The sequence below is a fragment of the Cervus canadensis genome, chromosome 16, assembly GCF_019320065.1.
Source record: "Cervus canadensis isolate Bull #8, Minnesota chromosome 16, ASM1932006v1, whole genome shotgun sequence".
NCBI classification, from domain to species: domain Eukaryota; kingdom Metazoa; phylum Chordata; class Mammalia; order Artiodactyla; family Cervidae; genus Cervus; species Cervus canadensis.
Window position 1 is genome coordinate 54,821,775 of NC_057401.1, and position 254,623 is coordinate 55,076,397.

A 254,623-nucleotide genomic window follows, 5' to 3' on the forward strand; every position below is an offset into this window, starting at 1 on the left:
GAGTTAAAAGTCACCATTTTGTCTTCAAGGAGCTCACGGTGTAAAGGAGAAGACCCACAAGAGGATGGCTGGATTCAATGAAACCAGTGCTAAAATAGAGGTAAAGATTGGAAGCCATGGGGCTTGTAGAGAATTGAGAGCACAAAGAAAAGAGAAGTAGGGTAGGTGGAATCAGAGCAAAGTGCAGGAGACGCAAGAGACACAGGTTCAATCCCTGGGTAGGGAGGATCTCCTGGAGGAGGGCATGGCAACCCACTCCAGTGTTCTTGCCTGGAGAATCCCATGGACAGAAAAGCCTGGTGGGCTTCCCTTTACAGTCGCAAGGAGTCAGACACGACTGAGCAACTAACTAGATGAGTCCTAGACTGATCTGTAGTGCTAGACTGGAAATGTTAAAGTATGGGGGAAAAAGCCCCTGGGTCAGTACATTTAGTGGTTGAAGAAACGGTTCATCAAAGCAGTAGTTTCCCTCTGTCTTACTGTCTCCATCCTGTTTGGGTTGCCCTGAGAAGATTCTTCACTGTGAATTCTGACCTGAAGAAAATGAATTCTTAGCAAAAAAAGGAAAAGAAGTTAGAGCTGCTAACCTTGGGAAAACCCTGCATGTAGATCTTGAGAGAAAACCAGAGTATTTGGGTGAGTGAATCCCAGGCTACTGCCCTGCTCCTTGCTACTCAAAGTGTGGTCCTCCACCCAGCAGGATCCGCATCATCCGGGAACTTGCTGGAAATGTAGAATTTCAGGTCCCAGCCAAGAGCAACTAAATGAAAGACTGCATTCCCACAAGCTCCCCAGGGGCTGGGCAACTACACGATGGTCTGAGATATGCATCCCTAGCCTCACTGTTAGTGAAAAAACAAAGGTCTCAGACATGCTACCCTAACCTCACTCTTGGTGAACAAGCAAAGGTCTGAGACACTACCCTTGCCTAACTCTCAGTGAACAAAAGACGACCGCTGAACCAGAAGTGACCATCATCAAAACCCTCCTACTGACTTGGATTGACTTTACTTTCATTTCTTGGCATTCATTTCTCACCACTATGCATTAAAGAATAATAGATACGGAACAGAGAGCAGGGCTACCCCAGAGGTATATGACTTATGACTGCCCGACTATCTTACATTACACATTGAAATTGAATAACATTTACTTGCATATATATCCATGATCTTATTTATAGCCCCAAACAACTTATAACTGTGTTTTGTTTTGTTTGTTTTTTTAACACAGTGGAAGGCTAGAGTTCAGAGATGTTAGATGGCTTGCTGGGTCCACACATACATCGTCAGGTTTCAAGTCCAGGGTCCCTCCCTGAAGCCGAGCAATGCATCATCTGCCACAACTGAAAAGACAGGCCATGTGAATTAGTCACAATGGCCTTTATTTCCAGTCCCATAACTAGCAGCCCCATTCAGGCCGCAGTTCTGAGCTGCCAACCAAGCCTACTGCTTGCTGCCTTCAGTACATGGACAGCCACTGGAAGCCTAGCTCTGGGTCCCCTAATTATCGATGGCTAGCTCAGAAACATCTGAAGTAGTCACCCAGGACTATTACACTCTTGTTTGTATTCTTCTCAAGCCCACCTGATGCCTTAAAGACACAGAGTCAAAAGTCAACATTTTTTCCTTCAAGGAGCTCATGGTTTAAAGGAGAAGACCCACAAGCAGATGGCCAAATGCAATGAAACCAATGTTGAAAGAGGGATAAAGATTGGAAGCCAAGGGGCTTGCAGAGCATTGAGAGCACAAAGAAAAGCGAAGGGCAGGTTGAGTGAGAGCAAAATCTTAATGGATATGGATATGCAATTAAAACAAAGCAAAAGAATTACTGGGCCCTTAGTGGAGTACTAGATTGATCTGGGGTTTTTTGTTTGTTTGCTTTTTAAAGTCACTCAGTCATGCCCAACTCTTTGAAACCCCATGGACTGTAGCCTGCCAGGCTCCTCTACCCATGGAATTCTCCAGGCCAGAATGTTGGGATCAAACCCAGGTCTCCCACATTGCAGGCGGATTCTTTACCAGCTGAGCTACCATGGAAGCCCAGATTGAACTGGGTCAGTTCAGTCACTCAGCTGTGTCCACTTCTTTGTGACCCCACGGACTGTGGCATGCCAGGCTTCCCTGTCCATCACCAACTCCTGGAGCCTACTCAAAGTCATGTCCATCGTGTCAGTGATGCCATCCAACCATCTCATCCTCTGTCATCCCCTTCTCTCCTGCCTTCAACCTTTCCCGGCATCAGAGTCTTTACCAATGAGTTGGTTCTTCACATCAGGTGGCCAAAGTACTGGCGTTTCAGCTTCAGCATTGGTCTTTCCAATGAATATTCAGGACTGATTTCCTTTAAGATTGACTGGCTGGATCTCCTTGCAGTCCAAGGGACTCTCAAGAGTCTTCTCCAACACCACAGTACAAAAGCATCAATTCTTCAGTGCTTAGCTTCCTTTGTAGTCCAACTCTCACACCCATACATGACTACTGGAAAAACCATAGCCTTGACTAGACAGACCTTTATTGGCAAAGTAATGTCTCTGTTTTTTAATATGCTGTCTAGGTTGGTCATAGCTTTTCTTCCAAGGAGTAAGTGTATTTTAATTTTATGGTTTGCAGTCACCATCTGCAGTGATTTTGGAGCCCCCCCCAAAATAAAGTCAGCCGCTGTTTCCATTGTTTCCCCATCTATTTGCTATGAAGTGATGGGACTGGATGCCATGATCTTAGTTTTCTGAATGTTGAGTTTTAAGACAACTTTTTCATTCTCCTCTTTCACTTTCACCAAGTGTTTCATTTAGTTCTTCTTCGCTTTCTGCCATAAGGGTGGTGTCATCTGCATATCTGAGGTTATTGATATCTCTCCCAGAAATCCAGATTCCAGCTTGTGCTTCATCCAGCCAGGCATTTCTCATGATGTACTCTACATATAAGTTAAACAAGCAGGGTGACAATACACAGCCTCAACGTACTCCTTTCCCAATATGGAACCAGTCTGTTGTTCCATGTCCAGTTCTAACTGTTGCTTCTTGACCTGCATACAAGTTTCTCAGGAGGCAGGTCAGGTGGTCTGGTATTCCCATCTCTTTCAGAATTTTCCACAGTTTGTTGTGATCCACACAACCAAAGGCTTTGGCATAGTCAATAAAGCAGAAGTAGATGTTTTTCTGGAACTCTCTTGCTTTTTCAATGATCCAGCGGATGTTGGCAACTTGATCTCTGGTTCCTCTGCCTTTTCTAAAGCCAGCTTGAACATCTGAAAGTTCTCAGCTCACATATTGCTGAAGTCTGGCTTGGAGATTTTTGAGCATTACTTTGCTAGCAGGTGAGATGACTGCAATTGTGTGGTAGTTTGAGCATTCTTTGGCATTGCCTTTCTTAGGGATTGGAATGAAAACTGACCTTTTCCAGTCCTGTGGCCACTGCTGAGTATTCCAGATTTACTGACATATTGAGTGCAGCACTTTCACAGCATCATCTTTCAGGATTTGAAATAGCTCAACTGGAATTCCATCACCTCCACTAGCTGTGTTCGTAGTGATGCTTCCTAAGGCCCACTTGACTTCGCATTCCAGGATGTCTGGCTCTAGGTGAGTGATCACACCATTGTGATTATCTGGGTCATGAAGATCTTTTTTGTATAGTTCTTCTGTGTATTCTTGCCACCTCTTCTTAATAATTGAACTAATATTAATAGTTGAACTAATATTTGAACTGGGTAGGTAAATCTAAACGCCAGGGATTTCTGAGGAACAGATGAGAAAAGTTCTCGTAACCTCGGGGCAGGATTGAGTGAGTGAATCAGAAACCTGTTGTGGGAACAGAGACCCTAAACAGAGCAACTGGCAGGGGCAGGATTTGAGGAACCAGACCGGAGCTCTCACTTCGCCCAACAGAACAAGCTGAGTCCTGAAGGCATCAGGAAGGGTGTACGGGCCGCCTGGCTTGGCATAGAGAGAAGCGGGGGTGTGGCCCCTCAAAACCAACTAGGCTTGTGCTGGGGACTGGACACTGGACAGCTCTTTGGATCTTCTCAGGGATACTCCGAAGTCAGTGCAGCAACTCACATTTCACAGTTGAAGAGATGGAGGTCAAGTTAAATCAACGGCCAAGGTCACACCACCGGTGAGTGGCAGAAGGAGTTTCAACCCAGGTGGGTCTGATCCAGAGCACATTCTCTTTCTGCGGTTCTGCAGGGTGTGGATGCCTGCAAGGGAGGAGTGCAGAGTGAGCATCCTCGCCTCTCTCTCATGGTTCCGGAAACTTCTGACACACGTGTGTTACAGTCTCTTGATTGCGGTGTTGTGCGTTAAGTTACAAAACTAAACATCAGAGAGAAGACTATATCCTGGGCCTCGGAGTCCTTCCCACCACCTTGGGGTCTAACACTGTGTTAAGATTTCTGTAGAACCTCCAAAAATCTATGTCCTCATCTTCAGCCTCAGAAGCTGTGACTGTGACCTTATTTGGAGAAATGGGTCCTTGCTGGACCCTAAATCCAAGGGACTTCCCAAGTGACACTAGTGGTGAAGAGCTTGCCCGCCAATGCAGGTATAGGCCGGAGACAACGGTTCGATCCCTGGGTCCGGAAGATCCCCTGAAAGAGGGCACAGCAACCCACTCCAGTATCCTTGCGTGGAGAATCCCATGGACAGAGGAGCCTGGAGGGTTATTGCCCATGCAGTCGCAAAGAGTCAGACATGACTGAAGCGACTTAGCAAGCACGCATGCCAATCCAAGGATAAGGTCCTTATCAGGAAAAGTCGGAGGAGATTTGAGACTCGGGAGACTCAAGGGAGAAGCCACATGAAGACACTGCAGAGATCAGAACTGGGCAGCCATGAGCCAGGGAACGTCTCAGCCTCCAGCAGAGGGAAAGGCACGGCCTGGCCTCACCGATTTCCAACTTCAGGCCTCCGGGACGGCTAGAGAATAAATGCCTGTTATCTTCAGAACCCCAGTCTATGGTGCTTTGTCATGGCAGCCACAGGAAACGAATTCACACTGAAATGAAAGACCTTTCATTTTGTAACCACCACGCACAAACTGTGCTGCTGCCTACAGCCTGTTGATGTTGTTGTTTAGTTGCTAAGCTGTATCCAACTCTTTTGCAACCTCATGGACTGTAGCCCACCAGGCTCCTCTGTCCATGGGATTCTCCAAGCAAGAATACTGGAGTGGGTTGCCATTTCCTTCTCCAGGGGATCTTTCCAGCCTGGGGATCAATCTAAGGCACGTGTCCACACTGGCAGGGGGATTCTTTACTGCTGAGCCACCACGGAAGCCCACATGCAGCCTATAAAACTTACCTTACTCTAGATTCACCCAGATTTGAAAATCTAGATCCTGAGTATTACTGATTTTAAGAATATAGAATTAGAAAATTATATATAAAGTGGGGCAGTGCATCAGCCACTTTATTTTCCTGAAAGATAAAGATGCCTTTTCACATAAAATGGCTTGTAGTCAATAGATAACATTATCTCAGGCTGAGGGTTACTTATGCTATTTCTATAGTATCCTAATTGACTTTTCTTAAATGGGCATTAAGCATAGAGGAGAGGAAACAAAGAACGAATGAATGCAAAGAGCCTAGACTTCAACCACAAATCTGTTTTGTAGCCTGCAATCTGCCAGAAAAGACTGCATATCCCCCACTAGGTTTTTGTTTTTTTGTGTTTTTTTTTGTATAAACACTTTCTATTTTGAGCTTTTTCCTCTTCTCTTTCACGCTAATAAGACATTTTTAAAGCAATCATGAGCCCAAACTGAATATAAGTAGGGAGACAGGTGTCTCTTAAGTGCACTACATTATCCTCTCTCTGTCCTCAGTTTGAATCATTCTTTCTGAAGACTCTGCAGTAATCTGTCGTCTTCTGAGTGCAACTGAGAAAGTTTCCCTCCCTGGAGCAGTGTTTACCTGGCAGGTGAGGTTATAAAGCCCAGGACTATACTGGAAGTAGAGAAGGGAATGTGTCCTTCCCAGGGTAGCCCTAGGGAGTCTCTGGATTCAGCGGGTTTGCTGTGCCCCAGCTCCATCTCCAACTGGCAAATGACTCAGCCTCTCTGAGCCATGGCTTTCTCACTGGTAAAGTGTAAAGAAAAACAGTGCCCACCACACAAGGTTTCAAGATGAAGGATATAAAAGTGGCTTGACCGTGAGATCAATTCTGTTTCCATCTCCCTCAACTGATTCGGGCAGTGGACATCGTTGGTCAGGTTCTTGATTTACCGTCACCATAAGCACCTGGTTTCCCTCCCACCTGTCTGGACTCTCCTCAGCAGGCGTCCCTTCTCTAAGCAGGAATGCTGGAGCACCTTGGGCCTCTTCTCGCTCCCTTGATGGCGTCTTCTAGATCCGTGACTTCAGAAAGCCCTTTTTCATTTTTTTGCTGATGACACCTGAATCTAAACAACCAGCCTCCCCTGGGAGTTCTTGATCCACTGGGCTGCTCAGCTCTCTTTTGGACACCGCCCGATGTGTAAGAAGCATCACAAAGGTGGCATGTCCATACCAAACTCTTGATCTGTGTCTCCAAAGCTGCTCCTTCCTGCTAGATGTCCAGGACAGTAAATGGAGAGGCTAATTTGGACTCAAGTCACAACATGCTTCTTCTCTTGCTCTCAGCTCACATCCAAATCCATCAGCAAATATGTTCATCGTAACTCCAGAGTATTTCCACAATCTACCACTTCTCACCTCCTCCAACTTTAGGTCATGGCTGCGAACCATCACCATCTTCCTCCTAGATGACTGCAGGAACTTCCTAACTGGGCTTCCTGCTCCCATCCTTACCCTCAACCTAACCTTTTCTCCACTAAAGAAGCAGTGCAATTCCTTTCAAACCTACATCAAAACGTGTGCCTGCTATAATCTCCAAGAGCTTCCCCATTCCACTCAAATCCCTAGCTACCTTCGTCCCCAATCCCTGTCCCCCTTCCACCCTCCGTCAACATGCCTTGCCCTTCTAAGAATCAGGGAACTGCTGTTCCCTCTGCCTGGGAAGTAGACAGATACCCACTTAACAGAGCAACTTCCTGACACACCCTCTGTCCACCTTTATCCCGTGTTCAGGATAGTTTTCTTCCTAGGACTCATCTACTTTGCATTATATGTATGCTGGTTGGCTTTGGCCCTACTAGAAAGTTAGCTCTAGGAAACAAGGACTTTGTTGCATTCGTTGCAGCATCCTTGGTACCTAGAACACTGCCTGGCACATTGATAACTGTTGAACAATGGAATAAAGGAATGAATAAGTGAATCCACAAATGAATCAATGAATGAGGTTCTACATCTAAAGCCCTGAGCATAGTACGTAACTAATAAATATTACCTTCTGCTGTACTTGTTCTTTTTATTCTTAATTATTTATTTAATAAATAAATAAACTATTTATTATTTATTTATTTAATAAATAAATTTATTCATTATAAATATTTATTTATAATATAAATAAATATAATATAAATAAATATATAAATTTTATATTTATATAAATAAATATATATAATAAATAAATAAAATAAATAAATATAATATAAATAAATATACAAATTTTATATAATATAAATAAATATAATATGAATAAATAAATAAAATAATATAATAGTATAAATATTTATTTATAATAAATTTATTTATTTACTAAATAAATAAATCTGATTATTTATTTAATAAATAAATAAATCCCAAGCCACCTGAGACAAAGTACGTAACTAATAAATATTACCTTCTGCTGTACTTGTTCTTTTTATTTTTAATTATTATTTGTCTAGGTGTTTTCCACGCCCTGCCTTTCCTCCTGGCCCTTCAACTTTTTAGACCTCTCCCTGCCATTCCCAAGCCTCTCCCCTGAAACCTAAGAAGAGTCAGAAGACAATGATAAAGATTACCATCGTGGCGAGAAAGAATGTCAACAGCCAACCCTCTTCTACTTGTCACGGAGTTTGGTTCCGCCAGATACACAGATAAGGAGGATGGTTGGCGGAATTGTCTTCAGCTATGGCCATCACATGTCCTGAACAATGTTATCGGACAGCCTCAATTCCAATAACGTGTTCTGTCCTTTTCACTCACCAGCTAAAACGTAAATATTTCTGCCTCAAAATTACACCTCCCAGACTAAAAAGCAGCCCAAAACGGTATTCGGGGTTCAGAAAACACAACCGATCTTCCCTTTAATGACCATTGTGTTGTTTTGGAGATTGCACACATTTAAATAGGGGGGGTTTCATAGGGAAAAGTTAGGTGTCAGGGCTTAGTTCTGTTCGACTCTTTGTCACCCCATGGCTGTAGCCCATCGGGCTCCTTTGCTCATGGGATTTTCCAAGAAAGAATACTGGAATGGGTTGCCATTTCCTACTCCAGGGGATCTTCTCTGACCAGGGATCGAACCTGCAATGGCAGGCAGATTCCTTTACCACTGAGCTACTTACTAATGTCTATTGTGTTGTTTTGGAGATTGTACATATTTAAATGGGCTTCCCTGGTGGCTCAGATGGTAAAGAATCTGCCTTCAATATGGGAGTCCTGGATTCAGTCACTGGGTTGGGAAGATCCCCTGGAGGAGGGAACGACTTCCCACTCCATTGTGCTTGCCTGGGAAATCCCATGGACAGAGGAGCCTGGCAGGCTACAGCCCACAGGTCGCAGAGTCAGACACGACTGAAATACGGGGAATTTCATCAGGGAAAGTTAGGCAAACCTTGAGAAAGGCAAACCAAATAAGCTGGTCCCAGAGTTTGCACTGAAAACTGTTACAATAATAGATCCACACCAAATGCAACTGGTTATTGACCTGCCCGTTGTTTTGAGCTTTGGACCACATATTCTGTGTGGGCACGTCAAGGAGAGATGAGCACACAAGTGACGCATCACTGTTAACACACCTTCAAAAAGCCTTAGCAGGGTCCTCAGGAAACCTTGGGGCAAAGACAAGATGTTTTTCTTGACTCCTGAATGAGGCCTCGGGTACATGGCTCCCCTGGCCTGGGAGGCAGCCAAGCCACCCCAGATAAGACCTGTCAGGGAGGCCTGGTCTGTGCAGACACCCCGGCGCCTGCAGCTGACGGAGCTACTTAGGGTGTCAAGCTCAGGTCAGACACCCACCTGCGGCCCCAGCTCTGCAGGGAATTGGAAAATTACTAACCCAAAGGCCAAGAGGACTCTGTCTAGGCCCCGAGTCACCAGAATTCCCATCCTATCAGAGGGCAAAACACTCTCTGGGAGACAAACTGGCAGGTTTCTTAGACAGAAGGAGACAAAAATCACTGACTCGGGCAAAGCAGAGCCTCTCTGGAGAAGCTACAGCCTTGAAGACATGCCTGAGATGTTCTTGGGTGGAGCAGCTCACCCCGAAAATAAACAACTTAGCAATTCTTCTCCACCCCAAACAAGCCTCTCCATGAACTGCCCCACCACGGCCTCCACCTCGGGCCAGGCCACTCCGACTGCTCCTGAAACTACAGGATTTTCCTTCCCTCGGCCACAGGAACCACATCCTGGTGTGTCGGGGTCCCCGACCGGCCACAGACTTGGCCCAGCTCGCACACCGCCTGATCTCAGGCCAACAGGGTCCTGCTGCATACGCAATCCCTAGCTCAGTCCACCTCAGACGGCGACCCCGGTCAAACCCCGCATGGATGTGGCCAAATTAGAAGCTGCAGAAGAGAACAGAAGCTGGGAGAAAACTGGAGACCTAAAGTCCTCTCTGTGTCCTTGCTCAGTTGTATCCACTTCTTTTCGACACTATGGACTGTAGCCCACCAGGCTCCTCTGTCCATGGGATTCTCCAGGCAAGAATACTGGAGTGGGTTGCCACTTCCTTCTCCAGGGGATCTTCCCAACCCAGGGATTGAACCAGCATTTCTTGGGTCCTTCACATTGGCAGGCAGGTTATCTTACCACTGCATAACCTGGGAAGCCTATAGCCACCATTTTCAGCTCTGAAGACAAAGCAGGACCACCCATCGACAGCTGTGGGTGCTTTCCTGCACTTCTATTTCCTGGCAACAAGGTGATGGGTCCAAGGATGCAGTCCTTCCAGGCCAGTTCTCTGATAGCAAGAGGCCACACCTGAATTCCACTTGCCATGCCCAAGGAGCTCTCAGGGTCTCTAGGACCACACAGCTGGCCTTTCCCAGCCCTCCCCTAGTCAGCTGGCATCTTGCCTAGGGGGAAGTTTATCCCCCTGGGCAAATCCCACTCTATAAAAAGAGAGACCTGGACAGGGTCCCTTCACTGGAGCGTGACCCCATGCAGCTGTGTCCCAGCTCAAGAAATCCTTGACATAAGATGCAGAGAGACCAGGGAACTGTATTGGCAGGAACCTGTATTGGCAGGCAGGGTCTTTACCAGGTGGTTCAGATGGTAAAGAATCCACCTGCAATGTGGGAGGACCTGGGTTCGATCCCTGGATTGGGAAGATCCCCTGGAGAAGGGAAAGGCTACCCACTCCAGTATTCTGGCCTGGACAATTCCATGGACTCTATAGTCCATGGGGTCCCAAAGAGTCGGACATGACTGAGTGACTTTCACTTTCACTAGAGAAGCAATGTTTTGGTTACATTCAGTTAAATAAAATATATGACTAAAATTAATTTCACCTGGGGACTTCCCTTGTGGTCCAGTGGTTAAGACTCTGGGCTTCCATCGCAGGGGGCGTGGATTTGACCCCGGATGAGAAACTAGGATCACGGGTGCCACATGGTGTGGCCATAAATAAACAAATAATAAATGTCTTTGAAAGCTTTCACCTTCATCTGTTTTGTTCTAACTTTTAAACAAAGCTACTTGCGGTGGGCTAAATAATGGCCTCCAAGGATACCTACTCCCTGGAATCTGAGACCAACACCTAAATGGCAAAAGGGTGGCTACTGCTTTCTATGGCAAAGATGAGATTGTCTACGAAACATAGGCCTCACTTCTGCACAGAGCAGCCAGCCATGAGCTTGAGTTGTCTGCCTTTAGGGGAAGGAGAGTATACATTTGCAGCTGTAACTAGAATAGTGGGCCTTGTTAAGCAGGCCCACTTTGAAAAACTGTATGTGGGATGATGTATATAGGTGTTACATAGCCGGCGTGCAGGGGCCATGCACTAAACACCTGTTGGGCTGTCTGCTAGCTCCTCTCTGGGGCTCCCAGTAGTCACTGGGGACGTTAGGACCCATCCCCGACTCCTCTGATTGAATCAGGGTGAGCACCTGACCAAAGCTGACTCACTCAGGGTCCCTCTTGATGAAATACAGACCTGGGACCAAAAAGAACCTGACAATCTAAGCTCAGGAGCTGTGGCTGGGCATTTTCTAACCACCATGAGGACCAGAAAGGCAAAGGATAAGAGAGGAGAGAGAGGAGGAAAGGAAGAAAAGAGGGCAGGGGGGAAAAGAGCGCGAGAAATCAGGATTAGAGATGCAGAGAGAGTCCCGACGATGCTCAGTCCCTCGTTCCAGGCCCTTCCTGAGGCCTGGGTCCTGTGAGCTATACCTATACCTTCATCAGAAATCCCTCTTTTCAACTTCGGCTAGTTTAAACTGATTTCTCTTACATTCAATCAAGAAATTCAACCCATATACCTTCTCAGAGACCAATTGTGAGCAAGGAATGTGTGCTTAATCGCTCAGTCATATCCAACTCTTTGTGACCCCATGGATTGCAGCCTGCCAAGCTCCTCTGTCCATGGGGATTCTCTAGGCAAGAATATGGAGTGGGTTGCCATGCCCTCCTCCAGGGAATCTTCCCAACCCAGGGACTGAACCCAGGTCTCCCACAGAAGAGGCAGATTCTCTACTGTCTGAGACACCAGGTGAAGCCCTTTCTCCCTTCGCGCTTCCTCCCTTCTGCCTTGAGCAAGGAATGTAATTCACATGAAAAGTACTTTGCAAAGGGCACAGCATCCGGAGGGGCTGTTATCAAGGCAGCCCCGGCTTGATGACAAGCCCCTGCTTGTCGCTGCTCTAATGAGTGACTTGCCCCCAGCTTGGGGGAACCCTGACTTCCTTCTGTCTCTTCTCTCAAGCCTGGGGACACAGGCCTTGCTCCCAAGACATCCTCAGGCCCCCATTTCTGAGAAACCACCAGCACGGCTGCTCTACACCCAGGAGTCCATTGCCTTTTCTCTTTTCAACCTAAAGCAGGAGCTTTGCCACTGGTCTAAACAGTCTTCAAAATTTCTTGCAGTTTTGCTATCATGGGGTTCTGAGTCTCTTTAATGATCCACACAACTCTACTGACCATACAGACTACAGATTAGGGGAGATGGTCTGAATGGGGAGAACTGGCTAGGATCTTGTGAGGTGCTTGTGAAAATGCAGCCCCCCAGACTCCCTGTGTTCTTCAGCCTGAATGCCAGACTCTGAGCGAGGACTGGGATTCTGCATGGTAAGCAAACAACATTTAAAACACCCTGGCATGGGGATCAATGTCTTTTAAGTCATGCAGGTCTGGGTTCAGTACCAACCTTGCTCCTTATTTGTTGTAAGACTTTAGACAATTTGCTGAACTTACGTATTCATGCTTCCACAGCCTAAAACGGAGAGGGTAATAGTAGCAAATGTATAGGATTACTCTGAGGATTAAATAAGATGATGTATGTAAAGAATCTAGTGTAGTGTCCAGCACACAGAAAAGTTGTAATTTAGCTATTACTTGTAATATAGCAAATAGAAGACTACCAAATTCTAAAGCAAATTAATTGGTTTAGCAATAAATTAATATCAATCAAACCTCCCTTTTCTCCATTTGCCACCTCGTATACCTATTTCTGGGCTTCCCTGGTAGCTCAGGTGGTAAAGAATCTACCTGCAATGCAGGAGATCCTGGTTTGATTCCTGGTTTGGGAAGTTTCCCTGGAGAAGGGATAGGCTACCCACTCTAGTATTCTTGGGCTTTCCTGGTGGCTCAGACAGTAAAGGATCTGCCTGCAATGTGGCAGACCTGGGTTCCATCCCTGGGCTGGGAAGATCCCCTGGAGGAGGGCAAGGCAACCCACTCCAGTATTCTTGCCTGGAGAATCCCCATGGACAGAGGAGCCTGGCTGGCTTGGTGCATGGGATTGTAAAGAGTTGGACACAACTGAGCGACTAAGCACAGCACAGCACAATATTCAAACATAAATTGGAAACTTCCTTATCCAGCCCTTGCTGAGGTGGCCAGCTGTATTGTTAAGTACAGTATGTAACTGTATATTTACATACTCTTGAGAGTCCCTTGGACTGAAAGGAGATCCAACCAGCCGATCCTAAAGGAGATCAGTACTGAGTGTTCTTTGGAAGGACTGATGTTGAAGCTGAAACTCCAATACTTTAGCCACCTGATGCAAAGAGCTGACTTATTTGAAAAGACCCTGATGCTGGGAAAGATTGAGGGCAGGAGGAGAAGGGAACAACAGAGGATGAGGTGGTTGGATGGCATCACCGACTCAATGGACATGAGTTTGGGTAAACTCCAGGAGTTGGTGATGGACAGGGAGGCCTGGCGTGCTGTGGTCCATGGGGTCGCAAAGAGTCGGACACGACTGAGTAACTGAACTGAACGGAACTGAATTGTATATTTATTTACACATTTATATTTATTTGTTTAATAGCTGTTCCAGGAAAGAAGGAATTATATTTTATTTGTTTTGTTTATTTGTTTTTATTTGTTTATTTGATAAAGGTGGTTTATCAAGATAATAATTTATATACATAAAATAATCACCCTTTTTAGGTGGATGGTTCTCTGCATTGGGGAACCACAACCACAGTCAAAATATAGAATATTTCCATCATCCTAAAAGTTCATTTATACCATCTTATAGGCAATCCTTTCAGATCTCCAGCCATTGGCAACTATTTGTCCAATTTCTGTCCTATAATTTTGTATTTTCCATAATGTCATTTGTGTGAGCGCTTAGTCACTCAAGTTGTGTCCGACTCTGAGGCACCAGGAATCTAACCAGGGTCTCCTGCATTGCAGATGGCTTTTTTCCCATCTGAGCCACCAGGGAAGGCCATAATGTCATAAAAATATTATCATATAGCCTCTAACTTCTTTTGGTCCTAATAATGCAATTGAGATTCATCAATTTTGTTGCACCCATCAATGGTTTATGGTTTTATTGCTCAGTAGGATTCCATATATGGATATATCACAATTTATTTATCCATTCACCAACTAATGGCCATTTGTGTTTTTTGCAGTTGTTGGTAATTATGAGTAAAGGCTGCTACAAAGATTCACCAGCAGGTCTTTTTCTGGACATATACTTTCATTTCTCTTGGGTAAATACCTAGAAAGGGGTTGTTTGATACGTGTTTATTAGAAACTCTCAAACTGCTTTCCCAAGCAGTTGGTTATACCATTTTGTATTCCCACCTGTGGTGTATGAGAGTCCAGTCTGCTCTGACTCCTCACCAGCACTTGGTGACATTTGGTGTTTTCTGCTTGTTTCCTTGTTTTTAATTTTACCCATTCTTATAGGTATTTAATGGTTTGAGTGTGTATTTCTCTAGTGACTAACTAGTGAAGCTGGCAGTCTTTTCATGTGCTTGTTTGCCTTCTTTCCATCTTCTTTAATGAGGCAGATTTTCACATTTTTACCCATTGCTTAATTGGGTTATATGGATTTCTATTATTGTGTTTTGAAAGAGTGTGTGTGTGTGTGTGTGTGTGTGTGTATGACTCTGGATACAAGCCCTTTATCAGATATATATTTTGTAAATATTTTTCACAGTCTGTGGCTGGTATTAATTTCCTTAACCATACTTTCAAAGAGAAGTTTTAAATTCTGAAGTCCAATTCAGGACACCTTTGCATATGGTTTGCGCTTTTGATGTATATCTTGGCCTAACCTCAGGTCACAGAGATTTTCTCTCATGTTTTTATTTAGAACTATTGTATTGATAGTTATCAGAGATCAAATTGCCAACATTCTTTGGAGCATGGAGAAAGCAAGCCTTTGGAGCATGAGGAAGCAAGGGAGTTCCAGAAAAACATCTACTTCACTTACTATGCTAAAGCCTTTGACTGTGTGGATCACAACAAACTGTGTAAAATTCTTAAAGAGAGGGGGAATCAGACCACCTTACCTGTCTCCTGAGAAACCTGTATGCAACACAAGAAGCAACAGTTAGAACCTTACATGAAACAACTGACTGGTTCATAATTGGGAAAGGAATATGACAAGGCTATATATTGTCACCCTGATTCATTATTTAACTTGTATGCAGAGTACATCATGAGAAACGACGGGCTGGATGAATCACAGGCTAGAATCAAGATTGCTGGGAGAAATATCAATAACTTCAAATATACAGACGATACTACTCTAATGGCAGAAAGCAAAAAGGAACTAAAGAGCCTCTTGGTGTGGGTAAAAGAGGAGAGTGAAAAAGTTGGCTTAAAACCCAACATTCAAAAAGCTAACATTATGGCATCTGGTTCCGTCATTTCATGGCAAATGGAAGAGGGAAAAGTGGAAGCAATGACTGATATTATTTTCTTGGGCTTCAAAATCACTGTGGATGGTAACTGCAGCCATAAAATTAAAAGACATTTGCTCCCTGGAAGAAAAGCTATGACAAACCTGGACAGCGTATTAAAAAGCAGAGACATCACTTTGCCAATAAAGCTATAATTTTTCCACTAGTCATGTATGGATGTGGGAGTTGGACCATAAAGAAAGCTGAGCACCCAAGAATTGATGCTTTCAAATTGTGGTGCTGGAGTAAACTTTGAGTACTTTGGACAGCAAGGAGATCAAACCAATCAATCCTAAAGGAAATCCATTCTGAATATTCATAGGAAGGACTAATGCTGAAGCTGAAGCTCCAATAGTTTGGCCACCTGATCTGAAGACCAGACTCACTGGAAAAGACCCTGATGCTGGGAAAGACTGAAGGTGAGAGGAGAAGAGGGCAGCAGAGGATGAGATGCTTAGATAACATTACTGACTCAATGGACATGAATTTGAGCAAATTCCTCTGCAAGACAGAGGAGCCTGGCATGCTACAGTCCATAGACTTGTGAAGAGCTGGACACAACTTAGCAGCTAAACAACAATTATAGAAAAATAAAAATAAAATGCATAAGGCATACATCTGTACTCTGATTAAATCTGTCTCAAATCCTGTTCTCAGAATAAAAGAGAAATAAACAAGAAAAAAACAGGCATGAGATTTTTATTTCTGCTGTCCATATTGTCTTCTTTTGATTTAATTTTGTTTCAACACATAAGACATAAAAGATTCCAAAGCCAAAATTTGATAATAAGTTACATTCAGAGAAATTCTTCTTCCTTCCCTGTTCCACATTGGTCTCTTACTTTTTTCCTCATAAATAAACATTTAAAAAATTTTTGTTTATACTTCCAATGTGTCTTTTCACAAATATAAGCAAGTACACACAGGTACACACAGCCATATTCATATAGCTCTCCTTTTTTAGCGCCCAGTAGCAAACCATTTGAGATTGGCACCTTGCTTTTTTTCACTTATCAAAATAGTCTGCAGGGATGTCCCTGGTGGCGCAGAGCGTAAGAATCCACCTGCCAATGCAGGAGACATGGATTCCATCTCTGCTCCGGAAGATTCCACATGCTTTCAAGGGACTAAGCCATGTGCCGCAACTACTGAAGACCACTTACACTAGGACCACACACCACAACTACTGATCCCACGTGCTGCAACTAATGAAGCTCACTTGCCAAGGGATTGCACTCCGCAACAGGAGAAGCCACTGCAATCAGAAGCCCACACACCACCCCTGCTCGCCACAACTAGAGAAAGCCCACTCGCAAAAATGAAGACCCAGGGCGAGCAAACATAAAAAATAAAATTAATTAATTAAAAAAAATAGCCTGAAGATCATTCTATATTCAGCTCCGCTCAGTCATGTCTGACTCTTTGCCACCCCATGGACTGCAGCACGCCAGGCTTCCCTGTCCATCAGGGAATTCCTGGAGCTTACTCAAACTCATGTCCATTGAGTCGGTGATGCCATCCAACCACCTTATCCTCTGTCGTATTATTTTACAACTTTATATTAGTATGTAGAAATTTCCACTCATCTTTACAGCACATTTAGAAGCATCTGTGTGGTCCCTTTAAAAAATAATATTAAAGAAGTTATTAAAAGTGAGAACTATAACTTTTTAAAAATTTTTACTGAAACATAATTGTTTATAATGTTGTGCTTAATTCAGCTGTACAGCAAAGTGACTCAGTTATACATGTATACTCTTTTTCACATTCCTTTCCATTATGGTTTATCACAGGTATTGATTACAGTTCCTTGTGCTATACAGTAGGCCTTTGTTGTTCATCCATTTTGTATGTAACAGTTTGCATCTGCTAACCCCAATCTCCTGATCCACCCCCCTCCCCACTCCCAGAGGCAATCACAAGTCTACAGAACTGTAACTTATGACAAATTTTAACTAGCAAATTCTAGCTTATTCACAGCAAAAGCTCAATTTCAGGATAACTTACTTACGCCACCCACCTCCTACCTCCAACTGTGGGGATATGCTGAGAGTGAAAATTGGCTTTGAAAATTAAACCAAGCAAATTATAAGTAGGCTTTGGGCTGGAAGGACACAGAGGTGGTGAAAGTAAAACTTGAAGTTTGGGGCAGAACTTTTTGCTCTCTGGAAGTTTGGATATGGGCAGAAATAATGACATCATGAAAGAGGTCAATATTTACATGAACACAATTACATAGTCTAGAATCAGAAGCTCCCCCTCAGCCCATTCACAGTGAGCCATGTACTAACACTGCACTAGGCCCAGATGTAGGACCATAAAGCTGGAATTTATATCTAGTCTGCTCGATTTGGGAGGGCTTTTTGATCACTTCAAAACTGGACACCGACATCTGGGTTTAAATCTTCCATCAAAACTGTCTATTAGGCTTTTCTGGTGGAATAGTGGATAAGAGTCCACCTCCTAATGCAGAAGACACTGGTTCAATCCCTTGTCTGGGAAGATTCCACCTGCCCCAGAAAACCCAAGTCCTGAAACCACAACTACCGAGCTTCTTCACCTCGAGCCTGTGCCCTGCCACAAAAGAAGCCACTGCAGTGAGAAGCTCTTGCACCGCGAGAGAATAGCCCCACTCACCCCAACTAGGGGAAGCCTCCAAGCAGCAATGAAGACCCAGTGAAACCAAAAAATAAAAATAATATTAATTAAAATTCTTCCTCACTACTTTATTAAAAAATTGGTTATACTAAATACATGATATTGGATAATTCTGTGTGACCCATGTATTGATATTCCCAAGTGGCTCAGTGGTAAAGAATCTACCTGCAAGTGCAGGAGATGCAGGAGACCTGGGTTCAATCCCTGTGTTGGGAAGATCCCCTGGAGCAGGACATGGCAACCCACTCCAGTATTCTTGCCTGGAAAATTCCATGGAGAGAGGATCCCAGTGGGCTACAGCCCGTGGGATTGTGAAGAGTCGGACATGACTAAGTAAAGGAGCACACACACCGTGTATTAATAGATAAATCTTTGAGGTTAATCTTACACAAATATTTATGACAACTGCTGCCAGATGAAGTCCATTGCTGTCTTTCCAACTGGAAGCCATTGGGCTCCTCAAATCAAGGACCCGAACAGTAGAGTCCTAGAACTGTGTGATCTTAAACATGATCTTTTATTCTGTCCTTTGCAGCAGATATTCCTTGAGGGTGTGTGCGAGCTCAGTCGCTTCAGTCATGTCTGACTCATTGTGACCCCATGGACTGTAGCCCACCAAGGATCCTCTGTCCATGGGATTTTCCAGGCAAGAATACTGGAGTAGGTAGGCATTCCCTCCTCCAGGGCATCTTCCTGACCTAGGGATTGAACTTAGTGTCTCTTGAGTCTTCCACATTGCAGACAGGTTCTTTACCCCTAGCACTACCTGGGAAGCCCACCTTTGAGGGTAATTTGAGCATATTCACTTATGCTCAAAAGCAGAAAAAAGTAAACCAGACATGTATGTAACTTTTAGTTTCTCTTTTTGCATTAGAGTCTTCAAAACTGGGTATTAATAATTTCAGGCATTAAAATCATAGTATATTGCTGGTCTTCTATGAAATTGTTTTGGGAAGAGTAAATTTTTCCATGCTTTGTAATCAACGCTAACTTGTACTTCTAAGGAAGTTTCATAAATATTTTTTAGAACTCATTTTCTCTTTATGAACTTATATATGCCCATTGTGTTTAATACTGAAAAGTATAAAAGGAAATAACACTATGCAGCTATAACTAACCACTGTTAATAGTTGAACATATTTTTTCCAGCACTGTTTCTGGTAGGTACACAATTTTTTCTTACACTGTTGGATATAGGGTCTGTAGATCCTGTAATGATGTTTGTGTTTCAGTCATCAAGTCGCATCCGACTCTTCTCGACCCCATGGACGGCAGCAAGCCAGGCTTCCCTGTCCCTCACCGTCTCCTGGAGTTTGTGAAAGTTTATGTCCATTGAACTGGTGATGCTATTCAACCATCTCAACCTCTGTCTCCCTCTTCTGCCTTCAATCTTTTCCAGCATCAGGGTCTTTTCCAATAAGTCACCTGTTAGCATCTGGTAATGATCATTAGCCAAAAGCAATCAACTCTAAACTAAAAACTTTGTACATTTTGACAGTAAAACTGTACCCTCTGAAAGGTAATACTCTGAATCTAATTTAAATGATTTTGTGATCTCTTATTGGCTTCTGGGTAGTTTAGAAAAACTTCCTATTCATTACCATCACCAGTATTCTGGAGTTATGCTTTCAAACAACTGCTAGGTTAAAAAGAGGAAGACAGTGAGAGAAAGGCCAAAAACTCCCTATGAAATCTGATTTTGAATCTTTGACAGGAAAAAAAAAGTAATTAACTGTTCCATTCAGTTTCATGTTGTCATAGTGTGACTGAAATGCAAAGCCAGATGACACAATTAAATCATTTACTTAAAAAAAAAAGCACACTTAGAATACTCAAACAAGGATGATGACCTCTCATTGATTCACTGGAACTTTTTCACTGTTCCTTCCTAAGACAAAAGCTATGTGTTTGCAGCAGCAACAGCCGTGCGGTTGGTCCTTGTCCAGGGACCAACCAAGGCAAACTAAACTTGCTGAGGATCGATTGAGAACCTTATCAACCCCGCATGCTAGACAAAGGTCGGTGTAATTAGACTGCTTTAAGTAAAATTGCTAGTCGACAGAATGGATAAACCACGAGGTAATATTTGCTATAGGAAAAAACTCCTTCCCTGAATATCCTTTAAATAATAGGCTCTCTTGGTCCACTTAAAACAAGAGCCAAGGATAGTAAAACATACCTTTGAGGAACTTCCTATTGAAGAGAGTCCTATACACAAGAACTTCCTGTTTTGCTGGGAAATCTCTTAAATAATACTATTTGACATATATAACACAACAAATAATTACCAGAATTTTAATTTTAATTATAGGGCATGTAATATGATGTTACATCAGAGCTGCAAGGTAAATGAGCTTCCTATTTCTCAAGACCTTATTCTGTCTGGAATTTTAAAAGGTGTTTTAAAATTAAAAAAAAAAAAATAGAAAATGGAAATATTTCATGGAAGTAAGGAAAACATCTAGTACTTTCAAATAATTGTGAAATACCTGAACCCAGGAGGTGGAGGTCGCAAGCTTACTACCAACAAAAGCTTAACAACCCTAAATGGGAGGTAACAGGCTTGTGCCTGGGTGTACAATTACTTTATTACTTCTAATAATTAATTTATTTACTATGCTAAGTAAACTTTAAGAGATGGGGGAGGGAGTGCAAAATAATATGAGAAAGACAGGCTAAAATACATGCAGACATACCAACCCCTCATTCAAAAATTATGAATTTCCGGAGGCAGAGCATTTAACAGGGCACAGCTCCAAGTGCAGGGCGTTTGTGAGCACACAGGTTACACACCTATGAATGTAGACGTGCACAGAAGGCCTTCTGTATCCTCCTTTAAGGTACAGTGATTTCCACGCACCCTCTCCCTTCATGAGATGCCTCACGTTGCGGGCCTGGGCCCTCGGGTCACAGCGCACCAGAGCAGATAGCCATGCTGGATGTTGGCTTTTGCTGCCTGGCTCACAGTTCTGAATTTTTAGGTAAAACATTCAGCACAGCTCTTATTTACCCTGAAATCACTGGGGCAAGTGTCATAAAACAGATTTTTCTTTCCTTCTCCTTCTATACTAAAAAGAGACAGACTTTTCGAGTTTTGCTTTGTTGTTTACAATCGTGACGTCGGCAGAGGAACCTCAGCTCACAGTTGGCAAAGTCGGCTGGGGACCGGTCTGGGCCCCCCAAACGCCGGCGCGCCCAGTCTGGGCGCTTTTGGGCACGAGGCCCGCATCCCTGAGCGCATTCCACCCCCTTCCCGTCCCCGCCCCGAGATGCGGGTCCCCGTCGCCCCTGGACACCCTGAGAGAGAGATGCTTGTTTTCTGGGTGTCTCCCGCCCGCCCAGAGCGAAGCCTCCATCTCTCCCGGGCCCCCAGCTGCCCAGGTGGGCCCCAAGCAGGTCCCCGCCCCGCTCTAGGCGGCCAACCGGGGATGGGCTGGAGCGGCCTCCGCTATGGGAGGTTGCGGGGGGGGGGGTGGGGGGAGTCCTCCCAAACCCGCTCCTTCCCGGCCCCTGCGCGCCCCATCCCTTCCCGAGCATCCGCGCTCCAGCCGCCTGTCTCCCACACGTCCCAGCTCTTCCCGGGACAGCGCGGGGACCCCAGCCCCCTCTCTGGCCCCGCGGGGCTCGGGAGTCAGGGCCCGGCCAGGGAGCCGAGGCGGCCCCGGGGCCTCACGATCGCTGGGTGCGCTGTCCTCCTCAGGCGTCCCCCCGGCGGCGCCCTCGTGTGCAGGCCGCGCTAGCGCCCGGCCCCCTCCAGCCCGCTTTCCCCGCAGCCCCGCGCCGCCGCCCCCACGGCGCGTCCGGGGCACCGCGCGGCCCGTGCGTGCGCAGCGCCCCCCGCGGCCGAGCGGCGCGCAGACGGCGGCGCCGGGAAGGAGGGCGCCGCCCGCCCGCCCCGGCCCGGCCCGGCCCGGCCCGGCCCCATCCCCAGTTCGCCGCCCGCCCCTCCGCCCCCGGGGCCGCCGGCCGTGTCCGCGCCTCCGCGCCCGCCCCTGATTTCCTCCGCGCGGCGGCGGCGGCGGCGGCAGCGCCTCGTGCGCGCGGTTATTTATTTCCGGGCCCAGAGCGCTTATAATGGAGCCGCTGTCAGCAGAGCCTCCCGCCGCCGCCGCCGCCGCCGCCGCTGCTGTCCCTCCTCTTTTTTTTCCCGGCAGATCTTTGTTGTGTGGGAGGGCAGCAGGGATGGACTTGAGCTTGAGGATCTCCTGCTAGAGCAGCCGCGCTTGGAGAGAGGGCGCCGCAGCCGCGAGGAGGAGCCGCCGCCACCGCCGCCGCCCCGAGGCCCCTCCGGACCCGGCCTCCGCGTCCTCCCGCGCCCCCGCCCGGCCCGCGCCTCCCGGCACAGTCCCCTCGCGGCGGCAGATGTGTGTGGGGTCAGCCCACGGCGGGGACTATGGTGAAATTCCCGGCGCTCACGCACTACTGGCCCCTGATCCGGTTCCTGGTGCCCCTGGGTATCACCAACATAGCCATCGACTTCGGGGAGCAGGTAAGCCCCGGCCACCCCCTCACCCCCGCACTGGGCAGCGGCGCCCCGCACTCTGCACCCCGCGCCCAGCTCCTTGCTCCCTCTCTGCCTTGGCCTCAGATGCCCGGGCATTTAGTGGATGGGGACAGAGGCGAGTCACCTGCTCCGCGAGGCTCTTTTTAAAATCCTAGAACATTTGGTGGGGTTGACAGCTTGTCAAAGATGACTTTCCGGCATTCCATTCCCCCTCCCTCCTCCCCCCAATTATTCAGCAGACTTTTCCAGCTCTCGCTGGAAAACATGAAAAGCCCGGAGGGCTTGGAGCTTCACCTATAGAAAGGTTTTTCGTGCACGGAAGGAGTATTATGTAATTTGTGATTATGTAAACCTCTGGTTTGTGAGTAAAATGTTTCTAATAGCTTGAGTGCCGGCGATTTTATTTATCCCGAGTTTGTGGTGATGGTGATGATGGGGGGAATTTTGCATTAGAATGTGTTCAAGTTGATTTCCCAGGTACTACTACTTTTTTTTTTTTTTTTTTTTTAAGCTTGTGTATGGATTAGAGCTGTCCCAAATGTGTTCTGATAAGCTAACCATTGACCATCTCTAGTTTTGGGTTTCTTTCTTTCTTCTTCTTCTTCTTTTTTTTTTTTTTTCCGTCTTGGATCACCAAAGAAGGGGCGCACATTTTTGTTTGTTGCCTTCTCATCCTTGTTTCTTTTTCCTGTTTTCCCCCATTTCTCTCCATGTGGCGTCATTGCAAATCGAGCGCTGCAGACTCCAGCAGCGGGGCTTTGGTGCTTGGCACTTCCCACTCCGCCGGTGGGGACCGTTTTCGCAGGCCTCTTGCGGGATGCGGTTGCATTTTTAAGGCTGGGAAAGAGTGTTGAGGGGAGGGGGCAGCGCCTGTCACCTTGATGGGCAGGTGTCCGAATGGCCCCAGGGAGTGATTGAGCAGCACCTGCCATTGTCCTACCGTATTTCTTTTCCTTTAAGTCAACAGACTTGAAAGGATGTTTGTATAGAAAAAGCATCTATTTAGATGCACCTTTAGTTAAAAAAGAAAAAAACTAAAATAATTTTTCAAAAGGGGATACATTTGACTCCTCCTTTTGGTGAGTATCTGCTTCCTTTGTCTCTCTGTGCTCAGAACTTTTGACTGATGCAACTGTTTAGCTACCAGAATGCTTAGCCCACCTTAAAAGCTACTTTTTTACTTGGAATTTTATTGCGGACAAGTGTTCACAAAGTAGCAAAGCCTCTGGAGACCTCTGTCTAGCTAGGAAACCAGCTTAGTTCTTTTGATGAAATATTATGTCTTTTCTGTTGCCACTTTGCTCTGCCAGCACCTCCCCAGGGTCCCCCAAAGGCTCCACCTTCCCCCCTCCCCTCCCCTTCTTGCATAATTGACTGGTGACTTTGGGCATTTCCTTTAATCTTTGGAAAGGTTTTTAGGCCTGAACTTATTACATTGCACATTTTACACGACTTAAGTTCTATGTGTTCACCTTAACCTTTTACTATTTTCTTATCTTCTCAGAGCTGCCCTAAAGGCTCTGAGGTTGCTCAACTGATCCCTTCTTCCTGAACTGTAGTGTGTGTGTGTGTGTGTTATAGGGATAACTGGGAGAAATGAGTATTCTTTGCCATAATTAAACGGCCTGAAACATACCACAGTGTTGCCTCACATTTGCCTTGATTTAATGCAAGGTGATATAATTAAGAATTTTACTTTACTGTAAAGAAAGGCGCCTCCCTGAGGTCATAAAAGGGAGGCTAGACATGAAAGAAGCCATACAATCAGTCTATCCTAGTGGGTCTAATTGAAACTCATCCTTGAGACGCTAAACTCCTGTTGTAGGTGACATAAGCAAAGTGCTAAAAGAGTCATCTTGTTTTACAGAAGCAAGTTTTATCAACAAGTGTTGTTTTTTTTTTTTGAAGCCCTTATCCCTTAAGTGCCAGTGTATTTATGAGGTTACAGGCTGCCTGGTGGTAGAGACAGTTTATCAGAGTTGAGAGTAGAGAGATGGAGGGAAGAAATTGATATGTTTCCAAAACCTTGCTTTGCCTTCTGGCATCAGATGATAATTTGACAAAATAGGGCAGTGTGCAAAGAACAAAACTGACTTTTTCTTATTGTAAAACTGAAGGGGAAGATTAACAGTGTGAGCTAAAGAGTGACTGGGTCTTAGGTGGGTCCTGAACAAAAGAACATTTTAGCCCAACTGCTTTGAGGCACAATAAAGAGGAGGAAAAATGATCCCATTATATGCAAATATGCGTCTACTTTAGACTTTTGAAAGTATGCAGCTCTTACATGGAGGCTTATCTAGTTCTCTAGACGGATGGACGCATGTAGGTTTCTACCTTCTTTCCAAGCAGGCAGGTGTGTTACACCTTGCTCTGGGTGAACAGTGATTCACATTTCAGTAATTTACTATTCCTCAAGTAGGCAGGTGACATGGGTGTCCAGAGGTCGAAACAGCCCCTGGTACACAAGCTTTCGAGAGGATGAAGAAACCCAAAATTCAGAAATAAAGCATCTCATTAGCTTTTAAGTCTCAAGAACGAAAGGATACTGAAATCATTTTAAATGTTTCTTAGGTGAAGGTTTTTCTGTTCATAAACATCTCCGTTTGTGGTTTCTTTAGAAAATGTGGACAGAACTTTTAAAATGAAAATCCAGCTATAAGCAAGATTCCAGTGAAATTTGAATAAGCTGCCCATGTGACCGTGTGAAGTTATTATAGTCATCTCGGGGCTGTTAGTGTTGGGGGGGAAGGCGCTGTGAAAAAGCCTGTGACAGTCCATCCAGGGCCTCCTGATGGTTTTCCGTGGACATTATCTGTTTTGTATATCTTTTCCTGTACTGTTAAGGTCAACCAAGGAAGAAACCCGAATATTATGGAATATTTATTCTAACAAAATCTCGCATCACACTTTTTGGTTTTGATGGTGGCAGTAATTTGGAGGACGGGGCACGTGTTGAATTCTACACTGAAACAAAACAGGCTATATGGAGTAGAATGACCTGCTTCTTAATATTAAGCATAGGCATCATAGAAAAAAATGGACTTCCCTGACGGTCCAGTGGTTAAGACTCTGAGATTCCAATGCAGGGGACAAGGGTTTGACCCCCGGTCAGGGAACTAAGATCCCACATGCCATGCAGTGTGCGAAAAGGAAGAAGAAGAAGAAAGAAAGAAAGATAACACATCCTTTATTGCAGAAACTAAAATAATGTTTGTAGAACCCTTTAGGTGTGTCGAACACTGAAAATTGTACTATATGTGAAATTATCATTTTACCTATATTTTTACAGATTAAGACTCAAAAGGATTCATTATTTCCGTTCATCGAGCACTTCATTTGTATTTGTAACGTCTCAGCACGTGTTATATGTGAGAAAGGAATCAGAGGCCCAGGCGTGTTAAGGCATAAGTTCACACAGGCAGTGCGGGGCAGACTCAGCGTTCAAACCGTATCTCCCTGGCCCTGAGCCATTCTGGTCTCTGCTTATGCACTGAGAGCCACCCCAGGAGTTTTCTTAGAAATTTAGAAGCAAGTTCTGGCTTTTCTAAGTCCCAGATTTGGTTTAGATGTAATCTTAGCTGTCGTATTTTGAATTTTAAAAGACTCAACAGATGTAGGATGGTCATAACAAGGTCTTTCAGGAAAAGGAGATTGTGACCAACAGGGTCATGTAAGAAAGGCTCAGTTATCTAGATCATTAATTAAATCAACTCTGTATCTTACTTTAACGAGATCAGCATAGCCTTTGGTTAAAAGTGAGGGGAAAAGGTAAGAAACAACTGATATTGCCCCAAATTGTGCAGAAATCACTTGGTCTTTATGATTCGAGCGGTACAGATTGCTCAGGAAAGAAGGAAGATGCAGAGATAAGTTTTGAACGATGTATTTCTTCAGAAGTGTCTGCAAATGTCCATTTGATGTCACTGTATTCAGAGGGCTGTGATTTCTGTTTAAAATCAAACTTGATACAACGTCCTTGAATTCCTTAAAAGCCAAGTTCACCAAATTATGTAGACTAAATCAGTAATTTATTTTTTAAGGTATCTATTGACACTTAAAGGTGGCACTATTGGTAAAGAACCCTCCTGCTAATGCTGGAAACCTAAGAGACACTGGTTTGATTCCTGGGTGGGGAAGACCCCCTGGAGGAGAGTAGGGCCACCCCCTCCTGTATTCTTGCCTGGAGAATCTCATGGACAGAAGAGCCTGGAGGGCTACAGTTCATGAGGTCACAAAGACCTATGCCATGACACTTAAAATGTTAAGGACGGCTTTGCTGTGGAGATTTGAAAGAGAAAAAAGATGAAGATGGTCTCACTGAGGAAGAAATGTGTTCTGCTCAGTGCCAGGCAGTTTGACACCCAAGTGATTACTTGTTATTGCAGGTTATTTCAGATAACCCTGAGTGAATCAATCAATTTGGTTGGGACCAATATGGTACATGAAAGACCCAAGTTATCTGTGAGCGAAGAGTTTTTCATATGAATTGTTAATTACTAGAGTAAGATGTGTGACAGGAATGTTTCACCCAGCCCCCTTTCTTACTTGTGAAACCTTTAGTTAGGTTTCCATGGTATAAGAGGGTTTCAAATTACTAACATCACAAAATGGAAAAAAAGAGAGAGAGAGAGAAGCCCCAGAAAAGTAGCTTAATAAATATTCCCCTTGTCTACTAGTAGAGAAATTAACTCCAGCCCAACCCAATTTTAAAAAGGTCTCCAGGAGGTATGGGAATGTTTTTTAAGTGAATGTTGTACATGGTACTACCCACTTCATCTAAGGTCGTTAAGTGATGAAAGAGATATCCCCAGGGAGAGCTTGCCCTCAGTAATAACAGAAGTGGCCATTGCATGTTTCACTTTCCAAAGTACTGACAGACAGAAAAGGTGATCCCAGAATGAGTTTCTAAGTAACTGTAGGTGAGAGACTTTTTTCCGCCTTCAGTCTGTTCTGTCCTCATGGACTAAATATCAAAACAACATTTCTGTTTTCGAATTATTAAAGTAACATATGCCATTTAATGTTCGGTTTGCTTGTGGGCTCAGCCGTGTTCCACTCTTTTCGAACCCATGGACTCTAGCCCACCAGGCTCCTCTGTCCATGGGATTTTCCAGGGAAGAATACCGGAGTGGGTTGCCATTTCTTTCTCCAGGTGATCTTCCTGACCCAAGGATTGACCCAATCTCTTGCATTTCCTGCATTGGTAGGTGGATTCTTCACCACTGTGCCACCTGGGAAGCCCCCAAAGTTTGGTTACATGTTAAAAAAAATTGGGGGAAATGTAGATTACCTCTAAAGCTACTGTGAAGAAAAACCCCTTTAATATTTTAGATATCTCCTGCCTTTTTTTTTTACATGATTAAGGAGATATATATACATATATATGTATATATGTTTCACAGAACACACAGGTATTTTCCCCATATCACTTAAAGTATTTAACTGTGGTTTTAAATAGCAGCATAATTTGTGATTGTATGAACATGCATAATTTCCCTTGCTGTGTATTCTCCTATTTAAATGCTGAGGTTTTTTTGTTTGCTTTTTCCAGTGTAAACTTAGTGGACATCTTTGTGTAATAGGTAGATAATGTGTTTTCTCTGATTGCCTTGGGCTTTATGCCTGGCATAATTTGATGCCTATTTCAGTTTCTCATCCATACATAGAAAATGAGGTCACTGGCAGTCTGTATTTAGTCAAGGACACTGTGGCCCTCCTTAGTTCAATTGACAGTTACTTCTCCACTGTGTTTTCCCAGTTTTCTTTAGATGTACTGATGTATTTGCATTTACAGTACCTCTCTTTCATTGTACTTAGGTAAGTAGATTATTTCTAGGACCTCAAAGATATAATCTTGTGGTTCGTTTCTTTACTCATTTATTTATTGGGGTGGTTTGATGAGCAACCTAATTACTACTTTGTCAGAACACTTCTTCCTGCAGAAGGTAATCTAACACTTCATGCGTCAAGACAGTATCTAAATCTTTTTCTAGTAATACATCAAATTCTTTAAAAGCAGTTTTTAAAGTATACCAAATAATACCATTTATGGTACCATTTCACTTTTTTGATGTGACAAGCCCAGTTTCATATTTGTGGCCAGTAATTGGTTTCCGTGTCTTTTCACTCTCCCTTGTCTGATCTGGGGCAATTGGGGTAGGTTATGTTGGGATGAGAGGCGAGACGTCATATGTGGAAAGTCATTCCTTTAATGTCCTGTGTAAGTCAGAATAAATACACTTGTTAAACTTATACCAGAGTGACTTGGGTCATGTCTACATTTTAAAAAATCAACTCGGTAATTTTTTTAGCACCTGTAACTTTATTAGTTGATGCGGTGTTGCCATAATGCTGCATTTTCTGGATATGAGCTATCTCTCTGTGAGTGCATTTTCATGATAATCGAAGCTTATCCCTTAAAATGCAGATCGCTGGTTTTCTTTCTGTAGCATGAGATTGTTATTGCTGGAAAGCTATGTTGCACATTTTTCTGCCATATTAAATAAATACTATATGCAAATCACAAAGAACGTCTTTCTGGTGGCTTGTGAATGTTGTGCAAGGCAATCAGCTGACAAGGTATCCACTGACAGGTGATATTCAAAATACTTAACAAAGAGTTTGGCCAGTTTAAATAAAATAATATTATTTTATTTATAAATAAAATATAAATAATAATTTATCTGTTTGGCCAGATAAAATAAAACTAATAAGATAATAATGAATGAAAATAGCAAATACATGTTGAATACTTGCTTTTTCATTTTCTGCTTTGGATCTGCTCTGGACCCTAGAAACTCAAATCCATTAGAAGTCCATGAAAAAAATGAAGAATATATAATTTTGGAGGCCTCCCTTGGGGGAAAAAAAGCATATATACTTTGTGACACTAGCCCTCCTGTCCTGGCCTAATTTTGTTTCTCTTCTAGAGAGATTCTAGAGTCAGTGTCAGGTAGGTGACATTTGAATAAGAGAAGCATTTGACACAGCCCCTGCTCCCAAATCAGGTCCTAGTTGAGAAAACATACTGGAAACACTTTTGCAGTCAGAGCATCACAGAGCATGATGCCTCATTGCACACTGCAGTTTGTGATAAGGTGAAGCAAGGTATTCAGCACTCAAAGCAGCATACAGTGAGTGTGTGGTCTTGGCGATGAAATAGTAAGCCGTAAAGAGGTAGTTTTCACAGCTTGTCTCCCCTGCCTCCTTCTCTCCAAACCCTCCTGTCCTCAAAGTGGATACCACCTGTCTATAGAGGTGAGAATCCCGTGGACAGAGGAGCCTGGCAGGCTACAGTCCACGGGTCACAAGAGTTGGACACGACTTAGCGACTAAACCACCATAGAGAGAAGAACAGAAGTCACAGGACAGGGAAACTGGTGGACTTCACATCAAGCCGTATAAACCCCAGGTTTTGTGCCTGGTTTTTGTTTTGTTTTCAATACATATTTTTGGTCATTGGGATGATCCCTTGTGGCATTTGGGATCTTAGTTCCTGCATGCATGTGTCAGTCAGTCATGTCCAACTCTTTGCAACCCCATGGTCTGTAGCCCGCCAGGCTCCTCTGTCCATGGAATTTTCCAGGCAAAAATAGTGGAGTAGCTTGCATGCTCCAAGGGATCTTCCTGACCCCGGGATCAATCAAACCCACATCTCATGTGTCTTCTGCATTGGCACGTGGGTTCTTTACCACTCGCACCACCTGGAAGACCCCCTTAGTTCCCTAACCAGGGATCAAACCTATGCCCCTTTCACTGGAAGATCGGAGTTTAACCCCTGGACCCTCTGGCAAGTCCCTCTGTTTTATTTTTGCTGTTTCTATGGTTTGGGGGTCATTCAGCTGCAATGCCAACAACCAAGTACCATTCACAATGCTGAGAGCAAATGCGCTTGTAATGACCAAGACTGCAGTTATCTCAAGTCAGCTGATGATTTCTGCCTCACAACTTTCTGGTTCTATATAGTTGCTTCTCCATGCCAAAAATGTTTTCCAAGTCCATCTTGGGAAGGGAAATAACTTACTTATTTGTCAGGGCAAAGGTGGTATTGATTCCACTAGATAATGAGCGTGTACATCTGGTCCAGGAAATGCCATGTGGTCCCCAGGGCAGATGGACCAGCTTCGTTTCTACTGGGGGAGTATCTTTTGGTCTCAGTTACAGCTCACAGGGTCTAGCCAGCTTTTACATTTTTCATGGGGTTTTCATATCACAAGATTGGCAAGGCTTTCCGTGAGACTGACGCCCGGCACTGTTGCAAGGCTGTCTTCCTGTAGGTGGGTTTGTCAGTATGAATGTGCAGCCCTCTTACCGAAGTGAGTCCGCATCTCTGTCCCCAAGCTGGGGGTGGATGAGGGGCTGGGTGGACGGCAGCCGTTTTCATCCCACCTGGATGGGGACTGCGGCTGGCCCTGGGGACCTCTGACTCCAGGCTGGGAGGAAGTGAACAGCAAAAGTAGGACTCTGGCTGAGAACTTTCAAGGATGACTAGAAAGGTGAGGCTGAGACTCCTCAGGGCGTGCAACTGGAACTAAATGGCTGGAACGCAGAATGTGTACCAGCAGATTAAAGGAGCTAACTGAGCCAAGATGAGAGGGACAGGCGTTGTCTCTGTGGCCGTGATCTTCCCGGGATGTGAGAAGTAAAGGTAACTTACCTTGTGAGGCACCCAGGAAGGGTTGGTTTGGGTGGGGGAACTTTCAGGATTGTGGTCCAGCATAAGCATTTACATGGTGAGAGCCGGTCACTCCTGATTTTCTTAACTAAAGAATAATGCGTGTGGGCTAAGTCGCTTCAATCGTGTCCAACTCTTTGCAACCCTATGGAATGTAGCCCACCAGGCTCCTCTGTCCATGGGATTCTCCAGGCAAGAATACTGGAGTGGGTAGCCATTCCCTCCTCCAGGGGATCTTCCTGACCCAGGGATTGAACCCATGCCTTTTGCAGTTTCTGTATTGCAGGTAGATTCTTTACCACTGAGCTGCCCAGGGGAAGCCAAATAATAATGAACCCACATCAATAAGCTTGTCAGCATCCCTGCTCAGTTTTTTGTCATTTTTTTTTTTAAGAAATATACCATTAAGTCTAGGGAAGTTTCTGAGTCATTTTTTTTTCATTTGCCAATTGGCATAGGTGTGGCTGTTTAGTGTTCTCAGAGGTGTCTTTAGGATGATAAGAAGTATGTATACTGTTGACCGCTGCTCTGTGAACAACCCCAAGATCTGCTGGCCACCGGGTTGTGCATTTTAATACAGGGGAATGGTGATGTGGAGAATCTAAAATAGCAGATTACAAAAAAAGAGAAAGAAAGTCATCTGAGTGCTTTAAATGGTTTGGCAGGAAATTCACCGTGGCTGGGACACAGCTGCCTCCCACGACGTGTGGCCTAAACTTGACATTTTATAATGACAGACAGCACAGAGGAGGGTAACAAATAACCATGCTTCATAAGAGAGTGGTAGCTGCTACCTCTTCAGGATCCTAGCCAAGTCCAATGCAGAAGCAACTGAAAAGACCCCTTGCCACCTGCTTGATCCCAAACAGGGAGTCAGAGGTCTCTGCTCTGCTTTAGACTCACATTCAGTTGTTTCCCTGGAGCTCTCCCAGGGAGCTTGTTTTTTCTTGGGACAGTTATGGTTCCACCCCCTCCCGTTTCCTTTGTAGGGTTGCATCACCTGGAGTCCCACGTGAGGTCAGGGTGGACCTCCTGGCCTCCCACACTGAGCCTCACATCTTTGCGTGTCAACACCACCTGCACCTCACACCTCTTGGGCTGCTTACCAAACCCAGGGAGGCTCCCTGGCGCTGTTGGCAGTTTGGCCCAAGTGTTTACCAGGCTTCCCTGGATGAGCCAGTGTTTTAGGAGCCTGGACTTAGTTCCAAAGATCCACTGTAGGGCCCCGAGCGATTGGTGGCTGAGATGCAGAACCGTTTTTGTTTTTCTAAAATTCATGATTAATTGCTTTCAGGCTTCATATGTCCTCTTTCAGGGGAGGAGGCTGTTTTTCTTTCCTTTTTCCATTTATATGCAGTGAAATGTACAGATCTTACGTGAACAGGTCCATGAGTTTTGAGCGATGACAAATGTATACCCGTATATAACCCACACCCTGATGGCTCAGTGGGTGAAGAGTCCGCCTGCAATGCAGGAGACCCAGGAGATGTGAGTTCGATCCCCGGCTCAGGAAGATCCCCCGGAAAAGAATATGGCAACCTGCTCGAGCATGCTTGCCTGAAAAATCCCACGGACAGGGGAGCCTGTTGGGCTTCAGTCTAAAGCGTCGCACAGAGTTGTGCACAACTAGGCAACTAAACGCACACACACCAGTCAAGATAGGGAGGTTTCTGGTGCCCCCTCTCCCAGGGGCCAGCTGCTGTTCCAGGTGCTGTGGGAGCCTTTTTAATTGCTCGGACAAAGCGACACGCATGCCTTCGGTCCCAGATAACTGAGTTTGAGACCTCTCATTGCTATTACAGACGGTAGCCCTGTTACTCTTGCCTGCTGCAAAAAAGGGCTCAATCTTGTGGATTTCAGTGGGTGTAAGGCAGGTGGACAATTTGACTTTCCGTGTGAAATAACTTTTCTCCTTATTTGGTACTGTTTGGTGCTTTTAATTCTTCAATGAGTGTACACCCGTCAGTTATATGATCATTTTGATTTTCAGATATGCTTCAAAATTAAAGTCTGCTTAGAAAGCTGGCATCATAAAATGAAAGGTGGTACGTACATACGATGGACTCTTTCCAGTCCTAAAACAGAAATGAAATCACGATGTATGCAACAGCATGGGTGAACTTTGATGCTATGTGACATAAGCCAGACACAAAAGGACATGCTTTTGTGTATGTGGATGCCTCTACCTGTATGCAGTACCTCAGACAGTCTTACATCATAGAGGCAGAGGGTGGAATAGCAGTTACTAGGGCTTAAGGGAGGGAGGAATTCGAGCTATTGTGTAATGGGTACAGAGTTTCAGTTTGGAGACAAAGTTCTGAAGATGGATGGTGGTGACGGTTACACAATACTGTGAATGTACCTAATTCCACTGAACTGTACACTTCTAAATCAGGGATCCTCAGCCTTCGAGATCTTAATGCCTGATGATCTGAGGTGGAGCTGATGTAAGAATAATAGAAATAAAGTGACAATAAATATAATGCACTTGAATCATTCCCAAACCATCCCCCCCCCCCAACCCCGTCTGTGGAAAAAATTGTCTTCCACAAAACCAGGCCCTGGTGCCAGAGAAGCTGGGGAATGCTACTTTAAATGGTGAACATAATAAATTTTATGTTATGTATATTTTATCAAAATTTTAAAATTTTCATGAACTGCATAAGCTGCTCGGAAAGCCAATGGCTTTTGAAGAGGGCCTCTCTTTAAAAAAAAAAAAAAAGTTTATTAGTTTTATTCTAGTTGTAGTCATTGTATAAAGAAGGAAAATAAAAGTATAGAAAAGAAAGGGCTTCTCTGATAGCTCAGAAGGTAAAGAATCTGCCTACAGTGCAGGAGACCCAGGTTCAATCCCTGGGTGAGGAAGATCCCCTGGAGAAGGGAATGGCAACCCACTCCAGTGTTCTTGCCTGGAAAATCCCATGGACAGAGGAGCCCGGCAGTCCATGGGGTCGCAAAGAGTCAGACATGACTGAGCAACTAACACTTTCACTTTTCTTCTTAGAGAAGAAAATAAAAATATATACCATAGTGTCTAGACGCATCTCCCCCCAGCACCTAGAACTAGTGCTGTTTATTATCTTAGTGCTTGCCCTTCTCATTTCTTTTCTGTCTGTATATTCTAAAACAAAATTGCAGCCTTTTTCCATTTTACCTCAGAGGCAAGTTTCCCTTGAGTTTTCAGTATTCATCTCAAATGGCATTCTTTCACAAGGATACGCTATTCCCAAATTAACTGACCCTCTGCAGCTGGATTTCTGTTCCGTTCTGTTACGAACAGTGCTCTGAAACGTGTTTGCTCAGGAATCTGTGTTTCTGATTATCTCTTTGGATTAACACTAGAAATGCCTGTGGGCTGGTGCCCCTTTCCAAGGCTTCCCCTGTGTGTGACCCCGCACGGCTGTCCCAGTTGACCCGGTTTCTCCTGCAGTCGCCCATTGGATGCGGACCCAGCCTGAGTGGGCACTCCCACCTCAATATTAGAATCGGTGTTCTAGTTCTCTCAAAGCCACGTGGTACTGAACTCCTTCAAGTGACTTCTTGTATGAAAAGCATGGTTTAAATGCCAAGAGATCAATGCAGTGTTTCATCATGTAATACTTTTAAATTCTTGCAGGCCATACATTCTTTCCAGGGAGCATGTATCAATACATTCACTGCCCAAAGTGAAAGAGGTAGTTGCTTAATCGTGTCCAACTCTTTGCCACCCCAGGGACTGTAGCCCACCAGGCTCGTCTCTCCATGGAATTCTCCAGGCAGGAAGACTGGAGCAGGTTGCCATTTCTTTCTCTACAGAAACTTCCCGACCCTGGGATCGAACCTGGGTCTCCCACATGTCAGGCAGATTCTTTACTGTCTGAGCCACCAGGAAAGTCCAACTACGCGCCCGCTTGGGGCTGGACATGAGCCCGGGAAGGAAGAGGGAGTGAGTTGGTTTGACTCTTCTATGTCTGGGAAGATGCCTGTCCCTGCAGGTTTCAAGGCAGAGAAAAGGGCTTTTTTTTTTCTTTTTCTTTTTTTTTAATGAATCCAGTGATGCTCAAGAAGTGTGCTTCCCAAACTTCTTGTGTGAATTCATGGGAGAGGGAAGGAAAAGTAACCCATCTTCCAAGGTGTCAGGTCCTGCCTGAGACACCTGGCGTGTACTGTGGGGGTGTCCCCACCCCCACTTTAAAGACGAAAAGATTGAATAGCTGTGCCGGGTCATTGAGCCTCTGCAGAGCCGCCAGGCTCCTCTGACCGGTGGCTCATGCCTGGAGTCTCAGACGAGAATGTTTGGAGTTGCCTGTGTTCTAAGGAAGGGCGAAGCTAGTGATATTTAGGGGAAAGGGAAGATAAAAGGTCCTCTTCTCTTTTCTACTCTCCTTGGCTGTGACTTCTTCCTTTAACCCAATCACCTTGCTATTTAGAGCCCACTTTGGAGAAAAGGGGCCGCGTGGACCAAGGGAGATGGTTCAAGCTGATTGAGAGATGCACTGGATTCCTGTGGTTTCTCCTCTGTAGTTTCTAGAAGCGCTGCAAGCTCACCTCAGCATGGCTGAGGGAAAGAACTTCCACTTCTGCCAGGCCCCCTGCTCATGACCTCCTCCGTCTGTGCACCACCCCGCCCCCCCCCCGCCCCCCAGCTCTGTGACCTTGAGCAAAGGCCTTGACTTCTGGGGCCTTCAGTTTTCCCAGTTGTTAAATGGGTGTAGAGGGTTTCTATCCCTTCTTTTGAAAATGTAGACCACCCAGACACTGGACACAGAAGAGCTTTGAAAAATATGAAGAGCTTTGAAAAATATGTAAAGCAATATGCTAGGGCTTTATGCCAGGCAGGCTGCTGCTACGCCTGTTTATTTTCACCCATCCTTGACTAGAGCTGACCTTTCTTCCCTTGTATTGAATCTGTGCCTTGCCTTAAGGGGACTTGTTAAACTAGGGCCAGTTAGGGGCAAGCAGAAGTATGCTAGAGGACAGATGCTGGAAATACTTGGCTTTTACAACATGTGTGTCAGCAATATTTCTGCTGGGTTCCCCCACTTTGGGGGAAAGATGTTTATGGCTGCATCTACTCAGTAATACTTTTTTGTTTGTTTGTTTTAGTTGAGTTACTAAGACTTAGGTAATGTGCTTTTTGAAATGATAGGTTAAATTTCCATTTGCTCTTAATCATAGGTGGTTGTTTGGCACAGATTTGGGGGAGGGTGGTTACAGGGACCACTGACTGCTTCTCTAATCTAGACATACAAACAGGACCAAGCCTTTTTCAAAAGGCTTCCCTGGTGGCTCAGATGGTAAAGAATCCACCTGCAATGCAGGAGACCCTGGTTTGATTCCTGGGTCAGGAAGCTCCCCTGGAGAAGGAAACAACTACCCACTCCAGTATTCTGGCCTGGAGAATCAAAGAGTCAAACACGACTGAGCAACTTTCACTTTCTGGCAGTAACAAACCAAGAGGTTTGAAACCAAGTATGGGGGCTGCTTAATGAGTTGAAAGTTGTCACCCTCTTTCTTAGGTGCTTAGTACGTAATTTTGGAGTGTTTTCACTATTAAATGGAGCATCATTTCACTGTTAATGGATAATATGGGACACAGTGGGCAAGGGTGTCTTCATGAATGTGTTCCTTCAACAGGTGTTTCTTGAACACCTGCGATGTGGCAGGTCCGGTGCTAGTCACTAAAGATGAAATAGGAAAAAGACTGACTCAGCCCTTGCAGGTGCAATAATTAACCCAGAAAGGCAAGCAGACAGGCAGGCCCCTATCAAAGGATGTGATCAAGTCTGAGATAGAAGAAGAATAGGGTGTTTACCCCAGGACCGTAAGTGTCAGGTCAAGCTGAGACCAGAGATCTAGAGATCTTGCTTCTGGAAAGCAAGAGAATTCCAGGTGAAAAATGGCAGATGCTTGATATGACTGGGACACGGGACAAGCCAGGAGCAGGCAGGAGGGCGGGTGGCAAGGTGAGCGGAACCCAGATGGGGGAGGACCCACTCAGTCAGGGTAAGAAGTTCTGCCTTGATGGTTAGGGCAGTGGGGAATTTTGAAGGGTTCTCAGTGGGGGTGTGGTTTGCTTGGATTTGCCTGTTTGAAAGGTGGCTTTGGTTCCAGTGTGGCTAATGAATGAGACAGAGGTGAGAACAGAGACGGGGAAACCAATCGAGATGCTCTGGTGGCCCCCACCAGACAGACAGAAGCGGATGACCTGGAGCAGGGCCGGGGCAGGGAGGGAGGGCTACAAGAGACATGATGTCTAGAGTCAAACGGCCTTGACCGCCGATCGGGTGGGCTAGGAGAAGGTGAAGCCGATGGTGATGTTACTCAACTTTAAAAGAGCTGGTTTGGAATGAAGAGAATGAGTTCCATCTCAGTCGTGTTAATTCATTGATGACTGGATTTAGTGACATGTTTCAGACTTGCTTGCCTGAGAGAGAAGACAAGTTATGCATAACGGTGGGAACGGCGATAAATAGTATCCGGATCACATTGCTGCTGTTTGTCTCTCTCTCTCCTGCCCTTGCTCTCAAAGGGGCAGCTCCATCATGTTATCCCTAAATGGGAGCTTTTTGCATTTTTACCTAAATGCACATACTATGAGTATTCATTTTTTTCCTTCACAACGTAAAAATGCTTTATTGTAATACAGTCATTTCTCAGCCATTTGCCTTAAAGGAAACAATGATTGGAAAATTCAGAAACACTTCTGAATATTTGGCATTGGAATACATCTAGGACTTTGGGGGAAGCATGTTTATCTGCTTCATCATTGTGCTGTGCTAAGGATACTATTACAGTTAGACTCGGTGCCTGGTGACAGCAGAGAGGTGCCATCTGGAATTAAATTTGATGAGGCTCCATAATTTTGCTCCATCTCTCTGTATATTAAATGTTTACTGGGTAAACGGCAGAGAGGGGACCAACCTTAGAGGGGTTCTTTTTATGGTTTTATATTTATTTGTGTGTTTGTATTTGGTATAGTCTGCAGCTTACAGCCTGGTTGTAATTCATAAACCTTATTGAGAATACATTTTACTCTAAAAATAATATGATAAATTGTGGGAAGATTTCCAGGCCAGTCGACCAAAGTTACATAACCCCTAACGTTATTAAAATATTATCTATTTGCACCAAAAAGTAGTAGAAAATCATGCTGTTAGAATAGTAGTCATTGGGGAAAGCAGTGATGCTGAAAAATATTGTTTATCTTAATTAACTTTACAAACAGTTGGCTTCGTAAAACGTAGGGAAGGTGCTGGCAGTTGGGAGGGGAAGAGATGGGTCCCCAGGCCTTCGAGACTGGGTGAATTTAAAATCAGAATGTCTTTTCCATCCCCGTGCCTCATTAGCTGTAATCATGGTCATTTGAGAACTCATAAACGGGAGTGTCCGACAGTCCTTGGAGGATGACTTGACAAGACTTGGAAGAGAGATGTGAAACAGATTTCCTGGAGTGGAATTAACAGGAGGGACTGGGCAGATTCCCCTGGATGAACTGTGCGAGAAACAGAGAGTATGAGGCTGGACGCCCCTGTAGACTGCTGTGGGACCCCTGCTTCCTGCTGGTGTTGGGGACCCAGGGCAGCTGGGGTGGGGGTGGGGTGGGGATGGGGATAAGAGGAAGGTCACGTGCCTTCATCCACTTCCATGGGAAACCACTGCCTGTAACCTGGAGGCATCTAAAGTCTGCAGAGCTGAGCCTCCCCTGCTAGTGGGACGGGGAAGGCAATTTTAAATGTTTTCATGTGGAAAATAACTCTGATTTCTTTATGGCTAGAGAAATAATTGCTCTGCTGGTCACAATCAGTAGCTCCCTGGACTTCAGAATTCATCCTCCCTGCTCTCTAATTTATTGTGACCTAACCACTCCAGTATTCTTACCAGGATAATCCAATGGACAAAGGAGCCCGTCGGGCTCTAGTCCATGTGATTGTAAAAGAGTGGGACACAACCAAGAGACTGAACATGTCTTAGGTGCCTAGCTGGTTTTCACGGGCCTTGCCACTTCTATATCATGTTCCTTTTCTGCAGTTAGTCTGTAAGTGGCATTTAAATTCTGATTTTAAGTGTGTTATCACTAAGTTTTCTAGTGAGAATAACATTTTAAAACAACTACTGATATTTATTGATGTAGGCTTACCTGTGCCTTCATTGCAATTGATATCTTCTTGAAAAATAGTCAAAATGAAGCATTTAATAGTAAGACACCAATAAGCTACTGGGAAGCTGAGAACTGAGATGAGACTTGGGGGAAGTGAAAATATTTTCTGTAATTGGACCATATCCGTATTGTAAAAGGAATACCTCTAATATGTGTGTGTGTGTATGTGTGTGTGTGTGGTGGTGGTGGTTTAGTTGTGTCCAACTCTTGCAACTCCATGGGCTGGGAACCTACCAGGGTCCTCTGTCCATGGGATTCTCCAGGCAAGAATACTGGAGTGGATATCCATTTCCTTCTCCAGGGGATCTCCGACCCAGGAATCAAACCTGGGTCTCCTGCATTGCAGGTGGATTCTTTACCAAGTGAGCTATCAGGGAAGCCCATGTGTGTATATGTGTATATGTATGTGTTAGTAGCTCAGCTGTGCCTGACTCTTTGCACGCCCCTGGACTGTAGCCCACCAGGCTCCTCTGTCCATGGGATTCTCCAGGCAAGAATACTGGAGTGGGTTGCCATTCCCTTCTCCAGCGGATCTTCCCCACCCAGGAATCGAACCCAGGTCTCCTGAGCATTGCAGACAGATTCTTTACTGTCTAAGCCATGAGGGAAGCCCTGTGTGTGTGTGTGTGTGTGTGTATGTGTGTGTGTGTGTATATATGGATATATATATGTATATGTCCAAATACATTTGTTTGTTTCTTTTTCTAGGAGTCAGCCAAGGTTGTTATAAATACCTTAAATTAAAAGGGGGGTGTAAAACAAATGTTTAACCCAGGTTGTTGTTTTTTTTTTTTAAGTTCAGCAGAAATGGTCAGTCTTTTCTCAGGATGCTGTAAATGAGCAGGGACTGGTGTGCCTGCAGCACAGAAAGCCAAACTCTGCGAGCAGGCGTTTGCAGCAAAGTTAGGGTTTGTTGCAGGGCGTCAGGCAAGGGAGCGGCAGACAGCCTCAGATCCGCAGCCACTTGGTCTTTCGGCTGGGGCTGTTTTTAAAGGGGAAGAACCGAGAAGCTGGGGTCAATCATCATCTCGCGACATCTCCTGCCATCGCTTGATTGTAGCCGTAGGGGTTCAGGGTGTTCCCCACCCCTTTGCCTTCTCTGGCCAGGTGTTCCATGGCTTGGGGGTCTGTTAGCTTATCTTGCTCTGGAGAAGCCACCTGAGTCCGTGTGTTAATGATTATATCTACAATAGCGATTATAGTACGGTAACGGCATTAACAGCGGCAGTTTTAGTCTTCTGATTATGGTCGCTGATTGTTCAGTTACCTAGGATTAAGGTCAGAGGGGACAAGGAGGGGAATAAAGTTTTGGATAGAGAGATTAATCATCAACTCGGCAAGGGAACTCAGATTGAGGGGGACTCGTTTTTTCTCTTTGTTGTTGTTTTTTTCTTTCATGATCCAGTTGGATTTATTCCAGGATTATGAGGGTGATTTAACACTTGCATATCAACCAGTGTGGTGCACGACAGCAACAAAAGGAAGGATAAAAATCACATGATCAGCTTTCTTTTTTTAAACACCAAAACATTTTGTATGGGGGTGTAGCCAATTAACAATGCTGTGATAGTTCCAGCCGAACAGTGAAGGGACTCAGCCATACATATACATGTATCCATTCTCCCCCAAACCTGGGGGGCGGGTCTCAATTTTCATGCAACAAAATGAACATTGCCCTTTCCCTTCCCTGGGGCACACTTCACATTTGGAGAGCACTTCACAGTTTATAAAATATATTCTCATTGAATGCAATAGTTGTGGCACAACCCCCGGGCATGTTGGGTGACCCTTTTGGGGAGAATCTGAAGCCATCAGCAGGGGATGGCTGTGGAAGATGAACCTGGACATGAGAACCCAGTGGTCCCCAGCCCTCACCACCCCCTCCCCTCTCTGAGGCGAGCCTCATCTTCCTTCTGTGCCCTGGATGATGCTTCTTCACAGGGGTCCCCTTGAGCATGGAGGAGTACGGAGTCCAGTCTTGGCGTTACAGAAATTGGCATGAGCTGTAGGGAGCTCTTGGGAGCAGGGGATTTATGCTCGGGTCAGCAGATCACAGCTGGAGGACCGCCTTCCTTCCCTGTGCGTCTCGCTGGACTAAGCCTCCTCTTCTTCCTCCTGTTCGAGGGTCTGCTCTATCCTCAGAACGAGTATGCGTGCTTCCCCTCCAGCACTGAAGTGGGGTCACAGCCCAGGCTTAGCCGTGCTGGCTCCACCCTGTCCTCCTGGAAGCCTATCCTCTTGTTTATTCACTGCTCTGTCCTTCAGCATCCCTGCCTGCAGCTCTGCCTTCCCCAAACCGCAGACAGTCTCCTCCTGCCCCTCCCTCTCTCCTCTGAACGTGAGTGCCTCCTGGTCCTTTCCCTTATCTATGCGGCAGAGTATCGCTGTCTTCAAATCTAATCAAGTGAAAAGAAAAAAAAAAAAAAAAAAACCCACTCCATGTGGGCTTCCTGGGCTCTCATTGGCTGTACCTTCTGAAAGACTGCAGTTTCCTTGCTTTCGGCACCTTTTCATAAATCATGTCTCTCTCTCTTTTTTTAAGCTTTTTTTTTTTCCTTCCAAGCATTCATTAATTTCAGATTAGTCTCCCCAGGTTTCTGCCCGGCTGAGTTTCTTGCCTTTTCCCGGCAGCTGGCTCCAGAAGTGAGCAGCCTTCGTTCCACCCTTCCCAGGGCCTCCAGGCTCTGTTGCCCTCTGCACCTGGTCCATCTCTACCGTCCACGGCATCTCCATGGTTACATGTCTGTTTCCCCATCCCCCCACGAACCCCTGAGGGCAACTGATGCCACCTACCTACTGTGAGGAAGGCGAGCTCTGGGCTCCCCTTCCTACAGCTTTCAGGAGCCTCAGAAGGCACGAGTGAGGTAACTGGGTGCAGTGAACCCCCTTCCTGACAACATAAGCCACGTGACACCTGCGATTTGCTCAGGGTTGATGGGGCTGTCATCTCAGTGTTCAACCAGGGTGGCCTCCCTCCTCTCCCAGCCAGGAAGCAGCTGAAACAGTGATGAATCTGGAGGGGATTACTAGCAGCACAGACTTGATATTTGGGCTTGTCAGCTGGTCTTAAGTAGACACCTGGAAGATTGAATACCTTGAAAAACAGTTATTCTTGTGTTTGGGTGAGAAATCCTTCTCTGGTGAAATAAAACATACAGAATGATGCCTTATCGGGAAGGTGATTTCAGCCCCCGAGGGGAAGGGGGGTGATTTGTGACCACTGGAGTGCCCACCTGATGCGGAGATGGTCTTAACCGTACAAGGCGCATCGTCCCAGGGAGGTGGGGGAGAGTGCCCAGGAGACCCCCGACCAATCCAGCCCTCAACCCTGAGAGTCCACAAAGACCAACTCCTCGTTAGCGATGCACATTAGACCAGTATCTCAGTGCACGAGGATCTTGTTTGATTGACAGCTATCTTCATCCAGGGCAGAGGAATCACCCTGCACAACCATGGCGAGAATTAGACTGAGAAGATCCAGATCTAATGTGAAGAACAGCATTATAATATTAGCTATTGTCTCCTAAGAAAGAGCATTCTGCACTTTTTGGGTCATCAGAGAGGGCTGTGGCCAAACCAAAACACTCTGAATATGCCATATTGTATGTCATGGCAATGGCAATATTACATGTTATAGCATGGGATTGGAACGGAATAACACTGGAGTGACAGTGACAGATAGCTACCAAACACTGTTGCTATTCAGCTCGCTTTCCCTACCTCTATCTGTCCAACATTTAGCCTTCAGTTGAGTTCAGTCGCTCAGTCACGTCTAACTCTTTGTGACCCCATGGACTGCAGCATGCCAGGCCTCCCTGTCCATCACCAACTCCCGGAGTTTACCCACACTCATGTCCATTGAGTCGGTGATGCCATCCAACCATCTCATCCTCTGTCGTCCCCTTCTCCTCCCGCCTTCAATCTTTCCCAACATTTAGCCTAATAACCTGCCAAAATTTCTGTACAAATAAAGTTTAGTAATCACAGTTTATAAGCGCTCTCTCTATTTAATGCTGTAGGAGGGGAAAGTCCCTTGCTATGTGTGCTCAGTCATGTCCAACTCTTTGCGACCCCATGGACTCTAGCCCACCAGGCTCCTCTGTGCATGGAATCCTCCAGGCAAGAATACTGGAGGGGGTTGCCATTTCCTACTCAGAAGGGATTCTGATTTTGTTACATCATGATGTCGTTACATCATGATTTCTTTACATCATTTACTATTTACACAGAGGGAGAAAATGTGATCAGGAATAGAACTTGAATGCTTTCCTCCCCAAAATCTAAATGAGACGGCAAGAGACAAAATGCATTTGGGACTTCACCACTGCATCAAGTTTATAAAGAAGAAATCTGATCTCCAGTATATGCAGTTCCTTAGCAACTGAGGTTGAGGTGCAAGTCCAAAGGGAAAACCGTGGAAATAAGAGTGGTATGTTTTTAAAACCCAGCACTGTTTGGTAAACTAAACTCTGTTCTCTTTTCCCCGTGATATGACATGTACTTGTTTGCATTTATTTCCCTTCTGAGGTTATTAAATCATCAAGTACATAACTCGGCAACATTCTATTCGTTTTCTGTCATTTGAGGTTTCCCTTAGCCTGATGTAAAATATTTACAGGTTGTTTGAAATAAGCTAGATTTTCTTTTTAATAGGGTGGAGCTAATTTTAAAAAAGGAAAGAAACAACACAGAACAGAAACCTTAGAAAGCAAAGCATGGATTTGCCATAAAGCTGATGGTAGGACTTCGAAAACAAAGCGTGCAACCCAGACTGGATGAGAACAATACAATTAATCCCCCAGTGACTGCCCGCTCCTCTCGTCTGCATGTCAGTGTGGTTTTCCAAAATACAGAGATAACTGTTTTATGCATGTGCTGTTGTCCCTTTTCAGGGTGGACAGCTCCTAAGCTTGGAAGCATTTTCGCTGCTTTTATCTCCTCTGAGGTGTGTTTGCATTTTGTAGTTTTTCTGTTTGTTTTTAGTGGGGAGGGGGGTGAGATGCCGGGGAGGGTAGAGAGAGATGAAACACTCTTTTCCTTTCAATAGATCATGAAAAATAATTTATCCCTTACCTTTCCTCATAATGAGCTGTCATCTGCTTCCTAACAGTCACTCTTGCGAAAGGTGCAGTCATGACATTTGAAGTTTCTCATCATCAAAGAACAGAGTGTCCCATTAAAAAAAAAAAAAAGCAAACTGAGCATCCTTCCTGAATTTTTCCATTGCAGTTTTTTGTGGGATCTCCTAACGAGCTGTGGTTATTTAGAAACACACGGTCCTCCCTTGCTCTCCATCCTCAGCTTGTCAGAGAGGCTGGGCCCCTGTCTGCAGGCCCAGGACGAATGGCATCTGTCCCTCTGCCAACCTCTGTGCTCCGTCAGCCTGAGCAGTAAGATTGTAAGTTGATGTCGCCCTGGCGGTTGTGGACCCAGAGGACAGCTGAAGTGATAGCATCAGCCCCCGGTAGGGCTGCTCCCCGGGAGCACAGATGAAGCCCTGGATAGACATCATCCTTCTTGATGACAACCCTTTTGTTCGCTTAGCAGCGCTGGGAGCTGGCTGCTTCTCTTGGCTAAAGCCGCCGGTCCTACAGGAAGACAGGGTACCTTCCTTTCTTCTGCTGTCAGGGCCTGCTCATACACAGCTGTTATCCGGAGCACCACGGCGCAGCTTCTGCAGCAAAGACTGCCTTTCAAGACCAGAAACAACTTATTTTCCCCTCAGTCATCTCTGTCTTCTTTATTGGCCATGTCATCACTCATTTTGGGGTGCCTACTTTGACCTCTCTTTCTCCCCGCACCACCCCCCCTCCCCCGCAAGTATCAATGGAAATAATAAAGGTTTAGCTCTTGTCAACTAACACTGTGCCTTTCGTGGTTTATCGGCCGCTTCCTCTCCCTGAGAACAACACGCTGATTCTGAAGACAAGCCCTTCATCTTACAGGACAATCTGCGGGTTTGAAAAGCCCCGAACTTGAGGTTTATTCTTAGTGCATTTCATAGTGTGTTAGGTATGCGTGTTTTCTCTCAAACGAGTTGTGCTGGATGAAGTAGACTTGGTCTCTCATAGAAACAGCCCAAGAAACAATAATCAGTTGCTTAGCCATGACTTTTCATTTCCTCTTGAACTCCCATCCCATTGCCCACATAGGAAATAACTGCCAAAGAAATCCCCTGGAAGGCTGAATGACTGAAAAAGCACTTAGAAGTGGTTATTAAATAAATCTTGCCCGCTTTATATCAGAGTCCAAACTCCACTGACGGTTACACTGAATCCGTGTAAACGATAGGAATGCCTTCTTAAACCCTTGACTCATGGAAATAGTGTTCTTGGACACCTTGGTAACAGTCTGTAAACTTTAGGAATCAAAGCCACTTCCTGGCACTTTGACATGGTGCTAAGAGCATGATTTACCAAAAGATACTCAAAGGTTGGGCTTCCTTTGGCTCAGGCAGTCAAGAACCAGCCTGCCAATGCAGGAGATGCAGGTTCTATCCCTGGGTTGGGAAGATTCCCCTGGAGGAGGGCATGGCAACCCACTCCAGTATTCTTGCCTGGAGAATCCCATGGGCAGAGGAGCCTGGCGGGCTACAGTCCATGGAGTCATGAAAGAGTCAGACATGACTTAGTGACTAAGCAACAACTCACAAGGTTAGAATTTGGCTGTGTCAAAATAAGAGTTTTCCTGGGCTCTCTTAGATGGTGAAAAGCCCACAAGGAGATTTTTCTGTGTCCAGGTTGCAGCACCAGGATTAATCTGTTACCTTTGGTACATCTCTGATCAGACTTACCTTAGGTCCCCTTGCACCTCTGGCCATTGACCAGTGTCGTCGGACAGAGAGCCCAGTGTGGGGAGAGTCCAGTTAGGCTCTGTCTGATTCCCTTGGTGGACTGGAATCCCAGGGGAACTTGGGCAACCCTGTATTGCTTCTCCTAGGGCCAGAACAAAGAAAAAATTCCTCTCAAGTCATTGTCAACCCAGCTCTTTGTGTAGGGGGGTTCAGAAGACCCTGTAAGTTTGTGGCGTGCGTGCATGTATTCTTGGGGGTGCCAAGTTGCTTTAGTTGTGTTCAACTCTTTGCAGCCCCATGGACTGTAGCCCACTAGGTTCCTCTGTCCGTGAGATTCTCCAGGCAAGTATACTGGAGTGGGTTGCCATGCCCTTATTCGGGGGATCTCTCCTTCCCTGGGAAGGGATCGAACCTGAATCTTTTGCAGCTCCTGCTTTGCAGGCAGGTTTTTGTTGTTTGTTTTTTTTTTTTAACCACTCAGCCACCAGGGAAGTCCCTAAGTGTGTGGCCCTATGTGATAAAAGCAGCAGGTACTCAAGTCTTATGAGGAACTCCTGGACTCTGGCACCTAAACACACACATACTCATTTTGTTTGATCACTTTATATTGCCTTTTTGTCCTTGTCCTTTCTTAATGAAACCAGGAAATGTAAAACGAACCAAAGCCATCCTATTTTCTTCTACCAGCAGCAAAACCTTTAAACCAGGAGTCCCCAACCTCTGGGATCTAATGACTGATGATCTGAGGTGGAGTTGCTGAAATAATAATAGAACTAAAGTGCACAGTACATGTCATGTGCTTGAATTATCCCCATATCTTCTCCTCCTGCGCCCCCCCCCCCCACCATCCATGGCAAATTGCCTTCCATGAAACTGGTCCCAGGTGCCAAAAAGGTTGGGGACCACTGCTTTAAACCTCAGGGTAGTGGCTTCAGGTACAGGATAGAGGGTAGATAGACAGCTCTGGACTCGTTTATCCACCCAAACTAGACTCTCACCAGATTCACTAATTACATAAACAGGTCAAACAATACTCATTTTTGTTCTTTGCCAAAATAAAACAAATGGAAGATTTATTGGAAGGCACGTTTCTGTCAGCACCATTCATCTGAATGGTAAATGATCAGATATCTTATTAAAGTCCTCCCTGAAAGTTCAGTTGTAAAGAAAGGTTTGTGTTCCTCTCTCCCGCTGAGCTAAACAGGAATAGAAGAGCAGGAAGAGGTTGATAATATGATAGGTTGGTAAGTCATTTCTCCCCCGAGGGAAACATTTTTAAGTAGAAAATTGATACCAACCCAAGCGGCTCCAATCCTCCCTGGAAGACAGTCCTAGAAGCACCAGAATTCTCGGACCCAGACAAAGAGCTTGTTATACATAAAGGAAAGGCTGGGGGCAGGGCGCCAAGAAAGACAGAAATAACTCTCACATTCAAAGCAAACACGAAAAATCCTTAAAGTTTGGAGACTGTGCCGATGAACAAGTCCTAATCTGCTTGCTCTTCAAGCTGGGCCATGGCGAAACAGAACGTTACACAGTGGACTGAGTCCAGATGGCCTGGCAAATATAAAGTCATCTCTGACTTCCTCTGTGTCCCCAGATCTCTGAGTTACAGCTATAACCCCTTGGGTGTGATACCTGCCTGCTAAGCTGCCTTAGTCATGTCCAACTCTGTGACCCTATGGACCATAGCCCGCCAGACTCCTCTGTCCATGGGATTCTCCAGGCAAGAACACTGGAGTGGCTTGCCATGCCCTCCTCCAGGGGATCTTCCTGACCCAGGGATCGAACCCATGTTTCCTAGGGCTCCTGCATCGCAGGTGGGTTCTTTACCACTGAGCCACCAAGGAAGCCACCCTTTAGTTGAATCTAAACAGCCACAGTGAAAACTCACCAAAGTGAGGACAAGCCTGGAGAGTTAGAAGCTACAACGGAAGCCCTTGTAAGCTACAGTCAAGATCAAAATAGCTTTCGTGTCTTTTTTTTTCCTTAAGATTTTTTTTTCCATACGGACCATTTTTAAAGTCTTTATTGATTTTGTTACAGCACTGCTTCTGTTTTATGTTCTGGTTTTTTTTGGCCCCGAGGCATGTGGGATCCTAAGCATCCCAATCAGGGATCGAACACACACCCCCCTACACTGGAAAGTGAAGTCTTAACCACTGGACCACCAGGGGAAGTCCCAGCATTCATGTCTTCCTTTAGGTTGAGGACCTCTTCTAAATTAAAGTTTGACAGTTGCTTTTGAGCTGATAGTCAGGAAGGTTGGCAAAAAAAGGCTGAAATAGTACATGTATCTGGAAACAACGTTGGGCCCAAAGTAAGATCAGGGAAACTTGGCAAGTGAAACACAATTGGGCATTTAGGAAGTAAGCGAGCCTGTTGTGAGGAGAAAGAATGGACTACAGAGAGAAACATAAGACATTAGAGTTGTCCCAAAACTGCCAACCTTGGGGATAGTAAAAAAATTCAAAAGGCTTTAGATTATACCTGAATTCAGGGGAAGAAAGGCGTGAGGCAGAGGAAGACAGACCCAACGGCCTGGCTACGGAAGTTGTTCTGCTCTGCGGCCAAGGGGTTTGTTTGCTCTGTGGTGAGTGTGAAGTGGACTGCAGCTCAGAATGGTGGGGATGATGCAAGAACACCCTGCTCTTTCCCCTTCACCCCCCGCCCCCGCCGTGGATTCACAGAGGGAGAGAAAAGCATTGTGTCCATTACAAAAAGGTCACATTCAGTCAGTTCAGTTACTCAGTTGTGTCCGACTCTTTGCAATTCCATGGACTGCAGCACGTCAGACCTCCCTGTCCATCACCAACTCCCGGAGCTTACTCAAACTCATGTCCATTGAGTCCATGATGCCATCCAACCATCTCATCCTCTGTTGTCTCCTTCTCATCCCACCTTCAATCTTTCCCAGCATCAGGGTCTTTTCAAATGAGTCAGTTCTTCGCATCAGGTGGCCAAAGTATTGGAGTTTCAGCTTCAACATCAGTCCTTCCATTGAATATTCAGGACTGATTTCCTTTAGAATGGACTGGTTAGATCTCCTTGCAGTCCAAGGGACTCTCCAGAGTCTTCTCCAACACCACAGTTCAAAAGCATCAATTTTTTGGTGCTCAGCTTTCTTTATAGTCCAACTCTTACATTCATACATGACCACTGGAAAAACCAGTAGACATTCAGGTGTCTAAATAGATCCCAGGTATATTTACTTACTGTGTGTGCACAATGCATGCTCCCTGTGTGTGAGCGGTCCTGCCTGGCGGTCAGTTTGGAAAGTTGGGATTTCATTAACCCTGGAAGGTTTTTCTTAACACTTCTCTTGCATTGTCTTCTTTTGGCGAAGACCCATATCTCCCGCCACCCAGAGCTTACGTTACGGGACAAACCAGGACACATCCAGGAGAGAGAAGAACCCACCTTCCACCTGAGTTTCCTCCCTCCCATCCGCTGCTCTTCAGGCTCAGGCAGACCTGGTCCTGGCAACCCACTCTTGCTTCAGGGTTGCATGGTTCACCTCTTCTGCTCCTCGGAGGTGGGCTCTTTTATTTTCCTTTTGGCCAACCCCTATAGTAGACTCATCAGCAGAGGCTCCCATTTGTTGGGGTCTAAATCAACTCTGAGTATTCATTGGAAGGACAGGTGCTGAAGCTGAAACTCCAATACTTTGACCACCTGATGCGAAGAGCCAACTCATTGGAAAAGACCCTGACGCTGGGAGAGATCGAGGGCGGGAGGAGAAGGGGACGACAGAGGATGAGATGGTTGGATGGCATCATGGACTCGATGGACATGAGTTTGGTAAACTCCAGGAGTTGGTGATGGACAGGAAGGCCTGTGTGCTGTAGTCCACGGGGTTGCAAAGAATCAGATCTGACTTAAGGACTGAACAACATGGTAGAGAGAAATGAGAATCAAGGGACACGGTTGGGGAGCTGAATGGCCGAGGAGATGGGCTTCCACCACCTCAGGGCAGGCAACACACCATCCTCAGGGTGTTCTCATCACCCAGCGCTCTGGCTGCTGCTCAGTGCCCGCCTTGCCATGAAGCTCCCCAAGACTCTGCTGTCCTGCAGCGGAACCACGTAAGAACAGAGGAGATGGCGGGGAGGACAGATTTTTCTCTCTAGGCATCTTCATGTGTTCTGCATTGCATGTCCAGAACATTCTGCTCTAAGCACTGTTACTGAAAGGAAAGGGATGGAAAACCGTCATCCACTGGTGACGTGACTGCTCAGTCATGGCTCATGAGCACCTAGTGAACAGAGGGGACTTGGGAGACTGAAGAAAATTCCCATTCCCTGCGCCTGCCAGTGAATTCGAGTTCTGCCCAAGAAACTTAGCTAGTGTTTTCCCAGGGTGCTGCAAACTAAAGGCTCAGTAGGCCACCTGGATGGTCAACTCACTTTCCTTTCTCTGCATCTATGCAGAGTGAGACGGGCTTCCCTGATGGTTTAGATGGTAAAGAATCTGCCTGCAATACAGGAGACCCGGGTTCGATCCCCGGGTCGGGAAGAACCCCTGGAGAAGGGAATGGCTACCCACGCCAGTATTCTTGCCTGAAGAATCCCATGGACAGAGGAGCCTGGAGGACTGCAGTCCATGGGGTCACAAAGAGTTGGATGTGACTTGAGTGACTAACACGTGCAGAGTGAGACAGAGCTTGTTCCCCGGGAAGAACTAGGCAAGGCTTACCTACCTGTGTGTCCTCTCGGCCCAACCGTGCTGGCCAAGCCTGAACAACTAGCCGGTCCCAGGGCTCAGAAAGAGGCCCCTGGACTGGTGTGGACCCTGCAGGCCAGGCTCCTTGAGGGAGGTGCTTGGTCAGAGCTGGTCTGTGTCCTTGGCCTTCAGATCTGCTGGAGCGCTGAGCTTTCCATGTGCTTCACTGCCGCCTAAAACACGCCAGCAGTCTCCAGACGGACAGGTGGGAATTGATTGGCAAGGCCGTCAGCTGGCTAGGAAACCCCACTCCCAGCCTCAAAGGGGTCTCAGGTGAGATCAGGATTACAAAGAACCTCCCCCAACTCTTTTTTAACCAAATCTACCTTAAAAAGAGGAGACACTGTAAATTTCCTCACAATACGTAGCCTTCTATGCATCTGTTACCTAGGAATTCATCTGATTTTATCTAGTTATCCAGATAAAACGGTTGATCTAGTTAGCCTTTTACTACCTCCTGGGGGTAGAAATTGCTCAATGCTTATTATTCTTTTGTAAAGCACTAGTCCATTTAATTTTTCTAAAACCAAAAAAACAAAAAATAAACAAACAAAACCTAACTCCTTAGAACTTCAGAATTGATATCCAATTCTAGAACTCTAGGATTTGGGGAAAACACAGTGCCCACATATTGTTGAACCTTCACGACGTCACTAACCTGAAATAAGCCAATCTCAAAAAGTCAAATACTGTATGATTCCACTCACGAAGTACCTAGAGGGGCAAAATCAGAGACAGAAGGAGAATGGTGCTTGTTGGGGCAAGGTGGGGCTGGGGGAGGGAAGTTAGTGTTTGATGAGTACAGTTTCAGTTCTGCAAGGCGAAGAACGTTCTGAAAATGGATGGCAGTAATGCTTGTACAATAATGTGAACGCACTTCATGTCACTGAACTTCCCACTTTAAAGTGGTTAAAATGGTAAAGTTTATGTTTATTTTTACCGCAATTAAAAATAAATTTTAAAAAAGAAAAAAAAAATTCTATGCTTTAATTATTTTCCTTTGGACCTCTTTCAGGCATTTGAAAGCACTTGAAATATTTGTCCAGATTGAGGAGGCCGTGTTTCTTCTTCAAAAACCTTGTGTTAGCTCTTCGTCCCTCTAAACATTTTGTTTGCTCATTTCTCTCTAATGGGGCTTCCCAGGTGGCGCCAGTCATAAAGAACCTGCCTTCCAATGCAGGAGACCTAAGAGACGCAGGTTAGATCCTTCCAGGGAAGATCCCCTGGAGGAGGGCATATCAACCTACTCCAGTATTCTGGCCTGGAGAATCTCATGGACAGAGGAACCTGGTGGGCTACAGTCCATGGGGTCGCAAAGAGTCAGACACGGCTGAAGCAACTTAGCTCACAACACAACACTTCTCCCTGAAGAATGTAAAGGCAGTGGTTTGACAATTAGTCCCCTTATGCGTGTCAGTCATATGCATTCCCCCTCAAAACTTTTAGGACAATTCCAGACGTGTGCTGTAGGGTGAAGGAAAAAATCATAATTAAGTATTAGCCTGTCAAAAGTGAAAAAGTGTTAATCACTCAGTCGTGTCCGACTCTTGGCGACCCCTTGGACTGTCCATGCCAGTCTCCTTTGTCCTTGCAATTCTTCAGGCAAGAATTGCCGGGCCAGCCGGAAGATTTCAGCGAGCAACACGACGCGTTCCTTTAGGCTAAGAAATAAGGAGACAGAACAGATGGGGTCGAGAGGATCGCTGCAGTCAACGATGATTCTTTATTTCTCAGGGTTACATATATACTAAACCAAGAAGAGAGGCATCCCAAAGAAAATTCTTCCCCATGTACATCATCTTTAAGATAACAATCACCAGAGCTCTCTCACGGCGCCAAAGACATCCTACTTATCTTAAGGGCAGTCGTGCAAAGCCATCTATCTGCACCTTGTGTGCATTCAAGGCTCACTAATGGTCTGTTAGGAGTTAACTTGGATAGTAAATTTCAGAGGGGTGGCGGGACAGAGAGCTATGTCTGCGAACAGACCCTTGATAATCAATCAAGGCAGCTCCCAGAGTCAGCTCTTTCAAGCCGCTCCCCGCAAAGAATACTGGAATGGGTTGCCATGCCCTTCTCCAGGGGATCTTCCTGACCCAGGGGTTGAACCTGCATCTCTTGTGCTGTAGGGTGAAGGAAAAAATCAATTAAGTATTAGCCTGTCAAAAGGCACACTGATTTGGAGGAGCTGTGGGTTTTCTTACTGAGGCTTCACTCAGTGGGAACTTCCCTGTTTTCCATTTATCTTCTGTTTCACAGATGCCCTTGGCATCACCTTCTGGGATGCACCTTGGCTATCTCGGTGTCCAAACCTTCTCCTTTGGGACAGACTCTGAGGCTGCCTGAGGAATCATTAGTGAGTCAGAGAGAGCTCTGACAAGTCAGTGGTATTTGAAAGCGTATCTGAAAATTCGGTACTTACTAAATCAGCTCATTTGTCATTGCCAGAAGCCATCTTATGTAGCAAATTCAAAAGCATTTGCCTTTGCTTAAAGCTAGAAACTAAATCATTAGAGTAACTGTCACACTGCGGTTAATAATACTGCACTGTATGTTGGAGAGTTGCTAAGAGCATGTATGCGTGCACAGTCGCATCTGTCTCTCTATCACCCCGTGGACTGTAGTCCGCCAGGCTCTTCTGTCCATGGGATTCTCCAGACAAGAATACTGGAGTGGATTGCCATTTCCTCCTCCAGGGGATCTTCCCGACCCAGGGATTAAACCTGTGTTCTCCTGCATCTCCTGCCTTGGCAGGTGGATTCTCTACTACTTAGCCACCTGGGAAGCCCTGTCGCCAAGAGAGTAGATCTTAAAAGTTCTTATCACAAGATAAACGGTTGTAACGATGTGTGGTGATGGATATCAACTAAACTTATTGCAGTGATCATTTAGCAATATATAAGTATAAATCATTATAGTTTACACTTGGGCTTCCCTGGTGGCGCAGTGGTAAAAGAATCTGTCTGCAATGCAGGAGACATGGGTTCTATCCCCTGGGTCAGGAAGATCTCCTGGAGAAGGAAATGGCAACCTGCTACAGTATTCTTGCCTGGAAAATTCCATGGATAAAGGAGCTTAATGGGCTACAGTTGCAAAAGGGTCAAATATAACTTAACAACTAAATAACAAAAAACAACATAGTTTATACCTAAAATGAATATGATATTGTATGTCAATTATATCTCAATTTTTAAAAAAAGTGGGAGCAAGCATTTGCATTATTTTGATAGTGGTGATGGCTTGACTGGCATATGTGTATGTCAGAATATCAAAGTGAACACATTAACACACCTACTAAATATACCACAATAAAAAGATGTCTTTTTAAAAAATTTAAAAAGAAGATATCTAATGAAAAAAGAGTAACTGTCACAAATCAATAAAAGGTGCAGATCAATTAAGCTCATAAATAGATTATTCAATTTCAAATTTATGTGAATGCAGGTTTTAAAAAATCAAAATTTGGTTGTGCTCTGAATCCAGAAAAGAAGGATCCATGTTCGTGATTTTTTCATGTTTCACAGCCCCCTCCTTCCTAGAAAATTATAGCAGAAACAACTTTCTTAATATGGTTCTTAATATGTTTGTCCTAGCATAAAATAGAAAATGGTGGACACATATACTTCGCTGGAGTAATGTTCCTTCTTTAAAATCTCTGAACCATAACTTGGATGAAACAGAAAGAGGAAAGCCAAGTGTTGGGGGAATTCTTAGCTTTGGCCAAATGCTCCACCTCTTGAGAATTGAAAAGAGTATTGGGATCTCTTCATGAACAGACGGTTTATAGGAGATATGAGGTGTGGTAAGGATGAAAACCAAATGGTATCATCCGTTGCTTGTGTGGCAAGAACCCCCTCCCCTTTTGAGACATTAAGAATGTCACGTATATTCTCTTGCTTATTCTCAGAAATTTTCTGGGATAGTCACAGAAGGGCGTGGCTGTGTGTCTTGGATGAGGCCAGCCTAGACATTTATTATGTAAGATTACAAAAAAGTCAGACATTGGTCATTTTCACTGGTTTGATGTGTGATTGGTTACATGGTAATTGACAGAGGTACATGACATGGTACTTGACATGATCTTGACATGGTCAAGGTGAAATTCCTACCTCTGATGGGGAATATGTCTTACATTCCTTCATAGGTCAAGGTAAATGCTGGGTCCCACAGATATCCGGGGCTTCCCTTGTGGCTCAGCTGGTAGAGAATCTGCCTGCAATGTGGGAGACCTGGGTTTGATCCCTGGGTTGGGAAGATCCCCTGGAGAAGGGAAAGGCTACCCACTCTGGTATTCTGGCCTGGAAATTCCATGAACTGTATAGTCCATGGGGTCGCAAAGAGCTGGACATGACAGAGAGACTTTTACTTTCACTTCACGGACATCCATGACTTGTGTAAAGTGTCTTATTCATGCTGCAAAGTTAGAATATTGAGAATGATCGGCTAAAAGCTGGCTGCCCTTAGGACTTGCATTCTGTTATCCAGTGTTTGGTAATTTCTTCTAGGAAAAGGAAAATCTAGGGCTTGGCGTTTTCTAGTCTTGATTTCAGCCTGATGGTAATAGGAGTTTGGAGACTGATCAAAATCTAACCGGTCTTGAAAGCAGAACCAGACAAAAGCCCGTTTTTAAAACTAAAGATTAAAAAAAAAAGGACTCTCTCTGGTTTTTGTTCTTAACTGATAAAACTCTAAGAATTGAGGCTACATGCTTAAACTTGACAGAATATGCTGGTACAATATTCTTTAAAAAGACCAAGTCAGTAAGACAAAACCATGAGTGGGGGGGGCGCGGCGGGGGGCGGTGTATGCACGTGAATGCCCGCCCTTTCAAATTATGAAGTTTTACTCCCTGTCTTAGCATCCTTTTCACAGTAATGAAGAGAGTAGTGAAGCTTTCTGTCTTCACTACTCTCCACACTTAGGGTTTAAACTCAAGGGTACAAGTCAGGAAGTAAAAATGTTAGATGCTGTGGTCACTATGGAGATTCCCAGGTGGCCTCAGTGATAAAAAGCCTGTCTGCTAATGCAGGAGATGTAAGAGATGCAGGTTTGATCCCTGGGTTGGGAAGATCCCCTGGAGGCGGGCTTGGCAACCCACTTCAGTATTCTTCCGTGGAGAATCCCATGGACAGAGGAGCTAGTGGGTTACAGTCCAAAAGGTTGCAAAGAGTTGGACATGACTGAGCAACTTAGCATGCATGTGGTCACTATGGAAACTCACTCATACATCTCTTGCTGTATTTTCTAGACCTTTCCCCTTAAAGTAGCATAAGACTAGGCTCAGTTTGCTAAACTGAAGTAAAGACTCATTGGGATGATCAGATCAAAATCACTTTAAGGGACTTTGCTGAGATGTTCACAAATAGCTTTCTGGTTGCCTTATTGTTCAAAGAGATTCTCATGATATTTACAGACATTGGAGTCCTCAGTGCTTAGGCCCTTCAAGTTCTTTGTCTTCATGTGGATAATGACCTGTTGCATGGCCAACACAGGCACACCTTAGTGGCTGGGAGGGCTTGGGTTGGGTTTTTACCTGGGCACACCTGCAGTTTGCATACCTTGGCAGAAAAATTTCATGTTATGGAGTATTTTTGTTGTGCTTGTTAAGTAATTTATTGAAAAAATAAACTGTTTCTAAGCTTCCCTTTATCAGAAAGTGTGCAAAGAAGCATCTGCCAAATAACACAATCCCAGTGGAATTAAGCAAACAGTCCTTTGGGGACCAGTTGTTTGTGTTGGAGCTTCTCCCCTCCTGACACCCAGGCAGGGGAGTGGCCCCTGCAGGCTTGCAGGGAGGAAGAGCTCTGGAGTAAAATGTATTTGTGGTTTTCTAAAGGGAGAAGGGATTACCCCCCGAATGTGATCCTGTCAGAAGACAGAAGGTGCCTGGTTGAGCAGAAAGGCAAGCAGGAAACGGAATTTGCAGTCAGCAGGAGCATCTGCTAGAATCTTACAAGCCCCCAACCCGTAGTAACACAACACGGGTGTTTCTGGACCTTCCCGTGGCTTGAAATTAAATGATGGGGGAGCAGGATGAGGTGGACGCCTCAAAGGGTTTGTATAGGACTCGGTGCTTTGTATCACCAGCATACCTCCTGTAAGAAGGACTGGTGGCCTAATGGTAGTTTTGTTCTTCAATGTCAGAGAAGCATTTCAACTGCACAGAGCGAGCCATGGGCACAGACTGTCCGGTTTTCCTTTTGCAATGGGACAGGCTCTTCCAAGACACAAACTGAATGATTACCTAGAGGCACACATTCATCTCTTTTAGCAACATGTCTCAGTCTCAACAGAATTAAAAATATTTATGGCAGTACTTTACAATTTAATCATCTCTGTCCAAATCCAGAATTATAACTCAAAAAAAAGTCTTGAAAGCATATCACCATAAAAATTAGTTGTACTAGTATTAAAAGACGCTTACTTCTTGGAAGAAAAGCTATGACCAACCTAGACAGAACATTAAAAAGCAGAGACATTACCGACAAAGGCCCATCTAGTCAAAGCTATGGTTTTTCCAGTAGTCATGTATAGATGTCAGAGTTGGACTATAAAGAAAACTGAGCACCGAAGAATTGATGCTTTTGAGCTGTAGTGTTGAGAGTCCCTTGACCTGCAAGGAGATCAACCAGTCCATCCTAGAGGAGATCAGTCCTGAATGTTCATTGGAGGGACTGATGTTGAAGCTGAAACTCCAATACTTTGGCCACCTGATGTGAAGAACTGACTCACTGGAAAAGACCCTGATGTTGGGAAAGACTGAAGGCAGGAGGAGAAGAGGAAGAGATGGTTGGTTGGCATCACCAACTCGATGGACATGAGTTTGAGTAAGCTCTGGGAAATGGTGATGGACAGGGAAGCCTGGTGCGCTGCAGTCCATGGGGTCACAGAATTGGACGCGACTGAGCGACTGAACTGAACTGAACTGCATGGAGTATTAGGAGTCATGATTAAACCTGCTTAATTTGTAAACGTTAGTGAAATAAACAACCTTTTCCTCTCTCCCTTGGCTGACTTAGTTGAGGATGGTGCTTTGCTTTGTCTTAAGGATGGTAATCATTACAAAAAGTCAAATCGCCCTGACTCTGTTCCAGGTAATGGCTCTAAGTGCTTTTTGTGTATTAATCCATTCATCTGCTAAATAACCTGACCACACCGTGATTGTTGGGAACTTCTTTTTCCAAAGGAGGAAGTAAGGCAAAGAGACCATAGGTGACTTGCCTGAGGCCACACAGTAGATTTTAACATTTTTTTTTAAGAGTCTCAAGGAATTTCATCATCAGTATATGCAGGTTTTCCCCCTAACACTGCCCTTTTCTCCCTGTCTTTGAACATGCTTGCCTTGACTGTAATTAGCAACCAGACAAGAATACTGGAGTGGGTTGCCATTCCCTCCTCCAGGGGATCTGGGATCACACTCACATCTTTACATCTCCTACGTCTCCTGCATTGGCAGTGGATTCTTTACCACTCTCACCAACTCCAATGAGCATCTCCACGATGGAGCACTTATTGCTCTAAACCAGTCAACAACTGAGTATTTTAAATGGATGTTTCCCCCTGTTGTGGCTCCTGGGATTATCTCTGTCTTACAGACAGGGAAACTGGAGTTAAAGCTGGCAGATGACTCGTCCAGGGTCAGACAGCAGTGTTCTCCTCTGCGCCCTCACGGCAGCCCAGAGCTCTTGTTCTCTGCCCCATCCTCAGTCCTTCTTTCCTTGTACTTCAGGATGGTATGTAAAATCACCGTAGTCCTCCGCATGCTTTAAAGATGCTGATGAATTTTGAGGAAGGGGAACCACCCTCTGAGTTGAAGCCAGGGCAGCGTGGAATGCCTGTGTGTCATCGTGCTCGAGCCCCTCGAGGGTGCTGTTTGCTTTCCTAATTCCTTCCTGCTGCCAAGACTGAGGTTGTTGGTTACTGAGAAGTGTTTTAACCCAGGGGAGAGAAGGGAGTGCGTTATGAAGGATGGCAGAGCCCCAGACAGTGCCTTTGAACTTAGATATTTTAGACACAGGAATGACCCACCAGGGGGCTGTGACTATGCACCAGGTCATTCTCTTCTTAGGGAATCTGATGCGCTGGGCAGGGCCTTAGGTCAGCCTGGCTCATCTCCCTTGGGCACAGCATAGGCCAGTCCACGAGGGGTAGCATCTTAGCTATTTTCAAAGGTCTCTGGCAAATATCATCACTTGCTTTTAAGCTTCTGCAGCAGCTTTTTCAGTCCTGAATGTTTAATGTGACCCTCACCCCTCATTTTTTTTTATTTTTTAACTCCCATAGCCTTGGAAATCAACTCTAGAACCCTATACCCCGGCCCAGGGAAGAGCAAGCTCCAGGTGTTACAAGGATGGGTTCAGGGAACCGTCAAAGTGGGTACCCCACTTTTTGAAAGTTCGTTTTGGGCCACTTCACTTTTATGAAAGACCTCCATTAGGACCTTTCTGCTAACTGAAAGAAATCCAAAGAGGATTTTCAAATTTAGGAAATAAGTCAAAAAGCAAAAAGTTCATTCAGCATTAGTTTCTCCACAAGCCGTTGTAGAGCAGCTTACACGTAGGGCAGGGAGCGCAGCACCTCCAAGCTCCTTCGCTGAGACCCATACTCGGCAACTCAGCATCCAGCCGCCGTAGCTTTGAACATGTCTGTGAGCATCCATGCTTCATCTCAATTTATTCTGTGCACCCATTAGCAAAATGTGTCTTAAAGGTAATTGCATCTTCACTTTGCATCATTTTGGCTTCAGAAGGATTTCACTGGCATGCCGTGCTTTCGGATAGCAGGGGGATACCGGTATTGCAAACAGCCCAGTATGCTACACAGGTGCCAACTAAGGGATGTCACTCACCATCCAGCTCTACAAGAATTAGGTCATCAATCACTGTAGCCTCTGACTTCCAACACACCCCGAAAGGAATTCAGGGTGGAGATCAAGAACAAGACACTGTGCTCTGGGAAAAACTGGCAGAACAGGCCTTCAGGGAGTTAGATAGTTTCGGAAGAATTTGATGAACCGAATTTCTTTCATCGTCTCATATCTCGAAAAGCACTGAAGTCATGAATGGAGACATCTTGCTCCTCGTGACTAGCAGAAATCTTCTACGGAGATGTAGGCTTGACTGCACGTCCCCCTTTGTCAAGATCATATGTATACTGACCTCCCCACCCCTCTCTTCAGGACAGTTCCTCAGAGATGTCTGAAAGACTATCTCCCAGGTTTTAGTCCTCAGTGGGTTTCCTGGGTGGCTCAGCAGTAGAGAATCGGCCTGTGATGCAGAAACCACAGGAGAGGCAGGTTCTTTCCTGGGTTGGGAAGATCCCCTGGAGGAGGGCATGGCAGCCCACTCCAGTATTCTTGCTTAAAGAAATCCATAGGCAGAGGAGCCCGGTGCAGAGGAGTCCATGGGGTCGCAGAGAGTAGGACATGACTGAAGCAACTTAGCACCCACACATGGTCCTCAGTTCGACACCGAATAAACTCAATTCATAGCTTTTATATCATGCGGGTTTTCTTTGTTTTTAGTTGGTGAGAGCTTTGGCCAGTCTCTCACCAATTACTATGAATAGCTTACTCCCTTGTCAGCAAATGAACCCCTGCCCCGTTTCCACCCCAAGACCTGAGCTCTACAGAAAAGGGGGTGAGAGAATATCAAGATAGATACCTCATTTTTCATGAGTATGTGACGTCAATTCTTGTTTCCAGTCTTTTCTGGTGGAACTTCCAAAATGTATGGCTACACTATGATTTAAGAATAGAATGAGTCTTCACCCGCTTTGAGACTTATGATCTATCAAGAGCCTTAAGATGCGTGGGAGGAGCCCACTGACCTCATGGTGATTCTATTTGCTGCCCAACTGCTCTCTGTCTGAGACACAGGAATAAGAATCAAGTTGGCCGAGCTTGGGGCCCATGGAAGCAACTGTGTGATTCTATCAAGGAACTGAAAACATGTTAAGCACCAGAAATTGTCTCTGGCCACACGCTCATTTGGTTGTGGCTAGATATATTTTAATTGTCCAGTGGAAGGTCGCTGGAAGTAATTTCTGTAAATGAGTCCGATTTCTCCATTTCAGCAAGGTTAGGTGTTGATGCCTTTCCCAAGATCTCAATAGTCATATTCTTCCCTACTTTTTCATTGCTTTCACAGTGGAACAAATCCCTTTTTGAAAGATTTTATTTATTTGGCTCTGCCAGGTCTTAGATGCAGCGTGTGGAATCTGTTTGCCGACCAGGGATCAAACCAGGGTCCCCTGCGTGGAGAGCTGGAAGTGTTGGCCACTTGACCAGCAGGGAAATCCTCAGGACAGATATCCTTATTCCCATTTTAGAACTAGAAAACTAAAGTATGAAGATTAACTGGCACTGCTTCAACCTTTGGAAACTTACCTCCTCTGTTTCCTCTGGAAGCAATTTTAAATCAATCCATGCGAGTTTGTTGTTTTATTCTCATGCTGTGCTTTTAGATGACTGGAACCCGTCTATAAATCTGCTTATTTACTAAGTGTAACCTGTTTATTTTGACTTTTTTTCTCTGTGTGTAACCTCTAGCACTATTAACTGGCAATTGGATCATTGACTTTGGTGATTTAATTTTTTGGCAAGGATACTGCTTGCTTATTGTCGGGAAATATTTTTTCTGTCATTGCAACTATTTAGGGATCTTCTAACAAAGCACAGTAGTGGGAATGATATTTATTTACGTGTGGAAAACTGTCAGAATTTCCACCATGACAATAAAATTTATGTCTATGACAGCAATCTTTTAACAACTTTTAAATACTTTTTGTTGTGTTTTAGTTTTTGAATTGCATTTTATTTTGGGATGGTAACTGCTTAAAGACTACTTTCTTCATATGATTTTCAGACCAGAAAATATTTTTAAAACCTTGTATTTGGAGGTTATTGATCTAAAAATTGGTTTTTTTTTTTGTAGAAGGCTGCCAGGAAATTTCACTGTGATTTTGAGGAGAGCTGAGCACTTTTGGTATCAGTGCCCTTGAGAAATACAAGGGCAGCATTGGGTATTTCACTGGCAAGTACTTCCCCCCCCCTCAAAACTTAGGTTAAGTTTTAAAAGCAGAACATTTTTCATAAATGATTAATCTTTGTTCTTTAAAGTTTGTCTTCTTTGTTTTCTACATTCAACTTGGTGATGAAAAAGATTATGGGAAATAATCTATGATTTGGTACCTGCTTTTCCTCAACTAGCAAGATTAATATACTAGCTGTAGAAAAAATACCACTTGTTTTCAGTTCTGTGAATCCCTTAGTTGAGCAAATTGCCCAGAATACGCTGCTAGACAATTTACCTTTGGTGCACAGCGGACCCTGTGATCAACTAAGTTTGGGCACCGTTGGGTTGACTAGAGTAAAATCATTTTCAAAGATTTTTTTCTTGAAACCTGACCTTTGCAAATGATTAGCATATATTTAAACATCTGTTGAAAGAAATAGGGTTCTATGACTTTTTCAAAATCAGCAAATCATCAACAACAAAAGCCAGCAGCCTCCCGCTTTGTGTCCAGAATGCCAAAGCAGTAAATCAACTGAAAGGATGCCATCAGGCAGGCAATGTGGGGTCACACAGGACCCTGAAAGTGCCTGCTAAGTCACTTCAGTAGTGTCCGACTCTCTGCAACCCTATGGACTGTGGCCCTCCAGGCTCCTCTGTCCATGGGACTCTCCAAGCCAGAATACTGGAGTGGGTTGCCATGCCCTCCAGGACGCTGTAGGAGCAATCCAGTGCCTGATGAAGCAGCCCGCAGGGGTCTGACAGAATGAAGAAACCCTCCAGCCCTTCCTTGCCGGCATCCTTCCTCGTGTCCTCAGCCTTTTCCTGCCCACTCTGCCTTCAGAGTGTGAGTGCAGCAAGCTAGTGGGGGAGGCTGGCTTTTCAGGAAGGACAGTGGAGAAGGGTGATGTCAGGTATCGGGAAGGGGAGCCTGGGGATCAGAAAGGAACCCCGGGTCCCATTTGTTCCTGCCCTTCCCCCCCCACAGGGGCGGAGTTCCACAGGGGAAGCTGCAGCCAGGCGTAGGGGCTTCTGGGGGGTGTAAAAGTTGTAGAATATTGCTTTTTTATTTTTTTTTTAACATTTATTTATTGATTTGGCTGTGTTAGGGCTTACTGGCGCATGGGGGCCCCTCATTGCATTGCGCAGGCTCATTGTGGCGCTCTGGCTTAGTAGTTGTGGCACATGGGCTTAGCCCTTCTGTGGCGTGTGGGATCTTCCTGGACCAGGGATTGAACCCACCTCCCCTGCACTGCAAGATGGATTCTTAACCACTGGACCGCCAGGGAAATCCCACAGAATATTGCTTTTAAATGCACCAACAGTGGTACTACAAATAATATGTCTTAATGTAAAAAATAAATAAGAATACATGAGAGATTGCCTTGTAAAAATTTTAAAACAGCTTTAAATGCGTTTGGATGTGTCACCTTATATGAGGTCCAGCTTTGGGAATATTCAAAATTACAGTTTCCCTTGAATTCTGTTGATCCAAAAAAGTCCCTTCATCTAAAACTATGTCCTTAAAAAGAGTGGGGGGGTGGAGAGGATAGTTGAACCACTTCTCCATGAAGGCTTACACACACACACACGGCTTTTTACCCCCAAAGCGGCAATCTCACATCCCCATCTCTCTACACACACACACACACACACACACACACACACACGGCTTTTTACCCCCAAAGTGGCAATCTCACATCCCCATCTCTCTACACACACACACACACACACACACACACACACACACATTCACACACACACTCTCATCCTCCCCAGCCCACAACGTGGAAATCTCCCAAGCCCTGGGGAGTGTCTTCCCTCCCACTGATTTCCTGCTCTTCCCGCCCCCAGACCCTGGGAGGGTGTTTGATTTGACCTCTTCACTGAGCACGGGGACGACTCCCACTCCTGCCATCCCCACCGTCCAGGGATGCAATGTGGGTGTGTGTAAGCGGTGTGGATGTGTGTAAGTGGTGTGGGTGTGTGCAAGCGGCAAGGGAGTGCCAGCATCGGAGTCTGGCCACAGGCAGTGTGTTCTCCACGTGATAGGGCCCTGCGTTAGGAAAACACTTGTCCCATGAGCCCAGGCACAAAAGAAGATTGTTTTGAGGGGCAGCCTCAAATACCCAAAAAGACTTCTGCCTAACAATCTTGCTTACTATGCCCATTAAAAAAAAAAAAAAACAACCTGCTTAATGGTTATCCTTAAGTATCTATTCAGTCTGTCATCGTGACTTTAGTCTATCATTTAATGAAGTGCTTTTCAACTTAAAACACTGTACTTTCCTGACCTTAATTCATCCCTCCATCCATCTCACAGATAAAGAATAGATGGGTGGCTTCCTCCCCACATCTAAAAATTGCAAAACCAGGATCAGAAATCCTGTACTAATAATTCCCCATCTGATAGATCATGGATCATTTTAGAGGCTAGGTTGATATTTTCTTGGCTGAAATTATTAGTCGGTTAGAAAAGAGTTAACAAACTTTGATGAAGACACATAACTTACTCATGTATTACGTATTTTACAGGTCTTGAGGATGGGGAAAACAGCTTATATTTGTTTCAGGTCCCTTTTCTAAAACACAAGACATGTCTAATAAACTTTGAACTGTACTTTGATTTTTTTTTTTTTTTTGAAGGAAGGCAGTTTCAAAGACTGATGTGTAAAGGTTGGGCAATGCTGGCTGAAGTGAATTCTAGATCCTATGTCAAACATTCCTGTTGATTCACTGCACAAAGACAGGCAACGTGTCCAAATGCATTTTTCCTAAGCATTTGGTCGTTTATTTATAAAGTGGGAATTTGACACTTTTCTTTCTATATCTCAGAGAGAGGCTGTGTTATTTGTAGAACTCTGATATTCTCCAGTAGAAACGGGCTCCTGACTGTACTGTCTGTTCCGCTTTTAATGGTTTGATTGGATTATTTCTAGAAATCTGACCACCAAGATGAGGAAGGAGAACAGACATCATGTGCATATCAAAAGAAGTGTTTCTGGTTGGACACAGTATGGTAGTGGTTGAAAATACTGGTGAATTCACTTGAATTCAAGTGCAGGCTTTGCCACTCACTCATGGTGTGACCTTGATTAAGTCATTTAACTTGTCTCAACCTGCTTCCTCCTCTGTAAAGAGCTGGTGAAAAGATAATAGAAAATATATTTCATGGGATGGTAGTGAATGTTTGACTAGTTCTTCTGGATTCTATTATCCCTCTTCATTATAATATACAACAAAAGTCATCCGTTAACTAAAACTGTGGTAGAGGTTCATGCTCTGAAATTGCTTCTTCTGAGTCATTGCCCTATAAGCAAATCCCTTGAGTAATTCAAACCTTAAAAATAGGGACATATGACTTGGGTGAAGTCATTTGCTAGCTTGTTCTTCTACCTCTGATCGGGAATCAATGCCATATTTTGGTAAGTTGATCTTTTCCTGCAGCGTGGCTAGAGTCTAGGCCATGAAACATTTTCACAGGTAAATTTTCCATATAATGAGATCCTCACCAGAGAGCATATTATCAATGGTTTTTATCCTGTGGTGGGGGTTCAGAGAATTGCATTCCAGTAAAGACAAACCTGTTTTTATGATAGAAGTCATCGTTGGGTGGTAGCCAAGGTGACCTGCCATGAACAGCTTCATTGTGTGGTGGGATTACTGTGGTTCCTTTTTCTAACAAGATTCTTAATTTAGGAGTCCCAGGAAGCAAAAAGAATGACAAGGTACCCACTTAACGCAGGAACTGGGGTGGACTATGAAAGGTTGCCTTGGGAGTCCTTTATTGATAACCAGCCTTCTTCTCAGCTGTGCCTAGACCCTATGTAACACCCAGGTGGATAATCCTAAAGATGTGGGTGTAATGTGTGCACATTTATATTTAAGAGACAATATATTCTAGTAGTTGAGAATACCAACTCTAGATCTAGACTGTAGTTTGCACCCTAGTTCGTCAACTTACATTGGCCAGATACCTTAGATAATTATTGAACTCCTTGTGTTCATTTTCCTTGTCTCATAGGAAACATTTTTCGTGTCTACCCTCCTCATAGGATTGTCAGGAGAATTATAAGAGTTCTTGTGTGAAAGCACTTAGAACAGTGTTTGACACATGGTGAAAGTATTAGCTGTTACTGTTATGAGATTATAATCATGCCTTCAGGAGGGAAAGACAATGGATTAGGGTCTGATAATACCCTGAGCAAAAACAAATACAGACATCTGTCACTTAGCCTGCTAAAAGTTTCTTTCTTGTTGGTGCCACTGCCCTTGTTAATGAGGTGGCTGCGCTCTATGCAGACATCCAGGAATCTAGGTCCCTTGTATATCATAGTTCATATTCTAGGGCATCTTCTGGGCATATTTTGAGTTCAGTGATCTTCAGCATCCAACTGGCAGATAACGAAAGAGGTGTGTTTGCTCAGGAGTTCTTAGAGACCAGAACTTCTCCCACACTCCCGTATTTCACTTGCTTCATTACTTCTCCCACATCCTGTTGACTTGATTTCACATTTGGTACTTCTCCCACAATTCCTTGGCCAAAATGGGTCACATGGCCCCACATACCTGCCGAGCAGACTGGGAAATGCAGTTTAGCTATGTGCCCGGGAAGCAGAGAAGAATGTGAATATTGGTCAGAACTTGGATAAACCAATAGCAAATAGATGATTTTGACTTTGGTTTATGGTTTCACTATGAAGCATAAGCATTTTTCAGCTTAATTTTGAAGATGAATGGGAAAATCTACTCCCTTGTTTGGTGGACAATGCTCAAATTCTAATGTCAAGCAGAACTTCAATTCCATTACCACTTCTGAGTAAAGTAATAATGAAAGCTAACATTTATGGAGCATTTACTGTATACCATCATACTAAGCAATTTACATGCTTATTTTACCTTATTTAATAAGATGAAATTAATTTATTCAGTCTCCACCACAGCCCTTACAGTGTAGTACCAGAGTTGTCTGAATTTGATGAAGAAAGTGAATTATGGAGAAGTTGTTAATCCAAATGAAAGAATATATATTTTCACTTGTAATATGTCTCTCTCTCTCTATATATATATATATATGAATTGATGAAGAATTACAGGATTAGCAGAAATTAACAAAATTTTCTAGAGAGCAAATTTAAAGTCCTCAACTCTTTTCTTCTTAGGAAACCAAGTCTAGCTATACAACAGAAGTGACTAAATCCAGGATAGGGTGTTCACTCTACCTGATACAGCAGTCATTAATTTGTCATAAGCTGGGTTGTTTCTCGGGGAAACCTGACACATATGTGCATGGAAAAACACACATTGGTGTGTACTTTATCCTTTGGTTTATTTTAGTTTATTTGCTTAGCTGAACATGCTGTGTTTATTACCAGGTTAACCATGCATGCTCTGCATTACTCTGAAAAAGTAGCTTTTCTGTCTTAACCTGCTATCTGTTTAGATATTCCTTGAAAAATCAGTTTCCTTACTTGCATGGGATCTTACCATTTTAATCACAGAGGTTAAATAATCTAATGCCGCTGGTATGTGTGCTTTTATCTTTTGAGTATAGCACCCTAAAGAAAAAAGGTAAAAGCACAATTCTGTGAGCCCCTCTAGGTGGACCGCATGAAGACTGATCTTTGAGTCACCAGCTTATTAAGAGATTCTGCATGATCAGTTAAAATGAGTCAGCTCCTTGCCATCTTTATCAGTTCCATAGACTGCAAGTCCCTCCATGGAAGTAAGAGAAGCTTGTAAAAGCAGTGAAAAAGCTGCGATTTAAACAGATGTCAGATGGAAGCAGCAGATGTGTGATAGGACAAAGGCTTTTGATAGGCCATGGAATAGCTGAGTAATTAGAATTTCTGTGTGCCGGGGAACCTACACTGTTGGCCAAGCCTCAAGACAGTTGGACGTGTGCCCAGATGTGCCTGGCCTCATCTGCCTTTCGAAAAGTCTCAGTGTGGTGGCTAAATAAGGAGAATATCGACCTCAGAACATTCAGCTTTAGGGCCACGGGCTCGTTTTATAAAAACAGGAGGGGCTTCCCGGATGGCTCAGTGGGAAAGAATCTGCCTGCCAATGCAGGGGACAGGGGTTCAATACCTGGTCCGGGAAGATCCCACATATGGAGCCACTAAGCCTGGGTGCCACAACTGTTGAGGCTGTGCTTCGAGACAAGAGGAGCCGTTGCGGTGAGAAGCCAGCACACCCCAACTGGAGAGTAGCCCCGACTCACCACACCCAGAGAAAAGTCCGCGAAGCAGCGAAGACCCAGCATAGCCAAAAATAAATAAATAAATCTTTTAAAACAAAAAAAAAAAGGAGAATTTAGACTAACCATCAGAGCTATCTATTACTGATTTCACCACTAGACCTCAGAGTATCTTCCGCTGCATGAAGTTATAATTTTCCTGATCATATTTTTTTCTTCCGAGTGATCTTCATTGAATTGAGAAGGTGACATTGGTTGCCTTAGAGGGTGTGGAACCAGAGCCCTGGGGTACTGAGGTGAGCTCCAAGGCCAAGCTGAAGGCAAGGACCAGGAAATGCAAGTATCCAGGGCCAGCTTCTTGAACTGTTGACGTTGGTAATATATTGTGTTGGCCAAAAAGTTCATTAGGGTTTTTCCATACCATCTTATAAACTTCTTGGCCAATAGCGACTTGGGACTTGGAACCTCATTCTTGAGAGCTGGGGATCCTCTTAACATATCAGGAACCAGGAACAAGTGGTTACCTATATCAGCAGGTTAATTGCACAAACTGCAGGACTTTTCTCTGTGTAGATTATTTGGCATTGTTTAGAAATGACTAATTTTTAAAATATAACAATATATTTTGCTATATGTTTCCTATAAGCAGGAATGCTTTAGGTAAGATTTTTCTTAAGAAACAAGAAAACTTTTTTGAAATTAAAAACAAAACTTCATAAATCCCTCTATATCCTTTGATTTTAACTTAGTAGCAAATAACAACTCTGAGAATCCGTCATGCAAGAAAATATGCACCGTATAATCAGGGTTTCAAAATTATGACCATGCAGTATCTGTGTCTCTTCTCTGGGAAATATCAGCAAACGTAATTTTATGTTAAAGTGAGAAATGACTGCTTATTTTTGTGATGCATAACCCAATATGGTTGTTCTCATTCCACGAGTTAAACTGAGGGTGTTTTTGGTTCTTATGGCACATCGGGCTGCTGTGTTTTCGATTTCATGACCATGGACATGCATTTCACCCCTTGTCTCATTCAAACGCAGCTCAATTTTAACACTAGGAAAGAAACCTCTTTTCTCTGTGCTCTAGGACAAATCACTGTCATTATTCCCCTTTAGGCTTCTAGTCCTGTTTGGGTTTGGATTTCTAATCAAGAGTAGGGTGCCTGCAACAGACACATAATTTCTAGGCTAGGTCTACACAGCTATAATCCCCCTGCCAAACCCCTTAGAGATCTGGGGGGACGAGGGGGTAGATATCTGTTTTCCATCACTTTTTAATTTTTTCCTATTCACATTTCATCAGAACCCGTTCTTTCTTCCCTCTTTCAAGGAAGGATGGTCCTCCTGGAGCTCAATCATTTCAGCCTTCATATTTGTGGAGAAAAAAATATTACAGAGATGGTGCTTGTCTTCAGTCTGAAGGTTCTGCAGACTCTTCGTCAGTATAAGATATTCTTGCTACCACCTACTTGTTCAGCGGGTTTCTGTCTGCTGCCTGTTTTTCTAGGCAACGGCACCACAGGAAGAAAGGAAAGTTTAAATGTGGAAATGACTTCTTATGCGTCAGAGGCTGTGAACTTAAAAGTCATTTTGCTCCCCAGTCTGCTCGAAAATAATCCGCTTTTCCTCTCTCAGTCTTTCAATTATTGAATTATTTGTAAGAGGATCCCCTACTCGTACTCCACCCTATGATGGCTTTCTTGCCATCAAATGTTGTAAACTGTTCATTTCCACAGTCAGTTGTAGATTTCATACCCTAGGTCTCTCTCCTTATTTAAAAATTATTTTTATTTTTTAAATTACTGCTACAGTTAGTCCTGATATTCCGGGAAATAGGCACACTGACATTTAAATGAATCACAGTTCAAAGCACTTAGGATCAATCAATTACATGAACTAAAGTTATTATTTTTTTTCTATTATAGGCATAAAATCATATGGATTCAGTTTTCCAATGGCCTAAGCAACTATTAGCGGTAACCTCTGAAGTTCATACTTTGCCCTTTGCAACAAACAGGGTCAGTGTCAGAGGTATAGTTGAAAGTTTGATTTCATTTAGTGTTGTAAAATTTCATAATGGGTGTTCTTAATTTCTCCAAGCCCAGATAACCACAAATGAGTACAGTATGTATTAGTGGTATTTAATGATAGGTACTTAGGGTGCAAGAAAGGGCAGAGTGGTTTTCATGTATTACTCGGATTTACAGTTTTGTGGTCATGAAATTTCTGTCGTTTATCGGCAGGGTTTTTATTAATACTATTGCTGTTTTCATTGCTTCTGAATGCATTCTGTATATCATGAAAAAGGCCACTATCTTTAAATATACAGTGAAAAGATTATGTAACAGAGTTAAATCAGTGACTGAACAGATGGGCCCATTGTAGGGTCATTATGTGATTCTGCTGGTGTGCTATTTCTGAAGTGTGAACTATTCATTCTGTTCAGATGGTTGGGAAAGCAGCCTCCCCCCAAAGATCTAGACCGATGCAGCACTGTCCAACACTAATGTCACGTGAACTGCAGATATAATTCAAAATTTTCTAGTAGCCCCATTTACAAGGTGAAAGAAAAGTGCTATGGTTCCTTTAACTTAATATATCAAATACTATCCTTTCAACATGTAATCAAACTAAAACTATTAAGGAGACATTTATTTTTTTGTACCAAGACTCTGATAGCCAGTGTGCGTTTTACACTTGGAGCACATTTCAGATCAGACTGATCACAGTTCAGATGCCCTATGAGCCACACATGGCCAGTGGTTGCTGCACTGAACAGCCCAGGTCTAATGTTTTCACAAAGGAAATCCACTAATGGCTTGATGGCAGCTTCAGATAGGAAGAAGAAAGAATCATATGAAATGTCTGCTCATTTACAGAAAAAGAAATGTCAGTTCAGCTGCCATCCTGTCCAATCAAAATGTTGACAGGACTTTCTGGAAAATAGAACTTTAATTTTTTTTTAATTGTTGATTTATACAGGTCAAACGCTGCTCTGTAGAAGGATTGACTTTATTTTTATGGAAAAGCAAACAAACAGTGATTTAATGTTTGTCATTACTTAAAGGAAATTAAAAAGCAACATGTGAGAACCTTAATGTAAAGGGTTCCTTTTTTTCACTCCTTTTTCTGGGTCTGCTGTTGCCATAGCTACAGGGAAGTGATCCAGTAGAAATTAAAGACTTCAGTTATAGTTCCAAAACTTCCTTAGTTATCATATCCCTTTTTGGCAAACAGTTGTTTTTATTGTATTGGGCCTTTTCCCACTGAAAATGTGGAAGTTTTGACTAATGAAGGCATATGTTCTTATTTAATATGGTCATTGGGGCATTAATGCCATTTCAAATGCTTTGAAGCCCTTGCTAACAGCAAGTATGACCATAATTAACAAAAACTAGCCAAAACCTGTCATGGAATCTTTATTTGTGATGATTTTCCTCCCTCAGTGCTTCCTCTGAAATATGGGCTATTTTATGTCATTCTGTTTTGGGAGTCCAAGGGTTTTTACTGTAATTCTAAGTAAGGTGGTAACAGACTCTGTCTTTGTGACCAGTTAAGAGTTGTTGCCAACCAGATGGCCCTCACTGTGAAGAAGCTAAGACCTTTGAGCTTAGTACTATTGATTGGAGATGGAGGTCTTGCTAGGCTATTACCCTCACAGGATAACTGATAGTGAAATGTGCTTGGAATTATCATGGAATGTCTCTGCTGCTAAGTCACTTCAGCCATGTCCGACTCTGTGTGATCCCATAGACGGCAGCCCAAATGTCTCTACAAACCTACAAATGTATCATCCTTGAGATGTCAGGCTCGCATAAAGTCTTTGCATCTTTTTGAAGATTAATAACTTAAACTTAGGAGGCTTCCCAGGCAGCTTGGTGGTAAAGAATCCACCTGCCAATGCAGGAGATGCAGGTTCCATCCCTGTATCGGGAAGATCCCCTGGCAGAGGAAAATGGCAACCTGCTCCAGTATTCTTGCCTGGAGAATCCCACGGACAGAGGAGCCTGGCGGGCTCCAGTCTATGGGGTTGCAAACAGTTTGGCATGACTGAGCAACTGAGCATGCACGCAGCTTACACTTATGGTATGTGCATTCTAAATCGCTTCTGTCATGTCTGACTCTTGGAGACCCTGTGGACTGTAGCCTGCCAGGCTCCTCTGTCCATAGAGTTCTCCAGGCAAGAATACTGGAGAGAAATTGATGAAGATTCTCTCCTTCACCAAGTATTTAGCCAGCTTTCTTCTGAACAAGGCCTGAACCTTGACCTTCAGTGTCTGTCCTTGCCTGGCTTGCCTTTAGCAAGAGTCCTGCTATGTCAGTTTATAGAGAAATCACCCGCCTTTGCTGTCTAATCACCTCAATATCCAGCCAAGTTCCACATCCCCCAACTTTGATGGATAAGCTCTTGACCTGCTCTTAGCAAGAATCCCCCATCCTTGCTGTCTCCTCACAGTGATTTTCCATCCACTGACCCCTCTCTCTGCTCATTGCCTGTAAATCCCTACTTGTCTTGCTGTGTCTAGAGCTGAACTTGATCTCCCATCCATTACAACAGTGTTGACCCCCTAGTGCAATTGTTGTTTAGCCGCTCAGATGTGTGTGACTCTTTGTGACCCCATGGACTGTAGCCCACCAGGCTTCTCTGTCCATGGGATTCACCAGGCAAGAACATTGGAGTGGGTTGTCATTTCCTCCTCTAGGGGATCTTCCTGACCCGTGATGAGCTTGATCTGTTGCCCATTATGACCCCCCTAGTGCTATAGTTCTGAATAAAATCTCCTTTACTGTTTTAACAAGTGTCAGAATAACTTTTCCTATCATCTATACTTCAGTAAAAAAGTAAATAAGAATAACTTTCCCCCAACAAGATAATGAGTTGCATTGGAATCCCATGTATTAAAACTTTGGGTTAATTTTATTGTATAATGGTACACAGTAAGTTCTTATTTCATTCCATATAAGCAGCACTTTAGCTAAAGTCACACCTATGGTTAGAACTGAAGTTCATACTTATTTAGCAAGTACACTCATCTATTACCCTTATTTTATGTAGACACTTTATTATACTTACCACCAATGTGTGGGCTTCCCGGGTGCTCAGCAGTAAGAGTCTGCCTGCAATACAGGAGCCACAAGAGACACAAGTTCAATTCCTGGGTCAGGAAGATCCCCTGGAGGAGGGCACAGCAACCCACTCCAGTGTTCTTGCCCGGAGAATCCCGTGGACAGAGGAGCCTGCTGGGCTACAGTCCATAGGGTCGTAAAGAATCGGGCACTACTGAAGTGACTTTAGCACACATGTGTGCACCACCAATGTGTAAAAGCTGGCCTAAAACTATAAAAATCTTATTTATGCACTACAAGATTTCCCTAGTCTTAACTGTTTCTGCAGGAGTGAGGTGTTTTCAGTTTACAGCACAGGGTTCGCCTCCAAATATGTGGGCAGGTATATCTCCCGTGATGTTCTCTGCTGCCGCTGCTGCTAAGTCGCTTCAGTTGTGTCCGACTCTGCGACCCCATAGACGGCAGCCCACCAGGCTCCTCTGTCCCTGGGATTCTCCAGGCAAGAACACTGGAGTGGGTTGCCATTTCCTTCTCTACTGAGCTGCAAACTTAATTCAACATCAGGCTTAATTTGTTTTAACCTACTTGCAGGAAGTCCATAGGAGGTGGCTTGGAAAGTGGCTCTCTCAGTGGATACTAAAATGAAGATGAGAAAGCATTCCATTTAACCTTTGAATGGCTTTCTAACAGCAGAGAGAACCTGTATAAATGCCAGACTCATCGGGAGGGCTTATTTCTTTAGACAGCCCTGACCCATGTTGCCCACCTTCCTGACTGCCTAACACCAGTATTGTCCTAGATTAAGATATGGGTTCACAGGTTTCTGTATCAGTCTGTTTCCTGCCAGAATGTCTTTCCTCAAGGTTTAGTTATTTTAAAAGTTATGCAAAAGAGAGAAAGACAGCAGAATAACATGTAGTTTCAGTATTTCGTTTTTCTGAAGATAACTTCCCAAAGAGGCACCTTCCACAGCTGGACCAGCTCTTTCTGGACACCAGCGGTGCCCTTCTGTAACCAACTAGGGCCAGTTCATGCCAGCGGCCTGATCATTCATTCCCTGTTCAGAGTTGAGTCTTACAGTGAAACTACTCTCAATCTCCATGTTAAAACCTCAACAAATTTCTGTTTGTTTTTATTAGATTGACCAAAAACTTCGTTCGGTCAAGTTTCTTTACTATCTTACAGAAAATAGAATAAGATATTTCATGATTTTTAAAAAAGCAATCTCTTTTCAAAAATGACTCTGCCAAAGCAATTAAATAAAAGTTCTGTATTGTGGCTTTTGCTAAAGGATCATGTACTGAGTGTGTACTGTATGCACATCTCAACAGGCTATAGACCAGAATGATAGTGATTCAGTGACACTTTTTATTTCTTTCTGAAAGAAGCCAGGGCAGAATCACATATTCACATCAGAAAAGTCACAGCCATGTGACGGGGGGTAGTGTGGAGGCCAGTTGAGCTTACTTACCTGCTTATGATCCTTTTATTTCTTCTGCCTCATTAAAAAAATATTCTTTTTATAAAACTGGATAGTTCAAGGAGAGGTAGATGATGGGGGTGGGGGCCAGCTTTCTCCCCTTGCTGGTCCTGCTGAAGAGCAGAAAAGACCTGGAGATGGAGTTTGGGCAAAGCCTGGACTTCCACATGGAGTAAAGTAGGCGAGAGGACAAAGCTAAAGCCTTCATCAGAACACGTCATGAATCATAACTGTGATGGGCTGACTAATTTGATAGATGTTGGTCTTAAAATGGTGCCCTTTCTGCATCTGCTCTTAAATTTTAGATTTGAATGCTATTATTATAACGAGCTCTTTATCTTTCACAATGAACATGTGGATGACCCCTCTCTCCAGGTGAAATCTCTTTCTACTGGATGCTGGTGGTACAGGTGATGTAGCCGGGCCTGCGGCACAGCCACCTTCTGGGAATGATTCTCTAGACAAAATGCCCTGAAGAAATAAGCAGTCTTTTGATTCTCCACATTGTGAATCTCTACAAAGTGGTGGTGAGGGTCAAGAGACTGACCTCTTGACTCTTTCTATATAAGATAAATACAGAAGGAGGGCAGAGGAGTAAGAAGGAGGCCGGTTGGACAGTCTCTGGTGGGTGCAGAGTATATAGCGGGTGGAGGATGAATTCAACAGAACAATTGTATTTTATCTCATGATAGTTAAGAAATAATCTCTGTTCTTTCTGGCATCCTTGTCAGTTCATTTTTTCTCTTTTGTTCCCTTTTGGCTCTTCCTAGTTCCATCCTAGCATCTCACTCACTTACACTCGTGTTTTCTCCCCTGTGTTTTAGCGACACACACAGAATCCTCCCACCGTCACCCAGCATGCAGAGTCAGACAAGCTCTGACACATGTACCCCAAGGCTGCCAAAGTGCGCCATGGAAAGCCAAACAGAATCCGTAAGCTTTGATTCATCATTTCTACCCCACGGTGTCCAATCCGAGGCTTCTACACGATACATCCTTTCCATCTGTCTATTTGGCAAAAACAACAGAAAGAGGAGAGCCCATGTCTAAAGGCATTGATGCAATTTGTCCAGTGAAATGTTCGAATTTAGAAAATAACATGCCATGGAGTCATCAAAGCAGATTGTATATTATTTTTTAATTTAAAAAATTAACCCAGCATTAACTCACGGCAATATGTGTAGGAGAGCCAAGATCCATAAAATTAGGTAAAAGCTCATGTGCCTGGTCCCTGACCCTGTCTTTCCTCACATCCCAAGTGAGTGTTTTTCTTTTCCCTGTGGGAGAGTTTGTTTTGCCATCACATTGCATAGTGGCCAAAGCCCGTGGCTTGTCGTGTTGACTGCCCTGCCTCTTGGTCGGGTGAATTTTTGAGAAGCTTTTCTTGGTTTCAGACCAGCCTATTACAGAGCCTCCACTGAGAAACAGTCAGATACACTCGACATTCCTGTTCCAAGGAAGGCGGCCGAAACTCACGGCCTCGTGAAAACACTGACACCCGAATAAAAACCTTTTGTGAGAGAAGAGATCCAGAGAACAAGTCATCAACAAGCCTTCTGCCTCCTTTGTGAGGCAGTCATGATTTCTTCCCTCTTCTAAACTTGACAGTCTCTAATCTGAGCCTTTCTCTTCTCTCTCACACTAGGTCCTGTTCCTTTCCTATGCTCCAGATCACCCCGGGTGCTAAATTAGATCCTTTGGCAGCGAAAGCACAGTGAGGAAAAAAAAAAAAAACAAACCACCCATCCAGTTATCTGAGGTTTAGAAGAAGCTAAACTTAGGTTCATTTAAAGTAGCTCCTCTCTCTTTTCTTGGAGTTTCTAAAACAGCCCTCCTTTATTTTGTATGTAAGGAAACTGAGTCCCCAAGAGGTTCCTTGATGAAAGTAACACACTCAGATATGGCAGATCCAGAAGTGGAATATCCTGTCCTAAGACAACCACCTCCTTCCTTCAACTGCTTTAGGTCAGCAAAGCAAAAATGCTTTTAGGTTGGGAAAAGGAAAATTCAGCATAATAGGTCTCCACATGAGAATAACAACAGGGGGAGTGCATCTGTAGGTCAGGAATACTTTCTCACCATCTTATCTTCAGTGTGTTGTCAGCTGATACACCAACAATACCTTTAGCAGAACTGAACAGTCCAGTGAATGGGGCCTGCAAATAGAAAAATGTAGGGACCGGAACTCGGACTTGGCCATGTATGGATTAGCCAAAAGTTTGTTTGGGTTTTTCCGTAAGATCTTACAGAAAACCTTAACAAACTTTTTGGCTAACCCAATGTAAGAATAACCCACCCACCTTGGGACATTACTAGCTTTTTAACTGGAACCCTTGATCTTTACATTAAAAGTCTGAGCAAGCTGATTTTTAGAATAACTAGACTCAACAGGATTCCATTTGGAATCCTTTCCAGCTTGTTCTCAGCAGTGGTTGGTCTCTGGGGTTGGTGTCTCTGTGCTCGCTGACCCTCTGTTTCTATCTGCCCTGTGGCCCCTGTCTCTGTATGGACCCCCAGTATTCCTTGCTTTACTTGTCTAGAAGTGGCTAAGCTGTGGTTATATTATCTTATAAGTAAAGAATACTCCTTGGCAGGAGCTAATAAAGACTCTACCGTTCATTAGAACTGACTTTGGCCAAAGAATTAGCATATCTCCAGGGAAATGTAGAACCCATGGGGTTCTCTGGAAATCATATGGATTCAGAATCATATGGAAAATCAAGATCTCTTATGTGTTGATAATAACCCTTGGGAGGAAGTACATGGTGAAATAGTTAAGATTACAGATAATGAGCATGGCTGTTGATAAGAATTGTGAAGGCTGTGGCTTTGTCCTGTTATAACACATGCACTTGCACACACATACCCATTCACGTGTGTGCACATTGATAACTAGTGAATTTATAGGGAGGGAATCCCTTTGATTACAGCAGAGTGAGCATCACTTGTTAAATCTTCACCTGTGGTACAACCCAGGAGACTTGTTTATCTCTCTTGAACAAGTCAGCCCAGAGGTCCTGCCAGAGATGTGTATATTTCATTAGCTGGAAGGTATTGAAAATGAAGCAGAAAATGTTCCCCTTATTTTTCTAAGGAGCCACAGGCCTAATGTTCTAAGCATGGTTTGTCTGTGTATAATTACAGAATCGCCAAAAAGGACGAAATGAAATGTTGAAAAGGACAGAGATAAGATGCTGATGAATTAGAACATACTTCAGAGGTCAGGACTCTTTAGACTAGAAAGGTGAAAACTCTATTAAATATTCCAGTTCTATTTTCAAGTATGGAGTGGCCTTGTTTAATAAATATTGGTGTTCTGGATTTAGGACTCAGTTTCCCTCACCAGCCCCCATGAAATTTGAAGGAAGTATATTTTTATTTAGAGAGGAGAGGGAGGGAGATAAAGAATTGGTTTGGGAAACTTTTAGTAAACTTAATAACCCAGAAGATGCTGTAGGTTGAAAGTATGAGCTGTTCAGATAAATTCTTAAATAAATAGACCCAGGGTGTATCCTTGAGTTGAGTCAAAGAATGCTATAAAATATGCCTTTGTGTCAGAAACAGACTACATGTTGAGCTTAAAAAAAAAGATCTGCCTTAATCCTTCCACTTTGGGGTCCATTTATTATATTTACATTTTTAGTTACTTGATATTTGCCAGAAGCTAGTACATTGATCTCTCTCTCATTCCCTCTGTCTCTGTCTCTCTCCTTCTCATACACATACACACACACACCCCCCACACACACAGAGTCTTCTGCACTCATGTGATTTATGATCTAGTGGAGCAGGCAAACATATAAGTAACTAACTTTATAAAGCTATATATAAATGAAATAAATGCCATGTAAATATTGACAATTGTCTGTGAAAACTGTATTGAAGAAAAGAATGATTGACTCTGATGTGAGAGGCAGAAATGCCGTCTCAAAGACCTTAGCACCTGAGCTGCATGTTGAAGAATAAGGGGGAATTAGGAGAGAAGTGTGCGTGGCCTGAGGAATCAATCCAAGCAAAGCAGGAAGGAAGTGAGGCTCGGGACCTGGGCAGGATGCAGAGAAAGGCGGGCAGAAGAATCAGCTGGAAAAGGACCTAACACAAATCAGACACAGGTAGTTTAGACTTATGGTTGTAGGCGGTGGGGTCCTTACTGGGTTTTGAAGATGGGAGTGGCATGATTTTGTCAATGCTTTAAGAAGCTGTCTCTGGAGCAGTGTAGGGAAGCCAGTAGGGAGCCAAGAAATGTGGATTGGAGCTGCTGAGCTGTGGCAGATTCACTGGTTGGTGACCAAGTGCCTGTAAAGCTTAGCCTCTGAGGGTAGCCCCACCCAGGGGTCCACGGGGAGGCTCCAGGCATTGACATAAGTATCGATCCTTTTCACATCAGGAGTTTCCAGCATGACATGGAACTTTGTGACCACCTTAGCACTACACAGCTGAGGCAACTGCTACACGTTTTGATTCCATTTAATTCACCTTTCTTCTTGTGACTCTTCTGTATTTATATTTTGGCCAAAATAACTCTGCCATCTGAGTTATTTTGCCAACTTAATATTCCCCAGGGGAGTTCAGGCTTCGCTTGGCATTGTATATCTGCACAGTCTTCTTGCTGAAATTCATACCCTCGAGAGTATCTGTGAGCCAATTTCAACACCTCATCGTAACATCCTAAAACCTTTACATGCACTGAAAAATGGGTAATGCTCATAAGAACCTGTTCAACCATATATAAAAATGACAAGGATGATCACACAAAATAAAATTAAAACGCAGCACTTTGCCTGTAGTGTTAACCGTCCATAGCACTCAATGCATTGCTGCCTTGTATTCATGTTGCTTGTACCTCAGGTCTCTTTCCACGTCCAGACAGTCAGTTGCTTGAGGGCATATATACTTTATTCATCTTTTGATTGCCCCTCAGGTTAAGGGAAAAATTAGTCTGGTATTTGTTAAAATGATAAGAAAGATTTTATTCAGGACTATTGCACTAGAGAAGGGGGCAATAGAGGATGAGATGGTTGGATGGCATCACTGACTCAGTGGACATGAGTTTGAGCAAACTCAGGGAGATCATAAAGGACAAGGAAGCCTGGTGTGCTGCAGTTCATGGGGTCACAAAGAGTCGGACACAACTTAGCAACTGAGCAACAACAGTATTGCATTAGGGGGTTAGCACTGTTGTAATAGAGGCAAGAGATCAAGCTCAACTATGAGTCCAGCAGGCCAAGTGGAAATTTCCAGCTGATGAACTGAGGAGGGGGCTCAGGGATGGACAATTACAAAGAGGAGACATCAAGGATGGGGGGTCCTTGGGACTTGCATGGCTGTCCTGTGGTTGGGACTCCACACTCTCAAGGCAGGAGACACGGTTTGATCCCTGATAGGGCAACTAGATCCCACATGCTGCACGGTGCAGCCTGTAAATCAAACAAAAAACAAAAACAGATAAAATGAACAAAAGGATGGAGGATCCTTGCTAACCTGGCCTTACAGGCCTTGCTCAAGGCAGGCCAAGTGAGGTGGATAAGGTATTTCATCAGATATTGAGGGTAATCAGATATCAAGGGTAGGAGAATTCTTGATAAACTGACATGGCAGGATTGTCACTGCAAATGACTCAGCAGGCCAAGGTCAATGAGACATAGTGGAAACAGGGCTCAAAGGAGTCTGTCTGATGAGAGAGTCTTGTCAGCTACAAGGCTGAGTATTGCTTGTTTAGTGTTTAAGAGAGAGGGAAAGAATGTGTGTGTGTGTGTGTCCTGTAATGCCCCATACAGTTTGTTTCTGGACCGAGAGGCATCATTAGAGATTTGTGTAACAGTCAAGGGAGCTCTAGGGGGAGGAATTGGCCAGTATATTAACGAGGGCAGAGGGAAGGGGCCTATTGAGAACATGGTTCAAATCAGAAACATTTACCCAGTTTACTTACATTTTGGTAGAAAATGACTTTTTGGTTTTGATTTTAATTTGAGGAAGCATTAACTTTTAAAGAGAAATCAGTTTTCCCTTGGTGGTTTTCATAATTCTTGATGCCCTATTGCTATGTTTTTAAAAATAAATATTGCTAGCAGTAAAAAACTATCTTCAGCATCAAATGATTTAAAGTAGCCTATCAAGATACTAAGGGCTTCCCTGGTGTCTCAGCAGCTAAAGAATCAGTCTGCCAGTACAGGAGATGTGGGTTCAATCCCTGGGTCGGGAAGATCCCCTGAAGGAGGAAATGGCAACCCACTCCAGTATTCTTGCCTGGGAAATCCCATGGACAGAGGAGCCTGGCGGGCTGCAGTCCATGGGGTCACAGAAGAGTTAGACACAACTTAGCGACTAAACCACCACCACGACCATCAGGATACTAAACATAAGAATGTGTTTTACTTTTTATAATTAGGTATGTGTCTTTGAGATGTCTTTGTTAAATATGTCTTCTTTGAGAAAAAAAAATTAAGTATCCTATCAAGAATTTTATAGAGGGGAAAAGGAATAAAAAGGTTCTGAGGGAACCGTGAACTGAAATAGAAAAGTACATTATTTTCTATGTTCATTCTTGAAGAAGGACTTCTAATGAGCAACATATATAATACATATAATGTGCCATGTATTTTCCTGTTGTTCTTTGGACCTTGAAGAATTAAGGAGAAGTTGAATAAAGATGGATAATATCAAGCATGAGTCTTATAAAAATGTGTATGAGATATTCCAGCTCTAGGACCTTGTTGCCATGCAGATGTGAATTGTTTAACTTGGAAAAGGGTTCATAGCGGTCAAAATTTTACTCAGCAGAAAACAAAAACTTAACAGAAAGTGCTCAGAGTTTCTCTTTGCATTAGACCCTAGGACTCCAAAGAAAGGAGTTTCCTCTGAAACAGAAATGTGTTCAAATGTTAGTAAGCTAAAAACTCAGTGACTGAAGATAGAAGTTTCAATATTCTTTTTATTCTTGTGGTATCACACAAGGTTAATTGTTGGCTTGCTTTGGGGGACAGTGGGTAAGGTCATCAGACTGCTATTTTGCTCTTAGTTCCAACAGTGCACACCCACAGGCAACTCAAAGGTCTCTACAGTATGCTGGGGGTTTTATGAGCTGAAACCAGCAACCCTGCCTCCCACTGACTTTTCACAGTTGTGCATGAGGACTTTTTCATCTGGAAAAGAATAATGTGTCTAGTCTAGGTAGAGTCGTCAGGGAAGAAAGAGTCCAGGCGCCCAGACTACTGGTTTCTCCTCTTCCACCTCCCTTGTCTCTGGGCTGTGGAGCTTGGTCAGCCCTTTCTTTCTCTTCTGTGTGAGTCAGGTCATAAAGTGGCTGAGCTTGTTTCATTGGCAGTGTTGAGATTTTTGCCAGCCAAGTAACTGTTTCGTTACAGCCAACGCAGAGCAGTGGGAATGCAAGATGCTGCTGGGGGTGCGGGGCAGGAGGTCCCCTCATTCAGGAGGCTTTGTGGGCTTGTGCTGGAGGAATCATGAGCTGTACGTGCAGGAACACAATTTATCTTTTGCTTTTAATCGTCCATTTATTTCCCTCCTACCTTCTTCACCCCACGGTGCCCCGCTGAAATCATAATTCTCTGTCAGGTGACATTTTGTCACCATGGAAATGAGAGCATTGAATCTGGAATTTTATGAATGCACTGTACCATCCAGTGGTCGCAATGTAGAAGAGGTAAAAAAAAAAAAATGACCTTGACAGTGATTCACAAGGTTTAATCTCATACTAAATCTTTTGTTCTTTTCTGACTTTTTAATTTAGAAACAAAAAGTCCACCATGGAAGTCAGGGAGCCAAGGACAAGTAATGCTTCCTGAGGGCATGGAAAGTGGATGTTAAACATACATTTGTCCCTTCAGTCTCTCAAGGTTGCAAGAGATTCCTGAAACCTGAAATATGGGAATAAATGGCCAGGCACCGAATTCATGGTTAATGTAGCTGGTCTTGTCACTTGGATGCTTTAAACACAAAATCAATGAACGTTAATCCTAGACAAACTTATCAGAGTAACCAGGTACAAACATGCTCAACATTATTCTACTTTGCATCTTAAAAGTTAATAATTTGTGTCTTTCACGAGTGTTATTCTCTTCCATGCAACTCAGATTTGTGTCTTGCATCTTCCCTTTCTTGGGTGGAATTCAGAAACTCTTGGTGGTACATAACCTCTGAAAAGTCAGAATAATGGGCAACAGCGCCGGCAGAGACTGAGAGCAGAGTCAGTGTCTGTGGCTGCAGTTCAGCTGGCATCAGAACCTGACTTCCTGTTTAGGCTCCTTTGTGAGCAAAAGCTAGGTTTCAGATCTTAATACTATTTTGGCTTCAGGAGCCCAGTGCCCACTCCAGGGTCACATTGAGACCAACTGGGCTGACTCAGGAAGGAGCCGTCCTGTTGAGTCATCCACTCCACTTCCTGTGTGGGTCCAGAGTTTTCTTTGGAGGCTTCTCATCTAAGTGGTCCCCGGCCTTAGCCTGAAAAATCTGGGAAACTCAGAAGGTTAAGACTTGAACATCTGCAGGACAAGCTTCTGCCTTGCATCTCTATAGAAAGGCACCATTTTGTCCCAGGAGCAGTTGATTTCAAGGAGAAATAGAAAACAAGGTGGGAGGGGGCAGGGGAATCAGAGCTTTGTGTTGTGATGGAGACACATCTCATTGAAGCACTTAAATACTCCCCTTACCTGTGCCACTTTGCTGCCATATAGGCTTACTGTAGGGGACACAGTGGGCTTCCCAGGTGGCTTAGTGGGTAAAGAATCTGCCTGCAGTGCCAGAGACACAGGAGACATGGGTTTGATTCCTGGGCCGGGAAGATTCCCTGGAGAAGGGATAGGCTACCCACTCCAATATTCCTGGGCTTCCCCGGTGGCTCAGGTGGTAAAGAACCCACCTGCAGTGCAGGAGGCATGGTTCAATCCCTGGGTCGGGAAGATCCCCTAGAGGAGGGCATGGCAGCCCACTCCAGGATTCTTGCCTGGAGAATCCCGTGGACAGAGGAGCCGGGCGGGCGACAGTCTAAAGGGTCGCAAAGAGTCAGACATGACTGAAGTGACCTGGCATGCACTCAGGGGACGTGCCAATCAGGGATCTGATTTTTAAAGATTTATAACTTAAAGATTTATAAACAGTGAAGGTCCACGTAAAGATGTACATATAAAAATGCAAAATATTTGAATAGTCTTGCCTTTCTCACAACCGGGACAGGTTATGGAAATTGGTACCTGAACAGTGGAGAAGTACTCCATTCCTTAGCGCTCATGAACTTGACATCGACGATGTAGGAAGGGATTCCATCTGTGTAGCTGTGACTCTGTGGTGGTGGGTTTAAGACTGGGCTAATGAGACAGAAGTGCAAGAAAATTTTCATTTTCATCACATGGAAGTTTTTTTTTTTTTTAAAAAGAAGAGTTTCTTTTTTTTTTTTAAGGTAGAACTATATCCTTTGAATTCACAACGACCAAAGTTGTGATTTCGTATGTAAAATAACGCTGCAGTGCCAAGATACTGCGTGTTTACTCTCTTTCTGCTTTGTCACTGCCTCAGGTGTAAGTTCAGGGATTCACTGTCTTTCCCACATTTCTTTCCTGTACTTCGCACACGAGGTCACAAGGGGACAGTTACCACTGTCAGGAGGATGGATCCCATCTGATGGAAGAGCCGCTTTGGCTCATTCCCATTAGAAGGGCCTCCAAGATCAACACACACAGGAACTGGCGCTGCTGGGCTCCTGATGCTCGCAGAGTCATCCCTGCCCTCCTAGCGGGAGGGTGACCTCTTGCTGTAGCCACAGTGAGCATCCCTCCCCTCACTTCCTGAGAAAAGGGTTCCTGGTGCCTGGTGGTCAAACAGCAAATGCTCCCCAGACACTGCCAAAGGGGGAGTGCTCTGGTGGACTCTGAGATCATCATTAACGGTAATTACTAAAAGTTGAGATGAACAGTGCATTTAAAACATTATGTTCAGAGATAACAGCATTGAAACAAGTATACTATCAAGGGTGAAACAGATCACCAGCCCAGGTTGGATGCATGAGACAAGTGCTCCGGGCTGGTGCACTGGGAAGACCCAGAGGGATGGGATGGTGAGGGAGGTGGGAGGGGGGATCAGGATGGGGAATACATGTAAATCCATGGCTGATTCATGTCAACGTATGGCAAAAACCACTGCAATATTGTAAAGTAATTAGCCTCCAACTAATAAAAATAAATGGAAAAATAAATATTAATCAACAAAATAAAATAAAATAAAACATTAAAGTCCCTTGTTTTAAACCCTGTTCAAGCAGTCGGCTTACGTAGACTGTTTCTGCTTTTGCAAATAAATTTTATGACAGGATGTTTAGAGTTTCATTGGGTTTTTTTTTGGGGGGGAGGTACCCCAGGGGGCAGGTAGTGAGTGAGGAGAGGTGACACATGGAGAATAATTCTCTTTAACTGATTAATAGTTTCATTTTATTCAACAACTACTGAATTAGGCAGCTTGTACCTTTAGTGTTTTTGACCCAGATGCATTGAGATGACAGAAGTGTAGAACAATTGAAAATTATGGCTACAAAATTGCACCCTGGTTGCATGTAACTATGTCTACTTGTATAAGTTTTGTAAGTTTATCTTTTCTCCCCACCTAGATTTTGAAGGAGTCAGAAATTACCTATTAATTTTATATGTATCTTCTCAAAATGTCTCTGCTAATCAAAAGACTTAAGAGCACAGACCACTGAAATGGAAGATTTTCGAAACTATCTGTTGACTGACATCTGATTTGATTGCAAGTTAAGTTTACCTGGGAGAACAGCTAGTGGCATGTGCTATCCAGTGACAGTGTGGTCTTAACTTTGTCTGGGAAGGCAAAGTGAATATTTTTGCAGTCAGATGAAGCTATCTATGTATATAGAAAGTTCTATATACATCTAGCCTTGATAATATATGGCAACTAGTCAATGTGAATTACTATCTAGTGCAGAAAAGAAGTGTATAGATTAGGCCGGTAGATACTAACAAGGTAATTAAGAACCAGGGAGGCAGATTCCATGCAAACTAGATGTTGTTGTTGTTGTTGTTTAGTTGCTAGGTCGTGTCTGACTCTTTGTGACCCCATGGACTGCAGCATGCCAGGCTCCTCTGTCTTCCACTATTTCCTGGAGTTTGCTCAAATTAGTGTCCATTGAGTCAGTGATGCCCTCCAACCATCTCATCCTCTGTCTCCCCCTTCTCCTCCTGCTCTCAATCTTTCCCAGCATCAGGGTCTTTGCCAATGAGTAGGTTCTTTGCATCAGGTGGCCAAAGTATTGGAGCTTCAGCTTCAGCATCAGTCCTTCCAATGGATATTCAGGACTGATTTCCTTTAGGATTGACTGGTTTGATCTCCTTAAAGTCCAAGGGACTCTCAAGAGTCTTCTCCAGCACCATAATTCGAAAGCATCTATTCTATGTGCAGCCTTCTTTATGGTCCACCTTTCACATCCATACACGAGTACTGGAAAAACCATAGATTTGACTATTCTTGCCTCAAGAACCCCATGAACAGCACGAAAAGGGAAACTAGATACTGCAGAAAAATACCTAAAGCAAGAGAGGCTAAGCCAGATTTTGGGAGTCCTTAATAACCTCCAGCTGTCATGCAAATATCAAGAATCACACAATTAGAAAACCCCAAGAAGTGAAGTAAAGTCGCTCAGTCATGTCTGACTCTTTGTGACCCTGTGGACTGTAGCCCACCAGGCTCCTCCGTCCATGGGATTTTCCAGGCAAGAATACTGGAGTGGGTTGCCATCTCCTTCTCCAGGGTATCTTCCTGACCCAGGGATCGAACCCGAGTCTCCCGCATTGTAGGCAGGCGCTTTACCATCTGAGCCACCAGGGAAGTCAGAAAACCTCAGAGGCCATCTGAATCATGCCAGGCAAGCCACTGGTTCTCCAGACCCCAAAGCCACTCGTGCCAGAGCAGGAACCAGATCCAAGGGCGCCTGCAGCTCCTAACAGTGTCACCCTGTTTGATCATCAGTGAGCACTGGTGACACGTCTTTATTCTCCTGTTCAAAAAAATACCCTACCCTCAGTATTCATTTCCCCAGCTGTGCGTACACACCTCGCAAGAGCATATCCTATTTAGAAAAGTCAGCAGTGTGACATGTGCTTCAAAAACAGGACTCTGTAGACAGAATCACCTGGGAAACTCTCTAATACCATTGTCCCCTTAGAGATTTATAATACAGATGGGCATATAAAAGCTTTGAGAAGTTCTAAAAAAAAAAAATGTTCAACTCTGTATCCTAAAGTTATTTGCCTGCCTTGTGCTTTTTTATATTTAGCACATTAACATCCAGGAAACAAGTGTTCCTGGAACATACTTTCAGAAACCTTGCGTGTGCTTGTCAGTTTCCAAACCTAGAGTGACGTTGGTAATCACCAGGTCAAACGTTAGGGACAGAGTGGAAGCAATGGAGTTTGTTTCCAGAGAATTGAGCAAACGCCGAGAGATAGTGAAGGACAGGGAAGGCCGGTGTGCTACAGTCCATGGGGTCGCAAAAAGTCAGACACGACTGAGCTACTGAACTGAACTGAAATGGAACAGCCTGGAAAAAAGAAACCTTTTTGTCCAGTTATTCTGTTAAACCTTCTAAGATATATACATCAAAATGAGACCCAAAGAGCACAGATACAAATTTCTTTGTAAGAAATATCACATGAAAAAGAATCTTTTTTTGGCAGCGATTCACTTGACAATCTGAAAGGAAAATATGTCCAATATAATTTTAACTCTACTAGGCTCCAAGGAACAAAATACTAATAAGGTGTTATTACGTTGCAAGAGGAGTAATTAACCAGCCTCACAGTCTCTGGGCTCATCTCAGGATATTTGCCTTTGTATATTTTGTGCTACAATCTGCTTTTGCAATATGTCTTGTGAGTTCTCATTTGAAAAGGGTGAGGGCTTCTTCAAGAATCCAGCATTTTCCTTCTTCATTTTTTCCTATGCTCATTAGTCAATTTCACGTGGTTTGGGACTTATTTTCACTTAAAGTGAGTTTAAGAACCACAAAATATTGTTAAGAGAATTCTCTAGTTTAGAAGAAGAAGCTGTATCTTTCTTTTTTCAAATGCAAAAAAAACAAAAAAATGCCTGTTCAAATAGCAATCAACAATGCTTAGTAGATCACAGTTGAATTTTACTCTCCTTTAAGGTCAATTGTTTCCACCCTCTTCTTGCTTAATTTTGATGTTTGGTGATAGGGGCTCCAAGTTCAGTTCAGTTGCTCAGTCGTGTCCGACTCTTTGCAATTCCATGGACTGCAGCACGCCAGACTTCCCAGTCCACCAGCTCCCAGAGCTTGCTCAAACTCATGTCCATCAAGTCGGTGATGCCATCCAACCATCTCATCATTGGTCGTCCCCTTCTCCTCCTGCCTTCATTCTTTCCCAGCATCAGCACCTTTTCCAAGGAGTCAGTTCTTCGCATCAGATGGTCAAAGGATTGGAGTTTCAGGGGCTCCAAACCAGTGACCGAATTATGTGTTGTCATTAAAATGCCGCAGGGAAAATAGTAAATGTTTCTGTGCATGAACATGAAAACTCCAGCTTCAGAAAAGAGCTCCTGTTTGCAGCAGCATGTGAGGGGTGAGGTGCGGTGGATAAGCTTTGGACCACACCTGGATCCAGGCGTTTGGGGTCACTCAGCCAAGTAGCAGAGTACACACGATTTCCGCGCCTTCTAGTTCCGCTGCCTCCGGAAACATACAGCCCAGCAAAGGGAAACACAAGAGCATGCCTCCCAAAGCACAAAAGCAGTTCTATTTCCACTGCCTCACCAGATGCTGACGCGAACGCAGTGTGGGTTTCTTCGAAGTTTTAGGACAAGGTAGTGCTAAGTGCAGCCTCAATGCAATTCCAAGAAAAGAAGACTGGTCCGTTCCAGATCTTAAGGCTGTATCTGTTAAAAAGCACACTTGCCGCATGATTTGTCACCAGCTCTGTCATTTGCGTGTTAGGTTTATCACCTCCATGGGAAAAATAATTCAGCAGCACCTTAGGAAGTGATCTGTCTGTGGGGGTCAGCTTTTAACCACAGCGCTTTTACAAATTGCAGCCATTAGTAAACCTGGGGTGATTTATCTTTAAACCGATCTAACAGCAAGCAAAAGGATTTTCTGTGGAAGGAGAACTGTTCAGTAATTAGGGTGACAACGAAGAAAGGAGAGAGAGAGCAAAGGAGGATTTCGTTAGAACATCCTCAGGGCTCCAGGGCCGCATCAGCTGCCTTCAGGTCAAGGGTTTTTTTGGCAACCCCACGTCCGCCTTTCTTGGCTTCGCCGTCAATGCCGAGGCGGGGCTGGGCACTCAGGAAGCTGCACGTTTTACTTCCAGCTTGAGTAATTCACCTTTCTCCAGGCCTCCACTGTAGCTAAAATAAGCCTCCTTTGCACATGGGTTTTGCTGCCTCAGAACAGCTGGTGTTCCCAGCATTTCCCGACAGCGCTTCCCTGCTCGAAACCGTGAGGTCCTCCCGGGCCACAGACACCGTGGTGCCCTTCACTGGGGAGAACAGGGCAGCCACACAGATTCCAGCTGCATCTCACGGGACCTGGTTCTCCCCAGGGTCAACAGATCCCTGGCGATATTGCTGTTTACCCCTGCAGAAGTTTGCCATCAGATAAGCGTCCGCTTTGCAAACACGTTAGCTTTGCACACTCAAATGCATCCTCTGTGAGCACCACTTCTAACCCTTAGAGAGACACATTTTTCCCTCCGTGGGCGGTCACCCCATTCATCAATCAACAAAGAAAAGCAGTGATGGCAGAAGGAAGCAGACTTACTGCCCCATGAGAGAGCAAACAGGGCAAGCCAAGGCTCCTGCCAGGACCTTGCCGGCTGCCCTGCCAGAGGACACCAAATGGTCCCAGCCGGCTAGTGGTCCTAGCGGGTGAGCCGGCTGGGGCCGCTTGGTGTCCCCTGCAGATGTCCAGGGCAGACTCCCTTGGAATGAGGCTTCTCACGTGCGGAGCAGAGGCAGTAAAGCTGAGCAGCATCAGGGTCCCTTCTAGCCTGTCACCTTTCCTGCCATCTTACTCTGTGTCCCCGATCTCGTAAATCTCCCGCTCCGGGCCACCTGGCCCTTGGATGATGTGTGCCGCCTCTCAGTAACCTGTGCATCTCTTCCCACTTAGCCTGAGTGTGCAAACTAACCTCAGCAGTAAACTGCTGGATGTCAGGTGTCTCACTGGCCTCCATCCCTCTGGGATTCACCAGGCTGCCAGCCCTGTGCACAACCCCTCAGGGCTGCAGGAAATTCCCAGGAGCTGTTGAACAAAGCCGCCAGAGGTGGGGGTGCTGAGGATGAGGTCCGTGGCCACGCATGCTGCAGAGATAAACGAGGTCTCGTGAGCGGTCACTGCACACGGTGCAGAATCTATTGAGGCTGCAGCAACTCATGGTATCCCTATGGGCAATTTTCTTTTCCTTTTTTTTTTACTTCAACATTTTTTATGTTTATGTATAGATGAAGCTCAATGAAAAATTTCAGTGGGGAGAGCCCCTAGAACTAAGTAGAAAAAAATCGCATTTATTTTTAATTGGAGGATAATTGCTTTACAATGGTCTGTTAGTTTCTGCTATACAGCGACGTGAATCAGCCATATGTATACATCCATCCCTGCCCTCGTGAGCGTCCCTCCCACCCCACCCCACTGTGGGCATTTTTTCAAGTCCAGGATCCTTAGATGTCAAGGTCAAGGCTGCCTGGCCCTGGTCAAACATCCTTACCTAAAGATTGTTGTTGTTTAATCGCTAAGTCATGTCCGATTCTTTGTGACCCCAGGGACTGTAGCCCACCAGTGCTCTGTCCATGGGATTCTCCAGGCAAGAATATAACTTGCTAAGAATGTCCATCTTTCTTTCTCTCTCTCTCTTTTTTTTTAGGCTCTGCTGTAACTGTTGTTTTATTTTTGGTTTACATAACTTGGAGAATGGTTAGTCCCAGGCGCTGTTTCCAGCTTGTGTGCTCCGGGTGCCCAGTTTCAGGCAGTTCCCACCCCACCCCTCCTCTGCTGCACCTCAGCTAGAAATCCTGACCTGTTCTTTTCTTTCATCAGTGTTGATTGACAAGCTGGATAAGGTCCCACCCTCTGGGAGACTGACCCGAGAGAGGGGTGTTCAAGGCACGTGAGAAGCAGATCTCATTTGTTGCATCAAAATGAATGTTGGCTCTTGGGTCCTGGACTGAATACCTGTTCCCTGGCCTGTTGTGATAAGGGGTGGTTTTCTGGCTCTTTCCTTCTCACGCTAGCCCATTACACACATTCCTACCAGATCAACCTTCAAAACTGGACGCTCACAAGCCCTCAGTCTTTCCAGCTGCCAATCACATCCCCTCTAAACGCCCCTGACCTCACCCGACCTCTCATCCTTCCACCCCCCAGGCCCAGCCTCTTCTCCATGAGCCCTGAGCAGGCTCTGCTCCATCACTCCAAACCCCCACCCAGAGCCCTCCCCACTGCTTGCCACCGCAGAACCCTTCCCGTCTTCTCCAGCACACGTGGGGGCTGTCGCTGACCAACTGTCTCACTGCCAGTCCTTATCTTACCACTGTTTAGCATTTTGATCACTCTTTGCACGTGTGCTAAGTCACTTCAGTTGTGTCTCTTTGCAACCCCTTGGACTGTTGCCAGCTAGGCTCCTCTGTCCCTGGGATTTCCCAGGCAAGGATACTAGAGTGGGTTGCCATGCCCTCCTCCAGGGGATCTTCCCGAGCCAGGGACCGAACCCACATCTCTTATGTCTCCTGCACTGGCGGGCAGGTTCTTTACCACTAGCGCCACCTGGGAAGTCCCAGTCACTCTTTACTGGTTCTGTGTTCTCTAACCTCCTTGGAGGCAGAGACCTCATCTCCAGTCTCTTTTGTATGCTCAATGGCCCTGGGCATGTGAAAACTACTGAACCGTCTTTCTAACCAAGCAATTGCCGACAGGCCAGGTCCACACAGCCCCTGCCTGGCCAAGATTTACCAGGTGGAAGGTCAGAGCTGGGAGGGCCTGGGTGGATGTCTGACTTAATGAGCTATCGCTGAAAGCTGCTTTCGAACGTGTGAAACCCATGCTGCGTGACACACTGCATGTTTCCTTCTAAAGCTGACAGATTAATGAGGATGTATATTGAGTAATTGGGGAGTTTTCTTGGTTTTGCTTTGCTACTGCTGCTTGTGACTGCATGGCTGAATTTATTCAGAACCCATGTCCACTTACCTTTTAAGCAAGGGAAACGTGTATAAATAATGAGAGGCAGGAAGGGGTTATCAAGGCTGAAGGAGCCTGGTTAGGCAGCACTTGGTGAAGAACGCACTTTGGGAATTACTACATTGAATCTGTATCTTTGCATTTTTATGGAAATCACAAAGCACCTACCAATGCTGCCTTCCTGCCGCCCCTCACCGGCTCACTGATGGAAAGCCTGAAGTTTCATACAGTTTGAGTCATCACAGTCATTTCTAGAGGACTGAGCTCATCATCACCCAGAAATAGAGTCCTTCACCAACCCCCTGAGATCACACTGCAGGCCGTGTGGGTGCAACCCAGTGCATTAGGATAGAATTCGGAGCCTGAATCTCTCCGCAGGCTGTGGCCACTCTGAAAAGCAAGTTAATTCCAGACCTGCCCCAGGTCTTCAGGAATAATTTTCAGTCTGCCCTGAACTAAAATTGCATCCTGGGACTTCCCTGTGGTCCAGTGGTGGAGACTCCATGCTTCCAATGAAGGTGGCACAGGTTTGATCCCTGGTTGGGGAACTAAGATCCGACATGCTGCACAGTATGGCCAGAAATAAATAAATGAATATAAAAATGGCTTTAAAAATAAAACATTTTTAAAATAAAAAAATTAATTAAGAATAATGAGATAAATAGAATAGAATAAGGGCTTCGCAGTTGGCACTAGTGGTAAAGAATCTGCCTGCCAATGCAGAGACATAAGAGACACAGGTTTGATCGCTGGTTCAGGAAGATCCCCTAGAGGAAGAAATGGCACCCCACTCCAGTATTCTTGCATGAAGAACCCCATGGACAGAGGAGCCTGGCGGACTACAGTCCCTGCATTGCAAAGAGTCAGACATGACTGAGCATCTGAGCTCTGACCGAGAATAAAACACAGTGGCATCCTGAGGTCCCAGGGGGGCCTTGGAGGTCCCTCATGTGCCCTGGCTTAGGTTAGGGCAGATGTCCACAGCATCATATCTCCAGAGTTTTTATCTGGGGGAGGGAGAAAGGGTTGGTGATTTGCCTCTTTTGGTACTAAGCACTTTAATGGACATAATCTCAGTTAATCCTAAAATCTGTCCTACAGGAGACCCACTGGGGCAAGCATTCCCATTTTGCTAAGCACTGTGCATCTCAGAGAGGCAAAGTCATGTGCCCAAAAGAACACAGCTAGGACGAGGGGAAACTCAGATCTCAGTGATGGCCACATGCTCCCCGGCTCAATCCGCTGGATTTCCAGGCCAAAGACCCAGCTCTGCCACAGATAGCTTTCTGACTTGGGAGAATTATTTTTTCCCTGTGAGTTTCAGTCTCTCCATCTCGCACAAAAGCTAAGACTCCCTACCTCGCTGGGTTTTCAAAAGAATTAAATAAACTGTGAGAAGTCTTGAGAAGATGGCTTGCACACGCACCTATACACACTTAGGACAGCTCTTGAAAACAGAACTTCATATCATAATGCTAATCTCTACAGGGATGAATATGTAAATTTGTATTTCTCCTTAGCAGTTCCTTTAAAATGTATTTTCCAAAAGAAAAGAACCAGTGAAAAGGGGATTTGGGTCTCATTCCAGATATATTTTAAGGTTCTAGTCCCTTCCAAAATTTACAGCCAATGTCAACAAATACTTGGTTTGTCTAATCTCTTTGTGGTTTGCCGAAAAGGTGGATTCAGTGTTTTTCAAAGTTGGGACTTCCTGTTTTTCCCTGATCCATGTTTTTCTCTTTGAATTCTTCACTTTTTTGCATCAGTCAGGAACACATGTGGTGCAGTCATATGGAACTGTATTTGAGAGGGTTAGAAATTAGGTGACCAAAAAAACTTGGTCATTTTTTTATCCATTCAATGGACTTTCCTCTTCACATAGCAGTAAGTGACTATAGAGAAAAAGCTTTTATTCTGTAGAAATGGTCTTTTTAGCAGGATCAAAGGGGAAATTTTAATCATTTTACTTGTCAAGAAGCATCATTGAGTAGTTGAAAGGAATCTTAAAGCTTTAAAACAGATTAAAATGTACTGTCAGAGTTACACAATAAGAAATCTACTTACTCCTCAAAGTCCAGAGCTCTCATTGGTTTTATCTTAATGTGCAATTTAAAAAAAAAAAAAAAGAAAGAAACATCTGCACTTTGCCATTTAGAAACTTAACAGACAGCCTTTAGAAATTCCCTTTTACTCTCCGTGAAATAGGAAGAAATGTTTGCTTTGGTTTATTCCTAAGTGTTAAGGAGAGGTTATCAAGTCAAAATCTTCAGCACTTCAAAGAATTTCTAGCCAAGGAACTTAGCAACTTCGTCACCAGCACTCTGGGACACGTGAGTTTAAAGTACTTGAAGTGGACCTAAATGTATGGTGGGGATACTAAAGTTGGTTTCAAAAACAAGTGTTTAAGCCATAAGGAAGCCCAAGGTTCAGGCTTGGTAAAACAGTTCTACCGTTGAGGTTGGAATGATTCTTAAACTCTTCTATAAATGCTGTTATACGCAATGCCAAATGAGTTTAGATGTAGTTTTACCCAAAGAGTATAGTTTTTGTACATTTCTTTTTGCACAACTATTTAGGTCTCATTCCATATACCTTTATTCTAAAGTTCTTTTCCGCTCATTCTGACCAGTTAGAATTATCATCCTGTCTGTCTGGCTTGTGGAGGTGCGCTGCTGTGTTTGTATCTTAGCACTGTTTGCATCAATCATCCTTCTGTGTTTCTCTCTCCACCTTTGTGTTCGCTCTCCCTCTCCCCCACTGCTTTTTCCATCTTCAGCTCCTTGAGTCTTGACCCCCTCCTTGTCATACAAAACGGCCCTAATCCTCAGGACTTTCACTGAAGAGCGATTCGTTTTTGTTCGTTTGCAAGAAATTCGTGTCTGACTCTTGCAACCCCCATGGACTGCATCCTGCCAGGCTCAAGCCCCTAATTGAAAGGTTTGTGGGGAATATAAAGAAATGCTCAAATACACTTAGTGCGTACAGCTTATTTGCCTGGCCCCATGCTCTCTGTTGATCAGCGTACATGACATGAAAGTGAAAGAAAGTGAAAGTCACTCAGTCATGTACTATACAGTCCATGGAATTCTCCAGGCCAGAATACAGGAGTGGGTAGCCTTTCCCTTCTCCAGGGGATCTTCCCAACCCAGGAATAGAACACAGGTCTCTCACACTGCAGGCGGATTCTTTAGCAGCTGAGCCACCAGGAAAGCCCAAGAATACTGGAGTGGGTAGCCTATCCCTTCTCCAGCGGATCTTCTAGACCCAGGAATCAAACCGGGGTCTCCTGCATTATAGGCGGATTCTTTACAAACTGAGCTGTCAGGGAAGCCCTTATGACATGACATGGTGGCCATAAAAGATTAACTGTCTGTTTGACTATCGTATGATGTTTATTGGTCAATAAAGAGCACAGTGCCAGGCAGATCATCCATACTGACTTATTATATGTGAGTGAATGAAATCATTCCATGAATAAATAAATGATGACAATAATTTCTCATGACAGGAGCAATCATATGGCTGAAACTGATTAGAGAGGGGTTCCTGGTGGGAAGAAAGATTTGACCTTGATCTCAGAGGATGGCAGACACTGGCCTTTCAGCTGGGATTGAGGGCTAGCACAGCAGGGAAATTCAGAGGTCAAGGTCTTCCCAAGGGGAGCAGTAATAGTGAAGTTCACAGAACTCCAAGAAACCTTCCCTGCCCCTGCAGGCTAGGCTCAGTGCCTTTCTGCTGTCGTCAGACTGTGTTATAATTGTGGTGTGACCTGTTTGTAAGTATATCGTGACTTAAGCACGAAAGTCAAAAAGGCTGCTATTGTTGTTCAGTCGCTTAGCCATGTCTGACTCTTTGCAACCCCATAAACTGTAACTCACCAGGCTGTGTCCATGGAATTCTCCAGGCAAAAATACTGGAGTGGGTTGCCACTCCTTTCTCCAGGGGGATCTTCCCAACCCAGGGATCGAACCCGGGTCTCCTGCATTGCAGGCAGATTCTTTACTGTCTGAGCCCCCAGGGAAGGTCTGGTGGGAGGTAGAAGTAGGTAACAAAGGGCTTGAACAAGCGGCAGCAGGAGGGCGAGTTAAACAAGAGCAGATCTGTCTTTTCTCTTGCTCAGAGGTCTAGATTTTGGAGACTTGCACTGTCTTTGGACGGCACACAGCTTCTAGAATTCAGCCTCGTGTTTAAGCTGTCAGAAATCAGGGTGTCTTTCAAGTGAGATGAACAAGAGGAACCCTTCTAAGAGGTATCATCCCAGGTCATCACAAAAGCACACTGATAATTTATCGAAAGGGACTTCCCTGGTTGTACAGAGGTTAGAACTACACCCTTCCATTGCAGGGGTCACAGGTTCAATCCCTGATCAAGGAACTAAGATCCTGCATGCCACAGTGTGACCCCCCCGCCCCAAAAAAAAACTTTGCTCTGTGGAGTGGTTCCCTGGTTTTGCCTGCTAAGAATTAGATTATTTCATCTATCTTCTGTGTATTCATTTTTCATTTTAAACCATCAAAGTAACATATGGTCTTTGTCACAAGGAAAGCTATATAGATATGAGAGTCAAGCTGATCATTTTCCTCTTCCTGCCTCCCTTCATCCCATTTCTCCTAAAATAAACAGTATTAAGAGTTTGGTATATGTCACTCTCCAACTTTCTCTCTGTTCATACCCATGTATTTACCCATTTGTGAGGATCTTTTTAAAAAAATTTTTTTTAGTGGAGTGAGAATACATACTGCATATAGAATACTATATTGCTTACAGTACAACGTTCTGCTTCACACTGTGATCATGAGCTTATTTCCAGTTGGATACATTTAGTTGCACCTCAAGCTCTGTGATTGCTGGTCAGCATGCCGACCATATACGCAGCAAATAATAACCATAATTACTTAGCCTTTCCCATATTGGCAGACAGACAGATTGTTGGCAACTGTCTGCCATTGCAAAGAATGCTTTAATGAATGCCTTTGTTTGAGAGGCATCCTGTACTCGGGCTTTATTTTGTTTGGATAGATTCTAACAGGACATTACTGGATTAAAGAGACGGTATGCTCTAAATGGTAATACCTTTTGACATCTTCCTTTGCCAAGGATTAGAGTTGACACTCCAGCCAGTACTGTGTGAAATTTCCTTTTGTGCTGCATCTTCACCAGGACTGGAGGCATGGAAGGAGCGCATGGTGTGCCCAGTAGGCCTGTCTGGAGCCAGAGGGGGCCCAAGCTCCTGTCCCATTGTCAGCAGGGACATCAAGGTCTTCATGTTCGGAATCACTGGGATCTTGAATGGGGTTGTGCTGTTGGGTTGGTCAGAAAGTTCATTTGGGTTTTTCCATGTGTGTGTGTGTGCTAAGTCGCTCAGTCATGTCCAACTCTTTGCAGCCCCATGAACTGTAACCCACCAGGTGACTCTTGTCCATGGGATTCTCCACAAGAATACTGGAGTGGGTTGCCATGCCCTCCTCCAGGGGATCGAACCCACATCTCTACGTCTCCTGCACTGGGCAGCAGGTTCTTTACCACTAGCTGGGAAGCCCATAAGATGTTACAAAAACAAAGATTTTGGCCAATCCAATACTTTAACCGATGCGCTTCTCAGGTGCTTACAGGAAGCTTCTATGCAGGGAGCTTTCTGAGTCACTCACCCTGCAGAACTTCTCTGCCAGACTGCAGGGTCAAGGCTGACCCGGCCACGCTCTCCCATCTACAGCAGCATCACTTGAAGCCAGGAGCCCACCCTAGACTCCTTTCAAAGGGAAAGACCTCAAGGGAGTCTTCACTCAGCCTAACCTACCTAAGGCTCTTAGATTCTCCAAACTACACTGCCATCAGAAAAAAGTAATGATTTCCTTTAGGAAGATTTGCTTCTAGTATTTAATTTAACCATCTGGGTGGGCATTGCGGGGGGATGTTTATCCCACCTACCCCCCCCCCACCTGCCATCCTCCGTCTAGTGTTGATGGAGGAAGGAGTGCCATGCTCTCGATCTCCCTGGCTTCTGGTTTGGGCCACACCATGTATTAACCAAGAGCTTGGGCAAGTCACAGAATCTCTTTGAACCCCTTCTCTATAAAATGGGAATTTTCCATGCTTACCCTGTTGTTGTAGCATTGTTATATACAGCCAGTAAGATAACATGTGAAGGTACATTCAAGACTCTGCCACACTGCCTATGTAAGAGGTTGGTATTCTTCATGTGATCCATAAGTCACATTCCTGGAATAAATTATTGTACACCCAGCCAATATATTTCTGTGGCTGCAGCATCCTCAGGGTTATGAGGGCCAAGTGGACAGGGCCCATGTGTCTCCTTTCATTGGGTCCCTTCGTCCCCTCATTCATGTAGGCAAAAGGGCTGGAGCAAGACAGCACTTCAGTCTATTCTGAATTCCCAAGATCCCAAACCTGAATTATAGTGAATCTGGATTCACAGAAGGAAGCTCAGCATGTGCATTTACTGGCTCATTATTCTGTACATGAAATAGCAAGTACAAAAATGAATTCATTCTCTCTTTAGAAATTCTCAAAGCAGTTCAATTTTACTCACACTTTTCTATAGCTTATTCCTTTATCATATCACTTTTCTGGTGAAAAATATTCATCACAGAACATGGTTATAGTTGTAAAGGCAAGCAAGAGAGCAAGTGAATTGCTCAGCCATGTCCGACTCTCTGCGACCCCATGGACTGTAGCCTACCAGGCTCCTCCATCCATGAGATTTTTCCAGGCAAGAAGACTGGAGTGGGTTGCCATTTCCTTCTCCAGGGGCTCTAACCCTGGAGATCAAACCCATGTCTCCCGCATTGCAGGCAGACACTTTACCATCCGAGCCACCAGGGAAACCCCCAAACATTGGGCTCATCCAGGATTTGAACCCAAAGACAACATAAATTCAGAACATGTAATTCTTGAGCCCTTGCTACAACTGCTGACACCGTTTGTCTCTTGCTTGGTTTGCTTTTGCGACAATGACACTCTTGGTCTGTCCTTGTTTTGTGTTCTTAACAGTTTACTCAGTGAGATGATTTATACTTTACCTAGAATCTCAAAATCGGGTCAATAATTAGCAGGGGGAGGTCATGACAAGCTTATTCACACACAGCAAAGAAAACAGTGGCGTGGCTCTATCCCATTATCTATCACCTACTTGAATTGTGTTGGGATTCCTTTCTCAGTGTGTGTGTGTGGCCGTGCACCAGTGTGTGCATCCGTGGGCTGGAAGGACTAACCTGTTTAATGACTAATTTTGAACTGTGAGCAGTCCCCTCCAAAAATCAGTCAGTTCAAAAGCCCCAGACCCTTAGAGATCTTTCATAAAACTTGGTGTGTGCTAGTTACATAAATACCAGCAGTGAGTCATAGCTGAACCTTGAGCAGCAATAAATGAATCCCACAGTTGAGAATCCAGTAGGAATTCTGCACAAGCTAAAGATTCTAGGATGATACATTATCCCAAGTGTAAAGGAAGATCAGAGACTTTCTCAAGTGGTGTCTCTCGAAAGCTGGAGAGCCTCTTAGCGTTTCTGCCACCCTAGTGATGGAACTGGTACATAAGCTCGGGGAGACAGCCCACCTGGTCTGTGTTCCCGGGTTTCGCCCGTACTGTTTGAGTGTGGTGCTCATGCCAGAGCATTAGTGACCTGATTTCTCTTAGCCTCATCTTCTTAGCATGGCTCAGATATATGATGACTTCAGCATCCCTCCTTTCATCTTCCACTTTTACCCTTGTAGTGCTTGCAACAGATTACAGTTTAGAAAATAATCTTGCTTCCACGTCTTTGGAATTTTCCATAAAAATCAGTCTTCATCCCAAAGTTCTTTGTGTTCTGCTCAGCTAATCCTCTCTGTTTAAAGTAAGCATTTGGCCCTGACTGTGAAATCTATTTCAAAGTGAAAGGAGGGCTCGGTTCAGGATAATAGAATGATGGTTAAGATCTTAAGCCCAGAGGTCAAGATGTTCTGGCTTCTTCTCCCAGCTCTGTGCCTCTTAGACAAAGTGGTTTAGTCTCTCCACGTACCAGTGTTCTCGCCAGTAAGCTGGGAAATAATAGTACATCCCTGATGGAGTGGACAGGAGAAGTGAAGCTCTTAGAACGGTGTCTGTCACAGCGCAAGACCCAGGAAATGTTAGCTTCCAAGACATTTCCATCATCGTTACTATGGTGGTCATTGGATTTCATAAGCTCCACGTGCAAATCGTCATTTGCTTTTTCTTCTCTTAGAATAAATACATTTGTAAATGTCAATAGAAGCGCACTGATGACATTTCAGAATGTTGCAGTTGAGTCAGGAAAAGGAATGGAGCTTCAGAGCTGCTTGCTCAGAGGTCTACAGCCAAATTTAAGATGCAAGAAGAATCAAGAAAAAAAATCTATTCCTAATCATGAAGAGAGTATTAAATAGGCAGAATACATAAGTATATGCTCAGTCATGTCTGACTCTTTGCGATGCCATGGACTGTAGCCTGCCAGGCTCTTCCATCTGTGGAATTTTCCAGGTGAGAATACTGGAGTGGGTTTCCATTTCCTTCTATTGGGGATCTTCCCCCATCCCAGGGACCAAACCCACAGTTCCTGTGTCTTCTGCACTGGCAGGCAGATTCTATACCACTGCACCACCTGGTATGTAGGCAGAAAGAAAGCATAGAAAGTTAGTAAGAAGACTCCCCAGATCCCAGAGTCAGACTATTCTAGGCTGTTGTTCATGGAGTTGTTGTTGTGTTGGTTGTTATTCTGTCTTTTGAATATAAAAGCATTTTAAACTTGGTTTTAAAGTGGGATGGATATAATCTTGACATGTTAACCAAGAATTAGCATCATTTGGGGATCATGTAACTTTCTAAGTATTAAAAACTAGTAGGAAATATGGAATTTTAATAGTAAAGATGTGAGATCAAGGTGAGGAATACGTAAGGACTCTTAAATAGCATGGCAAGTGTTGGTTTTTTAAAGTACACTAGAATTTTCATAGTAATATTTCTTCCTTGTCAAGCCTCCCAACATCTTGTATTAAAGTTAAGTTTAGATAAGTAGTGTTAGTAACTCAGTCGTGTCCGACTCTTTGCTACCCCATGAACTGTAGCTTGCCAGGCTCTCTGTCCATGGAATTCTCCAGGCAAGAATACTGGAGTGGGTTGCCATTCCCTTCTCCATGGTATCTCGCTGACCCAGGAATTGAACCCGGGTCTCCTGCATTGCAGGCAGATTCTTTGCCATCTGAGCCACCAGGGAACCCTAAGCTTCATGTTCAAATGAAAGATCAAGAGGACTTGAGGAGGGTCCTGTGACACTAAAATTTATCCTTGAGTGAACTAACGTATTTCTGGAGTAAAAGATCAAAAGTAAAATGCTTATTGTTTTCCCTGAAGTATTGAAGAAACCAACAATAGAAAACTGAGTTTGCCAAATTTGGTATCTGTTAGGTAATTTGTTCTTTATAGAAACTCCTCTCCAGGTGTGAGAAGTGACAGAGAAAAGCAGTGTTATATTTTGGATTTGCCCCTGTGTTGTCTCCCAGTCTTCAGGAAGCACTAAATACGGACGGTGCTGCCCGGAGCCATGACTCTGATGACCAAAGCGACCAGGCTTCATTTTACCACCACTCCCCTTAAACCACAACCTCATGTGTGGGTGTCAAGCTCTTGGCCAGAGCTCCATAGACAGAGCGAGGCTGTCTCCTTTAGAGGGGTATAGACCCTTGAGAAAATAAAACATGGCTGGAAAACTACCAGGAAGACAAATGATCTAATTTAACCCAAACCACTCTTTAAAATACAGACAAACAGAACAATAAGAGTGGAAAATTACAGGAACCCAGACTCTGTGAGAGGATTGAAATTCAAGGTGCCGATTATCCATGTCACTGGAAGACGCTGTTCCCGTAGGTAGCTCTGCTACACACGTCCTTCTGAATTTTCCACTTTCCCACAAAAGCAAATTTTCTGAGGACCTTAGGTTTGAGAAAAAAGTTTTAATGATATTTCTTTTGCCACAGTAATACTGAGTTTGCTCCATGTCCATGTCATAGAACGTGTAATGCGATGGTTGAAGCTATAGACAGAGGAGTAGTCTTTTATCAAAGAGATTAAATGACAATCTAGCCAGACAGAACATTCCCCATCCCTTGTCCCACTGGTTTTTCTAATCCAGGGTGAGGCAAGTAAAGGAAGTATTCATCTCACTAGAAGTAAAGTAAAGCGACTTGCAGCATTTTATGTAATAATCTGTTATTTTAGGGAACAAAACCAGTTTCCAACTCAATGCCTTTTTCTGACAGCCGTATTTTTTTTTGAAGTATAGTGCTTTACAATGTTGTGTTAATTTCCACTGTACAGCCAAGTGATTCAGTTTTACCTATATACACCTTCTTTTTTATATTCTTTTCCCTTATGATTTATCACAGGATATTAAATATAGTTCTCTGTACTATACAGTAGGACCTTGTTGTTTATCCATTCTATATGTCATAGTTTGCATCTGCTAATCCTAAACTCGGGATTCCCAGGCGGCTCAGATGGTAAAGTGTCTGCCTGCAATGCGGGAGACCAGGGTTCAATCCCTGGGTAGGGAAGGTCCCCTGGAGAAGGAAATGGCAACCCACTCCAGTACTCTTGCCTGGAAAATTCCATGGACGGAGGAGCCAGGTAGGCTACAGTCCGTGGGGTCGCAGAGAGTCGGACACCACCCTGAACTCACAGTATGCCCCTCCTGCCCCTCCTCCCCACACCTTGGCAACCACAAGTGTGTTCTGTAGATAAATTCATTGGTGTCAACTCAGCACCTTGTTGTGGAAAAATTTGAAGAGCCGTTTCTATATGAGCAACATGATCATTTTCTTAGCGTGTGACCATAAATGTCAATTACAAGATTGGCATCCAGCTGTCCTTGGCAGTGCTGAACTGGGTGGCCCTCTCTCCCCAAGCCTGCTTACCCTTACAAGCACCCATCTTTCTGAATTTGGAGATTATCCCCCTGCTTACCTTTCAGGGCACACTTAGCTCTTCGCGGGGTTCTCTCAGCTTCTCCGAGAAGGTTCTCCTTCAAATATAAACTTCTGACTTTCTTTTCGTGGCAGCTGACTTCTGTTATAGGATTTGACTTCACAGGGGGACAGCTTGATATCCAAAGGACGTGGGGGGAAAAGGAGCCGGAAAAAAACTTTGCTTAAGCTTTACACTTGAGTCTAATCATGTGGTCCAATGTTAAATCCTATTTATGTCCATCTGTCTACAGTTAAGGAGTCACCTTATCCAGTACTTACTGGGTGCCCCTGTGACACGGTAGAAATAGCAGGGGCGATGCTTGCCTGTCTCGTGAGAAAATATCAGAGCTACGGGAAGGTGTACACTGCCACTGCCATCTCTTTGCATATTTCAAATACATCAGTTCTACCAAAAATAGGTTTATTTACCCGGAAAAACCAAACCTGCCATCGGAGGATTTTATGAAGGGCAAGATACATCAGCTGGATGTTAGTTAACACGTTTTTTTTTTTTGGTTCACATACTGAATTTTGGCCATGCGGCATGCCTGGTGCTGGGTAGACATAGGAAAGCTGGTAAGCAGCTGAGTAACCAGGCAACCCCAGTGCGGCCCAGTGAGCACGGGCCTGGGACCTGGGTTAGGGCACCAGGGAGCACAGCGGGGCACCTTCCACAATGTGGTGCCCGAACGGATTGTGAGTTTACTAGCAAGTGAGGCCGGGCAGAGGTAAAGGTGATCCCGTGTGGAGAGAAGAACTTGAGCGAAGACCTGTAGCTGAAAGAGAACACGGCATATTCAGAAAACCATGAATAGCTCAGGTGTACTTCCCAGTGGCTCAGCAGTAAGGAATCCACCTGCAACGCAGAAGAACCAACTTCGATCCCTGAGTCAGAAAGATTCCCCTGGAGGAGGAAATGGCAACTCAGTCCGGTCTTCTTGTCTGGAGAATCCCATGGACAGAGGAGCCTGGCAGACTACTCTCCAGGGGGTCTCAAAGCGTCGGACATGGCTGAAGCAACTGAGCATGGATTCATAAAACACAGCGCCAGGCAAGCGTAGAGAGCCGAGATCAGACAGACAAGCGAGGTCAGTCACGAGTGGCCATTGTGAGAGGTCACTCGGTGCACAAATATTTATTTATAATTAGTTATATAATTTATATTTATATTATTGTAATTATTATTCATAGATTTTATAGATGTCATCTATGCATGTGCTGGACACTGTCCCAGACGCTGAGGGCAATGTTTACGGAGCCCACGGTCTGTGAACAGGATGCAGCCCTGAAGCACCTCAATGCCCTGAGGAAGAGCCCCAGATCTCCCGGACAGGAGAGATCACCTGTCTGGACCTATTCCTGGGGTAGGGGTAGGGGGAACAGCGCTCTACCCAGCACCCAGCTAGCGAGGGACGCCTGCTGTTCACATTGGTGTGAAATGATGGGCAGGATTGGGGCGAGGCAGTGACTCTTAGTTTGAAGACACTCAGTCTGCAGTTTCAAGATGTTTCTGGTCTCTAGAGCCCAAGTTTAAAATGTCAGGATCTCTTTTAGGGTTTAACGATCTAAGACAGTTCATACCAGAGAGATCACATGGGATTTGTGAGCCATTTCCCTGGAGGTTGTGGGTTTTCGTAGGTTTTTCTGTTTTGTTTTGTTTTGTTTTTTTCTTTTTCTTTTTTTTCCCCCCACTTTGTAATATCCTGTCATTTTGCTGACTTTCGGGAGGAAAAAATTTAAACCCTAGAACACCATGAACCTGGCAGATACTGGGAGATAAGAAGGCAGGTAAGACCCCAGGAAAACCTTCTGAAGTCAGACGTTGCATGCTGCCAAGGACCCGCAGCACAGAAAATGCTGATCTGAAATGTGATGAGGGCCGTGTGCCAGCCATCTGGGCCCAGAACCAGGCTGGGTTGAAGGGCAGCTTATATTTATAGTGGTTGGAGTCCTGGTAGATGTGGCCCTAAAGTGTCTTTACTCTGGAAAGCTTGTGAGTCCTTAGACACTTGATTTGAACAGGTGAACCACTGTACTTGCCACTCTCTAGGGACAGAATTGTGACTCCAGGCCTAATTCTTTCCAAAGACATCTCAGACACCTCCGTAGCTGGATTTCAAGACCACAGTGCTTGCTCTTTCCCAGCCTCGGCCGCCATTCTTCCTGGTCTTGGCCAGAGATGCAGCCGTGTTCACAAGTGACCTGGCCAGGACGCTGCTAGCTAACTGATGGCTGCTGAATCACGGCATCCTCACAACCCCAAGGTAACAGGGAAGGTTTGTTTACATGTATTTCTAGAAAGATACAAGGTTGAATCTCAGACTCCTTTCCATCTGTACCCTGGCCAGATGATCTCATTTAGTTCCCTGCCTTTAAATACTATCTATATGCTGATGGCCTCCAAATGTCCACAGCCCAGACATCCCCTGGACTCCAGGCTCACATAGCCAACTGTCTTACCTGATTTCTGTGTATGGAATCCTACCGGTGTCTCACACCCAACAGGGGACTCCCCAGTGGGAATCTTGTATTTTCCTCCCCAGTCTTCCCTCCTGAAGTGCCCTCACTCAGTAACTAGTAACACCATTTGAGCAGTGACTCAAGCCAAAAAAACTAAACACTTCTCCCTTTTCCTCACACCCACCAGGTAGTCCATCATTAGACTCATTTATTTTACCTCCCCAACGCTCTCAAGTCAGGGCAGTGGGAGGAATGAATTGAGAGATTGGAATTGACATATATACACTCTCGATACATATACTCACTATTGATAACTGATGAGAACCTACTGTCATAGTATAGGGAACTCTACTCAATGCTCTGTGTGGCCTTAATGGGAAGGAAATCCAAAAAAAGAGGGGCTATGTGTACATATAACTGATTCGCTTTGCTGTACAACAGAAACAAACATTGTAAGGCAACTATGCTGTAATAAAAATTAAATTTTAAAAAAAGTACACAAAAAGCTCTCTAGTCCATCAGCTTCTCTCCCTCTCCCCATACACCCTCTTCCAAACCATCGCCTTCTCTTCTCTGGATCACCATGTGATCCGGAGTTCACCACTGAACTCCTCACTTCCTGCTCTGTCTGTCCCCCTCCAGGCCACATCCGTGCCTGCAGCCAGGAGGATGGTCATTCCCACCTGGGCTCCGACCCTTTGATGGCTTCCCACTGCTCTTAGATCAAAGCCCCATGTTCTTTACTGTGACCCGGAATGACCTGAGCGCTACCTACTCTTCCAAATTCACATTATATCCCCTCTACTCTCATTGGATGCCCTCCTGCAGGCCTGGGTCTTCCTCTAGCTCTTCCTACGGCGGGTTCATTCTTGTTCTTCAACTCTCAGCTCAAATGTCACCTCTTTGAAGGGGTTTGCTTGTCTGGTTCATCTGAATAGACTCCTCCCAGGAATCTCCAGCTCAGTGATTTCATTTCTTCAGTGTCCGTCGCAGGAAGTGTTTATACTATTTGTGTGTAGTTCACTTCATGCCTTCAAACCCTCATCGCTCACCTGTCATGTGATCACCTGTTACGTTTAGGACTGGGGATGTGCTGTGAACCAAAGTTCTCTGGGCCCTGGAGCTTACATCCAATGGATAGGGTAAACACGAAGACAAATGACAAGTAAATAGACAATATAATGTCAGGTAATGAACATGCCATGAAGAAAAACAGGGTAAGCAAATGACAGATAAAGCAAACAGTAGGTGACAGATAAAGCAAACAGTAGGTGACAGAAGGGCGCATGAGAACTAATGGCTGATGAGAAAGCATCACAAATAAATAGGCGATAGGTGCTTTATTCAAACTGATTTTGAAGAGGTAAATTATTATAAGAAAATTAATTTCAAGCCATACCTCACAGTATAAGTTCCAGGAGGAGCAGAAAGTTAAATGTGCAAATGAGACTATAAGCTAAACAAAATTGCCTTAGCTAAGGATGAGTAAGAATGACAAAGTCCAGAAGTATGGAGAGAAACTCCATGAAAGGAAGGATTGACTTCATATTTCCGGTATCAAAAGAAAATCATAAAGTTAGGAAGTGAACAAACTGAGGGAAGTACTACAAATGGCAATAATAAAAAGGCTCATACTATTAGCATAGCAAATCTCCTCAATTCTAAGCTCTTTTCCTTGTGTTTTAATGCTTCTTAAAGTCAGGATTTGCTTTCTCATCACAGCATACATTTAGTATGGCCAATAAAAATGTTAAAATATTAGCTCTTACAGGCAATAACATCATCTTATAATCAAAATGTGATTTTTTTTCCCAAGTGTACACAAATTAGTATCAACATTGAAATTCCTAGTAGAAAATACCTAATTCATTCATTCATCAAACAAATGCTTGAATGTTTATCATGTAGCGAGGGGCCCTTCCCAGGTGGCACAGTGGTAAAGAATCCGCCTGCCAATGCAGGAGACTCAAGAGACTCAAGAGACGCAGGTTCGATCCTGGGTGGGGAAGATCCCCCGGAGTAGGAAATGGCAACCCGCTTCAGTATTCTTGCCTGGAAAATCCCACGGGCGGAGGAGCCTGATGGGCTAGAGTCCATAGGGTCTCAAAGAGTCAGACACGGTTGAGAGACTAGGTATACCCTCACACACAGTGTAGCAAGGTGGTAAGAGTGTGGTGGTAAACAACACAGGCATAAATCCTTGCTTTCAAGTGCTTTTCTAGGCCAGTTGTGCGTGGTGCCCTGTATGCTACTTATAGACGATCTAAGATCTATTATTTCAGCGAGAACAAGTACTGTGATAGAAGCAGATCCAATCAAGTCAGCATGGCTCTAAACCCTGTGCTTTTTCCTCAAATTACCATAATTGTTGAGCTTAGCGGAGTGTTCACACCCAGTCTTGCTGACAGAGCTATCGTTCCTTATGTAATTCATTTTTCTCTCCTGCCTCAGCACTGGGTTTAGGACCCTGTCAAGGAAGAGTTGGTGGAAATAGCATTACTCTGGATGCCCCAGCCAAATTGATGCCTTTTTAGCAAAGAATAAAGTTTTGCCAGCAAGACACCTAAAAAGACTAATCCTACATTATTTTAAAACTTGTGCTAATATGTAATATATCATTATATATTAATGATATTATACTGATATCATTAATTATATATTTAAGTGCATGCTAAGTCATTTCAGTCATGTCAGATTCTTTGCGACCCCATGGACTGTAACCTGCCAGGCTCCTCTGTCCATGGGATTCTCCAGGCAAGAATTCTGGAGTGGGTTGCTTTTTCCTACTCCAAGGGATCTTCCCAACCCAGGGGTCAAAGCCACATCTCTTAAATCTCCTGCATTGGCAGGTAGGTTCCTTACCACTAGTGCCACCTGGGAAGCCCTTAATTATATATACTATATATTTAAATTTGAACACAATTTTAGCAATGAAAAGCAAGCAGTTTACAGTCATAGAGTGGGGAAGGATGAGAAGGAAAAAGAACAAACCGTACACTGTTCTCTATGACTGCAAGAAACGTAATTAGAAGCTGTATTGAGCGGGGGTCCCTGGAAACAGAACCTGCCTTGGGAAATTTTCATGTGACTGATTTATTGAGTGTGTGCTCTCAGGAGAAGGGGAGCGGGAAGCCCTGGGTGGTGGGGAAAATTAAAAAAGGATGTGGTCTCCACTGGAGACTGCCTCCCACCTGATCCCACAGGGGGTCTGGAGCATGAATTGTACCAGCATTGATCCCACAGGAAGGCAGGGGAGGTGATCTTGTATATCCCTGTGTCAGCCCCTCATTGTCTGGGTGCTGCCTGGAGGGGTCAGAAGTGCCCTAACCAACCCAAAGTGGCTGGGAGCAGTGTTTCCTGAGAAGGAGGCTGCTGTGAGCCTTGAGTGGCCAAGTCCCAGGACCTGGGGATGGATGTGCTGACCAGAAAGGGGCGTCTGGGTGGGAAATCAACCACATCTACTGTAGAGGTCCAAAAGGAAATTAATCTGGGAAGATTATTGAGCGATAGATCTTGACACATAGCAGGAGTCCTCTGACACCATACACCTTTTGAACACAGGATTTATTGTCAAAGAGCTTGTTGGTTTTTAGTTTGCTTCAGGCTGATAAGATATTAGATCAGCTTTGGTAGAAGGAAAATTTGTTCCTAAGGAGGGCATCATGTCAGGTATGAAAGTTCTGATGGAAAATTTTAAGTTATTACCGGAAAAAAGGAAAAGAGAATGAGAGATATAATTGGAAGCATTTATCAAAAACTACCTTATATAATCACACAAATGTTATTGGCTCAGCGGGTAAGGAATCTGTCTGCAATGCAGGAGACACAGGAGATGCGGGTTTGATCCCTAGGTTGGGAAGATCCTCTGGAGGAGGGATGACAACCCACTCCAGTATTCTTGCCTGGGAAATCCATAGCCTGGTGGGCTATGGTCCGTGGGGTCACAAAGAGTCAGACATGACTGAGTACAGAGCATATGGCACCTTATATAACACCACCTGTCAGAAGAATGACACTGAATTTCTACAAGTATCATATACTTTTATTATAGATTTTTCTAGAATAACCTTACACATTGGTATTTTCTACAATAAATACATTGTTTGTTAACAGTGCTTTGCATTGTTCAGCTATATAATGGTAGGTAAACGTCAGGGACACTTGTCAGAATCCCTGGAATGTACAACACCAAGCGTGAACCCCAGTGTCAGCAGTGGATGCTGAGTGATAATGACGCGTCAGTGTAGGTTCATGGAGTGCAGTCAGCGTAGCTCTCTATGGGGACGCTGTGTGCTTGGGGAAGGGGCAATGTGGCGGCTCTCTGTACTTTCTGCTCCACTTTACTGTGACCCTAAAACTAATCCCAGAAATTAAGTCTATTTTAAAAGTGTATATACGACGGAATATTAGTCATAAAGAAGAATGCAATAATGCCCTTTGCAGCCTGTATGGATATATCTAGAGATTATCAGAGTAAATAAAGTCAGAGAGAAAAAGACAAAAACACATGATATCACTTCTACGTGGAATCTAAAACAATGATACAAGTGAACTTATTTATGAAACAGAAACAAACTCACAGACAGAAAACAAACATGGTTCCCAAAGAGGAAAGGGGGTGGGAGAGGGATAAATTAGGAGTTCGGGATTAACAGATACACCCTACTATATATAAAATAGATAACCACAAGGATTAACTGTAGAGTACAGGAAACTATATTCAGTATCTTGTAATAAACAATAATTGAAAAGAATCTGGAAAAGAATATGTTTAACTGAATCACTTAGTTACACACCAGAATCTAACACAGCATTATGAATTACCTATACTTCAATAAAAACTAAATTAAAAGAATGAAAAGTGTATACAGAAAGTTGATCTCCTGCCCAGGCAGTTGCCTGTTCCGAAAGACAGAGGTGATATTCTGATGACATTTTTATTTATTTATTTATTTACTGTAGTCAGAAAGTTGTATTTATTTATTTATTTATTTTCTTTCTTTCTTTTAATTGGAGGCTAATTGCTTTACAGTATTGTAGTGGGTTTTGCCATACTTTGGCATGAATCAGCCGTGGGTGTACATGTGTCCCCCATCCTGAACCCCCCTCCCACCTCCCTCCCCATCCCGTCCCTCAAGGTCATCCCAGTGCACCAGCCCTGAGCGCCCTGTCTCATGAATCAAACCTGGACTGGCGATCTGTTTCACATATGATAATATACATATTTCAACCCTATTCTCTCAAATCATCCCACCCTCGCCTTCTCCCACAGAATCCGAAAGACTGTTCTATACATCTGTGTCTCTTTTGCTGTCTGGCATACAGGGTCATCATTACCATCTTTCTAAATTCCATATATATGCATTAGTATACTGTGTGGGTGTTTTTCTTTCTGACTTACTTCACTGTGTATAACAGGCTTCAGTTTCATCCACCTCATAAGAACTGATCTAAATGCGTTGTTTTTAGTGACTGAGTAATATCCCATTGTGTATATGTACCACAGCTTCCTTATCCATTCGTCTGCTGATGGGCATCTAGGTTGCTTCCATGTCCTGGCTATTATAAACAGTGCTGCAGTGAGCACTGGGGTGCACGTGTCTCTTTCAGATCTGGTTTCCTCAGTGTGTATGCCCAGCAGCAGGATTGCTGGCTCATATGGCAGTTCTATTTCCAGTTTTTTAAGGAATCTCCACACTGTTCTCCATAGTGGCTGTACTAGTTTGCATTCCCACCAACAGTGTAAGAGGGTTCCCTTTTCTCCACACCCTCTCCAGCATTTATTGTTTGTAGACTTTTTGATAGCAGCCATCTGGTGACATTTTTAAAACAAAGTTCTTCTACTTTGACATCCATTCCCATAAGCTCCGATCTAATTTATTCGTCTGTGTGCTCCATCTCACAGTCGTATCCCACTCTTTGCAACCCTGTAGACTGTAACCCATCTAGCTCCTCTGTCCATGGAATTCTCCAGGCAAGAACACTGAAGTGGGTAGCCATTCTCTCCCCCCGAGGATCTTCCAGGCTCAGGGATCGAACCCGAGGCTCTGTGTCTCCTACATTGGCAAGTGGATTCTTTACCACTGGGGCACCCTGGTGGCCCCAATTTATTCATATAGTAGGTGGAAGAGTTAGAACCTCAGAGGGGTGGTCCCTCATAGGGGATGGTTAAAACAAAATATTCTATGGCCACATCTCCAGCAAGAATTATTCAAAAACAATGTATTTAGTTTAAAGATTTTCTTTTCCTATTTGTCTGCACAAAGATCAGGAATGTATTTCAAATTAAAGTACAGTAAGAATCAGGTGAATAGCATCCACAGGTGGTGTAAAAATTCCATCAATACCCATTTTCATGACATAGAACTTATATTTTGCTATGAAGGATACATACATAAGTACAGTATTTCACACATACACACACAGGGAAAAAAGGACCCATCACCCACTCCATATAAACTGGTTGACCCATTTCCAAAATGCCTGTTGCTATTGTGTAGATTCAGCCTGCAAATAAAATTTAACATGTTAACCTTTTAACCAGAACATCTTAGAATTATTTTCTGATATTAACATGGAACACTTGTTGGGTTTTTTCTATTCCTTTCATAGGAATTTCATAGGAGATAGCGGACAGCTGTCTCCCCCACAAGAAGATATTTCAAACTGAAGCTAATATGGATGAAAATGAAAATAAATAACCTTTATCAAATCACAGTGAGATTTACCCTATAAGCTGCCTAGCATTCCCATGGAAACACAACCTGCTGCGCTTTATTGTGGGAGAGGAGACGATGTTTCTAATGCTGTCTGTGGGTCTCTCCCCTCCACAGGCCTTGAACCGGGGGATCGCTGCTGTCAAGGAAGATGCAGTGGAGATGCTGGCCAGCTATGGGCTGGCGTACTCCTTAATGAAGTTCTTCACAGGGCCCATGAGTGACTTCAAGAACGTGGGCCTGGTGTTTGTGAACAGCAAGCGGGACAGGACCAAAGCTGTTCTGTGCATGGTGGTGGCCGGGGCCATTGCCGCCGTCTTCCACACCCTCATAGGTAAGGCTGTCGGTTGTCCCTTAAGAATCCAGCCTTGCCAACTCCTTGTTCCTCTTAATCTATTTACATGTATTTATTGTAGTAAGTGATTTCTTCCATAATTATTATCATGAGAGTTTTAAGGGCTGGGAGGAATGGAGTTGTCGGTGCTTCTAAGACAAAAAAAAAAAAGAGATGTCCTTTCTCTGGGAAGCTGTATGTCTCTGGTTCCCAAACCCTGTGTCAGAGAGAGAGGAGTTTCATTAATATATGATCAGATTTAGGACTTCCCTGGTAGCTGAGACGGTAAAGCGTCTGCCTACAATGCGGGAGACCCAGGTTCAATCTCTGGGTCGGGAAAATCTCCTGGAGAAGGAAATGGCAACCCACTCCAGTACTCTTGCCTGGAAAATCCCATGGATTAGAGCCTGGTGGGCTACAGTCCAAGGGGTCACAAAGAGTCGGACATGACTGAGCAACCTCACTCACTGTTGGTAAGGCTTCCCTGGTGGCTCAGACTATAAAGAATCCATCTGCAATGCAGAAGACCAGGGTTTAATCCCTGCTTAGGAAGATCCCCTGGAGAAGGGAATGGCTACCCACTCCAGGATTCTTGCCTGGAGAATCCCATGGACAGAGGAGCCTGGCGGGCTACAGTCCTTGAGGTCAAATAGAGTCAGACATGGCTGAGCGACTAAGCACAATGCATACTCACACACAAGGATTAAAAAAAAAATGTCAGGAGCTTTTGTTAGAGACAGACATTACTTAACCTCTTTTTTTCAAATTAAAGTATAGTCACTGATTTTACAGTATTGTGTTAATTTCAGGTGTATAGCACACTGATTCAGCTATATATATATAACTTTTTCAGATTCTATTCCTTTATAGTTTATTACAAGATAGAGTAGGACCGTGGTGCTTATCTACTTTATCAGACTCACTTACTCTTAAGAATAAAAACAGAATGAGCATTATTTAAGATTAATGCTTATCAGCATTGAAAACAAATGAAATTGTCTTCTGTATTAAAATTATCTCATTTTAGGACCTTATGCTTCTGTTTTAGACAAGACACAACACTCTGGGCATAACATTCTTTGCATCTAACAAGAAAATTAGGTCACACAGAGTGACTGACCCGTGATTGGAAAGCCCCTTCCTTTAGAGTCAGAGCTCTACTTCTGCTGCCTTCATGGTGGTGATAAAAACCCTTAAGGGCATGATTTCAGAACCTATAGACTTCAAAACAGCTCAGCTCACCTGGCCTAAAAGTTGAATGACACACCTACTAAACCAAGTTACGTGAAGCCCGTGACCAACACTTTACAAACCCGTTGTGTGTCTTCAGCTTGGCACTGGTTGCCTGAGAACCATGAATGTCCGTGGTGAGTGAAGAGCCAGGAGATTAACCCACACCGTTTCCTCTGTACTCAGGTGTCAACTCTAGTTTACTCATGCAATTGTGAATCTGGAAATAGAGCCAGCTCTTTGTGGGTTTCATTTTGAATAGAGCATAGGATTTTGTGCTAAGAACAATGAGGACAAGAAGATGCTTCCCTTGGGCCAAATATCCAGACCAAGTGTTGCTGTTGATTGTTTTCATTTGGACTGAGAGCTTCAGGGCGTGGGGTGGGGAGGAGATGCCTTTCTTTCTCTCAGCTTACACCCTGAATACTGAGCTCTCTACTGAGTTTTAAAGGAAACTCCGGCAACAAGAATTCACCTGGGCCATGTTCATAGACGGTACAGTGGCTCAGTCAGTAAAGAATCTGCCTGCAATTCAGGAGACCCGGGTTCAATCCCTAGGTCAGGAGGATCCCGTGGAGAAGGAAATGGCAACCTACCGCAGCATTCATGCCTGGGAAATCCCATGTGCAGAGGAGCCTGGTGGGCTGCAGTCCACGGGTTGCAAGAGTCGGACACGGTTTAACGACTAAGCTACCACCACCGCCGCCATGGGTATCTGAGAAAATGACATACATGAAATGAGAGGGTCTAAATAAGTTTTTGCCTAAAAAAGGGAGACAAATTAGTTCCTTTTTATAAAATTCCTTCCAAATAAACCCAACATTTCCTGTTTTATGAGGGAATGAGACTTTGGGACTCACAGCTAATTACTAGCTGTCTGTAATTAAGGAAAACTTGAGTTTTCTGTGTTATTGACACTGTTGGGAGGAACAATTTGGTCACTGAAATAAAATTTGAAGTCATTTTCTAATTTAAATCCCAGTTTTTCAACTTGAAAATGGAATCCTAAAATCTTAAATTTGAACCAAAATGGTTCTACCTCCAGATATTTAACAATTGTTTTTATCACTGTTGATATTTTTACAGTTACTATATAGCATTCCCACCCCCCCCCAAACAAATGCTTTCCACAGTCACTACAGAAGCACGTATCAATTTCTTTCAAACATTTACAACTCAAAATTTAATCATTTTTCCACCTGTAGTATATTGGTCTCATTTCAGTTTTCTGTCTAAGGATTTAATTCTCCTCTTGCCTTGTCTGCCGCATCAGACATATTTGCTTATCTTCTTGTCTCCTGTTTTTTTTTGTTTGTTTGTTATTTTTTTAAATAATGCTGTAAGCGTTTCTGGGGCTTCCCTGGTGACTCAAGAATAAAAAATCGCCTGCAGTGCAGGAGACACAGGAGATGAGGGTTCAATCCCTGGATGGGAAAGATCCCCTGGAGGAGGACATGGCAACCCACTCCAGTATTCTTGGCAGGTAGATCCTGTGGACAGAGGAGCCTGGCAGGGTACAGTCCCTGGGGTTGCCAAGAGTCGGACACAACTGAAGTGACTTGAGGACACAAGCTTTTCTGTCCTCAGATATTGCCAATTGTTTCCCAGAACCTTGACCACAAGCTCCAGATAGGATGTTGATCTCTTTGCCACCTTTTCCAACATAATTTTCCCATCATCAGTAAACATCCACCCATTTAGTTTCCACGTTTCAATGTGTCACCTACACTAGACACTAAAACCCATTTCTCATGTCTTGGTCGTGCTAAAAACAGCTACTGACATCTCTACTTGAACAGTCAGCTCTCGGATGTCTATGCCTGGGACAAGGAAACAGTGATAGATAAAACAGAAAAGCAAATATTCCAGGTATATTTGACTTGAGAAGCCATTATCTGCTCTCAAGCAGTCGTCTAATTGTATTTGCTTGGCCTGAGAGTGAAATGAGTATGTATTCCTCACAGGAGCAGCTCTCAGTAAGGCTTAGAGTCAGTGCAAGAAGCAAGGTGTTACCAGTTCACCAGCTTAACTCACAGAGAGAGGAACCAGAGTGATCTAGGCTAGAAACCTAGTTTCTTTATATTCCTTTGTTCAGGCGAAACCAGTCTTATTGCCTTAAATGTTCCTTTTTAGGTGCTATTCCCTTATCCCCTTAATGGATTTATCTCTTTTATCAAGACCTTCTGACTTTTCCATCGCATTTGTGTAAGGACATTTGAGAGCAGAGGGGAGGAAGAGATTCTTTCTCTTAGGGGTGGGTTCTGAAAAGCTCATGAGGTGAGTCAGCTTCTGTTGTTATTCAGTCACACATTCATGTCCCACTCTGTGCGACCTCATGGACTGCAGCACGCCAGGCTTCCCTGTCCCTCACCATCCCCCCGGAGTTTGCTCAAGCTCATTTCTATTGAACTGGTGATGCCACCCAACCATCTCATCCTCTGTTGCCCCCTTCTCCTCCTGCCTTCAGTCTTTCCCAGCATCAAGATCTTTTCCAGTGAGTCAGCTCTTCACATCAGGTGGCCAAAGGATTGGAGGTTCGGCTTCAGCATCCGTCCTTCCAATGAGTATTCAGGCTTGATTGGTTTGATCTCCTTGCAGTCCGAGGGACTCGGTCATCTTCTAACTGGCTCTGAAAGCCTGAGTTGAATTTCAGCACGTGCAGTGGTCATTGCTTCATCGTGTCCAACTCTTTGCGACCCTGTGGACTGTAGCCCACCATGTTCCTCTGTCCTTGGGATTCTCCAGGCAAGAATACTAGTGTGGGTTATTGCCGTGCCCTCCTCCAGGAATCAAACCCGCGTCTCCTACATCTCCTGCGTTGGCACACAGGTTCTTTACCACTAGTGACATGTGTGGATCACACATCCCTTTCTGATTTTTCCCTTATCTTTGATACAAGATGGACTGGCGAGTTTGACTCAGTGCTCTAAATGACTATTTTGCTGTCGCCACATAAGATTACAAATGGTGACTCTTCTTATCTATTACGATTCCTTAATTCCGTCCAACCTCAGGCTGTGCCTTTAACACCACCACCCTGTTGGGCGTTTTTTCAGTTTAATGGCCAACGCCTTGATTTCTTTTTGCTTTGTTTCCTAATTTACCTGTTTCTTCATTTTATTCTTTACCATCATAAGTACTTTCCCCAGCAAGATGTCATATGTACTTTTAATGAATATACTTCTTTATTCAAACACATTTATAGATAAAACTCAACCATTTTCCTTATGATATTATTAGCATTCTTGTTAATTCTAAGAAGACACACCACTAGTATTAGTGGAGCTGACCTTCCTGCTTTGAATTTTGGGGGCTTTGATTAAAGGGGAGTGAGAGTAAGAATTGCTCTTTGTTTAACTCATTTTTAATATAATCCAATCCCCGTCTGTTCTATCAGTGGTCCAACAAATTGCTTTTTGAACAAATAGCATGTGCATGTCATTTAAGTCCTACTAATGATAAGTTGGATACAGAAGTGAGATAAATACAAAACAGATGGTGGCCAGATACACCCTTCTTCTCAAGGAGATGTAGTTAATGGGAAAGTGTGCATGTTCAGCATGAATTTCTAGAAGCAAAAGCTATTTTCAGCCTGTCAGAATTTTTACGATATGGTAATATGTAGCATTTATTTTTCTCTTTCTGACTTAAACTTCACTCTGTATGACAGTCTCTGGATCTATCCACATTCTCTGCAAACAGCACAATTCCGTTCCTTTTTATGGCTGAGTAATATCCCATTCTATGTGTACCACATCTTTATTCATCTGTCTGTTGGTGGGCATTTAGATTGCTTCCATGTCCTGCCTGTTGTAAATAGTGCTGCACTGAACATTGGGATGCATGTATCTTTCTAAATTACGGTTTTTTCCAGGCATTTGCCCAGGAGTGGGATTGCTGGATCATATGGGAAATTGGGATTGATATATATATATATACACACACACTGCTATGTATAAAATAGATAACTAATGAGAACCTACTGTAAAATAAATAAATAAATATTTTTAAAAAGAAAAGCGAGATGGTAGAAGGAAACCAGAGTCAAACTTGGAGGAATCAAAAGCAGATTTGAGTGAGCACAGCGACAGCAGAGAAGGCAAGAGAAGGGCTGTTGGGTGGGGGGGACGGTGTGGGAGGCACACAGCCACCACGCATTTATAAATCAGGGGACAATAAAGCAGGAAAAAGAGTTCCGTGTTGAATGTCACAGGTGCCAGGTGGATGTCTGATGCTAGGACTGGGGCAGGTAACCAAGCATAGGAGATGTGCAGCCTGAGACTATGGAAGAGCCCATTAGACAACACAGGTGGCAAAGCGGGAAGAAGAGAGAAAGGGAAGGAGAGCAGGAAAGGGCCAAGGAGAAAGAGGACCAGCAGAGAGGGCACTAGGCACTTAGCCCTACAGCTGCTCCTGGGTCCCTTGGAGAGCCTTTGATACCAGCGGGCACTTTTTTGTGGCATCTCAGTGACAACTATATGAAATAAAGCAGATTTATCCTAGTGTTCATATCAGTTCAACTCAGTCGCTCAGTCGTGTCCGACTCTTTGTGACTCCTTGGACTACAGCACACCAGGCTTCCCTGTCCTTCACCATCTCCCGGAGCTTGCTCAAACTCATGTCCATTGAGTTGGTGATGCCATCCAACCATCTCATCCTCTGTTGTCCCCTTCTCCTCCTGCCTTCAATCCTTCCCAGCATCAGGGTCTTTTCCAATGAATCAGTTCTTCACATCAGGTGGCCAAAGTATTGAAGTTTCCGCTTCAGCATCAGTCCTTCCAATGAATATTCAGGACTGACTGGTTGGATCTCCTTGCAGTCCAAGGGACTCTCAAGAGTCTTCTCCAACACCACAGTTCAAAAGCATCAATTCTTCAGCGCTCAGCTTTCTTTATAGTCCAACTCTCACATACATACATGACTACTGGAAAAACCAAAGCTTTGACCAGACAGACCTTTGTTGGCAAAGTGATGTCTCTGCTTTTTAATGTGCTTTCTAGGTTGGTCATAGCTTACTTCCAAGGAGCAAGCGTCTTTTAATTTCATGGCTACAGTCACTATCTGCAGTGATTTTGGAGCCCAAAAAAATAGTCTCTTACTCTTTCCTTTGTTTCCCCATCTATTTGCCATGAAGTGATGGGACTGGATGCCATGATCTTAGTTTTCTGAATGTTGAGTTATAAGCCACCTTTTTCACTCTCCTCTTTCACTTTCATCAGAAGGCTCTTTAGTTCCTCTTCTGTTTCTGCCGTAAGGGTGGTGTCATCTGCATATCCGAGGTTATTGATATTTCTCCCAGCGGTCTTGATTTCAGCTTGTGCTTCGTCCAGCCCAGCATTTGGCATGATGTACTCTGCATATAAGTTAAATAAGCAGGGTGACGATATAAAGCTTTAACATACTCCTTTCCCAATTTTAAACCAGTCTGTTGTTCCATGTCCAGTTCTAACTGTTGCTTCTGGACCTGCATACAGATTTCTCAGGAGGCAGGTCAGGTGGTCTGGTATTACCATCTCTTTAAGATTTTTCCATAGTTTGTTGTGATCCACACAGTCAAAGGCTTTGGCTTAGTCAATGAAACAGAAGTAGATGTTTTTCTGAAACTCTCTTGCTTTCTCGATGATCCAACAGATGCTTATATAAGTATGTTTAATACAGCCTTAACAACAAGGCAAATCTATATGTTCTGCTTACTGCTTTATAACCTTATGGTCACTAAAGAAATTTTTATTACTTAGAAAAGTTGAATGTATTTTGTCATTCTGCATAGTCTCCTTGGTTATGAACTAATGCCTTAGCTAAGTACTCTGAGATTTTTTCTTTCCAAAGATTGTGTATTTCCCATTGGAGAAGTCATGATTCCCAGCATGATCTCTTAAGAGTTTTTTCCCCCAATTTGGATGAACTTCGACATTTCAAAGTTTTCGGTATCTACTAGTCATCTATGAGTTCCTGCAGGATCTTCTTACTTGGAAGAGATTTCAAATGGGAGCATCTCTGGCTTTGAGCAACGCAGTTTCAAATGTCTCTCCTTTCCTTTGCTTACCTGGTATTATATCTGGACATCCATTGGCGAGTTACAGTAAGATGTTATAGACTTAGGTCAGAGAGGACCCAAATCTCCTTTGTAGAGTCATCCTTTGTAGGGTTTTTGTGTTTGTCCCAATAAAAGAGAGATCTTTCACCAGGTCCTTTATATTATATTTGTTTATTACATTTGAAATAAGTTTTTTTTCCCTTGTGTGTTTCATATTCATTTTCTCTGATTTCTTATTCTTTTTGGACCCAGCTGGTAAGCCAAGTGTTCTCCCATCCTTGAGAGTTTTGCACATGGTTGGGGGTTTCCCCTGATATGACTGGGGTGATTCTCACTGACCAGACAGGCACTTCCCCAGGAATTTGTGGGGGAGATTCTGAGGAAAAGATGGTTCCAGAAAAATTCCCGCCCCAAACCTTATACAATTAGTCAGAGGAGTAGGCACTCAGAATTTGTTGAACTGACAGACTTGAAATCCAGAAATCCACTGGCCAAAAAGTTGATGTCTGTTCTCTGTGCACCTGTGGCCTGGCTCAAGACACCCAAATTTCAGGAGCCTTGAAAATATTCCTGGCTTTTTGTTCTTGTCATTTGTTGGGCAACTGCCAGTAAGTGTCCCTTTTAAGCTAAATTATGGGCTTCCCTGGTGTCTCAGACTGTAAAGAATCCACCTGCCATGCAGGAGGCCCAGGTTCAGTCCCTGGGTCAGGAAGATCCCCTGGAGAAGGAAATGGCAACTCAGTCCAGTATTCTTGCCTGGAGAATTCCATGGACAGAGGAGCCTGGCAATCTACAGTCCATGGGGGTCCCAAAGAGTTGGGCATGACTGAGTGACTAATACTTCTACTCAAGCTAAATTGTAGCTGCTACTCTAAGTAGTCATGAACTCATCTATGAGACCCCATTTTACAAAAATGCAAGTCATGAGATTTGCCAACCTGAGACCTTAATTTAACCCCAGAGTCAGATATTATCCTGTTTCTCCCTCTTTATCTATAAAAGAGAGGAAAATTTGCCAACCTTGTATTTGGTTTCGTTGGGTCCAAGTCAACTTCACATGGACGGAAATTATAGTATGGCCTGGCCTCCTAATTCACACAGAGGTAGAAACCACTGCTGTGGATTTGTTTATTTCTTTCCACACTTATTCCTTCCAGCGAGCTGCAAGGCCTCTTCCATGCCACAGAGGAGTCCAGGCAATCCGCAGAGCTCAGAGGAACAAAACTTGTATAGTTTCCTCTGCTTCTACAGTTTCTCAAGAGATTCTGTTTGTCCTTGTTCCCTTGTCCACAAAGCTGTCCATTATTCATGGATTATAAACCAATCCTGTAAAGAGTAAATTGGTACAACTTGATATCATTTAAACCAGCAAGGGTGCTAGGAATGGACAGGCCGGTCTGTATAGTCTCATGACTTATTGCCATGTAGCAATCACTTCGGTACTCACTGACTCAGAAAACAAGCTTTCATTCTTGCTCACTAGACCATAGGTAGGTTGTTTTGCACTTGGCCGTGTTTATGCCTCTGTGGTCAGCTGAATCCAAAGGAGACTCTGCTGGTCTTGGTGGGCTCACCAGGTGCTGTGTGTGACAGTAGACTGGTCCAGACGGCTCTATGGACAGCTGAGTTCTGTTGCACATCGCCTCTCATCCTCCTCCACCAGCCCGAGCTTGCTTAAACAGCTGTGCCAGTACCTCCAGTGATGGATAGAGACACACAGGGTCTCTTGGGCCAAGAATCAGATGCGGCTCAACTTCACGGCCACTGCACACTCCTGGCCAGGACAAGTCACAGGCCAGCCCAGGTTCCAGGAGGAGGGAAATTGACTGCAGCTTTTGACAGAAGGAACTACAAAATCACATGCAGGGTAGGGACGTAAGGAGGAGAGAAGAGTGGAGGACACTATAGCCATCAGCCTACTCCACTCACTTCTTGGCAGAATTATGGATTCATGCATTTATTCCTTCCATAGAGACTGAATACCTGCTATATGGAAAATATTGGCCTAGATCCTGGGATTTCAGACGTAAGGCATGTTCTCTAGGGAGAAGCAGAAATCGTGCAATAAATTATTATGCTACCCACTCAATCGAGTCTTTTTTAATTGAGATATTGTGACTAAGCTGGTAAAGAATCCACCTGCAATGCGGGAGACCTGGGTTTGGTCCCTGGGTTGGGAAGATCCCCTAGAGAAGGGAAAGGCTACCCACTCCAGTATTCTGGCCTGGAGAATTCCATGGACTATATAGTCCACAGGGTCACAAAGAGTTGGACACGACTAAGCAACTTTCACCTCTCTTCATTAGCTTCAAGTGTACCGCAAAGTGATTGTTGTACATATATATTATTTTTCAGACTCTTTTCCAGTATAGGTTATTATAAGATATTGAGTATAGTTTCCTGTACTATAGTATATATCTTTTGTATTATGTGCTATAATACATAGCATATATATAATGTATATATATATGACCCTGATGCTGGGAAAGATTGAAGGCAAGAGGAGAAGGGAACAACAGAGGATGAGATGGTTGGATGGCATCACCAACTCAATGGACATGAGTTTGAGCAAACTCCGGGGGATGGTGAAGGACAGAAGAGGTTGGTGTGCTGCAGTCCATGGGGTTGCAAAGAGTCGGACACAGCTTAGCAACTAAACAACAGCAACAAGGGTTCCCAAATTTGCCTCTCGGAAATACACATATTAACCTTTCCCTAAAATGGGAAGAAGGCTTTTTCCTCAGTTCCCATCAGAAAATCATAGGTAATGAGACTTGTTTTGATTAATACCAATATTTCATGGTATTTTGCAACAAGCACTGGTTACTCTGGATGAACAAGTTTGAGAACCACTGATTCTGGGAGAGTCCACCACTCCAGTGGGCTGAGGTAGGAGGAGCTAGGGATTTGAATGGCGGCCCCTCCTGTTTCTGTTTCCGCAACTCAGATACCTGTAAATAGGTCAAGTCCGTGTCCTTTTGCTGCAGCCAGGCCGTGAAGTCCATTTACATCTATTCAAAAGCCTCGCTTAATTTCTCTTTCTAATGTTCTACTTTTCATAAGGAATATAGGCTATTTCAGAACAGTCTTAGTAAGGCCGTTTATAAAAGTTGAAGGTTACTAAATGTCATGAAGGCAGCTAGCCTGGTAATTATAGACTCGATGCAAAGCACTTTAAACAAATTACCCCCAGCCTCCAGCTCCAGCCAGAAACAGCTCTGGGACACAGAGGGGAGGGTGAGGGGATATTAGGTGAAAAACAGCTGCTGAAATTGAACATTCCCGACTCCCAGGGTGGAAACAACCTTTGTAGTTATAATCAGACTCTTTTTCTACCGCATAGGGGAGGAGTAAAAGGAAGGAAGAAAAACGGGAAGAAAAGCTTCTTTCCATGGCCTCCAGAATTTTCCTCTAGTAGCTAAAAGAGGACAGGAAGTAAAAAGAAGCAAAAGCATCCTCAGGCCCATTGGTCTGAAGGTACCCTGGTACCTGGGGACCCCTGAGCTGCAGTCTGAACGAAACGAGGAGGGTGGACATCCTGGCGGAAGCAGAGGTTTGGCTGAGCGCAGCACCCAGCAGTCCTGCAGACCCTCATCAACTTTAGATGTTTGCTCTTCATTGCTCTGCGTAAAGGCACTGTTTTTAATGTTTTAGTTCAAATATTCTAATAAGTTGGTATACTTGGGTATGGGCTTCCCAGGTGGCTCAGACAGTAAAGAGTCTGCCTGCCATGCAGGGACCTGGATTCGATCCCTGGGTCGGGAAGATGACATGGGAGAAGGAAATGGCAACCCACTCCAGTATTCTTGCCTGGGAAATCCCCCGGATAGAGGAGCCTGGTAGGTGACAGTCTATGGGGTCGCAAAAGAGTCAGACACGACTTAGCAACTAAACAGCAACAGTGGCAATACTTAGGTATATTCACAGAAGTAGAAAAACTGATTTATACTGACCCCTATACACTCAGACCCCATGAGCCAAGTGCACGCCCTGCTCACAGCTTCTCAAACTCACACGACCTTTCTTTTCCGGCTGCTACCCTAGAGTCTCCTGGGGAAAGAATGCTATCCTTTCTAGAAGCCACCTGTATGAGTTTGCTAGCAAACACTGTCCTAGCAAAGCACCACAGACAGCAGAAGTGTGTAGCCTCACAGTCTGGAGGCTGGAAGGTCGAGGCAGTGGCGGTGAGGTTGGTTCCTTCAGAGGCCATGACCGAGAACCTGTCCCAGGCCCCTCTCCAGCTTCAGGGGGTTTGTGGTATGTAGTGTCCTTTGGCTTGAGGAGGCATCTCCCTGATCTCTGCCTCGATGGTCTCGTGAGCTTGTCCTTGCGCACATTTCCATAGCTCTCCAAATTCCCCGTTTAGGACACCAGGTGCCTTGGGCTGGGAGCCCACTGTCCTTCAGCGTCACCCTGCAAGTGTGTGCTTGGTCGCTCAGTCATGTCCAACTCTTCAATCCCACGGACTGTCGCCCACCAGGCTCCTCTGTCCATGGGATTTTCCAGGCCAGAATACTGGAGTGGGTTGCCATTTCCCTCTCCAGGGGATCTTCCCCACCCAGGGATCGAACCCGAGTCTCCTGCACTAAAGGCAAATTCTTTACCATCTGAGCCACCAGGGAAGCCCCAGGGTCACCCGACCTTCACTAATTATACCTGCAAAGATCCTGAGGCCAAATCAGGTCACCTTCTGAGGTCCTAAGGGCTAGGAGTCAACAAATGAATTGTGAAGGGACAGAGGTCAACCCATACATCACCCTCTGAATCTCAGCCTTTCTCCGGTCTCCAGGTCCCCACTTTGGCCATCCAGTCAGGTCCGCTCAGCTGGCATTTATATCAGCTCTAACCTTTACCAGGGAATTTTAGTTCCTGAGCTATTCATAGCCAGCCCTGCGCTCCTGCCCTTGGCATGGCTCTGTTTGCCCAGCGTGGCTGCCTTTACCATTGGCAGCTGCCTCTGCCAGGAGGGGCAAAGGGGCAGGATCAGGACATCTCTTGGGGGATCTCCACACAATGAACTTGACCGGCAATGAAAAGGCATGTACAGATCAACAGGGCCATGATTTCCAAGTCTCAGCACTCACGGTAAGCCGTGTGTGTGGTTCAGTAACATCTTCATCCCGGCTTTAGGTTTCATCGGCTCATCTCAGATCTGAATGCACTTCTCACGTCGCTGCAAAGTGGGTCTGGAGGGCTCCCTCCCTGCCTCAGAGGGTCAGGTCACCTTCATACCTTCTGATCCAAGCAGGACATCACAGCTGCCTCCCTGGTCCCTGGCCATAACTAATCCCACTTCTCCCTTCTTTGCTCTTTCTGCCAAGTGCCAGCCTCCTCCTGGTTTTCCCTTCCTGTTGCCTCAGTGGTTCTGCTGGTCCCACCACGCTCCGCACCTGACACCTGGGCTCACCTGGCAGTTCGCCTTTTGATTTCCACCTGTGCTCCTCCTCTGGGATTCAGCTCTCCTCGCCTGCATTTGCCTCCCTCACCAGCCTGTTCTCTGTATGACTCAGTCGTCTTAGCCCCGTCACTCCCACTGGGATTCCCATTTGTGCATTTAAATATCTTTGTTTTCATCCTGAAGAGCATGCTTAATTCAACATCCTCATAATTCCAGGCTAATCCCGACAAAAGATGGAGGATTATTTCTTTTTACCAATTAATATGGTAATAAGCCCACAAAGAGTCGGAAACAACTTAGCAACTGAACAACGACAACAACAAATAGTAACAAATCGTTCCCCACCCTTTGAAATGGAGGAAGGGATTCTGGTTGTTTCACAAAAAAGTAAGAGAGACTCTGCATTTGACCTCCTTTCTGATTTCAAAGCAGCTTCTGCACTTCTCAAGTACATAAATATTCATATTAATGAAAGAGTGAACACAGCAGGAACCCTACTATTAGAGCACCATGTAAAACACTATGAAAACACAAAGATTATTGTTTTCCTAGATAGTCTAAACTTTGTATCAATGAGGTAGAAAATAGTCAATATTTTATTTAACCTTTATTAAAATGTCAGGGGGCTTTCCTGGTGGCTCAGACAGTAGAGAATCTGCCTGTGGTGCAGGAGACCCAGGTTCGATCCCTGGGTTGGGAAGATCTCCTGGAGAAGGGAATGGCTACCCAGTCAAGTATTCTTGCCTGGAGAATTCCATGGACAGAGAAGCCTGGAGAGCCTCAGTCCATGGGGTCACAAAGAGTCATAGACAAATACACACACACACACACACACACAGAAATCAGTGTCAGAGTGCTTATAAGGTTCATACATTATGAAATTTTTCTCTTTCTACCTTTTTCACCCTTTGGCACGTACACATTCATTCAGCCTTTGTTGGTTAAAGCCCTTTATGTTCTAGCTACACACTGGTCCCAAATCCTCACATTGGAGGGACTTGGAAAGCACAGAGACAGCATTTTTCCGCTGGGCAAACTATACCCACAGTTTCCATCCCCCACAATTTTTGCCTTCCTGGGAAAAATGAAACAAAAGGAATTACAAACAGTGAATAGCTACCTTTAAATTTTTATTGGAAAGCCATGTTTTGTTGAATCACTGTGTTGTACACCTGGAAGCAGCATAATGTCGTAGACTCATTAAACTTAATAAAGAAAAGGCATATTAACACATGGGAATTTTCTCTTAGTAAATAATTTAGAATACCTACAGACATTGAGGGCTGCCCTGGTGGCTTAGTGGTAAAGAACCCCCCTGCCAATGCAGGAGATGCAGGTTTGATCCCTTGAGAAGGAAATGGCAACCCACTCCCGTATTCTTGCCTGGGAAATTCCATTAACAGAGGAGCTTGGTGGGCTAGACTCCATGGGGCAGCAAAAGAGTCAGACATGACTTAGCAACTAAACAACAACTACATAGGCATTGAGCTTTCAAACTAGCCATCAAGCATTCTTTTATAATATCAAAAGAATGGAAACAACCTAAATATATAATAATAGGAGATTGAGCAAGTGATACTAAATAAACCTGCAAAAAGGAATTCAGTACAACCAATCAAATACAGAAGCATGTTATGGAAAGATGTTTATGGTTCACAAAAGAGTATGTATGTAGTATGATGCCATTTTTATGTTGAAACACCCACGCATACTCTACCACATAACACCCATAAAACACCTGGATGATTAACACCCAGAGTGTCGACTGTGACCCCTTCTGGGCAGAAGGATGGATGAGATTGTAGATGATTTTCATCCTTTTGCTTATCTAGAATTTTTTTTACCAAAAAAAAAAAGATATTATCTTTAAAATTGTTTTTAAACTTTTGAGATAAAAAGCTTATAAGGATAACTTTTTCTAAATATTGCCATGTATTTTTGTTTGCAGCATATAGTGACTTAGGCTACTACATCATCAATAAATTGCACCATGTGGATGAGTCAGTGGGGAACAAAACAAGAAGGGCCTTCCTGTATCTTGCTGCCTTCCCTTTTATGGATGCGATGGTGAGTAGGGAAGATCGTTGGCACTTTTTTTTAAATTATGGTAAAAAATACATAACCTAAAACTTATCATTTTAACCATTTTTATGTGTGTGGTTCAATGACGTATAGTATAGTCACATTGTTGTGAATCTTCAGAACTCTTTTCATCCTGGGATACTGACTCTATTCCCGTTAAACACTGACTCCCCATCCACCCCTTCCCCAGCCCCTGGCAATCCGGAAATGGAAATGGGTCCACTTACTTCCTACAACAGATCTGCTTACTCCTTGGCAGGAAAGTTATGACTAGCCTAGACAGTATGTTAAAAAGCAGAGACATTACTTTGCCAACAAAGGTCCGTCTGGTCAAGGCTATGGTTTTACCAGTGGTCATGTATGGATGTGAGAGTTGGACTATAAAGAAAGCTGAGTGCCGAACAATTGGTGTTTTTGAACTGTGGTGTTGGAAAAGAATCTTGAGAGTCCCTTGGACTGTGAAGAGATCCAACCAGTCCTTCCTAAAGGAAATCAGTCGTGAGTGTTCATTGGAAGGACTGATGTTGAAGCTGAAACTCCAATACTTTGGCCACCTGATGCGAAGAGCTGACTCATTTGAAAAGACCATGATGCTGGGAAAGATTGAAGGCAGAGGAGAAGGGGACAACAGAGGATGAGATGGTTGGATAGCATCACCGACTCAATGGACATGAGTTTGAGTAAACCCCATTAGTTGGTGATGGACAGGGAGGCCTGATGAGCTGTGGTCCTTGGAGTTGCAAAGAGTCAGACACGACTGAACGACTGAACTGAACTCCCTCCAAAATGATCAACACCCTTGAGGCTGTCTTCACTGCCCTCCACACTTTTCTCACTGGAGGAATTTTCATATAATGTGAAATTTCCCATCTGAACCGTTGTTAAGTGCAGTTGAGTGGCCTTGGGTGCTTTCACATTGCTCTTCTCCCATCCCCACCATCCACGCTCAGCTCTCTCCATCCTCCCCACTGAACACTAACTCCCCACCCTCCCCCAGTCCCTGGCACCCACCGCTCTCACTTATATGTCTGTGAACTCAACTACTCTCGGTACCTCATGAATAGAATGATACAGTGTTTGTCTTTTTGTGGCTCTTTGGCTTATTTCACTTCACAGAATATCTTCAAAGTTCACCCATGTTGTAGCCTGTGTCAGAATGTCCTTTTCTAAGGCTGAATAATATTTCCTGTATGTATAAGCCGTATTTTGTTTATCCTTTCATCCATCCGTGGGCATCTGGGTTATTTCCACATTTGTCTGCTATGAATACTGCCACTAGGAAGATGAGTGTACAAATATCCCTTTGAGTTCTTGCTGTAATTCTTTTGAGTATATACCCATAGGAAGAATTGCTAAATCATGTAATAATTCTGTTTTTAAGTTTTTGAGGCTTGATCATACTGATGGAGCAGCTGCACTGTTTTACCTCTCCACCAGCTGTGCGGAAGGGTTCCAATTGACCACTCACTGACTTTTAACCAGTCCATCTTATCAGTTTATTTTATGAGAATTGTCTGTATTTGCCACAAGTTCTGGCAGGAGACAAGAGAGCTCCCTTGAAAATTTGATTCAAATATAAATTCTTTTCTGATATATTCAGGCTCAAGAGATCAGGATAGCTTTCAGATAAACTTACCACTTGTGTGGTATAAGCACCCAAAGCTTTTTACAATAAGACTCACTTGAATATACTGATAAGGCTTTATTACTTTAATAACCAGCTTTGCTAGAGTAGCTAAGGATGACTCGCTTCCATAGATTAAATTCTTTGTCCTGATACTGAAGAGTTCTCAAAGAATGCTTTTTTCCTATTCATCTGTGTTGTAGATATAAAAGAGACTTAGCAAAAAATATATATATATGTATGTGTGTGTGTATATATATACACACACACACACACACATACATATATCTCTCATAATGGCTAATGGTGGAAAATAAACCCTTTCTTTGGGATCCATTTTAAATTACCCTTGGAAGAAAACTTTAAAATATGATCATCTGTATAGGTTTTTTCTTATTTTTAAGAATTTTTTATTATGAAAAATTTTAGACATACATGAAAGTAAACACAAATCATTAGCATGCAACAAGGCACTTCTTTTAAGAAGATGGCCTTTGATTTTATGGCTATATAGGTTTTGTTTTGTTTTGTTTTGTTTAACCACCCCTCTCCTCCAGTTCTATATACTTTAGATGTGTGAGGTGAGTATACCTCTGTGTCAAGGTTAAGGCTGCAGCCCCAAATCCTCAGAGGAAGGAGGCAAGGTACTAATATAAATGCATGTGGTCTGTCCTCTCAAATGTCATCAGAAGTCTCACTGTGCCCGCAGCTGGGTTAATGGGCACAACCTTACTGAATCTGACGGCTTCCTAGCAGTGTGGGGGAGCCTTAGATACTAAACCCTCAGTTAACACCGAAGGTTCTGATTTTCAGTTGTCCTGACATGACTTTAGGCTAAGAATTTGGCCATCAGAACACTTGTACCTGGATTTTCTTTTTCTTACTTATCACCAGGTGTGTTTACTCTGGTAGCTGACACATACCTTCCACCTCTGTGCCCCCTGCCTCCAAAAGAAAAAGGCCAAGGACTTGGGGTGTGTGGAAGCAGAGTCCCCACAGGGCCCAGACTGGACTGAGGTGGCACCACAGTGCCCTCAAAGCAGTGAGAGAACTGAATGGGGTGATAGCCTAAGAGAGTAAAAACCCAGCTTCCTAGGCAGAGTCTGAGATTCCGCCCTAATGCCCTTCCTGCTATCTGCACTGGGACTCTGCAAACACATAGAAGAACTACAGGGAACTCAGGACCAAAATGACCCACAGACTCTTTCGTGCCCTGTGTACCACTTCCTTTCTGTAACTTATTTGCCGCAGAAGTTCTCAAAACTCAAAACATTTGTGATCAGCACTCTTTTCTTCCATATTTCATCTACCAACTCACTCCCCCAAAAGACCAGTAGTAAGAGATTACTGATAAAGACCAAAATAATACACAACATCTCCCCCAAACACACACACACACACACCCTACAGCGTGGCCCTAATGTATTAGTTGGAGAGAGAATATTTTTGAAGCTTATCATCCAGATCACTTTCAGTCGGTAAAGCGAGGCCACAAGCCACAATTTACAAATGTCATCTACACTTTGCCTTTCTTTTCATATTTGGCACCTTGGGACCTGTGAGCTGAGGAGGAAGTGGCAGCAGCCGCAGCTGTGTAGTCTTGACACAGACCTAGGTTATTCCCTAGGTGTTTAGTTCGTATCTGCTCACACTGTTTAGCGCATGTGAAATGTTATTTCTGTGTCAGTTCAGATTGACCTTTACTCGTTAGAAAGATGATACTGAAACAGATCCTACTTTGAACTTCAAACCTTCTCCAAACCTGCCATTCCCTAGGCTTTTCGTTGTCTGCAGGCATTCTAGCACCTTCCTCTTAATTCCCCTCAAAGGCACAAAGTGTCAGATCAGATCCTGCCCAAACTTAAAGAGAAGGAAATAGTAGAACCCTGATCAGTCAGTGGGAGCCTGTGATGACTGCAGCAACTCAGAACCCGTTTTAAGTCCTCATTGGAACCCGCTTCACAGACCAGAAAGCTGTGGTTTGTGATTCACACTGGTCCCCATTCCTGGTATTCACCCAGATTTCCTGCCAAGCCCATGAACCAGTACACTAGTCTTCAGATAATTGGCACCAAACAAATACTATGTGGTCACTGGTTCCACTTAAAAACCTCACTTGGGTGCTCGGGGCTGGTGCACTGGGATGACCCAGAGGGATGGGATGGGGAGGGAGGTGGGAGAGGGGTTCAACATGGGGAACACATGTAAATCCATGGCTGATTCATGTCAATGTATGGCAAAAACCACTACAATATTGTAAAGTAATTAGCCTCCAACTAATAAAAATAATTGGGGAAAAAAAAAAAAACCTCACTTGGTCCTGGGTACCAGGTTAAGTTACAAGCATTCTATCAATCAAAGATTCATTAAACTTGTGCTACTAAGGTTGGGAGGTGGGTGGGTATAAAGTCTATTTCAAGAACACCCAGGAACTCATAAGAACCAGAAGTAACCTAATCCTGAATGTATCTCATGCCCAAATCTCTCCTTCCCGGCAGGCATGGACCCATGCTGGCATTCTCTTAAAACACAAATACAGTTTCCTGGTCGGATGTGCCTCAATCTCTGACGTCATAGCTCAGGTGAGTGTGGTGTGTGTGTCCTTTTAGGTGATGGACAGAACTGGCCGATGCCTCACTTACATCCATCCACTCTGCAGTGCATCCCTACCTGATTCAGATCAAACATGGACTTTGATAAATGCTTGTTAAATGAATGAGCAAACGAACCCTCCTGTGACTACAGTGTGTAGAATCTTGCGAAAAGGGGGGATTGTGGGAATTGAATTTCACTATCAGAGGTTTTGACCTTTATTGTCAAGGCTCTTGCATGTGAAATGACTCTAAAGCCATGGCTAGCAGGTGGTCATGGGATCACTGTGTACCTGACCGGGTGGACACACGGGCCTCTGTGTGGCCGAGTCACTCAGGGCTAGGTTTAGGAGAGCGCCCCTAGAAATTAGTCTTTAATTGTCATTGCCACCTGGGCAATTCAGGCATCTTTCCCCCAAACTTACAATCAGGAAATTGAGTCTGAGAACGTGCTACTTCTGTCCAGTTTCCCCAGGGTCTGGCACCAGCCCTGGTTTCCATGCTCCATCCTTTCTTCTTCCATCAAAGATACCATGACAGATTTTAGCAGAAGATATTTAATTCCTATAGTCTGTAAGTTAGACTTAGTTCCTACAACTGGGGACTTGGAGAATGATCTCTTTATGGAGAAGGAGGCAAACTGATTTCTAAACTTGCTTTCCAATTCTCAATTCCATGCTGTGAACATGTCCACATGGTTCTTCCTGGTTTTTCCCTGCTGAGCATGCTAGTCTTTCAACCACCTTTTTGAAATAATCTACTGTTCAACTGTTAGTACCTCCCTAAAGGCCAAGAATTAAATTTCCAAATTAATTGCATTGACTCCATGGATCACTATTTAAAGTAATTTAAATTGCTTCCTGCTAACTTTATGTGTGTGTGTGTGTGTATGAGTGTGTGTGTGTTTTCTAGCACATGCCTGAATACTCTCTAACATCATTCTTTGATGTATCTCTGTTAATTTTCTTGTTGAGTTATTAGAGATTTTTTTGCTTGGTCTTACTTTTGATTCATCCTCTGAGGGATGAACTGAACTGTCTCATTCATGCTAATCACTTACTTGGAAATTAAGGGAACACCTCTCTTTTTCAACATGAGCATTGACATCTGAGTGAGCATTTGTAAATGCCATATCCTCAAAGGCAAAAAGAAAAACACACATCTTTGCCTTAGATAAATACAGCAAGCATCCAAGAGTAAAAGAAAGAAATCATATCCCTTAAAAATTTACAGCCTTTTTCCTTCTTAATTTTAAAACTAGTACTGACCCCTGCCTGCTGGGAGGGCTCGAAATTTCAGAATAAACATACCTGGTTAGTTGGGGCAATGGAAGCTGGATTCAGGTGCCATCTGTTCTCAGGCTGTTCCTGGTGATGTAGTTATTTTAAACCTTAAAGCTTGAGTTCCTACCTTATAGCTTAAACCTTATAGCTTGAGTTGGTTGAGGGAATAAATTCAATTTTTATTCGTAAGTCTTTTGCTCTCACTCCCACCCGCATCTTCATTCCTCTCATTACTTGAAAGCATTTGTTAATTACCAGATCTGGTAATGAATAAATAGATCCCAGACAAAATCCTTTTTTGAAAACATTTTTAAAGGTATTTATCTTATTTTCATTTTTAAAATTATGAAAGTATGATAATGCATTTACAGGAGACTTGGAAAATACAGAACAAAATTACATATAGTTTCACTAAGGAGATCCAACCAGTCCATCCTAAAGGAAATTAGTCCTGAATATTCATTGGAAGGATTGATTCTGAAGCTGAAACTCCAATACTTTGGCCACCTGATGTGAAGAGCTGACTCATTGGGAAAGACCCTGATGCTGGGAAAGATTGAGGGCAGGAAGAGAAGGGGACAACACAGGATGAGATGGTTGGATGGCATCACCGACTCAATGGAATAGGTTTGGGTGGACTCTGGGAGCTGGTGTTGGACAGGGAGGCCTGGCATGCTGTGGTTCATGGGGTTGCAAAGAGTCAGACACAACTGAGTGACTGAACTGAACTGATTAAGATCTTTGGTTGGAGTTTCAATATCAAACTCCCAAAAAACTAATAAAATGAATATTTGGAAAGGTAGAAGAATATGGTAGACCTATAAAGCACCATGAACCAATTCAACATAATTAAGATTTATACAATTTTCACACAGCAGTAGGATACAAATTATATACAAGTTCCCATAGACTATAAACTAGGAGACATTGGAACATATCCAGGGACATAAAACAAGGTGCAAAAATTCTATGGTCTAAAGATATTGAAATCACATAGAGTTCTAGGCAAAGTCCCTTGAAATACCACCTTGGCATAGATAGGAAGGGAGTGATCACCAGTGATAACATGAAAACAGCTTGTAATGCCTTGAGTTTCAGTGCCAACTCCTGTTTAAAAAGTAATTTTTAGTAAACTAATTAATTTCATATCATAATACCAAAAAAAAGCTCTTGGTTTGGTTCCAACATGATATAGTTTTCTGTGTCACCATTATTTAATAATCATATGCTTTGTATTTATTCATGATCACCTGGACTTTCTTAGCTTGCTTAGTATCAAGTAAAATTTTGGTGGGGGGGCTGGGGTTGTTGGGCCTCGCTGGGACCCCCAGTCCTTTCCCCTATCTGCTGTCATCAGCCCTGGCCTTCTGAAGTCAGCTCAGACCCCAGAGATGGGATCCCAGGATACCAGTCGAGTAATGTGGTTGCACTACTTAAGTCCCCTTGTCTCCTGCCTTTCCATCTCAGCCTTCTGGCAAGATCCCAAAGATCCCAGTCATGAACCACGCAGTGGTGTGCACGTTGCACCACTTGTACCCAGGTAGCAAGTGCTCCTGCAAAAAGTTTCACAGTGGGACAAACTGATTGCAGTATAAATTCACAATCTCATCACTCCCCTCAGCTGACTCTAGTGACCATGTCCGAGGGTCCCCACCCACCTCACTGTCCCCAGAAGATGACCTCACTGCCCACTACACTGAGGACCTCAAACCCACCTGCCTGCTTTCAGACCCTGGCATCACCCCTGCTCCCCCCATTACAGGAAAGGTCATGTCCCTCCTTGGTGCCACGCCCCTTCTTCCTCCAGCGCCTGGGAGCCTGTCCTGTCCTGCTTTCTGGGGAACCTTATTCATCAGTTATCAGTGATTCCTTCTCTCTCCCCTGGATCATTTCTCTTGACGTGGAAACATGCTCAGACTTCTGCCATCTTAAAACAACCACAACCACAGCATCAGCAACAAGCTTTTTCTGGTTCCTATGTACCTCTGTAGCTACAATTCTATTTTTTCACAGTCAAACCTTTCAGAAAGGTGGTTTCCACTCAGGGTCTCCATTTCTTCCCTTCTCTTTCCTTCTTTTACCTACTGCAGACTGACTTCCACTCCCATCAGCTCACCCACACAGGTCTCACTAATGACCTGCCTGCCGCTGAATCCAGTGCAACAGTTTCCATTGACTTGGTGGATGTCTCAGTAACTCTTCATTCTGTTGACTGCGCCCTCCTCCATGAAACACGCCTTCCCACTGGCTCTCACACCAACATATCCTGGTTTTTCTTCTACTTCTGACAGCCCAGATCATCAACTGATGTGTAAATACTGAAGTTCCTCAAGACCCATGTCTCCTCACTGTGTATTCTATTCATGAAGAATCTGATGGGTGCCCCGCAATTATACCATCTGTAACATGACTGATATTCACCAAATAAATGTCTGCAGCCAAGCCCTCTGCTCTGGGCTCTAGACAAGGCATCTGAATGTCTCTATATTTCCATTCAGATCCTTCATAGGCATGGTAAGCCTCAATTCATAATCTTCATGATCTTGATGACTGCATTTTTGAATGAATCTCTGCCCCTACCATCTGCTCAGAAACCCGGGAGCCACCCTAGCAGCATCCCTCTTCATTCCCATCTGTCTAAAACATTTAATCCTAGATGCTTCCTTGTCAGCCCTCTCCTCCCCATCTCTGCTGCTCTGTTCTGAGAGGTCAGCCCTCCCACCCGGATCCTTAGAGATGCCTCCTGTGCCCAGGCCTGCCCCTCTGCTCTGGGTCTCCTCCCTCCTTTCCCACTGGGGCCACAGTAATCGATTCTCAGTGACATTCTGGCCACCTCACCCCCTCCTCAAACCTGCTCTCAGATTGCCTCCTGGTGTTCCTGAGATAAAAAGCCAGTATCCTGATCACAGGCTGAGAGGGGCTGAAAATCCACCAGCCCTGCTTCCTCCCCAGCCCAACCACTCTCCTCTGTCCCCTCGCTCTCTGTCCTCCAGGGCCCGGTCCTCCCTTCCAGACTGGATGCGGCCGAGCCCCTCCCCCTGGGAATTCCCCCAGGGAATGCCCTGGCCTCTGCTCTCCCCACCCACCACCGGCTCCCGCCACCCACTGCCAGCCAGCTGCCTGGGCTCTGAGTCTCCGCTCAGATGCACCCCCCCGGGGCGACCCCCTTCACTCCACAGCCTCCTCCCCACTACCAGCACCGCTGCCCTCTTCCCTTCATGGGCCTTGTCAGGGGTTGACCACGACTCCTGTCTTCCCCGTAAGGTTGTCTGCTCCAGGAGAACAGGGTCTGGGACTACCTTATCCATCACTGAATCCCCAGCCCAGAGCAGGCTCTCCCTGGGAAAATCCTCACTACTGAGTCTGTAGGTTCCGCTCTCAAAATAACCTGATACAGTTTTGATGGCTGTATCAGATTCAAAAATCTTAATTCTGGATTGAAAATCAAAAGGGCCAGGTATTGTTTTAAATATAACTGACCCAACCCACGGTGAAGATGTAAGATGTACAGTAAGTGTTGGACCACATGGCATCAAGCTATTAACAACACGAGGGAGGCTGACAAAACCATCACTCTGGCTTTGGACTGGTCCAGGCCGAATGTCTCCTGCCTCCCTCTGTCCCACTCTAGCCCACTCTGCTCCTCCTTCTGGTCCTCTGCATACCTCCCCCTCCCTTTTCCTTCACGTCCAGATCCCCTTCCTTGGTTCTGCTCATCTGGCCGTCCTGACGGCGCCACCAGGAGCCTTCCTGGACTTGGCAGAGGAGGGGGTCGTCTTCACATATTCATTTTCCCTCCAACATGTTCTCAATCTCTAAACACTGTCATCTTCATTAACACCATAGGTTTGTGTATGTCAAATGTGAAGCCTGCTGCAGACATACTAGTTTCTGATTAGTTAGAGAAACAAATGGGCATCTTGGCCACATCGCAAAACTCAATCTTCTGTTCCAAACACAATGGGACCTTAACAAGGCTTTGCTCAGCTGGTCTTTGCCACGCTTCAGTTAATACGGAACATTTGTTCCCCCGGGAAGCAGCAGGCATGGAGACAGTCACAGGCATCTTTCCTTACATCAGTGGGCTCCACTGTATCCTCAGTGAGCGTGAACGTGAGTGTGTGATCGGGAGCGTGAATGGACACTCACGTCATCCGTGCTCCGGGCAGCCACGTCCTGTCCAGGCGGCCGGGTCACAGCTCTGTCGTCTGCATTCCCCTGAGGACATCTCTGACTGGTTCTGTCGCATTCAGTGGTTTAAGAACAACAGCCCCAGCACACATGTCAGTTTGTGAGATAAGCTGACCACCTCTAACGTCTGATACTTTTCTTTCCTTCCAAAGTTCCTCTGGATTGCTCTGTTCCCCGTAGCAATTGAATGCACTCATTTGACGAATCATGCTCATTCTCCAGCTTCTTTTTTAACGTTCTGTCACCGGTCGTTTCTTGAGAATGCAGTGATCAGAATACGCCTCCTTTGGTCAGGCCCACTTAGCGGAGGTATATTTCACAAGCCTGTTCTTCCATGGATGATTGGCCGAGAAGGCTGATGTAGCTCAGATACTCTCTCCCCTCCCCTATTTTCCTACCTCTGCACCCACTATTCCTCAGGGATTTTCCCAAGATGGGACTCCCAGGACTCTGCCCAGAGGCTGGACTGATTCCCTCATTTCCAAAGGATGAGAGGTTAAATAGTTTGATAAATTTGCTTTAGATCCTGTACCATTCAATAGAGATTGACACTTTACTGTTATTTCAATCCCTGCTGACTTTGTCTTTTTTTGACCTATGCCACTTTTGTAAGTCAATATCTTCAATTTTGATTGTCTGGTTTTATATTAATAAATACTAGCGGCTTTCGCAGCATGTTTAGTGGAATCCACGTAGTAAATGTAAATGGCTGTTTTTCTGTGTCCCATCATTGGTCACTATTCTGTCCTTTGTGGAAGGTCACTTAGGTCCTCAGGCGTGGATTACATGTGTACCTGGAGAGGGAAAAACTCTTCTGCATCGTTTAGGGTCTGGGAAACCAAAGCTTCTGGGTAGTCTTTAGCAATAACCTTAACCAGATATGCAGTTGCCTTAGAAAAAATACTTAGTGGTGAACATAACAGAGTGACCGTGTGTTCTTCCAGTGCTTCCCAGACACCTGACCCTGGATTCTCCAAGAGAAGCATTGCGCGGTAGCCCCAGGTCCTGCTGTCCTCACCTCCAGCGTCAAGGCTTTTGCTCAGAGATCCATCTCAGTTCTGGGTGCAAGAGGTTGGGCTGGGCTTCTGTTAATTGGTTCCGTCGCCTCCCTGATGACTGTCTGTTTCCCCACCTCTCAGGTCGTTTTTGTAGCCATTCTGCTTCACAGTCACCTGGAATGCAGGGAGCCGCTGCTCATCCCCATCCTGTCCTTGTACATGGGCGCTCTTGTGCGCTGCACCACGCTCTGTCTGGGCTACTACAAAAACATCCACGACATCATCCCGGACAGGAGCGGGCCGGAGCTGGGGGTAGGTGCCTAGACCCTGAGGACAGCCTGTCTGTGCACCCGCGGGGACACAGTTTGATCCTACCCCTGTGACCCGACACATCAGCCTAACAGGCACGTGCTCTGGGGCGTCCTATCCCAAGGTCAGGTGCTCAGGTCCACAGGGAGAAAGAGCTGGAGAGCTGAGGAACTCTGGAGATGTGAGAGAGACCCTAGAGGCCACTCTCCAGCCCTCTTCTCTCCGTACCAGAAGACTGAGTCACGGTGAGTCATGTCAGGCCCAGGAGGAAACACGATGTGGATGGTTCTTCTTACTCTGTGGTCAGAAGGAAGCCACTCTGTGATCAACAAAGATTTCAGGAGCCCTGGTACCGTTGAACTCACATTTGTTTAATTTCACAGCAGGGATCCAGGCTGTGTCTGGGCTTTCTGTACTGGCTAAACACACTCATTCAGGCACCTTCTACGGAGAGAGTTGGGGAGGGTTTAGGTGACACAGGAAATTTTAAATATGGTCTGTGGCCTCAGTCAGCTTTATGTCCCATTTGGCTTAGTCACCAACACAGGAACAATATTCAGACAAGACAGCACGGAGCCCACAGTAGGAATACAAGAGTTTCCCTCTGAGACTGAGAGAAGGAAGAGACGGATGTGGTCTCAGAAGCCCTCCTTATGGAGGCAGAGATTGGCCTGTGCGTCCAAAAGTGAATATGGTACAAGCAACGTATAATCTTACCCAGGTGACCAAAGCGTTCTTTTCATCACCGGTGTAAACAGTATCTAATTTATATGTATGCTAATCTTCTCTACCCTCTGGTATCAATTGGGTTGGTATCTATCCAGCTATAATTCAAATAAATATGACTTTATATATAAACATAAATAGACCACTCTATCCCTGGGTCGGGAAAATCGCCTGGAGGAGGGCATGGCAACCCACTCCAGTATTCTTGCCTGGAGAATCCCATGGACAAGAAGAGCCCGGCAGGCTACAGTCCATGGGATCACAAGACTCAGACATGACTGAAGCCACTTAGCATGCAAAGTGGTATGTATATATGTACATGAATGTGTGTGTATGTGTATATATACATGTATATGTATATATAGAGCTTCTCTGGTGGTTCAGACAATAAAGAATCTGCCTGCAATGCAGGAGACCCAGGTTCGATTCCTGGGTCAGGAAGATCCTCTAGAGAAGGGAATAGCTACTCACTCCAGTATTCTTGCCTGGGAAATCTCAGGGACAGAGGAGCCTAGCAAGCTATAGTCTGTGGGGTTGCAAAGACTCAGACATGACTGAATGACTAGCAATTTCAATTTATATATAAATTGAGTACATTACCACACTCTAACCCTGATCCCACCTTTGACCACATGTTACTTTTGTCATGTCAAAACAGTCCTTGTACTGAGCACTCACCTTGATCTGAAGTCAGGCCATCAATAATAGATTGAGATATTTCCATCATGAGGGCCACCACATCAGATTGGTCTTGATGGCAGCAATCCATCTTAACATTCAGCTGCCAGCAAAAGGAAATAAAGTGACTGAGATGGCTCCAGGATACAACACTTACCTTTGTGAAGAATCAAAACCAAAATCACTTGATAAAAGCCAGGTGTTAAAGACAGTGCCTGTCTTTGCTGTGGAATTGTTAATAAATAGCCTTCTCTTTACTATGCTTTTATTTTGCTTATGCTTCTGAACATTTACATGACTTCTGTCAGAACCTTGAGATTAGGAACCTCTGTCATAGACTTATAGAGTGCCTAAATAATTAGGCACATTCTTGACCACACTGATTCCAAAATAAATTACAATAATGTTTTATTTCTGTGAGTTACCTCTTACTAACATGGCTTCTAGCCAGTCAGTTTTATGATGTAAACAAGAACTTTTCCAACCTGTTTCTCAGGCTGTGAAGCTGGGTTCTGCTTGGGTTAGTATTGCCCTGTTTAGACAATAGTGGTTTGAATCCATCAAGCTTAAAGGTGTGTTTTGATTTCATGGGAGCTTGCCAGTTGTCTAAGTTCAATTCTAATAAGACAGTACAATTTATTTTAATTCAACTTGGCTTGTCTACAGAGGCTTTTCCTACATTATTTTTAAGTATAGTGAATTGACTCATGGTTGACATCAAAAGAAAAGGCTTTGATTCTGAATTATTTTTTTCTGTTCTTCTCGAGTTCAGCGAACTTTTATCCCATTTTGTTGATACAGGGAGATGCAACAATAAGAAAGATGCTGAGTTTCTGGTGGCCTCTGGCGCTCATCTTGGCCACACAGAGAATCAGTAGGCCCATTGTGAACCTCTTTGTTTCCCGGGACCTCGGTGGCAGTTCTGCAGCTACGGAGGTAAGGCACCTTCTGGGAACATGGGTGCCCAAAGTCACCGTGTAACAAATGGGGGCGGGGAGGTGGCTGACAAATTTGTTTCCAGTTCCTCCTGAGAGCTAAGAAATTCTGTGATACTAAGTTCTGTGATACCTTCACACAAGGAAGCATTGATCTCCATCCGTGACTTAGAATCATGTGATTTTGTTTTTTTATGAGTATGGAAACAGTGACAGACTTTATTTTCTTGGACTCCAAAATCACTGTGGACGGTGACTGCAGCCATGAAATTAAAAGACGCTTGCTCCTTGGAAGAAAAGCTAGACAAACCTAGACAGCGTAATAAAAAGCAGATACATCACTTTGCCAACACACGTCTGTATAATCAAAGCTATGGTTTTTCCAGTAGTTGTATATGGATGTGAGAGTTGGACCATACAGAAGGCTGATCACCAAAGAATTGATGCTTTCAAACTGTGGTGTTGGAGAAGACTCATGAGAGTCCCTTGGACTGCAAGAAGATCCAGCCAGTCCATCCTAAAGGAGATCGGTCCTGAATATTCATTGGAAGGATTGATGCTGAAGCTCCAAATACTTTGGCCACCTGATACAAAGAGCCGACTCATGGGAAAAGATCCTGATGCTGGGAAAGATTGAGGGTGGGAGGAGAAGGGGACGACACAGGATGAGATGAGTTTGAGCAAATGCCTGGGAGATAGTGAAGGACCGGAAAGCCTGGTGTGCTGCAGTCCATGGAGTCGCAAAAAGTAGGACGCGTCTAAGCGACTGAACGAGTGTAATGAGTATGGAAGAAGATATCTTATTTGTCCTTCTCTTTTACCACATGAAAAAAACCTAGGTAAGGACACAAAAGTAGCAAGAAGCTGGACTGTGTTAGAATCCAGGTTTTCTTTCTCCCATTAGTGGCCTCTCCATTTTCCCATGGAGTCAGCATGGAGCCTCTTCACTGTGGTCACAGAGGACGATGGGACCGGCCGTGCGCAGAAGTACCCAGAAGGCGAGGGCTGATGCCTCTGTGTTCTGACCCACCTCCCCTCACCTGTCCTTGCTCCGCCTCCTGCATGTACCACCCAGCCTACTGTGGCTTCACGCACTCTTCGGCAACCTGCCCTCCTTCAAAGGAGGGTCTCCTCTATTTACTCACAACTCAAGAAATTGATCTGGAAACTGGCAGCTGCTCCAGGGAGAGAGTCGGAGCATTTTTTATTTATTTTCCGTCATGCCAGTATGGTATGAACAAATAGAAAGACTTCATTTGTTTGCTCATCTGCTGCCTTCTGGGGAATTAATTCTGGCTCTGGGACTGCTGATCCTTCAGGAAGGCCAGTGGCCGCTCCCGAAGGCCTCCTGTTTACACAACTGCCCTTGAATGCGCTTTCAGCACGTCTCCAGGCCGGGGTCTCTTGCCAGGTTCCATGTCCTGGGAAGCAGCTCATGTTGGCCTGGAAAGAGAAGTACATAAATCACAAGCTGAATGCTTTCTCTTGCCTCTGTGGGTTCCTGGATTTTGTTTTCTTGACTCAACAAATGTCCTCTGGGGTGGCTTCTGTAACATGGCAGCTTTTTTACCTAATACTTTTGTTTTAGCTGCCCTGTAAAAAGTATGGGACCACCCCCTCCACCAATCACCTGTGTGCTAGAATTCCATCTTCCCCTAAAACAAAACAAAACAAACAAAAAAAAAAACTAAGACAATTTGTATGTTAGAATCATTTCTAAATGGACTTCAGTGCATAGAGACAGACCTCAGCATAGGGGAACAGAATTGACATGAATTAATCGTCTGCTTCTGATGGTGTTGGCACTTGCATACATCTCATTGACTCCCAACACCCCTGTGCTGTGGTTGTTGTTAGTCTCACGGTTTTGCTGGAGGAACAGAGAGGGGGCCTGAGAGGGTTTATGCTTCTCTTCACACACACCTGGGAAGTGATGGAGTGACGCTGGAATCCAGATCTGCCTGATTCCACCACCTGCTCCTCAGAGCAGTGTCTTCACCGGCTGGAGACCTACCTCATTCACACTCCTGGCATCGAAATGAAGGGTGACTGCAACCATGAAATTAAAAGATGCTTGCTCCCTGGAGGAAAAGCTATGACAAGCCTAGAAAGCGCAGTAAAAAGTAGAGACATCTCTTTGCCAGCTAAGGTCCGTATAGTCAAAGCTGTGGTTTTTCCAGTAGTCATGTACGGACAGGAGAATGGGTCCATAAAGAAGGCTGAGCACTGAAGAATTGATGCTTTCAAAATGTGCTGCTGGAGAAGACGCTTGAGAGTCCTTTGGACAGCAAGGAGATCAAACCAGCCCATCCTAAAGGAAGTCAACCCTGAATATTCATTGGAAGGACTGATGCTGAAGCTGAAGCTCCAATCCTTTGGCCACCTGATGCGAAGAGTTGACTCATTGGAAAGCATCCTGATGCCGGGAAAGACTGAAGACGCTGGGGAGGAGAAGGGGATGACAGAGGATGAGATGGTTGGATGGCATCACTGACTCGATGGACATGAATTTGAGCAAGCTCCAGGAGATGGTGAAGGACAGGGAAGCTTGGCGTGCTGCAGTCCATGGGGTCACAAAGAGTGGAACACGACTTAGACTGAACAACAGCAACAAAGAAATGAAACTCTCATATTCCTGGAAGAACCTGCTTGGCTTCCTGTGAGAAGTATTCGTTTTCTCAAGTTAAACATCAGAGTTGGGCTCTCCTAGGCTGAACAGACTGGAAGGGAGTTGAGTTGGGTGGCGAGTACCATAAAGCCACCAACAGGTGCACACCGTCAGCTTCCCTGAAGGATGGCGTGGAGGCAGAGAGGTGGTCCCTGAGTGCCGAGTGTTCAGAGAGCAAGGGTGGAGCTCAGAATGGCATTTGGAGACTCAAGAATCGGGCTAGACAAGAGGGTTCCGTTTGGCTCTGTGAGAACCTGGCGGACCAGGGTTGAAATCTTGGCTTTTCAATCAGCGATCGGGACCTAGATAAACGTATCTAAACAAGATGCATCCTCCCTCCTAGTCTCAGGTGCACACTCTGGACCTGCTCAGCCCGCTCCCCAGGATACAGGGGACCTCTGCCCCTTCCTTCTGCTCCAGGGCCGTCGCAAGGCTGGCCATGCTGTCACCCGGGATGGAATGACCTGTCAGGGGGCTGTAGCTGAGACGGCTCGCGCTGCCACGTGGCAGGCGGCAGGCAGAGGCTGGAGATGCTCTCTGCGGATGCCTTGCTAACTGCCGGCTCTTCCTCTTGCAGGCTGTGGCAATTCTGACGGCCACATACCCCGTGGGTCACATGCCATATGGCTGGTTGACAGAAATCCGTGCTGTCTACCCTGCTTTTGACAAGGTGAGAACCCCATGCGGCGCGGTTTCCGAAACACTCTCTTTAAAATTAGCGTTTGAGAGACAGCGATCTCCGGTGATGGACACCTCGGTGTCTCTCAGCCTCACCTCCCTCTGCAGGGTTGATGTAGCATTGGGGCTGGCGGAGGTAATTGTGGAACACGTCCCTCCGGAAATCACAGAGGTGAATTGATGCTTGCCTTGATGCAGCTCCCAGGACGTGTCTCCAAACCGGTCCTCACTTCTAGGTTACTCCTGTTGAGAAATTATTTGCAAAAGGGAAATGATACTCTCAAAAAAATTAATATGTAGTTTTCGTTTCTGTGGTTTGTTGCTTTTTGTTTGTTTATTTTTACTGACCTCATAGCTGATGTGAAGGTACAGCTTGAGTTCATAAGCTTATGGCTTTCTTTCGAGGGGGTACATGCACACCCTGGGTGCAGGCTAGTTCAGTTCAGTTCAGTCGCTCAGTCAAGTCCGACTCTCTGTGACCCCATGAACTGCAGCACACCAGGCTTCCCTGTTCATCACCAATCCCGGAGTTTACTCAGACTCATGACCATTGAGTCAGTGATACCATCCAACCCTCTCATCCTCTGTCATCCCCTTCTCCTCCCACCTTCAATCTTTCCCAGCATCAGGGTCTTTTCCAATGAGTCAGCTCTTCGCATCAGGTGGCCACAGTATTGGAGTTTCAGCTTCAGCATCAGTCCTTCCAATGAATATTCAGGACGGGGATGAACTTATTCCAGCTGAAAGCTTCTGCTGACGTTGCAGGGAGGCAATAAGTCTTCAGACATGTAACCTGAGACCGTGTCAAGACTGACCTGCAGGTCATTTGAGAAATGCCTATTTCATTCAAGTGTAATTATTTGAACCTGTAAACGTTCAACCTAAAACAAATAAGTAGAAAAAGAGACCCCGCCCCCCAAAGATTGTATGCAATGTTTTAAAATGGAAAAATAGGGAAAAAGCAAACAGCCTGCCCCTTGTACTCTTAATAGCAACTGTTTGAATTTCTGTAGAACTAGCTCAGAGTCACTACTGACATCATTTTAATCTGATCCCGAAAGAGCCCTGAGAGGTGACGCTGTTCACCAGCGTCCCCCGCAGATTACCTGCCTCTCTCCCCCCACCCATAACCAGTCACCTGTGAGTAGCAGCTCCCCTCCAGGCAAGTCAGGGATCGCCCCCACAGAGCCGCACATGAGAGAGGGAGGCTCTCGTTCAGAACTCTTTACGAGGCTGGAACTTCCCCAGTAAACAATGAGTTGGACGCTCCACCACTTGCCAACATTCACTTGGAGCATCAGGATGCAGAGCGTGTCCCAAAAATTGCCTTTGATTCCTGCTTCCCAAACCCAAGAGTGGATCAGAAGGTCTGAGCCACGTGCAGCAGAGAGCTATGTTGGACTGGGTTTAAGTCAATTTATGGAGACAAATCAGTATTTTCATGTCAAGAAACATGTATATAGAAGTAAGTCCTTGAAAACCAAAATGGATATAAGTCTTATTGCTAAATGTTTAGCTCTTGGAGAATAAGACTATATAATAAAATCCAATAGCAGGGTTCTACATGTGTTCTGAACCTCCTGGCTGTGATCGTCTCATCTGAAATCGGTTCTGGCTACCTTGAAATGATTAAACTTAACAATGCAGCCCTATACAATTTCGCTAAGAGCAGCCAAGAAAAACATTGTTTTATTCACGATTACAGAGGTTAGATGCTATGAAAAAAATCCCTTTAAGGAGCATCTCTTGAGCCTGATGCTGGAGGAAATCAGGATACTTATGAAACCTCCCCATTGTCACCACGCATTCCACCGCACCACTCCGGCCATTCCCATGAATGCTGTCTATTCACCCAGATCTTAGACACCTCTGTGTGGACTTCCGGAATTTGCTGCATTGACAGTTGAAAATCCTTAGCCTGCTTGTGGGTTCCAGACTTAGAGATTTAACATTTCTTGCATAACTTCTGATGTTTCTAGCTAAACAGGGAGATGGGAGAGTTTTCCACTCTTTCACATTTTCTCTAGTGTTCGGTTATCATCTGCAAAAGAGTGTATCTCTGCGAAAAAGCCCACGGGGCAAGCAAGACGAGACACTGATGCTGAGCTAATGATACGTGCCGGTTTACTCCAACCATATTGGCAAACATATTTGCTGTCTTAAAAATCAAAGCACATTGAGGGAGCTGGGGCCTGTGGCTGTCACCACGGGGAGATTGAGGGGGGGCATGTACATTTGGAGGTGGGACCCCTTCTCACCCAGCCCACCAGGGGACCACCCTTGCAGATCCCTGGGGGAGAGGAGATGAAGAGATGTCCCACGTGCTGTGATGGGCACTGTGCCAGCATGGCAGTCTGTTTTCCAGGAAAAGCAGGTGTGCTGGAGTGAAGAAAATGGAAACCCCGCCAGAGGTTTGCACGGGCGGCATAAAGGAGAAGGGCTTCCAGAGTCTGTCTCAGCCTCTGATGGGAAGCAAACATCAAGTGGGACCTGTAACACGTCCACTTGTACATCTGTCATTAGGCTGACATGGGAGCCAGGGGCTTGTTGTTTGTTTCCATGAGTCAACTCTGGGGCTCACTGGATACATAACGAGGTGGGCGTTGTTTTTTCTCAGCTTCTGTTCACAGTCGAGGACCAGACACTTGACCCTCAATCAAGGGTTTTGATTGAGTGGCAGGTACACTTAGCAATGACGCTGAGATGGCATCAGCCAGCCTCAGGTATGTGTCAGTGAAATGTGCTCACATTTCAATTTAACAAGGACTGTTGGAGCATCTTCTTTACTTAAGAGAGATGGTGCTGAGTTGCAGGAGCTAAAGAGATGGATGAAACACCCAGTCCTTTATCCCAGGGGGCAAATGTGCCCCTCACAGGAGTCTTGACATGTGACCCCGATACAGGCTCAGTTGCCATCCCTGCCTGCCTGCAGAGCCCAGGGTGGTCAGACACTGCAGGAAAGGATAGAGCCCTGAATTAGGTGGGTGGGCACCCAGCGCCCTGGAGAGGGGACTGACCCCAGAGACACTGCTGGGCAGTTCAGTCCGGAACTCCTTCTGGTTAGGAGTCCAGAAGCCTGACAGCTGTCTCGAGAGAGACGTCCAGTGGCAGCGGTCTTCCAAGCTGTCCCTTGACATCTATGCTTCAGATGCGTCAAATCAAACAGAAACGAGATGTTCGGTAAGAAGCGTGAGTGGTCAGCCCACGATAACCTGGAGCCTTTTCTTGCCCCCCCAGAATAACCCCAGCAATAAACTGGTGAGCACAAGCAACACGGTCACAGCAGCCCACATCAAGAAGTTCACGTTCGTCTGCATGGCCTTGTCGCTGACGGTAAGGACAGACCCACCCCCGGCCCCCGCCTCTGTGTCTGTTTTTAGAAAAGAGGAAATTGCCATTTCAAAGGGAGAAGTCTTGTATTCCATAGTGCAGTGCTGTGTTAGATAAGGTGACAACCTCTCCTAGATATTTTCATCCCAAAATACAAACAACTGTTAATCAAGGATGGCGTTGAGTCTACACTTCACCCAGTGGCTCAGATAGTAAAGAACCTGCCCGCAAGACAGGAGACCTGGGTTCGATCCCTGGTTTGGGAAGATCCCCTGGAGAAAGGAAATGGCCATCCACTCCAGTGTTCTTGCCTGGAGAATTCCTTGGGCAGAGGAGCCTGGCAGGCTACAGTCCATGGGGTCGGAAAGTGTCAGGCACGACTAAGCAACTTTCGCTTTCATCGAGTCTAAGAATAGAGGGCCAACTTCTGGCATTTCTGTAAGGGGCTTCTTACATGCTGAAGGAAGGCAGGCTTTGCCTTTCTCAATGATATTCTGTCTTACTGAATAATTTCCAGCCTATCTTTAAACACCCAGAGTCAACTGTATCTTTTCCAAATTTAATTGGTATGATTTGTTTCACTGGTAAAAGTTCCCTTCTTTTTATGTTTACGCTGCTGTATCCTTCCTATGGAGCCATCATTCACGATATACTTACCAGGCACCTACAGGATCCAAAACCCTGTGCCGTCTTCAAGGATCGAGGTGTGAACAAGAGTGGCTAGCGCCTCCTCATTGGCAGGGCCTGTCGGTGACGCTGCACAGCCTTAAATGAGCAGTTCACACCCTTTATCAACCTACCTGGGCAGTGCGGATGTAGGAGATATCTTCAAAACACACGGGAAAAAAATTCCAACATGCTCTATAATCCAAAGCACACAGTATATGACTTAAGATTGCTTATAACATTCGTCAACAGTAGCAAGAAAATAATAATGACATTTATAAACAACTTCACATCGTAGACTGTGCTCTGTGAGTTCTAAAGATGGAGATGAGTAGAGGCTAAAAAGAAATAGGGATCTTTTGAACTCAGTTCCTTGTTTGTTGTGGTGACTACATGTTTAAGTCCTGTAGAAATTCTCCATTTTTACAGCTTAATGGAAAAAAACATAACAGAAATAGCTGAGTGTGTGCAATTCCCATCATAAATGACTGATACCGAGGACATAAGACAATAAGAGGTTTGGGGACAAGTGATGAGAGGTACTTTGTGAGCGTTGTCACTGGCCATTATCACAAGAACCACTTAGCTAGATGAGCCCTAAGAGGGGTCCCTTAAAATCAAGTCTGACACACATTTTAAACCTTGCTTGGATTTTTTTTTTTCAAAACCCATAGCTTAATATTTGATCCTTTGACCCAACACCTGAATAAACTCCTCAAGGACAACACAAGGTCTATAGCCCATCACCTAAGACCTCTGACACTGGGTCATGACTCGGCATCCGTGGCCACCCCATCACCCCAGCCCAGCCCTTCCTCTCAGTCTATCCCTCATGAAACTGGGAAACTGCAGGGGGATGTCAGAAGCATATTCCAGGCCGCCTCCCCAGGGTGGGGAGACCTCTGATAGCACGCCTGCCTGAGTCAGGTAGGTCACCCCAGGCAGCCCTGTTCTCCTGGTTGTATTGTTTCTCCCTACAGTGTGCAAATTTTTCCATAGTTCCCTCAAACATTAGCAAAACACTGTACAACCTTGAAACCGTTTAAAAGAGGATTTTGGGAAAAACAGAGAAGGTTTCTATTCCCGGAGCAGACCTCAGCTTTTGGAGCCTGCATGAAGTGACTGGAAGTTGAGAGTCGAGTTGGTTCGGATGCCAGGGTCTGTGACTTGGACACCATCCACACCAGAAGCTGGAAGCTCTGGGCTGTTGCTCACTCTGCGGTCAGGGTCTGGCTCCTCTGTCTCCTCTCACTCTGCTTGGACCTCCTCCCTCAGTTACGGTCAAGTCTGATGGAGAACATTACCAGATTGAGTTTACGGATATTCCTTCCTTCCTTCAGTTCACAGGCAATACTCTGTACTTCTCAAACAAAAGCAGCAAGTGTATTTTGAAGTGATAACCACTGATAATTTTATTAGCTTTTCTAATATAAACTAGAAAAATGCTTCGATTTCCCATAGAGAGGTTTTAGTTATTTAATTATTCTAATCCTACTATCTGTGTGTGTGTGCTAAGTTGCTTCAGCTGTGTTCGACTCTTTGAGATCCTGACCGTGTGAACTGTAGCTCACCTCTGTCCGTGGGATTTCCCAGGCAAGAATACTGGAGTGGGTTGCCATTTCCTTCTCCAGGGGATCTTCCTGACCCAAGGATCAAACCGGAGTCTCCTATATTGGCAGGCAGATTCTTTACCACTAAGCCACCTGAGAAGCCCAGACTACAGTATAGGGTAAACCTGACTTTTGGAAAGGGCTTCCCAGGAGGCTCGGTAGTAAAGAATCCGCCTGCCAATGGGGTTGCAAAGAGTCGCACACGACTTAGCAACTTAGCTACAGCAAATAACTTTTATGTGCACTGGGAAACCAAAAAATTCGTGTGACTCACTATATTGCAATATTCACTTTACAGTGATGGCCTGAAATAGTTCCAAGGGATGTCGATACATGTATTTAATAAAGCTTAAACTTTTATTCTTGCTTTATCGCAATATTCATTATACTGGGGCAGTAAAAAGTGAAAGTGTGAAAGTGTTAGTCACTCAGTTGTGTCCAACTCTTTGTGACCCCATGGACTGTAGCCCACCAGCCTCCTCTGTCTGTAGAATTCTCCAAGAAAGAATACTGGAGTGGATTGCTGTTTCCTTCCCCAGAGGATCTTCCCTTCCCAGAGATCGAACCCAGGTTTCCTGCATTGCAGACAGATTCCTTACCATCCAAGCCACCAGGGAAGTCTAGACCAAAACCTGCATTATCTCCGAGGTCTGCCTGAAATAGCACCACCTAAAAGCCCCCCTTCCAAGCTCCTTCTCCAGGGCCTTTTTCTCTGAACTGTGCTGTTCCAGCAAATAGGAGCAGATCCCTGGCACTGAGGCTGTGCACTGAGGCACTTGCCAGCACGCCTGAAGCAGTGGTTTCTTCAACAATACAAACAGTGGTATTACAGCGTGTCTCAGATACATTGGCTTCCCAGGTGGTGCTAAAGAATCTGGCTGCTAATGAAGGACACGCAAAGACGCGTGTTCGATCCTTGGGTCGGGAAGACCGCCTGGAGTAGGAAATGGCCGCCCACTTCAGTGTTCTGGCCTGGAAAATTCCATGGACAGAGGAATCTGGTGGGCTACAGTCCATGGGGTTGCAAAGAGTTGGACATAACTGAGCGAGTGAGCACAGATACTTTATAACGACTCGATCAACTGGTCCTCCTTCAGTTGGCTCTAACATCTTGGCTAGAAGCTGGCCTGCGTGCATACTCAGTCATGTCCTAGTCTTGATGATCCCGTGGACTGTAGCCCACCAGGCTCCTCTGTCCATACGACTTTCCAGGCCAGAATACTGGAGTGGGTTGCCCTTTCCTTCTCCAGGAGATCCTCCTAACCTAGCGATCGAACCTGCATCTCCTGCATTGGCAGGTGGATTCTTTACCACTGAGCCACCAGGAATTGCATTAAAAGGTATATAGAAAAAATACAAGGGTTTCCCCCCTAAATTCGTTGTTATGCTGTCACTATAGTGCATACAGCTTTTTATAGCACTTACCATGTTCATTCTTCACATCTATTATATCTTGTAGGCCTTGAACTTCCCTAGGCAGGATCTGTGTGTTAGTCACCTTATCCCCAGGGCCTAGCATCCTGCTGACACAGAAAGGGCACAATAAACAGAATGCAAACACAGGAATCAATTAATACTTACCTGTGAGATAAGGATCAGAAAGGTGCCGATGGCATTCACCCCTCCTGAGCCACAATCTCCTTATTTATACTGAGGTTATCTTAAAGCTCTTATGAGGCCCTTTACCTGAGAGTCTATTTTCACTTTTTTAATTTTTAAACTGCATCGTATCAGGAAATTAACATTGCAGAGCACTTAGGATAGATACATCATGCTTATTGCAGTGGGCGATATTCTATACAAAGTGTGAGCCTTCTGATGGTTCCAGAGCTTTCTCTGCATTGCCTAGGATTAGAGCGCTTTGCCAAGCGCTGGTACTTTGGGTATTAGTGACTCTTCTCTCTGGGACTTTGAGAAGAGCTGGCTCCACAAATGCTGCAGACACTCAGTGACCCAATGATGCTAACTGCTTTTCGAAGGAAAACCTATATTGTCCAGAGCAGAAACTCATCTTGCAGTCAGAATGGGCCCATTCTTCAGGCCCTGACATGTTCAGTTCAATGTCTGTCTTTGCCTGTGAAAAATACTTTTGACAGTTAATAAGAGACCCTGGTGCTGGGAAACATTGAAGGCAAAAGGAGAAGGGGGCGACAGAGGATGAGATGGTTGGATAGCATCACCGATTCAATCGACATGAACTTGGGCAAACTGGGAGATAGTGAGGGACAGGGAGGCCTGGCTTTCTGCAGTCCCTGGGGTTGCAGAGTTGAACACAACTGAGCAACAACATGAGACTAATATTTCAGCATGCCACAATGCATGTATACGCTTATTCCCTCGTATAGATTTTCAGTTTAATTTGGAGTGAACCCCTGACTCTGAAAGTTCATTCTTCCCTCATTTTCTTATCTGAGAGTTTGTCTGAACCACTGGGCTTCAAGACAAGCAGCCTAGAATGCCTTCTGCCCAGTTGGAAGAGGAAGTGGATTTAGGAAGTGTATAAGGTAGGAAAGCAGAAGTTTGTCCCAAGGAGCATCTTGCTTCCCTGCCTTTAGGAAACTCAGAAAATCAGTAATTGGCTTCTTTAGACCATTTGATGGGAATGAGGGTGAAGAGGGAGAGCTTTAGCTGATCTGAAAGATGAACTTCAAAATAGTAAGAACCCCCTGATATAAATTAATCCCCTCAATAGCAACAAAGGAGCAGGCACGATGCAGACCAGGGCTAGCAAGGTGACTGCAGGCGGACACACTGCTGTTTGGGGTGAAGGAACACATAGTGCAAAAATATGCGCTCTTTAAATAAGGTTGAAAGAACAGCTTCAGAAGGCATGCCGCATGGTGGGAGCGAGTGTGGTGTAGTGGCCACTCAGAGGAGGCCAGCGATCCGCGCTGTCAGGACAAGGTAGCACCACGGAGCACAAGGCTGTCACTGGCGCTGGGGTCAGAAGCAAGCAGCCGGGTTTGCCCAGAACCTTCCGGCAGAGCCATGGTCTCCATCCCTAACGTGACCAATTATAAAGCCCGGTGACGCTCAGCGTGTCCTGAGAGGCTGCGTTTCTCTAGTAGACAGTTGTGGTGATCGCAGACAGAGGGTGGTGGCCATGAGCTTGTGAAGGAGGCAGGAGCGGTGTTCCTTCCTCTTGGGGAGAGGCACTGATAACGCTAAACTTACAGAAACACAGCCCCTTGGAACGGATCATGATTGCCGCCTGAATCCCAGCCTTGGGGATAGAATAGAAACCACTAACCAGGGTAGGATATGTCTTTTCAATAGCCTTGGTGGTGCAGAGAAGCACTCCAAAAGCTACCAGACCCCCGTATTCCTAGATGTGAGGCCAGTGTGATGAAGTGAACGGATGAACTTGCTAAATGTACCAAACTTGCCAATTTGGTACCCCAAACGCATGGTCTTTTTTTTCTAAAGTATTAGTCACTCAATTGTGTCCAACTCTTTGCGACCACATGGACTGTAGCCCACCAAGCTCCTCTGTCCATGGGATTCTCCAGGAAGGAATACTGGAGTTGGGTTCCCATCCCCTTCTCCAGGGGAATCTTCCCAACCCAGGGTTTGAACCTGGGTCTCTCCCACATCACAGGTGTATTCTTTTACCATCTGAGCCACCAGGGAGTTGTTTTTTTTTTTCCTAAAATTCGTAGCAAATCATATTAAGTAGGCAAGTTTTAGCAGCTTTAGATGATTTTAGTTGACCAGTTTCCATTTTTCCTCCACAATGCCATTTTTTCAGCATCTGCTGTTTTCTTACACTCTCTGCCACTCTAGTGTGGGGGAGCCATTGCCAAGAGAGGGGGGGCCCCTCTGTCTCAAGAGAGGGGGGGAAGAATCCTTGCAAAGCACTGGCTTGGCTGCTGCTGAACCTCCCCAACCCCCTTCACACAAAAGGGGAACAGCGTCCACGCAGAGGGATGTTGGCAGGAAGAGCCCCCAAAGCACTTGTATGCAGTGAACGACCTACACAGTGACACTCAGCACCCCTGGATGTCGGACTTGGAAAGGCCGGAGGGGAAGAGCTAGGAGCAGAGGAGAGGGAGAGACAGTGTCAGAGAGACGGAGAGTGAGGTCAGCAGGAGAAGGGGAGGGGTCTGGAAGAGAAAGGGGCGCTGGAACATCAGAGGAGACGGAGCAGAGTGACGGAGGTGAGTTCAGCAGACAGCGGGGAGGATGGGAAGGCCCCAGAGACCCCCCAGTGCCACCCCACCCCCCCACCCCAGGCCTCGCCAGTCCTTCCAATAGCAATTGCTATAAACCATGTGTGTGCTAAGTCGCTTCACTCATGTCCGACTCTCTGAGACCCCATGGACTGTAGCCTGCCAGGCTCCTCTGTCTGTGGGATTCTCCAGGCAAGAATACTGGGGTGGGTTGCCATGCCCTCCTCCAGGGGAATCTTCCTGACCCAGGGATCGAACCTGAGGCTCTTACGTCTCCTGCATTGGTAGGCAGGTTCTTTACCACAGCCTGGGAAGCCCTCTGTAAACTTTAGAAGAGTTTAAAAGAGGCAGGTTCTTAAGAAATGAGTAACTGCGACGAATTGTCCGTGGCCTGAATAGACTGTTTCCAACAGCTGATGTGGGTGAACTCGGCTGTTTCAGGAAGGCGGGTGTGAAGGGGGTCTCTCGCTAGGCCGCTCCAGGGTGAGCTTCCTGGCCCCAGGTTCAGATCCTGCTGAGGTCGTGGGGCCGTGCCAAGGCCTCCAGGCTGCACCCCACTGGCCTCCCCCAGCTTCAACAAATGGAGGCTGTTTGATGGGGGTGGTGGTGGGGGTGGTGGGGTGGGGTGGGGGGTGTGTGTGTATGTGTGTGTGTGCACGTGTGTGTGGCTGTCACTTAGGGCAGAGAGAGAGGCAGCCTTGCCATCCAACCATGTTGTTGCTGTCGTTGTCCAGTTGCTCAGTCGTGTCTGACTCTTTGCAACCCCACGGACTGCAACACATGAGGCTTCCTTGTCTTTCACCATTTCCTGGAGTTTGCTCAAACTCATGTCCATTGAGTTGGTGATGCCATCCAACCATCTCATCCTCTGTCGTCCCCCTCTCCTCCCGCCTTCAATCTTTCCCAGCATCGGGATCTTTTCCAGCTCTTCGCATCCAGTGGCCAAAGTATTGGAGCTTCAGCTTCAGCATCCAACCAAAGCACCTCACAGTAGGATACAGGGGTATCTGAGGCCAGTTGGTGTTACAACTTAAGGATCTGGTTATTTTTTTTAAAACATTTAAAATAGGTTTTTACTCTGGATCCACCCTGAGCCTTGCTTTTTGACGTCAGTGGGTGGTAAAAAGGGAAAGTATGACTCTGTACTCAATCCCAAGTGTTCTATTCTGATGGTTATGTGTTGAATTGTGTCCACTCCAAAGTCCTATATTGAAGTTCTAGCTCCATCACCTTGGAATGAGACCTTATTTGGAAATAGGGTTCAGGTGAGGACCCCTGTTCCATCTGACTGGTGTTCTTGGGGGGTGGGATGTGGATACACAGGCACAAGGAGGGTGCCATATGGAGACCGGAGTGATGCTGGAAGCTGCTGGAAGCTGGGAGGCCTGGAGCAGACCCTTCCCTGGGCCTTCAGAGGGAGCGTGGCCCTGCCGACACCTTGACTTTGGCGTCACTCCCGGCCTGAGAGACGATAACGTGCTGTTAGGCGGCCCAGTTTGTAGTTCTTTGTTACAGCAGCTCTAGCAAACTCATACACTGATGTTTCTGAAAGAGAGGCACCGTCGTGTCATTTAAGGCCACGGGGATTGGTTGACCAGACCTAACTAGTCAACTAGGGGCTTCCCTGGTGGCCCAGTGGTACAGACTCCACCTGCCAATGCAAGAGATACGGGCTTGATCCCTGGGTTGGAAAGATTCCCTGGAGAAGGAAATGGCAACCCACTCCAGTATTCTTGCCTGGAGGAACCTGAGGAGCCTGACAGGCTACAGCCCATGGGGTCCCAAGAGTTGGACACGGTTTAGTGACTAAACAACAAACTATCCAACTCATTTGCTTTCTTTTGAAATTCCCCACTTTCTATTTCCACAGGACATCTGTATTCTTGTGTTTCCAGCTTCTTGAAGTAAGGATCTGAGTGTAGGAATTGCTTAGAAATATTCTTCTTGCAGGTTAGCACTGTCCCAAGCTCAGGCAGTAGAGTCCGCCGGCAATGCGGGAGACCCAGGTTCGATTCCTGGGTCGGGAAGATCCCCTGGAGAAGGAAATGGCAACCCACTCCATTATTCTTGCCTGGGAAATCCCATGGACTGAGTAGCTTGGTGGGCTACAGTCCATGGGGTTGTGAAGAGTCGGGCACGACTGAGTGACTAACACACTTGTCAAGATTTATGTGCTTAGTTACATCCTTGCTGATGGGGCTTTTGGGAGGGTGTGGTTGTTGGCATCGTAGTATCCAGTAGAAGTACCAGTATTCAAGTTGGGTCTCTTTGCTTTTTGGTTTTATTCTGCTTACTATTAGTTGAACAATCCAGTGCTGGCTCACCCACACCCTGCAGACCCAGCATCACTAACCCTGAAAAGTTGAAACACGTTTACAATTTTCAGGGAAGAAATTAAGTTGCTAGTATTTTATCCTGTTGTGTTTATCCACCCCCCCCCACCCCCCCCACCCCCACCCTGAAAATTGTCTCAAGATCTTGATGGCTTCTGCTGCTTCCTGCATAAACAGTAGTATCTGATTTGGCACGAAATTGTAAAAATTACTTAGTTTCAGTTTTACCTATCAGTACACACCTGGGTTCTGCAAAGAACAGGGTGCAGACCCGCCACCTGCAAGGGCTTGGGAACCAAGGGGAAGACAAGTGCGTTCTTCTCCGGCTTCTGCACGTGCTGCCTGCCAGACCCCAGCCTCACATCGAGGATGTGGTTCCCAGGCTCCACTCCCAGGCTTTCCCCGTGCAAAAGCAGATTTATCAGAGAAAGACAGCAGTCAGGAATCATTCCACCCAGTGGCCGAATAACCCAGTGGGGATCAACTCAGACTTCCAGGAATTGTATTTTATGTCTGTCTGTGGCTTTTTTTAAATCGTTTTTTATTCATCTCAACTTAAAGACTGAGATGCCTGGGCTTCGCAGGTGGCGCTAGTAGTAAAGAACCTGCCTGCCAAAGCAGGAGACATAAGAGACATGGGTTTGATCCCTGGGTCAGGAAGATCCCCTGGAGGAGGGCAGAGTGACCCACTCCAGTATTCTTGCCTGGAGAATCCCATGGACAGAGGAGCCTGGTGGGCTACAGTCCATAGGGTCGCACAGAGTCAGACACGACTGAAATGACTTAGCATGGATACATGCACTTACAGTTTAAAGATAACAGAAGTAGGGAGTATTTTTCTTCTTATCTGATGGTCCCATTATAGCATACAGGACCCAGACATCGGCTGATGTGTGGACAAAATGAGGCCGTGCTGTTGGTAGCCGAATGGTTTTCTGATTTCAGCGTCTGCTCTCACTCCCTGGTGCTTTGGGCGATGAACATGAGCACCTTCCTGGTGACCTGGAACTCTGATGTCCTGTCCATCCATGCTGACAAGGACATGCGGGGAGTCAGCAGAGCCGATGTGAAATATTTCAAACACTTTTTTTGGTAAATTATCTCAAGAAACACTGAATAGACTTACTGAAATGAGCGCGAGAGGACAGAAAATGCTGATTGGCGTGCTCAGTGGTCATTTTGTGTTGAGTGAGGCTAGAGACCGCTGGACCCAGAAATAAGAGAAAACAATCAGGTATCGTCCTGGTTACACAGAAGTATTTCCCAGAAGCATGGTTGTTGTTCACTGAGTTGTGTCCAACTCTCTTCGGTCCCATGGACTATAGCACGCCAGGTTTCCCTGTCCTTCACCATCTCCCGGAGTTTGCTCAAAGGAATAAATCACACACTGGTACTTCTATGGGATGCTATGATACCAACACCCTCCCACCCTCTCCCCTCCCCACCCACAAGCCCCATCCGCAAAGACATAATTAAGCGCAGAAATTTGGGAACAGTGCTGACCTGCACAAACAATATTTCTAAGCAAACCTGGGATTCAAGTTCTCACCTGGAGAAGCTGGAAATACACAAGAACAGAGATGTCTTAAGAAAACAGTCAGTGGAGAATTTAACACCTGCTATACCTATGGAGGAGAAGGGGACAACAGCGGATGAGATGGGTGGATGGCATCACCGACTCGATGGACATGAGTCTGAGTAAACTCTGGGAGTTGGTGATGGACAGGGAGGCCTGGCGTGCTGCAATTCATAGGATCACAAAGAGTCGGACACGACTGAGCAACTGAACTGAACTGATAACCTCTCCCAGAGCTTAGGTGTCTTGTATCTGCATTCAGACTGAGAGAGTGAACAGGGAAGTACAGTTGCCTTTAGCTAACTGATCCATGGCCTTTGCTGAACATGTTCTTTTATTTTATCTTAAATAAAGTTTTAGCTTAAAGAGTTTCGCTCTGTTCCCAGCTCTGGGTGGGAGTGCCTGCTTGTTCAGGCAGTGAAGGAAACATGATTACGTTGCTTCAGGAGATTATTCTGGGAGTCCTTTTGTACCTTCTGAGCCCAGGGTGAACCTCAAAGAACCGTAGTGTGATGCTGAGAAAAAACACGTGTGGCAAATAATAGTGCCTGGGAAAGCTGCTCATCGTTAATCAGAAACCAGACAGCTCTCAAAGGCCTGCCTTTAATCCTCCCACAGACACGGCTCTTAACCCATGTGGCTTGAGGAATGAATTGGCCCTTACCAAAACAAACAGAAAACAAGAAGGTTTGGAGAGCCAGCCCCTCTGAACCGGAGACGGGTTCAAAGGCAGGGCTGTGAGTTGTGCCAAGTGGCCCTGGGCTCTTGTGACACTTGACTGCCCTCTTTGTGGATTTGGATTTAAAAGGGATGGGTTGGGGAGGGGGCAGAGAGCCAGGGAGGGGTTAGCTTAGGCTTGAATTTGGGGCCACAAGGCTCAGCGCTCATATGAGTGTGGGTCTAGGGGCCCCCGGGCCTGGGTTCAAACCCTGACCCCACCACTCACCCACTGGGAGGTCACTGAATACTGCAAGCCTCGACTTCCCCAGCTGCCATGCAGGCATGATAAGAATACCCACCTTCTGAGACTTTTCAGAGGAGTAATAGCTTAGCATCACGCCTGGCACGCTGGAAGCAGAGAAGGCCAGCTCCCTCCTCTGTGGTCCCCAGACACAATGGCTCCCATGAAACGGAAGGAGGGCTGCGTGTAAATAAACAGCTACTGGTATATCCAATGCCAGTGAATAATTTTGTGAATTCTTCTAGTGATACCTATAATACCCTTCCAAATTTATGTGGGATGTGTTTTTTCTTTGCGGTGTTTAAAATAAATTTAACCTCTTGATAGATTCATACTTTCTTTCTCTAGACAGACTTCACCCACACATGAGACGCATATTGCATGTTTTTCTCCCTGAGAACTTGGGAAAGCTCTTCTGATGTCCCCATGTCCTTCCTGTTTACAGTCTCCAATGCCAGGTGTTGACACTGCTCTTTCTAAGCTTTGGTTGTCCTGCTAATTCAGAAATGTCCCTTACCGACGGGGCTTCCCAGGAGGCTCAGTGGTGAAAAATCTACCTGCTAATGCAAGAGACACGGGAGATGCAGGTTCAGTCCTTAGGTTGGGAAGATCCCCTGGAGGAGGAAATGGTATTCTTGCCTGGAGAGTCACATGGATGGAGGAGCCTGGGGGACTAGTCTATAGGGTCACAAGGAAAACTGAGTGACTGAGCACACATTCATGCCATTACCCACAAGCTTTAGTGAGCTCTGAAAGAGAGAAATTGATGTATTTCGTCCTTTGGCTTAGATCTGATAAATCTGTACACACCAACCAAATATTAGAAATGCCAGTAGGAAAGATTTTTTGAGCCCTCACGGAAGCATTGTCAAACTTGTCTAAAGCCTGGATGATGGAACACTTCCAGTGGGATGGATGACACTTAGAGCAGTGGTCCCCAGCATCTTTGGCACTAGAGATCAGTTTCATGGAAGGCAGTTTTTCCACAGACTGGTGTGGGGTGAGTTGGGATGGTCTCAGGATGATTCGGGCCCTTTACATGTATCATGCACTTTATTTCTGTTATTATTGCATCAGCCCCACCTCAGATCATCAGGTTGGGGAGCCCTGGCTTAGAGTTTTTCCATTTACAACACAGCTCCCCAGAGAAAGAGCATGTGCATGTTTATTCATGCGGTCGTTCGAAGCAAATGCCTGAGCCCCTGCTCCACACCAGGCTCCACGGCTACCCCAGTGAAACAGACACACACTGTCTCTTTTATTAGAGGGGTTTGTAATCTCATGGAGAAGACAGGCAATTGACACATACGGCGGTGTTGCATAGTGTGTTAGTTCCCTGTGGCTTCTGTAACAAATGGCCACAAACCTGATGGCTTAGAACAACAGAAATGTATTCCCTCCTAGTTCTGGAGGCCGGAAGTTGAAATTCAGTTCACTGGGCTGAATTCGAGGCGCTAGCAGGGCAGACTCCCTCCGGCAGGTTTAGAAAAGAATCCAGGCCTTGCCTCTTGTAGCTCCTGGTGGCGGCTGGCATTCCTTGGCCGAATTAGTCTCATCCTTGATCTTCTTATCACCTCCTCCTCTACATGCCCCTCTTTCTAGCATCAGGACACTTGTGATGGTATTTAGGGCCTGCCCAGGCACTCTTAGCGCCAGGGCCTTAATTTCATCATCTCTGTTACCATATACAGTGATGAATCCTTGTTCTGGTGATGAGGGTGGGAGCATCTCTTTGAGGGCCCATTATGCAGCCTTCTGGGCTTCCCCAGTGGCTCGGCGGTAAAGAAATGCCGGCAGTGCTGGAGACATAAGAGAGGTGGGTTGGATCCCTGGGTCGGGAAGATCCTCTGGAGGAGGGCATGGCAACTCCCTCCAGGATTCTTGCCTGGAGAATCCCATGGACAGAGGAGCCTGGCGGGCTACAGCCCATGGGGTCGAAAAGAGTCAGACACGACTCAAGCGACTTAGCACTTAATGCACATTCGTCGCATGTGTGCTGACGAAGAAGCCTGAGAGAGTGAGCTCCGGGACGAAGGTCCAGCCTGTGAACTCAGAGGTGACGGGCCCACAGAATGATGGTCCCCAAAGACATCCATCTTCTAATCCCCAGAACCCAAGAATGTGTTACCTGCCATGGCAAAAGAGACCCTGAAGATGTGACTAAGGATCTCCTGATGACAAAATCATCCTGGATTATTTGGGTGGGCCTTAGTTCTTCCCAACTTCCCTGGTGGCTCAGACGGTAAAGTGTCTGCCTACAATGTGGGAGACCCGAGTTCAACCCCTGGGTTGGGAAGATCTCCTGGAGAAGGAAATGGTAGCCCACTCCAGTATTCTTGCCTGGAGAATCCCATGGACGGAGAAGCCTGGTAGGCTACAGGCCATGGGGTCGCAAAGAGTCAGACATGACTGAGCGACTTCACTTTGACTTTCACTTTAGTTCTTCCCTGGTGGCTCAGATGGTAAAGAATCTGCCTGCAGTACAGGAGACTCAGGTTTGACCCCTGGGTCAGGAAGATCCCCTGGAGAAGGGAATGGCAACCCACTCCAGTATTCTTGCCTGGAGAATCCCATGGACAGAGGAGCCTGGAGGGGAGCTTGAGTCCATAGGGTCGCAAAGAGTCGAACGCAGCTGAAGTGACTGCACACGCATGCATGCACGCAGCCTTCTACAGTAGTCTCAGCTGCTCGGGAGAAAAAATGAAGTAAAGGCAGAGAGGAGGAGGGAGATGCTGTTTTGGACTGAGGGGTCACATTTACAGCAATCAGGATGTCCTGAAGCCCAGGACCCCCTGTGTGTTTGCAGCCTTGGAGGCGTGAACACACACCACCCCCACCCGACGCCCCCCATCTGAAAGACACCTCCGCGTGTGCCCACCTGCACAATCTCACCCATTCTTCCTGGCCAGGGACTCTGTCTCAGTGTCTCCCTCTCTCCGATGTCAGCCTCTCCCAAATCGCTCCTTCGTTTCTGTGTTTAAATATGCTCAAGGCTCCCAACTTTTGAAAAAATCTTAAAGAAACCATGAAAACCTTTATCCAGCAGGCCCCTACATTTCTCTTCTCTGTGGCATCCAAGCTCCTCGAGAGAATTACGCAGAAGCACCTCTCGTCCACCCCTCCCACCGCTGCGGGCCCCCATCTGTGCTCCCCACCTGGGCCATCTGCGGTCCCCACTGCAGCCCACCTGCCTCCTCCTTCGGGAGCGGGGGACACCTGTTCCTTCCTTAGTCGTCCCTCTGGGCTGCGTTCTTGCCCCTGTTTGCCGGTGTCCCCCTAGAGAGCTGGCCCCGGCCCCTACGCGCTCAGGCCTCGGCTCCCACGGACAGCATCCGGTTCTCATGCCCCATGTCTTGGGGCGGCCGCCGTCCACAACCTTGGCTCATCTCCCGCAGCTTTGGTGGCTCTCCACTCAGCTGCTTTGCCGTCTTCCTTTCTATCTTCCCTGGTGGCTCAGAGGTAAAGCCTCTGCCTGCAATGCAGGAGACCCGGGTTCAATCCCTGGGTCAGGAAGATCCCCTGGAGAAGGAAATGGCAACCTACTCCAGTTCTCTTGCCTGGAAAATTCCATGTGCTACAATCCATGGGGTTGCAAAGAGTCAGACACAACTGAGCAACTTCACTTTCACTTTCTTTTCTGAGTATCCCTTCACAGGCTCCTGGCTGGAACATTCCTCTTCCTCACTCTAGGTGGACACCTCCCTCTGTCCAAACAGCCTCCTCCCTCCTCAGCCCTCCTTCTGCAGAATGTGACTCTGGCTGCCCGTCTGGCTGATTTCCTGAAGCAGCATCTTTGCCTCCCATCTCTCTCCCGAGCTTCTCACCCAAACACTAACTGCCTCCTTCGCAGAGATGTGCTTTGATTTCCCTCAGGCGCCCGCCCATCCTGTCCCAAAGGGTGCTTATGGCTGGCACTCTTTCCCCTCTGCATACCGTGTTTCAGAGACCAGCATGGACTTCTGCCTGGAGTTGCCAGAACCAGAAGCCTGGGCTCCTCCCGGGCTTGGCCCTTTTCCTCACCCTGAGGTCCACTTGGGCACAGAACCCTGTCTTGGCCTCCTCCTAAACACCCCTGGGACCTCCCTCTTCTGCATTTGCCACCTTGTATCCCTCTTTCTGGGCTTCCCAGGTAGCTCAGCTGGTAAAGAATTCACCTGTGATGCAGGAGACCCCGATTCCTGGGTCGGGAAGATTCCCTGGAGAAGGGATAGGCTACCCACTCCAGGATTCTTGGCGATCCACTCCTTGGATCCCTGGTGGCTCAGCTGGTAAAGAATCTGCCTGCAATGATGAAGACCTGGGTTCGATCCCTAGGTTGGGAAGATCCCCTGGAGGAGGGCATGGCAACCCACTCTGGTATTCTTGCCTGGAGAATCCCCATAGACAGAGGAGCCTGGCAGGCTGCAGTCCATGGGGTCGCAAAGAGTCGGACACGACTGAGCGACTAAGCACACCCTTGTTTCTGCTCATATAGCTCCCCCTCCTCTGGGACCACAACTCCCAGGGGGGCTCCGCGCACACCGCGTCCAAACCAGCCCTCGTGGAGCGGACGGCATACGGCCCCTCCACTGGCTCCCTGGTACCAACGTAAACCCAGACCTGAAGCACACAACACCAGGCCCATCTCAACGTCCTGCTCCCCATTCCAGCCGCACAGAGCGCTTGGGACTGCAGGATCACGTTGTGTGTTCTCTTGCCCAAGCTTCTGCCCACGTCGTCTCTTTTGCCTGAAACCCGCTCCCCACCTCCTCGGCCAGCACCTGGGACTGGGACTGGACGTGGTCAGCCGGCCTCCCACACCCTGCGGCCGCTGCTGTCCCCGAGCCCCCCATCACGACGCCACGCTCTGTCGTTGCAGGGACACCGTGAGGCTGGCATCACCTCCGCCCTGTGTGCTGTTGTGTCGAGTTGGCCAAAAAGTACATTCAGGTTTTTCCATGACGTCCGATGGAAACACCTGAACAAACTTTTTAACCAATCCAATATATACCCAGTGCCTGGCATGGGACAGGTGCCCAGTAATTATTTTTTGACCGAATACACGTATAAAGCACACTGTCATAATAACAAACTGATTGCTGCGGAAACCAGTAGGTCCCTGTAGAATCAAAACTGTAGAAGTAATTAGAATCCGACCACCTAGGAAGCAGGGAGGAGGTGGTGACATGATGTCCCCCGGATGAAGGGCTGATGGGGCGTCATCCTCGTCTTTCTGTCCTTTGCCACATGCCTGCATGCTCAGTCACTCAGTTGTGCCCGACTCTGTATGACCCCGTGGACTGTGGCCCACCAGGCTCCTCTGTCCATGGGATTCTCCAGGCAAGAACACTGGAGTGGGTTGTCATGCCCTTCTACAGGGGATCTTCCCCACCCAGGGGTCGAACCCATGTCTCCTGTGGCTCCTGCCTTGCAGGCAGATTCTTTAACCTGCTGAGCCACCAGGGAAGCCCGCCGTTTGCCACAGAGTCCATCTAATCCACCTTTCAGTGGCAGCCCTTCAAATAGCCAGAGCCTATTTCGATACCTTTTAACAGCCTGGCTTCCAGACCCTGTGGTGTTTCGGTTCCGCTCTTTGAATTGTTCCTGTTGATTCTCCTCTGAGAACATGGAGCACAAACTCCGAATCAGGTCTGACCTGAGCTAATGGAGTGAATTGGTCTGGTTTTGACTTTATAATTCTCATCAGTGCAGCCTAAGGCTACATGGGCCTTTTCATTTAGCCATATAGGCCAGTTAGAAGGTGGAACACAAGAGCTGGTAAGACCCGGTTGTCCATATTCCTATGGTGGTCGGGGGCTGGCCCCTTCTCGAATCCATCTTCAGGGGGTTTGCCCACCTCGAGCTCCTAGAATCTCTGCAATCACTTTTTCTGCCACGTCTACAAGTGTTTTCAGTACAGATGCTGTTAGCTATCTAGGACTTGCACAGACAAAGTGCTTTGCTCCCTCTCATTACTTTTGGTCTTCAAATTCCTTTTAACCATGTTTGCTTACCTGTTTTAAGGTGACCCTCCTTCATGGAAAAGGCAAACTCAGAGCTGGGGGGCTTGGAATGTATCCTTGGACCCTAGTGGTTCTTTCCCTTTCTTTTTCTTACCTTGAACATATTGTTTAAAGCTCTTTTCTGGATCTCAGCACTTGCACCCATCTGGGCTTCACCCTCCTGACTTTATTCGTCCACAAGATTGCAAGCCCTTGGAGGTGGTAGTTCTTAGACTTCATCTGGGCTCACCTCCCAGGAACTGGGGAAGAGAGAGCCTGTGAGCTGGCAGACCAAGGCAGGGAGATGGCAGATACCTCCTCCCCACCTGGCACATTCCCTCCCCACCCCCAAGAGCAGCCTGGGGACCACCTGTTCTTTCTAGTTGTGGCAGGTAGGCAGGAATTTCTCTTCCGAGAGCATTCCAGCTCCTTTCAGAAACTCTGGTTTTATTTGATCTTCCTTGCCTCTTTCTCACCAATTTTGAAATCGCTATATTTCATTTTTTTTTCAATTTCCCTGGTTATTGTGAGCTTAACAGGACGTGGTCACTCCCACGTGAGTGGCCATCCCCTCCCTGATGGCTGTGATCCCATCCAATGAGACTGTTCTTCGTCTTGGTCCCCGGCCTCCGAGCTCAGCCTCATCGGGGAGGGGTTAGCTGGCAGGTTGCCGGAGAGGGAGGAGGTGAGCGTGTGCTCTGTAATAACCGAGCTTGGAATTGCAACACCGTTAGGTGCCTGTCTCGTCTTGCCAAGGCCAGCACGGAAATCACATGCCGTCCAGGAGATGGTGGCCACTGCAGAACATAAAGGGCTGAGGTTTCACGTTTAAAACATTTGTGTCCTAAAGCTTCAGAACTTCAGGGCCTCAGAGGGACCCTCCCTCAGGGAAAGAAAGCAAAAAGGCTTTCTATCAGAGAAGGAAGCAGTCAAAAAAAAAATCTACTCCATCAGCGTCTTCCTCTGGGACACACTGAGATAATCCCTTGGGGGGAGATTCAGCTAATCTTGAAATGCTGCTTCTGCTGTTCACATTAGGTGAGTCCTGGGAAGCACAAATCCCACAGATGCAGACGACTCCGCTCTGCCGCGTCCCCTCTGCCCCACCTCCCACCGAGTGGCCACCACCTTTGAAAGGCAGCGAGCTCACTGACGGTGGTAGTATTTATAGCACCTCTAATCCCGCCAGGCCAGCTCTGGCCACCTGCTCCCCGCGAGGCCTGCGCAGCTGAGCTAAGGGCGGCTGCCGGTAGAAAACACCAGAAAATGCCCGGCCTACCAGTCACAGGAGGCTTGTCCAGCCCTGCCTGTCACAGCCTCAGTTTCCCGCAGCTAGGGGACTTGTTCATCACGTAAGGATCAGTTTTTCCACTCGGTGCTCCATGGTGACCTGTATGGGAAGAAAAATCCAAAAAAGAGGGGATTATAGAGCTGATTCAGTTTGCTATACAGCAGAAACCAACACGGCATTGTAAAGCGACTCTGCTCCAGTGAAAAAGGTTTTTTTAAAAAGGATCAGTGTTGCATCTTGCAGTTCAAGGTGAGCCCCACTATTTCCATGTCCATATTGTGTTGAAGCTGAAGCTCCAATACTTCCACCACCTGATGCGAAGAGCCGACTCATTGGAAAAGACCCTGATGCTGGAAAAGACTGAAGGCAGGAGGGGAAGGGGACAACAGAGGATGAGGTGATTGGAGGGCATCACTGACTCAATGGACATGAGTTTGAGTAGGTTCCAGGAGAGGTGAAGGACAGGGAAGCCTCGCGTGCAGAAGTCCATGGGATCGCAAAGAGTCAGACATGACCAAGTGACTGAACAACAACAAATATAATGGACAGTCTCACGTGCTCTGGTCTGCACATTACTTCGCCTCTGTTGATGCGTCACAGGATAGGATGTGTCTGCGTCCACACGTCAGCATCCAACGAGCACAGCAAGAATCCCCTTTAATTAGTTGCATCACTCTAGTCATAGCTGCATCTCAGCCAAGCATTCAGCCTTGAGTCCTTCTCATAGGTGCTGGAAAGGCCCAAAATCTGAGCTAAGGAAGAGCAAAAGCCACCATCCCATAGGACCACCTCCTGTGCTCAGAGTTAAAAGGTCACTGCGGGACTTCCCTGGTCGTTCAGTGGCTAAGACTTTGCCTTCCAATGCAGGGGGTACCAGCTGGATCCCTGGTCAGGAAGCTAAGAGTCTACATGTCTCAGGGCCGAAAAGCAAAACCTAAAGAGAAGCAATATTATAAAAAATTCAGTAAAGACTTCAAAAATGATCCACATCAAAAAATCTTCAAAAACCAAAAAAAAAATGATTAGTTCTTGAGGGTGACCCAGGCTCACTCCTGTGACTGCACTGGACCCACGAGCTGTCCCTCAGCCGCCGGGGTGGTGAACACTACGAGCCTTATTCCAGCCGTGGTACCATGCTGGTCCTGTCTGTGTCGCCAACAAGGACGGCCTGTTTGCGGCTTTGTTTCTGCTGGCCGCCCCACCCCCGTGCCCCGAGACTGCTTTCTCATTGTTCAGATTATCCAGGAGAAGAGAAGGACCTCTTGTGGATGGGGGCGGGGTGGGGTAAGGACGAAAAGGACCGAAGGTGCTGAAGTGAAGACTTTCTCATTTGGTGCCCCTCTCAGTCTCTGGGTACTGGGTGCCATTGGCCAGCTGAGCACCTTCAGACACCCCAGAAACATGGGGGAGCAAGGCTTCTGAGTCCCCACGGCCAGGGTCGAACTCCTGGCCCCACTCAACAATACCACGATCCTAGGGTTGGGCTAAGGGTTGAATGACATCATTGGAAAAGAGCCTGATGTTGGGAAGGATTGAAGGTGAAAGGAGAAGGGGGCAGCAGAGGATGAGATGGTGGAATAGCATCACTGACTCAACGGATATGAATTTGAGCAAATGTGGGACATAGTGGAGGACAGAAGAGCCTGGCGTGCTGCAGTTCACGGGGTCACAAACAGTCAGACATGACTTAGTGACTGAACAACATCAAAGGAAAGCTCTTGGCATACAGTAAATTGCTGATAAGAGTAAGTGCTTTTCCCCTGAACTCCACCTCTGCCCACCTTCACGCTTCTCTCCAAAACTTCAGTAGTCCAGCGTTCACTTTTTAAGTCATCATTAGTTGGAGATTTGAGGGATCAGTTAGCCTGTTTGGGGGAGACAAAAAGTTGAGACTTGTCCCCAAATCTCTATCTTGTAATAGAATGACAGTACAAATCCACACGTGCATTCTTTTCTTAACATTTATTTTATTGATGTATAGTTGATTTACAGTTAGTTCAGTCACTCAGTCATGTCCGACTCTTTGCGACTCCATGGACTGCAGCACACCAGGCCTCCCTGTCCATCACCAACTCCCGGAGTCTACCCAAACTCATGTCCGTCGAGTCAGTGATGCCATCCAACCATTTCATCCTCTGTCATCCCCTTCTCCTCCTGCCTTCAGTCTTTCCCAGCATCAGGGTCTTTTCCAATGAGTCAGCTCTTCACATCAGGTGGTCAAAGTATTGGAGTAGAGCAATTCAGTCATTATATATATATATATTTATGTATGTATGTATATATATACACACACACACATTTTCACATTCTTTTCCATTGTGGTTTATCACAGGATATTGAATGTAGTTCCTTGTGCTATACAGTAGTAGGACCCTGTAGTTTATTCATTTTATATATAATAGTTCGCATCTGCTAATCCCAAACTCCCAATCCATCCCTTCTCCACCCCTCCTCCCCCTTGGCACCCACAGGTCGGTTCTTTACGTCTGTGAGTCTGTTTCTGTTTCCTAGATCAGTTCATTTGTGTCATGGTTTAGATTCCACATATAAATGATATCATGTGGTATTTGTCTTTCTCCTTCTGACTTACTTCACTTACTATATGGAGAAGGGAATGGCAATGCACTCCAGTATTCTTCCCCGGAGAATTCCATGGACAGAGGAATCTGGCGGGCTACAGTCCATGGGGTCACAAAGAGTCGGACACGACTGAGCGGCTGCACTTTCTTTCTTTCTTTTCGTTTAGCATGATAACTTCTAGGCCCATCCATGTTGCTGCAAATGGCATCCTTCTTATGGCTGAGTAGTATTCTAATATATATACACACCACAGCTTCTTTATGCATTCATCTGTTCATGGACATTCAGGTTGTCTCCATGTCTTGGCTGTTGTAAACAGTGCTGCCATGAACATAGGGATGCATGTATCTTTTCAAATTATAGTTTTGTCCAGATATGTGCTCAGGAGTGGAATCGCAGGATCATATGCAACTCTAGTGTTTTGAGGAACATCCATACTGTTCTCCATAGTCTTTGTCATAGTTTACATTCCCACAAACAGTCCACAGTGCATTTTTAAAATAATTAGCAGATGAACAAGCATATTGGGTTGTTATAAAGAGGTTCCAATAGAAACTGTGGTAAAAAAAAAAAACACCTCACATATAACTTAGCACTGAACTTAGCCCCTGCTTAAGTTCAGTACTGCACCTGTCACTGCCATCCGTCCCCAGAACTCTGCATCTTGGGAAAGTGAAACTCTCTACCCGTTAAACAATAATTCTCCATCCCCTCATCCCCACTCCCAGCCTCTAGCAAGCTCCAATTTGACTGTTAACAGTCAAAAAAGTAAAGGCTCAGCATAAGCTAAGGTTGGAACTCTCTAGACATTCTTCAAATCGTGTAAGGGAAGAACATTCTGCAGAGATGGGATGGGCACAAGTGAACAACCAGAGCTCCATCTGCGGGCTTGGTGCAGGGCGCCCCCTGCTGTTTGAAGCATATTGTTTCTTTCCACCAACTCCTACCAATCAGTTCTTTCCTGGTGGCTCAGATGGTAGAGAATCTGCCTGCAGTGCAGGAGACCGGGGTTCAGTCCCTGGGCTGGGAAGATCCCCTGGAGAAGAGAATGGCTACCCGCTCCAGTATTCTTGCCTGGAGAATTCCATGGACAGAGGAGCCTGGCGGGCTACACACCATACATGGGGTCACAAAGAGTCAGACATGACTGAGCAACTAACACTTACCAAGTGTTAGTTAGTGTTACCAAGAATTTTAATCATCTTATATCTGAAAGGTGCACCAACTGCTCTTATGTGTATATGGCAGTTTCACTAAGTCTAAATGATGACAGATGATTTCATTTTCATACTCTTAAATAGATTTTTTAAATCTGAAAATGTATTTTTATCAGAAATGTGCTGTAACCATTGATGGTTGCATCAGCCCCCCTGTGAGAAAGTATTCCAGGTAGATGTATAATAATAACTGTAGCTATCAACTAGCCACACCGAGAATATTAGGGAGTACACAAACACTTTCTAAAAAGCCTTGCCATGCTCTCCGGCTTAACCGAAAACCAAGCTCTGTTTCTCTCAGTAATAGATGTGGTTTACTCCATCTGTTTCAGTTTACTAAAATTTTTATTGGCCTGACCTGACATTAAAAGTCCCCCTTTATATGTAGCTCCTCACTGTACCCTGTTGTAATACTCACGGTCCTACCTCGTGCACTGAAGTATTTTTTTCCATCACCTGCTCCAATGATGCCCCTTTGTCTCCATGCCCACGTGACTGTTCACCGTTTCAGAGGCTGGGTCAGTGGTCCATTGAGTCAGTGATGCCATCCAACCATCTCATCCTCTGGCATCCCCTTCTCCTCCTGCCTTCAATCTTTCCCAGGATCAGGGTCTTTTCCAATGAGTTGTCTCTTCGCATCAAGTGGCCAAAGGATTGGAGCGTCAGCTTCAGCATCCGTCCTTCCAATGAGTCTTCCGGGTTGGAGAGCCTGTCAAAGTAACAATCCAATCATATCACTCTTCCAATCCACAATGTCCCAAGGCTCCCAGAGTCACAACCATGACCTACAAAACCCTTCAGAAACGCCCCCACCCCACCCTCCACCCCCATGAGGACAGACAACACGAAGTGCAGCTGAGAGTCAGAAGGCCCGATGGCATTCCTCTGGCCTCCGTCAGCTCTCTCTGAGAACAGGCCAGACAGGCGTGTGGGTATCCGACAGTGTCCAGCCTTGTTTTGCCCTCCACCCCCATCCCCAAGTAAATCAAATCAGACATTAGAGGCACTTCCGAGACCCTCGCTGTAAACGTTGAGCCGTCAGCCACCTCTGAAAGGTGCTCCTCCCTCGGAAGTAAGACTGCTCCCGTCCCTGTCAGCAGCGCGGATGAAAAGTGAAGGGAAAGTGTTAGTTGCTTAGGTGTGTCTGACTCTTTGCGGCCGCGTGGACTGTGTAGTCCACCAGGCTCCTCTGTCCATGGGATTTTCCAGGCAAGAATGCTGGAGTGGATCTTCTCCAGCAGGTCTTCCTGACCCAAGGATCAAACCTGGGTCTCCCGCACTGCGGGCAGATTCTTCACTGTCTGATCCACCAGGGAAGCCCTGATTGACTTAATCTGTAAAGACAGTAAGAGGGTTCTCTTTTATTCTAAAATATTTTCTGAACCAGAAAAAGAAGACACGGTTTTTGTGGAAAATGAAAAAGCACAAAGAGGAAAATAAAATCGATGCTAAGCTCAACACCCGCCGATGACCCCACAATGAGCGCTATATTGTGGTCCCAGGAAGCCTTTTACGATGATGACAGCTAAGATCGATCACCTACGCTGTGCTTGGCACTGATGGGAGCATTTTGTACAGATCTCGGGCCCCTCAGCCTGGGCCACAGACATGCTGTAATCTGGTCATCCGAGGTGCACTAAGGAGCTGGCGCCAGAGTGTAAATCAACTTTTTTATCTAGCGCACAATCCTGAGCCAGGCCTGTAACCACCACCTTGCATGTGGCATTGTTGAGAGTTAACCACTGGTTTACCCAGTGGAGACTTAAACCTAATTAAACATAAGTTGAACCCTTCTTTCTCAGTAAAACCTCCAAATAAAACTGATGCCCAGGGCGGACTATTTTAATTCAAAACAGCTGCAGTGTAGTTCACTTCTTCTAACTGCAGGGCATCAGAATGTCTGACAGTGCTAATCCTGATTACCTAGGGTAATGGAGACAGCTTTGTGAGTTCCTCAAAAGCATGGCCAACAGCTTCTGGAAATTAAGTGAAAACCTGAGTCCTTGGTAGTGCTCTTTCATGGAAAGGAGTCCTCTCTGGACGTGTGGGAACGGATGTCCCAACATGCTGGGTTTGGTTGTTCTCTGAGTTCAAATGCTGATGGAGACCATTAGCTTCTTCGAATTCCAATCCCGAGTTCTTGGAAAGGAGACTCAGTCCAAGGGTGGTCAGGGACTGACTCCAGATGAGGAAGATCTTGAGAGAGATGCCCCTTGTGTGATTCCAGTCATGTTGAGTCAGAGTGTAGCATCTTAGGCCCAGAAGTGTTATTTCTGTCGGGGCTTCCTTCACTCTTCCTGCACACTCTCACCTATTTGGGAACCTAGCTCTGCTGTGCTTAGTCGCTCGGTCATGTCCAACTCTTTGTGACCCCATGGACTGTAGCCCGCCAGGTTCCTCTGTCCATGGGATTCTCCAGGCAAGAATACTGGAGTGAGCTGCACTGCCCCCTTCCAGGGGATCTTCCCAACCCAGGGATCGAACCCAGGTCTCCCGCATTGCAGGCGGACTCTTTACCATCTGAGCCACCAGGATAGCCCAAGAATACTGAAGTGGGTAGCCTATCCCTTCTCCAGGGGATCTTCTTGACTTGGAGATCGAACCTGGGTCTCTTGGGTCTCCTGCATTGCCAGGCAGGTTCTTTACCACTAGCACCACCTGGGAAGACCAGGTGGACTGGCAGAGAATTGCCTAGAATTATTTTAGACTTACAGAAGCCTTGTGAAGATAGCACAGACCCTTCACCCCACACTTGGTCTTACACTGCTATGGTACATTTGTCACAACTAAGGAACCAACCCTTGTACATTATAATCAACTAAACCACACAGTTTATTCAGGCTTCCCAGGTGGCCAAGTGGTAAAGAATCTGCCTGTCAATGCATGAGACAGGGGTTCAACCCCTGGGTCAGGAAGAGCCCCTGAAGAAGGAATGGGGTATTCCAGTATTCTTGCCTGGAAAACTTCCCTGGACAGAGGAGCCTGGTGGGCTACTGTCCAAAAGATGGCAGAGAGTCGGACAAGGCTGAGCATGCATGCATGCCAGTTTATTCAGATTTCACAAGCTTTTTCTTCACGTCCTTTGTCTGTTCTAGGATCCTATCCATGTTACCATGTCTCCTTACCCTTGTCTGGTCTGTGAGAGTTCCTCAGACTTGGCTGGTCTTTGTGGCCTTGTTAGTTTCAAGGACTGCTGGTTAGGTCCTCAATTTGGGTTTGTCCGGGGTTTTTCTCATGGTTAGACTGGGCTTATAGGCTTTCCAGGGGAAAACCACAGAGGTAAATGGCCATTCTCATCCCATCTTATCAGGAGAGCATGCTATCAATGTGACTTGTCACTGATGATGTAATTTTGACGGCCAAGACCATATTTGCCAGGTTTTCTCCCTGTCCTCTTTCTAGAGGGAAGTTACAGTCATCAGCTCACACTTCAGAAGTGGGGTGATATGCCCCACCTCCCTGAGAGGAGAGTGAAAGTGAAGTCGCTCAGTCATGGCCGACCCTTTGCGACTCCATGGACTGTAGCCTATCAGGCTCCTCTGTCCATGGAATTTTCCAGGCAAGAGTACTGGAGTGGGTTGCCATTCCCTTCTCCAGGGGATCTTTCTGACCTAGGGATTGAACCCAGGTCTCCCACATTGCAGGCAGACGCTTTACCGTCTGAGCCACCAGGGAAGTAGCTCCATACATTACTTGGAATTCTGTGCTAGAGATCTGTCCCTATTTGTTTACTTAATTTGTTACTATTTGGCTGCGCTGGGTGTTAGTTGTGGTGCTTGGGATCTTTATTGGATCACGTGGGATCTTTCGTTGTGGTTCATGTGCTTAGCTGCTCCGAGGCATATGGGATCTTAGTTCCCAGACCAGGGATCAAACCCATGTTCCCTGCTGGATTCTTAACCACTGGACCACCAGGTAAGTCCCCCCATTTGTTTACTTATATCAGTATAGTTCTTCGTTGTTGTTTAGTCGCTAACTCATGTCCGACTCTGTGCAACCCCGTGGACTGTAGCCCACCAGGCTCCTCTGTCCATGGGATTTCCCAGACAAGAATACTGGAGTGGGTTGCCATTTCCTTCTCCAGGGGATCTTCCCAACCCAGGAATTGAACCTGCATCTCCAGCACTGGCAGGCGGATTCTTTACCACTGTGGCCCCAGGAAAGTTGTATCTGTATATGAGTGTTTATCGTGTGTTGTGGTCACAACTCCATCATTTTTAGTTGTTCTGACACCTCCAGCTTTGCTATTGGGATCTCTCTCTTCTGGGTTCCTGTATTTCAAGCTGATCATCTTGTACATTTCCCACCCTAGTCCTAGAATAAGTTGTTTCTCCAAGGAGCCCTGGTTCTTTTTATTAGAGAATAAACAGAAAAACCAAGATCTGGGCATGGAGTGGGTTGTTCTGTTTTGCTGGCTGCTTCCTAATGAGATAATGTTGACTGCAAACTCAGCAGCAGAAAACCTAACCCTGCAGCGACTCCAAGAAACAAATCGTCTTCACTGTCAGCAGTTTATTAGGTTTGTGTTCTGGTTTGGAAAAGTCAATGTCATTAGGCTCTGCAAATATTTGAAGAACACAGCATGTTCTGGTCAACTCAGAGGGCATAAGCTAAGTTGAAACTACTCTAGTGAATGCATCAGAAAGACACTTTTCCTGAAATAGTCTTTGTTAGGTTACCTTCTAGAGTTTCCTGTTCTCTCAAACAGACTGGTTAAATCTCATCTGATTACAATGCTAGGGCTCAGTACATTTCTTGGAAAATTTTGACCTGCAAATAGGTGTTGCAGCTTGTAACCAACACTATACCTAATTCTGAGTTGCATGTATTCCTTTCTGGGCAAAAGACTGGAACCAGTCTTTTTTTTTTTTTTTTTAAGAAGCAAGCTGGAAGGCAAGGAGCATTTTCACAATGGAAGCATGGGTCAGATTGGCGAAGGCTAAGAGTCAAATTGAGAGACTTGAGGGAGATAAGGAAAGGAAGCATTGATCCATGTGGTATTTCTTCTCTTTAAACCTGTGATTGCTGAGGCCCAGATCAGACTGAGAGTATTCAGTTACTTTGCTCTAGAACGGCAACCCACTCCAGTAATCTGGCCTGGAAAATTCTACAGACAGGGGAGCCTGGTGGGCTACAGTCCATGGTGTCATAAAGAGTCGGACACGACTGAGCGACTAAACAGAAAGATCCAACCTAGGCTGGAGGTGCATGGGGCTGAAAACTCTGAAGAAGCATCTGGATGGCACATGGCCTTGATAGGGGCTTGTAGGGTGTGCTTGGCACAGACGGGTACCACGTGGAGAAGAGAGGGGCTTACTGGTACCAAGTTAAACCACACTGTGAATTTTAGAAATGATGTATCAATAAATGCAATGGAACTTTTATTCTATCTTGTATTTTTCAACATCTGGGGAAATATTCCATTTGATTTTCAAGGTTGATGGACGTACTATCATTTAATCCTATTGCCTGATGCTAGTACTTCCACTGCATATTTGACAAGAAGGGAAAAATACCTCCTTAGGTCTAACAACAAGCCTCCCTCCTGAGAAGCTCTATTAGAGATCCATCAAGCCTTACTGCTTTGCTCTCAAGGGACCAGAACTAGAGTCACCTGCTCAGGGTACTTATGGCAGTGTCTCCGGTCATATGGATGCACTCAGTATCTTGAGGCCTGAGGTTGGACTTCCTCCTCCAGGGCAGCGGAAAGCCTCCAGGTGGACATTATCGGTGCCGAGAAGCTGGTGGGAGGAACTAACCTTGGTCGCAGGTGCTCGCTCACACCTTCCTTCTGACATGCAGTTCCCCCCTTCTATTTCCTCAGCTTGTTGTCATTTAAAAGCCACTTTACAGTGATTTTGCAAGGCACAGAGAGACTGCATTATCTCATATTCAAATAATCATTGGTTACAAACTAAGTAAAGCCTGCCTATGACTTTCCTGGAAGTTTAAATTTTTTTTTAGCAGAATGCAGCCTAGAGAGCTCACTCCAGCCAGTGAGGAAAGCCCGGATAGCTTATCCTCCATAAGTCCTGATCAAGTCCAGAGTTGGGTGATATTCACTTAGCACTTAATGCTTTATAGCTGTGGGAAATATTTGGAAGGAGGGACGATCTAGCTACCAGTCAAGAATAGGAGCTGAGTCCCAGCGCTGTGCTCAGTGTGGTTATGAAGGTGTCCTGTGAAATTGCCACCACACCTCGGCTGTAGGCATGAATGCCTAACTGGTAACCAGCTTTGCAGTGGGAAAAGATGGCAGGGCCACTTGTCCAGGCCACTCAGTAATAAAGCCTCTGAGCTCTGAGTTGTTAGATCTAAGGAGGTATTTTTCCCTTCTTGTCAAATATGCAGTGGAAGTACTGGCATCAAGCAATAGGATTAAATGACAGTATGTCCGTCATCCTTGAAAATCAAATGGAATATTTTCGCAGATGTTGAAAAATACAAGATAGAATAAAAGTTCCATTGCATTTATAAAAGTGAAACATGTTTATAATAGATCCACCAAGGTGCTTTTTTATGAATTTCAACATGACATGGTAATAAAGTGAAGTCGCTCAGTCGTGTCCGACTCTTCGCGACCCCGTGGACTGTAGCCCACCAGGCTCCTCTATCCATGGGATTCTCCAGGCAAGAACACTGGAGTGGGTTGCCATTTCCTTCTCCATGGTAATAGGACCAGTCTAATTCCACGAAACTTAATTTACCCAAAGCCTGATCGTTATTATGGGCTTCCCAGGTGGTGCCAGTGGAAAGGAACACACCTGCCAATGCAGGAGACGTGGTTCGATCCCTGGGTCAGGAAGATGCCCCGGAGGAGGAAATGGCAGCCCACTCCAGTATTCTTGCCTGGAAAATTCCACGGACAGAGGAGCCCATATTCTAAAACTTCAGAGCTCTATTTCTGTTGTTGTATCGTGTCCAACACTTCGCAACCCCATGGACTATGGCCCGCCAAGGCGCCTCTGTCCAGGCGATTTCCCAGCAAGAATACTGGAGTGGGTTGCCATTTCCTTCTCCAGGGGATCTTCCTGACCCAGGGATCTAACTCGAGTCTCTTGTATCTCCTGCATTGGCAGGCAGATTCTTCACTGCTGAGCCACCAGCGAAAGACTGCAATTCACTTTATAATGTATTCACGTTCATCTTAGAGAAGAATCACTTGCATCTTAAGAAAAGCAGAGAAGTATTTTATGAAATTGGCATTTAACTTGGCCAAGTGTTAGACAAATTGGCATTTGTCTAACACTCTCTTCCAAAGTTATATCGTTACATTTTTAAATTCAGTTTTTCTATCGATTATACCTACCTAAAGCTTAAAAAGTTAGTCCCCTAGGGGCTGGCCCCCAGTAGTGGTTTTTCTCCCAGCCTGCCCCACCCCTTCTCCTACTCCCAGATCTGATTCAGTGGAGTTCTGCATGCATGCAGATACTTTCAGATCACTTTTTATTATTTGGTTAAAGTTGTAAAAATTATGTTAATACACATGTTCACCCTGAACTGAGTTGTCCAGCAGCCTATGTAAACTTTCCACATTGGTGTGGCTACGTGCTCAGATGCCTGCCTCCCACCTGGGTGCCCCTGCCAGGCTCCCTGTGGGGCAGGTGTGATGAATGGGCCAGGGTCTTACCTGTGTCAGGTAAGAAGAGAGCAAGGCAGTGGCACTTGAGGACCCATGTGCCAGCCCCCCGGTTGGGCACGTTCACTTTCCTAGCTCCTCAGGAACCATGTAATACCTGTCACATTTCACTCCTTTACACCTTTTTCTAATAATACCTTGCTTCCTGTCCTTTTTCCCCTGGCAGCTCTGTTTTGTGATGTTCTGGACTCCCAACGTTTCCGAGAAGATTCTGATAGACATCATCGGCGTGGACTTTGCCTTTGCAGAACTCTGCGTTGTTCCCTTGCGTATCTTCTCCTTCTTCCCCGTTCCAGGTAAAGGAAAACAGAATGAAAGAAAAATTCCTAATCACTCTCACACCTAATTCAGTTTTCTTTCTTTAGAAACATTACCAGTTCTGTGCCAAGCAAATTAAATGTATACACTGTTAAGTTTCACAGTGGATTAAAAAGATGCAAGGATATTATCCAGCAGGTCGAAAGTTTGAGAAGCGAGTCGAACAGGCATAATTTGTTTCTTAAAGGACAGTGGTTGCAGACTCAGTAGAAAGAACATGAAGGGACAGCATGAGTCGTTTCAGGGGCAGTGGAACCATTCCCTGTCTTCACTGTGGCGACTGGTGACACAAATCTATGCACCTGTTGAGATTCTAAAAGGACTGCTGGAGAAAAGAATCCAGGGGCAAAGCTGTGGTCAGAAATGGGCCGTGGGGCCAGTCGACACCGGGGCTGATAGCTCACCTGCCATCCTGAGCTGTTCCCAAGTCAGACCAGGAACTGCCCCTGCTCCTAGATGTCAAGCATTCCTGGCGGCTGCCTGGGGTGTTGCCTGGTCTTTGGGGTTGGGGCGGGACACTGAGGGACCCGAGGGTTGGCACCACCTGGAGATCAAGGCAGGAGCTGTTGACTGGACTCCCCAGTCTGGAACTGAGGAGGGGCTGGAGGTCCCTAGGAGCTAGGACTGGGGTAGGACTCTGAATCTCCTCTTCACGCCCCTTCCTCATCTGTCAAACCAAGGGCTTGAAGACAGCCGACTCCACCTATCTTTGCAACCTGCTGGCTTTGGGCCCATCAGGTTAGCATCCTGCCTGTGCAGCCAAACCCAAGTGAGCGCCTGGACCTCAAAATTCAACTCTTCCACCAGGAGCTGGAGGAGCACGACGTCAGACTGCAAATTCTTCCTCCAAACTGGACACGAGCGTTTACCCCAGGAGTGAGCGCTTCCTCCCCCTCCATAGGTCTGTGCCTCCTGCTGCCCCTCCCTGGGATAAAGGACCAGACCTCCTCTTTCCTCAAACCCTGCCCAGTTTCAGATTAAACCTAAAGGTCTGCCAAGGTCCGTCTAGTCAAAGCTATGGTTTTTCCAGTAGTCCTGTATGGATGTGAGAGTTGGTTCACAAAGAAAGCTGAGCACTGAAGAACTGATGCTTTTGAACTGTGGTGTTGGAGAAGACTCTTGAGAGTCCGTTGGACTGCAAGGAGAACAAACCAGTCCATCCTAAAGGAAATCAGTCCTGAATATTCATTGAAAGGACTGATGCTGAAGCTGAAATTCCAATACTTTAGCCCCCTGATGCGAAGAACTGACTCATTGAAAAAGACCTTGATGCTGGGAAAGAAGGCAGGAGAAGGGGACAACAGAGGATGAGATGGTTGGATGGCATCACCGACTCAATGGACATGAGTCGAGTAAACTGTGGACATGAGTTTGAGTAAACTCCGGTAGTTGGTGATGGACACTGGCCTGGCGTGCTGCAATCCATGGGGTCGCAGAGTCGGACACGACTGAGCAACTGAACTGAAATGTCCACCAAGATCAGCCGGTGGTCACTGACACACCCTCCGTGGAGCCCCTCCTGGGCGCTAGGGCCGGTGCCCTGCCTGGCTCCCGAAGCTCACAGATCAGGCTGGGGAGATGGGGTACGGGGAACCCGCTGTGAGGTCTTTGTGAGGCGTGGACAGATGGAGCCGACCTGAGCCGGCAGTCTGGAGGCTGGGAAAGAAACCCGGAAGTGAGCCGGGCCTCCTTCGCCCCGCCCCTTCTTCGCCCCGCCCACATGCGCTGGGAAACCCGGCGACCAGTCCAGCTTCCCCGCTCGGGAATCAAACTGGACCACCGTCAAGTCGCCGCTCTTCTCTTGAGTTTTCCGAGACAGGCGTTATGGGAGCTTGAGGCTGGGTGGGGATGAGGCGGTGGGAGCACCACCCCTCCATCCCCCAACCCCGGCCCAGGGGTGGTGATCACAGTGGGAAAAGGACACTTAAAGACCTATGCTGCGCCCGGAGCAGGGTCGGGGGCTGGAGGGTAGGTTGGGTGGGGGCGGGGGGCGGGGCTCCTCCAAACCCAGAGGATCAGGAACCCGGCAGGAAGGTGGGCCCAGGGCGGCAGCCGCAGGGCCTGGGTCCCACCCCGCCGCTCCGGGGACCCGGGATGTGCTGCCGCGGTTGGGCTCGGGGGGTGGGGGGACATTGCTGACCAGTCCTTGGCTCTCCCTCCAGTCACCGTGAGGGCCCATCTGACCGGGTGGCTGATGACCCTGAAAAAGACCTTCGTCCTGGCGCCCAGCTCCGTGCTGCGGATCATTGTTCTCATCACCAGCCTCGTGGTCCTGCCCTACCTGGGGTACGTGTGAAGGGGGGGCGGGGGGGCGGGGGGAGCTATGGGATCCTGCTCTCACCGAGGCACTCTGTCCAGAAGATCAAATCAGCTTTTTTTCATGGGAAATCCCCAAGCATGTCTCGAGTTAGAAATGCTGAGTGATGCCTTGTTTCTCTGCCAGGGAGACCAGGTTAGAGGCCGTTGAGATCCATTCTAGAAAAGCACTTTCGGGGGTCAGGCCCACCCACACACGGTCAGCACTGAGCATCCACTGTGGTGTGGCGGTCAGGGGCAAGGTGAAAAAGGCAAGGGAGCGAGCGAGGGTGTTGCCCTTGTTCTCAGGGATCCCCACTCTCCTGGGACCCCGTCTATTGGGAAACTGCACTCCACAGGGAGGAGGGGCGGGATGCTGCAGGCGCACGGGGCGGGCGGGGAGACGTGCCCCTCCCGCAGCAGATGCTGAGCTGAGACCTGGAGCAGGAGTGGGAGTCTCAGAGCCCGGAGGGGGGTCCCAGGGCGCTCTCCCACCCAGATGGAATATTTATTAGGTGCACCGCTAACAGGCGGATCTCGAAGGCAATCGTCCGACCCATCTGTCGCCTACACCTTTTCTGGGTGTTGGTTCTCTGTGCTTCCGCGGGGCTCTAACAGACAGATGCCCTTTGCGTTCTCGTTCCCAGGGTACACGGAGCCACCCTGGGCGTGGGCTCCCTCCTCGCGGGGTTTGTGGGAGAATCCACCATGGTCGCCATAGCAGCATGCTACGTCTATCGGAAACAGGTGAGAGGGCGACAGAACCGCACCCCGGCCTGGCTCGCCCCTGGTGTAGGAGGCTGCCCGTGGCCATGACGAGGAAGAGAGGGGAGGGCATCGGGAGGTGGCGTCCTCGGGCAGTGCCAGGTCTCCACAGATGATGGGAGGGGAGATGGGAGACAGGAAGCCCCCCACCCCCGCCGGTGCCTCACTAACCCAGGCACACAGCCAAGTCCCGAGTCAGCCCGCTGAAAGGAGCACCCGCGGACCTAAAACTGCAGGCTTGACGAGGTCGCCCCCAACCATAAACAAAATCCAAGTCCATGGAGAGGGGTCCCCTGAGACCTCTGCCACGCTGTGTCCCCCCCGCCCCAGCCCCAGCCCCCGCTGATGCGTCTTCTCTGGTCTAGAAAAAGAAGATGGAGAACGAGTCGGCCGCCGAGGGGGAGGACTCGGCGATGACGGACATACCTCCGGCGGAGGAGGGCACGGACATCGTGGAGATGCGGGAGGAGCAGGAATGAGGCCGCCCCCCACCCCCCGACCCCCGGGCGGGCGCCGCAGGGACAGCCCAGGTGATGCCCCAGCGCCGCCATCTGCTCCTCCCCGACGTGTTTTCTTCCTTTTTTTTTTTTTTTTTGGTTTCCTGTTTGGGTAACAAAAGAGGCCTTGATCTAAAGGTTTCACGGACACTCTGGCATACCGGGTGTGCCCATGCTGATGAGGGGACCTGTGGAACGGTCTCACCACTGCTTTGTGGAAACAAAACAACTGACTTCATGCCCCCGCTTCGTGAAAACCCCAAAGACATAGCCGCCTTGTAGTCGCCCCCCACCCCCCCAACCCGTCCTCGGACAATCTCCACTTGGAACCAAAGGACCGCGGCTGTGCCGTCCAGCGCCCCCTCAGCCACCACCGCCTGGCAGGCCGCAGGCTCACCCTGTCCCCTCGCATCGCTCAAGAATCACCAGGTGACCCCTCGGCTTTCTTTGATTGGCTTCCCGGTCACGTGGCTGTGCCAAGGGCTGTGGCCCAGAGGCCTCCCACCGTGGCGTCCTGAAACCGCCTGCCACACCCGGGCTGAGGGCGGGGTCCGGCTGCTGCCCGAGGTGGCCGTCCGCGCTGAGGAATGGATGTGCAAACGCGCTGGACCGATGGACGGCCGGAAATAATCTCCGGCGGGAAGGTTAGAGGTGCCCCGGGAGCAGCACACCCACAACACGCCAACGACAGCATTCACCTGGCCGCTTCGTGGACCTGCGTGTGCGCTCGCTGTCACACCAGCCGTGTACATACGAGAGCTGCCTTGTCAAAGTTGTCCCAAAGCCTGTCCCCCCATCACCGCGTCCCTGGGCATGAGTTTCCCCGAAGGCTTGTTTTTCACTCACCTTTCCTGAAGATGGCACTAAAGCGAGGGAGAAGGAGCATTCTAACTTTACATTTTAGTCTTTATAAAGTGAACTGAAGCTTTAAATCATAATCTAGCATTCTAATGCCAGGTTGCTATGTCGTCGCTTTGGAAGTAGATTTATGACCTGGTTCTGCCATTGTTAGTCCTAACCCTGGGGTACAGGTAATTCCAAGTGTTCTTCTGTACTCGCCTCTCACGTCACATGAGACAGCAAGACATTTTATAAACAACAGCAAAGTCACTATGTGATATTCCCTGAAATGACACATTTGAAATCCATTCAGTGCAGTATATTTTTCTAAGTTTTGGAAAGCGGGTTTTTTCTTTAAAAAATTATGGACACGGTTCACTTAATTCTTGATTTAGTCAAAATTCCTAGACGGAAAGAACCTAAACACAAAAATATTTTAAAGATATAAATATATACTGTATATGTTATGTAATTTATTTTAGGCTATAATACATTTCCTATTTTCGCATTTTCAATAAAACGTCTCTAATACAATACGGTGATTGCCTGTGTGCTCAACATACCTGCAGTGGAAACGTGTTGTATCGATGAACAGTATGTCTTGTTTGCAGTGGTTTTACACTCTGTCATTTGTATACAAATGTAAGGGTCGGTCAGTGACAAGAGAACTATTTTTCATTATGAGTAACAGGGGTGTAAATGGGTCAGCTGATGTAGACCGTAGTGGGAATAGAAATATACGCTCACAAGGCAAAGAAGAAAAAGTCAAGCCTTTTGCGTTTATTGCTTTCAGTGCCATGTAATCATATCATTCCTCATAGAAAAAAAGAATGTAAGGGCTCAGAGTCAGCCATGAACATTCACAGGGTTCGTTCACACGTCTGGACACCCGGTGACCACTGGGGGACAAATTCTCATGGGCTTCCTCTGAGTGGTTTTTCCGCTTAGAATTAAGACGCATCACTTTGGGGTGGTTGCAGGGGGCAGATCTGAGAAGATGGGGGGGGAAATCTAATTGTATCGGCTTTTTTAAAATACGTGACTAGAAAATTAAACGGCAGTATTTTTTAACATGTGTGACTAGTATTTCATGCTTGTGGGGTTGGAACCTAAAGAGTACCTTGAAAAAGCAATCCGTTCCCTCCAGATCGGGGCAGACCAGCTAGAGTCTTCATTATGCAGCTAGAACACGGCATTAACAACAGGAGACGTCTTCGGTGATAAGGAAGGACGGACTGTGGTATTTTGTTAGTGTTTCAGAAAACACAGGAAGGACGCCCAGACCCAGGCCACAACGACAGGGCAACAGTTGTACAAATCTTTCTCCTGAGGTGCACGGCCCTTCCTCCATTTGCTTGGGCTGCTTAAGTCATTCACGTCACAGCTTGGGCTCCCAAGCACACACCTTAGCTCATAAAGCAAAACCTACCACCAGCAGGTTCTTCTGCAGCTGTTCTAACCAAGACAGGCAGGAGAGGAATGGGGATGAGTCTCCTTCCCACATTTCAGGGGGACGGTGGGGCACCCCTTTGACTTGGCTCCCCCAAAGAAACATTCCCCCCCACACAGGTTTCTTTTCTCATGCACGTGACTCAGCTGACAGGGGGCGCCCTACCTGGAGAGTCTCAGGTCAAGGATCATGAAAAGACCAGAAGTGGCTTTCTCAGTGGGGGACCCATGCCTGTAGACACACAGCTGCTTTTATTTAGATGCTAAGAAGTGAGCACGGACCACTCACAGTGGTCTCCCCATCTTGAAGGCCTTCTCTGGGCCAGCTCGGGTCAAGAGCAGCTGGTCATGTGGCCTCTGCTTTCTGGGGGGGCACCACTGAGGTCATTCTCAAGGCATCTCGGTGGACTCCAAGCGGGACCTCAGCATCCCAGGTGTCGATGAAACACTAAGATCTGAGCCAGGAGGAAGCCGTCCGGGCTTGCTCCAGGAAAGTCAGGACGGGGCGGGACCTGCCAGCCACCACTCAGCTTAGGGCTCCCCGAGAGGTCTGCACACCCGGTTTGCACGATGGCTGGGGCCCCTCGCCTGCTTGGCACTCTAATGTGGGCACGAAGGCCGCCGGTTTACGTCACCGTGTTTAAAAGCCAGGGGGTGCCCATTCAACGCCTGCCTCGGCTGCTCTTGTTCCAGAGTCCATCTTCTCGATTTTGCATGTATGTTTTGTTTTGCTTTTTTTTTTTTTTTTTTAATTTTAGCTCTAGCAGGTGATTTGGCTCTGGCAATGTCCAGAGACAGCCAATTACTCTCAGAAATTTTCAGCGTTGGTTTAAAATACATCAAGTGGGACCATGTAAACATGGCTACAGTAGACTTTATCACTCCCTGAGTTCTCCCAATATATAACCACAGGAGGCCTACGAGGAGATAGGCCCAGGGGGTCCACTCTGGTCCAGCTCTACAGAGTAGTCCAGGGCACTTCCCAGCCAAGGGCCAGCTCTGTGGTCCTCCCGGCAGCCTTGTCTGGTCTCTCTTGGGGTTAGGATAATTACTGCATGTCCCTAACATCAGAAAAGTTATTCAATGACACCTTAGAGCAAGAAGTGTAAAACTTAATGGCTTCCTACCCTCCTGACTCATCCTCCTCATTTGGGGGTCTTTTGGAAGGAAGGGGTAGGGGGAGATGCACATTTTTATACCCTTAATTCCCAGAAACACATCTGTTTAAACACTCAACAGTTCTCTGACTGGATTCTTTTTCTTACTTCAAACTGAAGTGGGAGAGAGACTGAGCAAGTATTTATATTGTTGTATCAAATGACATTACCTTGAAAAATATTTTCTTATATTTAAACATTTTTTTCTCCATCTGTAACTCTCTATGCAGACCAGTGCCTAAGACAGCATGAACTGGTATGTACCAATTACCCAGGTTTCTGGCCTCTTTGCAGGTCCATGCATGCTCAGGCACTTCAGTCATCCCGACTCTGCAACCCTATGAACTGTAGCCCGCCTGGCTCCTCTGTCCATGGGATTCTCCAGGCAAGAATACTGAAATAGATTGCCATGTCCTCCTCCAGGGCATTTTCCTGACCCAGGGATCGAACCCATGTCTCTTATGTTTTCTGAGCCATTGGGGACGCCCCTTTGCAAGTGAGCTGACCTCTAAACTTAGGATGAAGTTTTCATCAATCAAAGCAATGCACGGTCCAGGAAAGGGGCTGTCATGTTCTAAGTTCTAAATCTTTTTTTTTTTTTTTTAAGAATATAACCAAAATTGCTAGAAGCAAGGCTTTATAGCTCGTGGCGATTTGTAAGTGTTGAGATGTCTGGGTTCACGTGTAGCCCATCCCTAAAAGTAGGCTCCTGCCTGCCCCTTCTGAGACACGCACCCCCAAGCACGGCCCCCACTCGGCTCTTTCATAAAAAGCACTTGAACAGTAGGAAAGCATGTTTTTGAGCAACGTGTGTGGTGAACATTCAGGATGCTCCTCAGGGGGGTTATCTGGGGTCTCTATTTCTGTCCTTTGAAGCAGCAAAACATCACATGACTCATCAGCTGATCTAACCACACATGAAACAGGATGTCGAGAAAAAATCAAAGAAAAATACACGAAAAGACCCTTCTGCCCTTTTAAAGGGTAAATGTCTAAAATTAACTACCTAAATGTGCACAGTAATAAACATGTAATTACATAATCAGAATAGCCCACACCCCACTCCGAAGTCAGAAAACATGTAGTGAATTACAGTTTGCTGTCTGATCTCACAAGGGAAGAGGAGATGGTGAGATCTCATTTGGACACTTCACTTTCTCCTCCAGACAGGAGGCTATTAAGGTTGTCATCATCTCTCGTACTCTGAGCAAAGAAGAGCACCAAAGATGCGTGTCCGAAGTCTATTTTTTTTCAAATCATCTTCATCCAGTACAAGGGGTTCCAGAAGAATATTTTTTTTCTGCTTCTTTGCAATCAAGCAGGGTCTCTGAAAGACTGTATGAGATCCATGCACTTTTATAAATGGCTGTCAGCTACCCACAGCTTCAGCTCATGTTTCTGTTTGGGGCCTCTTTTTAAATTAGGAGATTAACCTAAAGTGCACTTTACTAGCAAGATGTGGCATCAGCGTCTGCAATCTGTGTATGTAAAACAGAAACTCACAAGAGCCAGAATGCCTTTCTCTCTCCAGGATACATGGTTTCCTTAGGTTAAAGAAGGGGGAGATGGGGAGAAACCTGCTAAAAATGCTTTTACCGTGAACCGTCTGGCTTCATGGAAATTCACTGATGTATGGAGATCGGTCGTTACTATAAGATTTAGAGGCAGATGTGCATCAGCCATGGACTAGGGACAGGAAATTGTGCCTTAGGGGTGGAAAACACTATGCCCAGGTGGACTCTGGTTCCCTGAAGTTGTGGGGCCATGAATGTGGGGGACCCACGGTTTGGATGAACTGGATACTGAAGAAGTTCAAGCCACTCTGCTGGAACCCAGAGTTCACATCAACTCTAGCCTACCAGCACCTGCCGCATGGACCAGTCACCAGGAAGCAGGCCACACCCCCAGGGGCACCACATTCGCAAGGCTTGCGGGCAAATACAGTTGAGTCAGGGCTATATTTGGCTTGTTTAGTGATGTATTCGGAAGGCAAGTATCTAAAGCTAGAACAACCAAGAAACCAGTCATACAGCTTCAGCAACCTTGACAGAGCCACAAATGGGGTTCTGTTCAATACTGACAAGCCTGTGCTTGTTCATTTAAGGAGACCTTCCAAATCACATCACTCACCCCTCTCCAGCCACATGTTGGTCACCCGGATAATGAGAGGCTCAGGCCGCTCTTGCTAAGGTTCCTTCCTGGTCTAACAGTCTGTGTCGGATCTGTGGTGGAGACCATGGTACAGGGTCCTGCAATGGAAAAATACAATTACCTCTTTCTTTGTTTCAGATCCGAACATTAGCAGCAATCCAGAATTTTTTTTAATGAAACCAAATGTACTAGGAGTCATTTTTCTAAATATGGCTGTCAGTTTATAGGCTTTTCAGTTTTTTATCAAAACTGGGGATTTAATTTAAACTGTTGAAACCAATCACATTAAAATATTTGCGCAGCTTTGATTAAAACTGATTGTAGAGGTCAGTGTAAAATATATGTTGCATTTAAACAAGTGCTGTGTATGTATTAAATAGATGTCAGTTTTTGCATTGTTAAGAGAGTTTATATGTGCTTTTCTTGGGGGAGGGGTACTTTTTTGGGAGAGATCTGTGCACATATACTGTCAAATAGCTTTCAAATAATTTTTACTTCAAGTAAAACTTAAACGGTCGGCATATGATTGAGATTGCTTTCAGTTTCTTGATTTTCTTAATCTGACCATTAGTCTGTTTACATACCCCAGAGTATGTGGTTTCCTAATCCTGACTACAATTTCCCTTTTTTGCCAAACGTACAGGAGATATTCAAATTTCACCCTTTGCCTTGGTAGCTGAAACCTCTGCCCACTGGGATATTTCCCCAAACTCTATGTCTTATTTAAATATGACCTATTTCTTCAAATTTTAATCTGTATTAAAATGAATTTTTACTTCCCATCATGGCATTAATATTGAAAGCTCTTCTCTGAGGCCTGGCTTCTCCCCACCCCTTCTAGAACGGGGATACCAGATGGCCGGGCTTTAGGAACAGAAGGTGAAAACCCTTCCTGCCCACATCTAAGGAATCCTGCTCTTAGCAGTCTTTATGTGTAAAGCAATTCTCTTCTTTCAACCCTAACGTCTTAACCTCAAAGAATGAAGGCTCTCGTATTTTTAACCTATGAAAGATTATATAGAGTACGAGTTTTTGCTTTAAATATGTATTTATTTATTTGTCTGCACTGGGTCTTAGCTGTGGCATGTGGGCTCTTCAGTGGAGGCCTGAGGGAAGATCTAGTTCCCTGGCCAGGGATTGAACCCTGGATCCCCTGCACTGGGAGCACGGAGCCTCAGCCACTGGACCGCCAGGGAAGTCCCGAGAATGCTTTGTTAGCTGCCTGGAATCAGCAAGAATGCCAGCCTGCTACCAACTTGCTTGAGATCACGTATTTTCACTGTTTCATCACTTCTTTGAGTTAGATCCCAGATCTCACTGTGACCTCTAGCACGCTTCCCCACAACCGCCTCTAATGTGACCCGAAGTCTAAGAGGTCATGCTTTTTTCCACCCACACACGGGATGCAGCGTGGCTTCCTGCCTGGCTGTGATGTCAGGGTGTGGAGCCGTGCTGGCCTAAGCACTGTCAGTTTTCCCCACGGGGAGCAGTCCTACCACAAGGGACAAATCTGTCCCTTCTCATTCTTTCTCCCGATGCCCCAGGTGAATCACACTGTCATTCTCCCAGAAACCTACTCCACAGTCCCCCCATCTCCTGCCAGGGGGATCCCCCTAACCCCGATCAGTTTCCCTCCTAGTTTCTCGCACAGTCATTCCTCTCCCTGCATCTTCTTTAGTCCCACTGGCTCAGCTCAGGGACTCTTGTCACCTAAGGAAACTGTTTCCCTTCTCCAGGCTCACGAGTCCCCCTGGGCAATGATGTAAACGACACTTCCCAGAGTTCTGCAGTGCAAACCTGTACAACCATTCCCAGCAGCCTGCCCACGCCTGCCTCCCCTGCCCACCTCACATGGCAGAGGACCTCCAGTGTCCACGCTGTTGTTTAGTCGCTCAGTCGTGTCCAACTCTTTGCGACCCCATGGACTGTATGTAGCCCACCAGGTTCTTTTGTCCATGGGATTTCCCAGGCAACAGTACTGGAGTGGCTGCCATTTCCTCCTCCATGGGATCTTCCCAACCCAGGGATTGAACCTGCATCTCCTGCATTGGCAGACAGGTTCTTTACCACTGAGCCAGCAGCGACGTCCTTCTAGTGTCCCTACTTGTCTTCATTACATTCTGCCCCCAACAAGCTCCAGGTTTCTGCCTGGACAATGCAAGCCAGTAAATACCATGCTCATTTCACAGTTCACTACACTGGTCTTTGCACAAAAGGAACAAAAGAAATGAGGAGCCAAGAGTCCTAGTTCTATCTCTGCTGCTTATCAGCTGTGAACCAGGCAAGTTCCTGGGTGACTCTGGATCGGCCTCTTCTGCCCTACTGACAGAACGAGATCTTCTCTAGTTCTCATCCGCTGTGACATCAGGATTTGCAGAGCCGTCAGCGGTGGCACATGAAGACGAGGGTGCACGTCTGCTGAGCTTCCAAACAGTTTGGAAGTGCCCAAGCCAAGAAATCTATGAAAGTCAGGCCAGCCGCTTTCAAAAAAGAAAAACTACTAGAGCTTGATAGAACAAAACAAAGACTAATCTTAGGTTTGTGTGTGCTAAGTCGCTTCAGTCGCATCCGACTCCTTGTGACCCTATGGACGCTACGGCTCCTCGGTCCATGGGATTCTCCAGGCAAGAACACTGGAGTGGGTTGCCATGCCCTCCTCCAGGGGATCTTCCTGACCTAGAGATCAAACCTGTGTCTTTTAGGCCTCCTGCTTTGACCAGTGGGTCCTTTATCACTAGAGCCAAGTGGGAAGCCCATTTCAGGTTCAGAACCATTGAATTCAAAGACCAAAAAATAGAATGAACAAATAAAACAGTTCTCATCTAACTTCACATTATACTACATATTAAAATGCTTTTCATTTGCTTCACGTACCAGGCTCTCTTGCTTTAAAGGTCAATGGCTGACGAGAGCTGGCTGTGGTCAGCTCCGGTCTCCCCCAGTCCTGGGGCCCTGTCAGGACAGATGCTCCCAGGTTCATGGGTGATGGAGTCAAAAAGCAATTTCTGCCCAATGCCTGGCAATGCCACGTCCTAGCTCAGCTCTATACTTCTGCCTCTCCCCCAGTGCAGCCACTGAGCAGACGTCAACTGCCTTCTTCACTCTCCACCTGTTTCTTCAAAGCTACCTAACTCCATCTAATTCCTTAAAAAGACTCGAAGTGGCGTCCACAGCCTGGGCCCCAGACCGGTTCCCTTCTCAGTTGGAATCTAGTCCTACATGCATGCCCTGGGTGACCTAACTTGGGCCTGCTTCCAACTCCAAGGGCACGCTGGGGATCCCCGGGGCTCTTTTGCTAGCCCTGACTTGTTCCAGAGCTGCAGTCCAGTCACCACTCAACCCATCCTCAGAGGGGTCCCCCAGGGGCCTTGGCACCCTTCCCCCACCACCCCTCCCACGCTGTCTCCAGACTAGATGAATCACATGAGCACCCACCCAGAAACCAACCCACACTGCGTCTTGCCCCTCCCTCAGTCAAGTCACTCACCCTGTGATTCTCTCTCCCCCATCTCTCACATCTCTTGCTTCCTCTGCAGTTTCACTGCTTAGTTCAGGGGCTCCTGGTCAACTAAGGCCTGGATGCTAAAAGCCTCCAAAATAGTTTTCCTTCTCCAAGCTCACGTGTCCTCCTGGACCATGAATGGCATCCAGTTTGGCAGTGTGCAACCTGCACAACCGTTCCCAGCAGCCTGCCCACCTCCTCCTGCCCCATCAAACCCTGCTCCTCCAGGCTGGCCCTCCCTCTCTCTCACTAGGCATTGGTGTGTTATAAGGAGGACTCTGCACTCACCTGAGTGGGCATCACACTGAGTCTGGGTGACAAGCAGTAAACAAGGGCCGGGCCAGAAAGGAGGATGCTAACACCCGTGGAGAAGCAGCAACACAAAACGGGGACCCCCTGATGGTGGTCTGCACCCCAGCTCCAAGCCTCTTAACACCATGCCTCCTTCTAGCACCCATTTCCACTTTCATCCCTCATTCACCATGAGGGCATCAAAGGCCCAAGAGGAGATATTTTAAAAAGAGAATTTGTTTTAAAAAAAGAGAGAGAGAGAATTTGTAGAGATGGTTTCTTTGCAGAATTTCACTGATCCCTTTCTCTCCTCAGAGGTGTGTGTGCATGTGTGTGTGGTGGGGAAGAGGATGGGGGGGGTGTGTGTCTTGACACCTTAGGCCTAAGGGCAGGGCTCTAGAGACACTCAGTGAACTTGAGATGGGCCCCTACAATGACGGGCACTCCGTGAACGGGTGTCCGCCAGGATGGTCAGATCTGACAGAAGACAGTCACCGGAGAAGGGGCCTGTGCCGCGTTTGATGACAGAAGGTGCTAAGTTCTTTCCTGTGAACCAGGCTTGGCCCGCACAGATCAACCAGCTGACCGGCGGGCGGGGAGGGGATCTGAGGTCCTGAGTGGGTGAACGGGGCTCAGAAAGAGAGGCTGGAGGTGACACTGGATTCTTGGAGCTGCAAAGGAGGAAGTGGTGGGCCACGGGAGGGACCCTCAGCCACTGCGCAGGAACCGCCGAGGAGAGGCCCTGAGCTGGAGTCAGAGGGCTCTCCAAGATCCGTGGAAACACCTGGTGTGGGAAGGAAGGGACAAGAGCTGAGCCCTGGGCAGGCCTGGGAGTAAGGCCGGTGCAAGACAGCAACTATGAAGAGAGAGATCTCTCACCCTCTGCCCTACCAGCCTCCTTCCTCCTGCTCCAGCTCCAGACAGGGCAGGAAGTGATCAGTGATTCGACCCCCGGTCCAGCTGATCTGGGCAAGGGGCAGGCGGGGTTGGGGAGGAGGGAACCGGAGGGGTGGCGAGAGGAGGCCTTGACCAGCTCGTCTCACAGCCCTGGTTTTGGCAGGTGCCTGCCCAGAACAGACATTCTTCGGTGAATGAATGAATTCATTCACACCTTCCTTCCCCGAACACGCTCTGATCCCTGGTCACCTCGTTAACAGCCCTGTCTCCTGCGGCCTTTGTCACCTCCAATCCCCTCTTTCTGTCACTAAGGTTGATCCCTCCACAAACTAAGATAACCTGAGCCAGCTGCTGTCACTTGCCACTCGACACAGATCCCTGGGAGCCCCTGTGCTGGACTTCCCTGCTGGAAGCTCCCAGCCCTGAATCTGTGAAATACAGATGGGACAGCCCAAAGTATTCTCACATACAACTGCCTAGTGAGAGAATATAACCGCTGGGCAAAGGGCATGAGCAGAAAGCTCCCAGAAAATGACCCATGAACAGCTTCTACAAAAGGGAAACAGGCTTCCTCAAGGGAAGGAACATACATTGAAAGGCCAGCTATCGACTCAGCAAAGATCAAAGTTTGACGGAGCTCAGTGTTGGCAAGGGCCTGAGGAAACTGGCATTCCTGCTCTGCAGTGAAGTATCAGTCAGCGTCATCTCCACAGAGGACAATCTGGCGAGATGTTTCAAGCTCACACTCAGCTAGGAAAGAGGTTAATGTCATGGGCAAAGCATGTAGAAGAGCAAGGCAGAGAAGAAATACCACTGACCCACAAATATCTAGGAAAAATGTTCACCATTATGAGAATCAAAAGCATTAAATGTCTTTCTCTTTTCATTTTTTTTTCTTGCCAGGTAGTCAAAGTTTAAAGTTAAAATACCCTTAGTGTCACCCAAGGGACAATGAAGCAGGAGCAGGTGATGAGGGTGAAATTCTTGAAACTTTTTTGAGGGAAGGCTGGAGGATCCTTGAACTGGGTCAATTTAGAGATGCATAAAAAGACCGATGAACGAGAAGGCTCATTATAGCACTATCATAATTGAGAAAACTGGAAATAATCAATGGTGTTAATCACCTAGGGTTTTTTTAAACCTCAGAGTGTATCACAGCTCCTCACCATCTAGCACAAATAGGATGCGAACTTCACAAACATGGAAGACAATGCCCATGGCGTGTTTGCTTTTTATTTTCTCAGCATTCTCTCTGATGCTCCAAGGAGTGCCATCTCCTACGTGAACGGCCCAGCACGGCAGTGTTTTCTGCGTAACTACACCTGGATTTGGGTAAGATGGCCATAGAGGGGTATTTGGAAGACAGAAGCCTCAGCTTTACTGAATAATCCAAATTGTAGCAGAGAATGAAAAACCACCCTCACCGTACCTCTCCACCATTCTTGGGAGGATCTTGCAAGAGTGCAGGGCTGGGGGCTGCAGGGTGGTGAGAAGGTGGCAGAAACATCCTCCTTCAGCCCTAAGGAGCTAAGGAGAGGGTCACCCCAGGCTGTCCCACCCCAGAGCCAAATTGGCTTTGCCTCTGGGGCTGTGCTGAGGGCCGGGAGTCTGGAGAGAACCCTCCAGACTCAGCAAGTCAGAAGGTCATTACCAGGCCACTCCCACAGAGCCCAGACCAGAGGCGGGGGTAGGAGGAGTGGGAAGGGGAGACGATTTGGAGAATCTGCAGAAGGAACACCCAGGTTTCAAGCAAGGGAGCGATGGCAAGTGGGAACACAACTGTGTGTGCTGTGTGCGCTCCGTCGTGTCCAACCCTGCGACCCCAGACTGTAGCCCCCCAGGCTCCTCTTTGTCCATGGGATTCTCCAGGCAAGAATACTGTATATACATATAAACGCTCTCATTTTATATACACCAAACACGGCTGGTACTTTCTTCATCATTTGATGGCTGTAATTCCGGAGGGCGTCCCAGGATCCACAGTCTGGGACCCTGTTTTTCTCCACACGTCCCACCATGGGGGTGGGGGCGGGCATGGAGGAACCAGGCCTGAAACACTACCCTCGAAATCGAGAAGAGGCCCGTGACTCACACGAGAGGAGGGAAAAGTGTATTTACGTCTGACATTTAGCTCATTGGGCTTCCCTGAGAGCGCAGTTGGTCAAGAATCCACCTACCATGCAGGAGACCCCGGTTTGATCCCTGGGTTGGGAAGATGCCCTGGAGAAGTGAAAGGCTACCCACTCCAGTATTCTGGCCTGGAGAATTCCACAGACTGTATAGATCATGGGGCTGCAGACTTGGACATGCCTGAGTGACTTTCACTTTCTTTCACTTTGGCTCGTTACCCAACTGAACGGGGCACTGAAGGAAGAAGAGCCCGCTTACTATTCAGCCCGGGCATGCCTTCGCTGCCCCTCACCAGCCTGGCACTGCTGCTCTCTGGATGCCCAGCCCCTAAGTGGTGGGGTCTTCAGAAGCACAGCACCGTTTTGCAAAGACTCAGTTCTCTGACTCACAGGAAGGCAGGGGCTGGCTCATCTCTGACCCCCAGAAGACCTTTGAAAGCCGACAGTCTGCCCCCTTTTCTCGTTACTGACCTCTTTCAGTGGCCGCCTGACTCATACAGCGTTAGGTTCTTGCTGTCGCACAGGCTGGGGCATTTCCATCCACCAGTCTAGATGGTTCTTGAACACATAGGAATGCTACACACACCGCGGGCCTCTCCCTGGCAAACACTCAGCCAAGGCTGGGTCTGGATGATGACTGCAGCCCTGCCCTGCAGGTCTAGGGGATGCACCTGAAGCTTCCGCGAAGGGCTTGCACCTGGCTCTACCCCACCCACCCCAGAGCAGGTGGCGTGGAGGTGAGGACTGAGCCGAGGGAGCGGGGTAACCGGCCCAGCTCCCTGCGTAGCGGGTAATGGGACTGTTCGACTGAATCCAGGCCCAAGACCAAACCTAATCTGGGCAGAGATCATGTCCTGAGAGTTCAGCACCAAAAAGTCGTCGGGCATCACAGGTCTGTCCTGGTAGTGCTGGAAAGTTAAAGCACCGAACCCCAGTCTCCCAGGTCCTCAAAGTCAGGCATTTAACCAGAGCAACACAGCCAGGTTTCCGAGTTTTCATTCTCTGAGTTTTTATTTTTAGTTATTGTTTTTACAGTCCTTTGTGGCCAGGCTTGCTACAGGGGATTGACAGCAAAACCCGAGTTGGCTTGGCCTCTGACAGTAAAGATAGGACTCAACGCGTCAATGAGGAAACCTCCGCCTTGGAGGCAGGTGGGACCGTGGTCCCAGGCTGATGGGAGCCTCAGGGGCACGGTTTTCAGAGCAGATGAGGTTTTTGACAAACGCTGACATCTTAAAGAGTGCAAACTGGACACTCTGCTAAAATAAGCCAAGACAGACGAGGCAGCCAGGTTCACACTGCATTCCTGTCTGCCCTCCTTAGGCAGCCTGGCAGATGGGGAAGGAAAACTGCCACTATGGACAGACAAGGGGTGGGTATCCTCTGCTAATTCACAACACAGAATCAGAGGCCGCGAAAACCCAGTGGCGAGACCAAAACATGTTTACAGACAATGGAAGCGAGAAGGGAGCTCACTACATACATTCACTTTGGCTTTCTTCCCACATTGAAATACTCAGAAGTAACCAACATTACCACAGACTGCCCTGGCTCCTGGAAGGAGTACCGTAGTTTAGCACCATTTGTGAGACGACAAGTCAAGGCATTTTTTCATTATAGAAAAGGTCTTGAGTACAAAAAAAAAATTATTTTGAAGTTCAGAACTGAACTCAACCACCCCTGGTTACTGGGAAAAAGGCTGCCAAGATTGGTTTAATCTAGAGTCTCGGATCCTTTCCTTGGATCTCCTGCGTTTTGGCAGTTTCACCCGACCCACACCTACACCCGAGAAATCAACAGAATAAGATAAGGCTCTCCTCAGTGCTCTATTAAGAAGCTCTGGCTACCAATGAGCACGCAAGGTATGGAAACACACAGAGAGCCATGAGGTCACAGCCTGGCCTTGCCCAGTCGCTAAGTCGTGCGCTGATGCTATCACGACCCCCATGGACTGTAGCCCGCCAGGCTCCTCTGTCCATGGAATTTTCCAGGCAAGAATTCTGGAGTGGGTGGCCATTTCCTTCTCCAGGGGATCTTCCTGACCCAGGGATTGAAGCTGCATCTCCTGCATTGCAGGCAGGCTCTTTACCCCTGAGCCACTAGGGAAGACCCCTGGAAACAGATAGAAATGTAGTAAGTGGTTTGTTGATAACACATTTCAATACAATTATGTTATCTCCAGACTTTATGACCACTCTGGAGAATTTAATGATACCTACTAACACCCTCCACTATTTCCAGTAATAAATTGCAATTCAGCATGGGGGAAAAAAAAAGGCAAAAGGGACAGCTCACCTCCACCCTCCCAAACTCGCAGGGTCTCAGGCTGTGGGACCTCGCACACAGAACATCATCGTGATTTGACTGCAGACCAGAGAGCAGGCATCTTCATGAACACACCCCCGCCCGTTCTGGTCACGGCCGAGCCTACCCTCCCCTCGTGGCCACCAGGGCTGGAGGCAGCCACGCCAGCTGAGTTTTGTGCTTTTCGTGGCTCCAAGTTATTCCCTGGATCAGTTACAAGTATTGATCATCAGCTGCCCGTTGTCCCACTTCACAGCACGATTCAGCACTGGCTTCCTGGTCTCTCCAGCCCCTCAGAAGAGACCCCCAAGAAGGTTTTCTAAGAGCTCAGCATTACGCAGTCTACTTCTGTTACACAGGGGGCTTCAAATTCAGAAAAAGGAATCTGCAGAATCCACGCACAGAAGTGGTATGAGTTGGTTCAGATTTTTATCCTTTTATTAACTTAAGCTGAGGAGGTCTGTAGGCATCCATTTTGTTTTTCAAAGGCATTTTTTCATCTAAAATCTGTTCATCCCTCTTCAGCTCACTCCTTACTGTTCTTGGGCCATTTTAACACATTACTGACTGGGGGATTTTCACAAAAACTAACGCCTGTGGCCAGTGATTTGTTATCTAAGTAAAACTGAAACGTTTCTGATCAGTAAGTTGGCAAAATTATTTTGATATTGTGCCCTGACTTTGCTCAACTATGTGGGGACTCATATCTTTCACAGACATTTCAGATTCACTCCAAACACATTCTTATTGGTTTTTAACTGATATAGATCATTTAAAAAAAGGCATCCATGTATTTTTGTGTATGCGTACAAGTAAAATTCCCTGGAGGTTTGCATTTCTGAAAATAACTGTCTGGCTTTCAAAGGGGGTATACCTGCAAAGTTTTGCTTTAGAAAGACAGACAGGAACGAGATCAAACTTTACCACCACAAAGGAGACAGTCAGGAGGTCTGTCTGACGTCTATGCTGCAACGTCAGGAAGCCGGATGCTCAAAGCTGAGACGGCACCTAGCCGTCACCACTTGGAAGCGCCTCAGAAAGGGGACAACAGGCTCCTAGGTAAGAGCGCCCTGAGGGGAAGAGGGCAGAAGGCTAACACAGCCCTGTGAAAAATAAACAAGGGAAAAACAAGCACACAAACACCAACAAAGGTGTTTTTTCTGACAGTGGGGCGAGATTCAAAGGGTCTGAGATTTTACTTGACAAAAGCCCTAGAACTGGAGGGAAAAAGAATGACGACAGAATACCAACGGGATGTCTGTTTCCATAATCAAAGAAAACTTCAGACATTAATCGAATGTACAACAGTATAACAGAAGTGTAAATGGCTCTATGTAGAGAGCAGGGTCAACCCTGCTCTGTGCCTTTAAGGTGTTTTCAGATATGCTGAACTCCAAGGAAGAGGAACTGACATTTCAAGACTGGCATCTTGTTCTCAACTGGCACCATCACGACTCTCTCTAATGGAGTGAAATCAATGGAAGCTGTAAACGCAGGTGAGGAGGGGGAAGACAGAAAGGAGCAGTTTTAATTCCATGGAACTTGTTACAGGGAAAGTCTTTTTAGGTTTAATGCACCTTAAATGAGCTCAAAGGTATACGTCACACCTGTTCAAGGCAGGTATCTTCTTTCTGCTAAGATCAGAGGGCTCCAAAACCACTGAACTCTTGCAATAAATCCTGCGATAGAAAGTAAGCAAAGTGTTGTTCCTATTACCTTCCTTTTTCGGAAATACTCTTACCATTTTAGAGATTCCCCTCTTAAGTAAATTATCCTCCTCAATCCATTTTGGTCTCAACTCAATTTCAATTCTACTGATGTCACCCAACCAGGCCAAGAGCAAGAATGAAAAATGGAATTAAAACTCTGGGCAACTATAGTTGCATGCTGCAACAAAAAAATGTATTTTTAAAGTTCGCTGAGCATCTACATTTCCTGAAGTACTGTTTCTTTGAGAGCTTTACTTCTCTGATGCTATGATCCCTCTAAACCTGCATGACAGTCTGAGGGTAGAGTCTAATATGGCCTTGGGACAGAAAGCAACTTAAATGCACGTTTTTGAGGTTTTTTTTGTCAATGGGGTAGTTAAGACCACAATTTCTGCACACACTCTAACAATATCATACACAGGAACAAGAAAAAAGTATGAGATGTAAATGAGCTACCCAGAAGCCCAGATCAAGTTCACTAAGACTAGAACATTCTCAAAAATGCAGAGATCATGAGTATTGTTAAACTCATCAGAGGCGATCTGCCAGCGGTTTGATGGACACAGACACCAACTGCCTTGTACAACTGACGTGTCTGAAGTTGTGCTTTTAAATATGTTCAAGAATGATCTGGTAGGCATTTCCTCTTGTAAGCTGCATGAAAATCAAATAACATAAAGTGAAGCATCCAAGCCAACAGGAAGTCATTATTTTCATTTGGCTTCTAGGTACCTTATTATTTGCGGCACCATTGCATTTCACAGTGAAAGACAAAGCCTCTCCAATACATTCACACACATCTAGAGTAAAATTCAATTCAAACACCCTAATGAGTTAAGTATCTACCAAAATGTGAATATTATTGATGAGGTAATGGGAGGCATACACGTGTAAGAGTCTGCATAGTCTTATGTGTCCTCTGAGTTTTTTCTCAACAGAAAATTTTGATTTTTAAGTGAAAGCAAAAGTTACATTTTTCACAAAAGTTCTGTCCCTGGGGGGCGGGGGGAGGGAGAACAGATTAGATAGCTTATCAACTATATTATATTAAACCACATAAAGACTGTAATTTATAATTATAGAATAAAGCTTGGTACTTCAGGGTAACACCATCTCCACAAATACTGAGCCAATCCAGGTGCCGCTGATAGTCTGAAAGAGTGAGGTGTCCATGCACCACGGGGATTCAGGCCCTGATGCAGACAAGGCTCAGCTGGGCTGCCCGAGCCCACCCTCGCCCGCCAGGCACCACCCTAGCCTGTGACTGATCAGGCAGGCCACCACTCGTGGCCAGACGCTGCCTCCCCGGGGCATCCCAAACCCGACCAAGGGCGGGTGCAGCTCGGCCATGCCTCTGCAATCAGTGACAAGCACATCCTTCTACTGAAAACTTACTCATGAAAACCAGAGAGCCTCTGCTGCTACTGATCCCCTCCAACAGATGTGAGACAGGAACCTGGCAATGGAAGCACTTTCCAGAAACTCATCAATTGGCCTTGGTTTCCTATAAAAATGCACACGGGTCTAAGCTTGACTCTGACTAGATGATGGTGAATCTGTGGAACTGCAGATGAAGGAACAGCCCCTCCCGCCGACCACCACTCCCGCCGACCACCCACCCCCGCACCAGGCTCCCAAGCCGGGGTGTCCGTGACCACAGGCGCCTGGCACATCCTGGCAGAGCAACAATGTCCTGGGGCCGCTGCCTTCCTCCTGCAGCCCCTTCTCTAGCCTTTAAGTAGCTCACTTTTGGACCCAGTTCTGATTCTTCTATTAGACACTCGGCTTATAACAGCTTTAATTAACATGTGAATTCCAACCATTGCTGGGTGAGACTAGCAGGGATGCTGGGCTGTTGGCAGGCTCTGCCCCCCACTTCTACCATGTGAACTGATTGCATAGTTGTAGAGAAAGGGCACTGCAGACGCTGTGACCACCAGAACAAAAATTACCACCTTAAAAAAAAAAACTGAAAGCCAGTTTACTATGAGAGAGCGCTTTGGACGCTTTTCTGTCCAGCACGTGACTCCTCTGATATAAAACTGTGTGTTTTATGGAGGAGGTGTAGTTTGCACCTTGTAACAGGTGTGCTCTGAAGGCCCCCACGGAAACATACTGCATCATAGATGCGGGGGGTGGGGGGAAATCGCAGTTACTTCTGATTCGCCAAAGCTAGTCCCCAGAACATTCCAGTCCGGCGAGGCTAACTGGGCCCAGGTGTCCTCAAAGGTCGGGCTCAGGGACCTGCAGGCCCGAGGCCCTGGCGAGGGGCTGCCTGCGCCCCTCAGCCGTGTGGCCAGGCGGTCCAAGCGCGGCTCACAGGCTGGTCTCCTCGCACACCCGGACGGGGACGTTGTAGTGCCGGTCGTCCTCGGCGATCAGGGTCACCACCGGCCAGTCCCCGGGGGGGTCGGTGGGGTAGACCGTGATGAACTCCTCGGTGCCGTACTTGGAGAGCCGGTACACCTGGATGGTGTGGCGCACGGCGTAGGCCAGGAGGAACATCTCGACCTGCGGGTAGAACAAAGGCTGAAGGATGCGGCTGGCCCCCGACTTCTGCTCTGGGGTCCCCGTGGGGCACAGCGCCTTGGCCCGAGCCCTTCTTCCTACTGTGGCCCAGCCCCAATCCTGCTGCTTGTGTGGGTCCTGCCGTTCTGTATGGGTCATTATAATCAAACACGTCATCAAGACGGGGTCATAGGTCTCATAAGGGACTTGTGGTTTGAATACATTAAGAACCTCTCAACTTGACAATAAAAAAGCCAATAACCAGTCTAAAAACTGGCCAAAGGAGTTGAATAGAACAGATTCTTCTCCAAAGATGACATGCAAATACCACTAAGTACATGCAAAGTCATCAGGGGAACGCATTTCAAACCCACAATGAGACACCACTTCCCACCCACTGCAACAGCTACAATCAAATAGACAGATGATCACAGGGAGAGACTGACTCCCAGGCACCAGGTTTTCTTTCTTTCAGGGGAAGGAAACTGTTTCGGAACTTGGCACAGGTAAAGGTCACACAACGCTGCAAATCTACGAAAGTGAGTGAATTGTACACTTTAAAATGGTTACTTTGGTGTTATATGAACTTCACCTCAATTTTAAAAAAATGTGGTAAGGATGTGAAGAAATGGAACTCTGAAACATTGCTGGTGGGGATATAAAAGAATGCAGCTGCTTTTAAAAAGTTTGGCAGTTCCTCAAAGTTTTAAACAAAGAATTGCCATGTGGCCCAGCAGTTCCACTCCCAGATTAACATATACCCAAGAGAATTAAAAACATATGTCCTGCAAAAAACTTGTACATGATGTTCACAGCAGGATTATTCACAATCACCAAAAAGTGGAAACAACCGAAATGGATGTATAAAATGTGATACATCCATACAATGGAATATTATTTGTCAATAAAAAGGAATGAAGTACTGATACATGCTGCAATACTGATGAATCTGGAAGACATTAGGCTCAAAGAAGCCAGTCATAAAAGACCACGTATTATAAAATTCCATTTACATGAAATGCTCAGGATAGCTAAGTCTGTAAAAACAGAAAGTTAGTGGTTGCCTAGGGCTGGAGAAAGGGGAGTGAGGGTATGAGGCTTCCTTTAGGAGTGATAAAATGGTCTAAAGTTAGACTCCACGATGGCTGCAAAACTCTACAAACATACTAAAATCCACTGAGTTACACACTTCAAAGGGGTAAACTGGTATGTACATCATATTTCAACAAAACTGCTATTTAAACATGTTACAGCAGACTTGTGGGGACTCAGAAAGGACTAACAGAAGTCTAATACGCAAACTATGCTCTACCAGGCTTGTTAGTGCAAGCTCTCTGCAGCAGTTCAAAAGACCTAAGCAACTCAGATTTCGAGCACAAACAACTTTTTTTAAAAGAGTTTATCTTCGATCCTGGCTGACTCAGCAGTGACCACCATCTTAGCTCTTTGCTGTGTAACCAGTAAAATGCAAGCTCCAAGTCAGCCGTGCAGGCAGGAAAGTGGCACTCTGAATGGAAAGCCTTGATGCTTCTCAGATTAGTTCAATTCAGTCACTCAGTTGTGTCCGACTCTCTGCGACCCAATGACCGCAGCATGCCAGGCCTCCCTGTCCATCACCAACTCCTGGAGTTTACCCAAACTCATGTCCATCATGTCAGTGATGCCATCCAACCATCTCATCCTCTGTCGTCCCCTTCTCCTCCTGCCCTCAATCTTTCGCAGCATCAGGGTCTTTTCAAATGAGTCAGCTCTTCACATCAGGTGGCCAAAGTATTGGAGTCTCAGCTTCAACATCAGTCCTTCCAATGAACACCCAGGACTGATCTCTTTGCAGTCCAAGGGACTCTCAAGAGTCTTCAACATCGCAGTTCAAAAGCACCAATTTTTCGGTGCTCAGCTTTCTTTAAAGTCCAACTCTCACATCCATACATGACCACTGGAAAAACCATAGACTTGACTAGATGGACCTTTGTTGACAAAGTAATGTTTCTGCTTTTAAATATGCTGTCTAGATTGCTCATAATTTTCCTTCCAAGGAGTAAGCGTCTTTTAATTTCATGGCTGCAGTCACCATCTGCAGCGATTTTGGAGCCCAAAAAACTAAAGTCAGCCACTATTTCCACTGTTTCCCCATCTATTTGCCATGAAGTGATGGGACCAGATGCCATGATCTTAGCTTTCTGAATGTTCAGCTTTAAGTCAACTTTTTCACTCTCCTCTTTCACTTTCATCAAGAGGCTCTTTAGTTCCTCTTCACTTTCTGCCATAAGGGTGGTGTCATCTGCATATCTGAGGTTATTGATATTTCTCCCAACAATCTTGATTCCAGTTTGTGCTTCATCCAGCCCAGCGTTTCTCATGATGTTCTCTGCATATAAGTTAAATAAGCAAGGTGACAATATACAGCCTTGATGTACTCCTTTTCCTATTTGAAACCAGTTTGTTGGTCCATGTTCAGTTTTAACTGTTGCTTCCTGACCTGCATACAGGTTTCTCAAGAGGCAGGTCAGGTGGTCTGGTATTCCCATCTCTTTCAGAATGTTCCACAGTTTATTTTGATCCACACAAAGGCTTTGGCATAGTCAATAAAGCAGAAAATGTTTTTATGGAACTCTCTTGCTTTTTCCATGATCCAGTGGATGTTGGCAATTTGATCTCTGGTTCCTCTGCCTTTTCTAAAACCAGCTTAAACATCTGGAAGTTCACAGTTAACATACTGCTGAAGCCTGGCTTGGAGAATTTTGAGCATTACTTTACTAGCGTGTGAGATGAGTGCAATTGTGCAGTAGTTTGAGCATTCTTCGGCATTGCCTTTCTTTGGGATTGGAATGAAAACTGACCTTTTCCAGTCCTGTGGCCACTGCTGAGTTTTCCAAATTTGCTGACATGTTGAGTGAAGCACTTTCACAGCATCATCTTTTAGGATTTGAAATAGCTCAACTGGAATTCCATCACCTCCACTAGCTTTGCTCGTAGTGATGCTTCCTAAGGCCCACTTGACTTCACATTCCAGGATGTCTGGCTCTAGGTGAGTGATCACACCATCATGATTATCTGGGTTGTGAAGATCTTTTTTGTACAGTTCTTCTGTGTATTCTTGCCACCTCTTCTTATATCTTTTGCTTCTGCTAACAGAAGCATTTCTGTCCTTTATTGAGCCCATCTTTGCATGAAATGTTCCCTTGGTATCTCTAATTTTCTTGAAGAGATCTCTAGTATTTCCCATTCTATTGTTTTCTTCTATTTCTTTGCACTGATCACTGAGGAAGGCTTTTTTATCCCTCCTTGCTATTCTTTGGAACTCTGCATTCAAATGGGAATATGTTTCCTTTTCTCCTTTGCTTTTCAATTCTCTTCTTTTCACAGCTATGTATAAGGCCTCCTCAGACAGCCATTTTGTTTTTTTGCATTTCTTTTTCTTGGGGATGGTCTTGATCCCTGTCTCCTGTACAATGTCACGAACCATGCTTCTCACATGGTTGGCTATTCCACTAGAGGACTTAGGCTGTTCAGGGCAACATAATGAACCCATCAAAGAAAGAGAGCAAGCAGAGTGTGGTGAGCAACGGGGGACCCACAGGACAGCACCACACTGGGTCTCTGGGTGAGACCCCAAACTTAGCCTACCTGCTGAAGATCCAAGAGCAGGCTGGCTCTCCTGGCTAAAGTGACTCCACTTCTATTTTTAAAGGATGCTACCTAATATGACAGCAGCCAAGATTAAACAAGACCCTTCAGAGGACTCCTTCCCAGGGCTTGGTTTCTTTCTGGAGCCAAGGGTTCTGGTCCCACCCATCACACGACAAGAGAAAGTCCAGGCTGAGACAACCATGGTGGTTATAAAACAGTTTCACCCTCGAGGGCTGGGAGGTGGGAGGGAGGTTCAAAGGGGAAGGGACATATGTATACCCTCGGCTGATTCATGTTGATGCATGGCAGAAACCAACACAATATTCCAAAGCAATTATCCTCCAATTAAAAATAAATAAATTTTAAAAAAAAACAAAAAAAAAAAACATGCTCACAATTCTTCAGCATGCCTGACTTGAGCGTGGGAAGAATGACCTGATCTGCTTCTAACAGACAGAACCTAGTGTAAGTGCCAGTGAGTGACTTCCAAGGTTAGATCACAGAAGGCACTGGAGCATTCTGGGGGTCTTCTTGGAGCACCTTTTGAGAGAAGCCAGCTGCCGTGTCAGGAGGACATTTGAGCAGCCCTATGGAAAGCCCCACACAGCAAGGAACTAACCACCAGTGAGGGACTGAGCCCTCCCGCCAACAGCCAGGTGAGTGTGCACCATGCTGGAGGTGGACCCTCCAGCCACAGTCGAGCCCTCCAGAGACTGCAGTCCTGAGCAAGACTCAACTGCAACCTCCTGCAACCCTGAGCCAGAACCACACAACTGCACGGCTCCTGAGCTCCTGACCACAAAAACTGAGGCAGTGGTTGATGGCTGACGCTGCTGCTCTGGGCTAATGTACTCCCCAAGGCACGACTCACCTGTTCCAGGCCGCCAGTGTGCCCCACCTGGTTCAGATGGTTCCGCAGCAGCTGACCAGGGTCACTTGATGTATCCCGAGCAAAGAGAAGCACAGAGAAAAACGGCACTTCCTTTCCCTTCTCTTTATCGTCATAGAGTTCAATGGCTCTGTTCAGCATTAGGAATTTTACAGCTTCATAGAGGCTGTACTCCTCTTCTTCATTTGTGAACAGTTCATCACAAGCCATCTGCCTTGCTTCTGCCGTTCTCAGTTCAGCCAGGCTTGCCCACTATAATAAGCAAGTTATATAATAATTAAATTGTTGTTCTGAAAGTCCCTGGTAAAACCCCACACTATGAGCACAAAATTATTTTCAGAATAGGTAGGCGACCACAGGTCATGTACCAACGCTCAGCGTTCAAGCTTCTAGCTCAAATAACTGTACTCTTTAGAGCACACACTTTCCTTATTCAGCTCTTCCCCCGGTAATCTGAAACAAAAGTATACTGCACTAAGGAGAAGCTCTGAGATCATGGAATGGAAATTTCAACTCTTGTATCTTCCCAGGCAAAGAAATGGAACCAGTCAATGCACAAATATTTGCAGGAGAGCGAACATGCTTTTGAGAGACCTGGTGTGATGATGCCCTGGAACACAGCTGAAATCATCCCTCCCCTTTAAGGGACTTATGGCAGCCGATACCACCCAGAAACGCCAAGCCAACCTTGTAACGTGAAGACAGGCAAGGAAAACTGTGGCATCTCCTGAATACCTGTTTACTAAACTTAACCCTTCTAACCTCTTAAAAATTTACTTGAGTTTCAGATGAATAAATCTACTCAGGAAATTCATATTGACTTCTGATTAAAAATAAAGGAGAGAATCAGGTATTCAAGGAGAAGGGGGCAGCAGAGGATGAGACGGTTAGATAGCATCACCAACTCAATGGACATGAATCTGAGCAAACTCTGGGAGGTAGTGAAGGACAGGGAAGCCTGGTGTGCTGCAGTCCATGGGGTCATAAAGAGTAGGACACGACGTAGGGACCGAACAATAACAATCAGGTATTCAGCTAACACAGGCTAACTCTTTAAGTGAAGAAGAAAACCCTATAAATATATGGTTATGAGAACCTCTTTGCGAATAAGAGATGCCAACCCAAAACTAATCCTTGTATATAATAACTGCTGCTGCTCTGCAAAACCATTAAATTTTTTAATTCAAGAGTAAGTTTTAATGGTAATAACTGTGCCACAGGACTCTGAAAGCTACAACATCTCATATTTTCCAGTAGACCAAGCTGGCAGGTGAGAGCACGTCTCTGGAATCAGAGTCAGGATGGAACAAGGGCCTCGCCACCTAGCAGCTGCTGGCCTCTGCAGGGCCGCAGTCTCGTCACCTGTAAAGTGGGCACAACCACAGCCACAACGCCCTGCTGGTCTGAGAATTACATAATATACAACACTTTAGTGTACAGCCTGGCACCTACGAGGTGTTAGCAGGGCTGGCTCAATTAATGAATAATTTTAATGGAATAATTATAAATTGGAATCACTTTAACATTCCCCCAAATCAAGATCTAGTTACCACAGACTAGGTGTGTCTTTATTAGGTGTATAAAGCAATTTCTCAGGAACTTAAAAAGAGTTAAAATGGACAGTTACCAGTGGCTATGCTGAAGCTTTCCTGTTCACTCCCCCAGGCCAGACCCCTGTGCTCCACCTGCTGCTAACCCAGGGCCTGCCTGGGGCGGCGGGCCTCCAGCCCCTCTAATCCTGTGTTCTGCTTCAACAGGCAACAAGAACAGACCCCCTCTGTCCTTCTCTTGCTCCCAAGTTTTTATCACTAGTCCTTCTAGTCCTTCTAGATCACTAGTCCTTCTAGCACACATTTCTCGTTTTTATAAATAAAAACTACGCTCCAGCAAGTCAGGGTTCTCCACTCATTCAACCAAGTCTTTCCCAAACGCCTACTGTGTGGCAGGTTCAGTGCCCAGCGCTGGCTGCCAAGGAATGAAGAGGCCGCTCTCCTCGTCTGTAAAATGGGATGGCCACAGTGACAGCGCCCTGATGGTGGTAACAATTACGTAACACAGAACACTTCAGGTACAGCCTGGCACTTACGAAGTGTATGAAGTCTCTCGTGAGGCTGCAAGTCTCATGGGAGCAGCAGACCACAGTTAGGAGGCTGACGACTGGAGTGTGTGCTAGGAGTCTTGAAAGATGATGCCTGACACCTCTTTACAGCCCTCCCTACTTCATCTACGAAGCCTGGAACAACTAACAGGCCCTCAGTCCAGGGTTCCTGGTGAGGAGAGCTTACAGGCTGTTCAGAGGTCAGCAACCGAGAGGTCCATGTGGGCCAGCGTGCAAGCAGGATACCCCACCCACGTAAGACAGGGGAGAGCCACGGAGAGGGAGGGTTTAATGACCAAATCACTGACCAAGTCACTTCCCACAATTCTGCTTCAGAGAAACCCTGAGGACAGTTTTCAAAAGACAAGTTACTAAATCTACTGCACTGGACAATCGTCATAAAAGAAAACATACCTAATAAATATGGACGGAATATTAAAACATGAACATAATTGGGAAGAATTTAATAAATGAGAATTCACATCAGTGATAATACTGTAAGAGATATACGGACTAATGATATCCCTGAAACTTATCAGTATGACTTAGAAGACTACATCTGTAAGGTTTGCTTTAAACAAAATTAAACATTTAACATGTCATCTCCTCTAGAATGTATGATGTTGATACCACTTCATTTTACCAAACACCTCAGAGGAAGAGTTTGTGTTTGTTTAGAATTACTTTGTGTAAAATCCAGCCATGAGCAAGTGGTAACCCACTGTTGTTGCTTAGTCATGTCTGATTCATGGCAACCCCATGGACTGTAGCCTGCCAGGCTCCTCCATCCATGCGATTCTCCAGGCGGGAACACTGCAGTGGGTTACCATTTCCTTCTCCAGAGGAATCTTCCCGACCCAGGGGCTGAACTCGTATCTCCTGCATTGGCAAGCGGATTCTTTATCACTGAGCCACCTGGGCAGCCTGTGACCCACTAAGTGAGGACTAAGCAGTGGTGTGCTGGGGCAATCGGGAGTCAGAGGTCTGTATTTATCAAAGAAAACTGCATGTTCCGAACCTTCTTCCTCAGTAAAGCGAGGGACTCCTTAATTTTATCCACCAGGTCCTTGCTCTTCCCCTCAAATTTCAGTCCCAGCTTCCACTGCTTGATCCAGCTGTATTTGCTTATGAGTTTTTCTGGTAACTAGAGTTATCAAGAAAGAGAGAGAGAAAAAAGGTTAACATTTCAAACAGTCCATCACATGAGCCAAGCTGTAAGAAACAATGTAACCTAGAAGACTGACCTTTGCGACCTTTGTTTCCAGAATTAATTTTTGCACATCTGTCTGGGTTTAGGTCGGAGGACCTAAATCTAGAAGTCAGGAGGTCAGAAATAGCCACCCGGAGGAGGGCTGCTAGAGTGACATGGCGGTTCTGGTTGAGAGCCACAGGCACAACCTACCTTGCTGGGCTCCCGCCACAGCCAGGAACACTCCACAGCTCTGAGTAAGGGTGTGTGAAGGCAGTGTCCACACAGGTCTTGGCAAAAGCCACCCCTGCGCCAGCTGGGCTCACTGGTCCCCACCCTGCCACTCCCTGATGCCTGACTCAGGAAGGCACTTTGGGTCTAATGAGATGGTCCAGAAAACAGCAAAAACCTGCTCCTTTCCTGACTAGGAAAACAAAACCTAATTTCCAATTTTTACACTATCATCAAAGTTTTAAGATTAAAAAGAAACAAGATGGTCTCCAGTTTAAGTACCTAATCAGTGTAAGTAAGATAAAAAATTACAACTGAGAATAAGAAGCAAGGGTTAAGGGAGCCAGGATGGCCTGGCTCATTAAAGAACGGACACCATTACTTGGCCTTGTTTCCTGGAGTGTCTGTTATTTTGTTTTCCCCTCATCATCAGTGGAATCTGGAGTCTGAAAGGCAAGCTGGGACAAAACTCAATCGATGTCAGCATGGGAACCCAGACTCTCCCAGGAGTTGAGGGTGTGTCAGGAGAAATCCATGTTATTGAGTTGGGCACGGGCATGTCACTTGTGTGCTATAAAATGCAGAAAGGAAAAAGAGTTCACTTCCAAGTCAAAAGATCATTAGAGAATGATGAATTCTTCCCTGGAACTACAGCTCAACAATCATAAATACAGTTTTAAATGAGGCTGTATGTTCTGTTCTCCTGAATCTAAGACACAGAAGACCCTTCTTGAATGGTAACTCGGTTTCACCTTCTCTATCTACAGCAATCATGAGAAACTAAGGTTGTTTCACCTCTCCAAAGAGACAAAACCACAACAGGGACTGAACTCCTCTTCAGCTAGTTACCACAGTGAGGCCGTCTACACTTACTCGTTCGTGGGGGGTGGGGGGTTGCGTTCTCACTTATCATGACGACAAACGACCCCCCCACACCCAAGAGGAGCCCAGCGCTGCACCCACACTATCCTGCGTTTCAGCAACATGTGGGCGGTTCTCCTGCAAACCTTCTCTGTTAGGTCCTCTGGTTTGTCACGAGAACCTAAAAGGCCCTCAAGTGGCAACACGCTGAAATCACAACTGGGCACAAAGAAGCGCAAAGAGCAGAAAGAACTGGCCGCGCAGATGCAAGTTGGGAGACGGGGTGGAGGGAAGCCCGGGAGAGCACGTGAGCATCACGTGACACTGGGTAGGGACCTAAAAAGCAGGCACAGCACTCAAGTACTCCAGAGACCCCAAAGACCTAACTCCACAGAGGACCCAAACAGAAGTCTGTTCCCTCACTCCTTCCATGCATGGACCCAACTGTCATTGCTAGAGTCATCCTCCAGGGTTGTATACTTCTGGGAGATGTGGAGATCCTGGAAAAAGCCCCAAAATTGAGGTGTGAAAAGAAACTATGAGGAAAGAATAATGGGAGTTGAAATCCTTTACTCAGATTTTAAAAAAAGAGTATAACTTTAAATGCTTTTGGGGGTCATAAGACACATAACACACATACAAGGCTATTCTTTTACACTACACACTCAGAAACTGGACTTCTCTTAGAGTAAAGGAGATTTAAGGAAGAAACAAAATTAAAAACAAGAAACAATGATGGGAAATACTTAATAAAGCAGGCAATTAGCTCTGATGTAATTTCATTTGTGACTGAAATATTTTTTTAAAAAGCCTATTTTCTCTAGCAAATGTCCATAATCCTTGAAATCAGTACCGTGACTAAAGGGACAGCAAATAACGAAAATGTGTCCTTCCCCAAACTGTCTCATGAGTTTTGATACAGCCTATCATCCTCTAAACAAACACTGTCACACGTCCTACCCATTCAGAAACATTCTGAAACTTAACCGAACCCCAGGACCCCTGTCCCGAAGGACACCACCTCTTGGGGGACCCAGGTGCTGCCCAAGTTTAAGAAGAGCCAGAGCAAGCCACATCCAAGGTCAGGGTCAGGGTCAGATGATCCGACTGCAGTCAACGCCATAGAGACTGGGGTTTGGACGGAGGCAGACACCACAAACAAGAAGCCCAGACCCGACGGCGGGCAGTGAGGAGCGGCCAGACTGTGAGATGGGCCGTGAAGCAAGGCCAGAGCAGCCGAGCAGTGCAGGAAGCATGGCCTGGCCCTCCCCCCACCAAGCTCACATCAAGGGAGGGTCTCGGTCCTGCGCTTCCTGTTGCCCCGTCACGTCCTGAAAGCAAGCGTGTTCCAGGAGCAAGGGACGACGCCAAGGGCTGTGGAGAGTATCTTCCCCCATGTGAATGGGAGCAGATACGCCAGCTACAGGGCGTGGGGCTTCTCTGGGTTCACCACACCGATTTCCTGATGAGATAAACCCATACTGAGGTCAAGCGATGTTTAGCACAGCAGGTGGCCTGCAGGCTGGGGGCCAAGGCTGGCTCCAGGTCTACAGATTCACATACCAGCGAGGGTGTCCCAGGACCTGTCTGACTCGCAGTGCCGAGGAGGGGGGTCGGGGTGGTGGTGGTCAAAAGAGGTCCTCGGCAATTCAGAGACCAAGGATCGGGAGAAGCTGAGACTGACTTGTCAGACGGTTATTGTGCTTCCAACAGCAAGCCCACCCCATTTTAAACTCAAATCATTTATACTAAGCTCTAACAGCAAGCATGGTTTAATTCATATGATAGGATATGAGTTATTCTAATTCAGTGGGAAGATGGACAGGAAACGGTCAGAGAGTTTCATAGGCAAACTCCTGTAAGATTTTCTTGTTTGGTAGACAGAGTTAAGTATCAGCTGATCTGCTTGTCTTAGGCATGTGTATTAACACATATTGAGATGTGTCCTTACTACAGTTACACGGTGGTATCTGGTGATGGAGAGACCCCACTTCCAGGGGAGGAGGTCCAGGTACCCCCCTCCATAGGCACACACTGCCAGTCTCTGTGGGCCTCCCCACCCATCTGCCTTCATACTTGGTTCCACCTTGACTTGTTCCAGTCACGCGACACCACCCTCTCGTTCACTCAGCAAGACCCCTTATCGGTGTGGACTTCCTGAGGGAGGACCAAGCAGACAGGCCAGGATGATAACAGGGATGGGATGGCGGCCACAGGCGAGAGCACGCGACAGCTGGGGGTGGTGAGAGACTAGTCTGGGCAAGGGCAGCAACCTGTCTACGCGCCCCTCCTGCTCTGGCACCTCGAATAAGAAGCATGAGGTGCACCTGCAACCTGCTCCAGACACATCACAGAAGAGACCCTCCTGGGAAAAGGCTCAAATCAAGGGAAGATGCTGGGGGCCTAAAAGTCAATACAGGGACAAGTCTTCTAGCTGAAGGAGAGCAAGAAAAGTTTCACAGACTTTCATACGACACCCCCAGCAGGTATGATGAGCTTTTGTCTGACGCAGGCCTCCTGGCCTTCAATAAAGGTTAGATGACAAAAATAATACCACTGTGACTGACTAATTAGATTATGCTCCCAAGAGAAAAACTCTACTGATTGGCTGATACATACAGAAAAGGGAAGAAATTAGAACGCTAGAGAATTTCCACATGACTCAAATTCAGCCAGGAAAAGCACCTTAAAGCCCCACAGCTCACACACACATGTTCTCATACCGATCAGAAACCAAGCACAGTCCACCTGGACTGTTTCTAATGTGACAGATGACCCTACCCAGATGGATCCTGTCAGTAAAACAAAAGGGACATCGTGCTTTCCTTTCACGGGGAGTATTCCATATGCTTAACTATGTGGAGCACTACTTGCAGGGCTCTACTTGCAGAGTTTCTCACTCACTACTTGCAGAGTTTCTTAGAAAGTAAAAGAATTCTAATTCATTACATCAATTCAATTCATAAATCTAAGCATCCCCTTAAAGTAAAAAGTTCAAAGGAAAACAGCCTACACTTGAGGAGCACTTTATGTCACAAGTTGTAATTTAAACTATGGTTAGCAAACAGAAGTTAAAGCAAAACCGAGTGAGGTCACCCATGTCTGCTTCCTCAGCAGAGGCTCAGGTCCACAGGCAGGCTGACCAACATTTCCAAGATATATCAGTACTAATACTTAGCATAACCTGCAAAGCTAAAAAGAGCCTACTGTATCAATTTCTTTTTGCTTCTTTATTGAAAAAAGAAATAAGCTAATACTGAGAAATCTGCTTAAAACGATGCATCTCTGATTAGGAGAATCTTTCACAGATGTCATCTAGACAGCTTACAGCAGGGTGTCGCTTTCATACCACTTTATAGAGTGGGTAATCACCAGGCAGACAAGTGGTATCCTCCACCCACTGGTCCTGGCTGTGCTCGGAGGCTAAGTGACACCCCGACCATCTAACAGATCTGTAATTAGCTGAGCTGCCAGCCAGTACCCTCTACAAGTCTTTATCCCAAGCAAATACCCCAGCTCCTTCAACTGTTCCCAGAAGGAGACAGATTGCCTCGGGCACATGCCCTTCTGTCCCAACAGTACAGGCACAGAGCTGCCCGCGGTCCCTAGGATGGGATCTGACCACCCCAGTTCAAGAAAGGCTGTCACTGCCTGTGTTTAGAAAAACCCCCTTGTTTTTTGAAACTTTATTTTGTACTGGAGTATAGCTGCTTAACAATGCTGTGAGTTTCAAGTAAACAGTGAAGGGACTCAGCCATACGGATACATGTATCCATTCTCCCCCAAAATCCCCTCCCATCCAAGCTGCCAAAGAACACTGAGCAGAGTTCCCTGTGCTGTCCAATAGGTCCTTGCTGGTTATCCATTTTAAATACAGCAGTGTGTACATGTCCATCCCAAACGCCCTACCTATCCCTTTCATTATAAAACAGGCGTCCTCGTCACTGCGGCCATCACACACCTGTGGGCTGTGATCCACTAAAATCCCGACTTTTTTCCCCTAAGTTGCTGGGGAGGCACATCTCCCAGAGCTGACACTTTGGGTTTTGGTTTGGGGGTTTAAGACAAGCCCAAGTTTTCCAATTTTCCTCCAACTAACGCCATGTTGTGAGCTCCGCTCAATGACGACTGCCCACCAAGCTCTCTAGGGATGGTCTATCACCCAACCTATCTGACCTCAGCTGGCGTCTGTCATGGATACACAACACAGGGACAATGTGACTTCTTGGGGGTATTACTGTCAGGCTGCAGATTTAAAACCACTAACAAGGGCCAGGCATGGACCAGCCCTCACCTCCCCAGGAAGCCTTCCCCAGCTGACAGCAACCATCTCTCTTCCGGTGTTGCCGCTCTGTCGCGTACCAAGCCGATGACCCTCCCTCTCCAGATGGTGCTGATTCCCTGAACTGGAGCCAGAAGCCCAGAAACGTGCCTTTGGAAACCCCAGCAGGTTTTCAGAGAGTACAATACAAAGCCCACTTGGTGGAGACTCCAACCCGGAAGTCAAACTGCCCTCAGTGCTCTGTGCAAGCCCTAAACCCCTGCTCTCTAGTTCAGCGGAGGCGCTAAATAAACTTTATCATCCTTCTCCTCCGGGAAATAACAATTGATTTTCGGTGCTTTACTATGCAAAGTCACCCCAGCCACAGAAAGCTGCAGAAACCCGCACGCTGACGTCGCACTGCAGGCAAGCACCTGGGCACACAGCGCGGGGCAGACCAGGGAAGTCTCTGCTGCAGAAACGACAGCAAACAGTGCAGACTCAAACCTGCGGCAGCAGCGTACCAGCGTGAGCTCCGGGTCCTGCAGCCAGGAGGGCAGCGTCGTCGGCTGGCTCATGGCCTGGAACAGCGTGGCCCTCAGCGCACAGTAGTTATCTCCGCGGACTCGCCTGATGGAGGTGAATTTCTGGGACACCTCCTCGTAGCCCTGTGCAAAAAGCATCAAAGAATTCAAATGGTCGTTACTGACTTTGGAGAGCGGGGAGAATTTTATTCATGTGGAAGAAATGTGTCCCCCACACCCCCCGTTCCGATCAGTGGAAGAATGGCCAAATCTTTCCTGCCGGATACTTTAATTCCTTTTTTATTCGTCAAAAGAAATTAACAAATGTTAGTATCATACAAAATATCAGCATATGCAGCAGACGCACATACTAGAACATATAGAATAGGACACTAAGTATTATTAAAATGCTAGTCACCCCCAAAGTTGAAGTCGTACGTCCCTTTCTAAGCAACTGCTATTAACACTCACTTATAATAACCAGCAATCTGAAGGCTTTGGTCTGTGTTTAAGTTGACCCTAAACTCTTCAATGAGGAGACAGGAAAGAAAAGAGAGATGTACCAAGCTTACGTGCCCAATCCCCCAGCCATATCTGACTCTTTGTGACCCAGTGGACTGTAGCCCACCAGGCTCCTCTGTCCATGGGATTTTCCAGGCAAGAATACTAGAATGGGTTGCCATTTCCTACACTAGAGGATCTTCCCGGCCCAAGGCTCGAACCCTCATCTTTTGTGTCTCCCTGCGTTGACAGGTGGATTCTTTACCTGGCTTGTATCTCCATATTAAAAATAACACCCTGTACCCCAAATTTCCATGAAATACATAAAAGATCATATGTATCGTCTTGGAGGTGCCTGGATAAATTCTATTTTTTAAAAAGTGGATTGAAATATCATTATTATTCAGCCTGGAAGTGAAACAAGGAAATGAAAATTCTCGGTGACATGCTCAGTCACTCAAACAGAGCCATCCAAATGGACTGTTTTGAGCACACTCCCCTTAAAAGGACACCATGAAATCCCAGGCCGACTGAGTTCTCCACTGGACGCTGCTCAGGCCTTGGCATCAACTTTCAGCCTTTCCCATCTCACTCCCCCTTGACCAGGTGGATCTTTCGCTTGCCCTGCTCTTCCTCAACAGCCACTTAAAACCCTGTTTCCCCCCTCAACACACACGTACACAAAGGAAGAAGTGCCACCCCCCTGGGGTGGGGACCCTGCAGACAGTCATCCTGTGTCCAAGCACTGGAACCTGTCGTAAGTTGTTTTCAAGGTTCAAGTCACAAAGATGATGTTCGAAGTGGATATGAAAGTATTTCTTTCCAATAATAAAATTCTGAAAGCTGCATTTCTGTTCAGTGGCTCAACCACTGCAACAGAAGGCCCATCAGGGAGATTCATGCCTACTAAATGTACCTCTTTCCTACGGTGAACCCCGAGCTGTCCCAAATACTAGTTCAATAGCAACTGCACCCTTCCAAATGCATAAATCACTCATCGGATCGTGCAGTACACTGTAGTCCATATTCAGTGAAAAAATCCAGAGAAGTGGGCCCCAGCAGTTCAAACCTGTGATGTACAAGGGTCAACTGTAGGAGCAATCTCCACCTATGGAGGAATGCTGGATTCAGGATCCATCTGAGGGAGGGAGAGGGGTTCTGTCTGACTACCATGCAGTGGGAGCAGTGACCCAGCCCAGTCACAGCCCCAGCAGGACCATGTCATGGGAATCCCTGACATCCCAGAGCCTTGGAAGGACTACCTTTGGGTCACCAGGTTATGCAACGGGACTGAGAGGGGGCAGTTCCTGGGTGCCCTAAATAAAGGCAGGAGATCCAGGTCCCACTGCTAAGGGTGTGCGGGAGAGTCCAGGCCCCGAGGACTGGAGAATGTGAAAATAAACCCAGGGTGGGGTTAGGGTTAGGGTGGGGACAGCAGATGTAGGTCACCCGAGGCTGTGACCTCACCAGGTCAGAAGGGCATTACAGCCAAATGCCCCTAAGGGGTCAACCCTTGGCCCAGCTCAGAACAGCACACAGTCATTTATACGTTTTTCAAAGAAATCAAGCTACTGACTGACAATGATTCTATATTAATACTGAGACGGCCCTTATCTTTGCAGTCTGTTTCCTCATCTCTAAAAGTAGAACCCCAATAGTAACACAGTCTAATGTCAGTTGTCGTAACTATAACATCTAAACATACATAAGGACATATTAAATAATTACCTATGGTAGACTACTGAAAAAACTCAAAATGCACGCATCCAGGCGTCATACCTTTTTCATACACATTGCTTTTTGCGTATTTCCCCTCCATTCTTTTTTGCAGTAGTCCATGATATCCATTTCAGGAGCTACACTTAATCTAGGTTCTGTGAAAGAATCCAAAAAAAGGGGTGGGGTGGGGGAGGGGGAATACAGAGACACAGCATGATCAGAATTAAAAGCACAGCTTCACCTGAGAGTTCCTTTCTCGCTCACTGCAGTCCTCCCACGTCCAGAATCCCAAGACTGCTGACCACCCACTACAGACCGCCACCACCTCGCTCCCAGATGACCACAGAGGTCTCCCACTGAGCCTGTCACCAGACCCTACCGGCCATCCCCCACATGGCAGCCAGAGTGGTGCATTCAAAAACCTAAGTGAGATGCTACCTATCACAGCTGGGCTCCAGGGCCCCCCATCACACCTGGGAGTCCACTCCCTTCCTCCCTACAAGAGGGCCCCCTGCCCTGGCCCCCCACTGCCTCTCGGGTCTCAGCTTCCCCCACTACACACACCGACAGCTCCTGCCCTACCTGCGAGGTGCCTGCTCCTCAGTCTCTGTAGGTCTTTGCTACCTCTGACACTCACATCCAATGTCAGAACATCTCAGACACACACACTCACACACTTTCATTCTGTACCCCTTACATGGTTCTGCTTTTCTTCTCCGCAGTGATCTACACCTGACATATTTCTTTCTCTGTACCCTGCCTCTCTCATCCCTACACACACACACACACACACACACACACACACACACACTTTCACTCTGTTCCCCTTACATGGTTCTGCTTTTCTTCTTGGCACTGATCAACACCTAACCCATTTCTTTTTCTGTATGCTGCCTCTCCCATCCCTACACATACACACACAGCAAAACATGAGCTCCCTGAGGGCAGGGGCCTGGTCTGTTTCTCAGCTGTGCCCTCAGCACCCGCAACCACACTGACCTAGGTATCCTTGAATAATGTTCATTCAAACATGCAGTAGTCTAAGCTATGAGACCATATAGCTAATAATTTGTAATTTTTTCACGTCCATTATACAAAGAGATAACACCTCTATTACAGATGTATATTTAATAATCTTTATTTCATTGCATCCTGCTTTGATCCCAAAGGGCTATAAACTGTTGATAATCAGCCAGAAACTAACGCAGCTCTCAATGTGAGCTGAAACACAGGCCTTGTTTGACTCTAGTAACACATACTCCCCAAATGAAAGCTATAACTGATGATCAGACAGATGTTACAGTAAAAATAAAACGGTCTTCAGACTTCCCTTGTTGAACACATGAGGCCTGGGGTTGGATTCTGTGGCCTAGGCATATGCACGCACATGTGTAGGTCTTTGTATGTTTTAGGAAGAAAGAGAGCTAAATTCCCAGGCATATCTTGACTTCCTCCTTAAAATATTGAAGAAGTAAATGTTAGCAAAGAAATCAGGATATAAACACAGAAGTACCTCATGGCATATTTACTCAAGAGGAAGTTGTACATAAAATAAAAATGGTATAGTCAACTCAATCCAACAAACACTGTGTGTCTAATATGTGCCAAGCACTGAGCTAGGAGCGGGGGGATATGAAGATGATAAAGGCCCAGAGTCGGTCCTGAACGGGTCTAGAGACTACTGAAGAAGAAAGGACTGCAGGCCCTGACCATGCAAGATGTGACGGACGTGGGATGACAGGGGGAGGAGCACAAGAGGAGCCCCGAAGCCCTTCCTGCACTTTAACAAGTAAAACAACTTTTTAAGACATAAAATGTCAGAACTGCCTATTTTTAAAATTTCATTGATAAATCCTTTCATAAGGACAATAAACCTTCTATACAAAAGGTAAAATAACACACACACAGGTAACAGATACTTTTATCTGTGCTTAAGTCAGGACTGGCTTAAAGGTGAACCAGTCCTGGAGCCTAATCCACAGAGCCCACAAATACCACAGCTGCGCAGCCAACCCTCAGATAAAGAGCAGTCACTGTTTAAAGTCAAAAACACCTTGTGAGTGTCTATTTAGTGGAAGGAAGAGTTCCCTTTAATCGCCTTTCAGCTCACCTCCTCAGAAAGCCCAAGGAGCTACACATGACCAGAGTCGAGGACACTCACTGGGACACATTCTGCCACGAGCAGAGCAGCTTCCAGATCGGGAAGGGCCCCTCCCGAAGCAGCAAGTCCAGACCTGGCGCTCTCCTCACCCGCGGCCCTCTTTCCTGTGGGCAGGAGACCCGGGCCCTCCGCAGGGCGGCATGGGCCCCATCTCAGAACTGAGGGGAGGAGGCAGGAGGCTAACTGGGCTCAGAGGCCAGGCCACAGGCCGCAGTCCTCTGATGAATCACGCAGTCTGCGTGAGGCAGGGAGGGTGGGAAAACGGGTACTTGCACAGCTGCTAGCATCAGAAGTTCACCCCCAGTCCCATCCTGCTGGGCGCTGGGAGGAGGACTCCGACAGCCACTGCAGGCGGGGAGCTAGAGACGCAGGATGGCCTGAGCCCGACCTCAAGCAGCTCACAGTCTATGTCAGCTCCTGCTGTTTATCCGCATCCCACACAGGCTGCTTACTGCCCCAGGAATGCACATTTCTAATGGCCAAACAAACTCCACCAAAAACACATTCAAAAAACACAAAGGGGAAGCTGAAAATCAAGAGTGGTCACCAGAAGCTGAAATAACCAAGAGGTTTTGTTCCTTAACCACCATATGGTGACCAAGACAAGGATTCAGACCCTTGGAGGATGGGAAGTTAAAGCTGAACCCCTCCAGAACGCTGGGACTCTCAATCAAGAGGCTAGGGCAAGAATTGAAAACTTTTTCTCTAATGGGCCAGAGTGTAAATAACGTGGCTTTTTAAGGCTATCAGGTTTCTGCACAACTACTCAACTTACTATGCATGAAAATCACCATGCACGATGTGTGAACTAAGGAGTTCCAATAAAACTTTATTTATAAAACCAGGTGGCATGTCAACTTTGGCCAGGGAGCTAGTGTTTGCTGACCCCTGGACTAGGTGGGGTCAGCTTCCCAAGTGGCGTGAGTGGTAAAGAACCCGACTGCCAATGCAGGAGATGTTAAAGAGACGTAGGTTCGATCCCTGGGTCGGGAAGATCCCCTGCAGAAGGAAATGGCAACCCGTTCGTTCCTTGCCTAGAGAATCCCGTGGACAGAGGAGTTTGGTGGGCTACAGTCCACGAGGTCGAAAGAACAGGACATGACTCAGGTGACTTTGCACGCACAGACTAGGTGACTAACAGAGAACATGAGAAAACTTTCTGCCTTGACCTGGGCTCTGACTTGGGGAGAGAGGACCTAAGATCTCATAACCACAGGCCGGCTCTCACACAGGGACAGACTGTGACATCACACTAGCTGCAGGACCCTGGGAACTCAAAACCAGAAATTCACCTGAGGTGGCCCAAGGCAGGTGACTCCCGGGTGCATGGCAGAAACAAGGCCGAATTTCCCTATACTCAAGACAGGCTAAACAATCTCTCCACGGACACACAAGAGCCGAGCTTAGAACCAAACTCTGAAGAAACAAGAAGCGAGCAAAAACAGCAGCTGGCGTAAGTAGACCTGTCAGGATTTTCAGCTAATGGAATTATCAGGTCCAGAAGAGCATGTTTAAACTGTTTAAAGGAATAAAAGAAGGAATAAAAACTTGAGCAAAGAGCAACACACTATCAAAAAAAGACCAAGCAAATCTGAAAAGAAAATAGATCTTTTCCAAAAGAGAAAGAGGAAACCTTTCTAACGGAACTAGCCAGAATGAAACAGAGGCTAAAAGTCAGAAAATACTTGAAAGGGTGTGTAACTGAGGGCCCTGGATAACTGAATGGGAGCTAGCAAACACCTGATTTGGAGCTCTGGAAGCAATAAACAGAATAGGAAAAAGGCAGTATTTAGAGAGATAATGGCTGAGAATTCTCCTGAACTGACGAAAACTAGGCACCTTCAGATTTAAAAGGTAAAAACAATCCCTAACAAAACGTTTAAAAAAAAAATCCATACTTAAGAGACCCTGAGGAGAAACTGTAGGACACCAAAGACAGAGAGAAGACAGGGAAAGACAGACTGCCAAGAGTAGGACTGACTGCAATGTTTCCAACTACAAAAGAAATGACGAGAGAGAGGAATGAAATCTTCAAGGAAAATCAGAGAAAATGTATTATTCGCCTGGGGTTATTCAAGAAACAAAGTGAAATCAAGACATTTTCGCACAAACGGAACTGCTCACCAGAGGCCCATCCACAGGATGTTACGTCAAGAAGGGCAACAAAGCCAGAAGGACTGAGATGCAGGGTGTGAAGGGACCTGTGTTGACTCAGACCAGAGCTGGAAGCGACAAGACCCCCTGAAAAGCAAGGGCACCTGTGTGGGGCTCCCCTGGGGACAGAAGGGAACCCCAACAGAGAGCCTGCAGAGCAAGCGAGGAGGCCAGAGGCTCCTGAAGACCGGGCAGGAACAGACAAGGGCTGAGGAAGCACTTTCTCCTCAGGACAGGACTGCTGAGTCCTGCTGCTGAGGTGAAGTGTGTGCAACTGCCGTTGGGGCCCTGAGAGGCCTCTGAAGGCTGCGGGGGCTAGGAACCCGCAGGGCTGGACCACAACAGAGAACATCATCTTCCCCGGTTACCACAGGGAGGAGTTCTGCCAACTCCCTGTGAGGAAGACTCGAGAACTATCTTCAGAGTCTTCTGCTCCTAATGACACATCTTAACACTTTGTCACCCACACCATAAATGAGAGCCGGTTCTTAAACCAGAACATTACACAAGTGGTGCGCAGGAAAATGCCACTTGTGAATCATTCGGTGGCTCAGTCGTGTCCGACTCTTTGTGACCTCATGGACTGCAGCACGCTAGGCCTTCTGTCCTTCACCATCTCCCGGAGTTTGCTCAAACTCATGTTATTGATTCCATTGTGATGGAGTTCAACCATGATGCCATTCAACCATCTCATTCTCTGTTGGCCCCTTCTCCTCCTGCCCTCAGTCTGAATGGTCTGTGGGGTATCCCCTAATGGAGCCCCCCCTCCCTGGCCTCCTGCCCGGGGCAAGTTGGGGAGGAAGGAGGTGCTTCCCCACACCCAGCCCCGATGGCCGTGGTCGAAGCACGGGCTGGCCCTAGCAGCCAGGGGCTGATGGATGCTGAGGGATGAACAGAGCACACACACTGTTGAACACAAGTATGGACAGAAGTCACGACATGACGGGAGAATTAAGAGCTATCAAGTCCACCACCGTTCTTTCTTATAAGTCAAATCAGATTCACATGGCCTTCTGCACACAAAGACCCAGAGGGTCAGCTTCTCAGTAAATCCTTCCACTTGAAACTTGGCGCTTCAAACCCCAACTCTCCCTCTATGAAAATAAGGAAGTCAAGAACTTAAGAGAGTGGTGTCAAGAGGTTAGACCAATTCTCACGGGTGCAAAAACGCTGTGAATGTAAGGAACGCAAGCAAAGTACTTGTACTGAAACTTTAAAGCCTCAGGAAACAGTAGTCCCCAAGTATACCCAAAATATTTTTACCCAGCAAAATGAATAACCCAATGGAGGTAAGACCAAATGCCTAAGAATGCTTCCCAGGAAGTCCATCTTCCTAGGAAAGTGTACCTCAAATACTTTATGAAAATGGATATACTGATTTAACTGCATTTTCTACTATAAGCAGCAAGAACTTTTTATAAAGAAAACAATTCCAAACATACCTGATGACCCTCTTTCATGTATAAGTAATTCTTTCTCCTTTTCTATTTCATCCGCCGCACGATACATGTCCTCCTCGCTGAAATCACACCAAATCAGACATTTCAAAAATTTGTGGACTCACATGTCCTTCTTATCACAACATGCAGCTGCTTTACAAATTTATAAGGCACGCAAAGTTTACGTTTTTACATTACATGATGACAGTCTGATAAAATATGGGTCTTTTTCCTTGTGTTTCTAGCATTACTAACTCAGAGTTTTTGAAGTAAGACATTTTACACCACTGGCTACGCAGCTCTGGGGCCATTTCAACTGCGATGTCTTTAATGCCTCAACCACATACGTAAGCATCTTAGCATGCTCATCTATGCTCATCAGCGAAGCTGTTCATGACTCTTCAGGTTTCAAGCATGGAGATGGTGCTAATAAAAGCATTTAGGAGCACAGGCCAACCGCCAACTTTGGGACATCACAGGCAAATTTTCCAAGAGCTCCTCGAAAAAGAAGAACAGGAGATTCACAAGATCCCCAGAACCACACCAGCTCCCCGAGGTGCTCCTGTTCCCTGATGCCCACAGGAAAGCAGCCCCCCGACCTTCTGCTGGGCACATGCCCACCATCCCCCACACTTTCGCTGGGACTTACACAGCAGCTCCTCAAAGAGTCTCCGGGCTCCTTCAGTGAGCCAACAAGAACCTACTAAGTCCTGGAAAGGAGAAAACCCCATTGGCTGCCAGACAAGGAGGGCAAACGGGACTTCCGGGATCTAAGATGACTCCTGTTCCCCTCAAGATGTACCACAATGGTGGGCAACAGAGATGCCACTCTGTCTTTGCTGGAACACAAGACAGGTGAAAGCGCAAACCATCCAGAAGTGGAAGAAGGGGCAGTAAGGCACGGAGGACGGGAGAAGCCTCGAGGCCCCTGGGCTGGTGTCTGCTGGAAGGGCAGACCAGCACGCCCTGCAGGGCCCAGAAAGGTCAGGAGCTGGAGGTACACCAAGTGCCCTGGGGGGGCATGGGTGACCTCCAGGGCCACCAGCAGCAGAGCCCCCGTCCCCAGTACTCCCACAAGAGCACACCCCCGCTCCTCACGCAGGACCGGAAGCTCCAGGCACCGGGGCACACAGGCAAGAGGAGTTACTCAGAAACTAAGGGGATGGCTCCCGCGTGCCCGACTCTGGGAGCTCCCCAGCACCTCGTCCACGGCTCAGAAGCCGGAGGAAAGAGGAAGGGGGTGCCGCTGAGAGAAACAGACTGAGGTGGGGACCAACACACCCTCCACCCCTGAAACCCTTCAATGGCTCCCAGATAAGCGGGGAAGTCTAAATCTGGACGCACCCCAACACGCAAGCCCTACACACACACACACAGACGCTTCAGTCCAAACACTTGACCAGCCCAGCCTGTGCTTTTACACCTGTGACTGGCTCTGCTGACGCCCCCACATGAATGGCGCACTGTCCACCCAAGAGGGCACAGGCGGTGTGGGTGGCCTCGCTGGAGCATGCCACAGGCTGCAGTTAGATTACCAGGGTGTGACCACTTCTCACTCCAGCCCTCGTCAACCACGTGCATCACCCGTGGAACTCAAGGGACCACATTTCTCAGCACCTAAATTTATCCACCTGTAAAAATAACCGTGGGAGTACTCACAAGAGACTGCTCTGAAAATAAGACACACAGGCCCTCGACAGTCAAAAAAGTTAGCTAGCCTCGTTAATTCTCGTATCTATCCATCTGGGCAGAGTAGGGATGCACGATTCACCCAATGATCATTTCTTATCCCTGTTTTCCTTTTCTTCTCTCTTCACGAAAGTGATGGTGTGTGTGCGCCTGTCTTTTTTTGTTGTGGTGGGATTGAGGGGGACATATTAGGGAAAAGGTACTTTCCATGTGCTCTAACCCCAGTGAGATTTCAAGTAAAAGGTGTGATGTCACCCATGCAGCCCGTGCCAGGGTGCAAAGCAAACAGAAACCAGATTCGCAGGGACTATACATCAAGCACTTAAAATAAAAAGTGACTAAATGTGTTAGATCTTCTTTCAATAGTTTAATGTCATCTTTCAGCCTCCTTCCTAGCTTTATCAAAGAGGAGAGAAATTCTGATCGTATAAAACAGGCATTTAAGTGAATCGTTTTCATAATACCATTACCAGAGGCATGTCTTTGTGGAAGCCACTTCCCTAATCTTGGCCTCAGTTTTCTCATCTTCAAAACAAGATGACCGGACAAGATCTAAATGATCTATGCAGTTCCTCTTCCAGTTCTTGGCTCTAACGGACTATGAAGCTACTCTCACTTCACATGAATTCTGTGGCTGCGGGCAGGCGTCTCCGCTTCTACTCTTGTCTCCTACCTCTCTTATCTACAGAATAACCAAAGGGGCCCAGAGGAGGTTCTCTAAACTAGCATCTCTCTGAGCAGCCGCAAATACAAACTCCCTCAAGGACCAACAGCAGAGGAACGAAGAGAAGCCAATAGGAGAACTAAGTGCAATGGGAAGACAGAACAGAAAGGGAGGTTACTGGAAATAGAAATGCGGTGATTCAAGACATACAGAAGAAGCATAGCAGAAATTGATGAATGGGAGGCCCAGAGTGTATTCAAATCACTTTAGCCACACTATTTCATTCAGATTCTGTCCACAGATGATTGTGAGCTTCCACGGCCACCAAGGACATCTGCTAACTTGCCAAGGCCACCAGGGAAACTGTAATACGGCTTTTAAAGGCCACTGTATTTCCTTGGGGAGAAGTTGTAAGTTCAAACAATAAAGCTCAATCAATACAGTCAGAAAATGAGACATTTAACAGCCAAAATGAAATATTCATCCAACACAAGGACCGCCAACTAGAGAGAGAGATACTAGTGTGAAAGCAAGAAAAATTAGAATAATTTTATTTAAGAAAATACTTCACTCAATAAACCTTTAACATTTTTAAAAATATCAAAAAGGAACTGATATTTTTAACAGCAAAAAGAAATTATATTTAAAATCGGGAATCTGAAATAGCTGGAGGTTTAAATTTTTGGGGGGAAAGGAAGACAAGGAAACAATGAAAGGAAATGGGCTATTTGATAAGATCAGATCCTCCATGCTGACCAGTTTCAGAAATGTGGCAATCTTGGGTGTGTGTCAAGCTGGGGCTGGGATGAGAGGTGTTCACCATTTGGCACAAAGAGTCCACTGAAATCCATAGACTCAAAATGATCACTAGAGCAAAAAATGTCCTTCCAGAAAACATACAGATCGCTAGAGAAGTAGTGAAGAAAAGTAAAAGTCTTAAATGTGACCTGATTTCTTGAGGACCATGGCATGTGAGCTGTACTCAGTTAAAATTTTAAAACCAAAATGCTAATAATTCCTGCTTAGAAAACTATTAGTTTAGCACCATAATGTTATTTTAAAATGTTTATTTTCAAGCTCCCATTTTCTCTTAGAGGTGAAATACTTTACTCTTAATTGTCAGGAAGCATTTAACAGTAAGATTCCTGTGTGCTGTTTCCCATCTCTCTTGAGCCCTCTGTTCCTTATCAGTCTCTGTCAGGGGCGAAAGGAGCAGGCAAGCTACTCCCAGGACAGAGATCAAAGAGATGGGATGCTTGCACAGGATTTCCTTCATTAGTTTTTCTATACAGTGACAAGTACCCTCTTCCTTTTTATGAACCATATGGTAAAAGTGATTGTTTACAACTCTCTCTCTTTGATAAGGATCGCCTTATGTTTTGTAAGTCTGGAATTTTAATCTTTATCTTTGCTGAGAATAACTACCTTGTAAGACAGTATATATGCCCACACCATGTTGATTAAAACACCTTTGCTCCATCAGAGCTTGGGTCCCCGTGTCTGTCTGTCTGTCTTTCTCTCTCTCTCTATTTCTGGCTGATTCCCTGGAGCGCGAAAGCTGGCTGCGTAACCCAGGGAATATTGGCCTCTTTCCTTCTTTCACTCTCTCACCGTTGACTCCGGACCACCAGGTTCTGGTCCAATAAAGGACCAACACTTAATGTTAAGGCAATATACACCGTTGAGCAGGTTACATGACACTGTCTGTTAAATTATAACCTTCCTCTTGCTCTGTTCAAAGACCTGGATAACAATAAATGTTTGAAACTTAATTTTGAAATGCTGACTACATTTAGACAAAATTATACTACTCCCCAAAACAAAAGTTATAATATAAACTAAAAACACAGAGCTCAGCAAAGCAGAAGACATTTCTGTGAAACCAATTTTTCGATTTCTGATACAAGTAAACACATAAAATGAAAAACATCAACTCTTTAACATACATGCAAAGCTAACAAGACAGCAGCTCACTCACTCACTGTTGTGGACATTTGCACAAAGTTCCCCTTAGCTATCTAAAAAAACGAACCTGAGTGTGACTCTGTTCAGCTCTCTGGACTTGCAGATCATGCTTAATTTGGCCTGTCCTAGAAGACTGACAGCCCAGGCAGTGTTGGTGAGACAGTGTCAACCGCCGTGACACGGGGCACCGTCCCACACAGGCACAGGAAAAAGCAAAGATCACTCTACCCAGCTTTTCTCCACCTCTCAGCGGTTGTCTAAGATGAGTGAGCCACACATCAAATGCAGGAAAGTACCGGCGCCCAGGCCAAAATTCCACCTCCTTTCTGCAAGTGGACTTTCCATGACTGGCTCGGTGACTCCCAGAGGGGTCTGGGGACAACCTGGACCCCTGCAACCTAAGGTTTCTCAGGGGCACCCCAGCTCTGAAGCAGGTTCTACCCCCAGGTGGGGGAAGGACCAGGAGGGAGTAGCTGTTACCTCATCAGAGACAGCGCCCCCGGAGCTGCTAAGGTGCAAGGTGGGTGGAAAAACACATTTGCTCGACAGTACACTTAGCAACACCCAAGAGCAAGGGCTTCACGAGTTGCTAGTTACAGCCCTTCTGAGAATCCACAGCTTTCCTTTGAACCTCAGTCCAGAAAGACATAAATATGCATACAATTTTGCTTTCGATTTCAGAAGGGTACACAGACACATCATGCTGCCCTATACACACCGCGAGCCTGTGGACCCCAGATTTAAACCCTGTCCCCTCCTCAGGCAGACAGAGAAGGACCATGGAGTAGGTTCACTTCTCAATTCCCAAAGCACATCTAACCTGGCCACAAACCATGTCCAGGGCCACCCTGGTCCTCAGGGGCCGGAGTATTAGCTTAGTTGAAAGGAAGAAGTGGACCCACCCTAAGTTTCAATTTTATGGGTCAGGTGAGCAGGAGATGAAGGATAGGAGACCTGCTGACAGGAGGAGTGAGGAAGTTTCCAAAGAAGTCAAGTGAATCGGGTCTGACCTAACACTTCCTCAAAAGGGACCCTACGTCGTCGTGTGAGCCATCCTTGGGGCTTGTCCAAGGGATGCCAGCCAACCACAGTTCTCAAATGAAGGAAAGAAAGGAAGGCAGGCGATTCAGAATGCAGCTTATCCACAAGATCTCTGTGTCTGCCTTCCCCAAGACTTCTCGGGGGGAAACCACAGTGAGCCCAGTCACAAGGAATCTGTCCTATGGACAGCCTAGGAAATGAGCCATCCCTCTGCCGGCACATCACTAACCCCCTCAAAGTCATATTCTGAACGCATAAAGGCTGCAAACGTTGGGTTGTGATTTGTATTCGTAATTTCTATCCCCTGAATGAATTAAAACGACTCTGCAGGATGTCCCCAAACATCTGCATCTTACGGTGTTTCATATTGGCAGGTGCAAGTGCTTTACTCAATTCCGGTGCAGATCAAACTGAACTCTCAGGGTGGGAAGAAGGGACTTGGCTCCAGTGACAGAAAAACACAAGGTTAAAAAACCATTTTAGGACTTAGTTCAGGCATCCCACTATGTATCTACATCTGCACGCAACTATTAGGCTGCATGTATCATGGAAGAATGGCATGCGTTACACTGCAAACTTTACAATGGACAACGTGATGCCGCAGTTTCTCTGGCCCTTAAGAGAGGATCACAACACAGGATAAGCAGCCCCACTGCCCGTATAACAAATAGGAAAGCCCAAAACGTGAGATGGGATGTTCAGAAGCTGCCATTTGAAATTCTTTTCACCTCCTTTCCCTTGCTTCCCTTTGTTCTCTTACCAATTAAGAGAGAATGAAGTCATCAAAGACAACAAAAATAGTAAGAAAAAGAAACTAAGCTACTACTTAAAAGGCAAACTGGAACATCTATTCCAGAAAAAAAAGAAAAAAAAAGTGAAGTCTGCAGTCATTATAAGTCATGCCTCTCTGCCCAGTTTTGCTGAGGAAGACAGAAAGATGTAGGGGCAGGGGGGGAGGTCCCCACCCAGGCATCAGGGGCTATAGCCCTGGAACCTACCTACTCCCTGCACCTCCCTGGCCAAGCTGCACCAATCAGATCTGCAGCTCAGCTTCCTAACATATCAGGTGACAAACCTGGACTAGGGTTTTCAGATGCCTTTCAGCTCCACGCCTATAGCTCTGCTGACAGCAGACAGAAGAGACACCTGTGCCGCAGAACCTGTGCATCAGGAAAGAATGCTCCTTTTGCACCATGACCCACTTCCCCAGGTGCTCAGACTCTGGGAACCACATCCAGCAGAAAAACTTGCCAAGTAACTGTGTATTTTGGGGACCCTGGTTCAAAGTTGCTGCGTCTCCCAGGAGGGACCATAAAATGGTTGAGGCCGAGAAGCAGCGTTTGAGGGCCAGGGCCAGTAGGTTACGGGCTCAGCTCAGACCACCTGGGCTTAAGTGAGGGAGCAGCAGTTAGCCTGGCAGCAGCAGGTAGGAACCAGCATGAGCTGTGAAGGGGCAAAAGCAAAAGACCATGCCCGCTTTATCAGGTGCCGAGTCTGAAGTAGGGCTCAAATGTACAGAGCAAAACTGCAACCACAGGTCACAGCTGCTCACACATGGGCCTGCACACTGGTTTCAATTTAAAAATAAAATAAAAGGCTACTATTTAAAAATCAAGGGAATTCCCTGGCAGTCCAGCCGTTATGACTGGGTGCTCTCACTGCCAGGGCCCAGGATTCGATCCCCAGTCAAGGAACTAAGATCCGGCCAGCGTTGTGGCATGGCCAAAAGTGAATCAGTAAATAAATAAAAATAGAAAATAAAAATAAAGCACGTGGATGCAGTTTTGAAAAAATAAAATAGGGGACTTCCCTGGCAGTCCAGTGGTTAAGATTCCAAGCGGCCACTGCAGAGAACAAAGGTTCCATCCCTGGTCAGGGAACTAAGATCCCACGTGCCATGCTGTTCGGTCCAGCCAAAATAAAACCAATAAATAAATAATCTTTAAAATAAAGTAAAATTTTTTAAAAAAGAACATTTCAAACAAAAGTCAGAATCTCTCAGCAACTATTGGCTAGGCTTCCCTGATGGCTCAGATGGTAAAGAATCTGACTGCAATGGAGGAGACCCAGATTCAATTCCTGGGTTGGGAATATTCCCTGGAGAAGGAAATGGCAACCCACCCCAGTATTCTTGCCTGGAGAATCCCATGGACAGAGGAACCTGGTGGGCTGCAGTCCTTGGCATCACAAAGCGATGACTGAGTGACTAACAAACACAGGTTGGAACTTAGTGGATTCTACCTCCATCAGACTCAGCTCTCCAGGAGCCCATGGTCTACACTTGGCCAGCTTCACTCAGGAGACCTGGCTGGCTCCTGGAGTCAGGAGTTTGAAACCTCCTGCTCTCAATCTTTCCCAGTGGCCATTAAGTGCAGCTAACACTCTCCCAAGGGGTTTGGTGCTCAATGAGACTGTCACAGTCCACAATAAAGGACTATGCAAGCCAGATGATTATAATACATTATTTGTAATAACAGTTCCCCACCCATAACCCCTTTTTTTAGGAAATGGGGGTGGGGAGAGACTGGAAAGCGCAGGGCACTTTCCCACTAATCTGTCAAACTGGTTTTCTGAGTGGAACTGTGGAATTCCAAAGGTATCTGTATGTGACTAGCATTTTCAAGTGCAGAAAAGTTTCAGCCTTCAAGTTTATATTCTGCTTCCACTCCTGCCCCAAGACTCTCGCGATTTACACCACCTTCCCTACAGTTCAATAAAGAATTCATCAGGCTTCCCTGATGGCTCAGACGGTAATCTGCCTGCAGTGCAGGAGATCTGAGTTCAATCCCTGGGTTAGGAAGATTTCCTGGAGAAAGGACTGGCAACCTACTCCAGTATTCTTGCCTGGAGAATCCCCATGGACAGAGAAGCCAGGAGGGCTACAGTCCATGGGGTCGCAGAGTCGGACACGACTGAGCGACAGACACTTTAACCTTCCGTATTTAAAAATAAAGTGGAGACTGGGGACAACTAGATAAGCAGCTGGCGGCCAAAACAACTGGGTCAAACTCCGTCCAAAGTCTGTCTAACAGGTGGGACGCTCGTCAAGCAGAGACTTGCCTTCCAAGAACAAACACGTCGCGTGGTGCGGTGTTCCTGTGGTGGGGGACAAGGGACAACCTTATTTGCCTTCCGGTCGGCGGAAAGATCTGATGGGAGTGAGGTATATAAGAGTATATGCTGCCAGAGTTTGTTTCCCAGATTTCTGGAGTTTTCTTAGCTGTAGAGCTATGGAGATATCAAAAAAAGAAGGGGGGGGGAGGGGTGGGGACACTGGATAAACAGAACTTTTAAGATGCGCCTTCCGGAAAAACTTTTGTAATTGGGACACTGTAATAGATGCGAAGGGCCCTCCGCCGGCTACTCGCCCGCCCACCCCATCCCCCCAATACTCCCCGCAGCGTCCCCTCATGGGGCCGAGCCCGGTGCCCTCTCCCCGCCCCTGGCCCCGCGCTCCGCGCCCCGCACTCACTGCTCGGACGGGCACCGCACCGCGACGCGCGGTGGCCCACCGGCCGCAGACTTCCCGCCCTCCGGCGCCGCGGCCCCCGCCTCCCATGCCGGCTTCTCGGCACAGCTAGCGCCCGGCCACGCTCCGGGCTGAGGCATCGTCCCCCGACTCATGGGGCCGCCGTAGCCGGCGGCGCCGCAGGGCTTCGGCCGCCTCCCAGCGATCCGGAGCCCCTCCCGTCGGGGAGCCCGGGCCGCGGCCGCCTCCACAGACGCGCCGCTTGCCCGCCGGCTAGCGACAGTGCCCAGGACGCTTCCGCGCGCGTCACCGCCGCCCGCCCCCTGACCTCTGACCCGCGGCGAGGGCGGGGGGGCGCGGCCCGCGCCTGCCGGGAGTCCCGCGACGCCGAGCCTGCGCATGCGCCCGCGCGGGGGTGGAGCGGCAGGAGACGAGAGGCACGCCCACGCGAGACGCTACTGCGCGTGCTCCGCCCCCGCGCGCTGGCGCCCCGCCCCGGAGCAGCCCCGCGGGCGCTTTTCAAGTCTCTGCGCCTCGTCGTCGCGTCTCCGGGCGGGAGGGCTAGAAAACCCTGGCCCAGAGGTGGGGCGCGTCCTCCCTGGGGAGAAAGCGTGACAGGGCCCTATCCTGTTTGGGCGCCGATGTCGCCCTGGGCTTCGGAGCTTCGCCCTTCGCTGTCGGGGTTTCCTTTGACTGGAGAGCGAGGGATGGGGGCCGCGTGGGTCATGTGCGGCTGGCCTGCCCCGGTGACAGTTTCGTCACCACCAGCCCACCGAGCCCGGAGCCCTGAGCCCCGCGGGCCTTGGAGGTCGGGCTTGTGGCGCCAGGGCCGGCAGTTACCGTCTCTTGCTCCATGAGGGCGACAAGTGGGAAGTGGTTGAACCTGACAGGTGAGCCAGCGCAGCACAGCGTCTGTTCTCGGACGATATTCTTTCGATAAGAGATTTGATTTACGAGGAGCAAGGGGAAAATATTAACAGACTTAAAAGAAAACAAAAATGTTTCATCGGTGGGGAGGGAATGTGGGGCAGCCGCTAAAGATGCAAGGGGCAAAGAACGCTGGGCCGAAGCATGGACGAAGAGAATGGTAGTTCTCGGGCAGAACGGGTTCATAACGGGGTTTTATTGAAAGACGAACCTCCAGAAATATGTAGTGGCAGCTCCACTATTCCCTCCAATAAGGGTGCTGGACAGAGAGACCAGATCTTGAAAAAGCCGCCTCAATCTCACTAAGGAGCTTGTGTTTGATCCTCTTCGAAAGATCAGAAAGAAGAGATTATTTTGAAAGATCTTGTGGTCTGCAGTTAGAGAAAGATTGGGAAAAGGAAGGACAGGGAGTCTGAGTAGTAGTCAGCATCAAAGGGAGAAACGATGGAAAAAATACTTGCACTTTAAGGTAACCCCCTTTAATTTTGTATGGAAAAGTAATAAATATACATGCTAAAAAATGCATAGCAGTACAAAAGAATACACAGTTAAGTTCTGTGTGAATATTAAGGGATTGTAGTGGGGTGATCAGTGTCCCCTAAAAGTCATCCTCTTCATTTGGAAATACGTTCTTTGTGTATTTTTAATGTATATGTGTATAATGTCTCACAAATTTTTTTTTACTAACTTTACAAAACTAAATTATTAGAGAGCAAGTGTGTTAAACTAAACTCAAAAACTAAATCAGAGTTTCTTGGAGTTGTGAGAAGTAAGCGCATGAACTGTGATATAATTACAGTTAGCCTACTCTTATGTCAAGATGAATAAATAATAGCAGAAAAATCTATAAGCTAAGTAAAAGTCTGTATAATCACATGGCTAGAGACAATGTCAGTTAGTTTCCAGCTTTCTCTTAGAATCAAACATTCCTAAATTAGGTAACTAAAACGATGACATCATAATTTGACTTGGTAAAGTATATTTTGAACCATCTCAAACTAACATTGCTTCTTCATTGCCTTGCCTAGAATAGTTAATGCATGAAAGATTCTGAGTTCCTTTTCTTTGAATACTTCAGCCTTTATTTACAGTTATCGTTCATGAAGAATATTACTAAGCCATTGTAGTTTTTGTTTGTTGGAGTGATTGATTTTTTAAATTCTCTATAAAGAGCTTAGTGCAGTTGGATGCATATCTTCCTCTTTGATATCAAAAGCTCATATTTTACAGTAAAGTGAAAACACCCTATATTTTTACTCTATGGAATTCCCCAATATCACATCTATCAAAAATAGACTTCAAGTGTATTCTATACATCAGTTTCTAAAGTAGCCACAAGTATCTCTAGTTTCATTTAGAAATTAACAACTCTAAGAATACTGGAGTATTTATTTAGAAGACCCCCTACTTTTAGCATGTTTGCATTTGTTTTTAATATGGACCATTTTTTTTAAAGTCTTTATAGAATCTACCACTACATTGCTTCTGCTTTATGTTTTGGTCCCTGACCAAGGATCAAACTTGTACCCCCTGCATTGCAAGGTGAAGTCTCAACCACTAGACCAATGGGGAAGACCCAATATGCTTCTTGATTGTGGAATGTTCATTATGTGTAAATGGGACTTTGGGGCAGGGGGCTGCTATGTCTTTGCAGTTCAAAAGACTAGAATAAATAACTTTACAGCGAAAAAATGGGGGAAATAGTTCATTAAAAATACCTTGTACTAGTAATAGTTTACCTGGAAACCCCCAAAATTGTCCCCAAGAGTTTTTCTTGGGAGAAGTGTGTGTCATAATGAAATTTTATCTTGAAATTTAAATGGTTTCATATATAAGGATATGACAGAGAATGATGTTATACAAATACTTGGAATTCTGGAAAATATTAAACCAGTCTTTTGCCTTCAGCTAAATAGAACTTCATCCTAAACAAGTAATTCAGGCAGCTGATAATTTTAAATTATTTTCAGAGCTTCTAATGGAATTCCATACCCTTAGAACCTTAATATCTGCTATGTACTGAATTATGGCTCCTCCAAATTCATATGTTGAAGCCATACCTGCCAATATGACTGTATTTGGTGATATGAGCTGAATATTTGTGTCATCCCAAAATTCATGTATTGAAACCCTCATCTCCAATGAGATGGTTTTAGGAGGTGGGCCATTGGGAGGTAATTAGGATCAAATGAGGTCAGGACTGAAGGACTGATGTTGAAGCTGAAACTCCAGTACTTTGGCCACCTGATGTGAAGAGCTGACTCATTTGAAAAGACCCTGATGCTGGGAAAGATTGAAGGCAGGAGGAAAAGGGGATGACAGAGGATGAAATGGTTGGATGGCATCATGGACATGAATTTGAGTAAACTCTGGGAGTTGGTGGTGGACAGGGAGGGCTGATGTGCTGCAGTCCACAGGGTCACAAAGAGTTGAACACGACTGAGCGACTGAACTGAGGTCAGGAGGGTGGAGCCCTCATGAATGATATTAGTAAGTACCCTAATAAGAGTCACAAGAGAATATAGTCTTACATTTAGGCCTTTAATCATTTTCAGTTTATTTTTGTATATGGTGTTAGAGAATGTTCTGATTTCATTCTTTTACATGAAACTGTCCAGTTTTCCCAGAGCCACTTATTAAAAAGATTGTATTTTCTCCATTGTGTTTTCTTGCCTTCTTTGTCATAGATTGATTGATCATTAAGTGTGTAGGTTTCTTTCTCCATTTTCTGTCCTGTTCCATTGATCTAGTATCTGTTTTTGTGCCAGTACCATTCTGTTTTGATTACTACAGTTTTGTAGTCTTTTCTAAAGTCAGGGTACATGATTCCTCCAGTTCTGTCCTTCTTTCTCAAGATTGTTTGGTTATTTTGTGTTTCCATACAAATTTTAAAAGTTTTCACTCTAGTTCTGTGAAAAATGCCATTGGTAATTTGATAGGTTTGCATTGAATCTGTATATTACCTTGGGTAGTATGGTCATTTCAACAGTATTGATTCTTCGAATGCAAGAACATGGTGAATCTTTCCATCTGTTTGTGTTGTCTTCAATTTCTTTCACCAGCATCTTATAATTTTTGAAATACAGGAATGGCTAGAGGAAAATATAAGCAGAACACTCTATAACACAAATCACAGTGATATTTTTTTGATTCATCTTCTAGAGTAATGGCAGTAGAAACAAAAATAAACAAATGAGGTCTCACTAAATTTAAAAGCTTTTTCACAGCAAAGGAAATCATAAACAAAATGAAAAGACAGCCTACAGACTGGGAGAAAATACTTGCAAACAATGCAACCAACAAGTGATTGATTTTCCAGATATACAAACAGCTCATATAACTCACCTCCTGAGAAAACTGTAGGCAGGTCAAGAAGCAACAGTTAAAACCAGACATGGAACAACAGACTGGTTCAAAATTGGGAAAGGAGTATGTCAAGGCTGTATGTTGTGACCCTGCTTATTTAACTTCTGTGCTGAGTACATCATGCGAAATGATGGTTGTGTGAATCACAAGCTGAAATCAAGCTGGAAAGGCTGAGTGCTGAAGAATTGATGCCTTCAAACTGTGGTGTTGGAGAAGACTCTAAAGAGTCCCTTGGACAGCAAGGAGATAAAACCAGTCAACCTTAAAGTAAATCAACCCTGAAAATTCATTGGAAGGACTGATGCTGAATCTGAGGCTCCAATACTTTGGTCACCTGATGAGAACTAACTCACTGGAAAAGATGCTGATGCTGGGAAAGATTGAAGGCAGCAGGAAAAGGGGACGACAGAGAATGAGATAAGTTGGATGGCATTTCTGACTCAATAGACATGAGTTTGAGCAAACTCTGGGAAATGGTGAAGGACAGGGGGGCCTGGCATGCTACAGTCCATGGGGTCACAAAGAGACATGACTTGAGTGGCTGAACACCACCACCACATAGCTCCATATCAAAAATCCAAAAACCCAATCAAAAAATGGGCAGAAAATCTAGACATTTCTCCAAAGAAGACATACAAATGACCAACAGACGCAAGAAAAGATGTTCAACATCACTAATTATTAGAGAAATGCAAATCAAAACTACAATGAGGTATCACTACACATCAGTCAGAATGGCTATCATCAAAAAGTCTACAAATAATAAATTCTGGAGAGGGTGTGGGGGGAAGGTAACTCCCATGCAGTCTTGGTGGCTTCCCGGGTGCCTCAGTGATAAAGAATCTGCCTGTAATGCCAGAGACACCAGTTCCCTGGGTTGGGAAGATCTGCTGGAGGAGGGCATGGCAACCCACTCCAGTCTTCTTGCCTGGAGAATCCCCCATGGACAGAGGAGCCTGGTGGGCTTCAGCCCATAGGGTCACAAAGAGTTGGACACAACTGAAGCAACTTAGCACATGTACTCTTGGTAGGAATGTAAATTGGTACAACCATGATGGAGAACAGTATGGAGGTTCCTTAAAAAAAACTAAAAATAGAGCTATCATATGATCCAGCAATCCCACTCCTGGGCATTAAGATGAAAACTCTAATTCAAAAAGAGAATGCACCCCAGTGTTCAAAACAGCACTGTTTACAATACCCAAGACAGAAGCAACCAAAATGTCCATTGACAGATGAAGGGATGAAGAAGATGAGGTATATTTATACAATGGAATATTATTTGGCTATAAAAAAAGAATGAAATGATGCTGTTTGGAGCAACATGAAGGAACCTAGAGATTATCATATTTAATGAATTCCATTTACATGTGGAATCTAAAAAAATGATATAAATGAAGTTGTTTACAAAACATAAATGGACTCACTGACATAGAAAACAAAATTATAGTTACCAAAGGAGAAAGTGGGGGAGGGATAAATTAGGACTTGAGGATTAAAAGATATACACTACTATATATAGAATAGATAAACAAGAAAGACCTATTGTATAGCACAGGGAATTATGGTCAATATCTTTTGTGTGTGCTTAGTCGCTCAGTCATGTCCAACTTTTTGCAACCCCATGGACTGTAGCCCACCAGGCCCCCCTGTCCATGGGATTCTCTAGGCAAGAATACTGGAGTGGGTTGCCATGCCCTCCTCTAGGGGATCTTCCCAGCCCAGGGATTGAACCCAGGTCTCCCACATTGCAAGTGGATTCTTTACCGTCTGAGCCACCAGTTCCCTATAATGGAAATAAATCTGAAAAAGAATGGACATAGATATAAGTGAATCATTTTTGTTGTATACCTGAAACATTGTAATTTTATTACACTTCAGTAAAAGTTAAAAAACCAAAATAATTGATTAATTTAAAAAACAGTCTCAAAGAAGTTTACTCTTCCTCTCTGCTCTCTGCCAGATGAGGGTATAAGAAGGCAGCAGTCTACAAATCAGAAAATATTCCTCCCCAGAACTCCACCATACTGGCATCCTGATCTTGGACTTGCAGGCTCCAGGATTGTAAGAAATAAATTTCTGTTGTTTAAACCATCCAGTTTATGGTAGTTTGTTAAACAGCTTGAACTAAGACATTTGGAAATAGGGACTGTGAGAAGGTGATGAAGGTTAAATGAAGTCCTAAGAAAGTAAAACTGAAAGTCACTCAGTTGTCATGTCCAACTCTGCAACCCCACAGACTCTACAGTCCATGGAATTTTCTTGGCAAGAATACTGGAGTGGGTAGCCTTTCCCTTCTCCAGGGGATCTTCCCAGGTCTCCCAGGGATCAAACCCAGGTCTACCACATTACAGACAGATTCTCTACCAGCTGAGCCACAAGGGAAGTGAAGTCCTAAGGGTGGGGCCCTAATCTGACAGGGTTGGTGTCCTTATAAGAAAAGGAAGAGTCACTAGACTCTGTCCATAGAGAATGAAATAAGTCAGAAAAACAAATGGCGTATATTAAAGCATATAAATGGCATCTAGAAAAATGGTACTGATGAACCTATTTGCAGGGTAGGAATAGAGGTACAGATGTAGAGAACAAACTTGGGGACACAGTGGGAGAAGGAGAGGGTAGAGTGAACTGTGAGAGTAGCACGATACACTTACACTGCCGTGTGTAAAACCGACAGACGGTGGGGAGCTCAGCTCGGTGTTCTGTGGTGGCCTGGCATGGTGGGAGTGTGGGGCAGAGAGGGAGGTTCAAGAGGGAGGGCATGTTTACACACTCACAGCTGATCGATGTTGTTGTATAGCAGACACCAGCGTAACATTGTAAAGCAATTACCCTCCAATTAAAGAAATTTTTTAATTTAACTACTAATTATAATAAAACTTTCAGGTAATTTTAAGTAATAAAAGACCTTCAAACATAAAAATATGGAATCTGTACTACATAAAATTCTGAGAATGGAGAATGGAGTAAAAATATTAGTGAGAAAAAGGAATGATGTGAAATGCAGGTTTTTATAGGAATGATATGAATTTCTAATGTATTATTTAGATGGTATTAGAGATAAGTCATGTGATTATTTTTAAATTTCAATATTTATAATACAGTGGAAATTACATCCTTTAAATTTCTAATGGAAAATTTTAGATGTCAGCTTCCAAATACAATAACAGTTTCAAAGTCTTTCAGAACTCTTTTAGGGACAAGTCAGTTCAGTCAGTTCAGTTGCTCAGTTCTGTTCAACTCTTTGCGACCCCATGGACAGCAGCACGCTGGGCTTCCCTGTCCATCACCAACTCCTAGAGCTTACTCAGACTCATGTCCATTGAGTTGGTGATGCCATCCAACCATCTCATCCTCTGTCATCCCCTTCTCCTCCTGCCTTCAGTCTTTCCCAGCATCAGGGTCTTTTCCAATGAGTCAGTTCTTCAAATCAGGTGGCCTAAGTATTGGAGCTTCAGCTTCAGCATCAGTCCTTTCAGTGAATATTCAGAACTGATCTCCTTTAGGATTGACTGGTTTGATCTTGCTGTCCAAGGGACTCCCCAGGGTCTTCTCCAACACCACAGTTCAAAAGCATCAATTCTTATGGTCCAACTCTCACATCCATACATTACTACTGGAAAAACCATAGCTTCGACTAGACAGACCTTTGTCAGTAAAGTAATGTCCCTGCTTTTTAATATGCTGCCTAGGTTTCTCATAGCTTTTCTTCCAAGGATCTAGCGTCTTAATTTCATGGCTTGCAGTCACCATCTGCAGTGATTTTGGAGCCCAAGAAAATAAAGCCTGTCACTGTTTCCATTGTTTTCCCACTTATTTGCCATGAAGTGATGGGACCAGATGCCATGATCTTAGTTTTTTGACTGTTGAGTTTTAAGCCATCTTTTTCACTGTCCTCTTTCACCTTAATCAAGAGGGTCTTTGGTTCCTCTTCACTGTCTGCCATAAGGGTGCATATCTGAGGTTATTGATAATTCTCTTGGCAATCTTGATTCCAGCTTGTGCTTCATCCAGTCTGGCATTTCACATAAAGTGGGCAAAAATATTCAGATGACTGCCTCAGAATAACTAGTCAAAACCATTTGGCTTTATCAGTGTGGCAGCTGGGGGCCACAGGTTCTGTTCTTGAGCCAGAACCCAAAGCCACATTCAGTCCCTGGCTCTGCAGCTCCCTTCCATCTCTTACTCACAGAGGACACACAGGGTTCTGTGAGAAAGTCCATGTTTATTAATGACGAGCAACCTCTAAGGAAGAGGTCATCTCTGAGACGTATTTGAGTTTAGAGCTGTCTGACATCTGTGTTAGCCTGTCGCCACCCGTCGTCAGGATTGTTTCTAAAGCAGTCTTTCTTTTTGGGGCCACACCACATGGCTTGTGGGTTCTTAGTTCCCCAACCAGGGATTGAACCCAGGCCCTGGCAGTGAAAGTGCTGAGTCCTAACCACAGGACCACCAGGAAATTCCCTAAAACAGTCATTTAGAAATATGAGGTGTCCACACATCTATCTCGGCAAGCTAGATTGTGATTTATTAATATCTCACAACTGACTGGCCTAGCAAAGCTGGAAGTTGCCTGAGGGGGGTGGATTTCCATGCCTTAGTTGGCTTGGGCTGGGCTGCCATGTGCTTAGGGGTTCAGTTGTATCTGACTCCTTGTGACCCCATGGACTGTAGCCCGCCCGGCTCCTCTGTCCATGGGGATTCTCCAGGCAAGAATACTGGAGTGGGTTGCCATGCCCTCCTCCAGGGCATCTTCCCAACCCAGGGATGGAACCCAGGTCTCCTGCATTGCAGGCAGATTCTTTACTGTCTGAGCCACCAGGAAAGCCCAAGAATACTAGAGTGGGTAGCCTATCCCTTCTCTAGGGATCTTCCCGACCCAGGAATTGAATTGGGGTCTCCTATACTGCAAGTGGATTCTTTATCAGCTGAGCTACCAGGGAAGCCCTGCCATGACAAAGTACAATACCGTACACTGAAGGGCTTAAAGAGCTGTGAGAAAATTAATTTTATCACAGTTCTGGAGCTGAAAGCGAGATGAGAGTGCCAACATGGTCGGGTTCTGTTGACAGTTCTGGCTGAGAGAAAGCAAGCCCTGGTCTCTCTTCCTCTTCTTCAGGACGTAATCCTATCAGATCAGGACCGTACCCTTACAACCTCATTTAATTTTACTTAAGTGAGGCCCCACGTCCAATATGTCACATTAGGGTTTAACCTACAAATTTTAGCTGGACACAAACACTCATTTCCCAACACTCATAAATCTTTATACGCCTTGTTCCTAACCCAATGGAATAATAAATTTCTTTTAGATTAAATCCTTATATCAATATCATGTGGCAATGTATTAATAGTATCTGTTGTGTTCAGTTGCTCAGTCGTGTCCGACTCTGCGACCCCATGGGCTGCAGCATGCCAGGCTTCCCTGTCCGTTACCAGCTCCCAGAGCTTACTCAAACTCATGTCCATCAAGTTGGTGATGCCATCCAACCATCTCATCCCCTGTATTAATAGTATAGCAAAGAAAAAGTTAGCTCTATGGCCTTCAGTCAGTCATGTGACCTATGTGAGCCTCAGCCTCTTCAGATGTAAAGTCTAGATAGCAACTCTTAATATGTTATGAGGTTCAGAAGGGAGGTGTGTCAAGGGTATGGAATCATATTCATGAAATAATAGCTAAATCTAATCCTTTTAACATTTTTTAGCTTATGAAGCACCATTGTCTACATTATCCTACTGAATGAAGACCTGAATGCCTGAGACACTTGCTGCAAGCTTCGTGATCTTTAAGGTCTTAGATCAACTGGTATAGTGAAAAGACTGTTCATTTGACTTCACTAGGTCATCATTTGTTTTATGCAGTGAAGTAATGCAATGCAATGGTCTAGCTCTTGGGGTAACCAAGAGACCAGGTTAATAAGTCTTCTGGCAAGGAGAAGAAAATATCAGGTGTTTTAATATCTATTCTTTTGCAAAATTAATCAGTTACTTGCTCTTTTCCTTAAATAGTTGTTCAGAATACGTATAGCTTTGTAAGTCCAGTCCCAGACACTAGGTGGCACCATAAGAACCTCACCTGCACCAATTCCTGACACTCCAACAGCCCTTTCTCACCATTTACAGCCTGAAAACACGCTGAAGATTTTTAGCACAGAATCTAGGGCGAAAATTAGGGAAATGTTCTTCCTTTTCTGTGTAGAGTCTATACATTTTCTCTTTAGGAAGTTAATCTCCTAGTTTGAATCATACAGAGAAGAACAAGGCTCTCAGGGCAAACTGCAGCCAGTGTGAATCTAGTGAGGAGACTGGGTCTGAATCCCAGTGCTGATGCTTAGCATCTGGTTTTCCAGGAGAAAGTCCCTTTCCTGCCCTGTATATGCCTCTCATCAGACTGCTGGAAGGACCGGACAGAGTCACGTATGAGAACTGCCTTGTGCTTCAATTAGAAACCAAGGTTCTTTTCTGCCTCTGCAGCCCTCCTCTTCCTGGGGAGGCTCCCACCTTGCACCAGCTCTGGGCCCCTGCTGCCCTGGCCCCTGCCTACTCTTTTCTCAACTGCACGATCCCTTCAAACATTTAAAGGACTCTGGCATCAGACTTATCTTCAGCTTGCACGCAAACAGCTGAAACTCGCGCTTCTTGGTGTCCCTCACCCCAGTGGTGCCGAGCTTCTCTTCAGTCGCCTTACAGTGCAGAGCGCCCAGTGGAAGAACACGGGCGTAGAAGTGTATTATCACCCTATGATAAACAGCTGTGCAGATGTAAAGAGCCAACTTTTGGACTCTGGGAGACGGCGAGGGTGGGATGATTTGAGAGACAAGCATTGGAACATGTATATTACCATATGTGAAACAGATCGTCAGTCCAGTTTCTATGCATGAAACAGGGCGCTCGAAGCCAGTCACTGGGACGACCCTGAGGGATGGGATGGGGAGGGAGGCGGGAAGGGGCTTCAGGATGGGGGACACATGTACACCCGTGGCTGATTCATGTCGATGAATGGCAAAAACCACTACAGTATTGTAATTAGCCTCCAATTAAATAAATTAATTTAAAAAAATTCTACTGGCCTAGAAAGACTTATACTGAAATTGGTAAAATGTTTCAAAAAACAAAAACATAAACACCTGTGTAACCCTGAGCGCATCACTGACCCCTCTGAGCATCAGCACTGGGTATTCTAGGTGAAAACATCCGCCCACAGGAGAACTAAGAGAGGCAGTGGATAAAAGAGATTTTTTAAAGACATATTTTTATGCTTTTATCTTTTGCATCTTCCATATATATGACCTCTCCCTGTGACTCAGAGGTACCTTTCTGAAGGGCAAGTGGATGAATGCGTAGACTAGGATTATTAGAATAAAACGCACATAAGAGACATGGTATAGTTTACTTCAAAAACAGTTCAGTCGCTCAGTTGTGTCCAACTCTTTTTGACCCCATGGACTGCAGCATGCCAGGCCTCCCTGTCCATCACCAACTCCCAGAGCTTGCTCAAACTCAAGTCCATTGAGTCAGTGATGCCATCCAACCATCTCATCCTCTGTCGTCCCCGTCTCCTCCCGCCTTCAATCTTTCCCAGCATCAGGGTCTTTTCCAATGAGTCAGTTCTTCATATCAGGTGGCCAAAGTATTGGAGTTTCAGCTTCAGCATCAGTCCTTCCAATGTAATTGAGGGATAAAGGCTTGAGGAAAGTAGGGCTTAGTGATTATGCCAAAATATAGTTTGGAAATAAAACAGGGGAGACGCAGGTATACCCACCTCCTGTTGCCCCACCACAACCACAGAGGGTTGTGAGGGCCACAGAGGAGCCTCAGAGGAAGTGCGCTGGGAGGGCAAAGGAGCTGCGTTGTCCCTGTGTGGCCAGGCCACCCAAGATGGCTGTCCTCTTGCTCTCTGTACATCCCCTGCACCCACCTCACCTGACTGACCTTCCCTCTTCAGTAAACATCTACTTGCCCCAGGCCCTAAGTAGTTATTGTTTTAATCCTTAGAGTAGAGAATCGCCTGCAATGCGGAGACCTGGATTCGATCCCTGGGTTGGGAAGATCCCCTTGGGAGAAGGGAAAGGCTACCCACTCCAGGATTCTGGCCTGGAGAATTCCATGAACTGTATAGTCCTCAGGGTCGCAAAGAGTTGGACACGGACCGAGCAACTTCTCACTTTTCATAGTATCTCCACCTTGCTGGCTTATCAGAGTGGTGAGGAGCATGCGCCTCTGCTGGTTTCCCTGGTAACCAGTGAGCCAACCTGACATCAATTCCCCCATTCAATGGTGACCTCCCCTCCCCCTGGTAGTGAAGACTGCTGTCATGTCTGGCCTGCAGGCTGCCACACACGGCGGGGAGTCACTCCAAGACCTTGCTTCACACAGGTCAGGCCCTCCTTTCCCTTAATACCATGGATGTCTCTGTCGCTGACTCCCAGGGGCTTTCTTCAGTCTTTTTTTATTTAATTCTTTTTTTTTTTTTTTTGGTTGCGCTGGGTTTCTTCACTGCACATGGGCCTTGGTCTCGTTGCGGATAGCGGGGGCTGCTCTTCGTTGTGGTGCGCAGGCTTCTCACTGCAGCGCTTGTCACAGAGCGCAGCCTCTAGGCACGTGGGCTTCGGTCGTTTCTGCACACAGGCTCAGCAGTTGCAGCGCGTCGGCTTATGCTCCGGGGCATGTGGAATCTTCCCCGACCAGGGATCGAGCCGGTGTCCCCTGCACTGGTAGGAAGATTCTCATCCACTGCACCACCAGGGAAGTCCTCTTTTTCAGTCTTTAAGCTGGCCAATACTGGGCTTGCAGGCCTGTGGGACGAAACAGTCCCCTTTCAAGAGTCCCAACACTCACCTAAGCATGAAGCCACGAAACCTCGGTGCCTTCCTTAATCCCAACATCAGGGAGGTGGAAAAAATCCACAGCGTATTAATATATTTAGTCATGTAGTCCTCCAAACAACTCCACCATACCACTATTGCCCACATTAAAGCAACACCACACAACTATCATTGGCCCCATTTTACTGAATAGGAAGGTGACAGGATTTTAATTCAGGCCAGCTGGCTCCCAAAGCCATGCTCTTCTTAACCATCACACCACACAGCCTTTCAGTAAACATCAGTTCCCTACACTCACCCCACCCCACCTCTATTCAGTGCCAGGGTTAAGAGGTTGAGTTACAGAAGTTAGGCTACCACGTGTTTCACGCTGTTACCATTTATGGTCTACACTCAGCAGGATCTTCAGGTGTGGTTCATCACCTGTTGTTTATTCTCGGTCAGCTCCCTTCCCCAAACCCTGCCGTGGACCTAAAGCTTCATCATTCTATGCCGTGCTCACCTGCACCAATAAACTTGCCTGTGGTTCATGGAGAAAATCAGTGCCATCAGGGGTGGGCCCTCCCAGCTTCTCTCCTTCCCTCAACTAACTTATCTTCAAGGGCACCCTCTCCTCCCCCTTGTCCACCAGTATTCCAGGAAGAGATGTCTCTATCTTCCTATTTTAGTCCCTCCTCTCCTTCGCCCTTTCACCTCCTCCAGGATTTCTCTTGTGTCTCTTTTTCCAACTTCTTCAACCTTCCCCCTCTCTGCTGCGTCTTTCAGCATATAAACCAAGTAAGGTCCTTCCTCTCCTTCACATTGTCTCCACCCATAATTGTCCTAGACATCAGAAATTTCCAGGCACCAGTCCCTGAACTCTTCCTAAGTAGTGAAGAAATTTCAGTAATTCATGAAAAAAATTGAGAAAATCAGGATAATATAGGGAGTTTCTCATTAAGCTAAAGGAATTAACTTTAAATGACTTTGTTCTAAGGTTGTGACTTTTTTTTTTTAATTGTTCTGATATTCTCCATATAGGACACCCTCTGTGGGTCCATATCCTCAGATGCAGAGGGTTGACTGTACTGCGCCATTTTATATAAGGGACTTGAGCACCTGTAGAGTTTGCTATCCTTTAATGAATACCCTGGAACGAATCCCCCAAGGGTCCCAGGGATGATGGTATACCACCTATCAGAAGTGGGAAGACTTGGCTTGAGCAATGAAGAAACCTTTTTCCTGTGTTAAGACACCAAGATTTGGGGCATCTTTGTTATTGTGCATAACCTAGCCCAGAAGTCCTCAAGCTGTTTGGTCTCTTAACATCTCTACCCTCTTGACACTCTTATAAAACAGTGAAGGACCTGTATTGACTATGTTTCCTTACTTTCTGTACTCTTAATGCTCTGGTGGGGCTTCCCAGGTAAAGAATCCCTCTGCCAACGCAGAAGACACAAGAGACATGAGTTCCTGGGTCTGGAAAATCCCCTGGAGGAGGAAATGGCTACCCACTCCAGTGTTCTTGCCTGGAAAATTCCATGGACAGAGGAGCCTCATGGGCTACAGTCCACGGGATCAGAAGGAGTCAGACATGACTCAGTGGCTGAGCACGCACAATGCTCGGGTACCTGGGAGCGTGCTGGCCCAGGAGAGACTGCCCCTTTGAGGACGAGCTGATTCCAGAGATAACAAACTCCCCCCTTGAGAATATGCCTTCCATGTGCAAACTAACACATCCAAAGCCATATCCTGAGCCCACCACCCCCAACCATGCCCTTTATCCAGCTCAGAGCACTCTTATACTTCAGGTCACTACAGGGATACACGGTTTTATTGCACTTCACATATACTGCTGTTTTTTTTCTTTAAACAAATGGAAGGCTTGTGACAAACCTGTATTGAGGAAGTCTGTTGGTGCCATTTTCCCAGCAGTGTTACTTTTTAATTAAGACTACATTTTTTAAAAAACATAACACTATTGTACACTTTAATAGACTATACAGTCTACTCATACACAGTATAGTGTAAACATAACTTCTGTATGCACTGGAAACCAAAAAATTCATGTGACTCACCTTATGGCCACACTTGCCTTATTGTAGCAGTCTGGAACCAAACCTACAGTAATCGCTGAGGTCTGCCTGTATTCACCTTTGCTAATCACCCCAGGGCAAGATACAGGAAGCCCTAGGACAGCACCTACACCCTAGAACGTGGAAATTACTCAAATTAGCCAACCCTAAACCTGCTCACCCTGCCTTGCCTGTTCCTTTCTACAAAAACCACCCTGAGACTCTCAGTGATGACTTCCCCTCACTCCTTCAACCTTCTGACTGACTAGCTCTCCCCTATGTGGCCCTGTATGCCAGTGCGGGCCTCCTCCTCTTAGGAACAGACTTCCCTGTCAGTGACAGTCATCTACTGAACTAACCACACCTGAATAATAATAAAGGCTACATTTTGAAACAGGACCCCAACTGACCTTTGTTTATGTGGGTTCTGTATGTTGATATTTACTGTTTTAGATACTAAAACTGAGAAAATGCAAAAATATGTAAATGAATCAATTATACTTTAGCATAGTAACATCTTAATGCAAAATAACTATTTTCCAAAACAAAAAAAAAATAACTGTGAGAAGAGTAGCCCTATTTCAGTTTTTGCAATTCTCTTTAATGTCTAACTGAATATAATGCAGCTGGATTTGGGGGCCTGCTTCTGCATTCAAAGAGCAGCATTATCACATTGTGGAAAATTCCACCATATATTCATGAGAGACTGAGAATAAAAAAGGCAAATAATATTTTAGCATTTAATCATCTATTTTGAAATTGACCTCATAGACCCGCTGAAAAGGTCCCCAGACCACACTTTGAGAATGCTAACTTAGACAATATTGACTAATACAAACAAGTTCTTTAGAATTCCTGATGCTGGGCACCCACCCCCGCCCCTCCCCACCCAGGCTGGGAAGCCTGCCATGGGGCTCAGTACTCTCACTCCCACTGAAGAACCTCTGCAATATAATTATTCTCCAGTTTGTCAGTTGCCCACCTGGGGTTGGGGGTCAGTCTTCCCTGGTGGTCCAGTGGTAAAGAATTCCCCTGCCATTGGAGGAGACCAGGGTTCCATCCCTGAGTTAGGAAGATCCCCTGGAGGAAGAAATGGCAACCCACTCCGGTATTCTTTCCTGGAAAATCCCAAGGACCAAGGAGCCTTGCGGGCTGTAGTCCATGGGGTCACAAAGGGTCGGACATGACTGAGCAACTGAGCATACACGCACACCCGGGGCGGCAGGGAGGGCATGGGATTTAATTATATCACGAGTCCATCCCTCCTACTGTCTCACTGTGGTTCCTTCTTTACATCTTTGATTGTAGAAGTTCTTTTCTGGTAGGCCTTTCATCAATGATTGTCCTCAGATTAGTTGTGATTGTGGTGTGCTTGTGAGAGGAGGTGAGCTCAAAGTCTTTCTGTTCCACCATCTTGGCTGCTCTCCTCTTCCTCATCTTAAAAGGCCACCAATCCTACAGGATTAGGGACCCACACCTACAACCTCATCTAACCTTAATCACCTCCCTACAGGCCTTATCTCTACATATAGTCACATTGGTCATAGGACTTCAACCTATGAATTTTGGACTGGGGTAGGGAACACAATTCAGTCCATAACAGGAGGTGAAAACTGAAAACAGAGATCATGAGGGGAAAAATAACAAAGGCGAAGAAAGAGGTGAAGCAACGTGTTATAATGTGTTACCAGGCTGGCTACTAAACTTCAGAAAAATAAAAACAGGCTAGTCAATGCGTGGTACACTGGACTCTTCCAGAAGGACTGCAAGAAAGAATCCCATCTTGGACTATTCCATGGTAGGAAGATGCTACTTGCCTGAGTCCCTGCCCTAGCCCCCCAAGGTTCACCCCCATGGAAAACTAACTCACCACATTACTGGCTGGTGTCATCAAGCCTTTCAGTGCACGCAGGAGGGCTAGATTCCATTCTGTGTGATGTAGCATTTCATCCAAGCCCAGAAGTTAGGGAGGGACACAGCATGTGAGACACCAGGCCTGGGCCTTTTAGTCAAACCAGCCAGCCTGACAACTGCTGCAAAAGTGGTGGTGCTGTCTAGGAGTTAGAAGCAAAGAGTCAGCTGAAACAGTCAGAGATGTCTGATGCAGTAATTGACATTTGTAGAAGATTCAGAACTACAACTATACTGTTCTAGGTACAGAGGTGGCTATCCTAAACTTGCACTTCCTGAATGGACCACAACCCTGAAGGTCGTTGAGAAAGTGCATTTTGATAGTCATGGAAAAAAACTGTTGTTCTGCAGTTGCTAAGTCATGTCTGCCTCTTTGCGACTACATGAACTGCAGCACGCCAGGCTTCCCTGTCCTTCACTATCTCCCGGAGTTTGCTCAAACTCATGGCCATTGAGTCTGTGATGCATTGTAAATGAACTGTATTAAAAATATTACACCAGGGCTTCCCTGGTGGCTCAGATGGTAAAGAATCTGCCGGCAATCCAGGAGACCTGGGTTCGATCCCTAGGTTGAGAAGATGCCCTAGAGGAGAGACTGACAACCCACTCCAGTATTCTTGCCTGGAGAATCCCCATGGACAGAGGAGACTGGCGGGCTACATCATGGGGTTGCAAAGAGTCAGACACAACTGAGTGACTAAGCACAATGAAAATATTTAATAACCAAATAGTATAATTCATCCAATATGAACAGAGGAGTCTTACTTAGCCTTTAACAAATGTTATGTTTGATATCCTCCATATCCAACTGTTAATACTGGTTACTACACTGTATCCTTCAGATCTGTTTAAAAACCCAATGGAGTAAATTATGCTATAGTTTATTTTTCTCATGAAATGTAAAATTTATCAGATGGCTATGAAAAAAGTGTGAGAACTCAAGATATATTCAGAATGACAGTCAAATTGAGAGCTGTCTTCTCTTGTCCAGGTAATTTTTAATTGAAGTGACATTGGAAAGTGCCTTGCGAGATGACATGGCTTATGGTTATTACAAGGCCACTATGCTTTTGCTATTTTAAAGAGCAAAAATATATGAGCTCTACTACTTGACGCTCTATGATAAAAAATGTCATGATTGCCTACCATAGTCTTAAATACTGAATTATGGAACATCTTCATTGCTGTTGAATCTTTTGAGTTTTCAAATTCACTTATTCCTGTTGTATTCATTGTTAGAGTCAAGGTTTATCACGTGACTTGTCATGCACATGTGTGTGTTTTGTATTTAGGGAGTAGAGTGGTTATTTCAGGTGGCTTATGGAAGAGCAGGCATGCTCAGCAGACAATATTAAAACTCCCAAAGGATTGAAAAATAGATATATAAGTTGTCACCTCCAAAACAAACTGGAGTCATTGACAGAATAAACAGGGATAGCCAGGCAGGTGTGGCCATGGTAGCAGCATTCCCAGAGGCATCAGCAGCTATAAAGCATTACCTGCAAATTCTGTGAACCAGAGGCAGAGAATTAAGATGATGGTTCTGATGGCCAGAAGTCACACAAAACTCTGAGATCCACACAAAGTGTATCACATCTGCTCAGTTAGAAATTTGTTCTTTTACTGATAACCCAAGCACCCATGCGAAGAGAGAGCCAGTTCATTGGAGAAGAACCTGACGTTGGGAAAGATTGATGGCAAAAGAAGGGGGTGGCAGAGGAGGAGGTGGTTAGATAGCATCACCAACTCAATGGACATGAATCTGAGCAAACTCCGGGAGATGGTGAAGGACAGGGGAGCCTGGCGTGCCGCAGTCCATGGGGTCACAAGAGTTGGATATGACTTAGCGACTGAACAACAACAAGCACCCAGGATCTCCAAGTATCAGTCTACAGCCGCATCTTCCCTACCAAGTTCCAGACCATATATTCCACCTCAAAATTCTACCTCAAAATCATCATGCCTCAAACTGTATCTATCACAAGTCTCACACTGCTTCATATTTCCTATCTTTGTTGATGATATTGCAATCTATTTGTTCTCTTTAAGTTAGCCATTAAATTCATCGTTTCAAATGTGTTTTTTGGTGATATGCACTGGGGACATAACAGTAAACACAGCAAAGTCCCTTCCCTTATGAATCTTGTTTGTGTTGGTGAAATGGACTATAGCTAAAATATGCAGGTGTGAGAGTGTGTATGTGTTTGTGTGTGTGTGTGAGAGAGAGAGAGTGAGTAGAAACCTCTCTGGGAAACAAGCAAGTAAAGAGATAGTGAATGATAAAATATGCTATTTTATATAAGTTATCAGGAAAGTCCCAGTATTACTAAATTCCTGTCTCCTCTTTGCCTCCTATGTCCAACTGGTCATTAAGCCCAGTCATTGATTTCCCTGTCTCTCCTCCGTCTCATTCCATTTTCTGTGCTTCCATCCTAGTCATTCTTTGAAAATTCAGATGACTATTTGCATTCACTATTATTGATGTGACAGTCACAGTTTCTTCCATCCTACCTTCCAAACCATAACTTCTATCACTCTTCAGTTACCAGTGGGAAATAATTTCTCCATCTATATGGTTCCAAATGTCACTAGGTATAAAACAGCTTTATCAATATTTGTTTTCCATTAACCTCTTCATTATAATGTGATCTCCTTCTGGTAAAGAGTGTACCATAATTCTTTGTGTCTCCACACCTGACATGGTTCCCAGCCTAAAGTTAGTAACAAGCATATATTTGTTTGGTTCATTTCAAGTACAAAAAAATATTAAAATTTAAATTTTCTTCTTCTTTCAATAGAAGCTAGCTCTGGCAGAATTTCAGAGTGTCTAGTTGTTACCTGGCTATCCAAGTCTTTATTATTGTGGCCCTTGGTGACATCCCAACAGAATGATATTATCTACTACACCGGATGATAGGAAATTTTGTTCTCCAGGTGTCATAATTCCTAGTGAGTCCTTCCCAGAATTTAGCTCTGTGAATTCCAGGTGAGCTTTTGTTCACCTACTCTGAAATGTCTGAGAAATGAGTGGAGGTTGACAGAGTCCCTGTTTTCATAAGGCTCTCATCTTTCTGACATTATGTAGGGCAGGCTAATGACTGAAGTGGTAACAACTGAGAAGACTCCTATGTGAAGATTTTTGTTGTAGACTGTGACTTGTCCATAACCCAGTAACGAACAATGGTTAAAGAAATAAACCAAAACCAAAAACACCAAACCAAAATAAGACAAAAACTCTTGCTTTACTGTAATTCTGATGAAACCAGCAGAGAAAAGTTCAAAGTCAATTCTAATTGTTCAGATAGCATCCTCAAAAGATGGAAAATTAACTACAGTTGCAGTTTACTATCTTCTAAAGACCATAATGACATCAAAGGTAGAACTCAGGTCTTATGACTCCCTCTAAATATTTATTTTTAATATAAATCTACATAGGAATTATTTGGATAGCATATAAAAAGTACTTTACATGACCCACTTATGACTTTAAGAAACTAGGGGGAAACATATTGAAAGCTACATAAGTTAAGGATGAATTTCAGATGTTTGTAAATTAAACTATTATATCTCACTTCTGTTCAAAAAATAAGCATTGAAAAAAAAATAAGCATTGAAACATAAATATTAATAAATATCATTTACCCTTATGAACAAATTAAATTTTGAATGCTTGAATGATTCTTTAATTATATTGATAAGAATTATTGATTTTTAGCAGAAGGAAGAACATTTTGTTAACTGAAGCATATAATGGAAAACTGCCAATGTAGGGAAGATATATTTTTAGCTCAGGGTTATGAAAGAAGGCATTTTTTTCAACTCAGGGTAGGTATTGGATAAATGCTGTATTTTAAACTTTTTAAAATTAAAAATTTTTTATATGTATAGTTGATTTATAACATTTTAAAACATTTCTGCTATGTAGCAAATGATTCAGATATTATAAAATTAAGTTTTATATATAATTCTTTTTCATTATAGATTAAAAGATATAGAATATGTTACATTTATATACCATATATTGTATATTTATATATGTGTCATATATATATAAATAATGAAAAAGAATATGGTTGTCTATGCTGTAAATACTTGTTGTTTATTTTATATATGATAGTTTGTATCTGCTAAACCCACACTCTTAATTTATCCCTCTCCCATCCCCTTTCCCCTTCGGTAACCATAGGTTTGCTTACTATGTTGGTAAGTCCATTTCTGTTTTGTAAATAAGTTCATTTGTATCATATTTTAGATTCTACATATAAGTGACATCATATATTTGTCTAAAGAGTCTCTTGATGAAAGTGAAAGAGGAGAGTGAAAAAGTTGGCTTAAAGCTCAACGTTCAGAAAACTAAGATCATGGCATCCGGTCCCATCACTTCACGGCAAATAGATGGAGAAACAATGGAAACAGTGGCAGACTTTATTTTGGGGGGCTCAAAAATGACTGCAGATGGTGACTGCAGCCATGAAATTAAAATACGCTTACTCCTTGGAAGAAAAGTTATGACCAACCGAGACAGCATATTAAAAAGCAGAGACATCACTTTGCTGACAAAAGTCCATCTAATCAAAGCTATGGTTTTTCCAGTAGTCATGTATGGATGTGAAAGTTGGGCCATAAAGAAAGCTGAGTGCCAAAGAATGATGCTTTTGAACTGTGGTGTTGGAGAAGACTCGAGAGTCCCTTGGACTGCAAAGAGATCAAACCAGTCAGTCTTAAAGGAAATCAACCCTGAATATTCATTGGAGGGACTGATGCTGAAACTGAAGCTCCAATACTTCGACCACCTCATGAGAAGAGCCAGCTCACTGGAAAAGACCCTGATCCTGGGAAAGATTGAAGGCAGGAGGAGAAGGGGATGACAGAGGATGAGATGATTGGATGGCATCACCGACTCAATGGCCATGAGGTTGAGTAAATTCCAGGAGCTGGTGATGGACAGGGAGGCCTGGTGTGCTCCAGTCCACGGGGTCACAAAGAGTTGGACACGACTGAGTGACAGAACTGAACTGACTGATATTTGTCTTTCTTTGTTGGGCTTGCTCACTTAATACAATAATCTCTATGTCCATTGATGTTGCTACAAATGGCACTATTTTTCTTTTTTATGGCTGAGTACTATTCCACTGTATTTTCTTTTTCCATTCATCTTTATCTGTTCTTCTGTTGGTGGACACTTAGGTTGCTTCCATGTCTTGGTTATTGTAAATAGCGCTGCTGTGAACATTGGGGTGCATTTATCTCTTCAAATTAGAGTTTTCATCTTTTCCAGATATATGCCCAAGAGTGGGATTGCTGGACCATATGGTAATTAAATTTTTTAGCTTTTAAAGGAACTCCCATACTGATTTCCATAGTGTCTGCACCAATTTACATCCCCACCAACAGTGTAGAAGGGTTCCCCTTTCTCCATACCCTCTCCAGCAATTATTATTTGTAGACTTCTAAAATGACTGCTAATTCTGATTGGTATGAGGTGATATCTCATTGTAGTTTTGATTTCCACTTATCTAATAATTAGTGATGTTAAACATCTTTTCACGTGCCTGTTGGCCATCTGTGTCTTCTTTGCAGAACTGTCTGTTTAGATTTTCTGCCAATTTTTTGATTGGGTTGTTTTTGTTGCTGTTGTTGTTATTGAGTTGTATAGCTGCTTGTATATTTTAGAAATTAATTGCTTGTTGGTTGCATTGTTTGCAAATATTTTCTCCCAGTCTGTGGGTTATCTTTTTGTTTATGGTTTCCTTTGCTGTGCAAAAGCTTATAAATTTGATTAGGTCCCATTTGTTTAATTTTGCTTTTATTTCTATTGGCTTGGGAGACTGATCTAAGAAAACATTTCTACAATTTACGTCAGAAAATGTTTGCCTACATTCTCTTCTAGGAGTGTTAATGTGTCATGTCTTAAGTCTTGGAATTTTATTACATTCTATTAACAAACCCTTTGGCTGCAAAGAATATAATCAATCTGATTTCAGTGTTGACCATCTGGTGATGTCCATGTGTAGAGTCTTCCCTTGTGTTGTTGGAAGAGGGTGTTTGCTATGACCAGTGCGTTCTCTTGGCAAAACTCTATTAGCCTTTGCCCTGCTTCATTCCGTACTCCAAGGCCAAATTTGCCTGTTACTTCAGGTGTTTCTTGACTTCCTACTTTTGCATTCCAATCCCCTATAATGAAAAGGACATCTTTTTTGGGTGTTAGTTCTAAAAGGTCTTGCAGGTCTTCACAGAACCATTCAACTTCAGCTTCTTCAGCGTTATTGGTTGGGGCATAGGCTTGGATTACCGTGATATTGAATGGTTTGCCTTGGAAACGAACAGAGATCATTCTGTCATTTTTGAGATTGCATCCAAGTACTGCATTTCAGACTCTTTTGTTGACTATGATGGCTACTCCATTTCTTCTAAGGGATTCCTGCCCACAGTCATAGATATAATGGTCATCTGAGTTAAACTCACCCATTCCAGTCCATTTTAGTTCGCTGATTCCTAGAATGTCGACATTCACTCTTGCCATCTCCTGTTTGACCACTTCCAATTTGCCTTGATTCATTGACCTAACATTCCAGGTTCCTATGCAATATTGCTGTTTACAGCATTGGACCTTGCTTCTATCACCAGTCCCATCCACAACTGGGCATTGTTTTTGCTTTGGCTCCATCCTTTCATTCTTTCTGGAGTTATTTCTCCACTGATCTCCAGTAGCATATTGGGCACCTACTGACCTGGGGAGTTTCTCTTTCAGTATCCTATCATTTTGCCTTCTCATACTGTTCATGGGGTTCTCAAGGCAAGAATACTGAAGTGGTTTGCCATTCCCTTCTCCAGTGGACCACATTCTGTCAGACCTCTCCACCATGACCCGACTCTCTTGGGTGGCCCCACACGGCATGGCTTAGTTTCACTGAGTTAGACAAGACTGTGGTCCTGTGATCAAGTTGGCTAGTTTTCTGTGATTATTGTTTTAGTGTGTCTGCCCTCTGATGCCCTCTGGCAACACCTACTGTGGCTCAGATCATGAACTCCTTATTGCCAAATTCAGACT

General features: G+C 45.7%; 2 protein-coding genes and 1 long non-coding RNA gene across 3 annotated transcripts; 1 reads left to right on the forward strand and 2 right to left on the reverse strand.

The window, feature by feature from the left end:
- The first annotated feature begins 22,110 nt into the window (after positions 1-22,110).
- Positions 22,111-182,978, forward strand: ANKH (ANKH inorganic pyrophosphate transport regulator). Its single transcript, XM_043489077.1, has 12 exons — positions 22,111-22,599; positions 112,195-112,411; positions 127,025-127,143; positions 131,281-131,364; positions 137,987-138,157; positions 140,360-140,494; positions 143,739-143,831; positions 147,077-147,172; positions 177,359-177,488; positions 179,673-179,796; positions 180,453-180,552; positions 180,936-182,978. The coding sequence occupies exons 1-12, from the start codon at positions 22,504-22,506 to the stop codon at positions 181,047-181,049; spliced, it is 1,479 nt and encodes a 492-aa protein (XP_043345012.1). The 5' UTR covers positions 22,111-22,503; the 3' UTR covers positions 181,050-182,978.
- LOC122454527 lies at positions 168,788-177,412 on the reverse strand. The gene is made up of 3 exons (XR_006273429.1): positions 177,330-177,412; positions 169,980-170,262; positions 168,788-168,891 (listed from the first exon to the last, which is right to left on the reverse strand). It is a non-coding gene; the product is annotated as an uncharacterized LOC122454527 (long non-coding RNA).
- Positions 182,979-194,467: 11,489 nt separating the features above from the next.
- On the reverse strand, positions 194,468-230,818 carry OTULIN (OTU deubiquitinase with linear linkage specificity). Its single transcript, XM_043489078.1, has 7 exons — positions 230,493-230,818; positions 221,665-221,741; positions 215,968-216,062; positions 213,688-213,831; positions 207,640-207,765; positions 204,506-204,775; positions 194,468-200,007 (listed from the first exon to the last, which is right to left on the reverse strand). The coding sequence occupies exons 1-7, from the start codon at positions 230,642-230,644 to the stop codon at positions 199,813-199,815; spliced, it is 1,059 nt and encodes a 352-aa protein (XP_043345013.1). The 5' UTR covers positions 230,645-230,818; the 3' UTR covers positions 194,468-199,812.
- Between the last annotated feature and the right edge of the window lie 23,805 nt (positions 230,819-254,623).

Excerpts from the sequence above, each read along its gene's own strand:
- ANKH (XM_043489077.1), top strand. The coding sequence starts at position 22,504 with ATGGTGAAATTCCCGGCGCTCACGCACTACTGGCCCCTGATCCGGTTC. Across the intron at positions 112,412-127,024 it reads CGTCTTCCACACCCTCATAG|CATATAGTGACTTAGGCTAC; the intron begins GTAAGGCTGTCG and ends TTTTGTTTGCAG. Across the intron at positions 177,489-179,672 it reads CTCCTTCTTCCCCGTTCCAG|TCACCGTGAGGGCCCATCTG; the intron begins GTAAAGGAAAAC and ends CTCTCCCTCCAG.
- OTULIN (XM_043489078.1), bottom strand. The coding sequence starts at position 230,644 with ATGAGTCGGGGGACGATGCCTCAGCCCGGAGCGTGGCCGGGCGCTAGC. Across the intron at positions 216,063-221,664 it reads ACATGAAAGAGGGTCATCAG|AACCTAGATTAAGTGTAGCT; the intron begins GTATGTTTGGAA and ends ATTCTTTCACAG. Across the intron at positions 204,776-207,639 it reads TCGCTTTACTGAGGAAGAAG|TGGGCAAGCCTGGCTGAACT; the intron begins GTTCGGAACATG and ends TGCTTATTATAG.